The 227,088-nt window shown below is 49.6% G+C and overlaps 6 protein-coding genes, 1 long non-coding RNA gene and 1 pseudogene across 12 annotated transcripts; 2 read left to right on the forward strand and 6 right to left on the reverse strand.

The window, feature by feature from the left end:
• Positions 1-1,864: 1,864 nt before the first annotated feature.
• On the reverse strand, positions 1,865-2,911 carry CNR2 (cannabinoid receptor 2). Its single transcript, XM_008148093.3, has one exon. It carries the CDS (start codon positions 2,909-2,911, stop codon positions 1,865-1,867), a length of 1,047 nt encoding a protein of 348 aa, XP_008146315.1.
• A 52,040-nt stretch (positions 2,912-54,951) lies between these two features.
• On the forward strand, positions 54,952-58,878 carry PNRC2 (proline rich nuclear receptor coactivator 2). Of its 2 annotated transcripts, none has more exons than XM_008148092.3 (3): positions 54,952-55,129; positions 55,987-56,192; positions 56,677-58,878. In XM_008148092.3, exon 3 carries the CDS (start codon positions 56,695-56,697, stop codon positions 57,109-57,111), a length of 417 nt encoding a protein of 138 aa, XP_008146314.1. In that variant the 5' UTR covers positions 54,952-55,129; positions 55,987-56,192; positions 56,677-56,694; the 3' UTR covers positions 57,112-58,878. The 2 variants fall into 2 exon arrangements, with proteins under 2 accessions (XP_008146314.1, XP_054576744.1); XM_054720769.1 differs by lacking the exon at positions 54,952-55,129 and adding an exon at positions 55,341-55,476.
• Positions 58,879-60,235: 1,357 nt separating this feature from the next.
• On the reverse strand, positions 60,236-73,659 carry SRSF10 (serine and arginine rich splicing factor 10). 4 transcript variants are annotated; one of them, XM_054720435.1, is made up of 7 exons: positions 73,466-73,659; positions 71,871-72,035; positions 67,509-67,630; positions 66,250-66,412; positions 65,966-66,019; positions 65,729-65,830; positions 60,236-62,559 (listed from the first exon to the last, which is right to left on the reverse strand). In XM_054720435.1, the coding sequence occupies exons 1-7, from the start codon at positions 73,528-73,530 to the stop codon at positions 62,499-62,501; spliced, it is 732 nt and encodes a 243-aa protein (XP_054576410.1). In that variant the 5' UTR covers positions 73,531-73,659; the 3' UTR covers positions 60,236-62,498. The 4 variants fall into 4 exon arrangements, with proteins under 4 accessions (XP_054576410.1, XP_054576408.1, XP_054576411.1 ...); XM_054720433.1 differs by having other exon boundaries at positions 60,236-65,830; XM_054720436.1 differs by lacking the exon at positions 65,729-65,830 and having other exon boundaries at positions 73,466-73,658.
• Positions 73,660-119,056: 45,397 nt separating this feature from the next.
• MYOM3 (myomesin 3) lies at positions 119,057-171,126 on the reverse strand. The gene is made up of 37 exons (XM_054721281.1): positions 171,071-171,126; positions 167,597-167,772; positions 167,296-167,376; positions 166,184-166,343; positions 165,087-165,244; positions 160,372-160,467; positions 158,460-158,548; positions 156,881-156,925; positions 156,293-156,433; positions 154,819-154,980; positions 154,055-154,196; positions 152,730-152,929; positions 151,996-152,049; positions 151,506-151,633; positions 148,767-148,950; positions 145,645-145,819; positions 142,824-142,945; positions 142,318-142,505; positions 141,926-142,052; positions 140,709-140,887; positions 138,034-138,148; positions 137,079-137,235; positions 136,008-136,117; positions 134,334-134,378; positions 133,562-133,698; positions 131,764-131,908; positions 131,568-131,627; positions 131,131-131,198; positions 130,017-130,127; positions 127,337-127,424; positions 126,739-126,777; positions 126,366-126,474; positions 124,166-124,329; positions 123,924-123,960; positions 123,716-123,738; positions 122,227-122,282; positions 119,057-120,980 (listed from the first exon to the last, which is right to left on the reverse strand). The coding sequence occupies exons 2-37, from the start codon at positions 167,755-167,757 to the stop codon at positions 120,717-120,719; spliced, it is 4,320 nt and encodes a 1,439-aa protein (XP_054577256.1). The 5' UTR covers positions 167,758-167,772; positions 171,071-171,126; the 3' UTR covers positions 119,057-120,716.
• A 1,552-nt stretch (positions 171,127-172,678) lies between these two features.
• On the reverse strand, positions 172,679-172,982 carry LOC103304989 (guanine nucleotide-binding protein G(I)/G(S)/G(O) subunit gamma-5-like; annotated as a pseudogene).
• Positions 172,983-177,736: 4,754 nt separating this feature from the next.
• Positions 177,737-192,263, reverse strand: IL22RA1 (interleukin 22 receptor subunit alpha 1). Its single transcript, XM_008148222.3, has 7 exons — positions 192,181-192,263; positions 188,653-188,785; positions 187,367-187,545; positions 185,150-185,325; positions 183,879-184,017; positions 179,797-179,918; positions 177,737-178,742 (listed from the first exon to the last, which is right to left on the reverse strand). Exons 1-7 carry the CDS (start codon positions 192,221-192,223, stop codon positions 177,825-177,827), a joined length of 1,710 nt encoding a protein of 569 aa, XP_008146444.2. The 5' UTR covers positions 192,224-192,263; the 3' UTR covers positions 177,737-177,824.
• An 11,915-nt stretch (positions 192,264-204,178) lies between these two features.
• On the reverse strand, positions 204,179-220,064 carry IFNLR1 (interferon lambda receptor 1). Of its 2 annotated transcripts, none has more exons than XM_054721080.1 (7): positions 220,007-220,064; positions 216,174-216,297; positions 210,725-210,912; positions 208,966-209,108; positions 206,988-207,147; positions 206,297-206,430; positions 204,179-204,916 (listed from the first exon to the last, which is right to left on the reverse strand). In XM_054721080.1, the coding sequence occupies exons 1-7, from the start codon at positions 220,062-220,064 to the stop codon at positions 204,236-204,238; spliced, it is 1,488 nt and encodes a 495-aa protein (XP_054577055.1). In that variant the 3' UTR covers positions 204,179-204,235. The 2 variants fall into 2 exon arrangements, with proteins under 2 accessions (XP_054577055.1, XP_028011152.2); XM_028155351.2 differs by having other exon boundaries at positions 204,179-205,003.
• Positions 220,065-220,252: 188 nt separating this feature from the next.
• LOC129150252 (uncharacterized) lies at positions 220,253-222,402 on the forward strand. The gene is made up of 3 exons (XR_008556981.1): positions 220,253-220,751; positions 220,881-220,997; positions 221,280-222,402. It is a non-coding gene; the product is annotated as an uncharacterized LOC129150252 (long non-coding RNA).
• Positions 222,403-227,088: the final 4,686 nt, after the last annotated feature.

Raw genomic sequence — 227,088 nt, forward strand, 5'->3', positions numbered from 1 at the left:
GTAGGTCTACCCTACCTAAAGTTGCCTCAATTAATCCTTATCACATGACCCTGACAATCCTTGATTTCTTTCATTGTACCACCCATACTGGTCTTATTTATTTATTTATCTACTCTCTCCCGACCAGAATGGAGAATGTAAGCCCCAGTAGACAGGGGCAGAGTCTCATTTATAGCTGGACATCCAGGACCTAGCACAGACCCTGGCATGTATTATGAGATGGGTGAATGAGTGAATGAATAGTGGACACCTTGTCTTACAAATTATTCAGTGAAGACATGTTTAATCACCTTCTTCCATTTATTCTGTCTTTGATCCTAAAGACCTGCATTAGAATTCCTTGCAATCCTCCTGCCACCAACATTTCTCTTGCCTTCTATTTTAAGCCCCTCTGCTAGGAACCCACACTGCCTGAGATGCAAAATAATGGTGTCCTGGGATCTTCAAAAGCTTGGGCTGTATTCTTGCTGGAGATAATGGACTGTGGGATGTCCACCCTGTGCCTAACACATAGTAAAGAAATTTACCCTTCCTACTACTTGCTCTGTTTATTATTTGTCATGGGAGTATGGAGGAGACAAAAAGGCCTGAACTAAGAATGCGTGAGAACATGCCGAAGCCGGTTTGGCTCAGTGGATAGAGCATAGCCTGCGGACTGAAGGTCCCGGGTTCGATTCCAGTCAAGGGCAGTACCTTGGTTGTGGGCACCTCCCCAGTGGGGGGTGTGCAGGAGGCAATCGATGTTTCTCTCTCATCAATGTTTCTAACTCTCTGTCCCTCTCCCTTCCTCTCTGTAAAAAAATCAATAAAATATATTTAAAAAAAAAGAATGAGTGAGAATAATTTGGGGATTTATAAAATCTTTGTGACTAACTTCCTTTTGCTTGGAGTTGGGTTAGACTGGGACACTGCCTGCTGCCAGTGGTGCCGCCAAGTAGGACTTCACAGGGTCAATAAAATTATCTGGGGGACTCTTCCCCCGCCCTACGTGGGAGTCCATTCTGTGGGACTCTTCCCCCTCCCGACATGGGAGTCAGTTCTGTGGGACTCTTTCCTCTCCCCACGCGGGAGTCTGTACTTGTTCTTCAATAAATCTCCACCTATGCTATAAAAAAAAATTCTCTGAAGATTCTGTGTCTCAAGTGACCCCAGCCTCCGTATTCCCCAGAGACCTAAGAGGTCACAGTGGCTGTGAGCGGGGATTATCAGGAGTCAAAGAGGACCATTGCCTTAATAACAAGATGCCCTTAACTGGAGGGCTGTCAGCTGCCTCTGAAAGGGGGGGACCCACACCCACAATCCTCATCGAATCATAGTTCTTGGTCTTTAATGGGCTAGGGTAACCTAAAAAGGTCCTCAGTGGGAAGGGGTGACTTAGAACCAAGAAGGCCCCAACAGTTAAGCAGGAACAAGGGCTGGCCAAACAGCCACCCAGACCCTGAGATCCCAGGAGAAGAATCTGTTCTTCTCACATTTCCTCTGAGCCCCTCATTGCTGAGCCTGAAGGTTCCCTCTGGCTCCGTGGTCTCTGGAGAATGCAGGCACTAAGCCATCTTGGTGAGGAGGTTATCCTGACCTGACATGCGCTGAGCCTGTCCCAGACGTCTTGCCTCCTGCCCACGTCTCCACTCCCAGCAGGGGCCCAGCTGTGCAGATAAGCATGACCAGGCACTCTCCAGGGATGCCGACTCTCATCAGCAAAAGAGGGTAGGTGTCAAGACCTCTGGGGCTGGTTCAAGTGAGACGAGAGGGTCAAGACTGCTCTCTCTCCTCCTGGAAGTGAAATGATTTCTGACGTGGCTTGTTCCAAACTCTGAACGAGGCCGCATCAGCAGTCAGAGCAGTATAGGCCTCTGGAATCTGCTCATTGGGTGACTTTCCCATCAGCCTCTGTCTCAGTGACTGAGGACCTCGGGACCCCTTCTTTTCCTTCAGGCCCAAGGCCTCTCAGGTGCTGCTTCCAGCAGGCCAGGCAGTGGTGGGCAGAGGCGCGGATCTCCCCACTCCGCAGGGCATAGATGATGGGGTTGACCATGGAGTTGACAAGGCAGAGCAAGGAGCAAAAGGCAAAGACCTTCTTGACCGGGTCACTCAGCGGGGTGGCCAGGCTATAGACCATGAGGACTAGTGCCGGGAACCAGCATATGAAGAGAACAGCCAGCACCACCCCCAGGGTCTTGGCCAACCTCACATCCAGCCTCATCCGGGTCATTCCTGGCACCTGCCCATCCTGGTGCTCAGCCAGGCTGGCTACATGCTGATGGGCCTTCCAGAGGACGTGCCCGTAGGTGTAGATGATGCCAGAGAAGAGGAAGGCGATGAACAGGAGCCAGCCCAGCAGATAGTTATTGGGGATCAGAGGGAAAAGCTCAGAGCAGGGACTGGGACAGCAAGTCCATCCCATGAGGGGCAGGTAGGAGACGAATGCCGAGAGGACCCACATGATGCCCAGGGTCACCAGTGCCTTCCTACAGGTGAGCATGGCTTTGTATGCAGGTGGGTAGCGCAGACAGAGGTAGCGGTCGATGGCGGTCAGCAGCAGGCTACCTACAGAGGCTGTGAAGGTCATGGTCACGCTGCCAATCTTCAGCAGAAAGACAGCCTTGGAATCCACGCCCTGAAAGACGTGGAAATTTACAAAGTTGCAAGCAAAGACTACGCTGGCCAGGAAGTCAGCTGCAGCCAGGCTGCTAATGAACAGGTACGAGGGCTTCCTGCGGAGCCGGCGGGAGGACAGGATCAGGTAGAGCACAGCCAGGTTCTCCAGGGCGCTTAGCAGGCCCAGGATGGTGCACAACACCGCAACAGCTATCCTCTGCTGAGTGCTCAGAATCATGTAATCCTTCATGGGGTTGAAATCCAAGCCATCCTTGGAGCCATTGGCTGCCGTCACCACCGAGCATCCCTCCATGGAGTGAGTCCTTTGGGTTCTGCTGGGCTTGCCAAGAAGTCTTTACTGTGGTACACTGAGAAGAAGAAACGAGTCTTTTTCAATCAGCACAGTCATGGCCTCACACAAACTCTGACTCTAGCTAAACCTCTTATCTGTGCAGATGGATATGTTGAAATAGCAACTTATATTTTGTTCCTCTCTACTTGGCCTCTTCTCCATTCTAGTGGGGCCCAGGTCTGTCCCGATTGCCTTAGGAGAGGTATGTGGAAATTCAAGAAGCAGAAGTGGCCTGCAAGCTTTTTGGCCTTTTGTTTTCAAAAAGACTAATCCTAAGACTTCCCTTTGAAAGTAAGGCGAATCTCCCATCTTCAAAAATCAAGAGGAAATCAAAACCAAGAAAAATGGAATCCAGAGTGATCAGGTGGAGGGGTTTTTTGCCTTAGTGTTTTTTTGTTTTTTTTTTTTGGCAAGTTTTGGTAAGTAAGATGCTGACATTTAAACAACTATTTAGGAATGGGAGGCAAGACTATGGCTTCATACCAGTAGGTTGTCAGATGAAGTATAGGAGTCCAGATAAATTTGAATGTCAGGAAATAAATAATTTTTTAGTATAAGTATATCCTAAATATTCAGAAAAAAAAACCCATCCAAATATCATATGGGACATTATTGGGTATCATTAGAAAGCAAACTCAACATTTCTCTAGATGGATATGCTTTCTATCTAGGTCACACAAGATTCCCACATAGAAAGGCCCATGGAATTTGAGCTCATAATGCAAAATTACAAAGTGCATAAGGAAACACGAATACAAGTTAGCAGAAATGTCAGACAGTAGAATCAGACTTCCAGGCACTTCATATAATTCTTGGGTATATGTTATAATTAATATTATTAAACAATACAGAATCAAAAACATGAGTACATAATGAGTGACTGGGCAGATTTGAAAAAGAATCAAGCAGAATTTTGGAAGTAAAAAATAAAGCATTGAAAAAAGAAATCCTGCCGAAACCGGTTTGGCTCAGTGGATAGAGCGTCAGTCTGCGGACTGAAAGGTCCCAGGTTCGATTCCGGTCAAGGGCATGCACATTGGTTGCAGGCACATCCCCAGTAGGGGGTGTGCAGGAGGCAGCTGGTTGATGTTTCTCTCTCATCGATGTTTCTAGCTCTCTAACCCTTTCCCTTCCTCTCTAAAAAATCAATAAAATATATTAAAAAAAGAAAAAAGAAATCCTTAAGGGCAGGTTAAAGAGCACAAATGACTCATTGAACAGCATGGATCTAGAACAGTGGTCGGCAAACTGCGGCTCGCAAGCCACATGCGGCTTGCGAGCCGCGGTTTGCCGCTCTGTTGACTAATGAGTTTGCTGACCACTGATCTAGAATGTAGATCTGAAGAAATTTCTCAGAATGCAGCACAAGGAGATAAAGAGATGGGATACATGAAAGAGAGCTTAAGAGACATGAAGGATTGAATGAAAAGGATTAAATATATCTAGTCGAAGTTTCAAAAGGGAAGAATAGAATTGATGGTGGGCATTGGGGAGGCAGTATTCAAAGATGATAGTAGAGAGTTGTCCAGAGTTCTCCTGGACATGACTTCTCAGATTCAGCATTCACAGGGAACTCCAAACAGAATTTAAAAAACGAACTAATTCCACATTCACATATCTATATATATAAAAGCCTAAGCAACTGTTCAACTGTTCGACTGGTAGCTATGACACGCACTGGCCACCAGGGGGCAGGCGCTCAACACACAGGCATGGAAACATGGAACAGACTGATGAATCTCAGAGGGAAAGGGGGAAGGGGGAGGGCAGGAAGAGATTAACCAAAAATCTTATATGCATGTGCACTGGTGGGGTTCCTTGGCCTGGCCTGTGGGGATCTGGCTGAAACCGGCAGTCTGACATCCCCCGAGGGGTTCTGGATTGCCAGAGGGCGCAGGCCAGGCTGAGGGATCCCACCAGTGCATGAATCCGTGCACCAGGCCTCTAGTATCATAATAAAACTCCAGAACATCAAAGACAAAGAGAAAAAATTAAATGCAACAAGAAAGAAAAGATATGATACCTGCAAAGGAATCATAATTCAATTTAAAAGCAGATTCCCCAAGGGCAACTATAGTATCCAGAAGATAAAGGGAAAGAAGCTAAACTATCACTCAAAATAAAGAAATACAAATAGAATTGTCAGACCTTTGCTGAAGGAACATCTAAAGGATATACCATCAGAAGAAAGAAATTCTTCATAGAGAGAAGAACAGAAAGGCAAGAAGAAGTTGCAAATAAGTTGATACATGTATAAGTATATTAAAAAATGTCTGTATAAAGCCATAGTAATAATAATAATGACTGATTTGGAGGGTATAAAAAAAGTGGAAGTAAAATTGTGAATGACAATAACACAAGACGAGAGAGATGAATAGAGTTGAAACTTTATTTAGGAAATGAATCAAGGCATTGATCTAATTTAGGTTTTTCAAAATCAGTCATTATCTCTTGTCTGGTTTACTGTAATATTAACTGGGTTCCCTGCTTTTACCAAGATCCATCTTTAGTCTAATTTCAACACAACATCCAAAGTGATCCTTTAAAAATATGTCAGATCATCCCACTGTCCCAACCCTGCATAGGTCCCATTCCATTCCGTGTAAAATCCAAACTGCTTACAATGGCCTTCTATGTGTTCTGGACTCATTTCCTCTCTGACCTCCCTACTGCCGTGCTTCCCTTGGTCAACCAGCGTTAGCCACACTGGCTTCCTGATGGGTCCAACCTCCTACCACAGAGCCTTTGCACTGGCTGTCCCTCTGCCTGAACACTTTCTCCACACATGTGCTTGGCTCAGTCTTTCACATTCTTCAAGTTTTGGCTCAAATTTTACCTTTTCTATCTACCCTACCACACTATTTAGTACTGTAATACATCTACCCTACCACGCTCCTGCTCTTCTGGTCCCCCTCACTCTATTCTCTCTCTCTCTCTCTCTCTCTCATACCACTTATCACCTTCTAACATATAATTTACTCTACACAACTTAGCTATTTGTTATGTTTTATTGCTCATTGTCTGTTCATTCCACTAGACTCTAAGTTCCATAAAAAAAATCTGACTATTTTGTTCACTGATATAAGGATAATATCTGGTACACAACAGCTAATCAATAACTATTTGTGAAATTGAATTAAAGTGAAATTGAATTGTGCGTGATTTTAGCATTCCTTTCTCAGAAGTTGACAGATTAAGCAGACAAAATACTAATTAATAAGATGTGTAAGATTTGAACATGTAGTCCACAAGCTTGATCTAATAGTCATATGTGGAACTCAGCACCCAATAATTGGAGGATACATATTGTTTTCAAGCAAATGTGAACATTTACTAAATGTTTAAGATAACCTTATTTACCCAAGGCTTAGGTGAAGAGTAAATTTCAACAATTTTAAAATAATCTGTAACATATGAACTATGTTCCCTGATCACAGTACAATTTACTTAAAAATCAAGAACTTGAAAAATATAACTAACACTTTAAACAATAAAGAATTTAAATAAAAAAACATAACTAATAAATTTCCTGGGCATGAAGCTTTAAAAACACACTTCTGAATAACTTCTGGGTCAGAAAGATCATAAAGGAAATTAGAAAATACTTAGAATTGTAACATATTAAAATTTGTGGGATGCATCTGCATGGACTGAGAAGAAAATTTATAGCCTCACATGCTCATATTAGGAAAGAAAAAAAGACTAAATATGCAACTCATAAAATTAGAAAATGAACAACAGCATGAATGTAAAAAGAAAAAGCAGCCCTGGTCGGTTGCTCAGTGGTTAGAGCGTTGGCCCAAGGACCAGAGGGCCTCAGGTTCGATTCCCAGTACCTTGATTGCAGGTTCGATTCCCAGCCCCAGTTGGGGTGAGTTTGGGAGACAACCGGTCGATGTGAAGTCCATGTTTCTTTCTCTTTCTCTCCCCCTCCTCCCTCCCACTCTCTAATGATCAATGGAAAACGCGCGCGCGCACACACACACACACACACACACACACACACACACACACACAAGCAGGAGACAAATAATACCAGCAGAAATGAATGACATGGGAAAACAATGAAGAACAGAAAATATTGACAGAGACGGAAGCTAGCTATTTTATATTTTTATAGAAAAAGAGGAAGAGAGAGAGCTTTGTTGTTCCATATATATATAATTGATTTCAGAGAGGAAGAGAGAGATAGAAACATCAGTGATGAGAGGGAATCATTGATTGGCTGCTTCCTGCACGTTGGACCAAGCCCGCAACCCAAGCATGTGCCCTTGACCGGAATCGAACCTGGGACCCTTCAGTCCGCAGACTGACACTCTATCCACTGAGCCAGACCAGCCAGGGCTGTTCCACTTTTTTATGCATTCATTGGTTGATTCTTATATGCCCTGATTCAGGAACTGAACCCACAACCTTGGCGTATCGACCCAGGTTCTTTTGCGGAGCTCTCAGGCTCCAAGAAACAGATTGAAAACCTCTGATTTAATCCAACGCCATCATTTTACCATCGAGGAAACAGTCCAAGGATGGGGATGTCATCGGCCAAAGGCCATCCAGTGAATTAGCGGCAGAGCTGGAACTAGACTCCACACCCCAAGTCACAAGACAGAACTCTTGTGCTGTGAGCACAAAGACACCTACCCAGACCCGCTGCCAGGGGCTTGACCTGAGACAGGCCCTGAGCGGAACGCTGCCTGGATCGCTCCTGAGCTGAGCCAGGAAATGGTGCCAGCTGAGTTCTCAGCCCCGGTCACGACTGAGTGGCAGAGAGCAAGCCTTTCTCAGCTCCCACCTCTTTACCCTGACACTTCTGGAAGCTTCCTCCTGCACCCCTGCCCCAACTCTCTTCTCATACTAGTATTTCCCTTAGAAAACGGCCCCACCCCCATCAGAGAAAGGCTTACCCCATGCAGAGTCCAGCCTAGAAGAGGGGTGCCTGGGGAGAGGGCGGCCACCTTTGTGCCTCACCCAGGCCTGGCATGGCCCCCAACCTGTGGCTATTGTCCAAATTAGGTCATTTGGATGGAGGTCCTGAAAAGACAACCACAGAATGTGCAGGGCAGCAGGAAACCAGCTCTTGCCCGGCTTCCCTCTGGCAGACAAACCCCTTCGGCACCAGAGCCTCTGGCTTCTACATGGGCCTTCCTCCAGGCAAAGCCTTCTGGGTGTTTGCTGCGCTGCACGGTCGCTCTCTTCCACCTTTGCCATGGCTTGTCATGTGACTCTGGGCAAGTCCCTTCAACTTGCTGGGTCCCTTTTCTCCTTTGTGAAATGACAATGACAATACCTGTCCCGTTCCCTTTGGGAAAATCAAATTGACTGCTGATCTCCCCCAGGCCTTTTTTTTTCTTTTAACACATATTTCTTTATTGATTTCAGAGAGGAAGGGAGAAAGAGAGAGAGATAGAAATATCAATGATGAGAGAGGATCACTGTTTGGCTGCCTCCTGCACGCCCCCTACTGGGGATCAAGCCTGCAACCCAGGCATGTGCCCTTGGCCGGAATTGAACCTGGGAACCTTCAGTCTGCAGGCTAATGCTCTATCCACTGAGCCAAGCCGGCTAGGGCTCACCCAGGCCTTTTTTTTTTTTATTGATTTTTTACAGAGAGGAAGGGAGAGAGATAGAGAGTTAGAAACATCAATCAGCTGCTTCCTGCACACCCCCTACTGGGGATGTGCCCACAACCAAGGTACATGCCCTTGACCGGAATCGAACCTGGGACCCTTCAGTCCACAGGCCGAAGCTCTATCCACTGAGCCAAACTGGTTAGGGCTCCCCCAGGTCTTTTTAACTCGGTTCATGGGTGGGCTGCGATGGGAGAGCCTCCTTTCATAGTGTATGTTTTATTTCTGTGCATTTGTTAGGGTTCTTTTTGTTTTGTTTTGCTTTGTTTTGTTAATCCTCACCTGAGGATATTTTTTCCATTGCTTTTCAGAAAGAGTGGAAGGGAGGGAGGAGGGAGAGAGAGAGAAATATCGACGTGAGAGAGACCTATAGTAAAAGAGACACATCGCCTGGCTGCCTCCTGCATGTGCCCCAACCAGGATGAGGAGCGAACCTGAAACCCAGGTATGTACCCTTGACTGGAATCGTACCTGCGACCCTTCTGAGCATGGGCTGATGCTCTTACCACTGAGCAACACCGGCCAGGGCAAGTTTTCGTATTTTTTATCAGTGTGTCACTGCAGCTCCAAATACGAAGGGCCACTGGGGCATTTTGTGACCCTGACACCATACAAATGTAAGATTCAAAGAAACCAACCAACCAACCAACCAACCAACCAAACAACAAGTGCTTTCCCCACCTAAGAAAAACACCAGCCGAAACCGGTTTGGCTCAGTGGATAGAACGTCGGCCTGCGGACTGAAAGGTCCCAGGTTCGATTCTGGTCAAGGGCATGTACCTTGGTTGCGGGCACATCCCCAGTAGGGGGTGTGCAGGAGGCAGCTGATCGATGTTTCTCTCTCATCGATGTTTCTAACTCTCTATCCCTCTCCCTTCCTCTCTGTAAAAAGTCAATAAAATAGTAAAAAAAAAAATTTTTATTTAAAAAAAAAGAAAGAAAAACGCCAAAGCCCCAGAGAGGGTGTCCGCGCTGCTGTGGGTGGGCAGGGGGCCCTGGCTCGGGCTCAGCGCCTGGGACGGGAACTTCGAGGGCCGTGGGAACCGCTCAGGAAAAGGTGCGCCTGGGGGTTTTCTGACCCGAAGTGAAAGTGTGAAGTAAAACAATGCCACACTCACAGGTGGCCACCATTGCTACCAGGTTTAACGCTGAAGGCACGGGGACAACACGTGAGGTGAGAAGGAACATGAGTTCCCCCTGTGGCTACGACACTTGCCATAGGAAGCTGAGGTTGGAGGCCAAGAGCCATGGTTTTTATCTCGGACTGGGGAAGTGGAGGCCTGTTTCTCAGTCCCTATTCTGCTCCTGAGTGACTTTGGGCAGGTCCCTTCTCCTTTCTGGAGCAGGTGGGTTGACCGAGTGATTTTTTTTTTTTTTTTTTTTTTTTTTTTTTTTTTTTTTAGCACGTTGGATCCCAGTGGCACAGGCTTTGCAACCAGACCTCCCTGGATTCAAATCAGGTCTGGACCTGATGGGCAATGTGACACGGGGCAAGTTACTTCGCCTCCCTGAGCCTCTGTCTCATTCACCTGTAAACTTGGAGAAATGCTACCCATATCACATTGCTGTGCAGATGAAGTGACAGGCGCTTACGAGATTCATGGCGATGTGCCTGGCACACAGTACATGTCTATGAAAGGCGGGAGATCCTCAATAGCTAGCTTATAGGATTCTTTATAGGATTCTGTGCCTAAGTCTGGCCTTTGTCTGAGAGCTCAGCCGAGAGAAAGATCTCCCCTCATCCTCAGCTGACACTTTACCACCGCGAAGTGTCCGAGCCAGCTACACATTTTTAAAAACCTGTTTGACCTGCCTGAACAATTCATCAGTAATAGAGCAAGGTGACCCTCTTGACCTACTTCCTAGGCTGCTCTTGGTACTATGTCCGGCCATGTCCGGCCATGGGGACTTTATTCTACATTTCTTTTCCTAGTTCCCCTCTGTGCTTGATAGCACTTGGTTGCAGTTGCAGGGAAGTTTTCTGGAGTTTGGCGTTGTAGGCTCTGCCCCTTTCCCAAATCTCACCTATTTTTTCAAGGCCTCTATGAAAAGCCATCTCCTCCAGGAAGTATCCTCTGGTTTCTTCTTACCCCTCAAGTAGATGAGTCATTGAGCCTGCGTGGATCACTGTTTGCCTTCTCTTATTTGTGTCCATGTCTCATCTAGCTTCTGGCCTGTGAGTTTCTCGTTTTGAGAGTAGAATCCGGGTCTGGGAGTGGACACATCTTTGTATTCTTCTGCCCTTCATACCCAAAACAGCCCACAGTGGATTTTTGGTGGAGATCTTTTCATGAGGGGCCCACGCTAAGCAAAGCAGCCCTTACGGAAATGCCACTCAGCCCAGAAAAGTGAGGCACTTACTAGTAGATGGCCCCCGAGCCACCATCCCTCAATTCCCAAGTCCATGGCAGACATCACTCATCGGTCCTGGTCCTCATTCACCCTGAGCCTCACCGTGACCCTCTCACCACCGTGCTCCTGACCCAGGCGACCAGACTTGCGGGAAAAGATGGGAGCCACAAGCAGCAGGACTGAAGCAGAAAGTGAACTTGGAGGTTGGCACTATCCAGGCTCTTTGACCTTGTAAACAAACCACAGGATAGTGCCTTCCCGACATGGATTCGTCGGAGAGGTGGCACAGCACGTGGGGGAAGGAACTTAACATCTCTCTGGTGCTACAAATGGCAGGAGAAGTTTATTTATTTATTTTTTTAAATATATTTTATTGATTTTTTACAGAGAGGAAGGGAGAGGGACAGAGAGCTAGAAACATCGATGAGAGAGAAACATCGACCAGCTGCCTCCTGCACACCCCCTACCGGGGATGTGCCCGCAACCAAGGTACATGCCCTTGACCGGAATCGAACCTGGGACCTTTCAGTCCACAGACCGACGCTCTATCCACTGAGCCAAACTGGTTTCGGCAGGAGAAGTTTATTGATGCCAGGCGGACTGTGAGGAGAGGTGCAAAGGGTTGTCAAAGGGTGTTGTTTTTTTTTTTTTCAAACCGATTTCTTTAATACACTCCTCCTGGGATTTCCAGCACTTGAGCACAGGGCCTGGCACAAAGTAGGCACTTACATATTTTTAAATTGACTGACTGAATGAATGAATGAATGAATGAATGAACATCTGTTAGGAAAAAAAGGAAGATTCTTCAGACAGACGTCTGTGTTTCCTTTTTCCTCAGCTGCTGGGAAGCTCAGAGCTAAATGCAATGCAGGCCTACAGCCCTGGGTCATTCAAGGTTGGTTCCTGATTCATTTATTGCTTCTTTTAGTGGTTTCTAGTGCTTTGCTTTTAGTTAAACTGCCCTAATTCATAATATAGGCCACCTCCAGTCCTTTAGGAAAGAATTAGTAATTTACAGAATTGGGGCAAAAGATTATCATTGAGGTCTCCTCTATAATTCCTCTCTCAAATGCCTATTGGTTGTCAATGAAACCCAATCCCCATGAGTCTGCCCGGTGGGGCTGAAGGATTCCATCCCAAGCTTGCTGTCCCTTCACTATTCATCACCCCCACCCCAGGGTCTGTGGGGTCACATGATGTATGGACACCTATTTTCCTTGGACCTTCAGTCCTCATCTGTCTGTATCACTTCCAGCCTCCTTCCCGGGAGGAATGGGGCTACAAGGCTTCTGAGGCCTCTTTCCACGATAGGAAGGTTACGTGCCAAGGCTCAGGAATGAAATGTCGTTGGGTTCAAATCCCAGCTCTGCCCCTGGTGGGCTATGTGACCTTGGGGCAAGTTACTCAAATGCTCGGAGCCTCAGTTTCTGCCTCTGTGACTAGGGAAGCTAGTCCCTGCATTCTTGATATGCAGATTAAATAATTACTTATTTTTACTGTTTTAATTATTGCACATATTTTAATTGCCAAAGAATTTGACATCCATTGGAGAAAAAAAGACATATTACAAAAATCAATCATAGTCGATTCCTGGTCAGGGCACATACAAGGATCAATTAATGAATGCACAAATAAGTGGACAAGCAAAATGATCTCTCTCTCTCTCTTCTCTCTCTCTAAAATAAATCAATTTTAATAAATAAAAATGTTTTAATCGTAATAAAAAATAAAAGGGGAAAATCACTCACATACATGGTTGCAAAGAAAACCTCAAGAAAATATGAAAAGCAGAAAGTTTACAGACACTCATTCTCTGATAAGAATCCAATAAAATTAGAAATAAATGATATATAAGAGGAGTTTTAGAAGTTCAGAAATCCCTTTTTTCTCCTGATGCAGTCTAGCTTTCGATAGCTCTTTCTACCTGGGGACACAATACATAGAAAGCTTCATTTGACAGTCAGAGCTGAGCAATGACTTAGGTGTTCGAGACAGTGACTCCCTGGACTTGAAGCATTGAAACTAGTTAATTAAAAGGATGGGGAGCCACTTAAGAGGAATAAAAAATACATTAAGTAATTCCTAAAATATTAGACACGTTATTCATAAGTATGGTCATTACTTTAAATTCAGGGCCACAAAAATGTCAATCAACTGATGGACGGGACCAGAATTGCCAATCTCAATGGCACCTCGATGCCCATCTTTGGTCAATTCTCTGGAAGGATTACTAAACAGTGAGGTAAGAAGGTTTACTGAGGGATGGGATTTCAGCCAATAGTTTTTTAAAAAATCATTAAAACGTCTGGATAAGTACTTCTTAAAGTAGTATGCCGGTGAAAATGCATATCCTAGGCCCCACCCCAACCAACTGAGTCAGCATATGTGGAGCTCAGAAATCTACATTTTCTTTTTTTGTTTTGCTTACAAATACTTTTATTTTATTTTTTATTGAATTTATTGGGGTGACACTGGCTATTAAAATTAGGTGTGCAATTCTATAACACATCATCTGTATATTCCATTGTGTGTTCACCACTCTATGTCAAGTCCCCTTCCATCACTGTTTATCTCCCCTATACCTTCTTCTACCTCTCCCCATAAATAATTGTTTAAAACAAACTGAGCAATAGCGTGGCTGCCTGATTGAACTAGAGCACGTGCATGTGATGTGCGGCAAGAAAAGGGCCCCAAGTTCAGAAGCAGGTGCTCCGGGAAGGAGCCCTGGCTCTGGCACCAGTTAGTGCTATGGAGAAGTCACTTACTCTCTCAACCAGGTATCACCACTGGAAAGCAAGATTGGAGGATAACGATGACCAGTGCTTGGCCTTGTGCTCAAGCATGTCAAACTCGCGGCCCGCGGGCCGCATGCGGCCCACAATGAATATTTTTGCAGCCCAGCCAACATAACGGTATGTAAGAAGTGTTTTAATAAAAATTTTGTAACTTAATTTTTACAATATCCTGTTATACATAATTATAAATAACAAACTACAACGTTCACTAATGACTGATTACTATAATCATGTTGCATTCATTTCCCTTATGCACCTTACGCACAGGCGCACCATTTCTCTCCACTAATACTGGCAGCGAATATTTTAGCAGCTGATTGCCACGTCATTAGTCTTGGACTGACTTGTTTGGTGTGCGCAACAGGAAATATTTTGCTTTCGGAGAATAAGAAAAATAGGTTTATTTGTGTTACGCTTATTAATTTGTGCAGTTATTCAGTGTCTGGTAAGTTAACGTTCAAGAAAAAAATATTAATTTTTATGAAAATGTTCTATTACTAGTATTTTATGTTAACGATTACTCATTTATTTCAGCCCTTTGTATTCAGCATGTCTCTACCGAAATAATCTACGTTTCTAGGAAAATTGAAGCTTTTAGTTTTTTGTGGCCCACATAAACTTAAACCTTGTTTATTTGGCCCATGTTAGCCTTTGAGTTTGACATGCTTGCTCTACAGGTATCTCATTTAAGCCTCAAAACAACCCTGTGAGGCTGGTATTATTATTTTCCATCTTTTATGAGTGAGGAAATGGGGACCCAGACACGTGAAGAAACTTGCTGTGGGCACTGGGAACTACGCTCTTGTCCGTTCCTCTTGTCCAGTCCCAGTCCTCTCCCTCCCATCTCCAAACAAATACTTAGCCCATTAACTGCCTGATTTAAAATCTGCCCGCAGGCCAATTTTGTTGAATCTTTTCAAATATCTTCTTCCTCTTTTTGACTGCCGTATGCCCCATGCAACTTCCCTTTTAGAGAATGTGCTAATAATGCTCACAGTTTTTCACACTTGGGTTAGCACGGTGGAGGAAGGCTCTCGGCTATTATCTGAGGTATTGTGTGTTCACCACCCCTCGGTGTTGTTCCTTGAGTAAAGAGGTTCAGAGAGGGCAGGTTACTTGCCCCAAACGGCACAGCAAGTGGCGGGACTTGAGTCTTTGTGTTATGACCCAGTCAAGTTGGTGAAGGGCCAGGATCTATTTCAGGACCCTGCCCAGGGGTCAGGCAGTCTTTTGTCTTTAGTCCCAGGGGTAACTCACATCTCTTTTCTCTCCTTTTTGGGCCAGTTTCGCTCACTAACGCCTCCATGACTACCAGTAGCTGGACTAGGGTTAGTTCTGCCCCCACCAGCCTGGTGGAGTCCTAACCTTCTCACCCCCAAGGACTTACCAGTCAGGCTGGTGGGCTTAGGAGTCAGACAGCCCGACGTCCAGTCGTGGCTCAGCCAACTGCTAGCTTTGTGCCCTCGGATAAAGTCACTTGCTTCTTTTCCTCGGTTTCCTCGTCTGTAAAATGGGAATAACAAATAGTACCTATTTCCTCAGTGGTGGTGAGGTGGGAGGATGAATGGAATAGCATCATGCTTAGTATAGTACCTGGCACACAGCAAGCCCTCCACTGACGGCAGATCATATGTATATGTCATATGTACTATGTGTACGTCATATGTACTATGTGTACGTCATATGTACTATGTGTACATAGCAAACCTTTCTCCTCACTTTCCCAACTTCTTTGCTAGTTAGCGAAGAATGAGAATGACAAGTCCTCTCTGTTGTGCGTTGGGCTGGCGGAGGGGAGTGGGGGTGAGGGTCAAGGAGGGAGGTGAGAAGCAGGAGGGAGGAGGGTGTTAGCAGAGCAGAGGGAGAAGATCCCGTCTCCATTTGGGATTTTAGCGAACAGGAAGCTGAGCATGTTCTGGGGAACCTGACGGATGATCAGCCAGGTGGGGTCAAGAGGTCCGCACCTGCCAGTCTGCAGTCACAGGAGCCCTGGACCCAGGAGGCAGGAGCGTGGATTCCACTTCCAGTTTTGGGTGGAACTGACGGCTGGGTAACCTCAGACCAAACAGTCCCCTTCTCAGTGTGCCCATCTGCATCAGGAGGGTTTTTTTTTTTTTTTTAAATATATTTTATTGATTTTTTACAGAGAGGAAAGGAGAGGGACAGAGAGCTAGAAACATCGATGAGAGAGAAACATCGACCAGCTGCCTCTTGCACACCCCCTACCGGGGATGTGCCCGCAACCAATGTACATGCCCTTGACTGGAATCGAACCTGGGACCTTTCAGTCCGCAGACGCTCTATCCACTGAGCCAAACCGGTTTCGGCAGGAGGGGGTTTTTGATGCTATCTCAGAGGGTCCTTCCAACCTGGAAGTTGTGCAAGTAACCACACAGGGCGGGGGCGGGGGAGGGGGGTGCTGTCAGGCTGCATAAGAGCTGGCCTGAGGAAGCCGGCTCAGCAAAGCCTGGCAGCAGCTCCCAAGCTTTGTGCTCTTAGCACCTCTTTCCTCCGAACAGTGACCCAGACCCTAAAGAGCTTTCGCTGATGTAGGTTACGTGCATCAGTTATTACTGTCTTAGAAAATAAAACTCACAAGTTAAAAAATATACTTAATACACCTAATACATGTTAACCGGAATAACATGTTTAATGAAAATAACCCTTTTGTGGCAAATCTCTTAATTGTCAGGCAGCTGGATTTTCATCTCTGTTTCTGCACTCAGCCTGGTGTGCATGTCCTTGTGGTTAAAGTATAGGAGGGAAATTGTCTGGCCAGTGTGGCTCAGTGCTGGAGCGTCAACCCGTGGACCAAGAGGTCACCAGTTTGATTCCTGGTCAGGGCTTGATACCCAGAGGAGGCCGTGCAGGAGACAGCCTATCAATGTTTCAATGTTTCTATCTCTCTATCCCTCTCCCTTCCTCTCTCTCTAAAAAAAATCAATAAAAACATATTTTTAAAAAATGCATGTGTCCTGCTCGATCAGTGTTTGTGGAATGAATTGGTTGCAGGAATTCTCCCTGACACTGTGAAAATCCTCAAGGACAGTTACCCCATCCAAGATTTTCAAAGTGGACAGCACTGAGCTTCTGTATGGGGGGAAGATGGCTTGATGGAAATACAGCAGCAGGAAGGGCGTGCCTGGCTTAAGGTGTGTTTCAAAAGGGCCTCTCAAAGGATCTGTGGCAAGAGGACTCAGGAACAGATTTCCAGAGCCCAACTTGCCCCCCATAAATGCGGGGAGAGTGGGGTCCGGGCGGGGAAGGTTCCTGAATAATAATGGCTTGCCGTGCTTTGCATGTAAACTCAGTCAATCCTCACAACAAGCCACAAGGGCAGTCCTATTATCACCGGCTCTGTATTACAGACAGGAGACAGGAGCAGCAGAGCTGAAGGGCCTTGACCAAGGTCATACGAAAGGGCAGGGCCCATTCGAACCCAGGCCCAGGACATAATCATCATTTCTCCCGCTCCCGGTGGCTCAGCTGGCTCCTGTGGCTTTCTCTGGGGACCTCTATCCTTTCTGGGGGGCCTCTATCCTTTCTGGGGGACCTCTATCCTTTCTGGGGACCTCTATCCTTTCTGGGGGCCTCTATCCTTTCTGGGGGACCTCTATCCTTTCTGGGGGGCCTCTATCCTTTCTGGGGGACCTCTATCCTTTCTGGGGGACCTCTATCCTTTCTGGGGGCCTCTATCCTTTCTGGGGGACCTCTATCCTTTCGGCGGGGCTTCTTTCCTTTCTGGGGGACCTCTATCCTTTCTGGGGGACCTCTATCCTTTCTGGGGGGCCTCTATCCTTTCGGGGGGACCTCTATCCTTTCTGGGGGACCTCTATCCTTTCTGGGGGGCCTCTTGGAATATTATAAGCAGCACAGGTTTCCATGTTTCCTGCTTCACCAGGTCCCAGGTTTCAGAGGCAAAAGATGGGCACGTTTAAATGCTGTCACTCCCTTGATTCCGGGCACATCACTCCGATTCTCTGCCCTTTGTTTCTGTTTTTGTAATAGGAACAAAAAGGCCTGTTCTTACCAGGCAAACCTGCTACAAATTTTGGAAACTGAGTCTTTTTTTATTTTTATTGATTTTTTACAGAGAGGAAGGGAGAGAGCTAGAAACATCGATGAGAGAGAAACTTCGATCAGCTGCCTCTTGCACACCCCCTACTGGGGATGTGCCTGCAACCAAGGTACATGCCCTTGACCGGAATCGAACCTGGGACCCTTCAGTCCGCAGGCCGACGCTCTATCCACTGAGCCAAACCGGTTAGGGCAGGAAACTGAGTCTTATTAAATATAAATGACTGGTAACTGTCTAAATCTCCCTCACCCTGGGGGTACTTGCTACTGCTGGAAACTTGGTCATTAGCCATTGGGAGGTGTGTGTGTGTGTGTGTGTGTATGTGTGTGTGTGTATGTGTGTGTGTGTGTGTGTGGGGGGAGCTTGGAGAACATCGTTAAAGTTGTTAAAATTATACCTGGAGGTAGTGGGCACCTCTTCTGCCCATGACATGCTCTCTGTAGGCATTATAACCAGGGGGACAGAGAGGCCTTGGGGTGACAAGGACTTTTCACGGTGGCTTCTCTCTACAGCAGAGAGCAGGAAGGGGCTAATCTCATGGTGGATATTCTGAATCACTTGAGGTTTTCCTCCAGGCTGGTCTATCTCCTCCTGGCTTGGCCAGATCCCAAAGCATGGGGTTCCTGCTCTACTTCTGGTTCTGGTTGTTTCTGGGGTTGCAGCAGTGGGGGTGGGGGTGGGGGTGGAATTCAGCTGGTTTCCAAGGCAGAGGTGGGAGTGATGGGGCGGTGATGATGCGAAGAGCTCAGGAGGCTCAGCTCTTGCAACACACTGGGGCTGGCGACAATAGTAGCAAGCAACATTCAGTGAGTGCTTCCCTCAGACCGCAACCAGCATCGTTCTACACACTTTACACGTTAAGTCATGTATTCTTCATGCCAAGCCAGCAAGGGGACTGATGTCACCCCCACCGTATAGCGGAGGAAATGGGCACCAGTGCACAGGCTGACTCATAGGGCTTCGGGCCACCAAGACCTGTGAGTGTGACCAAGTGGCTGGAGTGTCAGAGGGACAGCTGGACAGAGGCTGATTAGTAAATTAAACCTGGTGCGGGCACTCGGGCCATGAGAGATGAGGAGAGGCCAGAGAAGGGCCTGACCTCTGGGGAGCTGATCCTCATGCCCCCTCCGTGTACCCCCCCTACAGCAGAATGAATTCTTGTGAGTTTGTGGGTCTGTTTGGTTTTGGGGCCCTAGAGCCGTGAAGAAGAAGAAGAAAGCATGTTACCCTTTCTGGCCTGAGATTTGGTATCAGACCCAGCAGCACTGATCCCACCCAACTTGCAAGGTGACCTGGATTTCTCTCTCCTGCTTCTGTGAAGAGAGGAGGTTAACAGGGAAGGATCAACTGAGGCTAAGAAGCAAATGCATGGACAGGTTTAAGAGGCAGTCCTGAGTCACTGTTGTGAGTTCTGACTCTGGCCCCTTTTTTAATCTGTGGCCTCTTGGGCCAATTACTCACCTCCCTGAGCCTCAGTGCCCTCATCTGTAAAATGGGAATAATGACAGTGTCTCCACCCAGGGCTGTTGTAAGGAGTAAATGGAGTGGATGGCAGAGTTCCTTTTGCTTCCTGTCTTTAATCATTGGCTCACTAAGGGTATAAACTAAACAATGTAAGATTAAGGATAAGACCATACATCAGCCAAAGCCACTCCAGGGCGGGAGTCATGAGATCATCGTTGGTTTGATCACCACTAACTGCTGCTTTTGTGGGTTCGTTTGTTTTTTCTCCTTCCCAGATGGGGACCTTGTCTTGTCGTTTCCATGCCCTCAGAACCTACCACCCTGCCTGTGTACACAGAAGGTGTTCAGTAAGTAAAGGTTAATGTATTGCTGACCTTAGGTGGGCACGCAGTAGCTCACCACAATACACAATAGTGTTTAATATTTATACATTTTTCCCCTTAACATAAATAAATATTTTTTTATTTCACCCATCCCTCTGTCCCTTCCCCTTTGGCAACCCTCAACTTGTTTTCTGTATCTATGGCTTTGTTTCTCTTTTGTTTTATTTTTTGAGGTTCCACATATAAGTGAAATCATATGGTACTTCTCTTTCTCTGTCTGACTTATTTCACTCAGAGTAATACCCTAACTGCTGCTTCGTCATTTATCCTAAGAAGCTCTCACACTGGGGAAAAAATATCTTTTAAATAGTAAAGTAATTATTCACTAACTAGAGGCCTGGTGCATGAAAATTCATGCACTGGAGGAGGGGTTCCTCAGCCCAGCCTGCCCCCTCTCACAGTCCAGGAGCCCTCAGGGGTGAGAGGCAACCCGGCGATCAGGGGAAGGCGACGCCCCATCACACCTCTGCTGCTGCCACTGCTGGTAGCACAAGCCTCAGCCGGCCCTGGTTACCTGAGCCTTGGGCCGCCCTGGGCAGCTGGGCGGCCGCCATCCCAGGCTTGCCTGCACCTTGGGCCGGCCCTGGGTGGCTGGGGGCTGAGGGGACTGGGGGACTCCGGAGGCAGGTGCCCTGGCGGGGCCAAAGGGATTGGGCGCTGCCATCTTGTGGCTGTGGGTGCCGCCATGTTTGAGGGCAGGGCAGTCAATTAGCATATTCCCTCCTTATTGGCTGTGGGCACCGCCATCTTTGAGGGTGGGACAGTCAATTAGCATATTCCCTCCTTATTGGCTGTGGATGCCGCCATATTTGCGACAATGTGAGGGTCAATTAGCATATTCCCTCCTTATTAGATAGGATTAAATAAATGGCAACAGGCGCCATGATCGTCATGTGACGATCATGTAAACCTCCTAGAAGACCCCCCTTCCTGTTGGGAAAAGCTGGGGGAAAGGCAGCTCTGGACTTGACTCTTGTCTCTGTCATTTACCTGCCGTGTCTGAGCCTCAGTGGCCTCATCTGCCAGGTGAGTGTTATTTAGACCGGCCTTGTGCAAGGACTAGAGAAGCATCTTGCTTCCCCCTGGTTCCCAGCAGACGCCCATCCTTGCATCCAGCTCCGTCAGAGTCCCCAGGACCACAACAGATCCATGAGACACACAGAAGAGGGACTCACTGAATTCTGGTGGAGGCAACACCGTGAGCGCAGCTGTGGTTCTCAAAGAGGAACTTGGGGGCGGCCCCAACCCCCAGGGAGAGAGGGGTGGGGGGCTGTGGTGGGAGGGCTGCCTCTAACTTGCTGTGTGAGCAGTGGATCGGGGGCCTCCCCTGTAAGGGTGGGAGCAGGTCAGGGAGGAGAGAAACAGCAAAACCCACAGGATGCCCAACCCAACCTACTTCTGGCCCAAGGTCTCACCAAAAACCTCCCCATTTGGATGGGATCCCAGCAACCTTCCCCCCGCCCTGCCCGGGGGCTGTCCCCGCCTGATCTACCCCATTGATCTGCCCTCGTCTGCCATTTTCTTTCCTTGGCATTTGGGGTCTTCTTTGCTGTGGCACGGGCTGGGGCAGGACAATCTCACGCTCTGTGGATGCGTCCTCTCCCCAGGACATGGAGGGGAGAAGGGGTGGTGTTATCCTTCCCTGAGTTCTGCTGGTGGAGGGCTGACCATTTCTCAGGCCTGCATCACACCTTAGTGCTTTCGAGGCGCTTCCCACACCTGTTCTCCTATTCGATTCTTACACTAGAGCGTGGTTCTGGACCTGGGTTTGAGCTGTGTGACCTTTCGAAGGCCGTAAAGCGGTGTGAGTGTCAGTTTCTCACCTCTCAACTGGGGGCGGTGATAGTACATCTCTCAAGGCTGTTGTGAGGATTGAACGAGGTAATTCTCAGTGCTAACAGAGGTCTAGCCTGAGGTGAAAGGCCCAGAAATGCCACCTTAAGAAAATAAAGAAGCACCCCTTTGAGGCAGGTTGGTAGTGCTGTTATAGCTTCCTTTTTAGAGTTGGAGAAACTGAGTTTCAGAAAGGTGATGTGACTCACCCAAGGTCACCTACCTACTTCGTGAGGGGACTTTGGTCCTCCACCGGATGAGAGGATAGAGAGCACCATTTCCGGAGCCCGCAGGGCTGGACTCAACACTGGCTTCCCTGTTCCTGGGTCATGTGACCTTGAGCGAGTCACCGTCACCTTTGAGGCTTGGTTTTCCTTCTCAGTAAGGCAAGGCTGCCTGCCCCCCACAAAGCACCCTTAGTGTCTCCCGGCCCAGGGACTTTTTGAAGGGGGCGGGGTAGAAAGCAGAAGCCATTTGCAGACAGCCTTCCTCCCCATCCTGTGAAAACCTGGCTCAGCACAAAGGTCAGCTGGTGTCCCCGGTGGGTGGGGAGCAAAGAGCCTGTATCTGTGATCCAAAGCCAGGGAGAGAAGAGAGGTGGCCCAGACTGGGAAGGGGCCAGAGGTCATGGTCCCTTGAGTGTTGGGGACCTGGGCTCTGCTCCCTGGAAGTCCCTTGAGGAAATGGTGGTCCTCTCCCCAAGATGAGGACACTGAGGTTCAGGGAGGTGAGTAATTTGCCCAAGAGGCCACATCCTATATAATAAAAGGCTAATATGCAAATTGACTGAGCAGCAGAACAACCAGTCGCTATGACATGCACTGACCACCAGGAGGCAGATGCTCAAAGCGGGAGCCGGGCTCACCACGACTGGCGAGTGGAGCAGCAGTGGTGGGAGCCACTCCCGCCTCCGCAGCGGCGCTAAGGATGTCTGATGTCGTCAGTCGGACATCCCCTGAGGGCTCCCGGACTGCGAGAGGGCACAGGCCAGGCTGAGGGACCTCCCTCCCCGCCCCCGAATGCATGAATTTTATGCACCAGGCCTCTAGTATTAAATAAGGAGCAAGAGTCAGAACTCACAATTGTGACTCAGGGCTGCCTTGGGGAAGTTGCCAGGTGGCACACCTTGGAGGTTGATCCTAAGGAGGTTGAACCTTTGAGTTTGACAAAGAATCCAGACTCCAGGCATGCCAGGGAAATGGACAGGGTTGGACTTGAGGAGACCCAGTCCCTTTGAACAATGGGCATCCATCCTAGGAGGAGCCAGGGTGGCACAAAGAGCAGGGGGCCTCCCTCATGCTATGCTGTTTGTGACCCTCAGAGTCAACGTTTGATGCTGGAAGGTGCAGGTCGGGGCGAGGGAAGCTCAGTACACGCTGAGATTTAAGTACCGACCAGCTCAGCAGGGTGAGGGCTCTGAGTTCTATTGAATGTGCTGTGATAAGAATGAGTAAAAGAACATGTTATGCACATCTGAGAGCAGGCGATAAGATGAATAGGTGCAATAAGAGGAGGAAGGAAGAGAAGAGACTGGTGCTGGAGGGCTCTGCTCCACTGAGCCGGGCTGCCAGTTTGCCGATCTTAACTGCCTCAACACCCGTAACCGGCCAAAGGGTAAAGGACATGCTTCGTGGGTAGAAATTGATGCCAGGAGCCCAGTGAAGGTTAGGGGGCCACCTCCAGCGGGCCACAAGGTGGGGTACAGAGCCCAGCACATGTCCCCATCCCGGCACCAGCATCATGGAGTCAACCCCCAGGGAGAGAGGAGAGACGGCCCAGGCTGGGAAGGGGCCGGAGGTCATGGTCCATCACAAGGCTATGGGTGATGGTCTCGGGCAGAATTTCTCAGAAGAGGGAGCTGAGTGGGAGATCAGTGAGTGGTTTACCTGAGGCCACAGAGTTACAGAGACAGCGCTAGGGTTCTCACCGGGCACCGGCCCCAGGGCACACTCACAGACGCTCGTGTTCTGCTGAGTGGAACCTCCAAGAATGGAGGCCCTGGTCTCCTGGGTCTAGTGTGTTCCAGGCTACACTACATTTCGGAACTGCCCCAGTCAGAAGTGCAAGTCTTTCTGTGCCTCAGTTTCTCCTTCTGTAAAATGAGGGCACTTGGACTCACCAGATGACCTCTGAGTGCTCCGCCAGCCCTCGTCTTTTGGGGTTCTTTTCTGGCCCACCGTCTGCTAGTCAAGCCTGCACCCTGTGACGCAGGAGTGTCGGGCGTTTCGAGAGCGGGCGGTGGAGTCACAGTGCCTACGTCCAAGCTCAGCACTCGCACTCAATGCCCGTGTGCCTTTGGTTCGGTTGCTTAGCAGCCTTCCGTAAAGCGGGGAATAGGACCAGTGCTCGTATACGCAGTTGTGGTGAGGACTCATACATTAAACAACGGAAGGCCCTTAGAGCAGGGCCTGGCACACAGTAAGGCCATCTGCGTGTTGGTGATGATCACCTTCTGTCCTGACTGTGGTGGACAGGATTTTGGGCATGTCCAAGGGCAAGGACCACACCTCCCCCTAAGTCTTCCGTGACTGGTCCTTAAAAACCCCAGGAGTCCTCATATGACATCAACCCCCCACCCCAGGCAGGCCCACCCAGTTTCTTATATCCTAGGAGGGAAGGAGTAAGGTAACAACACAGGTTTTCTGGAATGAGGAAGAAGCGCAAAATAAAACAACCAGAAAGCTACTCACAGTTTTTGTGGCTGAGCCCCCGACCCGGCTGGGAGGTGAGGAGTCCTGGTGGTTTTGTGTCTGAGACCTGGCCCTGGGTCCCAATCAGAGCTCCTGCCAGCTGCTGCCCACCACACCAGCTTTCTCTTGCTTTTGCTCTTTCTCACATCACAGATGAGTGAGTGTGGGAGGTCTGGCCTTCCGTCCCTGTCACCACTTCCCCTCCGGGTCCCCAATGCCACACGCTTCTTGCCCCTGCAGTTGAGCTGTTTCTCAGGAGGAACTCTGAGGGTGGGGCTTGGGTATAGGCCTTAGAGTCCAGGGTCTTAGGTTCGGATCCAGTTTATGCCCTTGAGCAATTCACTTAAGCTCCCTAAGCCTCAGTTTCTTTACCTGTAAAATGGGGATAATGTACCAGCCTTACATAGATCACCTGAAAGGACATTCTATCCCAGTGTCTCTTCCCCACCAGACCAGATGCCTACAGGTGCCAGGCTGATCACATCAATGGGTGGAGGGTGCTGGTACGAGGCAATAGAGAGTGGTAGGGACTGGGGGAGCACATGACCCAGCCAAGGGGGCCGGCATCTCTCAGCTTTAGCCACACCTTGCCACCGGGAGTGTAGGCCCAGCTGGCAGCTGTTCCAAACACTTGGAAGATGTGCCACATTTTCATGAAATACTAGGAATCCCGACTTTATGTCATGGCTTCCAATTTTAAAATGCTAACCACAAAGTCAAATCTTTAAAAAATGCTATAGCTCAGGCTGGGTAGCTCAGTTGGTTAGAGCATCGTCCCAATACACCAAGGTTTCGGGTTTGATTCCTGGTCAGGGCACATACAAGAATCAACCGATGAATGCATGAGTAAGTGAAACAACAAATTGATCTCTCTCTCTCTCTGTCTCAAATCAATCAATTGATAAAATTAAAAAAAAAAAAAAGAACATAGTTTTAAAAAATGCTATGTGGATCTAACCGAACGCCATTTTCAGTTTATATTTGCTAGACCATGAGCTCCATGGGTGTGTCCCTGAGGCTTAGTCCTGGATAAACACGCAGACATTGTGCCTGATTACAGTTCAAAGTGTTTCCACACGTGTTATCAGATAGAATATTTAATGAGAACCTACTTTTTTCTGGGGATAGAAGATGAGTATGATAAAGTTGCTGCCCTCCTAGGCTAATGGCCTCTGATTAGCTCATCGGATCTTTTCACTTACTTCCCCACACCCAGGCCCTGAAAGATGGATCTGGGCCCGTGGTTTTCAAGAAGGGAGAGTTTCGTCCTTGTGATAGAGTTTCCAGATATAGCAAGTACCAATGTTGAACATACCTATACTAAAAAACTATGTGCTGTTTACCTGAACTTGAAATTTAACTGGGCATTTTATATTTAACCTGGCAACCCTAGCCAGAGTGGGCATTTGGCAATGTCCAAAGATGTCATAACTCAGAGGGGATTCTATCGACACCCCGTGGGTAGAGGCCAACGATGCTGCCAACGTCCTACAGTGCTCAGGACACAAGGTTAAAGGATGATGGTGCCCAGGTTGGAAAGGGGCTCCAGACCTGCCCAGGTCCCTTCAGAGCAAACCCCACTCTGGGGAGGGGACTTCCATTTGATCATTAGTCCCATGGGGAGAGGACACAGTGCCTTCTCCCAGCTCTTGTGCCTTTTCCAAGAGCAAGTAATGGACAGTAAGGAATGGGACAGAGCCTGGGATGCCAGAAAAAGGAAAAGGAGACAGGAAGTAGCTGGGAACGGGGGACCACTGGCTGGGCTGGGATTGGGGAGCCCCCGGGGTGAGCTGGCAAAGAACCAGCAAGTGCTTCCATGACACTGAGCCCTGGACCCTGGCCTTGAGGAAGCCTCACTGTGAAGAAGGGTGAGGCTGTCCCCCAAGTCTGGCCCTCCTCTGCAGCCTCAAGTGTGTAATGGCCAGCTGAATGCATGAATGAATGGGTGGATGGATGAAGACAAGAAAGAAGCTCCTTAAAGGCTAAGGTGGAAAGAACGCTGGGAGAGTCTGGGTTCTAGTGTGGTCGCTGCCACTGCCTGGCTGGGTGGCGCTGCCTCCTCCGTGTGGCTTCAGTTTCCCCATTCCTAAAATGAGGAAGTTGGAGAGGCTAAGTGCTTCTATAACTTCCGAATGCATCAGCAGCACCCGTAGGGCTTGGTAACACAGACTGCTGCACTCCACCCCTAAGTTTTGACTAAAGTATTCTGGGGCGGGGCCTGAGAATCTGCATTGTAACACACTCCCAGGTGATGCTATTCGTCCCTGGACACACCGTGGGTAGCACTGGACAAGATGCTGGATAAGGGCCCTTCTAGCTCGGTTGGTCCAGGCTCTCCGAGTGCCCTGGGTACCCTGGGCTGTCTCATGGGGCCCTCACAGGAAGTCTGCTGTCTTCTTCGCCCTGGGAGGGTGAGGTGCATCTGCAGGGGAGGGTCCAGGAGCTGGTTTCTCAGTCCGACACCACCTCCCCCCATCAGCCTGTCTCACCAGCCCTTGTACTGTGAGACATTGCCACCTACTGGATGCATCTACTTAGTGCTGGACCAAAAGCAAGGCCATAGGTAGGGGCCAATTGAAAGAGGAGAATTCCTGGTCTTTCCTATCAACACCCAACACCCAACCCCCCACATATCCCCCCCCCCCCCAGGAAGCAGCCTTTGTAATATCTGGGCCATCTCACTCCTTTTTTAAAATTTATATTTTATTAATTTTTTACAGAGAGGAAGGGAGAGGGATAGAGAGTTAGAAACATCGATGAGAGAGAAACATTGATCAGCTGCCTCCTGCACACTCCCTATTGGGTTTGTGCCTGCAACCAAGGTACATGCCCTTGACCGGAATCGAACCTGGGACCCTTGAGTCTGCAGACTGACGCTCTATCCACTGAGCCAAACCAGCCAGGGCCCATCTCACTCCTTGAGATGATTCCGTTTCCACTGTGGATACTGGCACTTGAATTAACCTGGGATTAGGAAAAGAAAATGCTCCTGCAAGCATATAGGATAACTAGAGGCCCAGTGCATGAAAATTCAATCACTGGAGGCGGGGGGTCCCTCAGCCCAGCCTGCCCCCTCTCACAGTCTGGGAGCCCTCAGGGGCAGGAGGCAACCCCTCGATCAGGGGAAGGTGATGGCCCCATCACACCTCCGCTGCTGCCACTGCCAGCAGCACAAGCCTAGGCCGGCCCTGGTTATCTGAGCCTTGGGCCAGCTCTGGGCAGCTGGGCAGCTGCTATCCGAGGCTTGCCTGCGCCTTGGCCAGCCCTGCTTGCCTGAGCCTCAGTCAGTGGGGGGTGCAGGAGGAGCCGAGGCCCCCGGCGGGGCTGAGGGGACTCCGGTGGCAGGCGCGTGGAGCAGCTGGCCCCATGCCCCACTGTGGGTGCCGCCATCTTGTGACGGCATGATGGTCACTTTGCATATTACCTCTTGATAATATAGGATAATACTTTCAGCAGTTCAATGCTATTTTCTTCTTTTAACAACCTGACACAGATCCCTGGCTGGCGTGGCTCAGTTGGTTGGGCATTGTCCCATGCACCAAAAGGCTGCCGGTCCCATGCCGGGACTCTATCCCGGAGGAGGGGCGTGCAGGAAGAAGGAGGAACTCACATCGATGTTTTTTTCTCTCTCCCTTCCTCTTTCCTCTAAAAATCAATAAACTATTCTTCTAAAAAGAAGAAAAAATAATCCAAATGTTACACATGTAAAGGTGCTCAACAGGAGGTGGGGATATGGAGTGGGAGTAAGGCCTCTACATCTTCCCTCTATTCGAGACCCTGGGGCCTTAATTTAGCTTCTTAAAGATGCCACACTTTCTCCAACCTCCAAGGCCTTCTATGCCCTTCCCCTGACTAGAAAGCTCCTCCCTCCTCATCAGGCTGGGCAGACCTTGGATAAGTCACTTCTCTCTGAGCCTTGGTCCCCTCCTCTGAAAAAGGAGATAATTGGGTTTCCAGGAATTGGCAGATAGATTTTTTTTAATGTTTTTTTAAATTGATTTCAGAGGAAGGGAGAGGAAGAGTGATATAGAAACATTAATGATGAGAGAGAATCATTGATCGGCTGCCTCCTGCATGGCCCCCACTGGGGATTGAGCCCACAACCTGGGCATGTGCCCTGACCAGGAATCGAACTATGGCCTCCTGGTTCATAGATCGACGCTCAACCACTGATCCACACCGGCTTGGTAATAGATTTTTTTTTTCCTGATTGTCAAGTCTGCTATTTTGGTGATTGTTGTCAGAACATAGTGTTGAGGAGGATTATGAAGCTGAGTCTAAGCTCAGTAGAAAAAGGTGTCATGATCAATTAATGGGGTCTGCTATGGTGCAAGAGAGGCAGTAGCTTGCATGCCAGGTTTTGGAATCCTCAGAACGTAGTTCTTCAAGTTTTGGGGGGTCATGGCCTTCTTTAAGAAGCCGATGAAATTTAAGGCCAGAATTGCAAACACAGCTGGCTGTGTTTAACCTCAGAGAGTGAAGGCCTGTGGCCAGGTGGAGAGCCTGTGCCCTGCCTACAGGAGGCAGTGTCTCTCCGCTCTGCTGATGGTTCCTGGTGGAAATGGGCTCAACTTGCCAAATCACATGATTTTTCAGGAGAAGCCGAAAGCCTGGATTTGATGTTTTAATCAGACACTAAGAGGAACAGACAACCCCTGTCTGCAGGCTGGATCTGTCCTGTGGGCCTCCAGTTTGCAACCTTTGCCTAAGGACCCTTAGGATTCTGGCATTTCCGTGTTGCCCATCCTCTCCCTTTCCTGCCCCTCCCAGGTAGGATGTCTGGAAACTTCTCCCCAAGGGTACCTATTCTTCCCTTTCCAAGGAATGCTTTTGTATTTCTTTTCTTTCTTTTTTTAAAATATATTTTTATTGATTTCAGAGAGGAAAGGAGAGGGAGAGAGAGATAGAAAGATCAATGATGAGAGAGAATCCTTGATCAGCTTCCTTCTGCATGCCAACACTGAGGATCAAGCACGCAACCTGGGCATGTGCCCTGACCAGGAATTGAACCGTGCCTTCTGGTTCAAAGGTTGAGCTCAACCACTGAGCTACATTGGCCGGGCGCCTTTGTATTTCAAAAGAAGAAAGCATGTGACTTCACTCACAGCTACCCTTGAAATCCGCCCAACCCAACCTTTGCTATTTGTTAGACCTTTTTTTTTATGATTATGAAAGCAAACAGAGGAAACAATGTCCATGTGTGTGCCAACTTTAAAAAAGAGAAGAATAAAAAGTATAGAACACTACTTTTTTTTGTCAAGATAGAATTTTTTAACATAGCATGAGGTACATTTTATTTTATTTTACATTATTTTTCAATTACAGTTTACTTTCAGTATTATTTTGTATTGGTTTCAGGTGAACAGCATAGTGGCTAGACAATCATATACTTTACAAAGTGTCCCCCGCCCCAATATTTCCTGTACCCACCTGGCACCATACACAGTTATCGAAATCTATTTATGTAAAAAGCCAGTGTCGGTAACACCGTAACGACCAGAATGACCAGTCGCTATGATGCCCACTGTGGCCAGCGAACCAGCCCAATCAGGGGGTGGGGTCAGCCAGCCAACCTCCTGCGGCCCCTCCCCCCAGCCATCCCCACCCCTGATGGCTTCTCCCACCCTGATCCAGGGTGGGGCAGCCAGCCAACCCCCCCCCCCTGCAGCCCCTCCCTAGGGCCAGCCCTGCCCCTGATTGCCTCCCCACCCCCGATCAGCCCCCACCACCCTGAAAGGCCTGCAGCCCCTCCCCTCAGCCAGCTCTGCCCCCGATTGGTCCCTCCCACACACACACCAATCAGGGGCTGGGCTGGCCCACCGCCCACAGCCCCTCCCCGTGGCCAACCCCATCCCCAATAAGCCCCCCAACCCCAATTGTGGGCGAGGCCCACTGGCCAATCGCCCACAGCCCTGATGGGGCCCATTGGGGCCAGGCTTTCGGGACAACCTCCTGCCATCTGCTCCTCCCTCCCCACTGACAGGCCCGGTGGGATCTGCCTGACTGGGGCCCGCTGGGCCCCACCAGTGCAGGAATTCGGGCACTGGGCCTCTAGCATTGACTATATTTCCTGTGCTGTACCTTACACCCCTGTGACTATTTTGTAACTACTAATTCGTACTTAGCTCACTACTGTTTTTGTAGATTAAAAAACACCTAAACACAAAACAGTACAGCATATTTGTCAAGGATACATTTAAAGTCCATGATGCTTAGTGACCCCAGAGGTGCCCAAGAGGGGTTACCTGTGGTGGTGGGGGGGAAGTTTGGGAGAAAAGGGGAGAAAAGAAACTCACTACATCAATGAAGCCATGACTCTACTACAGTAGGCAGTCAGCTAGTTAGATGTCAACAAAAGAGAAGGGAACAAAGCTGGCTAAGCCTAAACCTGAGTAAGTCTGGAAGTTACAGTTCAGACACCCCACGTCTGGAAGTTACAGTTCAGACACCCCACGTCTGGAAGTTACAGTTCAGACACCCCAAGTCTGGAAGTTACAGTTCAGACACCCCAAGTCTGGAAGTTACAGTTCAGACACCCCAAGGGACAGCCACATCCTCGCCAAAGGGAACCTAACCCCCGGCAGGCAGGAAGATCCGCTTTCCAACCTCCTCAGGGGCCAGTCAGCCCTCCCACCCACCAGCAGGGACATTCCCCTGCCCAGGCAGGTGCAGGAGAAGCTAAAATGGCAGCATAAAGGGGAGGAGTCAAATCCAGGAAAAGTTTAGGACTGGATAAGGACATGAAACCCCCGGAAGATCCAGGAAAGGGATTGGTTAGGGGGGAGGACGCAGCACAAGCCCAAAAAGAGCCAGGGAAGAGATTGGTTAGTTTGAAAGAAAGCTTTCAAACCCAAGATAACATAATCAAAGCGTAGCAAATGCCGGAGCCCCGTCCCTCGCTGCCCCGTGACTCCTGACTGCGAGTGGGGGCCCCCCCTCAGGGCCTGGGTGCAGCAGGACAGCGCGGTCCAGAGCGCAGCTGGGGACAGACTCAGCTAGCCAGAGGGGGCCGGAGACTGAACTCATGGCCGAAGCTGCAGAGGCCCTGCCAATGCCCGGCTCTCAGCGCCGCCTCTCCGCACCCTGGCCCGTCTTCTGGGCTCGGTGAGGACGAGTGCGGGCCCTGGCCCAGAGGCCGAGCCACCTGGCTGTGGACGAGACCTCGGGCACCTGTGGGGAGCCCTTTGTTTTTGCTCCAATAAATGTTACCGCTGCGCCTCATCCTCCTACGTGTGGGCCCCAGAAATGCTTTTCTCCCGACTCCGTGGAAGAATCCTATTTCCACTGGCAACATGCATTATTCCCCTCTTCCTCAACTACCTGTCAATTGCCTACTTGCTTTGAAATCTCAGACCTCTAGCCCCCTTTATCCTTTGTCAAAAATGATATCTATCTACCAATCTATCCCCACTTTTGCCTCGCTGGCTTTGAAATGTTCATGCTTATGTGGATTCCCCAGGCACACGTATTAAAGTTTGATTTTCTCCTGTTAATCTGTCTCTGTTAATTTGATTATTAGCCCAGCGAGAAGACCTAGAAAGTGGGAGGGAAGGGTTTATTTATTTACTATTTATTTATTTTTAGTCCCCACATGCCTATAGGGGCCATGGGGCAGAGTTGAAGAGATGAGTTAGAAGGTCAGCCAGAAGAATCTGACTTTGGAGACAAACTTTGGGCTCTGGTGCCCAGGCCAAGCACGTGAGTATTTCGACCCGGTCTTTGCCCTTGTGTCCCAGCCCAGCTCCAGCAGTAAACCATCAGCTCTATAAATAACAGCGGGGGCAGGGGCTGAGGGCCGATCTGAGCCTGCCAGGCTCAGGGACCCGAGAGGGTTTAATAATAGCCTTGGCGCTCACTGTTGGGCTCAGACAGCAATGCAAGCAAAGATGGATAACATCCAGGCTCCAACACAAGCAATGCAGTACCAGGAGGTTGGATTGGGATTTTCAAGCTGGGTTCTGGCCACGAGGAGCAACACAGCACAGCGGTGAGGTGTCTGGGCTCTGAAGCCAGGCGGACCTGGCCCTCTGCTCTGGGTCTGCCACTGAGTAGCTGTGTGACCTTGGTCAAGTCACTGAATATCCTTGAACCTCTGTTTTCCCTTGCGCTAATGCTAGCTAGCACTTTTTAAAAATATTTTTTTTTATTGATTTCAGAGAGGAATGGAGAGGGAGAGAGAGATGGAAACATTAATGATGAGAGAGAATCATTGATTGGCTGCCTCCTGCATGCCCCACACTGGGGATCGAGCTCACAATCTGGGCATGTGCCCTGACCAGAATCGAACCATGACCTCCTGGATCATAGCTTGACGCTCAACCACTAAAGGCTACTAGCTAGCATTTAAATGCAAAAAATTTGAAAGTACCATATAACATCAGGGAGAAGTGTAAACACAAGATATATAAGACAGCTATAGATGCTGTCACTGACAAAAACCTTCCCCAACTACACACTTAGGCCTTGATCTTGGCCTCTGTTCTGTCTTAGACCTGCCCAGCTCAGTCTTAGCAAAGAATCTGTCTAAGACCTCCCCTCCACCTCTGATACCATCTGGTTAAGTCCTCATCCTCCACTTTCCACGTCTAAGTCCTTGGCCGGCTTTTAGCAAGACTCCTCCTACCCTTGATGTGTCTTCTCAGTAACTTCCCATCCACAGACCCCTCATCCTGTTCCTTGGTTGTAAACCCCGGGCTGTCTTTGCTGTATTTGGAGTTGAGCTCCTTTTCTCCCCTCTATGGCAATATTCTTGAATAAAGTCATCCTTACTGTTTTGACAAGTCACGATACTTTTTTTTTCACATCCCCAATCTGGACAAAAAAAAAAAAAAAGTAAAAGTTAACCCAAGAGACACCAATGTCAGACAGTAAACCTTAGGCCTTGGATTTTGGATTTTTGTTAGTGTCTGCATTGTTCGGTTTCGCCAGAACCCCCATCCTCGATATCTGATCACCTTCGATACCTAATTCAGTTTCTCAACCTCCAACCCTACGCCCCCCAGGGGGTGTCTGGTCACCCTGGCCTGCCTTCAGCAGGAATCCTGGTAGGTGGATTTAGCCGGAATCCCACTTATTCCTGGTGGTTCCTCTTAGTAATTTTCCGTCCTCTGACCCTCACCCTGCTCCCTGGCTGTAAATTCCCGCTCGCCGTGCTGTATTCGGAGCTGGGTCGATCTCTCTCCCACTGCAAAACCCCACTGTGATGCTCCCTACAGTCTTCCTTCCATCTTTAACAACAGTCATGAATCATTCTTTCTTTAGCAATAGTTTGCAGGCTCCTAGGGAAACAGTCAGCAAGCAAGGGGTTGGGGACACTGGGATGGATGAGGAAACAAGGGAGGAGGCAAGACTGGGTCCGGGACAGAGTTCTAGTCCTGCTCCGCCTCATGCTGGCTGTGTGACCGTGAGCAAGCCTGAGCCTTAGATTCTTCTGTAAAATTAGAGGGTGGGATGGCCCGTCCAGCTCTGACTTTCTGTGGGTACTAGTGAAACCTCAGCCTTCTCACTTACAAACCAGACATGCTGTCACTGCTAACATTTATTACACGCTCTGTACACTAAGCCCTTAAAACACACCACTTCACTTACTCCTCACAGCCACCCAGTGAGACAGAGAGTAGTGTTACCTCCATTTGACCAATGAGGACACTGACCCAGAGGCATTAAGTAACTGGCCCAGGGCTGTGCGTGGTGGGAGTGGCAGAGCGGGGATTCAAACCCAGGCTGTCTAGCTCTAGAGCTGGTCCTCTTAGCATGGTGCCGCCCCAGGGGGGTCAGGAGAGCTCGTGAAAGTAAGTGAAAGGGCAGTCGTGCTGTGTGCAAAGGTGGGGAAACCTTTTCACAGGGTTTCCAGCTCCCTGTGGCACCCTGTTCTGCATTATAGTGTATGTGCCCAGTTGCTCACGTTTCTGGATCCTACTGTCAAAGCTCTTGAAAGACAAGGGGGGTGGGGAGTGGAGGGGGAAGGGATGTAGCTGAAATGGGTCCCCCTTTCAAGCTGAAGCTCTAAGGCAACTATGTCTGCTCATGAAAGCATAATGAAAACAAAAACACCTTTTAAAAATATGTTTAAAAAACATTCTTAACATTCCCCAAACACTTCTAAATAGAGCTTTCTATCCTGGGCTTGAAAACGCAACCCAGCATTTTTCTTCCTGTGAGTTTGCAGATGAGGTCGCAAAAGGAGGAGGAGGGAGGAGCAGAGTCTTGCAGACTCCATCAGACACTCCCTGACACATTCCTCGGAGTGGGGGGTGTGGGGGGGAAGGAGGCATTCCATCACAGGCGGCAGAACCCACCCCACTGGGAAGGAGGGGGGGGGCGAGTAATTTGAAAGCAGAACTCTCTCAGGTCAAGAGGTTCCGTTTTCACCAAGTTCTCTTGTGTGTGTGAACTGACCCAGAAACCCTGGCGAAGTTCGAGAGAAATTTGATGTTCTGAGGCAGCTGCCCACGAAGTCGGGTCCAGAAGCTTCCCTAAAGCTGAGGTCCTTCTTAGGAGCTGGAGAACCTCACGTCCAGTATAGCAAGAAGGGAAATTCTTCACCGTGTTTGTGTGAGTGGGTTTGTGTTTCCTTTCTCACAGGGAGCTGCAGACTTCTATCACAGGCGGACATTTACCTGAAATAGAAGGTTTTCTCAACTTCATTTGACTAGGGCTAAATACAGCTGGAAAAGCGCCTTCTGCTATTCATGAGCAGTCATCTGAGACTCTTGCAAATCATAAATCTAAGCTCTAAATTGCAACCAATAACACCTCATATTCATCCGAGATACTGTTGGAGAGTGGGAATTTTTGAGCACTCCGGAGAGGCCGTGGACTATACCCCAGATAGAGTTGCCAGTGTTGACACCAGGCCAGGCCTTGAGATATGGCTTCATGGCCCCTTCCCCCTGCACCTCACAAAATAGCCTTGCTAGATAGAACACTGTTAGCTTTCTGAAGAACAGGATGACCCTGTGAGTAACATGGTCGTCATCGGTATAATCTTGATGTTACTTGGGAAAAACTGTTTTGTCTTAGGATTGCTTGTTCTGCAAAAACAGGGTGTGGTTAATGTGCTTAAAAGTGGTCCTACACCAAGGGTCGGGGCTGCTCTCTGACCTTTATCTGGAAGGCAGATCAGCCGCCGGCCGGCAATAAAGGTTCCCTAAATTTTAATTTGGTTTGGACTCCAGTGGTCTTTACTCGCGTTCGCTCCACAACATTTGGAGGCGCCAGCGAGATAACCAGCCTTTGCCTGGTCCTGTGACCCGAGCCCACCGGGTTCCCCGGACTCTCCGACCCAGGGGGAGATCTCTGAGAGACGTTCCTCAGCCCCGGGACTGGCAGAGGCCGGAGACCCCGTCTGCTAAATTTCCTGATTGACTGATTGGAGCCACCTGCATCTGGTTCTTACCGGTAAGAAACTTGTTTCTGGTTCTGTTCTGTGGGCGCCCATCTGGGGTCTCTGGAAGGCTGGACGCAGCGCTACTTCCGAGACCAGATCCCGGTGCACGACGGTGCCCGGCGATCCTGTTGGTTGTCTTTGTCTTTGTTATTCTGTGTTATTGTGGTCTAATTGTTTTTATCATTAGAATGGGTCAGTCTGCTTCATGTTCTTCTGTCTGTACTCCCCTGCAATGTTTTTTGAAAAATTTTCAGGAATTCAAGCGGCGAGCGGAGGACTACGGAGCTTCTGTTAATGCTTTTGATTTACAGAAATTTTGTGAGCGGGAATGGCCAACTTTCCCATATCCCAGTGAGTGGCCCCCGGAGGGGTCCACTGATCTAAGGCTGGCACATAACATCCAACGTGCCGTTTTTGACAATCCCGGCCACCCAGACCAAATTCCTTATATCCAAATTTGGATAGACATTCTGACTGATAATCCAAAGTGGCTCCGGGACTGCAAAAGACCTCCCCAGAATAAGGAAAAATTGGGACAGAGACAGAGAAGGACTATCCTCCTCACTAAACTTCCTCCCAGAGAGACCCAGGGGAAGCCGGCTGCGCCAGCACTGCGGGGGGGAGAGAGAGAAAAAGCGGGTGAGGGGGTGGAGGCACGGGAAGGGAATAGGGAAGTGCTAACGCAGGAATGCCGCCACCAGCTGGTCTGGAAATCTGAGCCGCCCTGCCCTGGGTCCGAGAAACAGCCTCCTGTCCTCCCATCACCCCCTGAGGACCCCCTCTTGACAGAACCTCCCCCGTATCCATCTGCCCCAATTGTGGGTCCCCCTGAAGACCCAATGAGTCCTCCCCACACCCGCAGTGGGACTGAATATAGACCCAAATATTCAGACCCTTCCCCTGATTCTTCAGGAGTCCCGATGCTGCCCCTGCGTCAGGTAACTTCAGGGGCAGAGGGTGGCAGGCCGTTTATGGTTTATGTCCCTTTTACAACTAGTGACCTGTATAACTGGAAGAATCAGAACCCCTCATTCTCTCAGAATCCCCAGGGACTCATCTCTCTTTTGGAGTCTGTATTTTTTACCCATCAGCCTATTTGGGACGACTGTCAGCAACTCCTCCAGACTCTGTTCACTTCGGAGGAGAGAGAAAGAGTGAAAGCGGAGGGGAGAAAACTGGTCCTCGGACCAGATGGCCAGTCAGTGTCAGACCCGGCACGGCTGGAGGCCGTTTTTCCACTCTCCCGACCCTCGTGGGACCCCAACTCAGATCAAGGTAAGGAGGCTCTCGATCGGTATCGCCAGACTCTGCTGAGGGGAGTCCGAGCAGCTGCGCGGAAGCCCACCAATCTGTCTAAGGTAACTGAAACTGTGCAGGGACCGAATGAATCCCCGGCTGCTTTTCTAGAGCCTACAGGCTCTACACCCCCATAGATCCAGAGGCGCCAGAAAACAGGCGGGCAGTTAACATTGCTTTCGTGTCCCAGTCGGCCCCAGACATAAGAAAAAAGTTACAAAAGTTAGAAGGCTTTGAGGGAAAGATGCTGTCAGAATTGGTAGAGGTAGCACAGAAGACATTCAACAATAGAGAAGACCCCGGTGAACTAACCAAAAAGATGGCACAGGTTTTATTAACCATGAACAGGGAAAAAGGAGATGGAAGGAAAGGAAACCAGAAAGGAAGAGGAGCAAGGCCTGGGGATAAGCGCCCTCGGCGATCGGGGCTGGGAAAGAACCAGTGTGCCTACTGTAAAGGAGAAGGCCACTGGAAAAATGAATGCCCTCAGCGCCCTCAGGGGCGCCCGGCCCCGGTGTTAGTCGAAGAAGTGGACTGAGGGGGCCGGGGCTCCGTCTTCACTAGCCCCCAGGAGCCCAGGGTCACTTTGCAAGTTGGGGGCAAACCAGTAGATTTCCTTATTGATACCGGAGCTACGTTCTCAGTCCTACAACAGGCGGAAGGTCCGGTGTCTAAAGAGCGAACCCCTATTCAAGGAGCTACTGGGAAGACAAAATCATATCCATGGACTCAGGCCCGAATAACCAATTTAGGGGCTGGGACAGTGACCCACTCATTCCTAGTGATGCCAGAATGTCCTTACCCCTTACTAGGACGGGACCTCCTCAGCAAATTACAAGCCACCATCTCATTCCAGGGGGAAGGAGCAAAAATAGCCCTTAATGCCAGACCTGACACCGTGCTCCTGACGTGTCCGTTAAGTGAGGAATACATCCTCACCGAGGATCCCGGGGAAACTATGTTGGCCCAAAGCACTTCACTGCTCCAAGAACTACAGCAAAAGATACCAGGGGTATGGGCTGAAAGCAATCCCCCTGGGTTGGCGACTCACAGGCCCCCGATTGTAGTACAGCTCACTAGTACTGCTGTTCCAATACGGGTTAAGCAATACCCAATAAGCCAGAAGGCCCGGAAGGGCATCGCAGTACATATAAAAAGACTGAAGGAGGCCGGGATCTTGGTGCCCTGTCACTCCCCATGGAATACACCTTTGCTTCCTGTACAAAAACCTGGAACAGAGGATTTCAGGCCAGTTCAGGATTTAAGAGAAGTCAACAAGAGGGTAGAGACTATACACCCAACAGTACCCAACCCTTATACCCTCCTGAGCCTGTTACCACCGAGTCATCAAATATATACAGTCCTAGATTTAAAGGATGCTTTTTTCTCCTTGCCGCTGGCCCCCTCCAGCCAGCCCATTTTTGCATTTGAATGGACGGACCCTGAAGAAGGGGAATCGGGACAGCTGACCTGGACTCGGTTGCCCCAGGGATTTAAAAACTCTCCTACTCTGTTTGATGAGGCTCTCAGCCAGGACTTAGGCACGTTCCGGAAAGAACATCCAGAGGTCACCCTACTCCAATATGTGGACGACCTCCTCCTTGCTGCAGCAACTCAGAGTAAGTGCCGGGAAGCTACTGAGACCCTGTTGAGGACTCTAGACAAATTGGGGTACCGGGTGTCCGCTAAGAAAGCCCAACTTTGCACCCCAAAAGCCACTTACCTGGGGTATGAACTCAGCGAAGGAAAGAGAACTTTATCTGCTAGCCGAATACAGGCTATCTTGCAAATCCCGGTCCCCAAAACAAAGAAGCAGGTGCGGGAATTCCTAGGGGCAGTAGGGTATTGCCGCCTTTGGATATTAGGTTTTGCAGAGATGGCAAAACCCCTATACACCTGCACTGGGGGAAAAACTGAAGAACTAAATTGGACTGAGAATGAGACTAAGGCTTTTCAGGACCTTAAACAAGCCTTAGTCAGTGCGCCAGCATTGGCGCTGCCAGACCTCACTAAGCCATTCCAGTTGCATGTGGCAGAGGCCCGGGGAATCGCGAAGGGGGTGCTAACCCAGCTCTTGGGGCCATGGAAGAGGCCTGTGGCATATTTATCCAAGAGACTAGACCCTGTAGCTGCAGGATGGCCAGGCTGCCTGAGGGCAGTAGCAGCCACAGCCATACTGGTCAAAGAAGCCTCAAAGCTCACCCTTGGGCAAGACTTGCAGGTGGTGGCCCCCCATGCCGTGGAAACCCTTCTGCGAAGCCCGCCTGAGCGGTGGCTTTCAAATGCCCGTATTACCCAGTACCAAGTGCTCCTGCTCGACCCTCCGCGGGTGAGCTTTCTTAAGACAGCAGCTCTAAACCCTGCAACCTTGCTGCCGGATGATGATCCTGAGCAGCCTCTCCACAACTGCGTTGAAACCCTGTCCTCTTTGAGAAATCTTCGAGAGGACCTGACTGACCAACCCCTCCGAGACCCGGATGAGACTTTATACACAGATGGGAGCAGCTTCGTGGACGGAGGGACCAGGTACGCAGGAGCAGCGGTCGTGACAGCTGATAAGGTAATCTGGGCACAGGCGTTGGGACACGGGACATCGGCTCAAAAGGCAGAATTAATTGCCCTCACCCAAGCGTTGCGGTGGGCAAAAGGAAAAACAGTAAACATATATACTGACAGCCGATATGCTTTTGCTACGGTTCATGTCCATGGGGCCCTATATCAGGAAAGGGGACTCTTGACATCGGGAGGAAAGGAAATAAAAAACGTCCAGGAGATCCTCACCCTCCTGGCAGCCCTCTGGCTGCCAAAGGCAGTAGCAGTCATACACTGCAGGGGACACCAATCAGCTGACACTCCGGAGGCGCGAGGAAACGCATTTGCAGATAAAACAGCAAAGGAGGCAGCCCAAAAACCAGTGGGGCCTCTACATATCCTGCCAGCTCTCCCGACAAAGGTCTTCGAAGAGACCCCCATCTATTCAGAGACTGATAACGAACTGGGGAAGAGACTCCATGTTAAGGAGGTATCTGGAGGATGGAGAGAATTGCCCGACACCAGACTGTTCATTCCGGAGGCCCTGGGAAGGGAACTCATTTCTCAGGTCCATCAGAGCACCCATCTGGGGGGAACCAAGCTGGTAGAATTGCTTAAACGAGACTATTATATTCCTAAGCTCTTCCAGGTCTCAAAGGACACTGCAAGGAGATGCCACGTCTGTGCACAGGTAAACCCTGGGAGGCACCCCCCCTTGGCCCAAGGAACCAGACTCAGAGGAAGAAGTCCTGGAGAACATTGGGAAGTAGACTTTACAGAATTGCCCCCAGGGCGGGGAGGATATCGATACCTGCTGGTTTTTATTGACACATTCTCCGGCTGGCCAGAAGCCTACCCTACCAAGTCTGAAGCAGCACAGATAGTAGTTAAGAAATTAGTTTCAGAAATTATTCCCAGGTTTGGCCTACCTGTTGCAATGGGGTCCGACAATGGCCCGGCATTTATTGCCCACATCACTCAACTATTGGCAAAAATGTTAGGCATAAGTTGGAAATTACATTGTATCTATAGGCCTCAAAGTTCAGGGCAGGTAGAGAGGATGAATCGGACCTTAAAGGAAACCTTAACAAAATTAAAACTGGAGACTGGCGAGAACTGGGTAAGCCTCCTTCCCTTTGCCCTTCTCCGGGCCCGTTGTACCCCTTATGTAAAGGGCCTTACCCCCTTTGAGATTCTCTTTGGCCGACCCCCACCACTGCTTCCCAAGCTAGGGGAAGAAGTGTTGGCATCCCTTTCTAATCACAACCTCCTAAAGTCCCTACAGGCCTTACAGTTAAGTTCCAGACTTAACCACCGGCTGGTCCGAGAGGCTCACCGAGACCCATCCCCTGGGACTACACCTGCACCACCTGCATTTCAACCAGGAGACCTGGTGTGGGTGCGGAAGCACGAGCCATCATCCCTGGAGGCCAGGTGGACTGGACCCTTCACTGTTGTCCTCAGCACCCCATCAGCGGTGAAGGTTGCAGGAAAAAAGCACTGGATACATCGAACCCAAATCAAGAAGGCAGAAGCAGAGGACCAGCCAGAGAGATGGACCATCCTGCGCACCGAGGACCCCCTGAAAATCCGACTCCGAAGGCAGTCCTCCTAATCCTGATGTGCCTGTGGCCCGTCACGGCGAGTAATCCCCACCTGAGGGCTAATTACACTTGGGAACTGACCCGGACTGTGGATGGGGCTGTTATAGGTCACATCACAACCCCAGGGCCCCCCTCCATAGAGACTGACTTATGCCGATTATTTGGGGAAACTTGGAATAAGCCAGAAAGCGATGTCCACTACATTTCCCCAGCAGCATACGGGGCATATCATATGGGAACTAGTTATGGGTGTGGCACCCTCATCCTAGAACGAGGACTTTGGCGAACTCAACATTATGTCTGCCCAGCCGAAGGTAGCCCTGAATGTGGAACTGACGGGGACTATTATTGTGCCCAGTGGGGTTGTGAGACTATGGCACTATGGACTAACAGAGATCCTGCCCTCCGGTTTAAGAGAATAGTCCGCCCGGGGGCCCCTTCCAATAACTGTATGGTAGGAGACTGCAATCCCGTTGTTATCACCCCCCAAAACTGGTGGGAGAAATACTGGGATGCAGGAAAAACTTGGGGACTGAGACTGTATGTAGCTGGAAGAGATCCCGGGGTCCTCTTCACCCTCCAGAGAACCCAGCGGATCCAAAAGAAAAACCCCATCGGGCCTTTAAGACCCTTAGACCAGGGGCTGCCTCCAGTACAGCCACTGAGGCCCCGTCCCACACCACCACCTCCTGCCCGGAACAATACTGAGTTAACTCCTCTGACCAAGGTGTCAGTGACCCTTGTTCCCAAGACTCATACTACCAAACCAGGCCGGAGACCTATCCTGGACACTCTGGATGCGGTCTTTAACTTTCTAAACCAGACCTCCCCAAATGCCACCAGAGACTGTTGGTTGTGTTTAAATCCAGAACCCCCCTACTATGTTGGGATAGGGGCAAGTGCCACTGTTGGTTCAAATTCATCAGACATTAGAAATGTTTCAATTACAAACCCCCCACAAGGGGTGTGCAGATGGGGACAAACCCCAAAATTAACCCTTGGGGATTTCCAGGGACAAGGTACTTGTGTTATGTCCTCAGAGTTTGATTTATCAAAATCCCCCTACGGTGAATCCTGTTCCTCAGTACTGAGGTTTGGTCAGGACAGTGAGGAGGAGACAGACCGGTACCTGGTGGCCCCTGAAGGCACCTGGTTCGCGTGCACCACAGGAATCACCCCTTGTGTCTCTCCTCTGACACTGATGCACCCCCGCAAGCCTTCCTTATGCATCTTGGCTCATATCCTACCCCAGGTGTATTACTATTCTGGGGAGGGAGGGCGTGAGCACCTGGGCCTAGCCCCTGGGCGAATTCGTAGAGCCCCAGTAATTATCCCCCTGCTTGTGGGTCTGGGAATAGCCGGATCAGCTGCAATAGGCACTACAGCACTGGTCACGGGAGACAAAAATTTCAAGGAACTTAGCAGCCAAGTAGATCTAGATCTAAGCACCCTAGAGGAGAATGTAAACCGCCTAGAGGATTCTCTCAGTTCGTTAGCAGAAGTAGTCTTACAAAATAGAAGGGGTTTAGACTTATTATTCATGAAGCAAGGAGGACTCTGTATGGCCTTAGGAGAAACTTGCTGTTTTTATACCAACCATTCTGGGGTCATCAGAGAAAGCCTAAGTCAACTCAGAAAGAGACTCCAAGATAGAGAGGAGAGGCGAAAAACTGAGGGAAACTGGTATGAAAATCTATTCTCTTGGTCCCCATGGCTAACAACACTCCTAACATCTCTAGCAGGACCTTTGATCTTATTGTTAATAGCTGCAACATTTGGACCCTATCTTATAAATAGTCTCACCAACTATGTACAAAGGCGAATACAGGCAGTAAAGCTGATGGTCCTGCGCACCCACTATCATCATGTCTGCACTGATGATGGAGAAACAATGATTTGATTCTCCCATAAAACCAGTGGGGAATGTTGGAGAGTGGGAATTTTTGAGCACTCCGGAGAGGCCGTGGACTATACCCCAGATAGAGTTGCCAGTGTTGACACCAGGCCAGGCCTTGAGATATGGCTTCATGGCCCCTTCCCCCTGCACCTCACAAAATAGCCTTGCTAGATAGAACACTGTTAGCTTTCTGAAGAACAGGATGACCCTGTGAGTAACATGGTCGTCATCGGTATAATCTTGATGTTACTTGGGAAAAACTGTTTTGTCTTAGGATTGCTTGTTCTGCAAAAACAGGGTGTGGTTAATGTGCTTAAAAGTGGTCCTACACCAAGGGTCGGGGCTGCTCTCTGACCTTTATCTGGAAGGCAGATCAGCCGCCGGCCGGCAATAAAGGTTCCCTAAATTTTAATTTGGTTTGGACTCCAGTGGTCTTTACTCGCGTTCGCTCCACAACAATACTGAGGCAGCCGAGTGTGCGTGGATAGTATGATGGTTAAGAACACCGTTTTGGAGCTGGACAGGCTGAGTGAAACCCAGCTCCGTCCTTTTGTGGTTGTGGGGATATAGGGAAACAGTTTAATCTCTTTAAACCTCAGCTCCCTCTGTGACAAAGGAGGTATAATAATACAGATCCCCAACGTTATTGTCAGTATTTAATGAATATGCATTTCACGAATGCATATGGCTCAGTAACTGTCAGCTTTGTGGTAGGCAGCCCTAAAATGGCTCTCAGTAATCTCTGCCTCCTGGCATTCATATCCTTTGTGTGATCTTTTCTTGATTATGGGCTGGACTCCATGACTAGCTTCCAACAAACAGAATGTAGCAAAAGTGATGGGATGTAAGGGACCACAAGTAGCCAAAACAAACCTGAAAACATAACCCCAGTTGGAGGTCTCACACTTCAAGACTTATTATAGCTGATGAGGCTCAAAGGTTGAGTGTCGACCTATGAACCAGGAAGTCACGGTTCGATTCCCGGTCAGGGCACATGCCTGGGTTGTGGGTTCAATCCCCAGTGAGGGGGCGTGCAGGAGGCAGCTAATCAATGATGCTCTCTCATCATTGATATTTCTATTTCTCTCTCCCTGTCCCTTCCTTTCTGAAATCAATAAAAATATATTTTAAAAAAACTTATTACAGGCCTACAGTAATCAAATCAATGTGATACTGGAGTAAAAATAGACATACAGATCAATGGAACTGTGAGTCTGGAAATAAATCCTCCCATAGATTGTCAAATTGTTTTCAACAAGGGTGCCAAGACCTTTGGGGAAAGGACAGCCTTTTCAACAAATGGTGCTGGGAAAATTGTTGTGTTTTTTTGTTTTGTTTTGTTTTGAATCCTCACCCAAGGATATTTTTCCATTGATTTTTAGAGAGAGTGGAAGAGAGAGGGAAAGACAGAGAGAAATATCAATGTGAGAGGTGAGAGAAACACATCGATTGGTAGCCTTCTGCACTCACCCTGACCAGGGCCCCGGCTGGGGAGGAGCCTGCAACCAAATCAAGATACATGCTCTTGACTAGACTCAAACCCGGGACCCTTTGGTCTGCAGGATACTCTACCCACTGAGCCAAACTGGCTAGGGCAAAAACTGGGTATATCCATGCAAAAGAATGAAGTTGGACTCTCATCTTTTGCCATACACACAACCCAAGTGAATCTAAGACCTAAATGCAAGAGCTCAGACTCTTAGAAGAAAAACTTGGAACAAAAGCATTTTCTCCCATTCTATAGGTTACCTTTTCATTCTGTTGATAGTGATGCACAAAGATTTTAGTTTTTACAAAGTCCTATTGTGTATTTTTTTTCTCTTTTGTTGTCTATGCCTTTGGATTCATAATCCAACAAATCATTGACATATAAATAAAATAAATAAAACAATTTATATTTGCCAAAGGTGACATAATAATACCAATATGTAGTTTCTGTGATGTATTTTACTATGTTAAAAACATACATAGGTAAGAATGGCTACTATTTTAAAAATAGAAAATAACATTTGTTGGTAAGATGTGAAGAAACTGGAACCTTGTGCACTGATGGTGGGAATGTAAATTGGTATAACCACTGTGGAAAACCTGATGGTGGTTCCTAAAAATTAAAAATAGATTTACCATTTGACACAGCGATCCCACTTTGGATTGTATTATTCAGAGTTGCTATATCTTTGGTGATTTTCTCTCTAGTAATTCTATTACTTGCTGGAAAGGGGATTTTAAAGAATTTAAAGTGGGGTCTGAGCAGATATTTGTTATACTCATGTTCACAGTAGTATTATTCAGAATAACTAAAACATGGAAGCAATCCAGTGTCCATCGATGAATGAATGGATAAGCAAAGTGTGGTATATACATACAATCAAATATTATTCAGCCTTAAGGAGAAAGGACATTTTGACATATGCTACAACATGGGTGAAACTTGAGAACATTATGGTAAGTAAAGTAAGCCAGACACAAAATGACAAATATTGTATGATTCCATAAAGTTCCCTGAGTAATCAAAATCCTAGAGACAGAAAATAGGATGGTGGTTACCTGGGGTTGGGGAGGGGGCAGTGAGGAGTTATTGTTTAATGGGCAGAGTTTTAATTTTTTTAAACATACTTTTATTAACTTCAGAAAGGAAAGGAGAGGGAGAAAGAGAAAGAAACATCAATGATGAGAGACAAGTATTGATCACCTGCCTCCTGCACACCCTCCACTGGGGATGGAACCTACAACCAGGGCATGTGCCCTGACTGGGAATCAAACTGTGACCTCTTGGTTCATAGGTCAACGCTCAACCACTGAGCCATGCCGGTGGGGCCAGTGTTTCAATTTTGCAAGAAGAAAAGAGTTATGGAGATGGATAGTGGTGATGGCTGCACAACAATATAAATGAACTTAATCACCATATTGTTCATAGGGTACAAATGGAGACAACCTATGAAGACCCACATATCATTTGTCTAATATGGGACAAACTAACAAACATTTAAATAAGATATTTTTTCTATGTTCCTACCTTGTCCAATATATATTCATAATGATAAAATCAACCACAAACTTCACATCATTTTGATACAGTTGCCTTTTGTTTGGAGGCCATGGGGCTAAGAGATGGGGCGAAGCACTTCCATGGGGCGGAACAGTGTTAGTCATAGGGTGGATGTTGAGGCTGTGATGCGCCAGCCCTGAGTGCCAGAAATGCCCACATGTCCTTGTCATGCAGAGCAACCCATGTGACCAGTCACTCAACTCCTGGAGCTGGCTGCATTAGCTTTATTCAGTCTGGTTTTTCTGTTGTTGTTGTTAATCCTCACCCGAGGATATATGTTTTTTCCATTGCTTTTTCAGAGAGAGTGGAAGGAAATGTGAGAAGACACTTCGATTGGTTGCCTTCTGCACACATCCCAACGGGAAGGAGAGGGGGTGGGGAGTGAACCTGAAACCCACGTACATGCCCTTGACCTGGAATCAAACACGAGAGAGACCTGTTGGTGTGCAGGCTGACGCTCTAACCACTGAGCTACATCAGCCAGGGCAGGCAGTCTGGTTTTCATTTCTATATTCATTCATTTCGACCCAGGTTTGCGATCTCAATGTGTGACTTTGGGCAAATCACATGACCTTTCTCTCCGAGCCTCCGTTTTCTCCTCTGTTAAGTGGGGATAATAATACTATTGACCTCAGGAGGGTTGTGACGAGAATTAAATAAGATGATGCATATAAATTGCTTTGTACAGCGTCTTGCTCATAGTGAAGTGCTCAATACTTCCTGCTCTTATCTAAGGAAGAGTACATTTGGAATATGCAAGAGATCATACCTTTGAATTGTACAAGGCAACAGTTATAACAAACTAAAATGAAGATATATAATTTAAAGGCAAAGAGATGATATAAATATTCAGCCATGGTGAACCCAAGTCAAGAGATCAGACTGTCCTTGGGCAAGTTACTTCACCTCCCCAGGCCTTAGAAGTTGTGGGTTTAATGGAGTCTTCCTTGGTACCTGCGGTTCCCAAGAGTGGAAGTCATAACCTAGTGCCAACCAGGCCAGTTTTAGTCATCTTTGAAAACTATGTCAATCTGTATTTTTTTCTGCAGTGGCAAAACACAGACTCTTGGGACATGGAAGCCTGACTCACAGTCTCCTCCTAAACCCATGCAACCCGAACAATAGCCTGCCAGAGTCAGTGGAAAATTCCACGTGTTTGTAGCTCATTAACTGCCAAATCAGCAGCTATGGTGGCTGTGGATTGTAATGAATAAGTAGACCTTATTAGCTTCATGTTCCCTTGAAGAAAGAGCTGTCCCACAGGCATATTTCTTAGGAGGGCCATATGTACCATGTGATCTTTTAAATTCTTGCCTGAGTGGCGTGGCTCAGTGGTTGAGCATCGACCCAGGAACCAGGAGGTCAGGGATCGATTCCTGGTCAGGGCACATGCCCAGGTTGGGGGCAGCTGATCAATGATTCTTTCTCATCATTGATGTTTCTATCTCTCTCTCTCCCTCTCCCTTCCTCTCTGAAATCAATTAAAATATATTTAAAAACAAACGAACAATCTTTAAAATTCTTTCAACTACTTCCCCTTCTAGATAAATCCACCAACTCTTCTTACAGGTCCATTGCCAGAGAGGAATGGTAGCCTCAAGCCAGAAGCCTGAGATTTGACTCTTATCCTGATGGTGGTGGTGGGTGTGTGGGGGTGGAGGGGTAGGGGAGGAGGGCGGAGTAAATCAACACCCTCCCTATGTATTTACCCTAGTAACTTATCTAAAGGAAATTTCTTTAAGGAAATGAGGATTTCCCTCTTTCTTCCACTCTCCCTAAAAATCATTGGAAAAATATCCTCGGGTGAGGATTAACAAAACAAAACAAACAAACAACAAAACAACAGACTAGCAAGGAACCTGATGGTAGAGCCTCGGAGCTTCCCATTAGAACGGAGAACCACTAATTGGATGGTGTTGGTGGAACTGTCCATCACTTGTGTGGTAGACACTCAAAAAAACGAATCTAAACAACTCTGGGTATCCAGAAGCTAGTTTCTTACTTTTTTCCCACTGCTTGTTTGGCGAGATAACCTTTGAAGATTACAGAGGACAGAGTGTGCCCCCTTCATACAGACACCCTTAGAAAAACTTCGAGCAGTAGTTCGCAATCAGCTGTGTAGGGGAAGCAAAACTATCTCTAGCCTCACAGGGTCCTCAGCTGGGTCTGGGAATTAAATTGACATAAAAGCATTCAAATTTATTTAATGTAAGTTTTAAGTGATGTGGGAGCCTTCAGAAGGAAATGAAAACCCAAAGAAGTGGCAATGCCTAAATGCTTTTAAACTAGATTGAGAAAAGAGATACAATTGTGGCAACATAATTAAAATACTTATATGGGGAGGCTAGAGGGAGATAAGAGTTATGTTGAAAAGGCCTGTTTGTACAAAATTCCCTGATGATAAGAGTGTTTCTTTCCTCCTGGTATAGGGAAGACATCTTTCCCTCTCTTCTGTTTTCAGGAGAGAGGAGGAGGGGGATCCGAGTGCTTTTCTTGCACTTGCTGTTTCTCAAGTGCCTTTAGCTCCAAATTATCCTTACACCAAAGTGGCATATTTTGAAAAGGTGTATTCTGTTTCTCTCTCTCTCTCTCTCTCTCTCTCTCTATATATATATATATATATATATATATATATATATATATATATATTTATTTCAGAGAGGAAGGGAGAGGAGTGGGAGAGATAGAAACATCAATGATGAGAGAGAGTCATTGATAGGCTGCCTCATGCACGTCCCACACTGGGGATGGAGCCTGCAACCCGGGCATGTGCCACTGCCAGGAATTGAACTGTGACCTCCTGGTTCATAGGTCAATGCTCAACCACTGAGCCACACCAGCTGGGTATGCTACTCTTGAGCTGGAATTGTTGAGCTGGAATTGGAACACCCAAGCACCTTTCCTCAAAGATTCCGATCTGGGGTGGGAATCCATGCATCAGAATCTTTTTAAAAAAATATATTTTATTGATTTTTTACAGAGAGGAAGAGAGAGGGATAGAGAGCTAGAAACATCGATGAGAGAGAAACATCGATCAGCTGCCTCCTGCACACTCCCCACTGGGGATGTGCCTGCAACCAAGGTACATGCCCTTGACCGGAATCGAACCCGGGACCCTTGAGTCTGCAGGTCGACGCTCTATCCACTGAGCCAACCCAGTTTCGGCCAGAATCTTTTAAAGGCCTGGGAGGTTGAGGGCCCCTGGGTCAGAGTCACAGGAAGGGTGGGAGGTTAGCACTGACTTCCTGTGCCCCATTTAGTAATCAGAGCAAAATGACTGTCATGGCTGGGAACTGATGTGCAACTGCTCAGGAACGTGTGAGTAACCGGGAACACACAGCGGATGCTTCCCCAGGAAACAAATCCAGGTGTGTGTTTGATACCAGTTTGGCAATGAGATCAGAGCCCTAAGGCACATTGAAATGCCAGGGAGGCGGTCCACTCTACTCTTTTGTCAGGTTCTCAGAACCTGCTCCTCCTAAGCTATCCATGGACAGATCTGCAAGCATTCGAAGTTGTCTTCTGAATTCATACATGAGCTTGAGGAATAAAAACAACCAAACCAGCTTGTTTTGAGATAGACAGACTGGGAGGTAAGTGACCCAGCCTGAAAGCCAGTTGTCAGCCCCACCAAAGGCTTGTTCCACAGGTTTGGCAAACCTGGGAGATTGGATCTAAAATCCAATAAACATCAGCCTGCAACCTGCCAGTGCTCCAAAGCCGAACTCTCAGAAACACTGTTTGGTCCCACTTCTACCTACAGATTAGGTAGGTCCTGTTTATGTAACAGGTTTCGGTCGTTGATTTTGGCTCCCACTGGTACATAATTTCCACAGATTCTCCTGGAAAGGGATTTCAGCGAGGATGACAATCCCTTCCTTTCGCCCTCCATTCCACAGTCAGGTACAATGTCTGTAACCTGCACTCCTTATCAATGCTAGCAGGTTGATTTTTGTGTTGACAATTGGCATTGCATGTCCTTGACTCTCAGGGGAAGAACTAAGGAAATTAATCTCCCGGACACCAGCTTTCCTCTCTGATTTATAGTAAAGGAAACAGCTTTCGAGTTCCTTTAGGGATAGATGGAGTCTCACTGACTCTTGTATCCCCAAGGCTTGGCAGAGTGCCTGCCTCAAAGAAGGCATCGAATAAAGTCTTGTTAAATGGATGTTTGGTATTAAAACCTGTGTATTTATTATGCTTGTGGCTGCCAGCATTGGGGCTGGTCTACATCCTGAGAGCTGTTTGTTTGCATCAACATCTTCCCATTTGAACTGAGAACCACTAATTGGATGGTGTTGGTGGAACTGACTTTAAAGACCAGCATGGGACAGGCAGAGGCTGTATCACATGTCCCGAAGAGGGTGTATTTTTAACTCCTGCTCTCCAGTTCTGAGCTGTTGTGGGCACTTGGTAAATATTAATGAAGAATGAGACAGGAGCTATATTGAGAGGCTGCTAAGAGTCTGGGATACGGTATGCATGATTACAAGTATCCAATACATTACTGTGTGTTTATGCAGATAAGATTAGGAGGATGATTGGATTCTGTAATACAATTGAGGCCACTGAAATGTTTATTTTAAAATTTTATTTATTGATTTTATTTGTAAAAAATGTTTTTATTAATTAATTTTTTTTTTTGTTAATACTCACCTGAGGATATTTTTCCATTGATTTTTAGAGAGTGGGAGGGGGGAGAGAGAGAAACATAGATGTGAGAGAGACACATTGATTGGTTGCCTTCACACATGCCACAACCAGGGTTGGGTATCAAGCCTGCAACTGAGGTTACATGCCCTTGACCGGAATTGAAACCGGGGGGACCCTTCAGTCTCCAAGTTGACACTTTCTGCTGAGCCAAACCAGCTAGGGCTATTTATTGACTTTAGAGACAGAGGGAGGGAGAGAGAGAGCTAGAGAGAGAGAGAGAGAGAGAGAGATAGAGAAAGAGAGAGAAACATCAAATTGTTGTTCCACTCATTTATGCATTCCTTGGTTGATTCTTGTATGTGTACCTGACCTGGGAATCAAACCCAAAAAAAGTATTAGAAAAATAAAGTGCTCAGACTGAAACAACTGTTCACTTTACAAGACATCTATCTATCCTACCTAATAAAATGGTAATATGTAAATTATCATCACTCCGCTACGCCCACGATTGGGCCAGAGGGAGGCGCAGGGGGCGGGACTCGGGATGGCCGGGGTAGTCGATTGGGCCAGCAGGACGCTGAGCTCGCGTCACCAGTGGCGGCGTGAGCTCAGCTTCTGCGCCATGGCTGTGCTGCGGAACAGAAGGGGCCTCTGGGGCAGCGAGCTCACGTCCCGCCGCGGACCATCAAAAGCCGGGGAGCTGGGTGCCTGTCTGCTCTGGCACCAGGCCTTTTGGAAGCCTCCGCCGCACCAGAGGCTTCCGAAAGGCCTGGTGCACCAGCGGACAGGCACCCAGCTCCCCCGCGATCGAAAGTGAAAGCATGTAGGGGACCCTACACGTGCATGATTCAATCATGCACTGGGCCTCTAGCATATATATAAAAGGCTAAGTGACTGACCATCTGTTTGTCCGACCGACAGGCCCATACATATGACATGCACTGGCAATTTAAAAATAAGCGTTGAGCCCTAGCCAGTTTGGCTCAGTGGATAGAGCGTCGACCTGTGGACTAAAGGGTCCCAGGTTCAATTCCGGTCAATGGCACATGCCCAGGTTGTGGGCTCGATCCCCAGTGCGGAGCGTGCAGGAGGCAGCCAATCAATGATTCTCTCTCATCATTGATTTTTCTCTCTCTCTCTCCTCTTCCTTCCTCTCTGAAATTAATAAAAATATATATTTTTAAAAATAATGAAAATAAAAATAAACGTTGACTCTCACATGCGCGATACATATAAAGCTCTCGCTGGCGCCAATCGCACGCAATGCCAGAATGTATCTGAAGATCAACTATTGGCACAACGTACCTCTGAAGCCAAAAGAAGCCGGTGTCGTTGACAGAATGTATCTGAAGACCAACTATTGTTTAACCAATTTATCAGTCATTGTTTTTATCATTGTTGTTTTTATATCATATTTTTGTTGTTTTTATATCATGTCTTTGTTATTGTTATATCATGTTGTTGTTGATTTATTAATCAATTTATCAGTCACTAGAGGCCAGGTGCATGACATTAGTGCACTCAGTGTGTGTGGGGGGGTGTCCCTCAGTCCAGCCTGCACCCTTTCACAGTCCGGGAGCCCTCGGGGGATGTCTGACTGACGGCATAAGCACTGCTGTGATGGTGGGCTGCTGCCCTGGCCAGCTGTCAGCCTGGCTTGTGGCTGAGTGGTGCTCCCCCTGTGGGAGTGCATAGACTACCAGGGGGCAGCTCCTGCATCGAGCGTCTGCCCCCTGATGGTCAGTGTGTGTCATAGCGACCGGTCGTTCCACCATTAGGTCAATTTGCATATTACTATTTTATTATATAGCACTAGTGGGCCAGTGCACGAAATTCATGCACAGGGTCGGGGGTGTCCCTTAACCCGGCCTGCACGCTCTCCAATCTGGGACCCCTTGGGGGATGTCCGACTGCTGGTTTAGGCCCGATCCCTCTTGCAATCCGGGACTGCTGGCTCCTAACCGCTCACCTGCCTGCTTGCCTGATTGCCCCTAACCACTCTGCCTGTTGGCCTGCTTGCCCCCAACTGCCCCCCCCCCACCAGCATGATCACCCCCAACTGACAGCCTGCTTGCCCCCAACTGTCCCCCCTGCCAGCCTGATCACCCCCAATACCCGCCCCCCACACACACACACACCGCACTGGCCTGATCACCCACAACTGCCCTCCCCTCTTGGCCCCTAACCGCCTCTACCTCGGCCCCTTCACCATGGCTTTGTCCAGAAGAACATCCAGAAGGTCTCCTGGAAGGCCTCCCAGTCTAATTAGCATATTACCCTTTTATTAGTATAGATTGTTTTTATATCTTGTTTTTATTTTTATATCATGTCTTTGTTTTTATATCATGTTACTGTTTATTTATTAATCAATTTATATATTATTTTCATATACATTTTACTAATTTTATTCCATCTCTGACACTTCTATTATAAAGGGCAAGTAGCAATATTAAAATATTTTGTATTTTAATTTTATAATACTATATTTTGACACATGATATTGCAGTAACGTAATTACCGCACAAATCTTTCTTCTAATTACTTTCCTTTCAATGTGCACAAATCTGTTCACCGGGCCACTAGTTATATTAAAAAAATACAAACCATTTATATTAAAAAACATATTGTAAGGGCCTTTTCTGGTCAAAGTTTCGACCCGCTTAAATACAGCTATTTTTCTGGCCAGATATCTAAGCCAGCTTCTTAAATTTTTTGAACAGTTTATTTTAGAGAGAGGATGAGAGAGAGAAACATCAATCAGCTGCCTCCCTAATGCACCAGGCAGGAATCAAACCCACGACCTTTTGGTGCACAGGAGGATGCTCTAACCAACTGAGCCACACTGGCCAGGGCAGCTTTTTTATCACATGTTCAGTAACTAGCAGTTACCATGTACAGTGTGTGTGTTTTTTTTTACAGTGCCTTTTGACTATAATAGTACCAGAAAGTCCCATGCTCAAAAATAGCTCTTCTACACACTTTACCAAATTAATTTGATTAACAAACTTTTTTTAAAAATGCAGTCGCTTAGGTAGTTTTCTTAAGAAAACTTAAGATTTCCCGGCTGACATGGCTCAGTGGTTGAACCAGGAGGTCACGGTTGGATTCCCCCGTCAGGGCACCTGTCCTGGTTGCAGTTCTATTCCCAGTAGGGGGCATGCAGGAGGCAGCCAATCAATGATTCTCTCATCATTGATGTTTCTATTTCTCTCTCCCTCTCTGAAATCAATAAAAATACATTTTTTTTTTTTTAAAAGGAAAACTTAAGACCCAGGGCCAGAAGAACATAGTGTGTGTGGGGTGAGAGGGCGGGGGTGGAATGGGGATAATGGAAGGAAAAACTGAAGATTAAAAAACAAATTATGTGGAACTTATAAGACGTATATAGGAATCCAGTAACAAAAGTGTTCACATCGTCACAGACACTGGTGTTCTCTTTAACACTCACTTGGGAAGGCTCACCCCTCCCTCCACAGAAGTTGCCCTTTTCCCAGCCCCGCACCTCGCAGGCAGAATCCACCCAACTCCCGCTTTTCACTTGCAAATTGGCCAGGAAGGGGAATAAGGAAGGCCCCATTCTCACAACAAATTCACATTGTGCACGTACACCGTGCTCCTAAAAATAAGGCCTAGCCTTGCCCCTCAGGGCTTTGGGGTGTGTGTGGCAGACTCGATGGAGGGCTCCAATGGAAGTTGGGCCCAGTGGGGACCCAGAGAGGAAGCGATGGACTCGGTCCGCGCCCGTCGGAAGGAAATGCGTTCACCGCGGAGGCCACTTGGGAAGAAGGTCGAGGCGGGGTGCGAGGGCCGGAGGAACCGCAGGTTTCGAGAGCAGCAGCCAAGTTTGCTGGCGAGGCGCGGCGTGACGGGAGTGCGAGGGGCAGAGGCAGGCGCCAGGCCTCGGAAGCAGCCTCCCGTCTGTGAAGCACGGGCGTGCGGCACGGGTGCCGAGCCCAGGGGCCCCTCACTCACTCCCCGGGTCCCGAGGGCCGGGGAGAGCCGGCGGGAGCTGCTGCCGGGCGGGCGGCGGAGGCCCCTTCCAGGCGCGGAGCGCGCCGGGAGAGCGGGCTTCTTGGGTCGGGGCGCCGGCGTCGCGATCCGCCAGGACTGAGAGCGCAGGCCACCAGGTCCGGGGCGCCGGGTGGAGCGGGGCCGGCGCCTCGGAGGGGCCTAGCGTCACCAGAGGCCCCGCAGGGCTTCCCGACAGGCTCCTCTCCGGGAGGATTTCAAACCCTCGGCAACAACCACCGCCGCAGTCGCCCCGCCCAGCAACAGGCGGTGGCCCTCGCCTCATTGGCCGGCCCCGCGTCCGCGCGTTTTGATTGGCCGTCGTGCCTCCCGGCCGCTCCTGCGCTCGCCGCGGCCTCCATTTTATCGGTAGAGACAGAAGGAGGAAGTCATCGGGACCCTGAGGTGGCCAGCAGCTGGGTCGTGGGTGCTCGTGGGCTGTGTCCGTCCCGTGCCTCGTCTCTCCCTGGAAGGGGAGGGGGCTTCGTTACCGGCAGGAGCCGCCGCCGCAGTCCCGAGCTTGAAGTCGGTGAGTGGCGGCGCCGTGGGCGCGGCCATGTTGGCGGCCGCGCTCCCCATTGTTGGGGGAAGGAGGCGAGATCCGGGAGCCCGTCGGGGCGCGGGCGGCCGGAAGGCCGGGTTTCCAGGTTCCCGGGGTCGCCGGGGGTCGCCCGGGTGCCGGGCCCGGCGGAGACAGGCGGAGCCCTGTCGGAAGAAGCGAACTTCCGGGCTCGCGTAGTGAGTGACTCAAGGCCCAGGAGACAGTAATTTACTCAAGGCTGTAGAGTAGGCCCTTTTACCCTTTCAAGGGGCTTATTGATAACTTCGTTTCTCATTTCTTGGAATATCGAGTGAAAATGAAGTCCTGAGTGTCTGGTAATGACTGTAGGGGCATTTTTATATGCTTAAGTGGGAACTGGCTTAGCGTGTGAGAGCTTAAAACGGGGAGGAGTTGCGTGTTCATAACCAGAGGAGGAAACTGCGTGATTAGACATGTTGGGAAAACAGGCTTTGTGAAAACGGTGTGTCGAAAGATGACGAATTCTCTTGGGACTTTAATAACACGATCTTTTTAGAAAACGAATTTTAAGCGAACTCAACATTGTGGTCACAAAAACCGTTTGAGAATCTGAAAAGTTCCCGGGAAAAAGATACAAACAGCTTATGGGGGGACTTGCAGACACCCTTCCGGTCCCCAAATTCCCTGGGGAAGGACTGCCTGGGTCTCACGGTGGAGAGTTCTTAAATGATGACAGTTACAGGGTACAGCAAGCCATCTTCCTATTTTCTTATGTTCAGGAAGTAGTCGACTATTTCTGTAGTAAATGTAAACAATCACTTTTTCTACTGTGTTATTTGAATTAATGAAGTCACTTTCCTTTCTAGCTAAGACTTCTCTCAAACTTGTGTGCTGAGGAGACTCAGATGTTGGCCTCAGCTCCTAGGCTGAACTCAGCAGATTGGCCCATGAAAACTTCTGTATTGAGACAAAGGAGAGGATCTGTGAGAAAGCAACATCTATTATCCTGGGCTTGGCAACAAGGAAGAGGACAGGTAGTGGAAATCCTGCAATCTGAAAAGCAGACTGAAAGGTATTTAAAATATCCACGTTGTAATGGGGTAAAACATTTTATGGTAGACTCATCCTAAACCACTTGTTTTTATTTTTAAATACAGGATTTTTCAGATTTGTGGGTAAGATAATTTTTCTTAGAAAGGTAGTAACTGCATATAATGAAGTATGAACATATAATGAAGTTAAAGCAGCTAAATAGCACATTTATAATTTTTTAAAAATTGATTTTGAGAGAGAGGGAGGGAGAAAACATAGATTTGCTGTTCCATTCATTTATGCAATCATTGGCTGCTGCTTGTATATGCCCTGACCAAGGATGTAACTTCAACCTTGGCATATCCGGAAGGTGCTCTAACCAACTGAGCTACCCTGCCAGGGCTGAAGAACACATTTTTTAGTCTTCCCTAAGGTTTCTGGAGTAACAAGTTGGGGCTCTAGAAGCTCCTTAAAGTTTGGAGTTTTTCTTAATGGAATCTTACTTTGTTTCCATTCATTTACAGGTGACAAAGAAGCTGAAGATGGGTGGTGGAGAGAGGTATAACATTCCAGCCCCTCAATCTAGAAATGTTAGTAAGAACCAACAACTTAATAGACAGAAGACCAAGGATCAAAATTCCCAGATGAAGATGGTTCATAAGAAAAAAGAAAGAGGACATACTTATAACACATCAGCAGCTGCATGGCAGGCCATGCAAAATGGGGGGAAGAACAAAAACTTTCCAAATAATCAAAATCGGAATTCCAGCTTATCAAGTCCCAGCTTGCTTTTTAAGCCTCAAACTAATCAGAACTATGCTGGAGCCAAATTTAGTGAGCCACCATCACCAAGTGTGCTTCCTAAACCACCAAGCCACTGGGTTCCTGTTTCCTTTAATCCTTCAGATAAGGAAACAATGACATTTCAACTTAAAACCTTACTTAAGGTACAGGTATAAAATAAGATAAAGTACTAATGTTTAAAGTAGGGTAGTTGACCATAGTTTCATACCAAATTCAATGCTCGGTAATTAAATCTGTTAAACCCCGCTAATTAATGTAGAAAACGTAGGCTTCATCTTGTCTTGTGTTGCTGTGCACTGTGATGTAATGGTAGAATCAGTGCCACTTAAAATAACTGTTACTGATAATTGTACTTACATCAGGTGTTCTCAATTGAGTAACTTTTAAGCAAAACTATTCAAGTTTAGATTTGGGGAATGGTAAAGGAATCAACTTTTTCTCTTGTTGGGGGTAAAGGACCGAAAAGTGGTGAATGTGGAAGGGGCACTAGGAGCTATTTAGAATGAGACTGTATCCCCCATTGGCCCCGTTTCTTATATGCAGTGGATAGGTGACTGCAACCAATGTGCCAAAACCATTTTTTATAGAAAGTTATTGGGTGGTCACAGAATAGCTTTTAAAACACATCTTTGTATTCTAGCACTGCATAGGCTATTCTGATAGTGTTTGGCCTCAAAGCATCCCTGCAAAGCTTGCTTAAAGTAGGGAGTTATATAATGTGAAAGTACCCAGGAAAGAAAGAGCCATGTAAATACATGTAATATACTTGTAGCATATGTAAAGTTTTGCCATTCATCTTAACAAAAATAAGAGTATTTTAGTATGAATTTACTAATATAAGACCATGGACTCTTTTTTTTTTTTACACTATGGCCTAATTTTAAAGGTCTGAAATAAAGTTTGCCCTTGTGCTAAAGTGCCAGTGTATGTATGTTATATGATCTGGTTGTAAACTATATTTCAAAGTAAATCATAGTGTCACTAAGTTTTATATAACTGAAAAGGTTTTAAAGCTGCTAAAACACTTGCTATTTGTAAAAGATGTGAAATGCAGTATGGGACTATTTTAATTTTTATTCCTTAAACCCAAAGATAAACTTGTGAAAGGTCTATCCAACCTTAAAAGTTCATATTCACTTTGAATGTTTTTTAACCTATGATACAAGTATATTTAATCATGCCAGAGTTTTGTCACCATTAAGTGCAACCAGGGGACCACTTACGCAAAATATTTCCTGCATAGTATCTTGATAACATGTCTGACCTACTTTATAAATATAAATGCTAAGGATAATGTTAACCAAATAGTAAATTAAAAATGTGTAAAGATCAGTTAAAATTCTGATTGTAGCCCTGCTGGTGTGGCTCAGTGGTTGAGCATTGACCCACAGACCAGGTCACCAGTAAGATTCTGGGTGATCCCAGTGGAGTGTGTGCAGGAGGTGGCAGATCGATGTTTCTCTCCCTCTCTAAAATCAATAAAAACATTAAAATAATTTGTCAGTGCCCTATTTTCTAATTTGGCAGGGTGTTGTTTTTAAAAATATATTTTATTGATTTTTTATAGAGAGGAAGGGAGAGGGACAGAGCTAGAAACATCAATGAGAACCATTGATCAGCTGCCTCCTGTACACCTCCCACTAGGGATGTGCCTGCAACCAATGTACGTACCCTTGACCGGAATCGAACCAGGTACCCTTCAGTCCGCAGGCCGACGCTCTATCCACTGACCCAAACCGGTCTTGGCGGGCTGTTTTTTAAAATAATTTTCAGGCAGAATGACCAAGTTGTATATCTCCAAATAAATTAAGGTGAGCTAATGTTGCCCAACTCATAATTATATCCTAAAGACAAGTTTGTTGTACTAAAATGTGCATATATGAATTTGAAACACGGATTTAAAAATAAAACTGCTTTTTCTACCCAGTGCCTTTTTTACTTTATAAAATATTGCTATGACTGCCTACTACTTATTCTTTGAGTGCACATAACCCAACTGAGGACCAGGTTTGGTTTTAATTACTTTTGAGACATCCCCCTCCTCCCACATCTCCCCGCTATTCTATGTTCTAAGGTGATTTAGGTTTATAGAAAAAAATTAGCACAATTCATAAAACGAACGAGAACCCTTCTCTGTCGAGAATCCTTTAAATTCTACACTAGCACTGTAAGGCTATGTATGTTTATATTCTCATACAAACTGGGAAATAAGTGATTTGTAGGAAATTTAACATTTGAGTCTCCATTACTGCCCCCCTCCTTTATATCTGGTGTCATTTCTTGAAACACGGATTTAAAAATAAAACTGCTTTTTCTGCCCAGTGCCTTTTTTACTTATTGCCAAGTTTTTCTTTTTTTAGGACATTGAGCAATTCTCACCACAGACGTCTTTTGATAGTTTATGGTTTGCATACATTTAAATGCAGTGTAAATTGGGTGGTAACAGTACAATATACAGGGGATGGCCTGGCTAATGTGTCTGGTTGAGCAGCAACCCATGCACCAAGAGGTTGCTAACTTGATCCCCAGTAGGTGGTGTGCAGGAGGCAGCTGAACCATGTTTCTCTTGAAAATAAAAAAATATATTTAAAAATATATTTAGGGGATGTATTGTAGAACTATATACCTGAAACCTGTAATTTTGATAACCAATGTCACCCCCCCCCCCCCCCCCCAATTTCAAAGTGTAGTCCTGCCTTGGCTGGCATGGCTTGATTGGGTGTTCTCCCATGCTGAAATGTCACCCTGATTCTGGGTCAGGGCATATGCCCTAGTTTTAGGCAGCTGATGTTTCTCCCTTTCTCAAATAAAATAGTGTCAAGACTTTTATGATTGAAATGAGAGGATTGAGGGCGGGGGAGTTTTAACAGCTAAGGTAATCTAAATAAAAGGTGAATAATATCAACATCACATACCTTAGGCATAAAATTGTGGTTAGCCTTACAGGTGACAGGAATTTCCCAAATCACTGTACTTGAGGAAACCAAAATATACTTATAGCTATATTGTGAGCCTTATGGCAATCAGTGTTAACATTTAAATCTTATCTTTTGATGGGAGTGTATAGTACCGGGAATCTGAGTCCTTAACCTATCCTTATATTTAAATTCTGGTAAGTTCTCTTCCTAAAAACAAGCACAAAGTGGAAAGAAACTGAGGGGTTTGGGGCAAACTCTCTAGTGTTTTAATTGCTTTCTCATAGGCAATTACTTTGTAAAACAAGGACAGTGTATCTCTTAAAACTTTACACACAAAAGAAAGCCCCAATATTTTTTGGTTCCTAGACCAGTTTATTTCTCCAGTATTCAAAGAGAGGTGATCCATAAAAAACTTCACATAGGCCTTTTACTTAACAAACTACTCTGGCAATTATGAATGAAATGAATTTAACATGCCTTGCTTTTATTCCAAACAAAAAAAATTCCCATCTTTAATATAAGGTTGAAATAAAGGTTAGGAATACATAAACGTAAAGCACTAAACATTAACAATGTTGGAAGAAGGGGCAGAGGGTGAAAACCCTAGAAAGAACCTTTCCATAGCAACCAGTCCTGTCTTATAGAGTCAATAGTTGGAGACAAATAGGTTGCTTTTACTTCATTTATCAACGAGAGCAGTTTATTTCCAGGGATTCTTAAAGGCTTTAATAGACCTCCTGGCAGAATGCCATTAGATTATTCCTGAGCTACCCCTCTGCTGTCTCAAGTCACAGCTCCCCTATTTCAGAATATCTCAGGATTTTGTAAATGGGAATATGATCAAAATGCAATATAATATTGAAATTCAGGAAACCAGCCTGGAAAAAGTGTGTCACAACAGCTGTGAGAGCTTGGGTTACATTTAACCTCTTCCATTCAGAAGAGTCACAAAATACTTTTTGCAATTAAACCTATCTTAAAAATCTTCCCTCTCAGTGAACCTTTAGATTCTCGTATAATTTTAAGCTATAAAAACACTTCCCATTTGTTAAAAAGTGCAGTGCAAAACTGTGACAAAGATGAACTAAATGAAAAATCATGGACTCTAGTTAATCTGCCATTCTCTATGTATCTTGGCCACGTTCAAAATTTAACATGAGTAAAAATAACCTCCAGTTCAGGATTGAAAAACTTACATAAACCTCCAGTTCATACCTCCCCTTAGTTATGTGTATTCTGCTGTATTTTTGAAATCTTTACAAAATCCATATTCTTAGATGAATAACATTAAGTTTAAATGTGGCAGAAACATGACAAAAATAAGAGCAATGGAATCAACATATAGGCAAATAGCCTTCATATCCTAATAAGGAACTAAGGAATCCAAAACATTTTGTGATACTATAAAAGTTATTTATTCACTATACACAGAACATGTCCCCTACAAAATGTACATGTCAATCACTAAAAAGTATAACTTGGCGAACATTTTCTCAGTTACAGAACATACTTAATCAGTTGGGATAACAGCTCTCTGTCTGCCTCAAAATAATCTAATTATAGCACCCAGTGTCCTGTATATCTAATGCAAAATGAAATACTTTTGGGGGGATTATTTCCTAATGTGTGTTTGAGGAGGCAGTTAACAATTTAATTCTAGTATATTACAGTCACTGCACAATAAATCAGTTTATTACAGATCAAAACATTTTTTCATTATTTGTATTAATGGGATGCAAACAGAAATACCAGATACTTTTTAATGGCAGGTAACCAAAAAATTACTTATCTTTGATAGTATACTGGGTTTTATAATTACATTAGGATATGGTGTAAAATATTGTCAAACAATACACCTCAAAACGAGGCCATACTGTAATGTTATTCACTAGATTGTGCTCAGACATTTATTGAATAAGTGAATTTTAAATCTATTTTTCCTCCCAATTATCCAGTACAATTGTTGCTTATAGTAAGGGCTCAGTAAATGTTTGTGAATATGCTAAGAAAGAGGTGAGAAGAGATGTGGAACCTCTTAACTGGATGTCAAGTATTATAATTAGAATTTACCTGGGAATAGTGTTTAAGGAAGATGTAAACTGCACATGGCATACAGGTAAATAAACTCAGATGCCAACAAAGCAAACCATTAAACAGTAAAACACTGGCACTGGAACAAAGGCAATATTTGCCAATAGCAAAAATGTATCTGACTTTAAGAGATAACCAAGAAAAAGTTTATATTGGACCATGCCTTTTCTCACCCAATTCAGTTTCAGACAGACCAAAAGAAGCACTGTAGGAGACTTATGGCTGTCTACTGTGATATTCAGACATCCTAGTTTCCAGTAATTTATTATGGACCTGTTATCCATGAATCAATATAAACCTACTCAGATTTAGGGATTAGTTTCCACAAGTACAAAGCTGAATTTCCTTTTATTTGTCCTAAAATGCTTACTTCCAAACTTGAAGGGACTTCAATTATTCCATGTAGTTTCAATAACATTCTTTTATCTTTTCAGACCAGAGTCAAAATATTCACACAGTATTCATACTGCAGCACCTTCCACCCACCCTTTGGTCGCTTGAACTGCCCTTCTTTGGTTCTTTTTCCGCTTTTCTCAGATCTTTCTTGAAGTGTAGTAAGCAGAACTGTACTGGGTATTCCAGCTGCAGTTTGGTCTTAAATAAAAGAAGGATGTTTGTCAGTTTGGTTTTCTTTATTCTTCTCTGTGGTATACAGGATTTTGTTAGTTGAACTGGATGTAGCAGCTTACTGGGCCAGATTTTCAAGAGAATAGTACAATAGTTCCCAGGGTTATACCTTAATAGCTCATACACTAAGTAGCACACCTTTTCTTTCTCACTGAGGCATTATCTGTCATTTATCTTCTTGCTTATTTGGCTTAAAACAAAATGTAAAAAGAGAGGTGAAGTGTCATCCCTCACTTGAGTCTTGATGGTTTAATATATTAAGCATAGTGCCAGACACACAGTAGGTACTCAATAATTGTGCAACTCAAGTATGTAACCCAAAATTAAAGTACTGTGTAAGGATCCTCATCAGTATCAGTAGGATCCTAACTATTATGGGTTCAACTATAATATAGTCCTTTTGAAGCTCTGTTACGTATCTTTTTTCAGAAATAACACAGACGAGTCTAAAAATAAGACACAAGTAAAAAAAATGAAAATACAAGGTCTTTTAATTCTAGAGACTGAGAATCATCTCCTCAATCTACTTTTCTCAAATTGTAGTCCATTAAAAAAACAAAACACAAAACAAAAAAACAACCACCAAACCACAAGAGGACCAGGTTTGGACTCAATAATCTGGCCCTTTCTTTGTGCCTCTATTTCCTTATCTGTGATATGGGGAAAATAAAAGTATCTATCTAATAGGGTTTTGTGAAGAGTCAAGGAGCTAACACATAAAAAACTTTTAGAACAGTGTCTGGCACATCATAAATACTCAGTAACTATCAGCTATAATTATTGCCATTATTTAGTAGCTGGAATCCAAACACCTAAACCAGCTCCCCAAAATAGTTATCACTTATTAATTGCTCATCAAATTCAATGCAAAAGCATTTTAAACCATGCCATAAACACAAGACATAACGTATCTTGTTTAGGACTGGGAAGAGCAGAATTATTGGTCTACCCAATAAACTTCTAATTAGCTGACCAAATTTCACTTTAATGCATATCTTAACACTACTAATAACCTCTAAGTTACTTAACCCAAGGGGCTTTGACATTACATAAGGAATTTTTAAGTACCATGTAAAAGATGTACCTTACTGGTAAGTTCTATTCATTTCCAAAGTAAAAGTTAGTTGTGCCTACTGCAACACTGATTAAAACTATTCCTCAATCTACAAAAGATTGCTTCCATTGTTATTTTAGGATCTCATTAAAAACTATAATAATTCCAGTTAATCATTATTTCCTTCATTTTGTTTTTATTATAGCACGTTTGCTTCATTTACAGCAAGCAGAAAATAAACTGGGTCTTATTTTGATCCAAACATTGATGTTTTAAAGGTTGTACACAATATTAGTTAAAAAGAACATATAAAAATACCTTTTTAGAAGCTTCTATAAGAAAGAAAATACAGTTTAACCCCACAACTTTCCTCTTTGCTAGAACTGCAAACTACTGCTACAGTTTTAAATAGACTTTTTTTGTTGTTTAAACTATACATCCAGGAAAATCTAAAAAATTAAAGAAACGTGCATATAAATGATTGCATAGCAGAACATGAACATTAACTGCAAAACAGTAAAGAAATAAGAGTTAGAAATACTATCAAATATACAAAGGTCCTAGAATCAACCTTTAAACACATTCCACAAACAGTATTTAAAAACCACCTTTTGTTCTTTACAGGCAAGGCCTATATTACTAAAAGCAAAATTGAAAAAAGCAATCCTCTAAAAGGAGTCGTTTTCCCACAATATTTCTTCCTTATAACCTGGCAAGCAAGCAATCTAAAAATTTTGAAGATGCTAGCTTTTATTCTGAAATGAGACTGGACACATCAAGTAACTTTTATTGTCCCTAAAACGATCTCTCAGAGAAATGCTAGAAATTATAAAATGGTTAAAGGGAATTTTTTCCTCATTTTTAGTCAGGTACTACACATTGATAATCCATCAATTCTTTTTCATGGCACCACAGAATCACCTAGAATGGGAGTGTCTTTCAATTTGCCTCACATTAAATAAACAGGTGTGAAGAACAAGCCTCCTTCATAAAGAGGTAGGCAAATTTTGATACAAATGCACATACACCAAGTGCTATAAGTATCAAAATGTAGTTCTTTTGCACTATGCACACACACAAACTTACTGTGAAACAATTAACTTGCTTTTAACAGCAGCAAAAACTAAGCTATTATGGTCAACAATGTTCAAGTTTAGAGTAACTACATAAGAGCATCATTTCCATCTCAAATTTGTCATCATTGACCTGTTCAAATTTTAAGGTGAGTTTTTCTGATGTTTATATATTCCAAATCGTCTTAGAAACCAGAAAAAAAGCAGTGAAGGCTCCATGTTTCAATAAAAAACTCAATCTCCCTGGAAATGCTACTTAACCCAGTTGCATCACTCCCTAAGATGGTGGGGTTAAGAAAAGACCTATTCCACACTGTGTCATAAATTAACTATTTTCACGGGCCTAGACATCTTAACAAGACAAAAAGGTCCACCCTGAACCTAAATGTGTCTGATCACTCAGTGTACTGTGGCTACAACTTCACTTTTGTATCATTCTATCTTATTAGCAAGCTATATTTCTAGGTTAACAGGTCTACCAAATATGGATGAGTTTATTTTTAATAAGACAATGTTGCAAATTATGGTCAACCAACATCTTTTCACCAATACTTCAAGCATAAAAAATGAGAATCTTTACAAAAATATACAGAGACACCACAAATTGGTAGCTGCCCATAACATTAAACAAACTGGACTCTTAAGAGTGGCTTCTCAACAGCATATCACTTTAATTATAACCATTGCCTGGTACAGGGAAAACTGACAAGTGTTTTGTAAGCATCATTGCAACATTGTATTCCTGATAATTTAAGTAAACCAAACTATGAGTAAATGAATGATACATGCCTAAAAATATCATGGTTTATACTATCAGTGGCCACTGGACTTGGGACTAGTCCAAGACCTTGATCTAGATTTTGACCTAGACCTAGACTGTGATCTTGACTGAGATTTGGATCTAGGTGGTTCTTTTTTCCTTGGTTCCTTTTCATATCTTGAGCCAGACTTATAATGTGTTTTGGAATCTGTTTTAGAGGTGCCTCTAGTTTTGGTGTGAGATGCAGACCTAGAACGTGATTTAGCCTTCATTTCTTTCTTGGGCTGGGACTTGGACCGTGATCTTGAATTGGATTTAGATCTTGAAAAAGATCGATTTCGGTGTTTGAATCTTTCAAAACAGAGGAGAGATACAATTAGAGTAAAAATTAAGATTCTATATTAATCAAATTTATTAGTTTTAGAGCAAAAGTTCACTCTGAAATTGAAAAAATGTATAAGTCTCTTTCAAAGCAAAGTTATTTACCTATCATTGTCGGAATGGCTTCTGCTACGCCGTGGTCTTCCAGTCGGTCTACTGCTAAAAAGTACACCAGAAAAAGCAAACAGTGACAAATGTCTATTTACAGTCTTATAAAATTTCTAATTAAAAAAGTGAACCATAAAATTTTAAAAATTAAACACTAAAATATTTTTAGTCTCAACAAAGCATACAATGTATATAATTAGAAGTACACAAAAATTTTTAAAAAATTTAAAGCTAATAAACGTTAAGTCTTTCTTGACAGATCACTGCTACATCACACTTACTTTCTAGGACTATAGGATCTTCTATAGTTGTAATCAAAGGACCGACTTCTTGATCTCCTTCTTTCATAACTTCGGCTTCTAGAACGCCTGTATCTGTCATAATCATCATAACGTGAAGAACTGTACACATTCCTCCCTTCCTTGGCTTTCATCTGATTTGGAGCTATGAAATACACAGAACAGAAATATTTAGAAATATATAAATGACTTTTGAACTAGATGCTATTTTGGAATCATCTCACCCTGACTTTCATTCATTAAGAATACAATTAACAATGACAAAATACTTACTGGTAACCTATGAACAATGTGTGTCAAAATGCAGTAATAGCCCTAGCCAGTTTGGCTCAGTGGATAGAGCATTGGCCTGTGGACGGAAGGGTCCCAGGTTGTAGGCTCGATCCCCCAGTAGGGGGCGTGCAGGAGCAGCCGATCAATGATTTTCTATCATTGATGTTTCTGTCTCCCTCTCCCTCCCTCTAAAATCAATACAAAAATATATTTTTAAAAAGGCAGTAATATACTGTCATACAATTTTAAGAGGCCGCAACAAAGAAAAGCAAAAGAGAGCTAACATTTACTGAATGCCTCAGGCACACCCACACCCTAGACAGTCCTCAATATTTGTTATTTCATTCAATTCTAAGAAGCAGGTACTGTGTGTGTGTGTATATGCATAAATAACATAGTGAACACCCAGGAACCCATCACCCGACCCAAGACCTAGAGATTACCAATAGCTTATGTTTACCTAAGCACTCCTCCTCTCTTCATCAGCTATTTTAATCACTATATTTTTGTATCTTGTCCAAAATAACAATGGTTGAGACAGAATTCAAACCCAGGTCTATCTGACTTCAAAGCCTGTACTGCTGCCTTATTAGCACAGTTAACATCCGCTAACAAAAAACAGTAATATAAAATCTATTCTAGGTTTAATCTACATAGCCTTTCCCATTCATAGCTATAAACTCACATAACCACCCAATTATGTTTTATGAGGAAGAATAGCTCGAGATCCAAAATTTTCTGAATTTTATCCTTCAATTTCACTCCCAGTAGATTAAACATGCTACAGCTGACAGCATCAATGCACTTAAGAGTCCAAACATAATTCAGGCATTCCTGTCTGCACATTACACCTTACGCCTACCCCAAAACTTTGTAATACATCTAAAAATATGGTGAAACAAAGTATTCAAGATATTCTATGTTTTCAAATGATGCTTTATAAACATATCAGGCATAAGGGTACTTACTCTTCCGATCTCCCTGTGCAAACTGTATTTCAATTTGGCGACCACAAATCCATTTTCGGTCCAAATTATGTAAAGCATCTTCAGCATCACGAACATCTTCAAATGTGCTAAATGTTAAGGGGCTTGGGAAATTTTGGGGACTTTGATAATGAATGAAAGTTCACTTGGTAACTGGTAAATCTTGAACAATTCACAATATTATTAATTTTTCATTATTACTCTAGAAAATCTATCAGATCCCTCACTAGCTGGCTGAATCAGCTATAAATACTTCACAATATTAAAGCACTTGTGAATTTCCAAGGCATATGTTTGAAAACACATGTGAATAGTCAAACTATTATTGAAATAAATTATAGCTGAAATAACCAAATAATCCTATCAAAAAACTTTCCTGTTTTAAGAATTAACTTTACAAAACAAGACAAAAAGAAAAACAAGTGTCAGTTCTGTTGTATGTTAAAACAAAAATCTCTTAAAAAATAAAACCAAAAATTTCCTATTTTTATTTCAAATGAAAAAAAGAAAATGCCAATAGTTCTTGTGTAAGCAAGCAGAATGAATATACCTCACCTACGAGAGGAACGCATTAACCTTAAATTTTGCCGGTTTTCTCAGACATTTCTAACACTATTGTTTAACATAGTAGTCTTCCTTTATATCAGACAGGGAAGAATGGAACTAGCCACTTGCAATAATGTAAACAAAACAGAACCAAGCAATACTCAAGATATCACTGTACCAAACGTGTATTACAGCCATGCACAGACAAGCATGCTCTCAATAAATAACTGACCATTTCTATAAAGATTCCTGGACTGAAAAGCCCTAACATCAATAATACTAACACAGCATTCAACCAAGAAGTGAGTTTGGGACTACCTTTAACCTGAGAATTTTGATATTATCTAGCAACATAAAGCAGGAACTCTTGGTCCCCGTTTTGTTTTTTAATATATTTTTATTGATTTCAGAGAGGGAGAGAAACATCAGTGAGAATCTTTCATAGGCTGCCTCTTGCACACCCCACACTGGGGATGGAGCCTGCAACATGGGCATATATATGTCTGACCTGACCGGGAATCCAACCATGACCTCCTGGTTCATACGTACTAGATGCTCAACTGGGCTCTTGGTCCCTGGTTTTTATCTCAGAGGCTAAGTTAAGTTGCCTTGTTCTCTCCTCAATGTCAGCAATAACACCACAAACTCTTGGCTTTTCATTTATTTCTAAATTTAGTGCCTTTCCTAAAACCACCATTCTAATGGAAGCCAAGCACATATTCAGAACAGTACTTGATGTAAAAGCTTTGGAAAGGGAGCTAGTTAAGTTTGAGTTTAGATTTTCATTCTATCCTAAGGCACAATGTGAACTTGCCTATTTTTCTATTTCTTAAATTTGAGAGGTTTTGAGAACAGAGTGAAAACTACTCCAAGTGACATAGTCCCTCTACCCCCCCTTCAAGATTGACACTGATATTCTTTTTTCCCAGAGACTAAAAGGTTGGCCTCACTAGATTTCCTCTTTTTTGTTCTGAAATAAATTAAGGACCAGGGTGGGTTCCCAGCTCCCTTTTCCTGAGGGTACTATCATACGTGAGTTAATGAAGAGGGAGAGGTTATCCCAAGTCCAAAATCATAGGACCTTCAATATGACAAGACAAAGACTGACTGGGAATTTAATACTATACCAGATCAGCCTTCAAGGTTAATGCAGTTGGGTTCTAAAATAGTTAAAAGACATAAGTTCACTTAATGAGTATACTACTTTATTTGTTCCTTCAAGCAACAGAATGTAATAACTTTTTAAGGGACTTAGATCAAGAGGTATAAAAATTATCAACAAGACCAAATCATCCGTTTTGGCTATCCTCAAAACCAGAATCCTGGGTTGGATGAACAATGGCAAGGTTCTACTTGACTTTTAAAAGAAGGCAAGTGGCCACAGAAGGGGCAGACAAATGTCATTCTGATGCCACTTATGGAGAAACCTCTACTCAGTCTTCTTAAAAAGACTATTTTAAGACCATAGAAAAGACCATCCTACATAATAAAAGGCTAATATGCAAATCAACCGAATGGCGGAACAATCCTATGTAATAAAAGACTAATATGCAAATCAACCGAATGGCGGAACAAAAAGTCGCCTTGACATGCACTGACCACCAGAGGGAAGATGCTCAACATAGGAGCTTACCCCTGGTGGTCAGTGCTGGGCTCACGGCTGGCGAGTGCAGTGGCAGGAGCCTCTCCTGCCTCTGTGGGGAGTGGGCCTAAGCTGGCAGTTGGACATCCCCCGAGGGTTCTGAGACTGCAAGAGGGTGCAGGCCAGGCTGAGGGGACTCTCCCCCCCCCCCCACACAAGTGCACGAATTTCGTGCACCAGGCCTCTAGTATGTGTATAAAAAAAGTCAATTTTCCTTTAGATGACAACTCTTTCTGTCTTAAGTATCACATACTCTTGAGTCAAACTACTGCTGATCCTGGGTCACAGGCCACTCTAAAACCAGGTCAACATTGTAAGCCAGAATGTTTTGCTACTTAAAAAAAAAAAAAAAATCAAGCCAGATATCTCTTACCCTCTTTGTAATACAGCTTTGCAACAAACTGCCACAACTGTCCTTGATCACTGGTGCCCTGTGGGAGTAGCAACTTTCCACATTTGCTCATTAAGTCTCACTAGGACTCCCGTTTCTTCTTCTTCTTCTTTTTTTTTTTAAATAACTTTTCCCTTTAATTTATTTATTGATTTCAAAGAGAAAGGGAGAGATAGAAACATCAATGAGGATCATTGATCGGCTGCCTCCTGCATGCCTCCCATTGCAGATCAAGCCTGCAACCCAGGCATGTGCCCTTAACCAGAATCAAAACCAAGGACCCTTCAGTCCGCAGGCCTATGCTCTATCCACTGAGCCAAACTAGCTAGGGCTCCGCTAAGTTTCAAGAGATTTTTTGAACTTAAGCAATAAGGAAGAAATTTCCCTAGCCTGAAGTACACAGCCCAAACCTTTGTTGTTTCTGAGAGATGATCTCAGTGAAGTAATGTCACTGTGAAACTGGGCCAGGGAATGATTTCCAAAGGCCTTTTCCAATCTATTCAGAGCCAACCGATCATAAGTGCTAAAAGCAGTGCATGGTCAGCAGGCATCACAGACCCAAGTTCCAGAAATTAGGAAGATGTGTGTGCCCTGCAGCAGCCACTTTAAAATCTATCTATAAACAGGTAGTTTCTCCAGTAGATCTGACCCTGCAACACAACCAGAACTGTTTCTAAGTAGTTCCCAGCACATGCATCTCTCTCCTTTTAAGCATAAGCATGGCTCTGTGGAGTCAGATTGACCAGAGAACCTCATGCTACCACTCTAAAGGGCACTGCGTACTATCCTATGGCATCTGACCACCTGGTCCAAAACAGAAATATGCTAAATTGTAAGCTTAAAACATTACATCCTAGTACACTTTAACTTGCAAAGCTACGAAAGTGCATTATATAAGACCACAATCACAACATCCAAGGCCCACATAAATCAAGGTACAGGTTTTGTCCCTAGACCAAACCAGAATAATTTTGAAAATTAACTGCTTACAAAACATGAAGGGAAAAAAAAAAGGAAAAATAGTTATTCTGTAGGATACATCAGGTATGATTCCTTTAATCTTGGCCATCATTCAACTTCATCTTGACCTTTAACTCTTTAAGTGCTTGTCAGAAGGACTTGTCATGAGATGCTTGGCCAAATATGACAGATGGCTTTATCTTTAACTTTGAAAAACAACCTTTTCCCCCTTTTGTAGATAAAGCGAGGCTTTGTCTCCCATTAGGCTTGTCCTTCTTCCAGCTTTTCTTTACTTTTTCTTTTCCCAAACTCTCCCTTCTCTTCAAGCCTGATCCTTAAGAGGTCTTTGGCTTGTCTACTTGCCTTAAGTGTTGAACTCTACTCTAAAGGTTCTTTCATGCTTTCTCTTTGGGGTCGCCATAACTGTACAGCTTTACATTCTCTGAGGTAACAACAGAGGACAGCAAATTAGGGGACAATATTAAAGAGTTTACCTCATTGTTATACAATTTGTTTTGATCAAGTGATTCAAATAACAAACAAGAATACCAAACTTTTCATTGCTAAGCACAAGAACATATTAACTTTTAATTTGACTTACATTAAAGGTGGTAGAAATCAAGAGTGTATTTAAATTCAAATCACATGTTAAATCACTGATTTGAGTTTCAGCACCATAAATGGGAATTTAAATGTCTTACTATTTTGTATTAACTTAAACAGAGCAATGTGAGAGTTAGAATTTTTAAAAATGGGAAGACAGACATTTAAAAAAGTAAACCACTTTTTAGATGTTACCTCTTACATAAACTTGAATTTCAAACTCCAACACCCCTCACTAATCAGCCATCTGAAGAAAGGATATTGAACATAAGCAAATCCTCTTGGACGGCGAGTGTAGAAATCAAGTGGAACATACACATCAACTATAGGACCATAACGACCAAATTCGCGTCGTAAATCTTCAGACCTAAAACACCATAAAAAGACCCCAAATTTTTATGTTCACTTCCTTAAAAAGACATTCTTTGTAAGAAATAGGTATTTTTTTAATATCTCAGTTAATTAAAAGGACTCTCTGTGTCCCTGGGTGACCTGAAACAGACAAGCTTTCTAAATCTCAATATTAAGAGCCAATTTTAAGAATACACAAAAAAGATACATAGAGGCAATGTATCTTTCTGATAAAGGCTAGAATCCAAGATTTCGGAAGATAAAAAATGGAGTTTATGATAAAACCCATTATTGTTTTACATTACCAGGAAAACAGACATTTAAGGGTACTTGATCACAATTTATCTCTACTGTTTATCCACATCCTTCATTTTTCACAAAAGGTATAGAAGCATTAGGTTGTATGTAAGTATTGCTAATGTTTTTTTTTAAGTTTCAAGTCAACTCTATATTCTGAATAATGCCAAACACATATATTCACCCTAAAATTTTAGCGACATGTTAAACAGTTTGAAAGTAATGGCACAAATATATATAACTCTTTAAAAATGTCAAATGACAAAGGGGAAGTTTTTCCAGGACGCTAGAATAATCATTATTGTTTACTTTCCCTACTTAAAAATCAGGACAGAAAAATGTAGATTATACAAAGATAGCAAAAATATTTGATTTCGGCGGGGGGGGGGGAAAGAGTAGAATGATTATTTGTGAAATATAAACTCTCATTTTGTGGTAAGATCTCTTTCAAAAAATTCTAACGGCAATGCCAAGCAATTAAGGGAACTGTGAGAACAAAGGCAGGTTCTGGATTAATCCAATTTAGTAATCAACGTCCTCCCGGTAGAGGCTTCTTAAACCCCCGTTCTCCAAGGGTGACCAGTATTTCCGGGAAATGGGAAGAACTAGTTCGTGCCGTTTAACTGAAAAAAAGTGTGATGTTCCAAATCTTAACAATATTCCTTTTCTTTAAAGGTCTCCATTTTAGATATCACAAATATAAAAACAAAAAGGGGGCTATCAAACGCTTCGCCGCACTCCCCTCCCCCGACCCGTTATTTCGCCGCATTAAAAAAATTAAAGAAAAAAGATCCCTGGCCGAGGGGGGCGTGCACCTCAAAGAATGTGAACTTCAATTCAATGGGGAGCGGATGTTGGCCGCGGCAGGGGGTGGAAGCAGGCGAGGAAGCCAGGAGAAAGGGGCCCCAGAACTGCCGAGGGGGAGGGGGGCTGAAACCACGCCACGCGGCCCGCAGCGGCCCGGGAGGACCAGGGGCGCCGCCCTCGCTCCCACGCGGCGGTAGAGCCGGCGGCGCGGCCTGGTTCCGGCCTGAAACCCGCCATCTTCGACCCTCCCCTCCCCCGGCCCCGCGCGCCGCCGCCGCCAGGGTCCTCTCCGAGCGCCTGCGGCCTCCTCGCGTAGACCTGGAGTACCTTCCCTGTACTTACCGGGTATCGTCGGCCACGTTCCTTACGAACAGAGACGTGTTGGGGGGACGCAGGTAGCGGGACATGACGACAGCGTGAGTCTCGGCAGGAGCACTAACGGGCTCAACAAACCGTCCACAGCTCCAGCACGGGATCCTCGCACACACTGCCAGAGGGCTCCGCTACGGCAACTGCCTCTTATCGCGAGACTTCACTCCCGCCTCCACTTCCCCACCCCCTACCTGGGCGCCGCGCCGGGACTGGCAACTGTTCTTTCCCGCGAGATCTTTCGGCGTGCGCCTGCGCATGCGGATGGCTGGGGTACGTGCGGTAGCCAGGGTCTCATTCATTGGCCGTTCGCACTGCCTCCTCCCTTCCCCCCAACGCGCGGTTTCTTTCTTTAATGCCTTATTTTCCCGCCCTTACATTCCTTTCTCCCTGCCCCCTCCGCCAAGTCAGAAAGCAGATATATATATATATATATTTTTTACCCCTATGCCAAACTTTACAGTTATTACTAACTGAACGGAGTTTTAGACTTTATAATTCCGAGAGGCCACCATATCATACGATTTCCTGTGTGGTCCAAGTTGTGCCTAGGCTTTTATTAGATCACTGACCAGCAAGAGAAGAATTTACAGCTTCTCCTATTGAGTTGTGAAAGGGGAGTATGTGTGTCCTTGGAAGGAGATGGGCCTGTCTCTCCCTTGCTTTCTGCACGTATTGGGCGCACTCCCTGAGAGCCTTTGTCCAGGCTGCCCCTCGCCCAGACCCTGCAGGGCCAATTCCTCCACTATCCACGCTGTTTCCTTCTGATTTTACACATTCTCAACCTTTGGGTTGCAACTCAGACTTCACATCTTAGTCTCGGTTGTCAACTACAGTGTATTGTATTTCAGTGGTTCTCCAACATTTTGTCTTCAGAACCCCTTTACAAAGCGTTTACATAATTCTGACAAATTATGGAAGACTCCAAAGAGCTTTGTGTATGTGGGTTATAGTTATTAATATTTACTGAATTAGAATTTAAAATTATGAAAATTTTGACCCAGCACACAAGCAGACATTGCACTAACTTTCAACAAGTATCATATAGCCTCTGGAAAACTCCACTCTACATTTGTTAGAGAAAATGGCAAATAGTGTAGTATAGTTTTGACCTTGGAGACCACCTTGAGAGGGTCCTGGGGCTCCTCCCAGACCACAGTTAAGGAACCATTCTCTGCTCTATCAGACTCCATTTTTGGAGCTGGAGGGATCACCTTTCAGAATGCCTCTGGCATGCAGCGCACTGCCAAGCAGCTAGCAGGGACACAAGTCCTCTTTAATTAAATGAGCTTTTATTTTAATATAAACACAGTATTTTTGTATCCATCAGCATCTAAAGCAGTCAAGTGGTTTGACATGGGTGATGATAGTCTATTGTATTCTAAGGAGCTGTTGTTTTTCTACATTTATGTTTTCCAAGAAGGTTTGGACAAAATTTATTAAAACATTTACTGACTACCTACTATGTCTCAGACATTGTGTTAGATGCTGGAAGTTCAGTGATAAAAAAACATGGAGCTTGTTTTCATAGAAAATAAGTACGTAAACAACTAAAATAATTGCAGGTTTGTAATATGAGACAGTAATATGATAGGCTTGGGTTTTTAAAAGATTTTTCCTAAAAACAGGTTTGCACAGTGTTAACTTCAAGAAGGAATATTTCTGCCAAGGACTCCTGGTGGTTAATTGAGCTCAGGTTCATAGAGTCTAGCAGCTTGCTGTCAGGGTCTCTCACAAAAACGCTGCATTTTAGGGAAAAGGCACAAATTATGCTGCCAAACCTTGTTTACTGCTTTCCTCCCTCTGAGCCGATCCTTATAAAGGAGTTCTTGGAATCTCTTTTGACCACTTGGGAGAGACCTGCCCCATACAATCAGAGCTGTACAAATACATCCTCATTTGCATCTTTATTAACCAACCTATAACGACCAATCTGGGTGCTCAAAGATGACCAATCATGACTGTGCTATTTGGATCAATAAAACTGCAGATTTGGTTTTTTCATCCGCATAAAAATGAACCAGGGAGGGTACTTTGTAAAAGTTGGCCTCCCCTTTGTCTCAGGGGAGCACACTTTTAGTTTCCAAACTGTTCATCTGATTAGAGTTTCTTGCTCTACACTGTCTCAGTTTCCGTGGGCAAACAATCATTTAGAAGCATGCTCTTTAAATTTGTTTAGTAAGACATGCCTGGCATTCCCTATATTTTATAGATGAGGACACAGGTTTACAGAGTGGTCTAAACAAATTAGGAGTTTCACTTGCTTATTTTTTATATATAATGATAAATCAGGAATAGGGAGTACAGGACTGATATGGCAGCTTCAAGATATCCAGGCTTCCCTTCTTTCTTTCTTCCCCATTATTCCCAGCCCTGACATCTATACTCGAATTGCCTCATGGTCATAAAATGGCTGCTGGAGCTGTGGGCGTTATGTCTACAGCTGAGGACAAAAAGGGGTAGTACAAAGTTTGCAAAGCATATGCTAGGACTTCTGGTCAAGATGGCAGCATCGGTCCATTGGTTCTCCCGGGTCTCCATCTTGCCAACTGCAGATTTTAGGATTTCTCACCTCCATAATCATGTAGTCAATTCCTTAAAATAAATTCATTTATATAATCAATCAATCAATCAATCACATACACACACATCCTATTGGTTCTGTTTCTCTGGAAAACCCTAACACATATGGCTGAACTACAATCTGTTTACCCATTCACCTCTTGCTGGCTATTTGGATTGTTTCAGGTTTGGGGCCATTATAAATGAAATTTCCATGAACATCAGTGCACCAATCTTTTCGTGGATATATGTTTTCAGTTCTTATAAGTAAATAGAAGTGGAATTGCTAGGTCATATGGTAGGTCCTCCCGAAAACAGATGCCAGGATGGAGTGAGAGATGCAAGATATTTCTTTGGGTTAATGCCCACAAAATATGAAAGGGAAAGGGAGCAGGAGAAGGGAGGGTCTTCAGGCCAGATCTGATCCTGTAAACATAGAGAAGGAAGCAAGGAAGATTGGTTAGGAAGAACCTCATATTTTAGAACAGCTCTGAGAAAGTTTCACCAGCTCAATGGGGAGCCCTGGCATAAGGATCACCCATTGAGGAGTCCTGTGTTGGGCAAGAATGGCCAGGCCCTAGCACACTCTTTGGTTGGACCTGCCTGGGAAGAGCATGGCCTCAACTCAGATGCTGTAGTGGATCCTGAAGGCGCTGCAGCTGAGACTGTAAGCTAGCTACACACCTTGTGGTAGCGCCATTCTTGAAGGGACACACTTCCATGGTGGACACACTTCCATGGTGGCCAAAGTCCATACCTTGCTCTGTGTAGATCCCCTTATACTATTGGGAGCAGCTCTGTTATGGGTCCTGTGGATCTCTGTTTCTAAGGGGAAAACTCAGAAGAGGGAGATTATTGGGATGAACTACAGGCCCTGTAGCTGCAGTTCGTCTCAGGCCACAGCTGGTACTCATCCTCTCCCTCTTCTACTATCCTCACTTTCTACAGTCACTTCTTAAATCTTGATAGCTTACCAGTGGTGGTCTGAGCCCCTGGTCACCATGCCCTTCTCAGGCCAAGGTTGCCTGAAAAGGGCACTTGTCCATTCATGTACAATCATCAAAGAATATCAAGAGGAACTTAACTAGGTCACCTGGGTTCCACATAAATTCCTTCCAAACCCCATAGTATAACAATTACCCCACCTCTTCCTGTTGGTAGGGTCAACAGGGACCAGTTATGAGGAATCATATCAGGTGCTCAGCATTAACGTTGGTACCTTGGCAGTCGCTAAATCAGCGTTGGTAAGTGGGAATCTGTACCAGGGAGTCAGAAAACTATAGCACCTTGGGCCAAACTGGGCTTACAGCCTGTTTTCGTATGGTCCACATACTAAGAACAGGTTTTATATTATTAAATGGTTGAAAAAAATAAAAAAGATTAATATTTATTAATTTATTACCTGGCTCCCTTTGGTGAATGTCAGTTTCTTAAAAGTAGAGACTTGTTTTATTCATGCCAGGACAGCCTTGCCCCACCAAAGTGTGTAGTTACAATTTGAATCTATGGAACCCTTGTGCATTGCATGGGAATGTAAAATGGTGCACTCGCTGTGGAAAACAGTTTGGGGCTCCCTCAATGAATTAAGCATTGAATTACCATATGATCTAGCAATTCTACTCCTGGGTATAAACTCAAAAGAATTGGAATAGGCATTCAAACAAAACCTTGGACATGAACGTGTGCCGAGCCAGCTCAGTCAGGTTCTGTGAGCCTGAGAGGGGCGGTGAAGGATTGAGAAAAGACAGACAAGAGAAGAAAGCTGGGCCCGGGTGGGACACTGTTCTCTCTGATGGAGAGCTAGCGACAGTGGCACAGCCTGTAAGCCGAGTCTTTATTTTATAGCCAGATTCCACGAGGCAAAGTAAGGGCGTGGTCAAGATGTTAACAATGTTCGAATCTACTCAATTACATGCACCTGAACTCTATCAAGCCCACATCACTCAGACACGTGGTGCCACGTGTTCCGATCATAGGTTCAAGCTTACAACTATAGCCTCTGGCTATAATTGTGCTGGGAGGGCTTTGCCCTCCAAGCTGGGACTTGCACGTGGCAATGAGAGGACTGTGCCCTCTCATTAGTCCGAGGCTTGAACCTGTCCAAACACGGTAGTCGCTCTCCACATGAATGTTCATAGCGGCACTATTCACAATAGCCAAAGGTGGAAACAACCCGAATGTTCATCAGCTGAGGAATGGATAAATAAAATATGGTTTAGTCATACAATGGAATATTGTTCAGCCATAAAAAGCAACGAAGTACCGATGCATCCTACAACATAGAAAACATTATGCTAAGTGAAACAAACCAGACACAAAAGACCACATGTTGTATGATCCAGTTTATATGAAATTCCCAGAATAGGTAAATCTATAGAGACAGAAAGCAGTTAGTGGTTGCCAGGGTCTAGGGAGGGGAAAGTGGGGGATGACTGCTCCACAGGTGTGAGGTTTACTCGTGGGGTGATAAAAATGTGCTGGAACTAGATAGTGGTGATGGTTGCACAACATTGTGAATGCATTTAATGTCACTAATGGTAAATTGTATGCTATGTACATTTTACCACAATAAAAAAAAAAGAAATTAAATGAATCTATTACTGATCTTGGACATTTGCAGTATTTCCCAATTTTTGTTATTAAAACTAGCCGTAAGATAAACATCGTTGTACACCCAACGTTTTGTACATTTTGGTTAGGACAAATTCCTAAGTGTTGAATCACTGAGTCAAAGAATAGGAAGAAATTTAAGGACTTGATATTCATGAGCAAATGCCCTTTGGAAAGGTTGTACCAATTTCACTCTCCTTATTCATTCAATAAACATGCAATAAGTGTGTGTGAAGTTTATGTTCTGGGCCGGGTATGATGTTAGGACTGGGAATAAACTGAACAACAAGCCACAGTTCTTGCGGGGAGGAGGGGAGGTCTGAAATCTAACAGGGTGATGCAGTCATGTAAACAGCCAGGAACAAGAAGCTAGGAAAATAGATGGAAGTTTAGGGTGACACCGAAGCACAAAGGAGGACTGAATTCCATCTCAGTGAAGGAGGCCAGTGACAGCTAGAGACCTAGGACTTTCCCCAGCCTGAGCCAGTCACCCTCACCGATCCTGGATATGATCTTAAAGAAGAAGTTGCAATTTTTATAGATTAAAACTTGTACTTCTTAAAACTCTTTATTTTATTCTAGTGAAGATGAAGATTTTTCTCATGTTTATTGATCATGTCTATTTCTTGTTTTTTTTTTTTTTAATTGTATTGATTTTCTACAGAGAGGAAGAGAGAGGGACAGAGAGTTAGAAACATCGATGAGAGAGAAACATCGATCAGCTGCCTCTTGCACACCCCCTATTGGGGATGTGCCCGCAACCAAGGTACATGCCCTTGACCGGAATCGAACCTGGGACCCTTGAGTCCGCAGACCGACGCTCTATCCACTGAGCCAAACCGGTTTTGGCTATTTCTTCTTCTGGCCACTTTCCTATTGGGATGGAAATGTTTTTCTCAGGATTTTGAAGACTTCTTTATACAGTAAGGATACTTCATTCCAGTTATTTTCATGGCAAATATATTCTGCTGGTTTGTATTTTGCTTTCAAATCTTGTGTAGGGTGGTTTTTATAGCTTTATTGAGGCATAATTTACATACCATAGAATATGCCCATTGTAAGTGTACAATTCAAGGATTTTTAGTACATTTTAATAAAATTTAGTAAAAGTGTACAATTCAATAATATATACATACATCAGTTCTCTCTATATATAAAGCATATAAATATATAGTAATATTATAGAATTGTACAAGATGTTTTAAAATATAAATCTTTCATTGTATGTAACCATAGTTTCATTATTATTTGTAAGCTCAAGCTATTGTAGAGATTAAAAATACCAGTAAACAAGTTTTCAAATATTCTTTTTAGAACCATATTCCATAATCAATTGCTGTTTATTTTCATATCAGGAACATGAGAGGAAGCACACAGCTGTGGGGAAAATCACATTATATCTTTCACGTGGAGAGAACTTGGGCATGAAACGCAAAGAGGTAGAGATTTAATTATTTCATTTGGGTGCTGCTATATTTGCAACTATGTGACTTAACATAAAACCTGCTGCCATGTGGAGGATCAGGTGACCTGGAGCCCTTGGTGAGAAGTTGAAGCTGTTACCCAATCCTGATTTAGTGCAAGATAACCTCTGTTTTAGGACTGCCCTACCTTTTAACTTTTCTTTCTCTCCTAGCTCTATATGTAGAGTGTCCTACTTTAGAGCATCTTTTTTTCCATCTTTTAAATTCTACTCCTTCTAGAATCCTCTTTGCTTAGCAATAACTGTTGGAAAGAAATGACTTCTGGATTACTTGTACTTTATTTATTTATTTATTTAAAAGATTTTAAAATCCTCACCAGAGGATATTTTTTCCATTGGTTTTTATTTTTTTAATCATTATTATTTTTAAATATATTTTTATTTATTTCAGAGAGGAAGGGAGAGGGAGAGAGATAGAAACATCAATGATAAGAGATAATCATTGATTGGCTGCCTCCTGCATGATCCACCCTGGGGATGGAGCCAGCAACCCAGGCATGTGCCCTTGACCGGAATCGAACCTGGGACCCTTCAGTCTGCAAACAGATGCTCTATCCACTGAGTGAAATCAGCTAGGGCTCCATTGATTTTTAGAGTGAGGGAGAAAGAGGGAAAGACAGAGAGAAACATCGATGTGAAAGAAACGTATCGATTGGTTGCCTACTGCAGGAGCCCTGGCAGGGCCCAGGCTGGGGAGGAGCCTGCAACTGAGGTATGTGCTCTTGACTGGAATCGAAACCAGGACCCTTTGGCCCTCAGGCCGATGCTCTATCCACTGAGCCAAATGGCTAGGGCTGGATTACTAGTACTTTAAAAAAAATTTTATTATTTGGCAAGCCTAGAGGCCAGGCCAGGCTCTCGCACACGAGGAGGCCCCACGTCCACCAAACTCCAGAGGACCCTTCAACAGAAGGTTCGGAGAGACCGACACCATGAGTCCTCCTGGGAACCAGGCACTCCAATCATGGAGGCCAGAAGGAACACAGGACTAACAGACACCCTGGGGGTGGCCGCTCAGCTAGACCAGCTCGGTTTTTCTCAAAGGGAGAGGCTGCTGGCTGTGCGCCCTGGAGCTTTTTCCAACCAGCACATGGTGGTGTGTTGTTGACACACACACAGCACACCCTTTTGTTCATTATTGTTAATTACAATGGAGACCTCCTATAATTAACTGTGTGACAGTAAAACTCAATGGAGAGTCCGGGGACCAGGGACCAGGCCTACCCATGGAGGCCGGCACACGCACTGTGTGTAATTCATCCCTGTCATCACTTACAAAAAAATTTATTGATCAGAGAGAGAGAGAGAGACATAAATTTTTTGTTCCACGTATTTAAGCATTCATTGGTTGACTCTTGTATGTGCCCTGATTGGGGATTGAACCCGAAACCTTGGCATTTGGGGGCCATGCTCTAACTAACTGAGCTACCAGCTAGGGTTCATTTGTACTTGCAATGAAATTTTAGTCTTTTTTTTTTTTAATATATATTTTATTGATTTTTTACAGAGAGGAAGAGGGATAGAGAGTTAGAACATTGATGAGAGAGAAACATCAATCAGCTCCCTCCTGCACACCCCCTACTGGGGATGTTCCCACAACCAAGGTACATGCCCTTGACCGGAATCGAACCTGGGACCCTTCAGTCCACAGGCCGATGCTCTATCCACTGAGCCAAACCGGGTAGGACTGGAATTTCAGTCTTGGTCCTGGCCTCGATGATCACAACGTAATCACCTTGGGTCATGCTCCTTACAGCCATTTCATTCCCCTCCTGGGAGTGTTTCCCCTTTCCCTGTGTTGTCACACCCCAAGGTGGAAAGGCTTTACCTTTGTCTCCTGGGCTTTCACTCTGTGAAGTAGATGTTATTACCCTTATTTTCAGTTGGGGGAGCTGAGGCTAAGAAAGGATAGGGTTTTCCCCATGATCCACATATTAAAACTGCATAAACATTTGTTGCTCTTTTTTCCTTTATATGCTGTGTTTGGGGAATTACCCACTTTATGCGTCTCAGTGAGAGGCAGAGCCTGCCTCATAGTATAGATTTTATAGAGCCCCACACTTGTTTTCACAGCCTCTCTTGCAGCTAAGGTGTGGCCTGTGATATAGGCTTCACTAATCACATACCTGGTTTCCAGACTTAGACATGGACGATACTCTAACCAACTAAGCTACCTGGCCAGGGCTCAACTGTCATCTTTTGATGGGCCATGTAGCTTTGAGTAATGAGCATCTTAGTGAGAACCTTGGAAGTCTGAAATCAAAGAACCTTTCCCCAAATTTTGGGATGGCCTAAGTGCCCTGATATCCAAGAACAATTCTGGGAAGGATGCAGGCCACTACACATAACCAAGATTATATTTTATTTCTCTAAATAGGTAAGAGCTCTGAAGCAGATATACCAGTAATTTGGTGCAGGAAAACAAATAAAAGGTTGTATCTTGCATTCAAGTGTTATTGAGCAGAAAACATTAACTATACTTGAAAAATAATCCACACATTTTAACTTTATTTAGATCTTCACTTCTCCCACTCTCATAATCATAGTCATTATTCACATTGAGAGGGAAGACCTGGTCTGGATTTGAAACTTTTGCTCATTATGTTGTCTTCTAGTTCTGTTGCGTGATGTTAAGACAGGGTCTTTAAAAGAAAAGACAGCCCTGGCCAATGTGCCAGTGTGGCTCAGTTGGTTGAGCACTGAAAGGTTGCTGGTTTGATTCCTGGACAGGGCACTATGCAGGTTGTGTGCAGGAGGCAACCAATCTCTCTCTCTCTCTCTCTCTCTCTCTCTCTCTCTCCCCTCCTCCCTTTTTCTCCTTTGCTAAAAATCAATAAAAACATATTAAAAAAGCAAAACAAAATAGAAGAGCAGCCAGCATCATTCTTCCACTTCATCTGCTGCTTGACCACAACTCTGGTGTCAATCCTTTTTAGGGATGTAATGCATGATTCATTGAAAAAAAAAATAAAAAAGCTGGAGACACCAGAGGGAAGGAAACAAGGGCTACTGATAAGCAAGTGTCTCATAGCCCATATGGAATAAGCTCTCCGATCTGGGGTCTTGAGGGGGAGTACAGGAATGGCCTTTGGAAGGCACAAAGAACCAGGAAACACAGGGAGCTCTTCTTGGTGGCCATCAGAATTGCACAAAAGTTTATCTGAGGCCAAAAAGCCTAATAAACTCTTTGCTGGTTCTTGAATATCCTAAAAAGGCCCCAAGACATCACCCCTCTTTGACAGATGACAGTTCTAAGGCCCATAGGGAGGTGGGCACATCTCTAGTGAGTGACAACATCAGGATGGAAATTTGTGAGTGTTGTCTTTCTTTCCAGCATGTTTATGCTTCACTATGTCTGCTTCCAGTTACTTGAATGTTCTAACTATTTGCATTTGTTCAATGATGTCACAAGAGTGTCAAGCCGGAGAGAGATTACGGAACATATAGAAAGTGTTCTAACAGACAGTGGACTGGAAAGAGAATGAGCTTTGCAGTCAGAGGTACGTTTGAATCCTCATCTCAACCACGTTCTAGCTATGGCTATGAATCCTGTGTTCCTTACTTTTCCTGAGCCTCAACTTTCTCACCTAAAGATAAAGATTTATGCCTCATGGAATTTCATAAGGATTCAATGTAGCAATGTATGTAAAGTGTCTTGCACATGGTAGGTGATCAATACATAGATTGTATTAATGTTATCAAAGTTATTTCATGTCCACCAGAGTTAATCAATAAGAGAGTACTTTGCTCAGTATCAAATATTAATATAGTTTCATTTATTTTGGTAGACACCCAAGACCAGGAAACAATGGGTAGTTAAGAAAATAAAATGTAACCCCCCCCCCACAAACCTTAAATATCTACAAAATTGAAGAGAATAATCAAGGATGCTGTATATGGATGTCCAAGTTGTGCACCACCCAACATGAAGGTATCGTTTACACAGACTACAATGTGAATGGCGCCCTCTGGGTTTGCTCTGTGTACAAACAACCCAAACAGTCATATGTGGTGGCCCTGAGGATAACAAATGATTAATAGTCTTCAATGCATCATCAGATGTTTTGTAATAAGGAGGACAGAAAACAGTTAAAGATGTCTTCAGGTTCCAGGATTGGAAGGGCCCCTGGAGATTATGTCGTTTAAACCTTCTCATTTTTCAGATGAGGAACTTGAGATCCAAAGAGGGAAAGGGACATACTTTATCCAGAGCAGAACTGGGACAAGCACCATGTTGCTAGGTTCTTTGCTAATTGCCTTTTGTGCTCATGAACAATTATCTTTGTTGGTAGGTGTTAGCATGCTGAACCATATCTTAACACCTCCATAGGAAGGAAGATTTATCGCTGCTTTGCTTCTTGGTCAGGAATAGACTCAGAATGGCTAAGCAAAATTTTGTTTAGTTCTGGGTCTTTGCACTTCAGTATCCCGCAACTTTTCTCAGGGCAAGCAATTCCTGTTGAGCAACATGCCTTCGAATGCGTTTTGTTTGCTTCTGTCTTTGACTTGATATTAGCTGGCTAGCTGTGTGGTTTCCTAATACCATCAGACAGGTTGCTAGGCAGTAATCTGAGAACAGTGTCTCTGGAGGCCAACTGAACTCCTTTAAAGTTTGCTAGGGAGAATTGACAAACTTCCAATTGTAATTCAGAAGCAAATAGGCAGGGACATAGTGGGGCCTATGGGAGGCTACAGGAAGCTGATATTGGGCATTAAGTGCCTTGGGTTTCAAATTAATAGCCAGCTATGCATTGCCAATTCATTTTCCCTGTCTTCCATAGTCAGGTATCAGCCAGTAAGTGGATATGTGGGAGGCTGTATGCCACTGGGTGCTGTGGGGGGAGCCAGGAAGGGTAGCTGGTCTCTGTCAGTGGCACAGACTAGAGGAGTTCGGAAAGTGGAAAGAGTCCTGAGGTCTGGTGCCTCTGGGAGAGGGCTGTGTGGAGGAATTGAAACTGAGCCATGCCTTGAAAATTGGGTAGGCTTGGAGGAGAGGAGGCAGAAAAGAAAAATAGGGAATGCATTTTGGGTGGGGGAATGATCAGCTCAAAGGCTTAGAGGGAAAATGTACAAGTTCTGTTTGGGAAATAAAATATGGAGCAATCTAATTAGAGTAGTGAGAAGTTATGAAAGGAAGTTAGGTCTAGCTTGGGGGTCCTTATACTCCAAGCAATGGGGTTTTGACTTTACTCTGAAGATAATGAAGAGCTATGAAATGTTTATAAACAAGAACAATATAAGATGAAGGCAGTATGGCTAACTAACTTCAATTTAGTCTCTGAGGTATAAAATATTTAGATGGACTTGTGATTGGGCTAAAAGAGGGTTTAACATCACCCAGAGATGAATATATAGATGGATTTTATATTTCACTTTTTTGGGGGACGGGGCGGGGGGGAAGTAAGTCCTAGTGGGAAGGATTACTGCATGTTCTTAGGGAGGAAAGCATGAAGTTGTTATAATGAAAGTTAAATATAGTTAGAAGAATGAGAATGGATGCTGCGTAACCAAAGAGGTAGACTGTCCTAGTCATGTGCCTATTGATATCAGCCCTTATCGGCCCTTAAGTGCTAGGCTAAGTCTCAAATTATATTTTCCAGGCTCTCGTACTAGTTGGTTTCTGCGTAGGTTTTGTCAAGGAAAGACAGTAGAAGGTGGAGAGAGTAAGCTCCCTTCCTGCCTCTGGATTCTGAGGGCATCTTCTGCAGCAGCGGCAGAGGCCAGCAGCGATGACAGCATTGGTGGTCAACTGAACTCCTTTAAAGTGACAGCATTGGCTCTAGTGACAATGACAACAATGGATACGGATAGTGACTTCAGGGACAGAAGCAATGACCCGCCAAGTGCAGGCTCCTGGGTTCCTGCTCCAACGGCCAACAAGAGCCTCAGGGACTCCGTGCCTCTGAGCTTTGGGTAACATTTTTGCTCCTTTAGCCGTGGGTGGGATGGCTTCCTGAAGTTCATCATCTCTGGGTAGTCTCCCTTCCCCTCCCCCTCTTTGCTCCTCCTGTTGAGCAACATCCCGTGACAGGGAAAGGACTCAGGACCTGTGCTTCTAATACTCTGGTAGCCAGTTCCTTTATTAATTTGTTCTATTTGAAATCACTAGACTGGGGAGGGCCTGCTCCTTCAGGATTTCAGTCGCAACCCCTCGGCCAAGTCCTCCGCACTCCTCTTCGGGAACCCCTTCATCGTGTTCGCCATCCCCATCTGGTTACACTGGCGAATCTGGCATCTGGATCTTATCCAGTCTGCTGTTCTGTAGAGCGTGATGACCCTTGTAAGCACTTCTTGGGTAGCCTTTGCCTACAAAAGTGTGAAATTTGTTCTCAAGCACAGAGTAGCACAGAAGAGGGAAGATGCTGTCTCCAAAGAAGTGACTCGAGAACTTTCTGAAGCTGATAATAGAAAGATGTCTCGGAAGGAAAAAGGTGAAAGAATCTTGTGGAAGAAGAAGGAAGTTGCTGATTAGGAAGCTACAACATTTTCCATCTTCTATAACAACACCCTATTCCTGGTCTTGGTCATTGTTGCATCCTTCTTCATATTGAAGAACTACAACCCCACAGTGAACTATATTCTGTCCTAAGTGCTTCATCAGGTCTCATCGCCCTCCTGTCCACTGGCTCCAAATAGGCCATGTCAGCTTCACCGCTGGCTTTGTATCTAGGGGTGGTCTGTGGTGTATGGAGAAGAAGCCAGGTGGTCGGGATGGGAGACACATAAGATGTTTTTATAGTCTGGAGTTTGAGGGTTTGAAAGACCCAACAAAATGTAATTCAATATTTGTTTATTGGCTCTTTTTTTGACAGACTGTTGAAATTACATGAATTGAAAGAGAAACTCAGAGCACCAGGGCATTTATTAAAAGGCAAGTGTGTCTGGCAATGTGCTATAATCACAAGAGGAGAAAATAACTTGTTTCCTTGATCTGCCAGAGGTCACAGTAACCTGGACCGAACTGTTAGCATTTGTTATAGTAGCAAGAAGTAAATAGCTGGTTTGAGTGTTCCAAGCACAATATTACAGCTTTTTTATGGAATCATCAATATCAGAATGAATCCTCTTTCTTCCCCTTCCCCCTGTGGTGTGGGGTGGGGTGGGGAGTGGGATTGAACTGCATGTTCTCAAGTCTCTGAATTTGTGATGTGAAAGAACTCAAAGTTAAAAACATTGTTTCTCAAAAAAGAAAAGAAAGAAGAAGAAATACCTAGACTGGTTTTCTTTTCCTTGATTAGATCCTGATTAATATAATACCTAGGCCTGACCATCTTGGCTCAGTGGTTGAGCATTGACCTATGAACCAGGAGGTCAGGGCACATGCCCTGGTTGTGGGCTGGATCCCCAGTGTGGGGTGTGCAGGAGGCAGCTGATCAATGATTCTTTATCATCATTGATGTTTCTATCTCTCTCCCTCTCCCTTCCTCCCAGAAATCAATACAAAATATATTTTAAGAAATATAGTGCCTAGTATACTTTCCTCACTTGGCTTCTAGAAAGGACAACACTGAACATTCCTCCCACCCTATTGGACATTCCTTCTCAGTCTCCCTTGCTGGTTGGTTCCTCCTCTTCAACATGACTTTTAAAATTGGGGTGCCCCAGTGTAAGGGGCAGAAATAGAATATTGGGGACTAGCTATTAGTTATAAGAAATATTAATCAAGCTCTGCTAACAATGATTGTTTTGTTCTGATTGAAGAAAGCACATTCTAACCTGGCTGGGAGTTGTATGTCCTTGCCCCCAGGACCTGGGAGTCAACCTTGGAATGTGGTCCATTCTCATCTGAGAACTGCCTATTATCATGGAAAGATTAACAACCTTGTTGTTCAAACAATGGAGTCCTGTCCTAGCTCACATTGCCTGTAATCTCTAACCATTAAACCCATTCTTATTCCTTTTGCCTACTTCCCCATGTAATCTTTGCCCTGCCCCATATAAGCAGCTAGTTTATAGGAGGTTACAGAGCAGATTTTTGTGGGTGATCTGCTCCTCTCCCATACTGCTAGCATCTATCCTATCTAATAAAAGAGTAATATGCAAATTGACCATCACTCCAACACACAAGATGGCTGCCCCCATGTGGACACAAGATGGCCACCACAAGATGGCCGGCAGGGGAGGGCAGTGGTGGGCGATCAGGCCAGCAGGGGAGGACAGTTGGGAGTGACCAGGCCTGCAGGGGAGGGCAGTTGGGGCAATCAGGCCAATAGGGGTACAGTTAGGCATCCATCAGGCTGGCAGGGGAGCGGTTAGGGGGTGATCAGGCAGGCAGGAAGAAGTGGTTAGGGGCAATCAGGCAGGCAGGCAGGCAAGGGGTTGGGAGCCAGCAGTCCTGGATTGTGAGAGGGATGTCCAACTGCCCGTTTAGGCCTGATCCCTCAAGGGGTTCCAGATTGGAGAGTGTGCAGGCTGGGCTGAGGGACACACACACACACACACACACACTCACACCCTTGCATGAATTTCGTGCACCGGGCCTCTAGTATATATATAAAAGGCTAATGTACAAAGTGTCCCCTCGGGAGTTCGACCAGGAGTTCGAGTTCGCTCCCTTGCTATGAGGTGCGCTGACCACCAAGGGGCAGCACGGAACTAAGGAAGGCCCTGGCCAGCAGCCAGAAGGCCCCAATCAGACCTGATTGCTGGCCAGGCCGAGGGACCCTACCCATGCATGAAATTCGTGCACCGGGCCCCTAGTTATTGGAATAAATGCTCATATATGATTCAACCCTGTCTCTGCCTAATTGGCTCGAGTTGTGTCAGGCAGCTGGGACCTCTTGGTTGTTCGGTTTCACCAGGGCATGAGAACTGTTAATGACTTGCTTGCAAACAGTTAACTTTCCAGTAATGTAAAGATAGAATCTTATCTGTAATACAGCTCTATCATCCAGGAACACAGGAATTAATTTCACTTTACAGGTGGCGAATTTGAAGATTTCTTGCCCTAGAAACCATTTAATTGACACCCTCTTGCTTTCACATGGTTCTACCTCTGAAGCTGAGACTTAATCTCAGATTGATATAGCTAAAGAGGAATCCAAGAGATTTGCTCACTGCTGGAATATTCCCCATAAAAACCCCACCATCCAGGTTCTCATCACCTTCTTTACAGGTTCAGAAATTACTTTTTTGTTAAGCCCACCCTGAAATTAAACAAATTCAACAACATAGAGTGTCCCAATAAAGTGCTTATATTTTTCAGATATGAATAATATAAAATGTAAACCACCATTTTAAACAATGAATTACTGATGATGGACATTTGTAGTTTTAAGATAACTAAAGTATCTCAACAATATTGAGGGTTCCAATCCATGAACATGGGATATCCATTTAATTAGGTGAGAGCATCCTGATAGCTCTTCGACCTCAAGTCCAGGGACCTTCACCTCTGCTCCACCTAAGGTACCCACAGCCATGGCCACCCCTTGAACATTGCATCACCTAGGACTCCCTCATTTCTGAAATCTTGAATTCACACATCCCACAGTGACCACACCTTCCCACCCTTCCACCTTTTCCCACCCAGTTGCTCCCACTACAACCATTCTTCAAATTTATTAAAACTGCCAGCCCTGTGGCCCCTCCACGGTCTCCTTTTCTTTTTACTTTCTCTAATTCCTTTCCTACCTGGTAGAAACTGAATGTCTTCAACACCTTTTTGCCAAACACCTCTTTTGCCCTATTGTCCCTATGCAGTGGCATTTAGTCAAACCATTTCCCATTCTACATTGGGACAGAGTTATGCCAATCAAAACTAGAGGAAATGGCCCTAACTGGTTTGGCTCAGTGGATAGAGCGTCAGCCTGCGGACTGGAGGGTCCCAGGTTTGATTCCAGTCAAGGGCATGTACCTTGGTTGCAGGCACATCCCCAGTAGGGAGTGTGCAGGAGGCAGCTGATCGATGTTTCTCTCTCATCGATGTTTCCAACTCTCTATCCCTCTCCTTTTCTCTCTGTAAAAAATTAATAAAATATATTTAAAAAAAAGAACAACTAGAGGAAATGGAAGAAAAAATTTAGAAGGTTGCTATGTACCATCGATTTCTTGCCCCTTTTAGCAAAGTCCTCCAAAAGAAGGTTAGGCCTTGTGAAAAGGTTTTCCCTAAGAATTATCTAAGTAAGTAAGTCTACCAGCAAAGAGCGCATTAAGGGCGTTTCCTTTCCTACTCCAGCCTCCCCACACCTATGATATTGGATTGTCTCAAGAGTAAGACCTTTAAACTAAGTGAGAAGAGGATTAGCAGAATACAGAGATTAAAAAAGCATGTCTTCAGACATAAAAGGCTCTGTAGGTGAGGCAAAACTTTAGGGTCTCTGATTGGTCCGGGGAATTAAATTGATAAGAGAATTAAATTGATAACAGGAGAAAAACATACAGATGTTTACACGAATATGGGAGCCCCCATACAAAAATGAAGACCCAAACAGGAGATAGGCCCAAGTGTGTGTATACTGGATTGAACAACGACAGGCAATTGTGGAAAAGTAACTAAAATACATGGGGAGACTAACGGAAGATGAGTTATTTTAACAAGGTCTCTTTGTGTAAGTTTCTCTTTGCCTTGACTCCCTGTCCCCCTCTGCTCCCACCATCTCTGGTGATAAGAAATGGGAGGGTGTCTTTCACATGGGAATTTTATCTCTTGCTTTCAGGAGGAAAAGGGGGAGGAAGGTCAGAATGTCCTTTTTCTTTTTAAAACCATATTTTTATTGATTTCAGAGAGGAAGGGATAGGGAGAGAGAGAGAAAAACATTAATAATGAGAGAGAATCATTGATTGGATGTCTCCTGCACACACCCTATTGGGGATCAAGCCTGAAACCCAGGGATGTGCCCTTGACTGGAATTGAACCCGGGACCTTTCAGTCCACAGACTGACGTTCTATCCACTGAGCCAAATCGCCAAGGGCCAGAATGTCCTTCTGTTAGAAATAAAGTAAGCCCCCCCCCCAAGTCAGGGGTCCTGATAGAACACAAAACATACTTGGGAGCCAGGCAGCAAGGCAAACATCTTTACTTCTACGTAGAAGGGTGTGCACACATGGTCCGGAAGCACATGCACACCGAGCAGGCAGCCTGCTTGGTTTTATAATCTCTGACGCACGTGACCTGTCCCTTGCTCTTGATTGGAGCTCAGGTGCACAGTCTTTCGAGATTGGCTAATTGAAAGGGGGTGGGGGTGGGGTTTGGCCTTTGCTTTTTCAAGATGGTGGCCCCCAGGGTAGCTGCAAGTCTTGCGGCCAACATGGCGGCTGCCAAGTCATGCAGTCCAAAATGGTAGCTGTCTAAACTGTTCTTTGACAGAAAAGATGATTTGTTTATTCTCACACTTCTTATACCTACTGTTCTTCAAGTGTCTATAACTCAAAATAATCCTTATGCCTGTGGACGAAAGGGGCCACATGCTAACCTGACAAGCTCAGGGAAGGCCTGCATGGCGGGCTTGCAAACTCCACCTAAAGTAACCACAAAGGATGGTCTGAAATTAAACTTTAACTAAAAGCAGTTATGGTGGGTAGCTACATCCTAGGCCGGTATCTTCCCAGACAAGGTCAACCTTTACCTTAACTAAGCCTATCTGTCTTTTTGCATCTATAATAACAGACTCTTGAAATGTCTGGGTAACTTGTAACTTCCCTTTTTCTGGACTCCTTGGGGCACAACCTAATGTGCCTGGGCGCCAGGACAGATACCACAAATTCCTTCATTGTTATGTTAATTGTTCCTGCACTCACCTAAGTATGTGTCTATCATTTTACTTTTTATCCAATCCCAGGGGTTTCCCTGTTTAGCTTTCTCCCGCCTCTCTAGTCTATCACCAATGGATTTCATGTAACCCACCTACATCCCTTTCCTTTGATTGCAATGTATAAATACAGATGTAACTCACCATTCTCCAGAGCATTATCTCAATTCATTGAGGTTCTGCTTCCCGGCATATGTCGACAGTTTGCCTCAAATAAACTCACAAAAATTCTTTACAGGTTTCAATGTTAACATGCCAAAGTGGCATATTTTGGGGTGGCACATTGTCACTGTTTGGCTGTACCTGGACAAGGTCTTTAGGTAAGGGTTACTCATGGTACTAAAGGCAGCCAAGATCTTGAAGAACTGGGTTGTCAAAAAATCCCCAGGGCTGTTCAGTGCAGTCCAAAGGCAGTTGATATACATCCAAAATAGAACTCATCACCTTGTGGATGAAAAGGGGCAACATACTATCCCTAACAAGCTCAGAGACCTAAAGTAACCACATAGGATGGTCTGAAATGAAAACTTTTTAACTAAAAGTAGTTTATGGTGGGTAGGCATGTCTAGGCTGGCTAATCTTCCCTGGCAAAGGTCAACTTGCACCTTAATTGAGCCTATTGTCTTTTTGCATCTACATAACATACCTTTGGAATGTCAGAGTAACTTCCTTTTTTTCCAGACCCTTCAGGGCACAACCAATGCACCAGGGTGGAGACCAAATCCTCTCATTGTTATTATTACCACGTTAATTGTTGACTGTTAACTAGCCTGTACCCACCTATGTAAAAGAAGCCTGTGTCTTTCATTTTCCTTGTTATCCAATCCCAGGGGTTTCCCTGCTTTGCTTTCTCCCGCCTCCCTAATCTATCACCAGTGGATTTCATGTAACCCATTTATATCTTCTCTTTTGATTGTACTGTATAAAATAAGATGCCAAACTGCCATTCTCTGGAGCATTTTCTAAGTCCGTTGAGATTTTGCTTTCCTGCAATTGTCATCAGTTTGGCTCAAATAAACTCACAAAAATTCTCTATAGGTTTGAATGTTTCTTATGTTGACATGAGTTAAGATACAGTCATGCTAGCGTAGGGTGGTGGTGGGGTGTCCTTAATCCACTATGTGAGAAGAAACAAGTCATCTTTTCTGTCAAAGAACAGTTTAGACAGCCGCCATTTTGGACTGCATGACTTGGCAGCTGCCATGTTGGCCGCATGGCTTGCAGCTCCCCTGGGGGCTGCCATCTTGTAATAACAAAGGCCAACCCCTCCCTTTGAATTAGCCAATCTCGAAAGACTGTGCGCCCGAGTGCCAGTCAAGAGCAAGAGACAGGCCACATGCATAAGGGGTTATAAAACCGAGCAGCCTGCCTGCTCGGTGTATACGTGCTTCCAGACCATGTGTGCGTACCCTTTTACGTAGAAGTAAAGATATTTGCCTTGCTGCCTGGCTCCTGAGTATGTTTTGTGTTCTACCAGGACCCCTGAATTTGGGGGATCACAACTACAACTGTGATGTGAAGAGAGACACACAGGGAGAACACCATGTGATGACAAGGCAGAAATTGGAATAATGGCAGCTGCAAGCCAAGGAACACCAAGCATTGATGGGCACTACCAGAGAAGCTAGGGAAAAGGACGGAAGATTCTACCCGGAGTCTCAGAGGCAGCATGGCCCCACTGCACCTTGCGTTTGGACTTCTAGCCTTCAGAACTGGGAGGGAATACACCTGTTATCTAAGCCACCAGGTGTGCAGGACTTTGTTATGGCAGCCCCAGGAGCCAATACAGCTCCATGCCTTAATCCACTCATGCTCTACCCCAGGCCACCAGACTTGGTTTGCTGCAAGAGCCTCTGAACTGCTTTCCCAACTTTCAGTGTTGCTTCCTTGATATTTGTTCTCCATATAACAGTCCTGAATGAACTTTCTAAAGCTCAAATTACTCCCCTGTTTACAATTCCCAGTTCTCTAAAGATAAATTCTGAACTTCCTTACCTGATGCACAAGGCCCTTCCTATGGCCTTTCCAGCATCGACTTGTGCCATGCTTTTCAGCTGCTCTCCATGTCTGCAGTTCCTCCATGTTCCTAACATCTTTGAACTCTGGGCTTTAATCCCCATTAGATGTCTCTATTCCCAAGAAGCCATCCTCAACTCTCCCAACATTGATGCTGCTCTCTTAAGAGCACACACATGGATTTTATCCCATCAGAACATAGATCCCATTTTTTTTTTTTTTTTTAATATTTTTATTGAGGTATTATATGTGTACATATCTTACTATTACCCCCCCCACCCCACACCCACACATGCCCTCCCCCCCCCAGAGTTTTGTGTCCATTGTTTATGCTTATATGCATGCATACAAGTCCTTCGTTTGATTTCATAACTCCCCCACCTTTCCCAAACTTTCCCCCTGTACTTTGAAAGTCTGTTTGATGCTTTACTGTCTCTGTATCTATCTTTTTGTTCACCACTTTATAATGTTCTTTACTATCCCTAAATGAGTGAGATCATGTGGTATTTTTCTTTCATTGACTGGCTTATTTCACTTAGCATAATGTTCTCCAATTCCATCCAGGTTGCTGCAAATGATGAGAATTCCTTCTTTTTTATGGCAGCATAGTATTCCATTGTGTAGATGTACCACAGTTTTCCGATCCACTCATCTGCTGACGGGCACCTAGGCTGTTTCCAAATCTTAGCTATTGTAAATTGTGCTGCTATGAACATAGGGGTGCATATATCCTTTCTGATTGGTTTTTCTAGTTTCTTCGGATATATTCCCAGGAGTGGGATTACTGGGTCAAATGGGAGTTCCATTTTCAGTTTTTTGAGGAAACTCCATACTGTTCTCCACAGTGGCTGCACCAGTCTGCATTCCCACCAGCAGTGCACGAGGGTTCCTTTTTCTCCGCATCCTCGCCAACACTTGTTGTTTGTTGATTTGTTGATGCTAGCCATTCTGACAGGTGTGAGATGGTACCTCATTGTTGTTTTGATTTGCATCTCTCGGATAATAAGTGACTTTGAACATGTTTTCATGTGTCTCTTGGCCTTCCTTCTGTCTTCTTTTGAAAATATTCTGTTTAGGTCTGTTGCCCATTTTTTTATTGGATCATTTATCTTCCTCTTATTGAGTTGCATAAGCTGCCTGTAGATGTTGGAGATTAAACCTTTATCAGTGATAGCATTTGCAAATATGTTTTCCCATGCAGTGGGCTTTCTTGTTGTTTTGTTGATGGTTTCTTTTGCTGTAAAAAAGCTTTTTATTTTGATGTAGTCCCATTTGTTAATTTTCTCTTTAGCTTCCATTGCCCTAGGGGCAGTGTCAGTGAAGAAGTTCTTGTGGCATATGTCTGAGATTTTGTTGCCTGTGGATTCCTCTAGTATTTTTATGGTTTCCCGTCTTATGTTTAAGTCCTGTATCCATTTTGAGTTTATTTTTGTGTATGGTGTAAGTTGGTGATCTAGTTTCATTTTTTTGCATGTATCTGTCCAGTTTTCCCAACACCATTTATTGAAGAGACTGTCTTGACTCCATTGTATGTTCATGCCTCCTTTGTCAAATATTAATTGAGCATAGTGGTTTGGGTCGATATCTGGGTTCTCTATTCTGTTCCATTGATCAATATGTCTGTTCTTGTGCCAGTACCAGGCTGTTTTGAGAACAGTGGCTTTGTAATACAGCTTGAAATCGGGTATTGAGATCCCACCTACTTTATTCTTCTTTCTGAGAATTGCTGAGGCTAGTCGGGGTCTTTTTTTATTCCAGATGAATTTTTGGAGAGTTCTTTCTAGGTCTGTGAAATATGCTGTTGGTATTTTGATGGGGAGTGCATTGAATCTGTAGATTGCTTTGGGTAGTATGGACATTTTAATGATGTTGATTCTACCAATCCAGGAACATGGTATGTTCTTCCATCTGTTTACGTCTTCCTCTATCTCTTTTTTCAGTGTCCTGTAGTTTTCTGCGTATAGGTCTTTTACCTCCTTAGTTAAGTTTATTCCTAGGTATCTTAATTTTTTTGGTGCGATGGTAAATGGGATTGCTTTTTTAGTCTCTCTTTCTGTAAGTTCATTATTGGTGTATAGAAAAGCCATAGATTTCTTGGCGTTAATTTTGTATCCCGCTACATTGCCGAATTCATTTATTAAGTCTATTAGTTTTTTGATGGAATCTTTTGGGTTTTTTATGTACAATATCATGTCATCTGCAAATAAGGACAGCTTCACTTCTTCTTTTCCAATTTGGATGCCTCTTATTTCTTCTTCTTGCCTAATTGCGATAGCTAATACTTCCAGTACTATGTCAAATAGAAGTGGTGAGAGTGGGCATCCCTGTCTTGTTCCTGTTCTTAGGGGAAATGGTTTTAGTTTTTGCCCATTGAGTATGATGTTTGCTGTGGGTTTATCATAAATAGCTTTTATTATGTTGAGGTATGAGCCTTCTATTCCCACCTTGTTGAGAGTTTTTATCAAGAAAGGGTGTTGGATTTTGTCAAATGCTTTTTCTGCATCTATTGATATGACTATGTGATTTTTATCTCTCAATTTGTTTATGTGATGTATCACGTTTATTGATTTGCGGATATTGTACCATCCTTGCATTCCTGGAATAAATCCTACTTGGTCATGGTGTATGATCTTTCTGATGTACTGCTGGAGCCGATTTGCTAGAATTTTGTTGAGGATTTTGGCATCAATGTTCATGAGGGATATTGGCCTGTAATTCTCTTTCATTGAGTTGTCTTTATCTGGTTTTGGTATTAGGGTGATGCTGGCTTCATAGAAGGAGCTTGGAAGTGTTCCTTCCTCTTGAATTTTTTGGAATAGTCTGAGGAGGATAGGTTTTAGTTCTTCCTTGAAAGTTTGATAAAACTCTCCTGTGAAGCCATCTGGCCCCGGGCTTTTGTTTGCCGGAAGCTTTTTGATGACTGCTTCAATTTCTTCCATAGTTACTGGCATGTTGAGCTGTTTAGAATCTTCCTGATTGAGTTTTGGAAGGTTGTATTTTTCTAGGAATATGTCGATTTCCTCTAGGTTGTCCAGTTTGTTGGAATAGAGTTGTTCGTAGTATTTTGTAACAATCCTTTGTATTTCGTCGGGGTCTGTTGTTATTTCACCTCTTTCATTTCTGATTTTGTTTATTTGGGTCCTCTCTCTTTGCTTCTTGGTGAGCCTGGCTAGAGGTCCATCAATCTTGTTTATCCTTTCAAAGAACCAGCTCTTGGTTTTGTTGATCTTTTGTATTGTTTCTTTGGTCTCTATGTCGTTTATCTCCGCTCTGATCTTTATTATTTCTTTCCTTCTGCTTACACTGGGCTTATCTTGTTGCTCTCTCTCTAACTCTTTGAGTTGTTGGGTTAGGTAATTTATTACCATTGTTTCTTGTTTTTTGAAGTAGGCTTGTAGAGCTATGAACTTCCCTCTCAGGACTGCTTTCATTGTGTCCCATAGATTTTGGATTGTTGTGTTTTCATTGTCGTTTGTTGCCATGATGTTTTTTATTTCTTCCTTGATGTCTTTGGTAACCCAGTCATGGTTTAATAACATGCTGTTTAGTCTCCAAGTGTTTGATTTCTTTGGGTTGTTTTTATTGTAGTTGATTTCCAGTTTTATGCCACTGTGATCTGAGAAGATACTTGATATGATTTCTATCTTCTTGAATTTGGAGAGACTTTGCCTATGTCCTAACATATGGTCTATCTTTGAAAATGACCCATGTGCACTGGAGAAGAATGTATATTCTGTGGCTTTGGGGTGAAATGTTCTGAAGATGTCGATTAATTCCATCTGTTCTAGTGAGTCATTTAGGATTGATGTTTCTTTGCTGATTTTTTGTTTAGAGGATTTGTCCAATGGTGATAGTGGGGTATTGAAGTCTCCTACTATGATTGTATTACTGTCAATCTCTCCTTTGATATCTTCCAGGAGTTTTTTAATGTATCTTGGTGCTCCTGTATTGGGTGCATATATGTTTACCAGAGTTATTTCTTCTTGTTGGATTTCTCCCTTTAGTATTATGAAGTGGCCTTCATTATCTCTTGTTATGTCCTTCACTTTGAGATCTAATTTGTCAGATATAAGTATTGCAACCCCAGCTTTTTTTTCATTTCCATTTGCCTGGAAAACCTTTTTCCATCCCTTTACTCTCAGTCTGTATGCATCCTTTTTTTTGAGGTGGGTTTCCTGTAGACAGCAGATATCTGGGTTTTGTTTTCTTATCCAGTCTGTTACCCTGTGTCTTTTGATTGGGGCATTCAATCCATTTATATTTAAAGTTATTATTGATAGGTACTTATTTGACGCCATTTTTATTCTATACCCCTGTGTACCTTCTTTGCTTCCTATTTCTTTCTTTTTTTTACAGCAGACCCTTTAGCATTTCTTTCAGTGCTGGTTTGGTGGTGATAAACTCCCTTAGTCCTTTTTTGTCTCTGAAGCTCCTGATTTCACCTTCAATTTTGATTGATAGCCTTGCTGGGTACAGTATTCTTGGATTTAGACCCTTCCTTTGCATGACTTGGTATATTTCATTCCATTCCCTTCTGGCCTGATGAGTTTCTGTTGATAAATCAGTTGCTAGTCTGATGGGGGTTCCTTTGTATGTAACTGTCTGTCTCTCTCTGGCCGCTTGTAAGATTCTTACTTTGTCGTTGGTGTTTGCCAACTTAACTATAATGTGCCTTGGCGTCGGTCTTTTGGGGTTCATTTTGCTTGGAACTCTGTGAGCTTCTTGGATTTGTGTGGGTTTTTTCTTCCCTATATCAGGGAAGTTTTCTGTTATTATTTCTTCAAACAGGTTTTCTATTCCTTGCTCAGTTTCCTTTCCTTCTGGCACCCCTATTATCCTGATGTTGTTTTGTTTTGTATTGTCCCGAAGTTCCCTTACGCTCTCCTCAATCTTTCTAATTTTTGTTTCTAGAAGCTGTTGTAATTGGGTATTTTTTTCCATCTTGTCTTCTAGCTCACTTATGCGGTCCTCTGCTTCATCTAGTCTACTCTTGATGCTTTCTATTGAGTTCTTTACAGCAGCGATGTCACTTTTCATTTCTTCTTGGTTCTTCTTCATTTCTTCTTGGTTCTTACTCATATTGTCGAATTTGTCTTCCATCCTTTTCAGCCACTTTATGACCATTTCTCTGAATTCTTTCTCTGATAGGTTGTTTGCCTCTAAATCGTTTACTTCCTTTTCTGGTGATGCCTGTTTCTCTTTCCTGTGGGGGCTGTTTCTTTGTCTCCCCATGGTCTCTCTTCTCCGGATGTCTGGTTATATAGATTTCTCTCTCTGGCGTTGATTTAAAGGTATAAAATACAACACAACCAGGCACAACAGACAAGGCACTGAACAGAATTGTATTCACGATATTAATAACCTCCAATAAAGGTAACCACCAGAGAAAGACAAATTAGGGAATAGGAGTGGAAGAGGGAGAGTAAAAAGAAAGAACAACAACGAAGAAAAAAACAACAACAAAGAGTGTGAATCTGTACTTGGGAAAAGAGCAGAAAGAAAGAAAAGAAATAACAGAAAAGAAAAAGAAAAGAAAAAAAAAAGTAAGAGAGACAAGAATGATACTAAGAGAGAAAAGGGGAACAAACTATATATATGGGGAGTAAACTCCACTAGAACAACCACTATTCCCAGCAAATTCCAGCAACACGAGCCTGGAGATTAATACAAACTGCAACAGCAGCTAATATCAAGTGAGGCAAGGGAAAACAAAAGTAAAAAACAAACAAAAACAAAGCAAACAAAAGAACCAACCAAACCAACAAAAAGAATAATCTAAACAATCTCATAAAAAAGCATAAAAATTCAATCTAATCAACATTCAAGCAAACAACAACAAAAGGCCCGAGAGAAAAATAATTTTTTAAAGGTAGCGTAGAGAGAGGTTTGTATGGATTTGGAGCAGGGGGTTGGGAATTAGATATATAAGTAGGGTGAAGTTTTAGCAGGGAGTAAACTGAAAAAGTAGGGAAAATCTAAAGCCAGAAAGGGTTAAGATAAACTGGGACCAAAAGGGGAAAGGTTAGGAGAGTGATGGCATAATGTTAGCTTTGAGATAGGGTAAAGCGATTGTAAGGGAAAGATGCAAATCGAATGTAGGACACTAATCCAAAAATAAAAGAAAGAGAAAATCAAATGACATTAAAAAAAAAAAAAAAAAAAAGAAGAGTAAAATAATAGTAATAATAGTGCTGATTGAAAATAAAAATGTAATAATTAAAAAGGTGAAAATCAAGTGAGGAAAAAGAAAAAAATATTAGTTTCTTAAGTAAAAGATGCAAAAAATGAAAATAAAAAAATATGAGAATAAAAAATTTAAAAAATTGAAAAAAGAATTGAAAATTAAAAAATAGGAAGACTAAAATGTGCAGTAGCGGCTGTCATTCACTTCCTCTATTATTCTGTTTGTTACGCCTTTTTCCCAGTCTGGGCGGTATTTCAGTTCAGCTTCATTCCAGGGCTCCTCAGTGTTGGAAGCCAGTCCTGCTTTTTAAGCCAGCCCTATCTTAATTTCTCGTATTTATTTTTGATTACACCAGAGACAATTAGCGTTTCAGCCCCTGGGTGGCAGTGTTTCTGAATTGACTTCCGGGCCTCTCTAGCTCTTTTTTCTTTTTTTTTTTTTTCCCCTTCTATGGCACTCACTACCGGTTTGTGGAGATGTGCGCCTCAGAGCCGCCTCTCTGATGGTCACAAGCAGCTCTGGCCCCAGGTTCCGAAAAAACACCTTCCCCCTGCAGTCTTTCAGGGTTTCCACCTGGGTTTACCTCTGTATTGGGCTTAGCAATCAGAGTCGGAAAGAGCCCAGGTGTGCGGACCGTGGGTCTGTGCCCCAGACTAAGGAGCCTGCGCTCCTTTGAAAATTCTTAGTCTGACCCTCCTCGTCAGATTAAAATGAGTTGCTTTCAAGAGGTCACTTCTGTTAGCAGCTCAGAAGACCCCCCTCCTCATTCACGGATCACGGCAGTTCCAACTGCCGCTGATTTTTCTAGGCACAGACCTCCCGGCTCCTGCCGGTCCTGCGGCTGCCGCACTTCCCTCACCCAGCGCCTCCCTCACCCACCGCGGGGATCAGAAACCGCAGCTTATTTCAGACAAAATCTGACCTTTCCGTGGTGCAGTGAAGAGTTTCTTTGAATCCAAATGTTTGCGCTGATAGGGGACCGGTGGTCTGGTGCTCCCAGCAGTTCAGTGTTAGCAGTTGTCGCGGAAAGTCAGGTTTCCCCTAAAATCCTCCTTTCCTTGCAAGATGGCGAGGCGCCGGCGAGCCCGCAGCTCCAGGAGGGGACCCAGCCCCTTTGGGTGCTGCGCGGTCAGAGGAACACTGCCCAGCACTCCCCCGCCTTCTCCTGGAGTTTAGCTGTCCCTTGGCTTGCCCACATGCACTCCCTCTGCGAGCCTCTGCTGCTCCGACTCTCCGCCCCAGGAACAGACTCCAAACCCGACTCTATTCCGTCGCCATTTTCCCTTTCTCTTCTCTAGATCCCATTTTTTTACGATGCATGCCAGCTGGTCTGTCTGCCTCCCTCATCTGTAAACTCCCCAGGCAGGGGCAGTGTCTTTAGTGACCAGCAGTGACCGCTCCATTTCAGGTGCTCATTCCATTGGACCGAAGGGGAGAGAGGACTGACTGCTTTTTTTTTTTTTTTTTTTACAGAGAGGAAGAGAGAGGGATAGAGAGTTAGAAACATCGATGAGAGAGAAACATCGATCAGCTGCCTCTTGCACACCCCCTACTGGGGATGTGCCTGCAACCAAGGTACATGCCCTTGACCGGAATCGAACCTGGAACCCTGGAGTCCGCAGGCCGACACTCTATCCATTGAGCCAAACCGGTTTCGGCAACTGACTGCTTTTATTCTCATGCCCCTTGGGCTTTTGATTTTTGATTTGGAAAGATTTTAACCACCAAACACAATTTATTTAGGTTAATTTATTTGGGCTTATCATGGGGGTTATGCATGGTTTTCTTTTTATTTTATTACTGAGGCCCAGTGCATGAAATTTGTGCATGGGTGCAGTCCCTAGGCCTGGCCAGCGATCAAAGTACGAGCTTCTGGCGTGGAAGGGCAGGTCCCAGCTGACCTCTGGGCCCTGGGCAACACCTGGGCCCCCGCTCGCACCCGCCTTGGCCTGGGGCCACCCGCTCACCTGCTCCACCATCCTGCTGTGGTCCCACTCTCGTCAGGGCCCATCGGGGCTGGCAGCGCCTCCACTGCCGCCCACTGCCAGTGCCGCATTGCCGACGCCCGCCATGTTCCATGCCACCCCCTGGTGGTTAGTGCACATCATAGTGAGTGGTCGAACTCCTGGTTGAGAGGACAATTTGCATATTAGGCTTTTATTACATTGGATTATTTTGGTTTTCTTTTTATTTTAATATTGAAAACTGCTTGAATAATTTCTAAGCTGCTTTCTTGTTGGGAAATAAGGCAGGATTTAGTGATCCTGGTTTTTGAATCTAGTCCCTACATTTAATTGCTAAGGAAACGGAGGCCCAGAGAAGTGAAATGACTTGTCTAAGGCTTACAGTGAATTAGTAACAACACCAGGCTAAAATTCCAGTTTTCTGACTTCTATCCCGGGTTCTTTCTGCTCTTTTGCTATGTATAGGTAAGCTAGTTGTGTGTTGAGCAATGTTTAACCACAGGCTCTCTGGGGTCGTGGGGGCCGGGTGTCTTGATTTGTAGCATTTATTGGTTTCTGTGGTATAAACACTTTTACCTTGGTGAATTTCAAGGTATCTATAGGAAGCCACTGAACCAAGTCATAAAGAGCTGGTTCAAGCAGACTCCAAAGTACTGTATTAAAGGTTCATAGTGCTGGGGAGTCCAGCCATTCAGAAAGTGGTTGTTGTCGGAACATGCTAAATTCCAGCTATAAAATGATGCAAAAGGCTCTAAATAAAAGTAACATCCCAAAGGAATGACCTGTTGAAAATATGACCAGATGACCATGTGATTAGGAAGTGCCGTTCATTGTCAGGTGTTGGAAATAAAAGCCAGTGATAACTTCTGCAAAGGTGTTGACGAACCAGAAATACAAGTCCCGGCAGCAGGCCCACCTCCTCTCTGTTGCTTTTCTGCTTTATCTCGGGCAGAAATCATTCCTCCTTCCTTAGTAGTTCCCATGTATTCATACTCAGCTGCTTTTTTTAATTTTCAGAATTGCCCACAGAATATATCCAAACTTCCTAGCTTGGCAGCGAGGTCTTCTACCAAGTGAGTTTCCAAAGAAGGTGGGTCGAGACAGCAGGAACACAAGCTTTAGAGCTGGATCAGCTCAGGGTTCAACTCCTGCCCTGCTAGTTAAGGCTGATGTCCTGACATCTTGGCCTCAATCTCTTCGTTCTTAGATTCCTTCCTTGAAAGATTAACACAAGGATGAAACAACATAAGACATGTCAGGTGCCTAACATGCCACCTGGCACACGTTAAGGATACAAGAAATGCCTGTTCTCCCCTTTTACCGGTTAAACATTTCCTGCCTCTTCAAATCGCCTTTTCATTCCTGAAGACCTTGCTTGCCAATGAATGAATGAGTTCATCTACTCAGTCTCCTAACAAATATTTAGACAGGAAAATGCCTCTGTGGACTGAATCTCTGATTCCAGTGTCTGTAATATCCAGTGGTTTTGCAGAAGTAGGACGTGGGTAAGTTCTTGGGCTCAGGGTTCAGGGAGGCAGGGTAAGATCCCATGGAAGTTGTTCTTAACGTGGACCAAAGTGCTACAGGGAGGTAAAGGGGGCCTGTTGATAATTAAGCCTCACCAAATGAAAGCTATAACAGTGAGTGATACCAGTGCCCCCGCTAAGGGCTGGACACTTAACCCACAGCCTCATTCCTTTAATCCTCACATTAACCTTATGGGAGTACCATCATCCCCCTTTTGCTGATGAGAAAACAGATGTTCAGAGGAGTCCATGCTCTATAATGTTCCCTGTACACATACTATGTGCTAGGCACTGTTCTAGGCATTGGAGATAGAACATGGACAAAACAGATAAAAATCCCTGCCCTCGGGGGCGGCGGGGGGAGGGGCAGGTAAGAGATCAACCAAAGGACTTGTATGCATGCATATAAGCATGACCAATGGACACAGACACTGGGGCTGGTGGGGTATGTGCTGGGAGGTGGGAGTGGCCGGGGAGGGGTCGATGGGGGATAAAGGAGACATATGTAATACTTTAAACAATAAAGAATAATAATAATAAAAAATCCCTGCCCTCTTGGAGCTGACATATGAGGAAAGAGTGCAGAAACACAATGGAGTCACTATGGGGAAACCGACAGAGAATCAGAGTAGAATAAAACATAGGGAAAATGATTTAATTCAATTTAACTAGCCTAGAAACCTAAACTTGTGAATTTTCTAGTTGTGTGTCAATGCCTGGAGATATATAAATTCTGTAGGTAATCTTCTGAAAAAGCGTAGGAAAGAATGTTCATGTATCTAGACCATTGGGCATCTGGAAGATCTTCACCTCAGACCCAATCAGAAGCTAAGATTGCAGGACTGATTCTTCTAAAAAAAAAATAGTGCTTTTTTACTATAAAAACGATTTTCTTCAGAACACTCTGGGTATCACCTAATAGTGTTTCCTGAGTTGCAAGTCACTCACTTAAGACCCTTGAATAAAACGTTGTCATTTAGTTCTAGCAAAGCCTCTGATTCGTTAACGTTTGGTTGACACATTAACAAGGCAATAAACAAGATAAATAAATAACATATATTGTATGTCAGGTGGTGCTAAGTGCTATGGAGAAACATAAAGCAGAGCAAGAGTTTGAGGTGGGGGTAGGCTGCAATTTGACTTCAGGTAACCAGGGAAGGCCTCATGGAGAAGGTGACCTCTGTGCAAAGATGTGGAGATGGGCCGGGGATGGGGGGGGGGGCATTGGGCCACGTGGTTAAGTAGTTCAGAAACTTGCCTGAGGCTACCAGGAAGTGTCCACTGTCTGTCAGGCGCGCTCATTTCATCAGACCTCTTTTTCAAGAGGCAATGCTGCTGTCCTCCAAGCAGAGTGTGTGTGTGTGTGTGTGTGTGTGTGTGTGTGTGTGTGAGAGAGAGAGAGAGAGAGAGAGAGAGAGAGAGGGAGAGAGAGACAGAGAGAGAGAGAGAGAGAGGGAGAGAGAGAGAGACAGAGAGAGAGAGAGAGAGAGAGAGAGAGAGAGAGAGAGAGAGGTCTCCCTGGGCTAATCCTGCTAGAACCCGAGCTTCCTTACTGATACCTTCCAGGGGCTGAGGCCTCCCATTGTTGATTTTCATGAAAACTTGGCAACCTCCTAGTTTCCCCTCCCTGAACTCTGCGCCACATTCCAATGGCTTTATTTGTGTGCTTTGGAGCCCCGCCAGGCCTGGGCCCGGGACAGATTGCCATGGTGATCTCCTACTCTTTCCAGATGGAAATCTCTCAAGGATGTTGCCCTTGAGCCTGAAATAGTTCAGGCCTGCTCTCAGCAGGCAGCGGGATAAACTCTGGCTTGGTGAACTGAGCTGGGAAACCTACTCCCCCTCTCTGCTTTTGAACTTGTGCAAAGCGAACCCTGGGGAGAGACTTCTGGGCAACATGCTAGATTTGGGGTTGGAGCTGGCCCTTCCTGGGATACCTACCGGGACAGCGTCTTCTTTTAGTTACAATCCAGTTGTTATCTTTAGGGCCTGTCTCTGAGAGACCAGCTGAAACAGAACAGTTTTAAAAAGCTCAACTTCACTGAGGTATAATTTGCATACAAGGAAATGCACCCATTTAAAGTGTACAGTTTGAAAAACAAAACAAAAATAGACTCATAGATACAGAGAACAAGCTATAGTTGCCAGATGGAAGGGGAATGAGAGGCTGGGTGGAAAGGTGAAGAGCTTAATAAGTACAAATTGGTAGTCACAAAATAGTCATGGGGATGTAAAGTACAGCACAGGGAATAGAGTCTGTCTTATATAATGAAGAGGTAATATGCAAATTAACCCTCGTGCCCTCACAAGATGGCTGCCTACAACCAGGCCAGCAGGGGGGTTAGTGAGGGACAACCAAATGACTGAACAAGCAGGCTGTGTGGGGCGACCTGGCCAGCAGGGGGGTTAGTGAGGGACGATGAAACAACTGAACAGCAGTCTGCGTGGGGCGACCAGGCCAGTGGGGGGCCATGAAGGGCAACCAGGCCGGCAGGGAGGGCAGTTGGGGGCGACCAGGCCAGCAGGGAGGGGGAAGTTGGGGGCGACCTGGCTGGGAGTGGGGGCAGTTAGGGGCGACCAGGCCGGCACACAGAGGCAGTGAGGGGCAATCAGGCTGGCAGGTGAGCATTAGGAGCCAGTGGTCCAGGATTGTGAGAGGGATGTCCCAGTTGGAGAGGGTGCAGGCTGGGCTAAGGGGGACCTTCCTTCCCCCCCGCCCCATGTAGGAATTTCATGCGCCAGGCCTCTAGTAATATTATAACTATGTATGGTGCCAGGTGGGTACTAGACTTATTGGACAATCACTTAGTAAATTATATAAACCTCTAAAAATAAAGAAAAAAATTATATAAATCTCTAATCATTACTCTGTACACCTGAACTAATATAAAACATAATGAATGTCAATTTTTAAAAAATATATTTTATTGATTTTTTACAGAGAGGAAGAGAGAGGGATAGAGAGCTAGAAACATTCATGAGAGAGAAACATCGATCAGCTGCCTCTTGCACACCCCACACCGGGGATGTGCCCACAACCAAGGTATATGCCCTTGACCGGAATCGAACCTGGGACCCTTCAGTCCGCAGGCCAACGCTCTATCCACTGAGCCAAACCGGTTTCGGCATGAATGTCAATTTTTACTAAAAGAAAAATTAAAGTAAAAAAAAGAATCACTTCAGTTAGCGCTAGATATTTACACACACACACACACACACACACACACACACACACACACAGAGTTAGTTCTCATTATTCACGGTGGTTATAAGAAAAAATAAAGCATACCGTTTGATGAGTTTTGACAATGTATACACTTGGGAAATGACCACTACAATCAAGATATAAAACTTTCCCATCGATTCCCAATGTTTCTTCCTACTGTTTAGCAGTTATCCCTTCCCCACCCCAGATCCGGTTTGCCTTTTCCAGAAGTCCATACAAATGGAATCACTGGGCATGTACACGCCTGTGGCGGGCTGCTTTTGCTCAGCCGGAGGTTCAGCTGTGCGGTTGCTTGTATCAGTAGTTCATTCCTTTTCATAGCTGGCTCCACGGTATGCAGTGACCACAGTCTGTCCATTCTCTTGTTGATAGACATTTGGGTTGCTTTCAGTTTCCGATGATTACCAATCCAGTTGCTAGGTGCATTTGTGTATACATCATTGTGTGAACAGATACTTTCATTTCTCTTGGGTAATAGCAGCAGTGGAATGGCTCGGCCATATGGTAGCTGCATGTTTAACTTTATAAGGAACTGCTGCGTAGTATGTTCTGACGCAATTGGTTGGGACTCACAGGGACTGGAACTGCCTCACGAGTCCGGTACAGGGGGGATTTCTAGAAGGGAGAGCAGGGTCCTTGATCAGTGAATAACTTGCCTGACTATTTCAGGAAGTCCATGAACACTTACCGGTAGGTAAGGAGAACAGGTGGGGTAAGAGTCAGGTAGGCGTCATGTTTGCAGGCAATGGGGTGACTGCGTGAAAGAGGATTGTGGGGACTTTTGAAAGGTGTGTGTGTGTGTGTGTGTGGGGAGTGGGGGGTTGTGTGTGAAACAGGGCTCAGGGTCGCAGACTAAAAAATCTCAGCACAGTCTGGTTTTAAGTGATCAACAGTTCCCTTTAGGGCAACTTGCTTTTTGGTCTTTTTTTTTTTTTTTTTAAACTTCTGTCTATCCACTATCATCCAGGAGAAAGGAAGGCAAAGAAAGGAACACATTTGCCTCTCTATGCTGGGCACTTGCCATATTTATCTCATTTAATCCTCACAGTGACCTAGTGAGGTCTGCGTTCTTCCTCAGTTTTTAATTTAAGGATCAGTTATAAACTGCCGGAAGCCAATTCCAGCATGTCAGCAGGGCTGAATCATCTGGAAATGGCTGAGGGCATTTCTCCAAACCTGAAAAGGATGATTGCTTGCTGCCAGACAGCTGAGGGCATTTTAATCTACATGTTATTCCCTCCTACTGGCCAAATACCTGAACAGCTGTAGGCAGTTTCCCAAATCTGACAATGGATTCTGTATACCAAACCCTGGCCTTTGGTATGTATATCTACCTTGCTTTAGGACAATTTGTGTTAATAAAAAGCAAGGGGTCCAGAGAGACAGGAGAACTTGGTTTCTTTAGCTAAGTTTTCTCTGGTTCCCCAAAATGCCTTCCAAAATTATGTTTTGTCTCTGGACTCTTGATTAATTTATACACAGTGCCTTCTCCAGATTCCTGAAACCCTTCTAGATGCTGGATTAAGACCCCCGGCATTAATAAGCAATCACCTAAGGAGGGTGCGAGGTGCATCACTGCTTTTCAGAAGAAAGGATAGCTCCACCTGGGGGGTAAGGCTCCAAGGGGCATCAACAACTGATTGAGAGAGAGAGAGAGAGAGAGAGAGAGAGAGAGAGAGAGAGGCACCTGTGGCAGCTAGTAGAGATTTAAGGAAGGAGCAGAAGGGAGCAGAGTATGCTTATGCTGCTTTGGTCTACTGATTGATTGTGTTGAGTTATAGGCATTTGGAAAACAGTAAACACACAGAGAGGCTTTCTCTAAACTCCCGTATCTGTCTAAAGATAAATCCTCCGAAAGGAACTCTATCGGCCTAAATTCCTTCCCTGGGAGTTTACCTAGGAAGATGATTCATCACCGGAGAGGAAACTAGGACAGTGGGGGACCCACATGTCCCACAATGACATGTTGATGACTTGGATTAACGTTACTTGTTACTTGACCAGCAGCCAGTGCCAGGCACCTTGACCCTCCCTGACTCCTGCGATGCAGAAAAGGAATCTCTCAGGTGAACTAAACAACTCAGAGCTGAAAAGTCTGTATAATCAAATCTTACCATCCATTTTCTAATTTATTACTTTGTTTAAATTCCTCATTAATGAATACCCAAACCTTGTTTAGGTTCCTTTCTAATGGACACCAACTTTCTTTGTCTTGTCAACTTCTCACAAACTTTTTTTTTTTGGGGGGGGGGTGTCTAAAAGTTATAAAAAGATTTGGTTTGATCATTTCTTTGAGCCTCATTTTTATGATCTAAACATCATATTGTGATTCTCCTGTACACACATATTAAATTGTTTTTTTCTCCTATTAATCTAGTTTTGTGTCAATTTTATTATTTTACCACTAATCCAGCAATAAGAACTAAAGACAGGTAGAGAGGGGAAGTTCTCCCCATCCCCGACAACAGCACACCCGTACAAACTTTGTCACAAACGATCATACCTCCCATGTATTCTTCTCAGAGCCCATTCGTCTTTCCTAAAAATCACGTACTTTCTCCTAAGAGACCGACTTCCCCTTTCCCTATTAAGATAGCATTTAATCCTGAATTCTAGAGCCACCTCTTTGGGGTATTAATTTTTCTTGGGTATCTTCCATGTATACCTGAGATATACACCTTAATAAACTTCTGTTTGCTTTTTGCTTTTAATCTCTTATTACAGGCATCTCAGCCACGAACTCAGAAGTGTGAAAAGGCATAATAATTATTTTTTCCTGTCCTACAGAGCCAAGCTGTTTTGGAAGTTTTGCTATGTAATGCACACTGTAATTCTCTCCTTAAAACTTTCAGGAAAAACACTCATTATATTCATCTTTGCTTTTGAAGTTGGATGTCTGTGTGTGTGCACATGCACGTGCCCGTGTTATGTAATTATGTGTGAGATTGACTTAAGTCTTGGGTAGGTACAAGGAGATTCAGTTACATTTGAGTTACATGTAATGGAGAAACAGAGAATAATTTATTTGAGAAAGATATAATTTGCCCAAGATCACACAGTATTCTGACTCCAGTGTTCTGTCCCATTTCACTACACGGTCCTGCTGAGGTTCTAGGAACTTGCCTTGGGTGCCAAGATCAGATACATTCCTCTGTTTTGTAATTCCAATTTTTTTCAGTGATTCCATCTGTAGATGGATGTATGGTCTGGTGGAGGAAACCAGAATATGTCACCCTAAAACAGGCGTCCTCAAACTACGGCCTGCGGGCCACATGTGGGTGTTTTTGCCGTTTTGTTTTTTTACTTCAAAATAAGATATGTGCAGTGTGCATAGGAATTTGTTCATAGTTCTTTTTAAACTATAGTCCGGCCCTCCAACTGTCTGAGGGACAGTGAACTGGCCCCCTGTTTAAAAAGTTTGAGGACCCCTGCCCTAAAACATGTCTCTTCAACATAAGAATTATTAAGAAACTAGAGGTCCGGTGCACGAATTTGTGCATGGGTGGGGTCCAGCCAGCCCACCCCGATCAGCCGTTGGCTGGCCCTGCCCCCAATCGAGGGGCAATTTGCATATTAGGCTTTTATTATAGAGGAGGATAGAAAAATGCAGGAAAAGCTCTCTATACCTTTTCCCTTCCTGCCTAAAGGCAGGATATACATTTTCATTTATTGGAGATGACTTTAGACTCTTCTCAGCCCAGAGATTGCAACAGAGGAATCTGCAACAACCTTACTCCATTAATTTTTCCCCATATATTTATCTTCACATAGTTTGCCACCCTTGGAAGCCAAAAGCCTGTGGTGGAATAATTTGAACTTTTATTTGTCCTGCCATTTCTCTACAAATGTGTTGTTCTTTGTTGAAGATGCTACATAAGCCTGAGTTCTAAGCCATCTCTTTGAGTTACTCATCCCCGAGCTTTTCCTATGCGCACATGAGATATACATGTTAATAAAGTTCTATTTCTTCATCTCTTGTTAATCTGTCTCATGTCACAGAGCCCCAGCTGAGTACTTAAAATAGATATAGGAAAAATTTTCCTTTCCTTCTACCCAGCATCTGAAATCCACAATGTGGTATTTAAATCACACAAGCATAAAATGATATTTGCCTGCTCTTGCTTTATTGCACATTCTTCTGAATTTATTGAGACATATATTTTATGTCCTAAATCTTTCATGACTTAGATTTTAAAATTCAACACCCTCCCTCTTCTCTCTCACTTTTCTTTTTTCAAATATGGTCTCACCATAAATTTCAAACTCAGAAGGACTCTTTGTTCTGCTGTATCTTCCATGGCTTCCTGGGAGGGTGCACTTCACATGTCCTAGCTGCTTCTTGAGGAGGGAGAGGATTCAGGAGCAAAATCCACATTGGTAATATTGTAAAATAATATTCTGCACATGGTTACAGCTGTTTGTTTGTTTATTTATTTTTGTTTTGTTTGTTTCTGTTCATCTTCACTCGAGGATACTTTTCCCATTGATTTTTTTTTAGAGAGAATGGAAGGGAGAGGGAATGACAAAGAGAGAAACATCGATATGTGAGAGACATATTGATTGTTATCTCTTGCACACACTCCGAAGGGGCCCCAAGTACAAGCCTGCAATCCAGGTATGTGACCTTGACCGGACACAAACCCGAGACCCTTCAGTCCTAGGGTCGATGCATTAACCACTGACCCAAACCAGCTGGGGCTATAGCTGTTTATTTACATAGGCCTGGGAACCCATGGTGGAATAATTTGAACTTTGCTCTCATTTGGGGATAGAATTTACCTGAGCATATTTGGTGAGGGCAGTAGGGTGGGATGGGTATGGGGAGGTTGGATCCTCGAAAGCTCAAATGTAGGTGGATTGTGTTCCAGGGAGGAGTGACAGTGGGAAGAAGAAATCTGGCCACTGTAAGCTCAGATACAGGGACTTCGCTGGGATGTGAGCAGTGGCTCTCCCACTGGGTGAGGCTGTAACTGGAACACCATGATGGTGGCTCATGGTTACCCTGTGGAAGGAGCATGCTCTGGGCACAAAAGCTGAGAGTTGTGGCATCCGGAGCCCAAGCAACAGAGAAAGTGGAGTCCTTCCCCTGTGTCAATGTAAGAAACGTTCAGACCATGAGGGGATTTGAGGTCTCCACCCTGGTGCATTGGTTGTGCCCTGAAGGGTCCGGGGTAAAAAAGGGAAGTTACCTTGACATTCCAAAGGTATGTTATTATAGATGCAAAAAGACAATAGGCTCAATGAAGGTGAAAGTTGACCTTTGTCAGGGAAAATTCTAGCCTAGGACATGACTGCCCACCACAAACTGCTTTTGGTTAAACAGTTTTCATCCTTTGTGGTTACTTTAGGTCTCTGAGTTTGTAAGGCCACTATGCAGGCCTCCCCTGAGCTTGTCAGGGTTAGTATGTGGACTCTTTTCATCCAGACCTGCCAACAACAGACAGGGGAGCATCAGAGTCAGATATACAAGTGGCAAGTCATGGTGGTGCCATCGGTTGCTCGTGAGCAAGCGTTGAGGTTGGCGGCAAGTAGGCAAGTAGTGGAGGGAAGCTCAGTAGCTCAAGGGTGGGGATCTGGGTGATGGGTAGTGAGAATTGCAAGAACTCCGGGCACATGACGACTCCATTGAAACCCCAGCACTAAGAGACTTGACCCACCCTGCCATGGCTTCTAGCAGCCCAAGGCAGTAGCCCTGGGGACACCCAGCCCCCTTTTGAGTTCTAATCTTCTAAAGCTCTGGGGTGTCAAAAGAATTTACTAGCCAACACTTGACATAGGCTCTGACTTCCTTCCCTTAGAGCATTTACTAGAAAAGGCTTACTGCCCCTTCCTCTGTCCCTTTGAGATTTACACACATCTGCAACTCAGGAGAGTCTTTCCCAAGGACCCGGGAGCCGTCAGGAAGGACAGGGCCAAGGTCTCCCAGTTTCTTCCTCTACCTGCTGTCTCATTCTCCCTTTAAAATTGCCCTTTGCGAATTGGAATGGAACTCAGCAATTTCCTAACCATCAGTAGTTCCTGAGTAAAATCTATTTTTGCTGTTTTAACTCATGTCCAGCTTTGTTTATCTTTGAGAGTTGCTAAGGAGTTGGCCGCGGGGAGCTACTCAAAAGCTGCAGCCTGGACGAGGGGCAATCACAGTGAGCTGTGTGTCCAAATATGTGATGATGCCTGCGCTGGGGGAGGGGGAGGTTGCCAATGGGACCAGTGCCTCGGGGCAAGAGTGGTTTGAGCAGCACTTGAAGGTACATAGTGTGAACGAAAGGGGCCACATGCTGACCTGACAAGCTCAGGGAAGGCCTGCAGGCGGTCTTGCACACGCTGAGACCTAAAGTAACCACAAAGGATGGTCTGAAATTAAACTTTAACTAAAAGCAGTTAATGCTGGATAGTCACCTCCTAGGCCAGTATCTTCCCTGACAAGGGCAACCTTTACCTTAACTGAGCCTATTGTCTTTTTGCATCTTCTAAGACAGTGGTTCTCAACCTTCCTAATGCCGCGACCCTTAAATACAGTTCCTCATGTTGTGGTGACCCCCAACCATAAAATTATTTTCGTTGCTACTTCATAACTGTAATTTTGCTTCTGTTAATGAATCGTAATGTAAATATCTGTGTTTTCCGATGGTCTTAGGCTCTACAGCAGCAACCCACAGGTTGAGAACCGCTAGCAAGGTCGCCTAAGACCATCAGAAAACGCAGATATTTACATTATGATTCATAACAGTAGCAAAATTACAGTTAGAAGTAGCAACGAAAATAATTTTATGGTTGGGGTCACCACAACATGAGGAGCTGTATTTAAGGGTCGCGGCATTAGAAAGGTTGAGAACCACTGTTCTAAGATAACATACCTATGAAATGTCAGAGTAACTTATAACTTCTCCCCCACCCCACCCCTGGGGCGCAAGCAAATACACCTGGGCACCAGGGCAGAGACCATAAATTCATTCCTTGTTATTGTTATCATGTTAACTGTTGACTGTTCACTATCCTGCACCCACCTAAGTAAAAGAAGCATGTGTCTAACATTTTACTTATTACCCAATCCTAGAGGTTCCCCCCGCCCCCCGCTTTGCTTTCTCCCGCCTCCCTAATCTATCACCAATGGATTTCACGTATTGATTATAATGTATAAAAATAGGTAAAAACAGAAACAAAAATAAACAAACAAACAAAAAACAAAACAAAAAGGCTATTCTCCGGAGCATTAGCCCAATCCGTTGAGATTCTGCTTCCTGGCAATTGTTGACAGCCTGGCGCACATAAACTCACAAAATTTTTTACCGGTTTGAATGCTTTTTTACATTAACAACAGAGACCACTATAGGGTCACACAGGGGCTTTGGTCCAAAAGGGGCAACAAAAGGTATAGTCCGGGCAGAGAACATGGGAGACTCCCCTATTGTTACTGTTGTCATTAGCTAGTTATTAATATTAACAATAGGAAGAAGGCAAGGGGAGGCCAGGCATTATAAGCATGGTCATCTGGGCAGCTTCGCCAGGAAGCTGCAAGAGGCGCCCCCCCCCCCCCCCCCCCGCCGCCCCCAGGGATCCACCGGTCCATTCCCTGCCAATCACTGGGGAAAGGGATCAAGCAAAGGGGAAGGTGGGCGCATGTGCAGTGAAGCCCGGGTGATGCAGAGAAGGTGCTTTCCTGTCGGTCCAGCCTGGGGAACAGAGGTCACTGAAGAACAGCTGGGCCTCAGATGACAGCATCCAGCTTTAATGTTGTATGTTCCTGCCACATCATAAGCTCCGTAGAGATCGTGTTGAATGGATGAAGAGCCGATGAATCATTTGGATGGGTAATAAAAACAAAACAAAACACTGCAACCATTACTTGATAATGATTTCTTGTAGGGCATCTACATGACCATTCATTTTAATTAATGCGATCGAGAAATAACAGGCTGTATAAACCTCCTGCAAAAGAGGAGCTTTGTGCTCACTTGTTTGTGTCTAATGTCCTTGACTAATTGCTGGATATAGAGCTAAAATGGCTCCAGATGAAAAGTCAGCTGAGGGTTGGTTTCCCATGGAGTCTTTAAAATGCTCTATTATTTCAAAAAATTTCAAACATATACAACAGTAGAGAGAATGGTAGTCTGAACCCCCATATACCCATCACTCAGCTTCAAGAATCATCAATAACTTATTCATTTATCTCCTTCCTATTTCCCCCCCCCCCCAAATGGGAGTATTTTAAAGCAAATGCAAAGACTCATTTCACCATGAACACTTCTATAAACGGAATGAAAGACTTCTGTGTGGCCCTGTGTTTCTCTTTCTTTAGATCTGCTAGCACAGGAAGCGATGATATAAGTCAGCCCAGGGGCGCAGGGGTTTCTGGGAGGCCCAGAAGAGGAGAGGCACATTCCTTGCAGGCTGTGCTATTTGTTTTGCTCTCAACCCAGGGCACTTCTTGGCTGGAACTCCTCTGGCCTCAGGATTTACACTTTTCTCAAATACTGGAAGTAAAAAATCTGGCTTCCTCTAGCTAGAGACATCTGGGGAGTGCTGCTTCTGAAACTATTTTTGGCATGAACATGTCACCCAAGTCGTTTGAAGTGATTTGGAAACTTTAAGGTATGGAAAGCATCTGACTAGAGCTCGGCTGAGGCTGAGTGGGTAGAGGTTATTACACAGGCCCGTCATTTTCTTTTTTAAAAAATATATTTTATTGATTTTTTACAGAGAGGAAGGGAGAGGAATAGAGAGTTAGAAACATTGATGGGAGAGAAACATGGATCAGCTGCCTCTTGCACACCTCCTACCGGGGATGTGCCCGCAACCAAGGTACATGCCCTTGACTGGAATCGAACCTGGGACCTTTCAGTCCACAGGCTGACGCTCTATCCACTGAGCCAAACACGTTAGGGCCAGGTCTGACATTTTCCATCAGGGTTCCTGCTTCTTATATTTCCCCCACTTACTGCTCTCAAAGCTTTAGGCCAGTGGTCGGCAAACTGCGGCTCGCGAGCCACATGCGGCTCTTTGGCCCTTTGAGTGTGGCTCTTCCACAAAATACCACGTGTGGGCGCTCATGTACAGTGCGATTGAAACTTCGTGGCCCATGCGCAGAAGTCGGTTTTCGGCTCTCAAAAGAAATTTCAATTGTTGTACTGTTGATATTTGGCTCTGTTGACTAATGAGTTTGCCGACCACTGCTTTAGGCCAAGGATTGCAGGTATTTGAAAGGGGCTGGTATCTGAAAGGTGGCAGAAGGGTGTCGGGGAGGAGTGGCCAGTGGTGTGATAAAGGAGGAAGCCACTGGCTGTCAGTCCTTCCTTCAGCCTCCACACCCTACCTGGCTCCCTGGCTGCCCGGAGATCCATGGAGGGCTCCTGCAGAATGCTGGGCTGTGTGTTTGCTGTGGGATCCACCAGATAAGGGAGACAAAGTTCCTGACTTTCTGAGTCCCGTGCAGGGTACCAGGGATCAGGCTAGCCCCGTGGTCGGCAAACTGCGGCTCGCGAGCCACATGCAGCTCTTTGGTCCCTTGAGTGTGGCTCTTCCACAAAATACCACGGCCTGGGCGAGTCTATTTTGAAGAAGTGGCGTTAGAAGAAGTTTAAGTTTAAAAAATTTGGCTCTCAAAAGAAATGTCAGTCGTTGTACTGTTGATATTTGGCTCTGCTGACTAATGAGTTTGCCGACCACTGGGCTAGCCCAACTGAGATGTTTCCCAGGATGAGCCAGTAAAAGAATGATGCAAGGAGCAATAGGGAGTTATAACTAGGGAGGAAGCAGAGGGGTCCAGCAAGCCGGATGCTGGGAGTAGTGTAGGCCATGGGCAGGAGTGGAGGCCATCGGGAAGAGGAGAATAATGTGAAGGGGTGGGGGGTGGGCAGTTCAAACTGTAGAGTGTGAATGAGGTGAAGCTGCACAGTCTGGCTTCATTGGGTGATAATGGCGTGCCATCGCCACCTACCCTGGGCTCAGGAGATAGAGTAGATGAGATGGAAGAGACCCCATGGGGAGGTGGTTGGTTGATAACTCTGAACCTGTGTTGGTGCACAGCACTTCTGACATCAAATGTGTGGGTTTTCCCACACCAACAACCAGTTCTCCAAATCCCCAGATGTTAATTGGGTGCCCTACAATGTAATTTAATTCTGACACTAACCACTCAGAGTTAGTGACCGATTCCCCAGGTTTAAGGGCTCAGCCCCCACAAGATTGCCCTCACTTCAGACACCAAGTCCCAGGTTGCCACCTGTACTTCTGACCAACCAACTATAAATTGAGGGTTCCCATGACTTCCTCCTCAGACTCGATAATGTGCTAGAACAGCTCACAAAACTCAGGGAAACATTTTACCTCCATTGACTGGCTTATTATAAAGAATACAGATGAACGGCCACGTGAAGAGGTGCATAGGGCAAGAAGATGTGTGTCGTTGCCATACCCTCTCTGGGTGTACCACCTTCCCGGAACTTTGATGTGTCCACAAACCTGGAATCCCATCATTTAGGGGTTTTAAGGAGGTTTCACGACTTTGGCATGATTGATCAAACCATTGACCATTGGTGAGTAAGTTGATGATCTGCCCTTCTTTCCTCCCTGGAAGTTAGAGGCTGGGACAGAAAGTTCCAACCCTATAATCATACCTTGGACTTTCTGGAGACCAGCACCCATCCTAAAGCTATCTAAGAGCTCCAGTAAGAAGTCATCTTATTAGCATGCAAAAGACACTCTTAGCATCCTGGAGACTCCAGAGGTTAGGAGCTGTGTGTCAGGAACCAAGGACAAAGACCAAATATTTATTTATTTTATTATATCACAATACCCTTTAGCAAGGTTCGTCCCACTTTCTCCCACCTGAGTGGACTGAGGTTTCATTGGGATTAAGTGGGACGAACTGAGAGAGAACAATGAAAGGTTCCATCCCCATTGCCCCACTCTTGGGACCCGCCCTGTCCACAGTCTTCCTGGGTGGGACGCTAATGGAGAAACCAGCTGAGCCGGGGCTCTGTGAGATGGAAGCAGGGAAAAAGAGCAGAGCACACAGGGTGATGGGGAGCCCAGTCTTCAGGAAGGCTGCTCAGGGATGCTGCTCTGCGGACTCTATCCAGGGAGGTTGGACAAAGACAAACTGTCCATATACAGCACAACAGGGCTCAGCTCTAGTTCCCAAACTGTTACCAAATCACAGTTCACAGCCCCAGGATGCACTGCTTCTGAGTTTCTTCTTAGCAAGCAATCCTGTTCCCTACCATTAGGGGGCACTCACACCATGTTCCATCAGGGCCAACAGGAACTCATGACAAATTGTGGTGGACCATGGTCCCCACCCAGCCCTGCTCCTACCATGGAGGAAATTTTATTCTTCTGGACAGTGGAGACTTACTGATGTGCTCATTCATCACTTTGGCAATTCTCACGTGTTTATTAAGAACTATAATTGCTTCACCTTTGGGCTCCATATACCCGTCCGCTGGGCTCAGGGGCAGTGTGGCAGAGCAGAATGTCCTCTGAACCAGGATCCAGGGACCCTTGTTCTTGTCCTTGACCTGACCCTGCCACTTACCATTTAGATTCTCAACTGCCATATCTGTAAAAATGGGGCCCCTGATGCCGTCCCATTGAACTGATGAACTCTTCGGTATGAGAATGCTTTAAAGCTTCTTAAGTGTTGTGCCTCTGTGATTTATTGTCGTCATCAAGATCTCTGCCTACCTCCCTGTGTTCGGTGAAGATCATGTGAAGGAGAAGGGAGGGTGCTTTGTGTGACGATGAAATACATATGGACCCATATCCGGACTGCTGCTAGGGATAGGGTGCACGGATACTGTGCTGATTTCTTTGAAATTGGTGACATTTTTCATTGACACGTGTAAGAAGCCAAGTCCCTCCTCTGAGATGCCACGTATGAGAGTGGGAGGGAGGGTGAGGATGAGCCTTTTTCTTCATTAGATCAGCATGAGACCAGAAAAGCAGAGGAGGATTGAGCTTTGGGAAGTAATATCAGTGTCAGCTGAAAGGGCCCTCAAAAATAATCTTTCAGTCTTCCTTTATTTTCCTTTTAAATTCTCATCCGACGATATTTTTTCCATTGATTTGGGGAGAGAGAGCGAGAGAAACATTGATGTGAGACACATGGATTGGTTGCCTCCTGCACAGATCGAATCTGTGACAGAGGTACATGCCCTTGACTGGGAATTGAACTTGAGACCCTTCAGTCTGTGGGCTGATGCTCTAACCACCTAGCAAAACTGGCCAGGGCAGCCTTCTTTTTTTTTTTTTTTTTTTTTTGTAGGTGGGAAATCAAGGCCCAGAGAAAGGAAAAGGATTGCCCCAAATGTGTTCGCCTCCAAGACCTGCACAATTCCCCGTACTCATTCCTGGCCAGGGCACATTCAGGTCCTCCTGCCACCCCCTCCCCTGAACACCTGGCCTGACTGAACCATAAGCCCAGAACTTGGGCTGGGAGATATGTTACCCACCATGCCTGATGGTAGATGTAGGGATGATTCATTTTATCCTTAAGTTCAGAAGTCATTTCAGAAAACAGAGGTGAGTTATCTTCTGGTGTTGGAGTTATAGGTGATTTTTATTTTCTTCTTTATAATTTTCATGGCTTTCTAAATTTTTACAACAAAACATCTATAACTTTATAAACCCCACCCAATCCAAATCTTATTTTTTTCAAAAAAGAAGAAGCCTTAGCCAGTTTGGCTCAGTGGATAGAGCGTTGGCCCATGGGCTGAAGAGTCAAGGTTTTGACTGCGGCCCAGAGCACGTACCTCGGTTGCAGGATTCATCCCCAGCCCTGGTCAGGGCATGTGCATGAGGCAACCAATCGATGTGATGTGTCTCTCTCACATTGATGTTTCTCTCTGCCTCCCCTCCTCCCTTCACTCTTTCTAAAAATCAATGGAAAAAATAAGGAAATCGGAGAGTGGTGAAATGCCCAGCTCTGACTTGGGGTCCATCAAGCAAGGCCAACTGGGATCTGTCACAACAGGCAGAGGCCCCGAGCAGGAAGACATCCTGAAGGTCATCCAGCTCACCAGCCTGGCATCCAATGCCATCCAGGCAGCATCACCCACCTCCTCACCTTTGCTCCCACCAGGCCGCACTCCTGAAATGTCCTCCTCCCATCACCACCACCAAATTGGACTCATTTTCCAGGGTCCGACACAATTCTGCTGGTTCCGTGGAGATGTTTGAAAGCCCCCCTTCTCCAGTTGGGACGGACATCTGTCTCTCTCCTTTGACCAAGAGTGGCACGTTATTTGCATTTGTTTTATAACCTTATCATCTGCCTTGTCCTGGAGTCATTGTACCCGGGTCTGACTCTCCCAATGGGCTGAAGCCTCCTGGGCAGCAGGGCCTGAATAGTATTTATCTCTGTGCTCCCGATGCCATCCTCAGCCTGGCACATGCTAGACTTCACATGAATGTTGGTTGAACTTACGCGAATGGAAAATATAGCATCCTAAAAGAGGGGTATTGTGATATATCACTTTATGGCAGGGCTAGCCAGCCTTGGCACCATTGACATCTGGGGTGGGATAATTCCACGTGGTACGGAGCTGTGGTGCTTAGCAGTTTCCCTGACCTGTACCAATAGACACTTCTGCCAATAGACACCTCCAGTTGTGACAATTAAAAATTTGGACATTGTCTTTTGTCCCTCGGATGGAGAACCAGTGGTATATGGTTTATAAATGGCTTTTATAAATATTCCCTAGGAGTAGGAATTCCTGTTTGATTGATGAGAATAGCAAGGCTGATGGAGACTGTAGAGTTGAAGTTGGGTCTTGCTCAGAGGTGTCTTATTCCAAGTCCAGGGCTGATCCTACTCTCCTGTAGGGGACCCCAGCCAGGTCTTTGTTGCTCCACTGTGGTGTATCCACCCCCCCGCCCCCACCCCCGTCTCCTGGCTGTGTCTGATCACTTCTTCTCCAGCACCTTGAGCTCCTCCCCGTGCTTGAACACGCTGATGGTGACCTGGCCTGTCTCGGAGCCATACTTGTTCTTGACAAAGACGCCGTAGCGCCCGCTGTCCTCACTGTTGACCCTCTCGATGGTGATGGTGACCTCTGACCCCCTAACCTCCATGTGGTAGCGGTCAAGGAAGGTGACAGGCTGGTCATTCTTCAGCCAAGAAATTTCAGGGGCGGGGTCTCCTGAGATGACGCAGGTCAGGCACAGCGTCTGGAAAGACAGGAAGGGAACGCTTGATCAGCTCCTGGTAGGAACCCCTGGCATTCGCCATCACTCCCCCAGCGAGCTCCCAGCGCAAGTTGCTCCTTGTGATAAATTCATTCCGTGCGTTTTATTGTATCACATAAAGGGATAACATTAAAGGGAGAGACATTTTACTTTAACCCCCGTCCTCCATCCTCAACTTTCCTCCATCCTCCACTTTTCTACAAGAATACTTACTAGTTAGGGTTTTAGATCATTATTATTCTGCCAGTTATCCGCCCCAGAATGGCCTGAGCTTTGCTTTATTGCTTTTTGTGGTATATATGTCATTATGACATATGCAAATAAGGCTATGCTGCTTTAATACAACGATTTATAAATTGTGTTTGGAAATTCTTGAGTAAGCTCTAAATCAGAGCCGTATAATGTAATGGTCAAACACTCAGAGTCTGGAGCTGGGCTGCCTCAGCTCTGCTCCTTCAAACTGTGTGACCTCAGGTGAGTCCTTTAACCTCAGTTTTCTGAGCTATAAAGTGTGACTAGTAATAATATCCCATTCCATGTGGTTGCCTGGATGGTTAAACAAGCTAACTTATGTAGCACATATGCAATAGTGCCTGGCACAAAGTAAGCACCATAATCACAGTAGCTGTCATTTTCTAGAACATTAGACTTGCATAATTTCAGCCCTGGAAGGGCTTTTAGGGAATCATCTAATTGAACCCCTAATGGAAACTAAAGTCACAGAGGGAAGTTCATGACACCCAGGGCCGGTAGGAGAGCTGGCAGAGCTGGGGCGAGCACCCCCTTGGGTCTGACCCCAGGCTCAGGGGCTTCCTTTGTACTACATGTGACCATGAGGTGTCACTCGGCCAGGTGCTGGAATCCACAGTGCTACAGGGTGTCATGATTTTTGTTGTTGTTGTTTTTAATCCTCACCCAAGGATATTTTTTCCATTGATTTTTAGAAGTGGAAAGAAGGGAGGGAGGAAGGGAAGGAGGGAGAGAAACATTGATGTGAGAGAGACACATTGATTGGTGGCCTTGTGCACGCGCCCTGACCAGGGCCAGAGATTGAACCTGAAACCCAGGTATGTGCCCTTGACCGGGGATTGTGCCTGTGACCCTTCGGTATGCGGGCCAACGCTCCAATCACTGAACCACACTAGCCAGGGCTGTGCCATGATTTCTGATGGACATGTGAGGGAACACAGCATGGGACGGCTGGCCCTGGGCTGGGCACAGTCTGTACCTTATCCTCCATGATCGTGGCCACATCTGGCAGGCCCCTCACCACTTTGGCACGATCTGCAAGGAAAAAGTGAGACCCCAGTGATGAATGTTTTCCTGCAGATTGCGCCCCAGAAGCAAGTTTCCACAGAGCTGAGCAATGCTCCTTTTGTCTATTTTCATCATTTTAGGGATGGAAATCTTTACATGTGTAGCACATGTTTCCTTGCCTTCGTAAACAGAAAGTAGGGGACATAATGTGTTTCTGTTATTGACGTGAGGTCCTCGTCATGATTGGTGGTACCTGGAGGGGGCAATGGGATGCCCCTCCCCTCAAGAACTGGGAAAGAAGGTGAATAAGATGGTGCTAAGCCTTAAACTGGCAAAAGCACACATAGGTGTTGATGGACCGGAGACTCAAGGCGGGGGGGGGGGGGGCGGGCAAGGAAAAATGGGACAGAAGCTTTGGGGACACTGACTCTGGTCGAGGAGGGGACCTGGTGGCCATTGTGGGTGGGCAAGAGGAGCGGTTGTACATCGCTCAGCAGGAAGTCCATGTATTCCTTAGGCTACTGTTGAGGCTGTGGGAGCAGGAGGGGTGGGAGTGTGGACCCTAGAGCACGGACGAGGATGTGCAAAGAGCCTGAGTGGAGGGTGTCAGTCCGATGGATGTCAGGGGAGCAGGACCCTGAATTGGGGTGAGGGGAGAAGGCCCCAGAGATGGACGCTGTGGAACGGTCGCCAGGCCCTTCACAGCTGGTGAAAGGGTCCACTTCCCTGGACTCTGGATTCCACAAGCCCAGCCACCGTGTGTGGCGAGCTCAGCTCCCTCTCTTAGAGTCCCGGACAGGGGTCCTGCCCAGGGACACGCATCCCAGGATGGAGGGATGCTCTTGCTGAGTGAGTGGACGGTGGTGTGATGGTCTTGTGAATCTCCTGATCATGGCGGCACCTCCTGGCAAGGCGCAGGCTGAGGGGGGTGTCTCGGGCTGCACTCTCGCCACCAAAGAGCCCACGCCCCTGAAGGACTCCCCACTGCCTGGCCACGTAGACCCCCACTTCCCAGTTATCTTTATGAATGCTGAGGCCCGCACTTCCTGCCAAGTGGGAGACTCAGGGACAATGTCTCTGTGGAGGGCGAATTCCCCCTCCCACAGATGACCCCAGCTAGCGGTTTTGAGTTCTTGCTTCTGTTTCTCAAAGTCATTCAGTTTCTCTCCTGGTTGTCCCCTGCCTGTCGGGTTTCACCTGACCTTGCCCTTGACATTGCCCATGGGCCTGCTGGGCACTTGGCCCACGCTGGGCGCCTCCCCACCCACAGTCCCAGGGACCCTCGGAGTCCTTACCCATCTGTCTTCACGCTGTCACTGCCCAGGTGTCCCTGGCAGCTCCGTGACAGCTCAGAGCCACGCAGACTCCACTGGGACCTGCACAGCCCCCCGGGCGCCATAAGCTCCCTGGCAGCCGCCCCAACCCCGGAAGTGAAAACAGCGGAAATGTGGGTGACTTACTCTTCTCGATGATGGCCAAGGCTCTGAAAAACAGAAATGGGAACAGGCTCAAGGTTCCATTTGCTAAAGGGCAGTGGTGCGCGGGTGGGGGTGAGAGGATGAGGAGGGACAGGAAGAGCTGGCCGGGCTCCCAGAAAGGGGTCCTGTGCACAGTTCATGCCGGACCCACGGGCCTGTGACTCACACTGAGAAACACAGAGGAACTCACTTCAGTCTCTGGTGCTCAGCCATGGCGTCGTCAAAAGCTGTGAGAAGGAAAAGGGGCGGGAGAGGGGGTGTCAGGGCGCCTGCCCCTGTGACCTCAGGTGCAGGGCTCAGCGCCACGAGCCCTCCACTCTTTCCCCTCCCAGCCCAGTTCTCTTGGGCAATGCCAGGTTGGGTGGGGATGGGCATGGGGTTGTCCAAAAGACCATGGGGTTTTCACCGGGGACAGACAGGCGGACAGCTCACCTTGCCCCGAGAGGTCGGTTGAGAGCTGCCGGACTTCCTTCCCGGCTGCGATCTCCAGGGTGTACCTGCCCTTGTCTGAGTCTTTGGGATCCAGGATGTGGAGCCAGATCTCATCCAGCGTGGTGCCAGCCCTCGCCCGGTCCCCGCTCTCCAGGCGCTTCTCTCTGAATGTGGGGCAGAGGAATGGTTAACACGGCGCAGCCCACCGTGCTGCTCAGGACAGCTGTCTGCAGGCCTACAGGCTCCCCCAGCCCTGAATGCCTCTCCTGGGGTTTTGTTTCCAGATTCCTGAGCTGAAGGTGGTGAGCATCCATGAGACATTCCATAACTATCCATCCACCCATCCATCCATCCATCCATCCATCCATCCATCCATCCATCCATCCATCCATCCCATCCATCTATCCATCCATCCATCCACCCATCCATCCATCCACCCATCCATTCATCCATCATCCATTCATCATCCATCCATCCATCCATCCATCCATCCATCCATCCATCCATCCATTCATCATCCATCCATCCATCCATCCATCCATCCATCCATCCATCCATCCATCATCCATCCATCCATCATCCATCCACCCATCCATTCATCCATCCATCCATCATCCATCATCCATCATCCATCCACCATCATCCATCCATCCATCCATCCATCCATCCATCCATCCATCCATCCATCCATCCATCCATCCATCCATTCATCCATCCATCCATCCATCCATCCACCCATCCATCCATCATCCATCCATTAAACCCTGTGGCACATCGACTATGTGCCACTGCTGAGTCTGTGTTGCGCCATGTCCTGCAGACTGGGAATCGGAGGAAGTAGTGCTTCAGGTCAGTGACCACCAGTCACTTCCTCGCCTCTTCATTCTCCTCATCTTTAACCCTTCCAGGGTTTCTTCCACAATCACTCTCCCCTCACCCTTAGAAAGAAACCATTTAAACTTCTTTTTTTGTTAATCCTCACCTGAAGATATTTTTTTCATTGATTTTTAGAAAGAGCAGAAGGGAGGGAGGGAGGGAAAGATAGATAGATAGATAGATAGATAGATAGATAGATAGATAGATAGAAACATCTATTGGTTGCCTCCCGAACACAACCTGACCTGGGCTGGGGATTGGCCTGCAACCCAGGTACATGTCCTTGACTGGGAATTGAACCCACAACCCTTAGGTATGTAGGCCAACAATGCAACCACTGAGACACATTGGCCAGGGCTAAACTTAAAAAAAAAAAAAAATATATATATATATATATATATATATATATATATATATTTATTGCTTTCAAAGAGGAAGGGAGAGGGGGAGAGAGAAGAGAAACATCAAGGATGAGAGAGGATCATTGATGGGCTGCCTCCTGCATGCCCCTTACTGGGGATCAAGCCCACAACCTGGGCACATGCCCTTGACTGGAATTGAACCCGGAACCATTCAGTCCACAGGCCGATGCTCTATCCACTGAGCCAAACTGGCTAGGCTAACCTTTTTTGTTCTTGTTTTTAACTTAGAGTTCATTCCTGAAAACACCTGGCCCATGTCCCAGTGTTGTGTTGCAGAAGCGACACCTCTGGGCTTAGTCACAGGCCTTAGAAATGCTAGAGTGGGAGCTCCGTTATCTTGGAATTCAACTTGGCCTCAGCTCTCACTCATTTGACAAACTTGACCCAGTCAGTATAGCCTTCTTCACAGAATGGGTGCAGCAATGTCTGCTCCACAAGGCTGAGGAGTGCACGTGACGAGAAGCGCCAGAAAAATTCTGCTCTCATACAATCTGGGGTTACTTAGTTCGAAGTCAAATCTTCGTGGATACCTTATCTACCCTGCCTTCAAGCCCTGGCCCTCAGTTAGTTGTCAGCCCCACAGGCCCTTCTGCTTGAGCCTGAGTTTGCTAAGGCTGCACAGACCCACAAGGGCACCATGACCCCCTCCTCCACCTGGCTGGCTGGTTTGCCCTGGTTCCTGCACCCTTCCCTCCCTCAGTTCCGGAGGCTGCCCTAAGCTGGTCCTACCACCAGGCTACCCAGCTTCCCTGGGGGATCTCCCTTCTGCTCCCAATTCCTGACTCCCTCTGTGGGCAACAGGACCAGTGGGAGACCCCGTCTGCCGACCCCTTGGGACTGAGCTGGGCCAGGTGCTGGGCCCCCCACAGCTGGGCTAGGGCTCCAGGGCAAAGCCGACCTACTTGTGGAACCAGGTGGTTTTCATGTACTCCGCGTTGTAGTACTTGACCTTGCTGAAGATCCGGATGCCCTCCTCCGTGCCCTGGACTTCCAGTGGGGTGGCAGAGAGCACTGGGGAGGCAGAGGGGAGGCAAGGAGAGGCGTGAGTCTCCCCAGAGCTCCTTCGGGCAGCACATTTTGGGGCCCACCAGCTTGTCCTTGCTCTCGGGTGCGGTGGGAGGATGCAGGGTTGTGAGGAGGCAGGAGTTTCTCTCCCTCCGCCCCCTGTCTTTGGATTTGGAGACTAAGCCCACCCCCAGCAGCCAAGGCTGGTTGGAGGTCCCTGGAGGCGATTTGGCATCAGGGAGGGTTGGGCAGAGAGAGGGGCTTACTTACCACCAATCCTGCCCAGCTCCGTGAAGACGGCGTCCAGGGCTGGGGGAGACAGAGAGAGTGGTCAGCTGACGTCGGACCCCCCCTCCTCGCCCCCCGTGGACGCACCAGGATGGGGGCATCCTTAGAAAGGCTGGAGGAGCTCAGAGCGGCTCTCGGGGCACAGGGAGCTCTGAAGAACACCTGCCATGGTCGGGGAGGGAGGGAGCCTGGGGCACTCAGTGACGGATAAGGCAGGGGCCCCACGGGTGGAGGACGAGTGGGCCGACCTGACAATGCTCTTGCCCGCTGCGCCTACAGCTGGACGAGGAGCCAGGGGCCCCGGTGGGGCAGAGCAGTGAACTTGGGCTGGGAGCCTTGAAGCCTGGCCTCACTGTGGTATGTTTCAGTGAACAGGGGCCTCAGTGTCACACAGACCAGGCGCCTGCCACTGACTAGCTGTGCAGCCTTGGGCCTGTCGCTTAACCTCTCTGGGCCTCAGTTGTCCCAAGTGCTATGGGGCTCCTATACATCTCCCCCCACAGGCCAGATCACTGTCTCTTGGTTCAGCGTGAACCCCCCCTGGCCCTCCTGGCCCATCTCCAACATCGCCAGCCCCTACCTTCCCCTGTGAGGTCCAGTATGGTGTCATCCTGCCCTCGGTCATCAGAAACCGACGCTCTATAAACTCCCATGTCCGCCTTGGACAGCTGGAAAGAAGTGAGTGAAGGCAGGGTCAGCCCGGGCTCCAGGCCGGGCCTCGCTCTCTGTGTGATCTCAGGCAAGACCCATCTCCTCCCGGGCCTCGGTTTACCCATCTGGAATGGGTGTGCTCTAAGGCTCCTTCCAGCTCCAGAGCCCCCTGATTCCAACTCAGGGCTGGTCTGGGCCTGAGGGTGCAGTAGGTAGAGTCAAGAGCAGCTGCTCCAAGCAGAGCGAGTGACCCCTCTGCGTGGAGCCTGTCTGAGCATCACTCACCCCCCACCTGGGCTGCCCTGCTTCCTGGGGGCCCTGGAAGGAGGGACCCCCTGTAGTTCTGTAGAAGGAAGTGTGTTCTTTCCCTCAGGAAATAGGGGGTCCTCTCTGGCACATGCTTGTTAACCCCAAAATGAAGCCTGCATCAACACACAAGCAAACCATTAACTTGGTGGTACTTCAATACATACATATATATATTTATATTGATTTCAGAGAGGTAAGGAGAGGGAGAGAGAGATAGAAACATCAACAATGAGAGGGAATCATTGATCGGCTGCCTCCTGCAAGTCCCGCACTAGGGACCGTGCCCAAAACCCAGGCACGTGCCCTGACCAGGAATTGAACTGTGACCTCCTGGTTCATAGGTCAATGGTCAACCACTGAGCCACAGCAGCCCTGCTGGGTGGTACTTTTTTTTTTTTTTATATTTTATTGATTTTTTACAGAGAGGAAGAGAGAGGGATAGAGAGTTAGAAACATCGATGAGAGAGAAACATCGATCAGCTGCCTCTTGCACACCCCCTACTGGGGATGTGCCCGCAACCAAGGTACATGCCCTTGACCGGAATCGAACCTGGGACCCTTGAGTCCGCAGGCCGACGCTCTATCCACTGAGCCAAACCGGTTTCGGCTGGGTGGTACTTTAAAAAAAACCATTTTTATTGATTTCAGAGAGGAAGGGAGAGGGAGAGAGATAGAAACATCAATGATGAGAGAGAATCATTGATTGGCTGCCTCCTGCACACTCCCTACTGGGGGGGATTTAGCCTGCAACCCAGGCATGTGCTGGAATCGAACCTGGGACCCTTTAGTCTGCAGGCCGATGCTCTACCCACTGAGCCAAACCAGCTAGGGCTTTAAAAACAAGGCCCACAGGTCAGATGTGACTTGTCATTACCCAGCGTCTCCCTCAGGGCCTGGGGAGTGATATTTGCCTTCCTGTTCCCTCGCACCCAGCGTTTCTACATGGTGTGCTGTGAGGCAGCTAAGGCAGAGGCAGCTCCTAACCTGGGGACCAGAGGGCCAAACCCCAAGAGTCCTCTCCTAGTCCTTTCCCTCCTCCCCAAATGAAGGCTCCACAGCCCCCCTCCCCCCCCACGGGGGGCGTGGGGGAGAGGGAAGGTGACTGCAGAGAGTTCTGACCCTGCTCTCTAGCCTTGGGCCTTTGTACTTAAACCCTCTGAGCCTCCGGTTACTCATCTGAGACGGCGGCATAGCCCTTGCCTGGCTGCGTGGTGGCCTTGCTGTGAGGATCAGGGAGGTACCTCTCTGGCAGCCAGAAAGTTTTGCACTAAGGGGGCCTATGATGGTAAGACTCAGTAGCTACTAAGCATCTACTCGATGCCAAGCCCTGTGTCAGGAGCTTACACCACGAGGACAAAGGCCAACTGGCATCGCCCCGTCCGGGATCTGGGCGAAGACCCTGAAATCATCATTTCCTCCCTCGCCAGCAAATCTGTGCTGCTCCAGTCCCCCTCGGCACCCAGTGAGGCCGCAGAAGTCAGCAGCGGGGCAGAAACACGACTCGCGTTTCTATCCTAACCAGGTCACGCTTCTCAGAGGCCACGGGGGACGTGGGTGGGTGAACCGAGTCCCGGGCCTGGTGCCTGGCCTTCATACCCTAAAATCCTAGCCTGTCAGGGCAGGAAGGAGTCTGGGAGAGCACCCCTTCCCACCCTCTCATGCTGCCCGTGAACACGGGTCAGAGAGCAACAGCGACTAGCCCAAGGCCACACAGGGCCAGGGCCAGGCCTGGAGTCCAAACAAAAGGGAAATCAGTCTTACTGATTCTCTCTTTATTTAAAATCCTGGAATTGTTTCCCCATGCCTCCCCGGCCCCATTATTTTGATTTTTAAAAATATTGTATGAAATATCATTTATCTTTTGTTGTCATTGTTGTTAATCCTCACTGGAGGATATTTTTTCCATGGATTTTTAGAGAGAATGGAAGGGAAGGGAAGAGAGAGAGAGAGAGAGAGAGAGAGAGAGAGACATCGATGTGAGAGAGACACATCAATTGGCTGCCTCCTGCATGTGCCCGGACCGGGGCAGGGGATTGAGCCTGAAACGGAGGTATGTGCCCCTCACTGGAATCGAACCCGGGACCCTTCAGCCCGTGGGCCGACGCTCTATCCACTGAGTCAAACCAGCTCGGGCTGAAATATTATTTATCTCGATTACTGAGTTTCAGGGCCCCCTGCATTTTGCACCTGTGGTGACTGGCTCACCGGCCTCACCTCGCCCTGGCCCTGCTCCTGACTCGGCACCCGGTGCTCCTGGCACTGCCCGGGGGTGTGAGCCCTGACGCCGGAGCTGCACTCACCTCCTCGATGCAGAGGAGCCCTGCTCCGGTCTGCGGGTCGTACTGACCGTTCGGCGTCTCTTTATTCTGGAAGAACCACTGGAAGCGGGTCTCATTCTTGGTGTTGGTCACCTGAGGAAAGTGGAGAATGTGGCTCCATCAGGCTTCCTCTTTTTGAAGTAAAAACTCAGCTCCTCAGAACTTAAAAAAAATTTTTTTTCTCCACAAATGTGACACTTGCCCCTGCACATACACACTCTCACCGTAAGTCCCAGCCACCTTCTTCCTCACACCCATGTCTCTGCTGGCTTCTGGACTCAGGACTTTTGCTAATGCTGTTCCCTCTGCCTCTCGATCCCTTTGCTACTCTAGTTTCCTTGTAAACACCTCTGCATCTTAGACTTGTCGATTGTCACCTCCCTCAGGAAGCCTTCCTGGAAGCTCCCCAGAGTGCACACGAGTCTCGGTTTCAGCAGGAGGCACGCTGTTTTCCAAGGATCTCTTCCTCCTTGTATGCCCAGTGCCTTGCAGAGTGTCTGGTGCACAGTAGGTGCTTTGAGTTTGCTGAAGTGATATGCTCTGGGAGAGTACCCCCCCCCACCCGGCCCTCCCCAGTTCCCTAAAGAGGCCGCAGGGTGCTGAGAAGGAGCACCACTGGGAGTCAGACAGACTCTCGGCTCCACCGGTTGATTCTGAGCGATTCCCCTGTTTGTTTTCCCATCCGCAAAGTGGGGGTAATAATGCCGAACGCACAGATGCTCGTGAGGCAGATGAAATAAAACAATGCTCTGAAGCACTGAGCAGAGTGTCTGGCAAGGCGGCCGATAGATCCCAGGGAACCTGCTCAACACACAGACCCCTCACTTGCTCTCAGACCCCGGGCCCCAAAGAACCCCTGCCCTGTGCAGCTTGGAGACCTAGTTCCAGGCTGACCCAGCTCCCGCCGATTCTGTTCCCTGGGCTCTGCGAAGGGTGGCTTTGCTTTCTGGTTAGATGCAGTCTCCCTGGGCTACTTTGCAGGTGTGGGATCAACCAAGCACAGGGTATTGATTTTGTGGGAGCAGAGCAGATACAGCCACCGGGCGTGGGGACGAGCCACAGAGATAGCCCAGGGGGCCTCGGGGCAGGGACTTGCCTTGCACGTCAGCAGCACTTGGCAGTCCTCCGTGACCTTCCACTGCAAGAACTCCTCGAAATAGGGACCTGCAAGTGCAAAACAAACAGGCCCACCAGTCAGAGCTCCAGGCTCAGCCAGGGCGCCACCTGGTGGCGAGACAAGGGAAGCCAGCTGGGATTGGGGCTACTAGCGACCAGGGGTCCCCTCAGATTCTGCCCCCACCAGAGGGGCAGAGGCTAGGGTGAGGCAAGGGAGGTGCCTAGGGTGCAAAATTTAGGGAGGCACTCACTCTCCTCGTGGGGCAAGCGCTGTTTCGTTCTGGCACAGGGGCAGAGCTGGACTGAATTGCAGTGGCCTCCCTGGGGGCCCAGCAGGGCTGAGGGATCCAGAGTTCCCCAGCCCTGACCTCTGGCCTGGTGGCCGAGGCCTTTGAACTTCACCCCAGTAACTCTTACCCTGTTTTCTCTTCCAGTCTCTTCTCTTAGCATCTGCCTTCCTCAGAAGTTTGTCAAAATCTGTGAACACATAGGGAGGGGCTGGCATGAGCCAAGAGGAACACCGGTCCACAGAGGGGCATCAGGGTGGACAGAAGACCCCAGAGCCGCGAGCTGAGGCCGGGCGCATGGGCGGGGTGGGCAGGGCGCGGCTGACCGTCGTCCACCAGGGCCAGGGTGATCTGGTTTTTGGCTTTTCCGTCTTGGAGCTGAGCTGTGTACGACCCTTTGTCCTCCTCACGCAAGTTCTGGATGATCACTTCCACCAGGCCCTTCTCTCGCTCAAAATTGATTTTGCGGTCCTGGGGAGAACAAACCCGAGAATCCCCTGTGCCCTTTTCCAGCCCCAGGGCATTTGCGTTATGGGCACAAATGTGCGGTTGGGCCTGGAGAGTGGTATGTGCAGAGTTAGAAGCCCTCAGAGATGGGGAGGGAGCCCTGGGTAACCCTCTACTGCTTGTATCGTGGGGTTCTTCCCCCAACTAGCCCTGCGAACACCCCTGGGGGCTGGCAGGCACAGGGATGAGTCTTGGTGCTTGAATTAATTGCAATTAATAATACGCCTCAACCCCTATTGTGCCATTTCCCCCCCTTTTCTACTTCTTTTACAATTCTCCATAAAAGTATAAAGGATAATATTTAAAAAGCCTGTGCACTTGCTATCCAGAATTAACACCCATTTGTATTTTGTCATATTCTAACAGTTTTAAAAGTTTTCTTTTCCACATTTATTTATTTTATTTTTTTAAATGTATTTTTATTGATTTCAGAGAGGAAGAGAGAGAGAGAAACATCAATCGGCTACCTCCTGCACGCCCCACACTGGGGATTGAGCCCGCAACCCAGGGTTATGCCCTGACTGGGAATTGAACTGTGACCTCCTGGTTCATAGGTTGACGCTCAACCACTGAGCCACGCGGGCTGGGCTCTTTCCCACATTTAGAATCTTATTCCCTCTGGTCTTATTGGCATGTGTGGTTTGAGGGAGCCATCTAGTTTTACTTTATATTTCTATCAGGGCCAGCGATAGTCTAGACTCTGTGACACTTCCTCTGCCATGTGCCAAGTTCATACTTAATCGTTAAGCAGAACATTCAAATCTGTTTCCTCCTTTGCTCCTCCTGATTCTGGGACAACCAGCCCCATTGTACAGATGCAGAAACAGAGGCCTATAGAGGGGAAGGGTCTTGCCCAAGGGCACACAGCTGATGGGGGTGATGTATGAGTCCTGTGGCATCTAACCCTGAGCTCCTTCCCATCCCTCTACAACACATAGTTTCTGATGGTGGTAAAAATTCACAATTAATATGATCTCATAATTAAATATGTCATGAGATTGAAATTGTGTTTGTAAGTAAAAACAGTTGAATATGGGCAACTCGTGTGTCAACTATAAAAAGCAATGGAATACTACAAGTGTAATAGTAAGAAGGAATAAAAGTAATATCAGGAAATAAAAGTAATATCAGGTACACTATCCTGCTGCACTGAATTCGTTTGAATTTAAGAAAAGCAAAAAGATAAAAAATTATTCTGTCCAAGAACAGGAAAATGGATGAAAGAGCATATGTGAAATGTCTACTTGAATAAAAACTCTATTCAGTGTATGTTAAACTGGGCGAAAATTCTCTGTATATCCCAGAGTTAGGGTCTAGGCTTGGATAATTATCAGTATGAATGCGGGTTTTTCATCTGAAGAATGTCTGGTGGGACATTCAAATGTTGTAGGGGGTGTGGGGAATTCTTCGTGCGATTCGCATTGATGGGCATGTACCTTCCCTGCCATCTGCCCCCCAGGTGCTGAAAACCAGCTGTCCCCATACCCACGCCATCACTGTGACCGTTTCTGATATGTCCGCTAGGGGGCGCTGCCGACTTGTGGGGAACCACTGCCCGGGGGAATCTGGGAGCTGGGCTGGGGTCCTCCCTTAGGAAGGAATCTGAGTTCCAGTTACCGGTGAGCTGAAGATCTCCTTCTCGTTGAAGATGAGATGCAGCTCAGCGGCCGGAGATAACTTTTCTACTTCCAGCCAAAGCCGCACCTCTCCTCGCTCCAGGATGTCAATGTTCCAGCCCGAGATCAGCTTGATCACTGCGAGGCAGGCAGAAGGCAGGGAGGAGTGGGGGGGGGGGGGGGCCTGGGCCCCCTCCTCCCCGCCCTGCTCGGCGAACCAGCCCCACCCTGAGCATGTCTGAAGGAGGCGCACTGAGGTGGGGTGTCTGAGGAGGGTTTTACGCATGCCCCCTCTAGAGTGAGCTCATTTTAAGGAAGTGTTACCTCCTCCCACACCTCGGAGGCTGTGCCTCTCACCCTGGGGGACCCCAAGGACTTTCAGAAACACCAGTGTCCAGGCTCTGATTTGTCTGGGGCGTGGCCTGGGCATTGGGATTGTGAAAAGCTCCTGGGGTGATTCCAATGTGCACCCAAGTTTATGCCCCAGCCCGCTACTAGCCAGCGGAGGGAAGCAGAGGTTTCCATGATCCAAAATCCACCTGAGAAGAAACATCCCCTCTGCCTCCTTGCACTCCCTTTCACCTGCCTCCCCTTTTCCATTCACAGACCGCTGACACCCCCAAACTCTGCCCTCCAGCCCCATGATGCCCCACCCTCTGCTTCCCCTCCAAGCCCTCCCCTGTCTCCCCCCTCCCACCCCCACAGCTAGTTTTTTGCTTTTGCTGATTCAACTCTGCTCCGAACACCCCAGGAGGTGCCTGAGGATTGCTTACCTGGGTTTCTGATCTCATGGCTCAACTTCTTCAGCTTGTCCAGCTCTGGGAAGGGAAGAGCAAGGAAGAAATCAAAGAGAATGAAATACTGGGACCAGTGGGTCCATGGCAGCCATCTAGGGCCCATGCTGGGTGAAGGTCCCGAGAGACACCCCTCAACCTGGGGTCACTTGCAACCCAGGCGTTGAAGATGAGCCTGTGGGCCTTAGCCCCGGGGCACGGAGGGGGATGCAGAGGGCTGCTGCAGGTCACCTTGAGATCAAGTGCCACCTCCCTTGAGAAGTGCCTACTATGTGCCGGGTGCTGCATTATCTCACTGGTCCTCACACACTGCTGTGGGGTCAGCGTTATTGTCCACCTCTGACCGCTCCAGGCCCACTGGGTTCTGAGCCCTGTTCTTAACCCCCTGTGATATGCCGCCCTGGTCTCTGAGGTCTGTCTGGCCCCCCAATACAGCACTTCAGTCTAGAAGTCTCCAGGGCAGCTCTGCCGAGTGCTGTCTCATTTGCCAACTGCCTCTTTATGTTAGGGTTTCTCCCCTGCAAAGCTGAGCTCCGAGTCTGTGAGTGTCTGGCACACAGTAGGTACCTAATAAACATGTGTTGCATGATGACTGGGCAGGGGCCGAGCCCATTCTCCTTTCCCCTTGTAAGCCCCAGAGTCTTCAGCATGATGAGTCTGGACTCACAGCAAGAATACAGTCAGGACAAGACATAAGGAAAAGCCCATCCCTTTTGTTGATGGCTTTCGTTTGCATAGAACCATCTAAATGTTTCTGATAACACTGTTTCAGTTGAGGGCCCGAGAGGTGACGTGACTTGCTCAAGGTCAAACAACCAGAAAACTGTGGGATTGTAATTGGGTCTGTCTGGCTCCTGCTTCTTAACAAAATCAAAGGACCTCCTGTGCATCAACAGAGCTGTCCCGCAGTTGCTATGGAGACAGAAGAGAGTGAGTCTTATCTGTCATTAGCACTGATTTCAGCTCTGTTTTTATTCATTCATTCATTCATTCATTCATTTATATTTTTATTGATTTCAGAGAGGAAGGAAGAGGTAGAGAGACAGAAACACCAATGATGAGAGAAAATCATTGATCAGCTGCCTCCTGCACACCCCTTACTGGGGATTGAGCCTGCAACTTGGGCATGTGCCCTTGACCAGAATCGAACCAGGGACCCTTCAGTCTGCAGGCCGATGCTCTCTCCACTGAGCCAAACCAGCGAGGGCTCAATTCTGTGTAAATCATCCAACATGGATGACCTTTCTATTCTCTGGTTTGTCATAGTCCCCACTGCTCCCTATTGCTATTCTCATTTCTCTGACGAAATGTTTTTTTTTTTGTTTTTTTTTAGGCTATAGAAGGAAGGGAAATAATCCTTGTGCCTTTGCTTTTATCCAAATTAGAAAAAGGAAGGAGACACAAGAAGAATGCGAACTCCACCAGGCAGGGATTTTTGCCCGTTGAGTTCACGGATGTAATCCTAGGACAGTACCTGGCGTATGGGAGGTGCTCACTAGATGTTATTAATTGACTGGCTGACTGACTGGGTGGGTGAGGACCCACTTCTCTGGAAATTGCTGCTTTATGAATTTTTGTTGCTTTTTGCCGGCCTCTGGGGGGCTCCGTCTGGGCCTGACTCTCTGGGCAGGTGGCAGGGGAGCAGGGACTTACCGGCCTCAGTCAGCGTGTGGCTCGCTGAGATGTCTTCATCAGCATCGGTGACCACCACCGAGTAGGTGCCCAAGTCCTCGAGGCCAGGGTCTCTCAGGATGACCTTGGACCTGGCAGAGAGAGGAGAGCAGGTGCTCCGAGCGGGGCCTTGTGCCCTAGAGGCCTGGGAGCTGGAGAGCCTCGGTCAGCGCTGGAGCCTTGCAGCCCAACTGCAGACCCCGGCCAGGCTGGGGAGCAGGGGTGGCTGCCTCCTCACACCTCCTTGGCGTCCTCTGCCCAGGGCAGCTCGGGCCTGGCACCTTCAGTGGCTCCTGTTAGCGGGCTGGCTGGCACAGGGTCTTACTGGTTGTATGGCCCAACTCCCCCTATAAGGCTCAAGTCATCAGCATTACCTCCTGCTGGACAGGGCCGAGGCCTCGAGCTGCTGGGGTGGAGGCATTTGACAGGGACCCTTTTGGTCATCTGTTCCCAACCCCTCTTTTTATTTATTTGTTTATTTTTAAAAAAATACTTATTTATTTATTTATTATTTATTTATATTTCAGAGAGGAAGGGAGAGGGAGAGAGAGATAGAAACATCAACGATGAGAGAGAATCATTGATTGGCTGCCTCCTGCACGCCCCCTACTGGGGATCGAGCCCACAACTCAGGCATGTGCCCTTGACCGGAATTGAACCCGGGACCCTTTAGTCCGCAGTCCGAGGCTCTAGCCACTGAGCCACATTGGCTAGGGCCCAACACCTCTTTTTTACAAATGAGATGAGACTGAGCCCAGAGATGCTCCAAGAACAAGTCACTGGCTGCCAGGCTAGGAAGGGAGTCCTGTGCACTTGCTCCCAGAAAAACAGTCCAAATGAACGCTGTCAGTCCAGCCCCTTAAATGCCCTGCTCCTCCATTTCTCCCTAAGGTGGCAGTCAGCACCCTCAGTGAGAGACAAGCATCCCTTCTCAGGCCCATTCATTCATTATCTGTGGGTCCTGCTGGGTGGGCTCAGCCACGAGCTTCTGCTGACTCATCTGACAACACGTGGGGCCCATGGACTAGCTGTGCCACCCCTCCCCTCACTCACTTGTTAGCTTCCTCCTCGATCTTGACCCTCTGGGGGTCCGGCGGGCCCTTGTAGTCCTTGGACCACTGAAACTCTGAGGCGTCGGGGGCCCCGGGGGCTTCGAAAGCCAAGTAGATGAAGCCTTCTTCGTCCACACCAACCTTGATCTCCGGGGCATCTGAGGGCAGGGTCCGACAGAGGGTGCCATGTTTACAAACAATACACCAGGTCATGCCCCTCCCCTCCTAAACCCTCCAACATCTGCCTATTGCACTTGAATAAAACAACAACCCCAGACTCCTGCTGTGGCCTCTGAGGCCTTGCAAATGTCACCTCCCCAGAGAGGCCCTCCCGACCACCCCGTTAATGTGACCCTCACCCCACCATATGAATGAGTAATTAAAAGAATGGAAAGAGATATGCCTTATAGTCAGGAGAGCGGAGTGACTCGGTCATGTTCTAGCTGTGTGACCTGCTCATTTCACCTCTCGGAGCTACAATAGCTTCCGTTCTAAACTGGTCCCTTTGGTGGCTGGTTGGGAGGGCCAGGGCAGGGGAGAACCTAGCACAGCGTGGGAGGGGACCTCAGCAGCTGTGACTGCAGGACGGGCAAAGCCCCGTGTGGCATCTGAAATAATACCTGGGACTGGAGTCGGGCGTCATTTCAAATCTCCGTGAAGTGTTGTGTGAGTTTATGAACGTGGCATGTGAAAGAACGGGGGAGCCCTTCCAATAGAAGATGTGTTCCTAACTTGGGGTTCCATAGAAATGAACGGAATGGGGAAGGGAGGGAGAAACAGCAGGAAGGAAGGAACGCTGGAAGAAGTGTGGAGTGCCGGGGGCATGGGGTGGGGTGGGAGGGATGGACAGAGGTCCTGTCCTGCAACTCCACATGCTCCTCCCGACCCCCTCTGAGCCCCTCCTCGACGGCCCAGCCCAGCCCAGCGTGCTGCTGGCGCCCTCCGCCTGCCCCCACCTGGCCTGTCCTCCAGGAGCACGGGGTCGGTGGGCATGGACGGCTGCCCCGGACCCGCTGAATTCACAGCCTGCACCTGGAACACGTACCTCTTCCCCGGCTGCAAGTCAGAAATCTGGGGGTGGGAGTGGGGGAGGGAGGCGAGAGTGAGCACCGAGGACAGCAAAGACCACCCTTCCCCAAACCCCGGCCACCAGGGTGCTGGGAACCGCGCATCTGTGGAACCCCGGGAAGGCACAGGCTGCCCTGGGGTGGGGACGGCTAGGAGCGCATCGCTCTCCTGACTTCCAGCTTTTAGTAGGTTCCCCACTGGGATGCTCTCCATGCCTGCGGCACCTGGAACCCCACTGGCTCGTAGCTTAACTCACCATCCATCTCCCTACGAGAAACCCTCTCCCTTCCTGCACCCCGTCTCTCCTCCATTTATTGCCCCAGGGAGAAGCCTTCAACATCTTTTTCTTAAGACCTAACATGGGACCACCAAGTCCCCATTTCATTTCCCCAGCGCGTCTCCACTGCAGCTGTGTTTCTCCTCGCCTGGATCCGTCCAACAGCGTCCCCAATGGCATCTCCCCCAAGACCCACCTCCCTGGCCTATCTTTCCTCTGCCAGTCTCTCCAGGATGCCAGTCGGATTATGCTTAGATCTGTCAGTGGCCTTCAGGGTCAAGTTCAGATTTTGAGGTTTAGTACCTAGACTCCTCCTAACGTGACCTTGGCCCCTGTCCTCTTCCTCCTCTCTGTGCCCCCTTCATTCCAGGACCCCTCAGGGTCCCCACGTTGGTCACGTCCTTTCAAGCCTTCCTGACGTTGCCTCTGCCGAGCCCTCTGCCTGGAGCTCCCCACCCTCCACCCCCTTTCCCAGCTCATCCTTGACCTCCCAGCTCGGGTAGCTCCCAGAATCCCCCAGACACCCCTCTGTTGTACAATACACGGTATTGTAATTGCCTGTCACCCAAGGATGGCTCCATGTAGGACCTGCTTCCAGATCTGACACTAAGTAGGTGTCAAGAAGTATTTGGTGAATGACTGGGTGAGTGAATGCCACATGTAGAAATGGTGCCGATCACTGAGGCCGGCCCACCCTGTCCGGGGCCAACTTATGTGGGGGATGGGGGGGGGGCGGGCGCAGAGAGACCATCCATTTCGAGTGGCTCTCTTGGGCCAGCTGCCCAGCACTGGCCGACTCTACGCAGGGAGCTGGCCCCGTGGAGGCGGCGACTGCAGAGTCTCAGAGCCTTCCCCAGGCCGGGCTTGTCCCCCCTGATTCTTAGGTGGCCTTAATGTTATTTTTTCAAATGAAAGTGTTTTTTTTTTTTTCTGGTTATAAAAGAAACACACTTGTTAGGGAAACTATTAAAGCAATTGAGAATATAAAACGAAGGATTAAAACTCCCCCAGCGGTCCCATCCCCAGAGACAACCAGAATTAACAGTTTTGAAATAATCCATTTAGACTTTAAATGCACATCATTCGTGTAGAAACAAGACATGCGCCGTATTGTTTTTTTCAGTGTCTTGTTCTTTCCACACTGTGTTGGCTCCTTCAGCCTGTCTTTTCTGCTGGTGCTAACGCACCGAATGCTCATGCGTGGACTTGAAATCCCCACCCTCCTGCCTGCTGGTGAAAGACACCTTCAGGAAAGTGAGTTGGAGAAAATGTCCCTCTTTCCTGAGACGGCAGAAAAAAAACCTAATCCTCATCCCGGAACTCTGCCTTAAACAGGGGAGGCCTGTGAGACCCCCTGCTTCAGAGCTGGAGGCCGTGACCCAGGTGGCCTGGAGTCTGGGGTTCTCATTGATTGTCTACATCGGTCACGTGTGTCTGTGAAGCATGCTTCCATGGCGCCTGGTTTCCTGCCTGTAAAACAGCTGTGAGGTGTCTGTGATGCTGGGGATTGTGTGTGCTTTCCTCTCTCCTACAACCACCACCGGTGAATACAGCCAGTGATTCTGCCAGAGTCTTGTTTATCCAAAGAGTTTTTGTTCCTCATTCAAATTAAAAAACATATATCTGCATATATGTTTGTTTATATGTAATATGTGTACTACGATATACATATGGTACTTAATGTATGTCCTACTCTATATTCTGCTTTTTTTTCTTAGCCACATATGATGGCTACATTTTCACGTCAATATGTACATGTATGTCGACCTCATTCTTTATCCTATTGCCACTCCTTGAACCACCTAGTCTTCATGCTCCCTGCATACGATCCACTTAAAGATACACTCTGATTTGTTTAAGCAAACCCCTTGATGGACAGTTAAGTTGTTTCCAACCTTTGCCTTTATAAACTATGCAACAATGAGCATCGTCATCCTTAGATCTTTGCACACTTGCTTAATTATTTCTCGACACTTCGATCCTTGAAGCAGAATTCCTGGTTCCAAGAATGAGCATATCCAACTGCTGATACACCTCACCGATTATAAGTGCATTTTTAGGGAGGAATCTGCTCAGAGTGGAGCAGGTTAAGTCTGCCAGCCAGCCAACCAGTACCAATTCCTGTGTGACCCTGGGTAAGCCACTCCCCCTCTCTGGTCCTCTGCTGCCATTAAGTGAGGACAGTACTCCCTGAGGGTCCTTCCAGCTCTGATGCTTTGTCGTCCTGCCTTGTCCAGTGGCAGGGAAGGCTCAGGTGGCCCAGAGGATGGAGGGGCAGGGACTCACCCTCAGGTGGGTGCCAGAGATGGGGTCTGGGGTGAGTGGCTTCCACTGCTCAGAGCCTGCCTCCTGGAAGCTGATGAGGTAGCCTGTGACCGGCCCGGCCCCCGTGTATAGCGGGGGCTCCCACTGCAGCATCAGGGAGGCGGCCCGCACCTCGAATGCTCGCACGTCATACGGGGGACCTGTGGGAGATGGGGTAGAGAAGGAGTTGGGCAGCCAGGCAACCAGCCAGACAGCCAAATGGCCAGCCAGATAGCCAGATACGAAGCAAGCTTGTCAATCTGTCAGTCACATCCAGGCCTGGAAGCCCTGATCTGGGCATAGTGGGGACCTGGCTGGCCTTGGCTTCATGACAAAGCTTGTACTGGGCCTGACGTAGGGCTAGAGCCTCCCATCCCCATGCCAGGCAGCATAAATCCTCCTAATGTCTTTGCAGTTTCAATGTTTAGTGGAGGGCCCATGGGTGTGGCCTCCGGAGTCAGATCAGCAGGGCTCACGGCCCAGCTCTACCTTTTCAGGCTGTGGAGACTCTAGGCAAGTTACTTAGCCTCGATGTTCCTGTTTTCTCATCTGTAAAATGGGGATAATAATAGTCCTTATAATATAGTGCTGTTGTGAGCATTAATGACATCATTTATGGAAAGTGTAAATACATAGTAAATACCCAGTAACTATTAGTTGTTTATCATTATTGCTGACTGAAGCATCACACATAGTAATGACCTGCCCTTCAGGTAAAGGTTTTGTGTAGAAAACAGAACTGAGCTGCACAGAATGGTGGAGGGTCGTGATCCTCCCTTCCTGGGGGGAGGTGAGGGGCTCCTTTGTGAGGAAACTAACAGGGCTGGGGGAGTGGTGTGCAGGTGACCAGCCCTCCTGGTTTGTCCAGGACTTTCAGGGGTAAAACCAAACTGGGCAAACTGGGATGAGTCAGTCACCCTAGCAGAGGGCCTTTGAGACTGGTCTGTGGCGAGAATCAGAAGCCAGAGGATGTGCTGAGCTAGAGGATAGTTTGTGCGGGGGTACAGGGTCAGTTGACGGTCAAGGTCAGGGGTCCTGCAAGGCAGGGTTAAGACTGTTTGTGTCAGAGATCACAGGGTGCGTTGGTGGAAGGGCCAGGGGTCTGGTGTCTGGAACCCATAGAGCGAACATGGATGCACAGAGAGCTCGACAACGGGCATCACATTGGTTAGCTTTGGGGAGGAGGGGTGCCCTCTCACCTGGCTGGGGCATCGTCCACTCTTTGCACTCAAACAAGCCGCTGGGCGCCGACAGCTCGCCGACGCCTGCCAAGTTTGCGGCCCGGGCACGGAACTCATAGAAGTGGCCTTCGCGAAGGTTGCTGACCTTGAAGAGCGGAAACACAGACTGAAAGCTGAAGCTGGGGGGGGGGGGGGGGGATGGGGGAGCAGAGGAGCAGCAGGAGTGTGGGGAGAGGTGCAGAGCAGGGAGTTCTTGGGGCTTTAACGAGATTGGCCACGTGGGTCTGCACGGGAAAGTTAGCTGCACCGAGGAGGCCGGGGAACCCGAGGCCCCGCTCAGCCTCAGGACCTCCAACGGTGACTCCCCCGCACAAGCCGGGCACCAGGCGGCGGCCCCGTTCCAGCCTCACCTTGCAGACCTGGGTCGGGACAGGCTGCTGGTTGACCGGGTGCCAGTCCAGCTCCTCCGAGTCGTGCTGGTCCAGGAAGTAGCCCAGGATCTTGCAGCCTCCACGACGCTTGGGGGGTTTCCACCCAATGACCATGTCATTTTTCCCGCAGTTCAGGAGGATGAAGTCATAGGGGGCAGATGGCGTAGCTACGGGGAGGCAGGCAGGTGAGGCCAGGGGCAGTCAGCAAGCCTCCCCAGTGGGCGCCCACCCTGCTCTAGGGGTACGAACTTAGCCAGAGGTGCCCGCTAGTGACCTTGACTTTGCCCCTGGGAGGGCACCTGGTCGGGCGTCACTGCATGGACTCAGGCCACGGGTACCGCCTTCCCAAAGGAAAGGGTGGTCTGGGAGGGGACGCTCCCGCTCCCCTCAGGGGGCTTGTCCCCACTGGGCTCTGGGATGGACCCTCCACGATGTGGTGTGGAAGGCCCTGCTCTCTGCCAGCCCAGAGCTGCCCGAGGACTTACCCAGAGCCTGCTTGACCCTGATGGGTTCGGTGGCCGCTGAACTCTCACCTACCCCGGCCTCGCTGACTGATCTGACGCAAAATTCATATTCTCTCCCCGTCGTTAGCCCGGGAACCGTGAACCTGGGAGAGAAATGTGCAGCACTCAGGGATGGCCACCAGCTCGCAGACATCCCAGAACTTTCCAGAACAACCTTGTGGGATGAGTGGTAGCCAGCGTGGCAGGATGCCAGGGTCTTACCTAGAGCTACTGCTCTTGCCCCCAAAGGGATGCACACACCTGGAGGGTGAAGTCCTTAATTAAAGGTTGGAGGAAGGTGGTCAAAAGGTATGAACTTCCAGCTCAACTAGTGTGGCTCAGTGGTTGAGCATCAACTTATGAACCTGGAAGTCACGGTTTGATTCCCGATCAGGGCACATGCCCGGTTGCAGGCTCGATCTTCAGTGTGGGGCAGGCAGGAGGCGGCCGATCAATGATTCTCTCTCATCATTGATGTTTCGCTCTCTCTCCCTTCCTCTCTGAAATCAATAAAATTCTCTTTTTTAAAAAAAGGTACAAATTCCCAGTTATAAGATCAATAAGTACTAGGGAAGTAATGTCCAGCATGGTAACTATCGTTAACTCTCCTGGTTGATACACGGGAAAGTTGTTATGAGAGCTCCCATCACAGGGAGAATTTTTGTTCTTTTCTTGTTATCGTATCTATATGAGATAACGGAGGCTAACTAAACCTATCATGGCAATCATTTCACAGCGTCTGTAACTGAAACCATCATGTTGTACACATTCTACAGTGATGCATGTCAATTGTTTCTCAATAAAACTAGAAAAAAAATGCCGTGACGCTCCTAGAGCGCACCGCTGAAACGTGAATGCGCGGGGAAGGTACTCTTGGAGGCCCAGGTAGCGAACCGCTGAACCGCGCTCCCTGCTACCTCTCCGGGACTTTGGACCTTGTCCTTGCAACACGGTGGCTTTTATTATCTGCACGGATGTTGCGATCCTAAAACACGGAGCCCCTTTAAAGACTTCCAAACAACACTGTCGTCCAGAAACATACAGGTTCACCCTGCTGCCCCTTCTTGGTAAAACCCAAACTGTGGACCTCCTTCTCTCTTTCCATTTGTCACCATTTTCCTGAAGCAAATCTTGTTCTACAGGGAGTTTGACCTTGAGGAGCCCCAAGGATTTAAATCAAGGTTGATGGTCGCTGCAGCATCAAGCTCCCTGCTCAGGGACACCCACGTCTAACGGGCAGTATGCCTTTAAGAGAGAATGAAACACTGCAGGGATGGTGCGCAGGCAGCCCCTGAGCAGGTGAGGCTGGGGGTGACCCTGCTGGGGGCTAGCCCCTGTTGACGATGAATGACGACAGTGACAATAATGCACCCCGTTTCCGTGGACTCTGTGTAAACTCAAGGCACTTGTCCTAACGCCCTCTGTTACTTACCCCTGTTTTGAAGATGAGGATGAAGTTGAAAGTTGGAGGGGACCTGATGGATCAAACTGTCCAGTTTCTTCATTTTATAGGTTGGAAAGGTCCCCCCAGAAGGAAAGAGGTGTGCCAAGGGCACACAGCCAATTGGGAACCCAGCTGAGTCCCAGCACAGCACCATCATGTCCATTCATTCATTCAGACATTTTTGAGCATCTCCTATGAGCCAGGCTCTGTGGGGCCCAGCAATATGGCACCGAACTGACCACCACAACCCCACTGAGCGTCCCTTATGCTGCCACCCAGGCAGCTCTCCTGGGCAGCAGGGTCCAGCCTCTTTCCAGCCATGAGACCTGTAACCTATGACATGCTCATGGGTGACGAGCTCCTGGACATACCAGAGAAGCATGCCACCCTCCCATGTGCGACACATTCCCCAGGCATGACATACCCTTTACGTGACTCCCCATCAGCCCCTGCCCCTCCTCAGGAAAGCACACTCAATGCAAGTGGGGGGAGAGGTCTTATTCTAGGAATAACTCGGACTCTGAGCTAATTTGTCAAACACCCAATTTTCCTCCAAGTTGGAAACGTCAGCAGTAACCAGTTATGAGCGAGCCCCGCAGCGGACTGTGAGGCGCTGAAGACCAGAGGGACAAGCTCCTGTCGCTTTTTCTGGATAAGATGATCTCGGGGTTTGGGGCCCAGGTGAGAGGAGCACAGCCAGGGGTGCTCAGGGCCTGCCCAGTTCACCACCTGAGCCCCGTGCCCCACAGAACCTCAACCTGAGAGAAGTCATGAGCCCAGAAGCCTGAAGGCTCACGGAGCCTGCAGGACCAGGGCCTCCGAGAGAGGCGGGGCCTCGGAGGGGAGTGGGAGCTGGAAAGGCAGGGGGACTGGAGTCTGAGCTGAGGCTCAGAGAGGACGAGTCCCTGACCAGGCAAGTGAGGGATGGGGTCTGAACCCAGGCCACCCTGGTCCTGGGGCCACTGGCTGCCCTGTCCCCTTTGCTCTCTGCATCTCTAAGCTCCTGGAAGGATGAGACCTAACGAGTCACCTCTGTCTGCAAACAGGAAGCCTTCCGCAAGTGTTTGCTGAAGTAGAGGCCATCTGGGTCAAGTCCTAGTTCCTCCATTTACTAGATGAGGGAATTCTGGGAAGTCACTTGACCCCCCTGTGCCCCAGTTTCTTCACATGTCCAGGGATCATAACAATAACAGTCCTAAGGTTATAGGATTGCAGTTAGGACTAAATGACCTAATATCTGAAAAGAGCTTAGAGCAGTGCCCGGCATCCAGTGCCGCGTTGTGAAATGGTGGGCTTCATTGTTCTTACGGCGCCTCCTTGGAGGATGCCCTGGTGCAGGAAGGGGTGTGGCCAACTCACTTGTCGCCCTGGATGGGTTTGTTGTTAACGGTTTGCCACTCGGATGATCCTGCCTCCCGGGAGTAGATGTAATAACCCAGGAGCTCTGAGCCTTCTTTCACGGGATCCCAGGTCAGGAAGACAGAGGTCTGTGTGTCTCGGAAAGCTTGAACTTGAGCTGGAGGAGGGAGGGTCGCTAAAGACAGAAACATGGACTGAGTAAGGATGCTGAGTTACATGGTACTAACACGATGGGGCGTGGTGGGGTGTGGGTTCCAATGTGCCCCGGGGCTTTGGGCAGCTCTTTCCTTGTCCCAGAGGCGTGCCCCAGACTCTTGTATTCCAAAAGTCCTCTCTCCTCTTACCTACAAACATCTCCGCTTCCTCACTAGAGCTCCAGTCATTAATCCTTACTATCTTCCTCACTTAGAAGTCACCAAATCTGCAGTTTTCCTCAGTGTTTATCTTCAATCGCTAGAAAACTTGATTTTCTTTCCTTGAAATTTCTCTATTGACTTTCCTGGCTCCCTGAGACTATGCTCCTTCAAGTGGGGACTGCCGTGATTTGTTAAATGGACAGATGGATGGATGGATGAATGGATGGATAGATAGATGGATAGATGAACAGATGAACACATGGAAGGGTGGAGGGATGGAAAGATGGATGGATGGATGGATGGATGGATGGATGGATGGATGGATGGATGGATGAATGAATTGACACATGGGTGGATGAATAAATGGACACATGGATGGATGGATAGATGGATAGATGGATGGATGAATAGATAGATGGATAGATGAACAGATGAACACATGGAAAGGTGGATGGATGGATAGATGGATGGATGGAAAGATGGATGGATGGATGGATGGATGGATAGGGGATGGATGGATAAATAGACAAATGGATGGATGAATGAATAGGTGAATGGATGAGTGAATATATGGCTGGTGCAGGAGCTTTCTTCTCTTTCTACTTCTCAAACTTCTTATATATCTTTTGGGGCTCCCCATCTTTTTTGTCCCCAAATGTGGGACTCCTCCAACTTCTGTTCCTTGACTTGCTGTATTTTTCTTCTCTCCTCTCATCTTAAGGGTCCATCTATTCCCTTGCTTTCAACCCTCACCTCTCTGCAGGTGACTCCCCAGACTTTAACTCCAGCCCTGCACTCTCCCCTGAGTTCTAGAGCTCATCTTCCATTCTCCCCAGACACTTTCCCTTGTGTTCTGGTGGTGCCACAAAGTCAACAGGAAAAGGCTGAACTCAGCATCCATCCAACATAAATCCAGTATCCACCAAGTGCCTGCTCGGAGCCAGGCTCTGCACTCGGCACAGGTGATGTACTGAGAGATAGACTTGAGGTCCTGGGCACACGAAGGACCTGTCAACAACTCCAGCCTCTCAGGTTGAAGACCGTGTGGCAGCAGATGAAGGCTGGATGGAGGGGAGAGGCTGGAAGGAGGCCACTCAGGGACCCCACGTGCACAGGAGACCTGATTCTACCCAAAGGCAAGAACTTGAGCCGAGGGTTCCATGGTATGGAGTAGTCCTCAGACCGAAATTAAAATTAGGACTTCAAGGAGGATTTCATGACCCGAGGAAATGTTTGCAACATAACGTTTACTTTTAAAAGCAGAATGCAAAGCTCTAAAGCTCTCCTATGGTTTGATCAGACGTTGAAAAAGATGCATTGATATGTGTGTGGTCAGAAGGCCAGAAACCCAGGCATCCAGATGCTCACAGTGGGTTCCCCTGGGCAGTGGGATCATGCGGTGGGGGGAGGGGGGCTAGGGGATGAGGGGGAGTACTCTTTTCCTTCTGTTTATCAATTTCTCAGTTTATTCCTCCTTCCCTTCCATCCTTGCTTCCTTCCTCTCTCACTCTCTTGCTTTTTTGGGGGTATTTTCCCATCCTATCTAATAATAGAGTAACATGTAAATTACCATCACTCCGCTACGCCCACGATTGGGCGGCGGGAGGCTGGGGGGCGGGACTCGGGGTGGCCTATCCGGCCATTGAGAGGCACGGATCCGCTGCCACTGAGGACACCCAGCTGCGCCTCTCAAGGGCAGGGTAGCCAGGTGTCCGTGGCAGCCCCCCTCAACAGCAGTTGAGAGGCGCAGGGGGCAGGAGTCCCGCTCCCTGCACCTCTCAACAGCAGGGTAGCCCCCCTCAGCGGCCACGGACCATCAAAAGTGGGGGAGCTGGGTGCCTGTCTGCTTCGGCACCAGGCCTTTCAGAAGCCTCTGCCGAGCCGGAGGCTTCTGAAAGGCCTGGTGCACCAGCGGACAGGCACCCAGCTCCACCGCGAAAAGCGAAAGCGTGTAGGGGACCCTACACGTGCATGATTCAATCATGCACTGGGCCTCTAGTTTTAACATAATTTCACTTCTAGAATACAAGTCAATAGCTTTTCTTTTTCCTCCCCTCCTCCCCCATCTTTTCCTCTCCCTTCCTTTTTTGAACTGTGCTGGAACCTTGCTCTCCGGCTAGTGGTCCAGAGACAGCCCACACCCAGTCACAAGCCACTCATCGGCCAGGCCCCAAATCAGGCCTAAACCTTCGCTGGACCGGAATGAAAGAAAAACCCCACTGGCCCACCAACCCAATCACACTTATTGTGAACGTGCACAGTCATTCGGCAGTGAGGACACCGGGGCTGCAGCTCTGAGATGACGTGCCCAGGCCCACGCCGTGCTGAAGAGGAGCGCTCTCCTAGCCGGTGAGCCAGGGCTCGGGTGGGACAGCTGAGCCCCCACCAGGGAGGGGGCAGGAGGCCTGCTCAGGAGGCAGGAGTGGGTGCTGGTTGGAGACCTTTAGAACTAAGGGACCACTTGGTCACACTCAGCACCTATGCTGGACCCCGCTGCGTTCTGCAAACTGTGAATTGTGGTTTGGAAAGAAAAGCCTGTTCTTCCATGAGACCTCTGCCCAGAGAAATGTGATTTCTGATGTCCTGACACTCCACAGGCTGGGGGCATGCTGCTTTTCAGCTCCGTGGAGGTAGGAGCAGTCAGGGGCAGGGAAATGGGCGTGGCCCTGCCCCTGTGGCCTGGGGGCTCACAGCCCTGGATGCTGACAGCCCACTGCCCGGCCCGGCCTGCCCCGCCCCCACCCATCCTCTGCACCACACAGGCACCTGGCTTTCCCCGCAAGGCGATGGGCTCGCTGGGCTCCGAGGGGTCGCTTATGCCGTACTGGTTCATCGCCCGCACCCTGAAGACGTACGACTTCCCTTTCTCCAGATCCAAGAGGGCGAATCTCCGGGATTTCACAGGAGTTTCTGTGCGGATGGCCTCCCAGGTGCCACTACCTATGACCGACTGTGACAAAGGAGAGAAGCTCGCGCTGGTGAAGCAGTTGCCTGGGCTGGCTCGTGGCTGCCCACTTCCCACACGTGCTCTCATTAACGTCTATCCCGGCCAAGGCTGCCCCTGAACGCCTGAGCTCTGGATCCACCCGCCCCCTCGCCATCTCTCCCTGGATGCCCACTGAGCATCTCACCTTCAGCATGTCCAGACCTCTTCCCTGGAGCGTGCCCCAAACCGAAGCTGCCCGCATTAGTTAGGTTTTGCTCAGGCCCAAACCTTTGGAGCGGTCCGGGACTCCTGCCCTCTTTCCCGCACACCCCAAATATGCTCCGCCCCCCCATGCAGTTGGCTCTACCTTCAAAATGTATCCAGAATCCAACTGTGCCTTACCACCCGCACGTCCCCCGCCACAACCTTGGTGCAAGCCACCATTGTCTCTCATCTGAGTTATTTCAGTGGCCTCCTAACTGGCCTGCCTGTTCCTACCTTTACTTCCCTTCAGTCTTTCTCTCTCCAAGTGATGGCCTGAGGGCTTCTTTTACAACACGGGCCAGGTGGTGTGCCGACCTGCTCAGAACCCTCCCAAGCCCCACATCTGCCTTAGAGCGAAGGCGTCTCTAGGGTCTGGCCCTTGCCACCTGTCTGGTCCACCCACCACGGCTCTGTGCCCCCTGCTGCTCCTTGACGGTGCCAGGCCCAACCCCTGCCTCTGGGCCTTTGCACTTGCTGGTCTCCCCACCTCTCCCCCGCCACAATGTTCTTCCCTCGGAAATCTCTTGGCTGGCTCCTCATTCCCTTTAGGCCTTTATTCAGAACTCACCGTCTTGGGGAGGCCTCCCCAGCCCATCCACCTATGTCAGCACCCTCCCCTCCCTGCTTTATGTCTTCCCCCTCAGGGCTACCACTAGCTAACGTGCTAAATATGTTACTCATGTATCTTGTTTATCATGGGTCTCCACTCCCTACTTGAATGTTGTTCAGGAGGCAGGGGTTTTTGCCTGCACCTGGGGCCAGTGACAGTACCGGCACACAGGAGGTGCTCCATCTATGTCTGTGGGATAAATGAATGAATAAATGATGGCAGGTGTTAATTTCCCCACCGATGGGGAAACACGGGTCAGGGAGTTCTGGAAACTCGGCAGAAAGTCATGCATCTCACAGTTTGTGTATTTGGTATTTAAGCTCAGGTGTGGGTGCCCCCAAACCTGCTCACTCTCCACAGCGCCAGGGGCCCCAAAGGCAGCTATAAATTCTGCATCTCTGGGCAGATAGAGGGTGAAGAGCTGAGGGTGATGCAGGCTAGCGAGGCACCCAGAGGCCACTGTGCTGAGTCTGGGTGTGAGACTTAAAACTGGGAAGCACCAGGGGACCCACTGACCCTGCCTTCCCTGTGCTCCCCCCACCACCCCCACCCCAAGGCCCACCCAGCGGCTGGCGGCCTAGAGCCCAGCGAGGCAAGAAATCGCCCGAAAACCAGTGAACATTTCTGAACACTGTGTGCTGGATTCCGTTCTAAGTCTTACAGCTTTAATTAATTTGATCCTCATATTGACCCTATAGAGTGTGTACAATTATTATCTCTATTATATAAGAGAAGAAACTGAGGCACAGAGAGACTATATAACCTCCCCAAGGTCACACAACTAGTAAGTAGCCGAGATAAGATTTGAACCCAGGCAGTCGGACTCCAGGGTCTAACCATTAGACTCCACAGCCTCACCAAACACATCCTCAGTTCTTGGAATGGCTTTCCTATGTCAGAGAAATAGGTCACCCGTGAGTGTGTGAAGAGAGGCCCATTTGGGCAACCAGAGGCAGAGACGCCTCCCTGGAACCTTTCTACTCATTGATCCACTAATCCTGTGCTGTCCACCTACTATGCGCCAGGGTCTAGAGCATCTCCTCGGGAGGTGTTTACAGGCCCATGGCTGCTGGCCTTGGCTGAGTGCTGCGTCTTATTTCACCCCCACGGCGGGGGGAGGATGTCCATCTATGCTGGAGGAAGTTAGGAAACTGGCTCACACAGCCCACGTCAGATTGGAGTGATCTGTCGCCACACTGTCCTCCACTGTGACATCCACTCCCCATCGCTGCCCCCTCCCAGACACCTGCTCCCACCCTGTCCCCGGTGAGAACGGCCTCCTCGTACACCCCCGCCCCGTGCCCTGCGAGTGCCGCCGGCCATGAGCCTGGCTGGCGCGGACCCGCCTGGCTTCCCTCCCATCATGGCTCTGGCCAAGAGGAGTTGTGTGGCCTGATGCGTGGTCCGATGCCAGCCTCGGAGGCGGGGATCTTACTGTTGTATTGTTGTCTGTGTCTCTTAATTTTGTGAGTTTCTATGAACAGCCTTACGCACTGCCATCAGGAACGGCCTTTCAGGGCTGGAGGAAACCTCAAAAGGCCATTTAGCCCCCCTGCTTCTGTGAAGGGCCACCTCAGGGAACGCTCTTCCCTGCTCTGAAGGCCTCCCCAGGGACATGGCCTTGCCCGGGGCTCTCGGCACTTCCCTGAATCCCCACAACCTGGTCCCACAGCAAGTCTATGTCTCAGGCCTTGGGGTCTCCTACCTTCTCCAGGGAGTATGCCAGCGGAGCTCTGCCCCGGGGTCTTGGCTCCTCCCAGCCCAGGACCGCGTAGGCCTCGCGGATCTCGCTGGCATGGACATTGGTTGGAGGCGAGGGGATGGTCACGAAGTCTAGAATCAGAGGCATTAAGGGCAGAGATGAGTGGGCCCTTAGAGACCCCCAACCTCAGGAGGAAACTGGGGCCCAGAGAGGGGCAGGGACTTGCTCCAGGTCACCCGGCAAGGCCGGCAGAGCTGGGGCCAGAAGGCGGGCTGCCCCATGTCCTGCCTAGGACTTTCCACCCCGCCCACGAGGGGCACAGCAAGACGGGCCACTCTCACCTGAGAACTCTGGCTCCTCCGACTAGAACGCTCCCTCACATCCCCCACCCTCCAGGGACAGCTTCCGTCTCTCTGCCGGTTTGTGGACCCGTTTCCAGAACCATGAAGGGGGCTGGAGTCTTGAGGCAAAGGGTCAGGAGGTTCCCACGTACCTTCCAAATCATCTGTGCTGATCACGATCTTGCTCCCCAAATCAAAGGGGATCTCTAGGACGGAGAATGGAGCAAGTTGGGGGAGAAGTAGGGGCGCAGGGGACGTGGGGGCTGGGTCAGGAGGGTCTGGGCGGGACCTGCCCTGCTCAGGGGTGCTGATTCCTCCCCCTGTTCCTGGCCGTGGCCTTTCATTGTGTGACCTCAGGCAGGTCCTCTCCGGGCCCCAGTATTCCCGGGGTCCAAAGTGGAGAACTGCTGCTCTAAGCGTGAGGGATGCTGTGTCCTCTTGGGACAAGCGAGGACAGAGAGGAGGAGTGATGTGCCTGGGCCAGAGACCTGGGCGCAGTGGAGCTGGGAGGCAAACCCAAGTCAGGTGGGCTCCTCAGGGCTGGGGGGCTGTGCCCCTCCCTTCCCCAGGGGCTCCGAGGCAGGGCTGTTTTCCTCCTTCAGATCGAGAGTATCTGTAGAGGTGCTGTGGTCCTCCCTCAGCTTAGCATCTCCTGTGGATGGGTTTGTGCTTCTCCATCGGACTACCTGTGCCCTCCCCTCAGGCCCGGGTTCCTAAGGACGGCACTGTGCTTCCTCCCACAGACTAGAGGCGCCTGAGGCCGTGTCTCCTCCATCAGCTCAGAGTTCCTGAGGGCTGGGCTGGGTCTCGCCCTTGGAATAGGGTCTGGAATGGGCTGTGCCACCTGTCTCCTGGGCGAGTCCGTCCCTCAGGGCCTTGCACCCACCTGTCTTCCTCTGGGCTTCATCGGGGTCACCCATGACAACCGGTTCTGAGGCCTTGGAGGGGAGGCTGCTGCCAGCCTTGTTGACGGCTCTCACCCGGAACCGATAGCTCTGGCCTTTGACGAGACCTTGGATTGGGCACCGACAGGTCTCGCCGGGGGCCTCATGGCAGGGCACCCATTGCCCGGACTCGCCCTGGCACCTGTGGGAGAGACGCCAGCTGCAGCCCCTGCCGGTGACTCACACCTTCCCTGCTTGAGCCTCTACCAGGGCCATCTCCCTGTCCTGGGCTGCCTGCGGATTCAAGTCCTGCTCTCCATTCAAAAGCCTGGCTCCAACCGCGGGCCCCCAGGAGGCTGGGGTCATCCTCCACCTCCCGGGATGGAGCTTCCATGCCTTTCACGGAGCTGCCCCAGGTGCCTGCAGCGGTGCTGTGCCCTCCACACCCATCAGCTCATTGAATCCCAGCAGCCCCGGAGTAGGGTGTGCTGACTGTCACTCTGCAACCAGGGAAGCCCAGCTCAGAGAGGGAGGTGACTTGCCCAAGGTCCACAGTGGTGAGTGGTGGATTAGGATCTCACCCGAGGGCTGTCCATGCCGGAAGTCGGCGTTCGCTCCAGATCGACCCTCAGAGAGGGTCCCATTGCCCTCAGGTCGTTTCACAGCACCATTATGGGTGGGATGGGGCAGTGGTCACATGTGGGTCCAGATCCTGACTCCACGCTAATGAGCAATGTGACTTCGGGCAACATCATCGCCCTGTGTATCTGTTTCCTCATCTGTAGAACGGGGCACCAAGGAGCCCCTGCCCCTTAGATGGGGTGTTGGAAGGACGCAGTGGTAAGGCACGAAGCCCCAGGTACAGGTCCTCCAGCCCGTCAGTGACAGGCCTGCGTGCTGCATCAGGCTTGGGCCTCAGAGCTGGCAGCGCTAAGGAGGCGGGTGTCCCGGGCCTCCCCGGCCTGGTGTGCCCCTCCCTCTGGGGTCACAGCCACTCTGTCTCTGTCACTCAGGTGGGGAAGTAGTCAACAGGGCACATGTGTCGGGTTTCAGGCACTTAGTGTCCCCCCCCCCACCTCCGGCCTCCCCCCCCCCCCCCTCCCCCCAGCCCCTGCTGTAAACAGTCCAGAGGCCAGCGGCTGACTCCAGGGTGGAGTTTCACTGAACACCCTTTTATTGCCCCTAAAGTGCGCAGCACAGTTGACCTTCTGCCCTGTTCAGAGATGAGGCATGGGGCTCCCTCTCCTGTGGCCCCATTCTTGTCCTCACAGCCAGGCAGAGGGCTCCCCTCCCCCCCAGGGACTCTGCCACTCAAGCGCTGACTCACTGCTCAATGGAGTAGCCGGTGATGGGGCTGCCCCGAGTGTCACTGGGCGGGGTCCAGGTCAGGATGAGGCAGTCTCTGTTCACATCCAGGCATAGGACATTCAGTGGGGAGCCCGGGGCCCCCATGTTCTCTGCTGCAGCATCTGAAACCCGAGGGGGTGAGAGGGGAGGGTGGGGAGAGAGGAGATGGGGAGGCTCTTCCAGTCCATGTCCACCGGGCAGCGGCTCCCTCCCATGCCCGCCCAACATCCTCTGCCATTCCCCATCCAGGGGCTCAGCTTTGGTCTTGAAGACCAGGACCCGAATAATAGCGTCCTCCTCTCAAACCACAGCATCGGGGTGGGGGGACTACTACTAGGGGTCACTCTACACCTCGCACGTGGACAATTGGCATCATTAACCTCTGAGCCTCGGAGCAACGCCCCATTTCGTAGAGGAAAAGTGACTTGCCTAGGGTCACCCCGCCAGGGAAGTGGCCAAGCTCGGAGGCAGAAATGAACCAGGGACTAGAGTCACACCAGCCCCCGCTCAGCCCTCCCCTCCCCAGCTTCCGCCAAATCTGAGACCGTCAGATTGTGTTCTTTGGAAGGTCATAGGAGGCCACAGAGAGCCTTGGGGAGACTCTAACCCAACACCCCCATTTTCAGCAGGGAAATGGAGGCCCCAAGGAGATGGGGACTTGCCCAAGGTCCCGCAGCAAATCTATCCAAGACAGAGCCCCGGTCTCTGGGCCTCAGCGGCCCCTCTGCCCCGCCCCCACCTCACCTCTCACAAACACATAGGTGCTCTGCTCCCGGGGGCCCAGGGGCGAAGGCACCTGGACCGTGTAGAGCCCCTCGTCCTCCTTGTAGGCGCAGGACACCTTCAGGGACGCCTGGCGGTCTGCATAGAGGGTCTGCCGGCGTCCTGAGGACCTTATCCGCTTCCCTGATGAGGAGAGGGGTCCCACGTGAGCTCATGGGGGATCCCGGCCTCACCTGGGAACCTGCAGGCGCCATGGGGGTCCAGGCAGAGGTGGGGCTGGTGCGGCTATAGCCTGAGGCTCAGCTGGGGAGTCAGGGCGGGGGGGAGGGGACCTCCAGGGCTTTGTCAAGGTGATCACTGAGCTCTCCAGAAGGCTTGGGGGTGGGGCAGGGCCCAGGGAAGGGGTTTGGGACCTCAACCAGGGGAATGAGGATATAGGGAAACGGCTGGGTTGGTGGCTCAGTGAGCAGTTGGAGGTTCTGTGAGAAAGGGTACACAAGAGATGGGCCTGTGTGAGGGTCAGGGGCTCTGTGAGGGGACAGGGGACTCGTTGAAGGGGCTGGGGGCTCTAGGAAGGTGTGGGAGCTCAGTGAGGGGGGATAGCGAACTGAATGGGGTGAGGGCTTGTTGAGGGGGGTTCAGAAAAGGGGTGGGGCTCATTGAGAGAGCTGGGGTGTCAGTGAGGAGGGTAGAGGGCTCATTGGGGGGGTTAGAGGTCATCGAGGAGAATGGGACCTTAGGGAGAGGAATGGGGACTGAGGAAGGGGCTCTGGGACTCAGGGCCACGCTGTTGGGCCGTCCTGCTCTTTGTCCCACTGAAAGGCCCCTCCCTCCTGTCGGCACCTCTATTCTGGAAGACCCACAGGCTGGGAAAACATCTACACTTGTTATTGCAGCTGTTTCTCGGGGCTCCCCATGGCCTCTCCCCTCCTCCGCCCCTCCTGTCCCGGCAGGTGCAGCCTCCCCGGCTCAGAGGCTCAGAGCTGCGGTGCTGGGGGAGCGGCTGTACCCCTTGTCCTTTGGCTGCGGGCCTGGTCACAGGCGGGGAGGCGGTCCAGCCGTCCTCCTCCCTGGCTGGGCACCTCCCTGCCGTATCTGACCAGCCTTCTGCAGCCTTGCCTGTGCCACCCGGGGCTCCCAGCTCACGGGTGGTGTTTATTCACCAGCACCCACACCCTGACTCTGAAAAGCCCTGCACGCCTGTCACAACCTGCCCTGAACCCCTCGTGCCCTCCTGCCCCCTGGCCTGGCCTCTGTTCCCGCTGCTGTGGATGCCATCGCTCACTCTTAGGGCTGAGCCAGGGCCTGACCACGGCGGGCTCTCAGCGGGCAGTGGCTTCCTCCCGCCTCCCAGGCCGAGAGCCCCCCGAACGCCTGTGCCTCCCCCTGCCCTGCCACACTGGTGCTCGGGGCCCAGGGTTGGCCACGCAGCCAGGGCTCCAGTCCCTCTCCCACGTCTGCCTCCGAAGGCTGGGGCCCGGGACTGGGGTCCTACCGTCTCGGAACCACTGAAGGTTCTGCTCCGCGTCTAACACATCTTCTGAAAACGAGCAGGTCAGGGAGAAGGGTTCCTTCTCGCGGGCGAAGACCGGTGTCAGCAGCGAAGTGAAGTCCACGTTGGGGCCGAACGTCAGTCCTGGGTGGGGCCAGACATTGAGGACAGAGGTCTCCTGAGGCCGCCGGCCTGGGGCTTAGGTGGGAGAAAGACCCCTTCTGGGGTATCCCCACGCTCTAGTCACAGTTCTTGAGGTGCTTTTAGCAAGGAGGGGGGCCTGGTCCTGGGGTGGGGAGAGATGATCTAGGGGGGACCAGATGAGCCGAAAGAACAGCGACCCAAAGGTCACGTCCATTTGTCTTTTTGCCTTTGCCCTTTTCACTCAGTTTTGGCCACTGGGCAACTCAGCAGCTGCCTTGGGACCCCCAGAAACCAGTCTGCAAATGTTCACAGCTCAGAGGCGAACCCATGGGGACATCCCTTAGTGGGCAATGGACGGCTGTGTTCTAAAGGGGGGCCGTGGGCGGCCTGATGAGAAGCCCCCTCCTCCCTCCTCCCGAAGGCTCGGCCCTCCCCCAGCCTCCTTACTTTTGAAGATCTCCGAGTCGAAGCCGGCCTCCTTCCCCAGGTAAGCTGAAAACCAGAGCACGCGGAGTCTGAGGCGGTTCAGACCCGCGTTCCTGCTAGATTGCGGCGGCACGTCCCTTGGTGTGGGTTTGAGTCCTGCTGTGGCTCCCCCTGGGGCTCTGGGAAAGTTCCTTCGCCCCCCCTGTGCCTCCGTCTCTACCTCGGTGAAATGGGGACTGCGATTCCCACCTGGTGGTGGTGGGGTTCCGAACAAGTGAATTCACGTGAACAAAGCCCTCAGCCAGAGGCGCTCAATAAAGGGTTTTCTGGCAGCTGGCGTGGCTCAGTGGTTGAGCCTCCACTTATGAACCAGGAGGTCACAGTTCAATTCCTGGTCAAGGGCACATGCCCGGGTTGCAGGCTCCATCCCCAGTAGGGGGCGTGCAGGAGGCAGCCGTCAATGATTCTCTCTCATCATTGATGTTTCTATTTCTCTCTCCCTCTCCCTTCCTCTCTGAAATCAATAAAAATACTTTAATAAATAAATAATTGGCTTCCTTCCCTTGCCCGACTCACTGCCAGGATCACATAGTCTTCATAGAGGTAGAGCCTGGTCAGAGCAGGGTTTTGGGGTGGGGGGATTAGGGGAGGGGCAGTGCTGAGGGAGCCATCAGGGGGCTTAAGGGTGAAATCCAAAGGGATATTGGCACAGACCACCAGAGAATAGCAGGAACGCTTCTGTTCACATAGTAAGCACCATGTGCCGCATATTAACTTGTTTAATTCCACCATAGGCCTGCGGGCTGGTGCCCTTTTAATCCTCTCATACAGATGAGCAAACTGAGGTATAACCGCCCAACCAGCCGGAAGCTGTCATGTGGCATTGGTCCCTGGAAAGAGGTCCAAGACCTGCCGCCCGAGGTCACCCAGAGTCCGTGGAAGACTCAGGATCAGAACCCAGAGCTCCTGCCTCCCAGCCCAAGGCCTTCCGCGAGGACCCCCACAGATGCTATGGAGGTGAGGGCAGGGGAGGGGTGGGAGTGGCAGGCAGCGGGTGGTCTCAGTAAGAACCTGGCTGGAGTCTGGGGGCCAGGAAGAAGCCTGGTGGATCCAAAGTTGCTGGCCTTGATGGAGAGGGGAGCGGGATCTGGCGGAAGTGAGGGGAAGGATGGGCGGGCCGAGGGGGCAGGGCCCTGAAGCCTGACCGTGGGCTTGCTTCTGGGCACAGCCAAATGGGGCAGTGGCAATCAGGAGGGAGTTGGTAGGGTTTGGCCTTGGCCCCCGAGGACCCCTCAGCAGGGCAGGTGGGGCCAGGTCACCCTCAGAGGCCCTGCGCTGGACCTGGACCAAGCCCAGCCTGACAGGACAAGCGCTCTTCGGAGACGGCTGTACAGGTTGTGCAGGCTGAGGGCAGGGACGCTCACTTGCTCCAGAGAACCCAGGGAAGCAAGCATCGCCATGGCTGCCCCGGTCCCCTGATCCCGGGCCCAATACCCCTGTGCCGGGGCCCTTCCTGGAGTCTGACCGCAGACCCAGGTCCCCGTCTGCTCCTCCTGGGTTTGCTGCGGGCCGGCCTGGCTGTGGGGGCGGGAGGACTTACTGCGGACCAGGACTTTGGCGAAGGAGGAGGCCTGGCCGTAGGCGTTCTTCACCTTCACCGTGTAGGTGCCTGTGTCCTCCATGGTGCACCTGAGGAGGAGAGAGGGAGAAGTGCCCCCAAGACTGCTGGGCTCCCTGGGAAACTCGGGTCCCCAGCTGCGGGTGGGAAAGTGGGGCTTAACGGGGAGGCCTGGGGTTGGGGAGACTTCAGGCTCTGGCTCGGGCTCCACCTCTGAAAAGCCGTGTGCCTGTGGGCTGGCCACCGCCCCTCTCCATGCCGTGTCCACCTCTGGGAACTGGGGAGCTGACATCCCCTAGCCCCGTGGTCGGCAAACTGCGGCTCACGAGCCACATGCGGCTCTTCCACAAAATACCACGGCCTGGGCGAGTCTATTTTGAAGAAGTGGCGTTAGAAGAAGTTTAAGTTTAAAATATTTGGCTCTCAAAAGAAATGTCGATCGTTGTCCTGTTGATATTTGGCTCTGTTGACTAAGGAGTTTGCCGACCACTGCCCTAACCCATCTCCGGTGGCAGTGCTCTGAAGATATGATGGATACTGCTGACTCTGCAGGAATAGAGAGGTTTGGTGCCGAGCCCAGAGTCACACAGCAGCTGGAATTCAACCAGCTTTAGGGCGGAAAGCCCTCTCCCAGGCATGGCCTCCCCCATCAACACCTGCAGATCAGAGGCCTGGAGCAGGCTCAGGGCACAGGCTTGCCGAGACTCGCTGCCAGTCTGTGGCAGACCTGGGCCCGATGCCAGGTGTTCTCAATCTCAGGCCCAGGTCTCCCCACCACCCAGGCCAACCCTGCCATGTTCGCAGTGGAGGCTTGGGCCAGCTCCATCCCAGAGGCACCTAGTGACAGAGTGTTTGGCAGGATGTGGCCCTCTGGCACCCATCAGCCAGCAGAGAGGCCCCTAGGTGTCCCCTCTCTCCCCCCTGGCTGCTCAGGGCAGGGAGCCCTCTTGCTTTGAGGGCCAGTCCCACCTGCCTCTACAAGTACCCCCGCCCCCCTCCAGGCCTGCATGCCTTCCCTGGCTTCGCAGCCGCCGGGACACCTCCCTCGGTAGCATTGTACGGCCGGGTGTTGATCCATGTGCCCCTCCATTGCTTCTGAGGGTAGGGCCAATGTCCTACTCACACCTGTGTCTCTGAAGCCCAAGCTGGCTGAAGTAGAGGGTTTGGTGTATCGAGAAGAACCAGGATGGGAGGAACTGGCTCGAACCCGGCCCTGCCCTGTGAAGCTGTGCAGGACCCTGACCGCTCGCAGCCTCTGTCTCCTCACCTGCAACAGGCTTCCCTGCAAGGACAGTGGTGGGCGCTGCCCCCTGACTCACAGCACCGAGCACAGGGCTTGGCACCAGGAGGAATTCAACACGTGGCAGCTCAGGAGTAATGCAGACTTGGGGACTGCTTTTGTGCCTCCCTCCACACACGTGGCCTCTTCCTGCAAAACCTTGCTTTAGACTCACCATCTCCCAAAAGGCCCAACTCTTCCTTCCAACTGCTTCTCCTTGCACTTGTGTGTGAGTGCATGTGTGTGTGTGTGTGTGTGTGTGTGTGTGTGTGTAAGGATTTGTGGTTTCTCTCCCCCAGCAAGGAGCTCTCCCAGCTTGCCTAGCTCAGCCTTCAGTCCTTGCTCCTAGCCTCTGGCCCACGTTTCTCATTGTGTATTCCAAGGCATGTGAACCTCATGGGGGTGTGTGTTACATACTGATTACTGAGCCCCACTCCAGACCTACTTCATCTGAATCTCTGGGGGTGAGAGGAGGGTCCTTCCGCGAACTGGTGTTTTAACAAGCACCCCAGACACGTCTGAAGATGCTGCACGCTCAGGAAACAGCTCCGAGGAAGGGCTGGGAATCCTGCTTCAGGGGTATTGGGGCCCGAGGATCATGGCCCACAGTCTCACCTCCTAATCTCCAGGGTCAGCAGCCCGTAGTTGTTGGTGATTCGGTACTTTCCGGGAGGGAAGAGGCGGGGATCGATCTGCATGTCGTTTTTGTACCTGTGGAGACAGTACAGCGGTCTGTGGCAGGCAGTGTGGGTTCGAGCGGGAAGGATTTGGAGCCTCTGGGACCTGGGCTCCAACCTCAACATTGTGCTGCTTGTGTGATCCTGGGCAGCACTTTCACTGATCTGAACCTCGGTTGTTCTCATCTGTGAAATGGGTGTAAGCAAGGCAACCAACCTTGAAGGGTTGTTACACCGATTAAATGGGATGAGATATGGAAAGCTTTTCTCCAGCACCCTGAGCATTACAGATGCTCACAAGTTCATTCCTCTGCTGGGGGGCAGAGAAGAGGGGGCCTGTAACTAGGGATAGCTGCTCCTCCCCATATCGGGATACCTCCAGGGAATAGACCCTAGATTTTCTCTCCTCTGAGGCGGGTGGCCAAGGAAGGAACTCCCGTCCCTACCTCCCTGTCGACCCCTCAGAACAGCGGTTCTTTATCTTGACTCTTGAAACACTAGAGGCAACTTTAAAAATCTCCATGCCCAGATTTGAAACATAAGACTTTGGGAATTTGCATCCGAAATTACTAATTATTCTCCTATAGACATTCTCCTCTTATTCTAAAAGGGACAGAAATATATATAACATATATAACCTCTGTTTCTGCTAGGTCCGTGGTCGGCAAACTGCGGCTCGCGAGCCACATGCGGCTCTTTGGCCCCTTGAGTGTGGCTCTTCCACAAAATACCACGGCCTGGGCGAATCTATTTTGAAGAAGTGGCGTTAGAAGAAGTTTAAGTTTAAAAAATTTGGCTCTCAAAAGAAATTTCAATCGTTGTACTGCTGATATTTGGCTCTGCTGACTAATGAGTTTGCCGACCACTGTGCTAGGTGTAGCCAGGTGCCTGAGTATTGTCAACAGAAAGGAAAACAGGTGTCATGTGGCTGCTCCCGCCCCTTTCTGTGTCACCTTCCCTTTCACCCCGAGGCCCACTGTGGCCGGGACGACTGCCATCTCGCAGAGGGAAGACCAGGCCTGATCCCTGAGTAACCCCGCCCCACCCTGTCTACATCAGACACTTCTATGAAAGAAAAATAAACTATCTTATTTAAACGATGAAAAAACTCTCCATGCCCAGGCTGCGTCCCAGAATTAAAATCAGAATTTCTGGAGGTGGGGCCTGGGCATCGGTGTTTTTGAAACTCTCAGGTGATTCCCGAGGGCGGCCCAGCGGGTCCCCGCTGCTCCTGGATGCCGCTGCTTGCTTCCTGTGCACACCTGGGTCCCGCTCTCCCTTCCGAGGTGATGGTCTTGCCTCTGTCCATAGGCCATGGAGGGAGGTCTGGAGCCTGCGTCAGGGCTGGCGGATGAAAGTCTGTGAAAGTTACGAGGCCTTGACACATATTGCTGTGTGACCTTGGGCACGTCAGTGCCCCTCTCTGGGCCTCTCTCTGCGTCCATGAGGCTGTTGCATGGACAGTCTGCCCCAGTGGTGGTTGCAGTTGAGAGCAGGCCTCAGCCGAGAGAGGGCACCCTGGCCTCAGTGCGTTGCCTTCCTTGGACCTGGCTCTCCCACGCCGTGCCCTGTTTGTCTCCATGGCAACCAAACAGTGCCATGCCCACGCTCTACCACAAACACCGCAGGCTACACCCTCTTCTGAAAGGGATCCAACTAGGTCTTCTGTGGGGAGGTGGTGCCTCATTTGCGTGCCCAGCCTCTCCACCTCTCCCAGGCGTGGGGGCCAAGGTCAGGCCTCCCCCGCATCAGGGACATTCCAGACACCTCAGCCTGGCCAGCTCTGGGAATGACCTGGACCGCCTGGGACCTCGGTGCTCATCCTGCCCTCTCTCTGGGCTTCTCCTGCCTGTACACTGGGCCCTCGTTGGCATGGGCTGTGCTGATGATCCCAAGTGGCAGCCAATCATAAAATAGCATCAACTGAGACGGTGAGGACCGGCGCCCAGCCCAGAGCCTGGCTTAGAGATGGCCACCTAAAAGAGTGACCGAAGTTTATTTTTTTCCATACGTATTTGGTGTTAGATTTTAATTTTTAAGGCTGCTCGGCCTAGGCCAGTGGTCGGCAAACTCATTAGTCAACAGAGCCAAATATCAACAGCACAACGATTGAAATTTCTTTTGAGAGCCAAATGTTTTAAACTTAAACTTCTAACGCCACTTCTTCAAAATAGACTCGCCCAGGCTGTGGTCTTTTGTGGAAGAGCTACACTCAAGGGGCCAAAGAGCCGCATGTGGCTCGAGAGCCGCAGTTTGCTGACCACGGGGCCTAGGAGATTGATTCTGACATCAGGTAGAATCATGTCCAGGGCCCGCTTCTGCAGCATTAACATGGCCAGACGGGGGCCTTGCCTACCCTGCCCTGTTACTGCCCCTGCATTCAGGAAGTGCTCAATAATTGCTGAATGAAGGACTCGCCTGACAAGCCTGGTGGGCCAGGATCTTCCTCCCCACCTGGGGGCTAGGTCTCTACTGGGGCCCGGACAGAGCTCCGGAGGCCAATCCCAGGATGACGTGTGGCCCTGTCGGAGGTGATGGATGATGGAAAACCAACCCCCGGAGCCAGGAGCCCCGGAGGCCGCCTGAGTCCCTGCAGCTGGAGGTGGGCCTGGCCTGGCTCCCACCCCTTCCAAACAAGGAATGCTGTTGTGGCAACGTCGCCCTGCTGTGGCAACAGGGCTGGCAGGGGTAGAAACGAGCCCCTTGTCGAGAGGCTCCCACAGAAGGTCTTAGAGGTGGGCCTCAGTGCCAGGACGGGCAGGGCAGGGCTGGCTGCCGGGCCAGGACAGCTGAGGCGCTGACCCCCACGTGGCCCAGCCCAGCTGTCGGACGCAGTCCTCCTCGGGACCAGAAACTTGCAGGCAGGGACCGCTGTGGACCCCACAGCATTCCAGTGCCCTGCATGGTGCCTGGCACGCTTGTTTGAATGCATGCCGCCTGGCAATGGCCAGCCCCAGGGTCAACACCCTCAAGATGCCTTTCTTGACTGATCCTGGCTTAAGTGCCCTCTGTTTCTCTGACTTCTGAAGCATTACGTGTGCTTTAAGGGGAAAAATGAACTATAATTATGACTTCCCCACTCTCTCGGGCGGTGGAAAGAGCGATGGGTTGGGAGGCAAAAGACCTGAACTTGAATCCTAGGGCACACGGCCTCTCTGAGCCTTGATATCTTCATCTATGAAATGGGGACGATAGTCCCTCCCTCATGGGTGGCCTCGAGGCTCAAATGAGAGGAAAGTGCTGGGTCAACGTAAAGCGGGTTCAAGTATTAGATGTTGCTTTTTCTTTTGTGATCTCGTTTTTGTGTGTGCTTATCTTCTCTCTCCTACTAGACCATGGTCTGTTCACCCTCTAGATCTGGCTTATATGTCACCTCCTCCGAGAAGCCTTCCTGGATCCTCCAGGTGGAGACAGCCACTTCCTCCTCTTCCCCTTCGTGCTTTTAGCTCAAATGTCACTCATGAATTCATTTCTCCGTGTGTTGACGTTTCTCTTCTGGGCTGAGAGTTCCTCTAGGTGAGGCTGTGTCTGAGTCATTTCTATACCACGGTGCCCGAGTCAGGGCCTGGGACAGAATGTACTTCTTGCAAATATTGGCTGAAAACCCTTTCTCATCTTCCAACGTGAGTTCCCCTTAGACTCAGGGGAACTCAGGAAGCAGTGGGCTCAGCTGTATGAAGGACACGCCTCCTTCGGTCATAGAACGGAGACCCCGAACATGGCCATGCCCACTCCCATCTCCACCAGCTTGTTCAGGGGACACCTGCCATCCCCCAGGAATGACGTCTCCTGCTTTTCGAGCACCTTTCAAGTTCTGAGAGCTTCCACATTGTTGTGGCATTAGATCCCCAGCACATGCAAGCTGGACAGGAGGTCTTCAACCCATTTGACAGAATAGGAAGCTAAGGCAGGACTGGAGAGATTAAGAGATGTAGCTAAGCCGAAACCGGTTTGGCTCAGTGGATAGAGCGTCGGTCTGCGGACTGAAAGGTCCCAGGTTCGATTCCGGTCAAGGGCATGTACATTGGTTGTGGGCACATCCCCGGTGGGGGGTGTGCAGGAGGCAGCTGGTCGATGTTTCTCTCTCATCGATGTTTCTAACTCTCTATCCCTCTCTCTGTAAAAAATCAATAAAATATATTTTTAAAAAAAGAGAGAGATGTAGCTAAGATCACACAGTGAGTTAGTACAGGGAGAGGGAGCTAAGCCTGGAATGCAGGGTTCCCACTCCAGGCCTGAGCCCCTTCTCATTGTAGGGCCCCTGCCCTCCACACCTCCTCTCCTGCTCCCCTGCCCCCTGCCCTGCCTCCTGCCATCATCCTCTAACCCTGGGGATCCCCAGCTGGGAGCAGCTGCCTTCTCATGCCACCAGAATCATATTTTTACAAGTGCTGGCTCCCTGGTGGCTCCGTCTTCTAGCCCCAGGCTGGCTGGGAGGCAGCTAAGAATAACCCCTCCTGAGCCTCCCCGGCAGCTGCTGCTCTGTTTGGGGGACGGGCAGGGCTCAGGGTCTGTGGGGCTTCCGCTTTTCTAAGGCAGCAGGAACTGCTGGGGAGGGACTGGGCTCCTGGAGGATGTTGGGAGTAAGGAGCTCACACTCACGTAACCATAGAGATGAGGCGAGGACCCTTCTCTCCGGCCCCAGTGTCTTACCAGGTGACCTGGGGTGCCGGCGAGGCCTGGATGGTGCAGGTCAGCAGGACCGTGGTGTGCTCCCAGATGGCATGGGAGCGAAGCGGGATCCAGAACCAGGGCCCCCGGCCGGAACACAGCTCCCTCAGCTCTTTGGCCTCCCGAACCTTCTCCTCTGTCTGGAGGCAGGAGAAGGGCTGTGACCCCTCTGAGCCTGGGCACCAACGCTCCCCCATCTTCACGGCCACCTCTCCCCGACACCCGGGCTCTGGAGTCAGAGCCACGTGAGCTGGAGCCCCTCAGCAGCATCGGAGAGGCAGTGGGGCCCGTGACCTGTGGAACCAGCGGGCCTGGGTCACGGCCAGACGCTGCCACTTCCTAGCTGTGGGACCATGGGCAAGTCCTCAGGTTCCTCTTCTGATAATGACATTCCCCCACCCTCCTGTGGGGCTGGAGTGAGGAGTCATCGAGTTAATGTGTGAAAACCATGGGCGTTGCTCTCCTGCCCAGGGAGGGGGGACGGAGTGTGACTTCAACCCCGGACATTTGTCAGGAATAGATTTCCTGGGGGCCTGCTGAGCTCTGGGCCCTGGAGAGTGACTTTAGGAGCTCAGTCTCATTTAATTCACATCTCAGCCCGGGGCTGGTACAACCACGGGCATCTACTTTGCAGACGAGAAAGCCTCAGGAGGAATCAGTTGCTTGTCTAAGGTCACACAGCGGGGGGGTGAGGGCACCGGGATTCAAACCCGGGTCCACGTCCAGGGCCGGGGTTCTTTCCTGATGTCCAGCTGCTTCTTGAGAAGGGAGTAGAGAGCCCAGCCGGAGTGGCTCAGTGGTTGAGCACCAACCTATGAACCAGGAGTTCATGGTTTGATTCCCGGTCAGGGCACATGCCTGGGTTTCGGGCTCGATCCCCAGTAGGGTGCGTGCAGGAGGCAGCCAATCAATGATTCTCTCTCACCATTGATGTTTCTATCGCTCTCTCCCTCTCCCTTCCTCTCTGAAATCAATAAAATATATTTTTAAAAAAGAGGGAGAAGGGGGTAGAGTGAGGTGGGTGGCACGTGATGGGTCCCAGGTCTCAGGCCCCTGGGGTCCCCAGCCCATCCCCTCACCCGCCGTCTCAGCGCCTTCCGGTCGCGGCTCTGGCGCAGCAGCCACTGGGTCCGGAGGAAGGCGATGTCCGTCCTCTCCAGGTCATTGCCGAAGCCCACGCGCTTCTGCCCTCGCTCCTCCAGCTCCACGGTGGAGGTCTGGCGCCTCAGCTGGGCCTCCCTGTGGCGACAGAGGACCTCAGTGGCTGAGAACCCAGCGTTGGGGAAGGGCGGTGCCATCCCCACGCCCGGCATTGCCACCTGTATTTTACGCTCCTTGAGGACAAGAGCAACTTTTAATCCTGTCTTGCCTCCAAAATACCGTGAATGGGTCCTGCTTACAGTAGGTGCATAATAGCTGCTCTCAGTATGGTTTGCAAGGCCCTTTCACAAACCATCGTTCCTCCTGTTTTCACGGCAACTAAGTGGACAGGCACTAGTCTCGCCGTTTTATTTTTATTTATTTTTATTTTTAATATATTTTATTGATGTCAGAGAGGAAGGGAGAGGGAGAGAGAGATAGAAGCATCAATGATGAGAGGGAATTATTGATCGGTTGCCTCCTGCAGGCCCCCCACTGGGGATGGAGCCTCAACCCGGCAGCTGCTGCTCTGTTTGGGGGTGGGCATGTGCCTGGACCGGGACTCGAACCGCGACCTCCTGGCTCATAGGTCGACGCTCAACCACTGAGACACACCGGCCGGGCTAGTCTCGCCATTCGACAGGACAGACACCTGCGGCTCAGGGACTTGCTTCAGGCCAGCCAGGACCAGGACGCAGGCCTCCCAGCCCAGGGCGCGGCCTGCGGATGTTCCCACACTCAGAGGCTGTTCCAGTCTTGGGACTCGTGTCTGAAACTTGGGGCGTCTTTACATGCTCCTCCTGCCCCCAACCCCTCCTGCACCGGCTGGGGAAGGGTGGACCCCCACCCTCTCTCTGGGGGATGGTGTCCGTGGACTGTGGGCTTTGTGGCCAGGCAGCCCTGGGCTTTGACCTTGGTCCAGCCCCTTAGTCTAGATGTGTCACTCTGGGCAGCTTGAAGCGCAGAGTGGGCGCCCAGGAGGGAGGCGGGGCCTGGACGGGACGGCCCCTCTGAGCCCGGGGCTCTCGGAAAGAAAGGCCGCTTGACTTACCAAGACATCTCGTAGGAGGTTGTGAGAGCCAGGGCGGCTGCGAGGGCGTGGTCTGCGGCGCTGAACTGGTACTCTTCCTCACTGCCCGGAAAGAGAGGGGATGGCCGGGGTGTGGCTGGGGGCCTGGCTGGGGCTCCCTGAGTTTAGGGCTGCAGCTACCCACCTCCGCCCCAGAGGCCAGCAGGCGTGGCCGTGCCTCCCTCCTCAGACTGGGGTCTCAGGAAGCAGGGCCATGCCTCCCCCCTCAGACTGGGGACCCCAGGGGTGGGGCATGGCCGGGTGGGGTCCCTGACGCTCCCACCTGCTGCGGAAGGTCCGCCTCTGCACCGAGGAGCCCATGTGCAGGCTGTGCTGCCGCTGCTCCTTCTGCTCCTCCTCCTGGCGGCGTTCCACCCGGTGGACCTCCACGGCCTGGGGGGGCTGGGGCTCCCCCACATTTCCAGCGCTGTGGGGCAGAGTCATGGCTGCGAAAACAACCTGCCAAGCCAAGGTTGCAGGGTCACTCCACCAGGCGTGGGCCCAGCATCTCGGGGAGGTGTGTGGGTGGCGGGGTGGGGGTTCTCTCTCCAGTGGGCAGACAGGGGAATGGAGGCCTGAGAGGGAGAGGGACTCGCCCAAGGTGACGGCGGCGGACTTTGTGCCCCGGGCCTGGCTTATCCACCACCCCACGCGTTCCCCAGCGGAGTGAGTAGAGCCCCGCTTTGGGGATCAGGCTTCCAGCTGCAACCCTGTCCTTGCCGCGCGGTGTGACCGGGGGCAAGGCCTTGCCTTCCCTGGGCCCAGCCTCCCAGGTGATTGATGGCTGTAATGTCCAAGGAGTGTTGTGGGACTCAGGATGGGCAGCTGTCCTTGCTCTGCTCCCCCTGCATTCGCCACACGCAGTCCTACCCCCCTCCCCCTGCCCCCAGCCTGCTGTCCTCACCTGGAGCGTCCTCTCCGCCTGCTGCTTTTCTATTCACACTTCAAAGCCCCACCTGAGCATGTGTCAGTGAGCGCAAAGGCTGAGTGTGGAGACTCTGCCCCCCCCCGCCCCCCCCTGTGATCGCAGCTTCTCATTCCAGTTTACAAGTGTGTGACCTTGGGCAAGACTCTATGACTTGGTTCCTCATCTATAAAATGGGTCTATCGACCTCTCAGGTGGTTGTAAAGGTTTGAGGAGTGCCCAGCGCATAGTAGGTACTATCTAAGTCAGGCGTCCTCAAACTACGGCCCGCGGGCCACCTGCGGGTGTTTTTGCCGTTTTGTTTTTTTACTTCAAAATAAGATATGTGCAGTGTGCATAGGAATTTGTTCATAGTTTTTTTTTTAAACTATAGTCCGGCCCTCCAACGGTCTGAGGGACAGTGAACTGGCCCCCTGTTTAAAAAGTTTGAGGACCCCTGATCTAAGTGATAGACATTAACATCATTTTTCTAAGCGCTGCCAAAAAACTGCAGGCCACTTAGACTTCCCCTCCTCTGATGCCTTTTGCACTTTTTATCTGGACTTCACCAGTTAGCTCCGACTCAAAAAATGTCTCCTCTCACCATTCAATTACTTCACATCTGTGCACCTTGAGCTTCAACAAGGTTGTAAATGAGTTAAAAGTCGCCACAGCACGTGCTCACTGTGGGCCAGGCCGCATGTTAGGAGTTCTCAGATGCGTGGTTCCCAGGCCCTACAACAACCCAGATCGCACGGCGGCACTGCCATCAGCCACTTCACTGTGAGGAGGGGGAGTGCTTGCCCACGGCCACTGAGCAGGCGGGGGCGGGGCCACGACTGGCACCCTGGTCTGCCCCCCTCGGAGCCAATGGGTCTGAAAGAGGCTCAGGGATCAGGGAGCGAACCCTGGAGGGGAGGGGAGGCGAGGCGGCCCCGTGCTCGCTGCTGTGGGTTCTGTGCTGAGTCCCCTCCCAGAGGTGGCTCCGTGTCCCCCCGAGGCCCCTCTGAGGCCGAGGCTCTGGGATGCTGGGAGAGTCCCCTGAACGGCTTTGATAGGCTCTCCAGGTGGGGGTTCTGGGGGGGCAGGCCTCTGGCCTGGGAGGGTTCTTGCCCGGCTTAGACCTGATGCAGACCCTGGACAGGAAGAAGCAAGCAGACGAGACTAACACTTCCGCCCGGTGCTGCCTGCTTCCATGAGGCCCAGCTCTGGGGGTCGTGGCCCCACCTCCCCTGAGGGGGCGTGTGTGTGTGTGTGTGTGTGTGTGTGTGTGTGTGTGTGTGTGTGTGTTCTGACCTGGTGTGAACATGGCACCTGAGGGACATGTCTCTAAGTTCATGGCATGGCAGGAGGGCCCACTGGCCTCCCCGGGACCCTGGGCCTGAGGCCTGTGTGGGGTGTCAGGGCTCAGGCCGCCAAATGCCACCCTGGTGGGCACTTACTGACGCCTCCCAGTCCCTGACGGCGTGCTCCTTTTGTGTGCCCACAAAGAGCACCCGGGAGAGCCTGGACCACTGAGGGGTGCTGGCCGGGGCCACGGCTGCCCCGAAGCTTCCTTGGCCTCGTGCCGTGACCTCGGCTGAACATAACAGGGCAGCACCCGTGGGTTCCCATCTGGTCGCCCCGAGGAAGAGGGTCTGCCTCACCCCGAGAATGGCTGTCTCCTGCTCCTTCCTCCTCACAGCCGAGAGGAGAGCCGTGGGTGCCACCCTGGGTGTGGGGGGCGGCTTTCCCGGGACACCGTGGCCCTGGCCCCACCGCTGAGGTTTCACGTTCCCTGGCGTCAGTGGCTGGCTCCCTTCCCCGTGCTCCGTCCCAATTAGCACAGTGCGTGGGCCTGGCCCCCATCCCTGACCTCCTGGGCCTCCCCGAAACCAGACGCCCGCTTTAGCGGATGAGCCATCGGTTCTTTTTAAAGCGCTGACTGAGCTCAGGATTAAGCATCAGGAGCCCAGCCTCCCCTGCCCTCTTCCCAGATGCTTGTGTGCCTGGTGAGGAGGGGTCTGCGGGTGAGGGCTGGTGAGAAAACCGCCCCCCTTGCCCTCTCCTGGGGGGTGGAGGGAGGCAAAGCTGGGGCTGGAGGTCCTGCCACGTGGCCACTTGCCTCGCAAGCCTCAGCCTGCTTTTGCATGGCCCCTGAGAGGCAAGGCGAGGGGAAGAGAGGTGCTGTGGGGTGGGGGGTGAGGGGTGGGGGGTGCAGTTTTGTGCTGGGCCCTGTGGGCGGAGCAGAGACAGCCTGTCAGTCTTTCTGCCCCGGCTCCGCCAGCTTCTAAGAGGCAGGAATTCTGACCTTGTTGCTGAGGAACCGAGACCATTTCTGTCCCGTCTGGCCTCAGTTTCCTGCCAGGGAACCAGGCTGGGTGAGCGCCCTCTGGCCCTGTGATTTGGGCCCAGCGGGCTGGCTCTCTTTCTGTCGCCGGGGCAGTCACACAGGACCGGGCACGGCTTAGGTTTGCTGGGCCTGAGCCCACCCTGCCCCTGCCATGCAGGCACCCCCAGGTACCCCCAGGGGGCTTTTGTTTCTCAGCTTTAAGCATCTCAGAGGGCTCCTCTCAGAAGACCCCCCCCCCCCGCCACCATACAACGGGGGGTGGGGGGGTGGGGGTGGAGAGAGACCCCTCCCACTTTCCCTGGGTGCTGCCTAAGCACATGTCTACCTTCTCTTTCCAGATCTCCCAGGACACACCTCCCCCCCACCCCCCACACACATCCTCACACCCCACACACCACACACACACACCACCACCACCATCCCCACACCACACACACACACACCACCCCACACACCCCACTTCCCAGTGAGAAGTGAGGGTCTGGCTTCCTCCCTCCCACCCTGTCCCAGGAGGTGCTCACAGCAGCAGCCAGTCCACTTGGGCGTCTCTGGGGAGGAGATTCCAGAGGACGGAGGATGCCTGGTGTCTCCTTGCCCTGGGCTCGGCGGGGACGGAGGAGAGTGTGATCCCGGAGCCTGCACGGGCCTTAAATATAGCAGCTGAGACAGTGATGACAATGGATGGGGACTGTGAGGGGGGGCGAGGGGGGGCCGCTCCCTCCGGCCAGCACAGCTCAGGCAGCAGCAACAGGTGGAGCTGTCCCCACCCACCGGCCTCCCTGGTGGCTCCTCCTCGCTCACTGCTCACTCGCTCACTCGCTCACTCTCATTCTGCTGGGTCCCTCCTGCCCAACTCCTGCCCCCAGGAGAGTGGACGGAAGGAGCAGCTCGGGCTGGTTGTATGGAAAGCGGATCAGGGGAGTTTCCCAGCTGCCAGGAGTTCTGATCTGTTCTCCCCGCACTGCCCGGGCCTTGGGGAAGACACCAGCTCCTCTGATCTGATTCCCCTCCTAAAAAATGGGGACAGTGAGACCGGGCACCCAGACTTCGTGAAGACAGTGGAAGGCATGTGCTGAGAAGTTATCACTGGCTAAAATGGAAGCATGTGGCTTTTTGTTAAAAAAAAATTTGATTTCAGAGAGGAAGGGAGAGGGAGAGAGAGACAGAAACATCAATGATGAGAGAGAATCATTGATCGGCTGCCTCCTGCACGCCCCCCACTAGGGATCGAGCCCACAACCTAGGCATGTGCCCTGACTAGGAATTGAACCATGACCTCCTGTTTCATAGGTCGATGCTCAACCACTGAGCCACGCCAGCCGGGGTATGTGGCTTCTGGTCTCTCTACCACCCCCAGCAGCTACTTGCCCAGTGCCTGTGCGTCACGGTCATGTGTGTATGGGGACGCGGCACAGGCAGATGGGGCGGCCATCTCCTCTTCACTGTCCAGATTCCTCAGGCTCCCCGAGTGGCCGCTGGGGGACCCTTCTCCCCAGCCCCCCTACACCCGCTCCCTCAATCCTTTTCCCTCACAGTGGTCATTCCTGCCCTTTGCCAGGCCTGGTGGGCACTGAGAAGGCAGACGTGAGTAAGATAAGACCATGATGTGGAGGCATCTAGACGGGGAGACAGGCAGCTACAACAGGGGAGATCCGGGAGGTAACCCTGAGCCAGGTCTCCGGGGATGACCACGTCTGGGGAAGGCTGTCCCTGGCCCCGTCCTGGGGCCTCAGGGGCCCAGCAACACTGCCTGTCACTCTTCCTAGTGCCTTAGGGCCTCTCGTTGGAGAGAGAGAGAGAGAGAGAGAGAGAGAGAGAGAGAGAGAGAGAGAGAGAAAACACAAGTGATTTCTCAGCCAAAATCCAAAATCTCAGTCTCCTGCCCCCCCTTTTTAACTTTTTATACTAAGTATTTTATTTGTATGCTGCTGCCAGTGTATATAAAATAATCATTGTTGTGAAACAGAAATTCATGAGAATTCAGAGAGGTAGATATTAAGGACTGACAAAAGCAGAAGTTTGTGTAGTAAGGCACATGTTATAGGGTAAGCTTTTTGTACAGGCTTCAGATTTAGCTCTCTTTGAATATTCACCGATTCAAGAAGAGTGGTTAGAACATCTAACTTTTACTACAGAAAGGAACAAGCTTTCTGGGGTCTGAAGGGATTGGCATTGAAGACACTCCCGTCAGCAGGGGGTCACGTTGAGCATTCTGCAGACAGAGTTGTTTCAGCGCTGCAGCTGCCTGGCAAACCTTCTCCCGGGTGAGCCCGGCTCCGGCCGGAGCGGTGGACCCACTTTCTTCATGGCGGCGACGCTGGAGGAACCAGACCTGGTGCCGGGCAGGTTGGTCGGTAGCGGGTCACCAGTCGTGGGTCCCCAGGGCCAGACAGCGGGGCAGCGACTCGAGGCTGAAAGCCCCTTTCTAAGCATTCTCCCTCCCCCTGACGCCGCGTTAAGAGCATCTTGTGGGGGGACACTGGGCAGCTCTCTCCCATTGAGCCAACCTAAGGGCTTCCCAAGACCCACACGTAGACATTGGCTGTGAGGGGAGGTGGGAAGGTGTACACACAGCAAAGAGGAGCTCAGATCCCATCCAGCAGGAGACCAGCATTTGGACTGGTCCTGCAGCCCTTCCCCCCGCGGCGGCCTGGGGGGCGGGCCACCACTTGCTAGCTGTGTGGCCGTGGGACGTCGCTAGCCATCTCTGTACAGTGGGGTCCACGAATCCTGCCTTGCAATCTGATTGCAAAGATTCATCGAGGAACCTGAAGCCTGCAGCACAGGCCTGGCACCCAGGAGACAGGTGTCTGCGGAATGAGAGCCCTGGCGACACCTGCATGACTCCGGGGCCACTGAGAGCCTTCTCCTCCCACCCGTCTGCTGGCCACACCCCAGGGATGCCCCCTCCTCACAGGAGGCCCTGATGTGCCTAATTGTGAACACAGCCAGCCCTTAGGTCGTGAGGCTGAGCGGAGGTTAGACGTGGAGTTGTGCAAATCTTGGTTTAAATCCCAGTTCTGGTACCTGTACTCACTCACAGACCTGGGCCTTATTATTATTATTTTTTAATATATTTTTATTGATTTTTTTACAGAGAGGAAGGGAGAGGGATAGAGAGCTAGAAACATTGATGAGAGAGAAACATCGACCAGCTGCCTCCTGCACACCCCCTACCGGGGATGTGCCCACAATCAATGTACATGCCCCTGACCGGAATCGAACCTGGGACCTTTGAGTCCGCAGAGCGACGCTCTATCCACTGAGCCAAACCGGTTGCGGCTGTTTTTTTTTTTGTTTTTGTTTGTTTGTTTTTATTGACTTCAGAAAGGGAGAGGGAGAGAGAGATAGAAACATCAATGACGAGAGAGAATCATTGATCAGCTGCCTCCTGCACGCCCCCTACTGGGGATCAAGCCTGAAACACGGGCATGGGCCCTGACCGGGAATCGAACTGTGACCTCCTGGTTCATAGGTAGACACTAAACCACAAGCCACACTGGCCGGGCAAGGGCTTTGTTTTTTCAATGGGTAAATTGGAGATAAGATCGAAGACAACAGGGAACTTGCCTGCCTGTCTTATTCGCTGTATCCCTAACCCCAGGAGCAGTGCCTGGCATACAGCTCGGTGTCTGCTCGTTTAAAGATGAATGGATGAATGAATGAACAAACACCTATCTTGCAGAATGAGTGAGGTTACAATGTGTAAAATGTCTGCTATAGTACCAATACTCTTCAAAGCATTCCTTCTTTCTCCCCCTTCCTTCTCTTCTTCTCCCTCATATTGCCTTCCCTGGGCTTATGCACATGTAGGACAGTCCTTTGACCCCCACTTCACCTACCAACCACCCCGAACCGCCTCACCATTTTCCAGGCAGCTGATGGCTCTCCTGTGGCCGCGTGGAGAGCTGTCTGGCCCAATGCTTCTCCCCACGACCTCCCTTATCCTGCACTCCCTCTGTCACTCCTGCACTTCAGGTTATTCCCGGTCACTGTTCTCCTCACACTTACGGGTCAACATGGATCTTCCCCGTGCCCCTCCATCTGCAGAGTGGGCAGGGAACGTGGGCTCAAGCTGCCCGGGAGCGGAGCAGGGGGCTGGGTCTCAGAGCTGTGTCCGTGTCCTGCCAGACCGGCGCCAGCAGGCGAGGCCGGGTTGTTGTTTTTGTCTATCCCGCTTTCTGGAAGGCAGGGCAGGGACGGCAACAGGGACAAGCCTTGGTGTTGACATCTGGCCACAGCTTCCTGGTCCAGGCTGACACTCAGACTGGGAGGGGCCAGAGCGACCTGGTCTCCGGGGACCTGGGAGGAGCTCCCGTCCCATCGGCCCCTCTGCTGTGGCTGAAAACTCAGGCAACCAACCCCTCTATGTCCCTGGGGTCCAGGGCTTGGGAGGCGGGGGGTGGTCTGCAGGCAGCACAGACTGAAATACCACCCAAGTAGCCCTACCCCCATCCAGGGGGTACGATGGGGGTGACTCTAGGGAGGTGATTCGAGGCCATGGACAGGGAAACTGTTGGTATAAGGGCACTATTCCCTCAACATGTCTGAGGTGAATCGCTAAAAATGCTTGTTAAAAATCCGATTCCCCAGGTGCCATGGATTTAGCGGAAAGGTGTGTGTGTTTGGGGGGGGGGGGGAGAGGATGGGGAGGAGGCGGCAGGAGGCAGTGGAGGGGAGACTAGGGAAGTTGTATTTTTATTAAGCTCCCAGGGGATTCTCAGGATGAGGCAAGTTTAGGAAACAACCTGGGCAGGTCACCTCCCTGAGCAACATTTCCTCCTTTGCAAATATCAATAATACAAAATGAGTCATCCCCCACTGAAACCGCAGGGCCACATGGCTGAGTTCCTCCTCATCTCCGACCGCTGCTGTTCCTTTCCTCCTGGGCTGGGCTCTGCCAGGCCTGGAGGCGGGTGGCAGCTCGGAGATTCCTGCTAATGGGTTCAGGGCCTGGGTCACTCAGGAATGCCCAGGTCCCGGCCCCACTCCCGGGGCCTGGACACTGCCCTCTAGTGGTTGTGGCTGTAACTGCAGGCCTGGGCTACCAGCTTTGGAGACCAGAGACCTTCCTGTGCAGCCTGCAGCCTGTCAGGGGAGAGGTCCACCTGAAGAGGGTCACAGTACTGGGTCATTCACCTCCCTCCGCAGGCACTCAGACTCCACCCTCAAGAGTCATGGAGTCCTTGGGGCATCTGTCACTCCGAGGAGCTTACAGAGCTTTGTGGCCCTGTGACGTGGAAGAGAGGTTTATGGCTTTTAATATAAAAACACCTCTGTGTTGCCCCGTCCCACTTACCTGGTGAGAGCAGTCCAGCTGTGAAGCTGTAGTTCATTACTTAACAAGCCTTTGGCCAAGTTCACCCCAAGCAACAGGGAGCAGACTTGTTTGCAGAGTGGGGAGAGGGGGAGCATTCATTAACGTCCACTTAGTGGCTGCTAAGAGGAGAAGGGGCCTGGGGTGCTGGGGAGGGCGGGCCACCCCTCTCTTATGGAGATATTGGGCCTAAACCGGCAACCCTGAAATGTTAAATATTAATTACAAACAGATAAGGACACCACCACCTGGTGCTTGTCGCAGGAGGGGAGGGGGCGCGCCTGGGTTCAGGGGAAGGAGGACACTGTACACTCTCCAGAGGTCACACCGAGGCAGCAGGACGTCGGTCCTGTTTCTCAGAAACCTTCAGATCCGGCTTTGGGACAGGAAGGTGACGGGACCCCATTGGGCCCTCCCCTCCTTATGGCTCATCCTCCAAGAATCCAAACTGGTGTGCAAAGTCCTTTCTCTCGGTGAGAACAAAAAGCACCAGGTTTGAGCTCCGACCGCGTCACGGGCTCAATGGGGCCCCTGGCTGAGTCCCTTCTCCGCTCGGGGCCTCAGTTTTCTCAGCTGAGATGCAAATGGCACGAAGGGTGTACCGGCACCCCGAAAGCACAGAGCAAGGCCCTTTCCCTCCGTGAGCAGACGTGGGGGCAGGAGGGCGAGGAGGCAGGCCTGGGGGCTCCACGCAAAGGGGCCCCCTGAGCATGCCGACACCCCCAAAACAGCTCCCACTTACAACCTCGGGAAGAAGGTTCCATTTGTCCCCGGACCCTGCTTCGGGAAGCCCCTGTGATCCTCCCATCCCTGGCTTCCTCCACCTCAGAGACCAGCTCCCCTGGCCTGGCCTGGAGCAATCCTGGAGGAAGCGGGATAAATTGAGAAAATGCCTGGTCTGAAGCCAACGGGACTGGGGCAGTGGGTCCTGTGCTGTCTGATTAAAAAAAAAAAAAAAAAAATCACAACAGGAAGTAGCTACCATTTATTGGGCACTGCCCCTGAGCCAGACACTATTACACACTTTACAGACGGTATTTAATTCCGCCCTCACCACTACCCCGTGAGGTAGGAGTTCCCATACCATTTACCAAGGAGGAAGCGGAGGTTTTGAGCGCTGATTCATTTGCTTGAAGTCATCCAGGTGGTAAGTGGTGAGGCTGGAATTTGCACCCAGATGGGCTGGATCCGAGGCTGAGTTTCCAAAGTCGTGAAGTCAGTACTGTAGTTGGTTGTGTCTCCTTCAGGGGCCAGGTGGGCCCATTTCCTTTCCAACCCTGCTCTCAGGATGGGGTCTGAAACGCCCTCCTCGGGAAGGCCCTCCCTCCCGGGGGGTGGGGGGGGGGGGGGGGCGCGGACCTGCATTTCCCTCCGGTGCAGCCTCTAGCTGAGGAATGAAGTTGGAATGCTGCGACTTCAGGCAGCAGCCCTGGTGGGAATGAGCCCCAGGCCGCACCCCTCTCTGGAGTCTTGCCATGGCGGCGCTGCTTCGCACCTCGGCAGAAGCGCAGGTTGTTCTGGTCCTGCCCAGCCTGCTGCGAGGCATCCTTCCCCAGCTCCTTCTCTCACCTGGGGCGTCAGAGGGGGCCGACCGCCCTCTCTGTCCAACTAGATTATGAAGCTGGCCAGGAGCGGGCGAGGAGACGTAGGCTCCTAGAGAACCTTGTGCCCAGCGTATTAGGGGCTGGGCCCCAGGAGTCCCCCTACGTTACCTCCCCTGTGTTACCTCCCCGCACTGACCGTCCGGCCTTCCCTGCAGAGCTCTGCGTACACACTCTCTGGCACACACACATGGGCACAGGATGTGCCTGTCGCTACCCATCTGATGTCCTCATCATGTCTCCCTGCTCCGGCGGTGGTAGGCCCGGCGCCCCGCCCTTCCTCTGGTTCCCTCAGGCCCCCACCGAGGCGGCTGGGCTGGGGGTGACGGGGAAGCCCCAGGCCGTCCTGCTGTCCACTCAGGGCTCCCACCGCACGGTCAGGGCCAGGCCTCTGAAGAGGGAGTCCAGCTCCGTGGGCTGCTCCGGGGCTGAGTCCCCAGGGGCCACGCTCGAGGCCTCAGGCTCGGACCCGGGACCATCGTCCTTGGGACACACGAGGGACTCTAGCAGCCCCCCGGAACGTGAACCCTGGTCCGTGGGACAGCGTGGGAGGGAAGGCGTGTGCAGAGGGAGGGACACCGGGTGGCCCTCAATCTGGACGGAGGAGAGGAGGGGCAGCTGGCCCTTCAGGTACCCCGGTGCTCCTGGCTCCCCCGTGGGCAGCACCGTAGTGTCGGGTGCTCTGTCCGTGTCAACGCACAGGCGCTGGGGGAAGGACTTGGCTTCTTGGGGCTCCTCCATGGCCCCGGAAGCCAACCCCTGCAGGGAGAGGTCAGCAGCTGGTGGCTCTTTCTGGCCCTTAGTCCTGAGGGGTTTGGGACTAGAGAGTGTCCCAGGAGGGGAGTCTTTGCCAGATCCTCCCATGCACACCCCATAGGACGGTGGCCAGCTGTCCGGCGCGGCCTGGGGGGTGTAGGAAGAGACGGCCTGCGGAGTGTAGGATGGGGCTTTAGCCTCGGGGGTGACTTGAGGCGTGTAGGCTGGGGGCCCGACCTCAGGGGCAGCCTGGGGCGCGTAGGGTGGTGGGGAGCCTGCCTGGGGAGGCGGCGCCCGGGGGGGCTGCAGGGTGGAGAGGTCCGGCTGCCCGACGTAGGTGATCTCAGGCCGGCTGTGCCGCGGCGGGGCCCCCGGCGGCTCCCTGGGCGCAGAGACCATGACCTGGGAGTACTGGGTAGGCTGGGCCAGGCCGCCGGGGCCGCTGAGGTCCAGGACGGGGATCAGCACGTGCTCCTGGATGAACCGCAGAGGCTGGAAGGTCAGGACACGCTGGACGTCCTGCTCGGGGACAACAACAGCCCCCGTTAGGGCCCCTTCCCAGCTCCCCGAGGGCGCCTGGCGGGGAGGTCCCCAGGGGAGGCAGAGGCCACAGCAGGGGCCATCGGGGGCTTTTCAAGTGCATATCCCACAGGTCCCTTCGCCTCCCCGAGGTTCGGCTAAGTGCCGGGCGGGAAGGGCAGGGCTGCCGGCCAGGCGCTGAGACCTCTCCCGGGGTCTGGGCTCTCTCACAGGGAGGTTCCCGCTGTGGTCTCCCCGGGAGGTAGACAGTCCAGGAAGTAGATGGCATAGATTTGGGGTGGCCTGGGGGTACGCTCTGGAGGTGGTGGCCCACACTGCTTCTTGCTCAGGGGTTTCTAAGGGCCAACGTAGGGGGCGAGGTGGGAACGGAGGGGGACAGGGGAGACCAGGGGAGTTTTGTAGGAAATGGCTCGTCTGGGCTGTGATAGCTTGTTGCCCTCGAGCCCCTCCAGAGCCCCCTGGAGACCCCGTCCTGGGCTGCGGCCTCTGGGAGGGCCGTTAGCGGACGCAGGGCTGGCGGCCAGGCGGGGGCTGCCATGGGACGTGTGTGGCTTACTCGAAAATGGAGAGATTTCGCATTATCATCTGAAATTCTGACTTCTCTTGAAAAAAAAAAAAAAAGCTAAGATCTGGCCCCACTGGGCCCGCGTTGCCAGTGGGTGGAACTGGCTGCCGTTTAGACCGGGCTGAGCTCGGGGACCCCAGCGCCCAGCGCCCACCGCCCTGCGGCCCTGCAGGGGCCTGCTCTCGGGTCCCACTCCCCCTGTCTGGATGGGGATGCTCCAGGCCGCATGGTCTTCCCTTCCAAGCCCGCTCTCCCCGACACCCGCCCTTCAGTCGCCCCTGCCAAGCTGGCCTCTCACTGCCAGGGGCCTGGCAGGGATAAGACGCCCCGGTCCAAGCAGAACCGACGCCTCGTTTTCTGCTCTGTGTGCGGACCCCTGCATTTCAGAGAGATCTGCCCTGGGCCTACGCCCTCGGCAGCTGGGGTCCTCCCCACCCCTCCCCCTCCAGCCCCAGGTCGGGTGCTCACCAGGGAGTTGGGAGGCTGGGGCGGCTTGGTGACGTATCTGTAGCTCAGGTAACAGAGCCCTGCGACCAGGAAGCCCATGGAGAAGAGGAAGGCCCCGGAGAAGGAGTAGGTCCATGTCCGGTCTGTGTGAGCGAAGAGGCAGGACGGGAGGGGGAGGCCAGGGAGGCTGGGTCCATCCGAGCAGCATGGACGCCAAGCTCCCAGGGCTTCCCGCCCCCTCAGGCTGGGCCTGGGAGCCTCTGCTACAGGAAGGGTTGCAAGAGCACAAAGAGAGAGTCTCCCCCCCCCCCCCCGTCTAAATATTCAGAATCTGTCAATCCTGTTTTCCCGCTGTTTGTAAACATGGTCTACGCTCCCACTGTGACCGACGTGCTTTTCCTAACGAGCTGGGAGGCCTGGTTGGAATTCTGTTCTCGGCTCCTTGGGGAACGGTGCGGACAGGTGCGGGGAGCCTGCCACGGCCCCTGCCCCCCACCCCCCACCCGGCTGCAGCTCACAATGCCAGGGCCTCGCATGGGTGAGGACGCCCCAGCCCACGTGGCCAGGCTCATCCAGGCCCCCAACCAACAGCCAGCTATGGGCACCCTCTGGGCCGAGGTCTGCATGCCAATGGAGTGTCTCCCCTGAGGAGGAAGGACTCCAGAGAGAGCTGCCCGGAGTGGACACAGGCTCGGGGCATTTCCACAGGGAACCTCGGGGCCCAGGGTACTCGGTGTGTCCCAGAGGGGCGGTCACAGGCTCCAGGGGGACTTGTCCACTTGGACCTAAGGACCCCTCATCTTGTGGGGAGGGCCACGCCAGAGCCAGGGCTGCGGGGGGCCTTCTGAAGCGCTGCCCCCTCTCTGATCTGAGGACAGCCTGCCTCCCTGGCGGGGGAGGGGGGAGGGGAGGGAGTGACAGCACAGGGCTGGGTGTTGGGGACCACCTTGCTCAGGAGGCTGCGGGGAAGGAAACAGACGCCTGAGGGCCTTCGTGTGCTCCCTCTCCCATGGTCCCGGCTCCGGGATGGGCACAGCCAGGCAGGCCACACTTCCTGTCACCAGCCCAGGGCGGCCTGGCGAGGGGACTGGGAGGAAGAAGTCATTGGAGCTTTTTGTCTGAAACGGGCGATTGGCGTTATCCAGGGTCCTGACTCTCCAGGGCGCACTCCTGCTCCCGCCCCGGGTGGTTCAGCTGGAGTTGCTGCGCACCAGCTGCCCGTGACCTTGGCAGTCACCGTGAGCGCCGTGGACCGGAGCCTCGACGTCTAGCCCACCCCTCGCCCTCCCCCGGCCCGTGCTCCGGCCGTACCCTGCCCTGCCACATGACACTCCCAGCACGCTCCAGGGAGAAGATATGACCCGACCGTCTCTACGTGACATACCTCATGGAAAACCACTGTCCTTGTGCCAGGACAGGACAGGACATGGAACTTTCCACACGCCGTTTCACCCACGAGGAGACAGGAAGAGAGAATAGAAACAACACTAGCGAGTGGGGGGTTAGACGTCTGGCTCGGCCCCTGAAATGCGGAGCATCCTCCTCTCTGTTGCACAACCCTCTCTGCTCTACCACGTATGAGTGACAGCAGCCAGTGATTATTGAATTCTTAAGCCTGCCATGCCCTGTGCGGGGTGCTCTACTTATGCCATCCCGTCAAACACAGAGAGCCAGGGACACGCCCTGCTTACGTACTAGTATAATGAAGCTGAGTCTCAGAGAGGTTAAGCGACTTGACCAAGGTCACACAGCAATTCAGTGGGAAAGTCAGAATGGACCTGCGTAACTCCAAAGCTCATCCTCAAAGACCCAACATCAGGATGCCTCAGTTTCCTCATCTGTAAAAGATACGGAGTGAGGTGACCCCTACAGTCCTTTCCAGCGTCAAGATACCAGGATGTTGCGCTGTGACCATCCCAGATATCCTGAGAGGTAGATCCAGTGGAGATTCTAGGCTCTGGGGATAAGACAGGCCCCAGGAGACAGGGTCAAGGGCAGGACGTAGCACTCTGAAACGGCAGGAAGGGGAATAAGTGTGCGGTGGAGGCGATTAGCTGCAAACGGAATGGCTAAGGGGTGTTGGAGCTCGGGCTGCAGGATCCGATGAACCTCATTAGGCTTGCTGACCAGCTGTGTGGTCACCTTCAGGTTGCTTAACCTCTCTGAGCCAGAGTCCCTCCTTTGTGAAATGGGGATGAGGCTACCCATCTTGCAGGATTGTTATACAAATCAAACGGGATAATGGAGGTGAAGCTTGGCAATAGAGTAGGGATTTAATAAATGGTAGGAATTGTTATTAATATACCTTATTTTCGAGAATAAGGTGCCTTCTGTGTGCCAGCAGGCAATAGCCAACAAGAAGTGTGATTTATGTAAAAGCGGCATCACATCATGAGCTAGATCAGTGATGGCGAACCTATGACACGCGTAGCCATTTCTGATGACACGCGGCCGCATGCCGAGGATGAAACATTTGCTGCTCCTGAGGATGAAACATTTGCGACTAGAGTCTTGGAGTTAGTTTTTTCCTCAAAGTGACACACTACCCGAGTTATGCTCAGTTTTTTGGCGAAGTTTGACATACCAAGCTCAAAAGGTTGCCCATCACTGAGCTAGATTATGAGAGAACAAGCCAACGGAAGGATGAGGGAGGAGTGGTCCGCTTGTTGTCAAAAAGCAGGGTGGGGCAGGGGCGGGCCAGGAACGGGTGGGATTTGCCTAGTGTGGGCCAGGGGAGAGGGTCAACGGCCATCTACACGCTCCCAGCTTAGCGCCTGTACCACTGGTTTCCTTTCTCTACCTTTCCTCTTGCCAAACTCTATTCTGGTCTCCTGAGTGGCCCTGTCCCCAGGGAGGGCATGCCCCGGGCACGTGGCCAGTGCTGGCTGTTCCACCAGGCAGTCTTCCCCCAACACGCATGCTCTGCGGTGGAGAAATCAGGCTCCTGTGGGCTTTTGGGGCGACTGATGAGTTGAGTTTCTGAACAAAACTGAGGACTAGCACCGACCTGCGGCCGAGTCTCCCAGCTGCAGTCATACCCTAGGCCAGTGATGGCGAACCTATGACACGCGTGTCAGCACCGACACGCGTAGCCACTTCTGGTGACACGCGGCCACTGAGGCGGCCGCATGCCGAGGATGAAACATTTGCGAAATAATGTTTTTTCCTCAAAGGGACACACTACCCGAGTTATGCTCAGTTTTTTGGCGAAGTTTGACACACCAAGCTCAAAAGGTTGCCCATCACTGCCCTAGGCCCACGCGGGCAGCCGCCGCTCCTCGGTTCATCAGGACAGAAATCACCGGCTGACATCATTCATCTACTAGTAAACCAGATGACTAAGGTGGCGTCTGGCTCTCCAAATCCAACTCACTGCTATCCCTTTCATCCTCCAAACTCGCTGCGCTGAGCATTACATTCCCATCTGTCTGTGAAAATAAACACCAAAAAGACGTCACCCCGCTCATGAAGAGAGTCGAGTTCCAACGTGCCAGAGGAAGAGAGCGTGGGGCCATCTCGCCGAGCCAGTGACTCAAAGCTATTTCCGTAGCAGCCCAACGGGGAGAGCGTGGCCTCCAGAATGAGGCCCGGTTCGATCCCTCAGCACCTGTGTGATCTCGGGCAAGTGACTTAACCACTCTGACCCGCCTCCTCATCTGTCAAGTGAGGGTGATGTCAGGGTTGCGCTTAGTCGTGCCTGGCCCCTGGTTAGCTCGGCACAGATGCTAGCTCTCACTGCTCTTGTTATTATTTGACCCTGGGAGATATTGAGGGGCCTTTTTATCTCCTCTGCGCTCCCCCTGCAGATAATCTCCCAGCGTCTGTCCCCGGGCTTAATATTAAGGTGCAGTTGCTTTGCCGGGGTGCACACTATGCAGGCCTGAGAGAGGAAATCCGGACCCAGGCTGGAGGCTGGAGATTAAACACGGGCGATGATAACCCATCAGCTACTGCGTTTGTGGGTAAACAAAGACCGACTTTAATAACCGCCCTTCTCAGCTTCTGAGAGCACTACCCCGCCTCGCCTTGGTTACAGGGAGGAAAGCGCACAGTCAAGACTTGAATTCAGGAGCCCGCCTCCCTCGGGCGCCAGCCACACTCACCTGGCAGCGTCCTCACGCGGCACATGTAGGGGGCACTCTCTTTGGACCAGGTTGGAACAAAAATGGTGATGGTCCCAAGGAACTCCGTGTCAGGGGTCAGGCCAATGAACTCGTATTCTCTCTGCTTGCCTCCAAGGTTCTGAAATTGGCAGGGGACCCAGAGTGACTCCTCTTATACACCGACCTTCCCGCGGAGCCCAGGTCGCCTACACGTCTCACACCGCCGCCTGGGTTACTGCACTTAGTGCACGGGCACCACCAGCTCCCAAACCAGAAAGGGCGGTCAGTCTGCCGGGCTCCGTCCCCATCCCCCTGCCTCCTGCTTTATCCCCAAACCTAGTCAGTCACCAAGCCCCACGTGCTCTCACTTAGCAGAGTGTCTGGTACGTAGTAAGCACTCAGTAAATACTAGCTGCTGTTATCACCACTACCTGACCACCACCGCCACCACCAGCACCATCATCACCATCACTGCTACCACCACCACCATCACCACTACCTGACCACCACCACCACCAGCATCACCATCACTGCTACCACCACCACCACCACCACCACCACTACCATGACCACCACCATCACTGCTACCACCACTACCATGACCACCATTACTATGACGACCATTTCCATAACCACCATCATCACCACCACCACCACCACCACCACCATCACCACCACTACCTTGAGTGCAGAAATAGTCAATGGAATTATGAATTAGTGGCACATGCTGGGGGGAAATACCACATATTTTCTGAATACAAAAAGAAATAACTTGTGTATTGTTTGACAATTCATGCCCTTGCCTTGCAGCTCTCATTATCACAGATCTTAAGGCACTGCCTGTATCCAGTTCCCACCAATAGTGGAGAACCAGCCAAAAGAAATGCAGTGGTAGCGGCGGATTCCAGCATTACCGGAAGGGGACACCGGAGGATGTTAATAGAGGTTGTTCCCCAGAATGTCAGAAGACATTAGGCAAAAAGTTAAGAAAACCAATATTGTGCAAAATAAAAGGTCAAATACGTTTGGGAGAAGTTGTGTCAAACACAAATTGGAACTGGGGTCTTGGGTGCGCAGGACTTGTCAGAGACTTTAGCGTGCTATTGTGTATGTGACTCCACTCGGGAGAGGCTGTGGACATGGGTTGGAAAATGCTAATTTATGTAACACATCTCCTTCCTACTTAAAGCAATGCAGATCTAGCTGAGAGGGAAGTGGGTTTCCCAGGCAGGGAAGGACCAGGGTGGCACATGTAGTTGCCATTTATTTACCATTTGGTAGGTTTTGTTGATGTGGAGGTCTAAGCGGTAGAACAGGTCATGGAAGATGTCCTCCAGGGTCAGCCGGTGGCCATCCCGGTCCCGGAGGGGCGTGGAGGTGGGATGGATAATCATCTGGATGGATCTCACCGCGGGGATACAGGTCACATCAGGTGGCTTGATGGTGGCTGGAAAAAGGGAGAGAGGAAGGAAAAGAAAGAGATTGGAACCAGCCAGTAGTGTGTGAGGCTGCCCTGGACCACGGGAAAGGTCTGCTTCCCTGCTCCTCCCACGCCAGCCCAGCTACGCGTGACCTCCTGGCTCATAGGTTGACTGCCAAACAGGCGAGAAAAGAGAAGTTCTGCAAGCAGCTGGCGTTTGGGTTTAAGGATGGCAAAGGGGTGACCAAGAGTGAGCAGGAAGATCTCGGGGAGAGGGACACTGGCCCCTAGGTGGTTGATCATGCCTTTGGCTCAGCACGCCTACATCCTTGGCCCTTCACCCCAGCTAGAGTCTGCCTGGAGCACCCTTCCCCCTAGCCTCCTGGCAGACAGCTTTAGGGACTGATGATGGTTCAATGACATGTTCAGGGTGCCCAATATTATTGATTCAACTCAATGGCCAGGCCTAAGAGTTTAGTCTTTCTTCAGACAGACTTTCTAAATAGCCAAATGGCCTTGACTGGTTTACAAACCCCTTTGGCAATTGAATGAATGCAACGGTTCTTCTCTCCTCTAAAATGGACATATGCAAAAAACTTGCCCTCAACTTGAGGGATTCATGAACCCCACTTCCCCTAAAGCTAATTTATGAAAACCCTCAAGGGTCCATTGACCTCCAAGATCAAAAACATCTGAGCCAAAAGAATGTTCACTTCAGTGTTTATAAAACTGAAAAACCGAATTAAATGTCTTCAAAAGTGAATTGTGGAAGTAAGTTAAGGTACCTGTATAGAATGGATCCTTTTTAAAAAATGTATTTTTTATAGATTTCAGAGAGGAAGGGAGAGAGAGAGAGAGAGAGAGAGAGAGAGAGAGAGAGAGAGAGAGAAGAGAAAAGAGAGAGAGAGAGAGAGAGAGAGAGAGAGGAGCATCAATGATGACAGAGAATCATTGATTGGCTGCCTCCTGCACGCTTCCCACTGGGGATCAAGCCCACAACCCAGGCATGTGTCCTAACTGGGAATCAATCCGTGACCTCCTGGTTCATAGGTTGACCCTCAACCCCTGAGCAACACCAGGCCTAGAATGGATCATTTTCAGCAGTGAAATATCATGCTATGAAAAAATGTTTAATGGGCACGGGCAAATAAATGCCCAGGATACCACTATATGAAAACAAGCAGCCAGATTATCAAGGAGTTAGCAACTGCGGTCATGTTTAAATGTTCAGATTATTTGGGGTTACTGTTGTGTTTCTTTGTGTATTTCTACATTTTCAACAATTTCTACAATAAACATGTATTAATTGAACAAGACAAGAAAAGAATAAAATAGCTTGTTTAATTTTTTATTTTCTTAAGAAAACCATGTGGTTGTTGAGTTAGTAAACATTGTCACCTGCTTAACTAGCAATGGGAATTTGCCAAAGCATATTCCTTCCTTCCTTCCTTCCTTCCTTCCTTCCTTCCTTCCTTCCTTCCTTCCTTCCTTCCTTTATTCCTTCCTTCTTTCATCACTTACAAATGGAGCATCTCCTGTGTGCCAGGCACCATGTTAAAGTCTGGGAATACGGTGAATTCCACACCCACACACGCCCTCACGGAGCTCACGTGTCAGCGGTGGAGGCCGGTGATATACAGGGAAGCAAAAAGGAACTGAAGATCAGGATATGAGCGATGGAGACAATGAACAGCTGATTTTGATAAAGAATACCGGGTGGTGACCTTGTAAAACCAGGTTGGGGGCAGGGAGTGGGGATGCTCACATAGGAGGTGATGTGGAAGCTGAGATCAGGCTCCGGATTGGAACAGAGTCAGAGGAGGAGTGTGTGGGTGGGGGTGGGGTGGGGTGGGGGGGACCGAGTTCAGAGGCCTGGGGTGTCGTGGAGAGAAGATGAAGGTGGCCTGAACCAGAGGGTGTGGGATGGAGATGAGGATGAACCACCCCCCGGGGGAAGTTCTCCATCAGGATGCCTTCCCTAAAAGCCACCCCCCTCGCAGCCCCGCTCCCCACCCATGAAGGCAGAGCCCTCCTGGGCCCCCCGGTAATAAGAGGGGCTCCTACTCACTGTGTTGCAGTGAGCTGAACCGCTCGGTCATCTTGGTGGCTGACCGGCCTCCCGCGCCGGTGGCGGTCACCCTGGCGTAGTAGAGCTCCGTGAGGCTGCCCGTCTCCATGGTCAGGTTGCAGAATTTCCGGGTGATCCGCTGGCAGCCCTTCTTTGCCAGCCACTCTACCTCTCCGTACCTGCAGGCCGGGAGGGGCCGAGCACACCTTGCATGAATAGGCCTGGTGTCAAGCCTGTGGTTTATTAAGAATGATAACGATATCTAATATTTACTTAGCATGTTCTGTGTCCCAGGCCTTTTATGTGGATGATTTGTTAGTCCTCACATCGATCCCGTGAGATTCAGACATTATTCTCGCTCCTTTTCAAATAAGGAAGCTGGGGCTTAGGAGTAAATTATGCCCAGGTGTTGTTGTTTGTTTTTTTTTAAAATATATTTTATTGATTTTTTACAGAGAGGAAGGGAGAGGGATAGAGAGTTAGAAACATCAATGAGAGAGAATCATTGATTGGCTGCCTCCTGCACAGCCCCTACTGGGGATGTGCCCACAACCAAGGTACATGCCCTTGACCGGAATCGAACCTGGGACCTTTCAGTCCTCAGGCTGACGCTCTATCCACTGAGCCAAATCGGTTAGGGCGCCCAAGTGCTTGAAGCATGCTTCAGGGGACCAGGATTTGAACCCAGCCGGTCTGAATCCACATTCTGGGCTCATTGTCACCATAACCCATTGGGGCAGGCACTATCACCCCACTTTACAGATGAGGGAACTGAGGCTCAGAGAGGGGGAGTGACTTGCCACAGGATGAAGTGGCAGGACCAGGAATGAAAGCTGGGTTTGTAGACCCCTGAGCCCATGCCAACCTGCCTTCCCTGTGGGGGACCGAGGGCATAGGTACCAAGGGGTGGGCACAATTTTGTGTTGGCTTAGTCTCACCAATAATAGTGAAACAATTATTTGCGGGGTACCAGTGTCCATGACTATCCACCTAACAACCTTATGATGAAGGTACTATCGCTATTCTTACTTTATGGATGGGGAAACTGAGGCTTGGTGTGGTTACCCAATTGTCCAAGGTGATATAGGTGAGGGCTGGCATTCAAACCAGACCCATACTTTTAACCATTATTTCATCCTCCCTCTGCAAAAGAATCAAAGAGCAGAGCTACATTGGGGGGCATAGCTCCAGTCCGGGGTGGGGGGGACACGTGGAAGGGGGCGTTTTCCTGGAGGGGCTGGTTTCAGAGCAGGGTCAGAAGAGGTCATGTTGGGAGGGAAGCCTACGTCTTATACTCGACGCTGTAGACTGTGTCTGGGGCGCTCTCCAGCCCGCTGTCCCACGTCAGGATGTTTTCGAAGTTGCTGGACTGGAATGTCACGCGCTGGAGAAGATCTGAGGTGTCTTCAGCAATGTGAGCTGCAGGAAGGGGGAGCAGGGTGAGCAGAAGGCCCGCGCACCCCGCCCCCCCAGCACAAAGTGTCCAAGGAGGGGGAGTGAGAAACAGCACCCGCCCCCTCACCAGAGACTGTGCTCACGGACCATCGCTGCTCTCCGTCACTTCTTAGTTTCCTTTATTTATTTATTTATTTTTTTTAAAATATATTTTATTGATTTTTATAGAGAGGAAGGGAGAGGGATAGAGAATCAGAAACATCCATCAGCTGCCTCCTGCACACCCCCAACTGGGGATGTGCCTGCAACCAAGGTACAAGCCCTTGACCGGAATCGAACCCGGGACCCTTCAGTTCGCAGGCCGACGCTCTATCCACTGAGCCAAACCGGTTAGGGCCTTAGTTTCCTTTTTATTGCGCTATAATTCACATTCCGTAAAAGTCACCATTTAAAGCACACAAGTCAGTGGTTTTTTAAAGTATATAACAAAACTGTGCAACCATTACCACTATTAAATGCCAACCATTACCATTAGCACATCACCCTGTGTCTATTAGCAGTCTACTCTCCATTCCTCCCCTTTTCCATGCTTAGGCTACCACTAACCCGCTTCCTGCCTCTATGGATTTGCTATTTGGACTTTTTATATAAATAGTTATACAGCATGTGGCCTTCGTGTCTGACTTCTTTCATTTAGCACAATGTCTTCAAGGTTCATCCATGCTATAGCATGAATGAGTGCTGAGTAATATGCCACTGTATGGATATACTGTATTTTGTTTATCTATTCATCAGTCGATGGACGTTGGTATTGTTTCCACTTTTTGGTTTTTGTGACTAATGCTGCTGTGAACATTTGTATACACATTTCCAAACGGACATGTGTTTTTAGTTCTCTTGGGCTTTCAACTAGAAGTGAAATAGCTGGGTCTTATGGTGACTCTATGTTTAAGTTTTTGAAGAACTGTCATCCTGTTTTCTGAAGTGGCTGCACCATCTTACATTCCCACCAGCAATGTCTGAGTGGTCCAATTATTCCACATACTTTCCAACACTTGTTGTTATCTCTCATTCACTTCCTTTTTAAAAATATATTTTTATTGATTTCAGAGAGGAAGGGAGAGGGAGAGATAGAAACATAAATGAGGAGAATCATTGATCGGCTGCCTCCTGTATGCCCCCCTACTGGAGATCAAGCCCGCAACCTGGGCATGTGCCCTGACTGGGAATTGAACTCAGGACCCTTTGGTCCACAGGCCAATGCTCTATCCACTCAGCCAAACTGGCTAGGGTGCTCTCATTTGCTTCATAACACCACCTGAAGTTGGTATCCTCACTCATACTTTAGAGATAGTCAACTTAGACGTCTAAGAAGTAACTTGCCCAAAATCAGTAATTTCAATCAAAGATAAAGAAGATGTTTGTAAATTCCTGCCTCTCTGCTAGCCAAACCAATCCCTGTCCACCTACTATCTGCCTTCTTAGGAAGGCAAAGGCTCTATTGAGGTCAGAACAGAAAGCGGCTTCCAGTGGGGTAGTAAGGTCAAGGGCAGGAAAGAAAGAGGTTGGGATTTGAGAGAAGGCCAAGGTCTGTCGGAGTGGGGGGAGGGGGGCCTTAGCCTCCTGTAATGAAGAGGTAGGGTCTGCAGTGCGAAGATGGCTCATTATCCTGTGGGCTGTATGGGTTGAGGGAAGGCAGGTGGCTGAGGCTGGAGCATGCTCAGGAGGCCATGGCCCCGGTTGGGTGGAGTTCCCACCACTAAGGAGGGAACTGAAGTTGGCTCCCTGAAATGGGGTGGCTGGACCTTGGCCGGGCCCCCTCTTTTAGGAGGTGTCAAGAGCTAACAAGTTCTCCCCTCTCCTCCCACCCCACTCATTCCTTTTCCTCCTCAAATGCATCGTCCGTTCCTCAGCCTGTGTCATGTCTACACTTCCCGGATGAAAGTCTACATTGTGAAATCCCGGGGAAACCTGTGTTGCAGAGGCTGACAAACTGTAGATTTTATAAAAGAAAGTTTGCACATTTTAATGAATAAATAATTTTATGTCAACCAGATGGGAAGCTGAGGAAAAACAAACAAACAAAGGCAATTCAACATGCTCTGGAATCAGCCTGAGAAAGCTGGGGTGAGCGAACCGGGGTCCCCGGAGTGACCTTACCAACTCTTACCAACCTCCCAGGGACTGCTTCCGCTGGGTTCCCTGTCTTAAAGGGCCAGGAGCCTCCATGGCTCCCAACCAGAACGGGTGGGGGTCTAAAGGAACACATCTTGGTGTCTCTTGAGGATGCGTATCTTCCCAGCTTATCTAAGGCCAGGTGTGTTGGGCCTGGTGCGATGGCAGGGAGAGAAGACACTGGAGGGGCCGGGGCAGCAGCTGGGAACACTGCGGGTCCCGTCAGCACTGGCCGGGAAGCTCTGCCCTTTGTGGGCTCATCCTGCTCTTTTTTTTTTTTTTTTAAATATATATATTTTTATTGATTTTTCACAGAGAGGAAGGGAGAGGGATAGAGAGCTAGAAACATCGATGAGAGAGAGACATCGACCAGCTGCCTCCTGCACACCCCCCACCGGGGGACGTGCCCACAACCAATGTACATGCCCCTGACCGGAATCGAACCTGGGACCCTCCAGTCCACAGACCGAGGCTCTATCCACTGAGCCAAACCGGCCTCGGCTCATCCTGCTCTTGAACGGCAAGGCCTTGCCCGGGCCATCTCCCCCTCTCCAGCAAGGACTATGCTTTTACTTCCTGAGAAAGTTCCTTGAATTTTATTAAGCTTCTTGGAGAGCAGACACACTCTAGGATCTCACCCATCTGCCAGGAAGTTCTCCTTAAGGATGAATCAAAACATCCACCTGCCCCGCCGGGTGACTCAGTTGGCCGGAGAGTCGTCTTGTGCGCCAAAAAGGGTTGCAGGTTCAATTCCCAGTCAGGGCACAGACTTAGGTTGTGGGTTCGATCCCCGGTTGAGGCACATATGGGAGACAACCGATCAATGCTTCTCTCTCACATTGATGCTTCTCTCTCTCTCCCTCTCCCTTCCCTTCTTCTCTCTCTCTCTCAAATCAATAAAAACATATCCTTGGGTGAGGATTTAAAAAAATCCACCTAATTGTATTTGAAAACTCTGCCCTTTCATCCCCTTTGGAAAGGGCCAGGTGGCTTAGGACCTATTCATGCTGCACACTTGGCCACTGTGGGAGAAAATGCTCTTTCAGCTCTAGCAAGAAGGACTGGAAGAGGCCCCTTGGGGTGTGGAGGGAGGCAGGGGTTTGCCCACCCCGTCCCAGTGTGCAGCTCAGTCCCAGCAGAGAAGAAACTGAAACTGGCTGTCCTGGGCCAGGCAGGGTGCAGGGAGATGCCCCTGATCACTGGCTCCCGGAGCAGGTGGGGGCCACAAGGTGATGGGCACTCACCGGCCAGGGATCCCGCAGCCAGGATGGTCAGTAGCGTCCTCATCGGGCCGCCGCCGGGCACACAACCCTCTTGGCCTCCCCTCCGGGCCAAGCGCCGAGGGAGGCTGGGAAGCTTTGCCGCCTTGGCAGCTGGCTCCACCTGGCTCAGGGCTCAGGGCTCAGGGCGGGGCCAGCCGGTGAGGGTGGGACCTGAGCAGTGGGGCGCGGGTACAAAGGTGCCTGGTGTGGGTGCTTCGGAATTCCAGGTCCTGGGTGGGAGTGAAGGGAGTTCCTTTCCTAGATGCAGAAAGTAGCAATGGTGACGGGCCGGCCTGTTTATCTGGTCTGGTGGCTGATTCACCCCAGGACTCTTCAGTGGTTATCAGGGAGCTGAGAGGCAGGAAAGGCAAAGAGAATCCACGCCATATGCCTTATCAGAGAGCAATTTGGCACGGTGTAGCAAAAGCCTGGAGCGCGTGCATGTTGCCCCAGTAGTTCCATTTCCAGGGGTTTCCCCTAAGGAAAAGGCCTGGACCAGGGAGCAGAAAGCATATTCCAGAATGTTCCTGCGGCGAAGGAAAAGCTAAGACTTCTTGGCTTTGCTCTGGCAGGAGGTGTAGGCCGTTGCTGCCCCCTGTGCCCCATTGAAAGCAGGTCCCCATGCGGGAGGATGGGATGGGGATAGCCTTCCTCCTAGGGAGGCTGCTGGCACTTGAGCCTTTGAGGCCTGGGATCTGCTGAAGGTTAGGGAGGAAAGTACAAAGCTCAAACTCTAGGGACTGTCTATTGTGCTAGAGCTGGGGGCAAAATTCATGAGTGGCCTTTAGTTTGGGACAATGAAGATTCCAACTGCTCACCCAGACTATCATTCTCCCAGGAGCTGTATCCATAGGGATTAACGTGAAGTTCGTTGGGATGGGTGTTTAGGAAATAATTCTCTAAATAATTTAGGAAACATTTTCTCTTCCTCACTGGACCTCAGGGAACATTGAAGGGGCCTGGACTCTGGTTAGGGCGGACATGGCCAGAGCCCTCTGGCCCTGGGGAGGGTTTGGCTGACCTAGGGACCCGGCGGGCTGAGGCCAGTAGCAGGAGAGCTGGCTCCTAAGGGCTTGCCTTTCGGATGTAGTAGGCTGTGATAGATCTGCAGTTAAGTTTTCCTTTGCTGGGCTGTAATTGCTTTCTATCAGCCCTCACTCTTCGGTAAAGTTTGTTTGACAAAACAGCCAAATTTGAGCTGTGCTTTGGGAAAATTGAGGGTTGCCTTGTGCCAGTCATGTCCTGTAATTGTAGGAAACTACGTTTCCCAGACTCCTTTGTCAACTGCTTCCTGATAGGTTTGACCAATGGGACACATGAAAGAGCTGGAGGAGAGAAATCAGGGTCCTTCTTCCCCTCTTTCTTTGCTTTGAGTGGCATCCCCAGCAATGGCTGTGTGTCCTCTGGAGCTCCGGCTCCCTCCAGCCAGGCAGCCACCAACGTCTTTCTGTCAGGTGGCCAGCACCTGGTAACATGTCTCTCCCCACTCTTCCCCAATTTTGCCCTTTAACTCAAAGGGCGGAGCAGTTTCCTCCTTGGTTCATTAGTTCTTCCATCATCTGGGTAATCAACTCCCTGGTATTCAAGTCCCTGGGTTTGGAAGCCTGAGAGGTTTCTGTGCTCCTGAATGGACCATGGTGTGTGCAGGGCCTTTGATGGCTTCAGGGACAAGGTGTGTGAGGTGATCATGGCCAGAGAAACAGGTTACAAAGGGAGAGGAGCAGTCGCCAGAGCCACCCTGGCTGCTTGCAGAGAGGATGGATCTGTGGGACATGAAACCTTCCTCAGGGACTCTCAGAAGCATGTGGAGGGAGGAACTTGATGGTAGAACCAGCCTTCCAGTCGTTCTGAGGGACTATGGTTATGTAGGAATGAATGGGAAGGGGGACACCTGAATTGTTAAAGAACTTGGGGATACACAGACTTCATTTCTTTCTTTTTTAAAATATATTTTTATTGATTTCAGAGAGGAAGGGAGAGGGAGAGATAGAAACATCAGTGATGAGAGAGAATCATTGATTGGCTGCCTCCTGCACGCCACCCACTGGGGATCGAGCCCTAAACCTGGGCATGTGTTCTTGATCACAATCGAACCTGGGACCCTTCAGTCCGCCAGTTGACGCTCTATCCACTGAGCCAAACCAGCTAGGGCCAGACTTCATTTCTAATAGTAAAAACACAAAACCAGTCTCCATGTCCAACAACAGGGATTTGGCTAAATGAATAATGGTCTGTCCACCCAATGTGAGATGAATGCAGCCTTCAAAGTAATGTGGGAGAAAAGTGTCCCGTGGCCTGGTAAACATTCACCATGTTTTGTCAAATGACAAGAAGTGCAGCATAGATTACATAAAGTACACGCCTGGTTAAAACACACACTTACACACGTAGAGAGAAAAGTCTTGGAAGATCTAATATGAACATATCAATGGAGTTATCTCTGGGTGGTAGTAAAATTGCAGGGGATTTTTATTTCCTTTCCTTGGCTCATCTGCATTTTCTAAAGTTTTTCTAGGAAATATTTTGTATTAAGGAAAAGCAAGATCAATGAATAAAACAAACAGGCATTAAAGAAGAGCCTTTGTGAAATGTACGATTGTCTGGTCACTGAGCTGTTCACCGGAAACCAATACAAAATAACACTGAAGCCGTAGCTGGTCTGGCTCAGTGGATAGAGCGTCGGCCTGCAGACTGAAGGGTCCCGGGTTCGATTCTGGTCAAGGGCACATGCCTGGCTTGCTGGCCTGATCCCCAGTAGGGGGCGTGGAGGAGGCAGCCAATCAATGATTCTCTCTCATCATTGATATTTCCATGTCTCTCTCCCTCTCCCTTCCTCTCTGAAATCTATGGAAATCTATAATAATAAAAGCATAATATGCAAATCGACCGAATGGCCGAACAGCAGAATGACCGTCTGGACGACCACGCTATGACACCCACTGGCGCCAGGCCAGCCAAGGCGGGTGCGATGTGATTGGTCTGGGGCCCCGCCATCGCCCCATGATCGCCCCACAGAGGGAGACCCAGGCCACCGACCAGAGGGCTGCGGGGGGTGGACGGGGCCTCCCTCTGTGAGGGCGACCCATATGGAGCCTTGGCTGGGTGGGCAGGGCCTACCTCTTTGGGGCAATCAATCATGGAGCCCTGTGATCGATTGCCCTGCAGAGGGAGGCCCAGGCTACCTGGCTGGCAGTGCTGTGGTGGGTGGGTGGGGCCTCCCTCTGTGGGGCCATCGATTGCGGGGCTCCTGGACTATGAGAGGGCGCAGGCCGGGCTGAGGGACTCCCCCCACTGAGTGCACAAATGTCATGCACTGGGCCTCTGGTATATATATTTTAAAAAATAACATTGAACGTGAACTGTAGTTAAAAAAAAGACGTGCCTTTGCACGGGCTACACCCTGCTCCTCGAATGCCATTTCCTCTCCCTTAGCCAAACTCCTTCTCCTTCGAAGTCCCCGGGGATGGGTTCTCTTGCTGCAAGGTGCTGTGACAACTGCAGCCCACCACACTGTCCCTTTAAAAATCCTTCTAGAACTCTAGTCCACCGCACCTTGGGCATTTTCCAATGCTGTTCCTCAGTTGTGCTCCTGTTTAAGGTGGGAAAGGAGACTCCCGTCAGGGCAAGGTGGGACAAGAGGACCATCTTCAAATACCAGAGGGGCTGTTGCAGGGAGAAGGGTCTCGTCCCCCTTTGGGTAACCACCTCTAAACAGGAAAACCAGGGGACTGGGAGGGGACAGACGAAGAGGCACCTTTCCTTGGATTTAAGGAAATAGCTCTTGTGATGAGGGGGTGGCTGACTTGAAGATGGGCTGCTCTTGGTTGCTGGGGGTGTGCAGGGAGAGGCCGTGACCCCTGGGGGATGCTCCCTGGACCACTTTATTCTCTGGTCTCTGAAGCTCAACGGTGCTTGTCTCCCAGTGAGAGAGAAAGGTTCTGCGTGCAAAGAGCACACCGGGTGTTTCTCTGTACCCTCCACGTGGCTGAACGTAGAGAACGTACAGCATCGACATGGCATTGACCTTTATAGCGGCAGATGCACCTGCTGATTCTCTCTGGCTGGACTGCCGGGAAATGCACCTGCTTTCTCTCTGATAAATTTCTCCAGCACGCATTGCACCGTCCTGCCTCCGAGCCTTTGTACAAGCTGTACCCGCTGCACAGAATAGCCGCCCCACCTCCTTTTTTGCCGCCTCGTTCTTGTTCCTTCTTCAGCTCTCTTCTCGGATTCACCTCCTCCGGGAAGCCTGGCCTGTGTGAGCCACTCACCTGGGTGGGTTAGGAGCCCCAGCTCTCAGCTCCCGTGGCCCCGTCTCTCCCTCATCCTAGTGTGTGCTGCACCATATTATCTCCCTCTCCCCCCTCTCCCCCCACCCCCCCCTGCCCCCGTCATTGGTTATGGGGACAAAGTATATGACTTGCGTTCCTTGACATCTCAGCACCCACCACGAGCTGGCCCAGAGCAGGGACCTGGTAATGTTTGCTGACTGGATGGGTGAGCTGGGGTGAGCTGGCCAGCTTCCATCCTGGCTGTGGAACTTCCCTAAGCTGTAGAAACAGCACATCCTAAAACGACAGATGCTCAGGAATGTGACCTGCTCCCGTCCCTTCTTTCAACGCCCAGGGACTCCAGAACCTGTTCTGCAGAAGCAAGAACATCCCTAGACAGCGGGGTGTGCTTTGTGGGAGGGGGAGAGCTATGCTGTCTCTGTGGTCGTGGGCCAGCAGTGAGAGAGCGGAAGGGGGTCCCTGGGCGTTCACGGACGGGAAGAGGAAGGAACGAAGCATTGGCAGCCCACCCCAGAGCCTCTTTGGGGAGAAAAGCCTGAGAATCAGACTCACTTTGGAGTCTCCAAGCCTGGGCTGGGTCAGTCAGGGACACTGACTTGGTTGCTGCAGGTTGGGGTCCTAGGTCTTGTCCTTACCCTGCACCTGCCTCCAGGTGACCTTGAATAGGTCTTGCCCCCTCTCTGGGCCTTTGTTTCTCTGCCTGAAAAGGTGGCTTGGCCTAGAACCCCTCTAAAGGCCCTTGGAACTTGAACGGCCTCTGCTTCTATGTCACTTGGGATTGAAAACCTCCCCTGACATCACGGAGTTCCCTTCATGGCTGTTGTCGACGACACAAACTCACTCAGCAGTTACTGACTGCTTATCGTTTCAGCTCTCTCTCAGGGAAAGAATTCTTGAAGCTTATTACATGTTTATAAAACCACTAGAGGCCCAGTGCATGAATTCGTGCACCAGTGGGGTCCCTCAGCCTGGCCTGTGGGATCAGGCCGAAACTGGCTCTCCAACATCCCCTGAGGGGTCCTGGATTGCGAGAGGGTGCAGGCCAGGCCGAGGGACCCCACCGGTGCACAATCGGGGCCAGGGAGAGATGTGGGAGGTTGGCCAGCTGGGGAGGGACCGCAGGGAGCTCCCAGGCATGTCTGGCCTGTCTCACTCAGTCCTGATTGGCCGAACCCCAGCAGCAAGCTAACCTACCAGTCGGAGAGTCTACCCCCTGGTGGTCAGTGCACGTCATAGCGACTGGTTGCCCGGGTCGACTGTCTTCCCCCTGGTGGTTAGTGCACATCATAGAGAGCAGTTGAGCGGCCTTAGCATATCATTAGCATATTACGCTTTGATTGGTTGAACAGCCGACCAGTAGACCAGACACTTAGCATATTAGGCTTTTATTATATAGGATGCTTCATAAAAATATTAAGAAGGTCCTCGTCTCATGCCAGGATTGGGGGAGCCTTTCATAGGGCCCCTGGGAGCCAGGAAGTGGGAAGACAGACCCAGCTTTGACTCCTAGCTCTGCCACTTGCCCACAGTGTGTAGGTCACTTAACCTTTCCCTCTCAGCTTTCTCGTCCACAAAAGGGAAGTAACCGTCCGCACCTCGGGGCTGCTGAGAGGGTTAAACCAGCTGATGTGTCGGAGGGCACTTCCGGCTGAGTCTCCTCTGTCACAACACGAGGACGAGGACCCAAGGACCAAGCGAGGTCCCTGGAAAACTTTGCAAAACCCCAGGCTCCTGGGTGTGGGGGTGGGGACAGTGGGAGGGGCAATGAGGACAGTGATAAATGTTCCCTGAGAAGTTCTAGTCGCCATCGGCGTCTGAGGCCGAATTCCGGGACAGAGGAGTGTGGCACGGCATGCTGTAGTTCAGGCTGGAGGTTGAATAAGGGTTGTTTAGAGGAGGGCGTTCCACGAAGCCTCAGAGATGGGCGTGGGGGTGGGATTCGGAGCCCGGTTGGAATCTGGCTTCCAAGATGATGCATTTAGTGGCCCGAGGCTTGGGGAGGGGGCACGCAGAGCAAAAAAACCCCATGAGACTCACTCTGGAGGGGTTGACCTCCGGAGGGGGCCTCCCACCCCCAGCTGACGGTTTTCCCACCACAAGAGTGCACCCTGAGACACTCCTACCTGGGATCACCACTTCTCCTCCAAACCCACTTAGAGAGGCAGGAAGGGGGGGGGGGGCTTGACAATTAATAAGGAGCTGTCACCTCTGTATCCTGTGGCATCACGTGACAAGAGGTGGGGCTCCCTGGGCTGGAATGGGTCCGGGCGCCAACCAGTATCTCGTGAGTAACTGACTCATGGAACTGACTCACTCATTCAGATAGAGATGTGACTTCCGGCCTGTTCTCCCCCCGCCCCCCTTTTATCATATTGTGCACACAGCAATGAGCTCAAGGAAGAGGGTGGCAAGGAAAACAGAGTTACTGCCCCCTCCCTCACCATCTTCCTCACTGAGCAGCACCGATCCCTCACCTCGGACCAGAAGCCGGACCAGAAGCCGGGCTGAGGAAGAGCAGTCATCCACATGCAACAGGAATTTGAGCTTTGGGATGGGATCATCTCATGCAAGATCTCTGGCCCTCTTATAATTCCAGTCAGTCATATAACAATGCAAGTTAGCCATGGCCCGCTCCTTAGGGACTCCAATTCATAGTCCCTCCCTCCCCCCCTCCCTCCCTCCCTCCCTCCCTCCCTCCCTCCCTCCCTCCCTTCCTCCCTTCCTCCCTTCCTCCCTTCCTTCCTCCCTTCCTTCCCAAGCTTCCACCCGGGCCAGGTGCTGGTGCCAGGAGCAAAACAGTCCCTTCCCTAAAGGAGTTCTCAGGGTGTGACATCCATTACCCAAACCTCCCCTCTCCCAGCTGCCCTGTGCAATCGGCAGCCCTTGCCCCCCTCTCTGTCCAGCAGCTGGCCACCAACAGGCCAAGAGAAGCTCAAAGGTGACCGGGCATCAGAGGGCAGGGGGGAGGAGGCAGGTGGGGATCACGTGAAGAGGAAGTTCTGCTGTTTTCTGGAAAGGACCTACTGCAGGCGCATCCATTCAAGGGGGCGGTGCCCCAACAAGACCGCAGGCTGAGATATGCACGTAATGTGAATTGGCAAGGGTGTGTGGCTGTAAGTAACAGAAGGTCCTGGGAGATGGCTTAAAACCAGGATGCAGGGAAGCCGATGAGGACGGGGCTGCCACTGGGCCTCAGGAATGGGATCAGAACCAGGGCTTATCATCTCATCTCAGCGGCTGGTGTGGCGGCCTCATTCTTGTCTCTTCTGCACACTGGGTTTGCCCGTCTCCCGGAATGGAAAGTGGGGCAGTAGGAGGCGGGGGCCTGTTCCAGGGCCAGCCCAGCTTGGGTCTAGAGCTGCAGCGGCACCAGTAAAAGGTGACAACCTGTAAGACAGTGCCGGGCAGCTACCAGGTGGCCTGACCGAATGGCTGGAGGCCGGGAGGACCTCATTAGCCACCTGCTGGAATGAGTTTGCGTTTGCAAGGCCAGCGCTGAGAATGCTCTGTATCCTTCCACGGACCAGAGTTGCAACAGGGTGAGCTGCGAGGGTGTGGGCACAGCTCCAGTCTCATGGCAGCAGGTGATGTGGGTGTCCCACCCCCTTCCCCATGGCATTCACCTTTCTCGTGCACTCACCTTGATGGATTCCAACTGCAAGTACCTGCAGCTCTTCGGGGGGAGTCTGTAGATAAATTCCCCAGCTCCTGCCCCTGGCAGACAGACCTGCAGGGTGCGACACTGAACTCCCAGCGCCCCTCAGGGGGACTGGGCCCCAGGGGCCTGGGGCAGTGACCTACTGGATTATGCACCAGGACTGGCTGCCCTTCCCCTGTCTGGCTTCCCACCACCCCTAAGGATGCTTTCTGGAATGACAGCAGGGCTTTGTACCCCAAATCCTGGTCTCTGGGTCAGCAGCGGGGGACCCAACCCAAGACCCTTGTAGTCCAAACAGCTAGATGAGGAGCCTTTGAGAAATAAGAGCACACGTTTTTCCATTGTTCTGCCTTTTTTTGCAAAAAATAGAGCTCTTTATTTAAAACAGGATACCAACAAGCATTAAGACATTATTTAAATATGATATAAACATAGAAAATTAGAAATAAATACAAAAATCTAAGAATAACATATAAGCTCAGTACAGGTGACCCTTGAACAACACGAGTTTGAACGGCACGGGTCCATTTACATACAGGTGGTTTTTATCAATAAATACAATTGTGAGTCCACAAAACACAGAATTTGTTCTTGTATTATTATTTATTGCATTACCACAGGAAACCTGCTTTTGCCCACCCCTGTATGCAATCGGCCCTCCATATCCCTGGGTTTTGCATCCACAGATTCGACCAAACATGGATGGAAAACAGTATTTTTGATCCATGGTTGGGAATTCATGGATGCGGAGGGGTGACTATATGCATTGTTCTACACCACTTACTATAAGGGGTTAGAACATGCGTGGATTTTGCTATCCGTGTGTGTGTGGGGGTGTCCTGGAACCAATCCCCCACGGATTCTGAGGTATGACTGAAGTTTTGGGGGGATTCAAAAGTTGTGTGTGAACTTTCAATTGTGCAGGATGGGTCAGCACCCCTCACTCCTTCCAGAGCCAAGGCCGGTGTGGCTCAGTGGTTGAGTGCCAACCTATGAACCAGGAGGTCACAGTTGATTCCTGGTCAGGGCATCTCGATTGCAAGCTCGATTGGTTGCAAGCTCGATCCCCAGGAGGGGGCGTGCAGGAGGCAGCCAATCAATGATTCTCTCTCATCATTGATGCTACTCTCTCCCTCCCTCTTCGTTCCTCTCTGAAATCAATAAAAACATATATTTAAAAAAATGAATTACATGGTCAATACATAATTTTTAAAAAGTCAACTGTGCTCTGAAGAATGCTGCTGCTTGAACCCGAGGCAGCAGGTGTTCGTTCTTTGCCTGCTGGCCCTGAGCGTGGTCCCGGACTGTGTCTGTGAAAGGCTTTGCAAACAGTGACGTGCTGAGCATACACCTGCCAGGTTACTACATTGTTTGTCATGCTCTTTCCTAATGTTTCCCACCGTTTTTAATGATTTAATAAGGAGCTGAAATTTAGAATTACTAAAAAGCTCAGCTTATCTCTGAAATTAAACTTTGGGGGGAAAAAAGCTTAAAACCAAGGCTTAATAATAGAAAGTGATTCCTACACCAGAGTGATCATAGCTCTTCGTTTTTTTTTAAAAAACACACCACACTTCATGAAGTTTTCCTTCACGAAGCGGCTCCACTGGGTTGGAAGAAAGTCAGAATTGATCAGAGATTAAACATGGCGGCGGAGTAAGTGGACCAAACTGGAAATATAACCAAACTACAGAAAAATCAACTGGAGACGAGCTGGAGAAAAACCCTGAGAAGCAAGGATGGAAAGTGGAGACGGCATAGAGACCGCCAGGAGGGGCTGAGGAGCGAGAGGGCTGGCCGGCGCCCACAGACAGCAGCTGAAGTTCCGGGGAGATGTCTCCGCTGTGGGGGTTCCCACTGAGAACGCTGGGGTCTAAACCCCGAGCTGGGCTCCCCGGCCCAGAGAGCCAGAACTGAGAAAGGCGCCCACAGAACATCTGGCTGTGCAGAGCAGCAGGGTTGCCACCTGCCAGCAGAGGCTGGAAATGCAGGCGCCCTCTTAAGACTCGGAGAATAACAATCAGACTGCAGACAGAGGTGGATGTCCGGAGGCTCTGAGTCTTGGCCTGATCTCCTTCGGGCCCGGGGCTAGGAAAGGCAGACCCTGGTGCACATCTCGGTCCTTTCCAAAGGCACCAGCCCCAGCAGAGGGAGCCAGAGGCTGTGGATTGCTGAGAGCGCCCAACAGGGGACTCAGGGCCAGTCACAAACAGCGTCTGACACTGTCCTGCACTAGAGGTTGGGAGCCATAGCAGATCTACCTAATACACAGACACAAACCCAAACAGGCAGCCAAAATGGGGAGACAAAAATCAACCCCCAAATGAAAGAACAAGAGCATTCTCCAGAAGAGCTAAATGAAACGGAGGTAAGAAATTTATCAGCTGCAGAGTTTACAATAATGATGGCGAAGATGCTCAACAGCATGAGAAAAGATATGGTAACTACGAAAAAAGACCAGTGGGAAGTAAAGAATGACAGAGCACTAATAAGGAACACACTGGAAGGAACACACAGCAGGTTAGGGGGAGCTGGGGATCGGATCAGTGGATCAGAAAGAACATCAGCCTTAGTCTGGGCGCTGGCCCTGAGTCCAGCCTCGCCCAGCAACAAGGCTTCAGTTTATTCTTCCCGCCCCGTGCTCAGCGAGGTGGACAACTTCCACCCCACAGAAATGCACACACATGTGCACGCGTGTGTGTATGTGTGTGAGTCCCAGCAGTGAAGGCCTCCTGCCAGCTTCATGCCCCTTGGAAGTCCTTGCTGTGACCTCAGCACTTTGCTGACATGGCCAAGATAACCGGGGTGGGCCAGCGGGCCACAGACCAAAGATCTCACCCTTAGGGACAAACACAGGAAGTCAACATTTCAGCTTCTCCTAACAAGATCTGTTCCCTCTGGGTGAACACACAGCGATGCTCATCCATATAATGATGGGTGTAGGTTAACAAAGTGAACACCACCACTACCAGTAACAACCTGTTTCCAGAAGGTTCTCCATCATAATGAGAAGGAAGATGGGACTTCTTAGAACCACAGCGGTCAACCAAAGTGCTGTCTGCAACAGGGATCGCAGCCCACGAGGCCAACTCCCTGCCAGGTTGCTACCCCACCCCCAACAAATCAGACCCCCCTGGAAGACGGACCATTTGGTTTTTTACTGGGAAGAGGGAGGTCCCCCTTGGCTGGGTTCTGGCTTCTGAGAACTCCATTCCTTGACCAGGAGGTGGAGACAGTGAAGGTGGAAGACATGAGGTAGATGAGAAGTTAGACAAGCTAAGGGGTGAATGCTTCCGGGTGCTCTGAGCCCCAGGGTCACAGGTGGGAGATGCCCAGAGGTCTCCTCAGAGCCTGGGCAGACGGAGAAGCCTACCAGCCACCGAGAAGAGAGAGCAGGCCGTGTCGCACACCTCTCTCTCAGGACCCTCCCCACGCCCCAGGTGGGAGTCGTAGACGAGGAAATCCAGGAGAAGGAGAGCGGCTTACTCAAGGTCACGCAACCAGGAAGTGGAAGAACCGGGTTTTGGACTCTGGTCTACCTGAGGGTAAACCTGTGCAATTCCACGGCTGGAGACTGGGATTTGAATGACGGCCGCCCTTTCCCTTCCCCTCCAGCACCCTCTGCCAACTAGATTTTTCCTCACGGGGACCCGCCCTAGGGGACCCCTGGGTCAGGAGGCCCAGCCTCGGGGAGGAGGCTGCCAGAGAAAGGCAGGAGGCTCTGATACAGCTGTGCCTCCGAATGTCCTCTCCCCACCCCACATGGCCCTGGTGGTGTCGGCCCTAGATGCCCACTCTGACCTGGTCTCACCTGTTTCGTGTTGTCCAGGGACAGTGGGGTGACCTGACCTCAGCCCATCCTTTCCTCTAGTCCTCTTGTGGCTCAGCCCAGGGCTGCTGGGCCACAGGATGGGTGGCTTCTTACTGCTCAGCCCGACCAACAGACAGCCTCTAGCTGGGGTTCTGGAAGCGCTGCGGGAACAATGGCTGCCCCAGGACCATGCTCCCAGGCTCTCAAGTCTCTGTGGCGTCTTGGGCCCTTGGGAAGCTCAGTAGCACCAGATTCGGCAGGAAGCTGGGGGACAGCTCACCTGGCCATGTAATGTCCCAGCGTCCTACTCGTGGCTCCGGTCTTCTGGAGGCTGTCGGTCCCCCAGCTTCCAGCACCACTGTCCTCAATTTCTGATTCCCCTCCATCCTCTTCCTCTTCTTCTTCTTCCTCCTCCTCCTCCTCCTCCTCCTCGGCATTGCTGTCCCAGAAGGTCAGTGTCCGAAGAGAAACTGGAGGCTCCCCGGGGGCCAGCTCCAGCCTCGGTGTGGAGGAGCCCCAGTTGGCCCAGGAGATGCTGCTTCTCTGGAGCTCTTCCAGGGAACCCAAGTCCTTGGAGAATTCGGGGACTGGGAGAGGCTCCGGACACCTGTTCCTGCCCGGCCCTCTGCCTGGCCCCTTCTTGGCCAAATAGCCAGAGGACCCAGCCTCCTCCAAGAGGGAGGAGCCGCCAGTGCTGGCCCAGCTTCCGTCTGAAGAATCGCAAGCAGGACAGCCTTCGACCTGGACCCCTGCCTGCGAGCGCCCCGGGGTCTGGTGCTCCTGCGCCAGGAAACCGGGGGGCACAATGTAGGGCTGGACGATGACATTGTCGTCTGCGTCCTCCTCCTCCTCCTCCTCCTCGTCGTCGTCCTCCTTGGCACTGTCCTTCTCTGATCCGGCCTGAATGGTGGCTGGGGCCCTGACTCTAGGGGTCCGTCTGACCCTTCTGGTCAGTTCCTTTTGGGGACAGAGGGTCAAGTCCTCCAGGGACTCTGGGCCACTGGGCTGAAAGGTTGCCACGGGGTATCTGTGTCCAGAAAAGTCCTGATTTGGGGGAGGGGAGACAAGAGCAGAAGGTCAGGCTCTCCCGAAGCGTGACTGCTCTAACGGGGATTCCCTGGAAACAGGCCCTGGGACAAGGACGCACACGGACATCGTTTCTCCAGGAAGTGATCCCGGGAAAGGCCAACAGGGAGTGAGCAGATTAGACGGGGTCGGGGAGCTGCCACTAAGATGGGTGTCATCAGGCAAGTGACATCTAAGGCAGCTGGAGCTTAACCCTGCTGGGGACTCGGGCGGCCAGAGCAGTGCCATGAGGTGAGGGTGGGGGGCGGGGGTTGGAGGCAGTGCCCCCTCCCTGGCACTTGCAGCCTGCCACGTGCATGGGCCGAGTAGACACCAGAGGCTAGAGACAGCCCCCAGGATGCAGGTGCTAGCTGCTGGAAAGAACTTTAGAAATGCTTCCTCCCTGCTCTGGCCGGCGTTGCTCAATGGTTAGAGCATCGGCTTGCACACCGGAGAGTCTCAGGTTCGATTCCTGGTGAGGGCACGTACCTGGGTTGTAGGTTCGATCCCCACCCCTGGTCAGGGCACATGTGGAAGGCAACCAATTGATGTGTCTCTCTCACATCGATGTTTCTCTCTCTCTCTCTCTCTCTCTCTCTCTCTCTCTCTCTCTCTCTCTCTCTCTCTTTTCCTACTCCCTCCCTTCCACTCTCTCTGAAAATCAATGGGAAAATATCCTTACTCCTCAGGTGAGGATTAAAAAGAAAATACTCTCTCCCACATGGCAGGGACACTCAGAATTCATCCTCGAAGCCCCCACCCAGCCCAGTGCCCACAGAGCCTCACCTATGGCCCAGCTTCCCACATGAGCCCGACCCACCTGACCTCACCAGGCTCCCCCTGCCTCGGCTGGCCTCCACATGCCAAGGGAGTGAGCCAGCAGACAGTGAGGGAACTCCAGGTCGGCCTGGCCAGACTCACCGGGGGTAGACTGTGAACTAAGTGTGGGGGCCCTTCTAAGTCTCCCCCTTTGGGCACCCTTTCCTCCCCTCCCTTTTTGGGCATCTCGCCTGAGTCCCAAGGCTGGGGGTCTGCTCTCGGCACCCGACAAATCCTGAGCGGAGATGAAATGATTTAACTAACAGGGACCTGAGGTACTTCTCCCTCCCAGGTATGTGAATTTGGTGCCAAAGGAATGAGTTACTGATAGTGGAAATTTAGATACAAGGAAAGGAGATGTTCTGCAGTCTGGCCACCTTGCTAATCCGTCTGAACGACCGCTAAGTCTAGCCCCACTCCCTTGCTCTGCGCACACCCCCAGATTTGCCGTACCAGAGCCTGTGGCATCTTTGCCCGCTGAAACCAGGGGTTCCCTGTGAAGCTCCTCCAGATCACACAGCCCAGGGCAATAACCAACAGCGGCAGCAGCAGCAGTGGTGGTAGCATCAGGAATGCCCAGTGGACTCCTAGGAAAAATAAGAAGGATGAAGAAGCAACAACAACGGCTGCGGTTTACCGACTGCATCCGTCCTGGGGGCTTCACGTCCACACACAATCCTATTTATTTATTTTTTCACACCTCATCCTAGTCTCAGTCCTCATAAGAATAAACCCATGCTCCAGACTGTGGAAACCAGGATTCAGAGAGGTTAGGGAAGCTGCCCAAAGACACACAGTGGGTGCGGTGGAGCCGGGGTTTTCATCGAGGTGAACCTGTCTCTAGACCAGTGATGGGCAACCTTTTGAGCTTGGTGTTTCAAACTTTGCCAAAAAACTGAGCATAACTCGGGTAGTGTGTCCCTTTGAGGAAAAAACATTATTTCGCGATATTTATAGTTTAAATAACATAAATGTTTCATCCTCGGCATGTGGCCGCCTCAGCGGCCGCGTGTCATCAGAAATGGCACTGACACGCGTGTCAGAGGATCGCCATCACTGCTCTAGACGCATGCTCCTAACCACCACATTATGAAGCTCCTGACCCTCAGGGAACGTCCTCGACGCTGTCCCACTGTGCACCCACCTGGGGTCCCCAGGGAGAAGCAGGTGGGCTTGGAGAACTCGCTGTATTTAGGGTCACCGAAGGTGTAGATGGTTCTGGCGCTGAGGCAGTGGTACCCACTGGCATCCGCCTGGAGGGGGATCTGGACTGGCTGGCCATGGGGAGTGACTGGAAATCGGGTCTGTTTGGAGAAAGAAGCAGAGGTGAGCAGACCTGTTGTGGGAACCGGCTCTGCACAGCCAGGACGGGGTGGGGTTGGCAGCTGTGATCCTGCAACTTCTTTTCCTGCAATCAAGTTCAAGTGTTCAAGCACTTCCCAGCACTATCTGGCTTCTTTTCTGCTGAGTTTCGAGGTAGAGATGGTCTGGGTTCAAAAGCATCCCTGCCATTCAGGGTCACTCCCTGCCCCCTGCCATTCAGGGTCACTCCCTGCCCTCTGCCCCCTGCCATTCAGGGTCACTCCCTGCCCCCTGCCCAGGGCCTGCTGGTCTTCACTTTGAGGGGCATATCCCTCAGACTTCCTGCCCCAAGGGCATCCCACCTTATTTGGGGGGCATCACAGACACAGAAAACTCTTGGGCGCCCGTCCAATGCAGTAGCCACTGACCACCTGTGGCTCCTGAGCACCTGAAGTGTGGCCAGTCCAAACTGGGATGGGCTCGGAGTATAACATACACATTGGCTTTCCAAGACTAAGGGAAGAAGAATGTCAAATATCTCAATAACTTTTACATTAATTAGATGTTGAAACGATAACATTCTATTGGATGAAATAAAGTCTATTATGAAAATTCAATTCACCTGTTTCTTTTTATTTAATTTAACAAGGAACATTTAAAATTACATATCAGGCTTGCATTACATTTCTTTTCTTTTAAAAAATATTTGTATTGAATTTTGAGATAGGGGAGAGGGAGAGGAAGAGAGAGAGAGAGAGAGAGAGAGAGAGAGAGAGAGGAGAGAAACATCAATGCGAGAGTGGAACCTCTATGGGCTGCCTCCTACACCCCCGCTACCAGGGATAGAGCCCATAATCCAGACATGTGTCCCGACAGGAATTGAACCGGCAACCTTTTGGTGCACGGGATGATGCCCAACCCACTGAGCCACACCGGCCAGGGCTGCATTACATTTCTATTGGAGAGTACTGATCTAGAGTATTTGTAAGGTTCTTGAAGGCATGGACCACATCAAATGGTGTACATCCTGGGAAGCAGAGGACGCAGGAGATCAGGAGTGTGGATGTTGGTTCAGTGAAAGAAAAAAATGAGTAAGGATGGGGTCAGTCAACTGTACATCCTGTGGGCAGACCTGGCTGCCAGCTTTTTAAAAAGTTATGCTGGAAAACACCTAAGCCTGTGCATTTACATATCGTCTCTGGTTCCTTTTGTGTTCCAGATGCAGAGCGAAGTAGCTGTGACAGACTCTAGCAGCGGTCGGTGGTCCGCGAGGTGCGAAAGGTTGGAGACCGCGGGACTACAGGGTCTGCAAAGCCACAAATGTTCACATCTGGCCCTTCACAAAAAAAGTCTGCCAACCCTGCCATAAATACAGACAGACAGACAGACAGACAGACACATGCACCCACAGAAAACAAGTCTGAAACCGGATAGACACCGAAGACGTATTTGTGGTCACCTCTGATACTTTTGGTTTTCCCTCTAGAGCTCATGTGTTTTCTGATTTTTCTATAATGAATCCAGTGGCTTGGCAAGAAGGCCTCCTTATAGCTCACCATAGTTCAATCAGATTTTATTGTTAAAAAAACCCCCAGCAGGTTTCATAATTTAAACAATATATTAGTTAGAAAATGGCTGTGCTGTTACCACCTATAAGGCACAGGTGGAGAAGGGCTGGGATATGCCAAGGTGAAGGGTATGCAGGAAGGCTTCCTGGAGGAGGCGTGCAGGTAGTGGGCTGGGAGGGTGAGGAGCACCGAGGTTTGGTCGGGCCGTGGAGGAAGGGGGCACAAGTAGGGGGCAGGAAAGGGGCTTCCCACCTTGTTCCCAGTCCCCTCCTTCCAGAAATCCACCTCGTACTTCAGGTCCGATGGGGGCATGCAGGGGGGCAGCTGGTAGGTAGCATTGACCTTCAGGACCTCCTCTGTCTGAGTGACGACCAGGATGGGTGGGGCTGGCTCCACTGCAGGAACAGAACAGGACTTGTCAGTACGCGGTGGCGCTGAGGCCACCGTGCGCCCATTGCCCCGCCTCCAGGTGAGCCTGCTCCTCCCCCAGCCCAGAGAGCTGTCCTGGAAAGGGGGACCGGGCACTCGTGTTTGTCAAACACCTTCTGTGCATCCGGAGCCTCCCAGCCATTTTATTTAAGCCCTGCCGTGTCCCCAGAGGGGATATCACTAGCCCCATTTTACAGAAGGGCAAACTGAGGCTTAGAGAGGTGAAGTGACCAGGCCAAGCTCATAGTGAACCTGCCTTTGTTCATGTTGTCCCTTGTACCTTCACATACCACTGGCCTGCCAGAATCCTGCCCTTATGTACCAGTTTTCTATGGCTGCTCTAACACATCACCACACACTTAGTGGCTTAAAGCAACACACATCTATTATCTCACAGTGCTGCAGGTCAGAGTCCAGGGCACAGTGACTATGTATTACGCTCTGGGCAAGGAGCTGAGGGTAATAGGGAGATGAGGCCTCCATGGATCCTGACCTGCAGGAACTGAAAAGAAATTAGGGGGAGCCCTAGCCTGTTTGGCTCAGTGGATAGAGCGTCAGCCTGTGAACTGAAGGGTCCCAGGTTTGATTCCGGTCAAGGGCACATGCCTGGGTTGTGGGCTCGATCCCCAGTGGGAGACTTGCAGGAGGCAGCCGATCCATGATTCTCTCTCATCATGGATGTTTCTATCTCTCTCTCCCTCTTCCTTCTCTCTGAAATCAATAAAAAATATATTTAAAAAAAGAAAAGAAATTAGGAGGAAATGAAATATGAAAACTACCAAAACTTAAGAGAGAAAGTGACCAGGGCCACAGTGGAGGGCAGAAAAAGGCGGAAGGGTCATTCAGGCTTAGGGTGTGCTGCAGGAAAATCAGGGGGGCTTCAGGGAGGAGGAGGCAGAAAAAGTAACTAAAAAAAAAAAAAAAGGCAATCTCCTCTCTGAATCGTTCTCTCCATTTCTATCTATCCAACCATTCAGTGGTTCATCCATCGTTCTTCTAGCAAGACAGCCCCTGTTCCTGCCTCCCATCTTTCCTTCCCAGACAACATTCCTTCCTTCCTATCCATCCTTTCTAGCCATTCAGCCTACTTTTCTACTCACCCATCCATCCTTCTTTCCTTTCCATCTATCTTTCCTTCTTTATTTTCCTTCCTTCATTTGTTTGTTCATTTCTCTTCTCCCTCCCCTTCCTTCCAGCCCTCCCTACCCCAGCCAGCCTTGTTTCTGTGCTCTCTAACCACTGATCCACCCATCCACCTTTCCTTCTTGTCCTCCCTCTCCCCATCCACACTTGCTTCCTTCTAGTATAATAAATGCCTGTATGGTTCATGATCAAGGCTGTGCTCGATAGAAGATCATAAATATCATAGTAGGAGGTACTAGCTGAACTGTGGCGTTGTGGCACTCCCCGAACTCCCTGCCACGAAATCAGGCTGCGTGGACCCAGGCCGTGGCCGGGGCGCTGCCCAACAGGCATGCTCTCTGCTTTGGGGAAGTGGGAGACAGACGGTTGCACAGTAGTGCCACTGAGCCAAGTTCTTGGACAGAGAGCCTCCCACTCAGTCCCTTACCCACAGACCTACCTTCAAAAAGGTACTCCAGGTACTTGGACTCCACCCAGGGGGACTTGGTGCTGGGAGAAACCACCTGCACGCGGCCCTTGAACTTGTTGAACAGGTCCTGCTTCTCCAGGCACATCAGAGAACATGTCAGCTCTTTGGTTCTTGCACACCTTCTCACTTTTCGCCACTGTTTGGGGGTTGCTGGAAAGCTGAGGGAGCAAACAGAGGAGCATTGGGCCATGAAGGCGGCTTCCTGGGACCCGGGGACTTACAGAACAAGGGATCACTCATCTTTCACCTGTGCATCCACCCATCTGTCCTCCGACTGTCCATCTCTCCAGCTCAGGCTCTGGAGAGACACACGTGGGTGGGAACTGTGGCTCCGGCCCTCACCAGCTCTGGGACCCCATGCAGGTAACAGCCCTGAGCCCCAGGCTCCTCCCCTGTCCTGTGTCATGGTGGCTGCTATTGCGAGTACTAGCAACCATTTTCCACATGTTTATTCATTCGGGCACTTATGGACCGACCACCTGCTGTGTGCCAGGCACCCTGCTGGGGGCTGTGTGGATGTCAGAGGGGGACACGCAGGCCCGACTCCGACCTCCTGAGAACGCCGAGGTCCGCAGAAGAGACCTGAGCTCTGGGCATTCTTCCTGGGGAACGAGCAATGCATGACAGACAAGGCCCTCGGGAACTTGCATGCTGGCGGGAGGAGATGAGAGGTCCCCAGCACGTTAACCAGATAAATCCTGGCAAAGGCAGCGACAACAGGGTCACGTGGGAGTGGCTGCTCTCTAAAGGTGGCTTAGGACAGCGGAGGCCACAGCAACGGGAAGGGCGGCAGGTGAAGGCCCGGGGGAAGGATCAGCAAAAGCAAAAGCCCTGCGATGGGCAGGATCCAGAGGAGAGCCAGGAGGCCAGGGGACAGGGGAGGAGGAGGCTGTGCACAGACGGGGATGAGGGTGGAGACGGGCCTGGGCAGAGCAGGTGGCCGCACCGTCTTGGTAAGGAGTCTGGATCTTATTTGAAGTGTGACCGGAAGCCACGGGAAGGTTCTGAATAGGGGACTGATCGAATTTATGTTTTTAGAAGGTTACTGGGAAACCAGCGAGAAGGCTGCCGCCATGATCCGAGAGATCACTGAATGGTGGTAGGCTTGGTGAGAAGGGGTTGAATTCAGGATATATTTTGGAGCAAAAATAGACAACTACAGGAAGAAACAGAAAACCCATAATTATAGTGAGAAAAATTTTTTTAATACAGCTAAGTAATTAACAATTAAACAAAGATAAATAATGAAAAAATATAAAAAAAATGAACAAAATAATTATCGAAGTTGGTCTAATGAACATATATAGAACAAACTGAACAAACTGGTTAAGCCACACCATTGAAGCCCTAACCCCCAACGTGCCTGTATAGTAGTCCCCCCTTATCTGAGGGGGATATGTTCCAAGACCCCCAGGAGATGCCTGAAACTGCCGATAGTATCAAACCCTATATATATATATGTCTCTTTTACTATACATACATATCTTTGATAAAGTTTAATTTACAAATTAGGAACAGTAAGAGAGTAACAATCCTACCTAATAATAGACAAATATGCAAATTGACCGTACCTTCGCTATGCCCACGATTGGCCAGGAGGCGCGGGGGGGGGGGGGGCGGGGACTCGGGGTGGCCGGGGTGGCTGATTGGGCCGGCGGGACGCTGAGCTCGTGTCGCCAGCGGCGGCTCGAGCTCAGAGTCTGCACCATGGCTGTGCTGCGGCACAGAAGGGGCCTCTGGGGCAGCGAGCTCACGTCCCGCCACGGACCATCAAAAGCGGGGGAGCTGGGTGCCTGTCCGCTCAGGCACCAGGCCTTTCAGAAGCCTCCGCCTCCGCCCCGCCGGAGGCTTCTGAAAGGCCTGGTGCACCAGCGGACAGGCACCCAGCTCCCCCCCCTAAACGTGCATGATTCAATCATGCACTGGGCCTCTAGTGACTAATAATAAAGTAAGACAACTGTAATACTACATGATAATCAAAGTTATGTGAATGTGATCTCTCTAGCTCCGATAACCAAACTGATCATGTGACAGCCACTAAGTGATTAACAGGTGGGCAGCGTATACAGCATGGATTTGCTGGATCAGGGGATGATTCATGTCCGGGAATGGAGTGGGATGGTGCCAGATTTCATCACGCTACTCAGAATGGAGTGCCATGTAACACTGAGGAATTGTTTATTTTTGGAATTTTCCATTTGATATTTTTGAATCATGGTTGACTTTGGGTACCTGAAACCACCAGAAAGCCAAACCACGAATAAGGTGAGACTGCTGTATTTGGAAACAGACCCTTTAAAGATGTTATTAATGTTAAATATGGTCATAAGGTTGGGCTCCTAAACCAGTAAGAATGGATGCTTGCACACAGAGAAAAGGCCAGGGGAGGAGGTGGCCATCTGCAAGCCAAGGAGAGAGGCCTCAGGAGAAAGCAAACACACCGACATCTTGATCTTGGACTGCCAGCCTCCAGAACTGCGAGACACAAATTTCCGTGGTTTAAGCCTCGCCCCCACCCCAGTTTATGATATTTTGCTATGGCAGCCCTGGCAAGCTAAGTTAAACACACTCAGATTTTGGCACCATGGTGGGGTGCTAATGTAACAAATATTGAAAAATGTGGAAGTGGTTTTGCAACTGGGTCATGGGTAGAGGCTGGGCGAGTTTTGAGGTGCATGTTGGAAAAAGTCAAGACTGCCTTGAAAAGACTGTTGGTAGAAATAGGGATGTTCCAGGTGATTCTGGGGAGATCTCAGGTGGGAAGGAGGAATGTCTTATTGGAAACTGAAGGAAAGAAGATCCTTGGTATAAAGAGGCAAAGAGTTGCCGAACCACAGGACTGTCATCCACCTATGAAAATTACTAAAAATTCCATAATGTCAGTATTCAGCCTGGGTTTAGATTTCACCACTGTCCCTTACATGTCTTTTTATAAGTAACTAATTTGGATCAAAATCCCGGAGAAATCCCCATGTAGAAAAAAAAAAAAAAAAAGAGGCAAAGAGCATGGCTGAATCTCCTTCTAGTGTTTTTCAGAAAGTAGAAGTTACAAGTGATGAACTTGGGTGTTTAGCTGAGGAGATTTCAATGGAAAGTGTTAAAGATGTAACCTGGTTTCTCCTTTCTGCTTGTAGTAAAATGAGGAGGGAGAAGAGCAATAAACAGAAGGAACTGTTAAAAAATGGAAGATTTGAAAAATTCTCAGCTTATGCATATTGCAGGAAGCGAGAAAGCACATTCCGGAGAGAATACCAAGAGTGTGGCTAAAAATCTTTTGATAAAGAAAGCTTGGTTGTGACTGACTTCAGGTTTTAGGTTAGGAATTGTGCAAAGGAGCCTGAAACACCTTGTCATAACAATAAAAGATATCAAAGGCGACTGGGGTCAAGTTCAAAGCACTCAGGAGCCAACGTGAAGAGCCTTTTGCTGGCCAAGCTTCACTGAGTAGAATAAGTTGCCACAGATTGAAACCCTCGGGCATGTTCAAATACTTGCGTTCATAACAATAATAAAAAGAAAAAGGAGCCCATCACTATTTGGGAGGTGACAGAGAACCAAATCATTATCTTGAAAACTGGTAAATGAAAGGGGGGAAAAAAAAATCAAGCATGGATCCTGTCTTGCCTATTTGAAAAGTACCCCTGAAGATCCAATACTATAAAGAAAGCACCTCTTTATAAAATAATTCCCATTACAAAATAAAAAGTGATACAATTAGAACAGTACCATTTTGCAGTTCTCACGGGTGTTTAAACAGTGCAAACGAGAAGGCAAATATTGCAAAGGTCCAGAGGGTGGCCTCTGAGCTCTTTAATCCACTTATCCCAGCCCCACTCTTTTTTTTTTTTTTTTAAGATTATTTTTTTAAGCCGAAACCGGTTTGGCTCAGTGGATAGAGCGTCGGCCTGCGGACTCAAGGGTCCCGGGTTCGATTCCGGTCAAGGGCATGTACCTTGGTTGCGGGCGCATCCCCAGTGGGGGGTGTGCAAGAGGCAGCTGATCGATGTTTCTCTCTCATCGATGTTTCTAGCTCTCTATCCCTCTCTCTTCCTCTCTGTAAAAAATCAATAAAATATATTTAAAAAAAAAAGATTATTTTTTTAATATATTTTATTGATTATTTTTTACAGAGAGGAAGGGAGAAGAATAGAGAGTTAGAAACATCGATGAGAGAGATGAGAGAGAAACATTGATCAGCTGCCTCCTGCACACCCCCTGCTTGGGATGTGCCCGCAACCAAGGGACATGCCCTTGACCAGAATCGAACCTGGGGCCCTTCAGTCCGCAGGCCGACGCTCTATCCACTGAGCCAAACCGGTTAGGGCCCAGCCCCACTCTTTCCAGTCGTGTGACCCTGAGCAAAAGGCACTGGTGGTGCCTTAGTTTCCTCAACTGCAGAGCGGAGCCCCTGCCTCCTTGCTCAAAGGACCGTGGGAGATTAAATAGGTTTAATGCATTGGCTCAGTGCTGACCGAACATAACAGCACACACACAGCACGCTTAGGTGCTCTGCCTCCTGACACCGCTCTACACAGCTCCTTCTTTTGAAAGCTCTCTGGCAGCCTGTCCTCCGAGCCAGGCCCCGTCACTCACATCTGGGTGCTATGGGCAGAGGGATGGCGATGGGACAGGAAGAGCACAAACTCTGGGGTCAGACAGACTTGGGATTTTCCTCTGGCTCCGTCGCCAGCTTCCTCGGGCAAATCACGGCAGCTCTCCGAGCTGTTTCCTCGCCTCTACAACGGGGAGGCGCAGCGCCTGGCTGGTGACGCTGGGAGGAAGAGGGAAACGCTCCTGCGAGGCTCAGCCCGCGGTGGACGGGGTCCTGAGTCCAGGGCAGCCTGCTCCCCTTCCTGCGTCCTCCTCCTCACCAACTGTAGATCGAACCTCCTGAGCGTGTGCTTTCATCCGCTTCCTCTCCCACTAGAGACCCTCCCCTGATTCCCGTCTGTGTGCAAAGACGGTGAGGCCGCTGGCACCTTCAGTTACCTCTGGGTGGGTAGTGGCTGCCTGGCCTGCCTAGTTGGGAAGGACGCTGGCGAGGAGGCTCTGTGCGGGTTCCGTGGGGAGAAGGGTGATCACCGAGTGATGCCCCGCATGGGCTCTGCAGGAGACACCCTCGCCCTCCCTCATCTGCCCGAACAACTCCAAGCCCTGAATCCAGGCCCCCAGGAATCCAGTCGCTGGCCCTCACTGCTCCACCCAAGCCCTGCTCTGACTTTTCTCAAAGGTCCACCCTCACCCCTGGCAGGCCTATCACCTGTGCACTGTTCTCCACTCAGCACCATTCCCACCTCCAGACCTTCATCCAGCGCCCTCTCCAAGTCCCTGCCACATGCCATCTCCCCAGGGGCCCAGAGAGCCGGCACCCCTGCCACCCCCTCAGCCTCCCACCCACCAGCCGGAGGCTCCCCTTTACCTCTGATAGGCCACACGATAGGTCACGTTCTGGGGGTTGCCGGGCCCTGGGAGCCAAGTCAGGTACACACTGAAGTTCCGGGAGAGCAGCGTCACGTTCTGGGGAGGGGCCAGAGGGGGCCTCCCTGTGGGGGAGAAAGAGGCCGTGAAGCCCGGAGCTCCTGGCTCATCCTGACTTGGGCCTTTCGGAGCTGAAGAGTGGCAGGGCAGGCAGTTTAGGAACCAGGAGCCTCTGGGTGGCTGAAGCGTGGGGGGCATGGTAGAGGCCGGGGGGTCAGGATCCCTGTGACAGCCACACCAGAGTGGCTGTATTGCAGCCTTGTACCCTCCCCAGACCTAGCAGCCCACCTGCCCCTGAGAGGAAGCTCCTGCCCACTCTGCCACCTGAGGGTTCCAGTAGACCACAGGGCAGGACCATCTGGGTCTCCCGGACGACAGGAGGGAACAGCCCCAGGCTCTCAATGAGCAGGTGCTCTGTCCGGTTCCCAGCCGCGTCCCCAGAGCCCGCCTGCAATGGTCCCTGCACATAGTAGACGCACAGTAAATGTCTGAACAAACACTGTGATAACTTGGATTATTCTGAAGACCTTCCACCGGGTCTCCCTGCTTCCAACCGGGTCTCCACTCAACAGCAGAGGTTCAAGTGAAAGTCAGATCCTGCCACTCTCTGCCCCACTCCTCGGCCCCTGGCTTCCTCTTCTCCAGCCACACTGGCCTTTTGGCTGTTCCTGAGGAACCGCCAGGCACGCTTTGGGAACAGCCAAGCATTACTGTCTGGGTGACACTTTCCCTGCCCACCTGTACTTCCCCTCCGCCCCACTGCTGACCCTCTTCTGACACATGCATCTGATGACACCACTGCCCAGTTCCATGCCCTTCCCCTGCCTGCAGAACAAAGTCCACAGTCCTTATCACGGTACGTGAGGCCCTGCCCAGCTTGGCCTGGTCTGGCCCTCTAGCCGACCTCTTCCCCACAGGCTCTTAGGCTGCGCCAATCTTCCTTCTTGACCTTCTCAAACCACTGAATTCTTTGGGATGCCTCTGAACCCAGGTGTCTTTGACTGCCAGGTATTCAGCATCTCATCTTTTATTTATTTATTTTTGTTAATTCTCACCTGAGGATATTTTTTCTATTGATTTTTTTAGAGAGAGTGGAAGGGAGGGAGGGGGAGAGAGACAGACAGACAGACAGAGAGAGGGAAACATTGATGTGAGAGAGACACATCGATTGGTTGCCTTCTACATGTGCCCCAACCAGGGCTGGGGATGGAACCTACAACCCAGGTATGGGCCCTTGACCAGGAATCAAACCTGCAATCCTTTGGTGTGTGGGCCAACGCTCTAACCACTGAGAACACTGGCCAGGGCCCTCATCTAATCTTTTAAAGACTCAATTCAAATGTCACTTCCTCCAGGGAGCCTTCCCTGACTTCTCTAAGGAGTGGTGATGCTAGCAGCTAATGTGTATTGTGTCCTAACTATGTGCCAGGCACTGTGTTAACTACACTGCCTGCATTTCCTCTTTCAAACCTCCCCACTCTCCTAGGCCAGTGGTCGGCAAACCGCGGCTCGCGAGCCACATGCGGCTCTTTGGCCCCTTGAGTGTTCTAACACCACTGCTTCAAAATAGACTCGCCCAGGCCGAAAACCGACTTCTGAGCATGGGCCACGAAGTTTCCATCGCACTGGACGTGCGCGCCCGCACGTGGTATGTTGTGGAAGAGCCACACTCAAGGGGCCAAAGAGCCGCATGTGGCACACTCAAGGGGCCAAAGAGCCGCATGTGCTTTGTCCTAGGCATTTGGTACTAATCGTGATCACCACATTGTGGATGAGGAAACCGAGGCCCTCTCAGCTAATGGACTGTGGAATCAGAATTCAAATCGAGGCCTAGCCAACTCCAGAGTCTGAGCTCTTGACCACACAGCCTCCGCATGGGGCCTGTTCAGCTTTATTCTTCCAACACCAATGGACCATTATTGGTCAACAATATCTATTGGCCACTGTGTGCCAGAGGTTTCAAAGAAGAAAACAGCTCCATCCCTGCCCTTCAGGCGCTCGTGGTCCCATGGAGAGTCAGTGCCCCGAAGTGCGGCCTGGCCCCCGACAGAGACCCATACAGATGACAGAACAGGTTACAGAAGGGCTTTAGGGGTGCCTGTGTCCTCGAGTTGGAAATGGCTCGCTGGGATGCTGGTGCTGCCGCTGCTCCCAGCTTCCGGATTTTCCAGCAGACACTGGCAGGAGGCCAACGTCTGAGCTTGGCCACAGGGGAGAATAGCAGCTAGAGCCACTGCCCTTTTTTGAGCTTTCAACAGCTGCCAGACACGCGTTTGGCATTTTACACACAAACCCCAATCAATCCTGAGGACAAACCACCCATGGCATAGGTGTCACTTCCCCTCCGTGGGGGGGGGCACCAGGCTGGGAGACAGACGGTGAATCATTCGCTTGAGGCAACACAGCTAGTTTGTGTGGGAGCCAGGATTTGAACCTGGATCTAGCTGAACTTCACCCTAACTCATCACACCACAGTTTGTGTTGCATAAATTAAAAGTCCCTCGGGAGCCCAGCCGGTGCGGCTCAGTGGTTGAGCATCGACCTATGAACCAGGAGGTCACGGTTTGATTCCTAGTCAGGGCACATGCCTGGATTTCAGGGGCGATCCCCAGTAGGGGGCGTGCAGGAGGCAGCCAATCAATGATTCTCTCTCATCATTGATGTTTCTATCTCTCTCTCCCTCTCCCTTCCTCTCTGAAATCAATAAAAATATATTTTTAAAAAATAAAATGAATAAAAATCTCTCGGGGAAAGTTCAGTTAGGTCTAGACAAGAAAGGTACTGAGTTTGACAGAGAAACTGGGAGACAGAGGACCCCTCCTCCCCTCCCTTACACTGTCCCCCATCAGCTGCTAAGATGCTCACTGCTGGGAGGCACCAGGGGCTGGGGCATCCCTGAGCGGACCTCAGTAGGTAGACAGCCCTGTGTCCACCACCCAACCCACAGACAGAGCCGACCGTGATTGCCTCAGCCTGCCTTTCCTGGTCTGTGTCTCCCGTCTGCCTCCTTCTTGGGCAATTCCCTTCATTGCTCTGAGCCTCCGTTTTCTACAACGGAAAAGGGAGGAAGATGCCTGGGCTGTAAAGCTTGAATAGGATAACGCGGTGCCCAGCACAAAGAAGTAGCTCAATGAAAGCTGTCTCTAGATATAATTATTAGATTATGTCCAAGGGCCCGTCGAGGTCTTACATTGTGAGCCTGGTTCTAGGAAGATATTCGGGGGACAATTTCAGGACCATCGCCCTGGACTGGCTGGGACCTGGAGGTTCGGTCCTCTCCCCCGGTATTTTGTCCCCAGCCACCTCAGGGGGCTCAGCAAGGAGGCGGCTTGACGGAGTCAGCTCAGGGCACCGGCTGGCCAGGGCTCCGCTCCCTCGGGCCGAGGGGAGCATCTGGCACCCCCGCAGGAGCGGACTGCGGGGCGGGCCGGCACCGGTCCGACTCCCCCTGGGAGGCTCCAGCGCGGTGGGAAGGCGGCGGGCAGCCCCCGGGGAGAGCTCAGACGCGCTCTAGGAGTAAATGCCGCTGTACAGCGGTCTGTTTCCCGGCCCCCCGGGGCCGCGCTGGCTTTCGGAAACGGAGGGTTTTCTCCCGGAAAGGAGCGTCGAAGGCTCCGATGAGTGGGCAAGGCGACCGGCGCTGCGCTGGCTCGGGCGGCCGCCGGAAGGCTCGGTCCACGCCCCTCCCTGCTCGGAGCTGGGGTCCGAGGGTGGGCGCGCTCGCCCAGGGCGTCCCGCGGCCCCCCACCCTCCCGCACCCTCCCGCACCCCTACCTTCAGCGGACCGCAGCAGGCTCAGGAGCAGGAGGGCCCAGAGCCCGGCCCGGGTCATGTCGGCCCTTCTCCGGCCGCCCGGAGGGGCCAGGTCCCGCCTCCTGGCTCACCGGCGGGCAGGTGACACGACTGGCAGCCAATGGGAGGCCGAGCCTAGGGACCGCCCCCTGTGGGCCGGGACGCGGCGGGGGCTTCCCCCGGGGGCGCCCCGCGGCGGAGACGGAGACTCGCGCTCCGGGCTCGCGGCTCGCGGCTCCCCAGCGCGTGCACTTCGCTCGTTTGGCCCGAGCCCGGGGTGCGGGTGCGGGTGCGGGTGCGGGAACCGTAAGTCGGTGTGTGCGGGGAGGAAAAATGTTTATTATTAATAATCAACGTTAGGAACCCCAGGACCAAGGAGCGTCCAGGGCCAGTGGAACAGCAAGCCTCGCCTCGGACACCGCGGCGGGATCTGAGCGCGTTTTCCGTGCCGACACTAAGCCAAGCCCTTGAACACGTTGTTGCTGTCATCTCCCCGACTTGCCGAGAATCCAGGGGGTTGGTCCCGCTGCTCCCCGGATTCTTCAGCGGCGGCGGCTCCCTCCAGAGCCGACAGGCTTCTTCCGGGGGAGCCCGGGTTTGCCACCCTCCCCTGGGGAACGGCCCAGAGGCAGCCTCTCCGCAGACGGTCTGCAGTCGTTACAAGGGCGGCTGCCAGGCTAGCGCGGAGCAGCCTCAGGATGGTACATTCCCTCAGTAGCAAGCACTGGTAAGGGCAGAAACGTAATACTGGGAACTAGCTCTCCCATATAATAAAAGCATAATATGCAAATTGTCCCCTCAACTGGGAGTTCAACCGGGAGTTGGACTGCTCACTAAGACATGTGCTGACCACCAGGGGGCAGCGTGGAACATGGCGGGGTGGGCAATGCGCCCCGGCAGCCCTGATGGGCCCCAACGAGAGCGGGACTGCAGCGGGATGATGGAGCAAATGAGCAGGTGGCGCCAGGCCAAGGTGGGTGCAAGCGGGGCCCAATCGCCCGGCCAATTGCCCCACAGACGGTGACCAGCAGTGTCGGGGGCGGGACTGCCACCTGGCTCCCAGGTGCTGAGGGAGTCAGGCAGGGGCCCAATTGCCCTGCGGATCGCCCTGAAGACTGCGAGCAGCGCTTTGATTGCCGGCCAGGCCTAGGGATCACACCCGTGCACGAATTTCGTGCACCGGGCCTCTAGTTAGTTATAGGAAGTAAATATTCATCATGCCCTGTTAACCACGATTGTTTTGTTCTGATGAAAGAAAGCACGTTCTAACCTGGCCGGGAGTTCCGAGAACTGCCTGTCATTATGGAGAGATTTACAACCTCTTGGCTGAAACCTCCCGGAGGCATCTGCTCTTTACAGCCCCAGCCCCCATTGCCTATAATCTGGTCCCGGGCACCCAGAGGCACCCACCCTCTGTGACCCCCTCCCCCCAGCCTACGTGACTGGTAACCTGTAATGATCATCCTGTGCCTACTTCCCCAGGCCTGTCATTCCTCCTTTCCCCCGTCATCTTTGTCCTACCCCGTGTCGGCAGCTGGGTTATGGGGAGAGGCAGAGCAGATGTTTGTGGGTGACCTGCTGCTCTCCCATACAGCCGGCATTATTGGAATAAACGCTCGTCTATGATTCAACCCTGTCTCTGCTGAATTGGCTGAAGTGGTGACAGGCAGCCCAGACCGCTTGCTTGTCCGGTTATAGTACTACCAAAATATGGGCCCGTTAAAAAAAAAAAAAGTGTGTCTGTAGGCATGAGTAACAGCTTTGAGAGGGTATACACCAATGTGTTAGTGGTTGTTATCTCTGGGTGATGAGGACTTTTAAAAATTTCTTTTTTCTGCTTATGTTTATTTTATAAATTTTCAATTGTTTGTGTGTTGCTTTTCCAACAAGTAAAGTCACTTTTATTCTAAAAATAATCATAGCTCTTCTTTATTAAATATATTGTTATAATAATGTAACCCCTCTAGTGTATGAAATAATTACTGTGTGAAATGTTTGCTGTATGGAAACCCCCAATACTCTGTAACTTCCAAAATTAATGAACACCCCACTATCTTGATGTAAAAGCTCTGAGCCCTCAAAGTGTAAACGCCCTGCTCCCAGCATAAGGCACACCGTCTGGCCCACACGGACAAGGACACAAGCTGTTTACCGCGGTCTATATAACCCTGAGACCATCTTCAGTGGAGGCCTCCTGGCCTGTAAGAGGAGGACTCCACGTCGCTCCGAGAGACGAGCCCCTGACTGCTCTGCTGTGTGAGCCTGAACCAACTGCGGCCGCCTGCCTGTCTCTGTTTTCGTCGTCTGTCCTTCAGTGTGCACTGCTGGGTGGCCTTTGCTGGAGCCTAGGACCCACTAGGAATAGGTAAATAAACCCTGTGTGATTGCATACTAATTCTGTCTTCTGTGTCATGTGTTCCGGTTCGGCTCAGCTGTCTAGACACTGAAGTACCAGGGGATGGCCGTTATTGCTGACCCCTGGTCACCTGTGTTTGCCCCACTAAGTCTAGAGAGATAATCAATTAATTGGGGCATTAATTGGGACAATATTATTTTCTGTCCTTCCACAATGCTTAAAGGAGGCATTGCCTCTTCTTTTTTTTTTAAATATATTTTTTATTGATTTTTTTACAGAGAGGAAGAGAGAGGGATAGAGAGTTAGAAACATCGATGAGAGAGAAACATCGATCAGCTGCCTCTTGCACACCCCCTACTGGGGATGTGTCCACAACCAAGGTACATGCCCTTGACCGGAATCGAACCTGGGACCCTTGAGTCCGCAGGCTGACGCTCTATCCACTGAGCCAAACCGGTTTCGGTTGCCTCTTCTTTTTTAAAAAAATCCTCCCTGAGGATATTTTTTCCATTGATTTTTAGAGAGAGGGGGAAAGACAGAGAGAAATATCGATATCCACAGTCTGACACTCTATCCACTGAGGCAAACTGGCCAGGGGCCTTTACAGATGAGGAAGCTGCCGTTCTGAGAACCCAGAGAGCTTACGCAGGTGCCTGACTCTGGGTTCCACTCTGCCTCTGCCACGGGCCGGGCCCGGTGACCACAATGCAGCTGTGACCAAGCCCCTGAACCAGGACGAGACGTGCGGGCGGCAGAGAGAAGTATCTGTCGCACGTGCTGGCTCTCGCTTGGATCCCAGCAGTTATAGGGAGAGAGAATGCATTTCCACAGAACTTACTGGGTCCCAAAGTTGCCCCGAGTTTGGCCCTGCGTGCAAACATTCAGAAATTTTAGGATAGTCCTGGGATTTGCATCATGCCTTCAGCCCAATCGGTACTTCCTCACAGGGGCTCACAGGGGCCGTGGCTGGACCTCAAAGGCTAGGAAAGGGGCCTCCTGTGGCAGGCACACTCTTAAGTTTCTTGGAATTTCTTCTGAAATTATGACTTTGTAGTAGAATAAAATAATCAGTCTTTCTGACTCCCTCTGGCTTGAGCCTGCCCAGTTCCCATAACAGGTCCCTTAGTAACTTCCTAGTCCTGCACGTAGGAGGTATGCTAATCACTTAAGGATTCTCATCTGTAGATTGTTTATTTAAAGATTTATAGGAGCCTCATGACCGGCAGCCACAGTTAGTTGACCAATGCAAAGAAGTTTCACAATCTTCTTGGACCTTCCCTAAGGTCCAGATGTCTGTGGTGACCAATCCCCTTCTGAGCTCAAAGTCCTCCCCTTCCCCCACTTTCCCTGACATAAAAGAGCCTAAATTCTCTACTTTCTCAAGAAGGTTCTTTGGGACGCTAGTCTGCCATCTTCTTGGCTTGCTGGCTTTTCGATAACGTTGCTTTCCTTGCCTGTACCCCATGTCATTCGACTGATGGCTGCCATGCAGCGAGCAGTTCCAGCTCTCACTTGATTACAACTTCATTTAACCCACTGCAGCCCTTCCAGACCCAGAATCCCCCTGGGCGGGGAGCATTTCTGCAGTGGGGACCCCACCTGCTCTGCTGGTGTGATGTTGGTCTGCATGTGGCACCTGCTCATTTTGCTTGTTTTCCCTTTCCCTCCACCCCACCATTTTAAGTTAGGAAATCATGTGTCTGGATGCCTTGGTGCATCCATACAAGGTGGGGCAAGAGTAGGTTTACAGTTGTGAGTAGGCAAAACACAGAGTTTATTCTTGTATTGTTACTGATTATTGTATTACTAGAGGCCTGTTGCACGACACCGTGCACTGGGGGTGGTGGTGGGGGGTGTTCCCTCAGCCCAGCCTGTGCCTTCTTGCAGTCAGGGGATGTCCGACTAATGGCTTAGGCCTGCTCCCCGCCGGACCTAAGCTGTCAGTCGGACATCCTTAGTACTGACGCAGAGGCAGGAGAGGCTCCCGCCACTGCCACTGCGCTCACCACCCGTGAGCCCAGCTTCTGGCTGAGCAGCGCTCCCCCTGTGTTAGTGCAGTGACCACCAGGGGACAGCTCCCGCATTGAGCATCTGCCCCCCTGGTGGTCAATGCATGTCATAGCAACTGGTCGTTCTGCCGTTCAGTCTATTTGCATATTAGCCTTTTATTATATAGGATTTTCCATACGAACAACTGTAAACCGACTTTTGCCCCAGCCTGTATAAAAGGACATTTTATGACCACAAACTTGGGTAAGTTGCATCTCTCAAAACCTTAAAGAAAAAGTCACCTTGGATGCAGGTCCAAGAAAATCTCAGCCAGTTCCCCGGACATAGGCCCTACACATGTCCTCAGTGTGCTGGTCAGTTTCTTTCCAGCATCTCAAATACTCATAATAAGTCCATTCTGGAATAAGATGGACACATCTCTATTGAGCTCTCTTTATCTAAAACAGCATTCAGTAGCATTATTATTTGTTGAGACTTTGTGATGCGGCAGGGAGTACACTTTACCTATATTATGGTATTTAATCCTCCCAACAATCCCTGGGAGGAGGTATTAATAGCCCCTGTTAACAAGTGAGGCTCTGAGAGGTCACGTTGCTTGCCTAAGGTCACATGCTGGTTAGTGACAGGGCTGGGTTTCAGACCTCCGTCTGGCTGTCCTCAAAACCTGTGGGTTTAAAACTTCTGCTACTCAGCCTCCAGATGGTTATGGTCAGACAAATATAAAATTCCCCCGCCTCTTTCACTTCCTGACTTGCAAAGATCACAGCACGAAACTCTCATGAGTGGCAAGGTGTGGCAGTCACCAGAGTGGCAGCTTCCTCTTTGGACGAGATTATTAAGTGGAAACAGTGATGCTGGTACATGTTTCTCAGGGAGCCTTCCTTAACTCCAGCTTTGATTTGTTTCCAATCCCCATATAAGTCTCCTTGATAGTATTTAATCACTATTTCCTGTAAATCATTTTTGTGCCTTTAATATCTCTGTTTCCTGGATATAGCCTCAGGGCCTGGCACAGAGGAGGTACTCTTTTAAGAGTAACAGCCCTAGCCAGTTACGCTTAGTGGCTAGAGCATTGGTCTGCGGACTGAAGGGTCCCAGGTTCTATTTTGGTCAAGGGCACATGCCCGGGTTGTGTGCTCGATCCCTAGTAGGGGGAGTGCAGGAGGCAGCTGATCAATGATTCTCTCTCATCATTGATGTTTTTCTCTCTCTCCCTCTCCCTTCCTCTCTGAAATCAATAAAAATATATTAAAAAATAAATAAAACCTCTTAAAAAAAAAAAAAAAGAGTGAGTAACAGAACTGGGGCTCAGTTGAACACAATTCCAGATACCCCAAACAACTCAGCCACTCACTACATGTGTACCAAGCTAAACGTGGCATGTGACCCCTGGTTAAGAGACCTCAGTATCTTCTGAAAGTATGACTTCACAGTCATGTCTCTCTCTCTGCAGGTGGGATTTTACAGTCACGCCTCTTCCATGGACCCTGAAAGTAACATGTATAAAACCACATAACCATCTGAGGAGTCACAGCCTCTTTCTCTCTGCTGAGCAGGCAAAGAGCAGACAGGTAGATCGGTGGACATGGGAAAGGCAGGAGAGGAGGGGAAAGCTAAGAGCTAACTGGGGCTGGTGCGTTTGAAGAAAGGAGCGAGCTGAGGGGCCAGCTGCTGTGAATATGCGCTGTATGAAGAGAGAGGTGGAGAAAAGGGATTTTAAAACTTTTTTGCTTGATATTAGGACTGGAATCCCTTTTGGCATTTCCCCCCCAAGAGTCTAAAGTAAAGATTTTCAGTTGTTTAAAACGAGTGTTGTTTCGACTGTTAGTTGTTTTAATGCAATGGTAGAGAGAGGCAGGACTGAATACAAGAACTAGAAGGCCCGTTTGGACATGGTAATGGTGTTTAACACTTTATAGGTAACAAGGACGGAAATCCAAACTGGCTTAAGCAAAAAAGGCATTGGGCACTCTCACCAGATTGGAAAATTCAAGGGTGGGTGTGGCTATGAACCAGCTCCAGCAGAGAAAAAGATTCTGATTGGCTTGCCTTGGGTCACATGCCATTCCTTGAACCAATCAGTGTGGTCAGGGAGATTGGGATACTCTAATTGGCCAGCCTGGGTAGTATGTCCTCCACTGGGGTGGGAGGGGTGAATGGAGCACCCTGATTGACAGCCCCTCCAAACACAGGAGCAGAAAAGGGTGGCTCCACAGAGGATGGGTGCTGTTGAGACAAAGAGCACACATCCACCATGGAGGTTACACCTGAGGACCCTCAGATCATCCACACCGACTTCCCACTCTGAAGGCCTCCCCTCTCCCACATCCTGGGAAGATGGGCCTCCAGATGCTGCCGGATCTTCCAGGGACGAGCTCTCACTATACTTTGGGGCTGCCGATTCCGTTTCTGCACAATTCCAGTTAGAAATATCCCCCTTAAACTAACCTTCCTTCCAGTAACTTCCCTCAAGCACTTAGCTCTTCCTTTTGGGCCTCAGAATAAAACAAGGCCTTCCTCTCCATGGGAACCTTTCCAATATCAAGGTTTCTGGAGCCCTCTTTTCGGAGGGTGCAGGGGTGACAACCAGCTTCGTGGGGATAAACGCACCGGTCTGGAAGGTAAGAGGCCTGAGCTCCAGCCTTCACCCTGCTTTTCATGCACAACAGTGACCGCCCTGGGACAGGTGTGCCCTGTT

Source organism: Eptesicus fuscus, chromosome 9 (genome assembly GCF_027574615.1).
Source record: "Eptesicus fuscus isolate TK198812 chromosome 9, DD_ASM_mEF_20220401, whole genome shotgun sequence".
Taxonomy (NCBI): domain Eukaryota; kingdom Metazoa; phylum Chordata; class Mammalia; order Chiroptera; family Vespertilionidae; genus Eptesicus; species Eptesicus fuscus.

What these genes read in the sequence shown, in the direction of transcription:
- IFNLR1 (XM_028155351.2), bottom strand. Translation starts at nt 220,064, where the DNA reads ATGACCCGGGCCGGGCTCTGGGCCCTCCTGCTCCTGAGCCTGCTGCGG. An exon ending in CCTGCTGCGGTCCGCTGAAG is followed by an intron (nt 216,298 to 220,006) that starts GTAGGGGTGCGG and finishes TCTCCCCCACAG; the next exon opens with GGAGGCCCCCTCTGGCCCCT. An exon ending in TATCGTGTGGCCTATCAGAG is followed by an intron (nt 210,913 to 216,173) that starts GTAAAGGGGAGC and finishes TTGCTCCCTCAG; the next exon opens with CTTTCCAGCAACCCCCAAAC.
- IL22RA1 (XM_008148222.3), bottom strand. Translation starts at nt 192,223, where the DNA reads ATGAGGACGCTACTGACCATCCTGGCTGCGGGATCCCTGGCCG. An exon ending in CCGCGTGAGGACGCTGCCAG is followed by an intron (nt 179,919 to 183,878) that starts GTGAGTGTGGCT and finishes TCGCTCACACAG; the next exon opens with ACCGGACATGGACCTACTCC. An exon ending in CCCAGCCTCCCAACTCCCTG is followed by an intron (nt 178,743 to 179,796) that starts GTGAGCACCCGA and finishes GTCCCCGAGCAG; the next exon opens with GACGTCCAGCGTGTCCTGAC.
- SRSF10 (XM_054720433.1), bottom strand. Translation starts at nt 73,530, where the DNA reads ATGTCCCGCTACCTGCGTCCCCCCAACACGTCTCTGTTCGTAAGGAAC. An exon ending in AACGTGGCCGACGATACCCG is followed by an intron (nt 72,036 to 73,465) that starts GTAAGTACAGGG and finishes ATGGTGTTTTAG; the next exon opens with GTCTGAAGATTTACGACGCG. An exon ending in AGTTTGAAATTCAAGTTTAT is followed by an intron (nt 67,631 to 71,870) that starts GTAAGAGGTAAC and finishes AAATTTCCCAAG; the next exon opens with CCCCTTAACATTTAGCACAT.
- MYOM3 (XM_054721281.1), bottom strand. Translation starts at nt 167,757, where the DNA reads ATGACTCTGCCCCACAGCGCTGGAAATGTGGGGGAGCCCCAGCCCCCC. An exon ending in ACCGGCTACTCCATTGAGCA is followed by an intron (nt 152,930 to 154,054) that starts GTGAGTCAGCGC and finishes TCTCTCCCACAG; the next exon opens with GTGCCAGGGCGAGTCCGGGC. An exon ending in ACTGGACCTCACAGGGGAAG is followed by an intron (nt 126,778 to 127,336) that starts GTAGGGGCTGGC and finishes TGTCTCCCCCAG; the next exon opens with CCCTGGACGCCGTCTTCACG.
- PNRC2 (XM_008148092.3), top strand. Translation starts at nt 56,695, where the DNA reads ATGGGTGGTGGAGAGAGGTATAACATTCCAGCCCCTCAATCTAGAAAT.
- CNR2 (XM_008148093.3), bottom strand. Translation starts at nt 2,911, where the DNA reads ATGGAGGGATGCTCGGTGGTGACGGCAGCCAATGGCTCCAAGGATGGC.